Source organism: Hetaerina americana, unplaced genomic scaffold (assembly GCF_022747635.1).
Source record: "Hetaerina americana unplaced genomic scaffold, ioHetAmer1.1.p SCAF_1, whole genome shotgun sequence".
NCBI lineage: Eukaryota > Metazoa > Arthropoda > Insecta > Odonata > Calopterygidae > Hetaerina > Hetaerina americana.
In genome coordinates this window covers 101,926,041-102,170,974 of record NW_027286069.1, presented here as the reverse complement: position 1 = coordinate 102,170,974, position 244,934 = coordinate 101,926,041, and the positions used below count along the sequence as shown (strand labels likewise).

The following is a 244,934-nucleotide window of genomic DNA, read 5'->3' as shown; positions in this document are numbered from 1 at the left end:
TTACCATGTGAGTGTCCTTTTAATGTTTCTATTCTATTCTATTTGTGTTATATTGTGTCTGCCCATTATATTTATATTTATATATATATATATATATATATATATATATATATATATATATATATATATATATATATATATATATATATATATGCAAAAACCTTTTTAACTCACACACATGCAAATACATAAACTGTCAACTAACAAACACATGCAACTTGTAATGTAGTAAGAATGTATCCAATAATATGCAAGCTAGAATTTGGAAAGTAAGAAGGCAAAATTCCACTACCACATGGACATGCAACATACAATGGTCTCCACCTCCAAGGACAAAGGTAAGAAATGTGACACAAGGCTGCAGGTGGCATGAGGGTCCCCCCCACAAATTTGTGGGGCTGTAAGTGATAAATGGTAATGTATCCGTGACATTACTCTTCTTGTACATATACATGACTTAAGTTTTTTATATGCAAGTAATGATGACCAAATCAGAATGGTATGCTACCTGTTTAGGAGAATAGGTTGACAACCCTTCATGCTCCCCTTTCTCACCTGATCCCTGGCCACAAGCGTTGTGAAGATGCTCCTGCATCATCCCATACTCATCATCATCAGTATTTCAATCCTAGGCTTGGTTTACTGCAGCCCTCCATCCTACTCTATTTAATGTCAATACCCTCAATCCTTGATACTTTCTCTGTTTTCATCCTTCTTAATCTGTCCCATGTACATGTCTCTTGATCTTCGTTGTGGAATCTTCCCTTCTATTTTTCCTTCTAATATATTCCTAATCAATCCATTGTGCCTCAATGTGTGTCCGATCCATCTATTTCTTCTTTGCCGTAGAGTTCTCCATATGGTCCTATCCTCTTCTGCTCTTCTATATACTTCCTCGTTCATTACTTTGTCTGTCCATTTAATCTTTAGCATTCTCCTCCAACAACATGTTTCAAAGGCTTACATTTTTCGCTGATCCGCATTTCCAAGTCTCGGGACCATAGGGTGCCATGCTCCACATGAAAGTGGTGACGAATAGTTTCCTTGTTTCCAGCTTTAGGTTCTTTGAACATAGTGATTGCCCCTTCTTCATGAATCTGTTCTTAGCTTGGGCTATTCTTCGCTTGATGTCGGTCGAACTTCTTCGATCCCATGTAATGCTGCTGCCCAGGTTGATGAAGGATTCCACCTGTTCTAGTTTCACCCCTCAAATTTTGATATCTTCATTCAGCTTCTCTCTTCCACACACAAGGATTATAGTTTTCTTCTTGCTGATGTTCATATTATATTGCCCCAGTGCTTGATCCTGCATTATACTATATCGCTTGAATACCATGTAAGATTCTCAGGACTGAGATTGATGGAGGACATCCAGTTGAAACCCAGTCAGAAAGCAGTTCCAATTCAAAGAACGAAGTTCATTAGATGATTATAATTACAAGGTTTGTATAAAAATTTTGGAAAAATGTATTTATTTCAGATGTTGCTACAGTGCCTCAAAATTCTTCAAAATACATCCCTTGAGCATCAACACACTTTTGCCAGTTGGTTTTCCACGCCTCGAAGGCTCCCTGGTAGGCAAATTCTGGAAGATCCTTGAGGGTACACATGCAAGCTTCTTTGATGGCCTTCAGGGTCCCGGATTCCACTTTTGGGAATAGGAAATAGTCTGCTGGTGCCAAGTCAGAACTGTAGAGGGGATGGGGAATTGTTGTTTTGTGTTTCAGACGGTTTTCACAAGCAGACACTCGATTCTGCTCTTAGTAGTCCATCAGGACAAGTTTCGTGTAGATCTTTGGCATTGCCTAATTTTCTGTGATAAAGGTGAGATCAATGCGATCATGCGCACACCTGACCAATGGTCTGATTGCAGCTTTTTACACTCACGCTAGGAAACAAGTGTTACTGATACTTTTAATACAAACCTTGTATAATATCTATAAATGTCCATAAACCAACAATACTTTTATAATACTCATACAATATGCCATGTAGGTAATTGCTCATTTTGGTACAATCCTAGTGTTTATATTAATCTGCTAATTTTGTTTGAAATAATGATGAGCAGAAGTTATAGGTGCAACCTACAATTTGGAACACACAGTTAATGAGCTACAGTGAGTAAGGTATTTTACTATGGTGATGGTAATATATAGTTTTCTGGAAAAGAAAATGAGAGCTTTGACCACATGCTATCTTTATGAGTCTCAGAAGTTCTTTCTTTCAAGTGCCAAAACTTACATCACTTATAAGATAAACCTGTGATACCTACTTGGCAAGTTATTGGTCAAAATTTCCAGATTATCACTAAGCTGACTGAATAAAACCTTTTTTGCTGTAAGTTATATGGAAATTTACTAAAATAAATTTTTAAGCAATATATTGTCAAGGAAGGACTTCTAAGGATAAACAGGGTGATTGACAGAAATTTAAGATTATTCTAAACCATTTTGCTAAAATGGGCTGGCATATGTGGTGGAGAATAATGTTACCGACATCTTTTTAAATGGACTATGCAGTTAAAATTTAATGCTTTGATGGAGGAAGGGTTGTGGAATTATCACAAAACAAGATGGGAGCCTCATTGATAAAAAATATTGACTGCAGTTCCCAGGCACAAATCATATTGCAAAAATATTTATTTTGTGATCACGCTGCCATTGTGGAAAAATGCTATCAATTCACAAGTTCAGTAAAGGGAAAGAAAATCAGTACTTCGAGAATAATAAAATACAAATAGCTATTCTAGTACCCATTTGATTGATGCCCGTACCAGACTTTAAGGAAATAATAACATTAGGAATTTCTTCAAGACCACCTTTCTATTCTATTCTACTCTTTCTATTCCCATGTTTACTTAATGTCCCCTTTCCAAAACTCAGACATGGCTTAGAGAATATAAATGCATGTACACAAATCTGTTTATTGAAATAAACGCAAAATATTTTTGCGTTTATTTCAATTTAAAACGCATTTAAATTAAACTCAATAAGAAGGTAAATTACCAATCAATAATTTTTACAAACTCCATTTCTGTAATTCGTGTAGTTGTAATTGATTATTTTTCTGGTTGAAATCATAATCATGTCCTACAAAAGGCAAACCAAGTGACATACATGTAAACAGGATTCATCTAATGGGAGTTCTAGTTGAAAGATTTAAGTGGGCTCCCACCTAAATATGTATTCGAAATCGAGTGGCCTCGAGGACATTCCACATACGCACCACAACTCTTACTTTTCTGAAAAAAATCCTTCATTTGACTCTTCCTTTTTTGTCATCCCATGTAATACATACCAATGACATGCGGGAACTATTTGCTTATGATAGAGGCCTTGGCCAGAATTGTAACCATTTCTAAAATAATTATTTCTTGTATAATTAAAATTTCATTCAGAATAGTAGCCAAACTATGAAGAATTTGATATTGAATCTTAAATTTAAAACGTTGTACACATTTACCCAGCAGTAACAAATATGTAAACGGGATTATTATTTTTGGTCATCTCGCTGTGCCAGAAAAATAGTGCTGTTATCCACGTTCCCGCATTTTGAAATCTCGAAAAAATTTTGACTAGAAGGTTAGAAGTCATAAATTTGAAGTTGAGGCTCTCGGTCGTGTGTTTTATCACGATCGTAATAAATAAATCACTGGAGACTTTAAATGGATTCAAAAGCATGAAAGCAACGCCATTTAAGTTGGCTATATTCTTCAAAATTGCTTGGCCAAACCAAAATTACCTTTTACGATATTGAGGCCTTAGAACTAATATGTAATTGGAGTCATGACGCAATGACAGAAATTAAGTTGTTTGAAATGTCGCGGCTATATGGTTTGTAGCTTAAATTTGAAGATAGCAGCACTTTCCGGGGGTTTTCTTCGTTTCCTTTGATTCCCTTCGCAGCGCTGCCAGCGCCGAGGATCCGACGGGAGGCAGAGAGCATTTAATATGAAAGATTTCCAGCCAGACGCGGAGTGAGTTGTTCGTCTACTCAGATTTCCAGAAGGGTTCATTTCAGTTCGAAGGGGGTAGCAGAACCCGGCTAAGCGAGATTCGTATAAGCACGCCCGACCGTCTGGTCGTCTAGACGAGGACGACTAACTCCCCTGTCATACATTAGCGAGTTATTCTGTTTGAGCTATTCTTCTGCATGTGGAAAGGTGCTGGTTTCTCCGTTTCCACATGCCAATTTTTTTAAATTACACGTTAAACTGGAAATAGTTTTTTGTTTGTGTTGACATGGGGAAGTCGTTTTGGACACTCACAGTTATTGAAACTACTGTGAGCACTAGCACTGGCGGACTGGTTCCTCGGCTGAATTTGAAATGACTTCTATGCGTTTGGGGTATTTATATTTTATAAAAATTCGTATTATGAATAATTGTCTTCCTTCGTCATTTCCCTACTGAGATTTTACTGTACGTCAGGGATTTGACACTTTTGTTTTCTTGACGTAATTCCTTCTTCTGCCACTATTTTCTTAACGTTTTTGATAATCATATACTTCTGTTTATTGTAATGTGATGCTCGGCTTCGAGAGTTATTTGAGTAAATTTATGTACAGTTGAAAATCATTAATCTCGACACTCGGTTGTTGGGAGTTTCATTTTGTTTATTCATTTCTTTATACCCAGAGGCTTTTTCGACAAATTTGATGATAATATTGATGTATTAAACATTTCAATTCGTTCACAGGAATAAATGGATCGTATAATATTCAGACGGCTCAAGCGACCTAGGATTTATTTCTTATGTCTCCATATCCTACAATGATTACTATAGAAGATTGAGTGTTTGGTGTACAATGGAAATTGCCACCATTGTGTTCATAATAACCTTATATTCCCACGCTCAAGGTAGGGTTCTTGAAATAGGTATTTAAGTGTTCGTTATTATCATTACTGCGTCGACGTCTGCTCTCAGACATTGATGGATATGATTTTAAACAATAGGCACCCAGTCGTCAGAGTATAGATTGTGTGCTCGCCGTTACAACAACGTTGAAGTGCATCAAGCTGTTGAAAACTCATCGGAAGACTATGGATTGGACGAAATATTGGTAATTATAATCATGAGATATGACCATATATTAATATTTAAGTCTTGAGAAACTAACTTTCAGAAGTGAAGTTTTAGAACCACTACTTACATGAATTCCTATATAAGCCGACTTCCTGTCTTCCTAAAATGTAAATTAACTCGTTGTTTAGTGACGAAGCTCATATACCCCAATTTGGCAGTTAATTCTACTTTAAACGTGTGGAGTCAAAGTGCATGAATTAGTAACTTTGTCATATTTGTTCTGGTTTCTCTAAAATACACGACGAATAGGCAGGATAATATTGCATCTAGTAATTGAAAGTTATAAATGTCTGCTCCTGTATTATTTCAATGTATGAAGGAAGACAGTGTAATTAAAAAACTAAATTAAAATTTTATGTACTTGACATTACTATCTTGAAACAGTCAAGAAATTTGAATGGCTACTTTTTGATGTTGTTTCTGATCCGTTGTTTAATTTATAGGGTCTTTATGGAAAAAGTGTGGAAAAGTGTGCCAAAGCTACAAACTTTTGCTACACTTTTTGGTCTAAGGATACTTCAGTCAATCAAACAGATGGGATCACAATCTTGGGCCAAGGTAAGTGAATATTGTGTCTTCAAAAACAATAATATGTTTCATGATGCTACCTAGGACCAAGCACAAAATTAGCTAACTAAGTTTGTGTGTCTATGAGCTCCCTGGAAGTTGAAGGTTCAAATCTTAAGAGGGCATATTGTATTGTTTATAGTGCCTTAAACATTTGAGAAAACAAGTGTGTATTCGATTTTTATTAATATTGTGCAAGTCTACACCAGTCATCATTAAAAGAGTAGCTAGTATATATATTATTGTAGTTGTTTTTATCTATGATGCCTTATTTAAACTGCCACTCATTATCGTCACAGAGCATATATTTGTTCATATTTGAATATTTCAACCCAGTGATTGAAGACTCAAAGAATTATGTTAATGTTATGAGTAATCTACTTCACATGCAATATATTTTTCACTTTTTAATGGACAGAACTTTGATGAGAGAACCCCAGTCTTGTTGCATTTCAACATCTCCAGGTATCATGAAACTCCGGTCTTGCCCAATCATGTTTATTTTGGACTGATGAATGTATGCACTCATCAAATTGAATCTTTCACCAATTTGAACCCTAAACCATGTACGTCAATAATAACTTTATTAAAGACTTGTGTATATACGTGCATGCAATAAATTCCAAATCAGGATAGGTTTGCCTGTTGTTTTAATCATTAATATTTCTAGAAAACTTATAATAAACAGTGAGAATCTTCTTGATAGTCCTCTAGCATTCTTTGCTAGTCAGTGAAAGGGTCAATATTTACGTAGTATCCTTCCCAGAGTTGTACAAGGATGTGAAAAAAGTTCTGAATTGCCATATTTCTGAGCAAAAATGGTTCTTCACATCACTGTAAAACTTATCGTGGTGGTTTGCCTTTGGTAATATTTGTTTTTGATTCATTGTTGGGGAAAGGTTTATCTTCAGTGAAAAATTGAAAAAGCACACCATGTGTGTGACATTGCCTGGATCTTAGCTGCTTTCTTATGCCTTCACAACTTTTTGGGCTGAGTTGATTCACGGGCTGACCATTTTGTGTTCATTCTTGTGATTTCCGTGTGAAGATAGTATTCTATTAGATGTGAACTTATTCATATTTGAATGATAAATGTGTGATTTTGGCCAGTACTAATTGCATTGTACCATCAAGAAAATTAATGTACATGGTCAGATGTAGCAGATTTCCCATGTGAAATATGCTTATTTATTTTTCCATTAAACTTCTTCATTGAGGTTAGCAAGAAATTGAGTAGCTTCAGGCGTGATGTGGTGGAAGTCAAACATAATGAATAACTGTTAGCAATTTTCCACTTGATAATTTTTTTTTATTTTACGACCAGGTTTAGATGTATTACATCATCATCAGGTGTAACCCTTTTTTGAAAAAATTTCATCGTGTGGAAAAGTGCTACGATCAGTTATTCATTTAGTTGAGCAAGATTGAAATCCCTTTTTATTTAAGTAAAGTGTACTTTTTTTGGCCTCTGTTATTTTTGGAGGCAAGAAATGGGCAGGTCTTGAGTTTTTATCATGGTCTGTTTTCAACTAAGCATATTAAGAAAGTTGTGTAACTTGATTCATTTTGATAAGCGACTCTGTTAAATGTCATGAGTGCTTTCAAAAATCGTCTTTGGGAAGTAAGAGTAATAAAAGATTTTTATTCAATTCCTGATTCCATACTGCCAAAAATTCATTTCGTGTCACTCGGTACATAATCACATGTACTTGGACTCCATTGAAAGAGGGAAGAGCTCACTCAGTATGCTCATCATCAAACAGGCAATCAGAATGAAAAATGTCACCCACTCGGGAATCTTATGTGATGAATTTATTCTCTGTAGAAAATAACCCATTTAACTGCTTTATTAACCCTGTAACATTCTTAAAGTTTTAAAAGTATAAATAAAAGGAACCTACTGGGGCTAGGAGTGTCAAAATATAGATGGTATTTTTTTGAGAGATAGTCAAGGTCAATACTTTGTGAAATTCCATTATAATGAAAATAAAGTAACAAATAAGACTGCTTTCCCGCAGGCTGTGCGGAAATAGAAAGTCTTTGTTTTTTCCATTTAATTTCTATGCATGGTGTATTCTACTCGAGGGATTCTCAGATGCCATTTTCACCTTGAAATTGCTATTAAATAGCAATTTAATTTTACCACGCTTGAATAATGATAATGGGTAGGAAAACCATGAGAATTTAGTGTGATTATCCTTCATTATTCAAAATGTAGAAAAACTTGAATTAGGAAAAGAGGGCATGAAAAGCAAATCAGTATTCGATTCGTATTAACTTGAATTTATCCTGATATTCTCTGATTGTTCTCTGAGTTGTTTCTGATTACAGTGGTTTAGTGCAAGGATTTAAAATTCACAATTCGGTAATTGTTAGTGTGAACATCATTGAAGCTAAGATTGTTTTAACATATTTAATACCAGCCCAAGCAAGTCATAATAAGTTGTGATTGAATAGATATTGTGACTTGTATGTTAGCTTAAATTCAGGTATCAAGTTATAACAATGGCTGAGCTCATGGCACCATTCCAATCCCTGTCAGTCCGATAACAATTTGGGGATAATATTCTGCTTCTTGGGTGTAATTCGAGAACCCCGATGCTAATGATTTTTCGGGGAGTAATTCTAATGTTTACGATTAATGTCTCCACCTCCTTTTCTCTCACCTCCATGTCTTTTCCTCTGGCCATCGTATTACCTATCCATCCCTTATGCCTCAATTAAATTTAGCTGTCCCTCACCTTGTCCAATGAGAGTCTTTTCGAGTCATTTTTTTGTTGGGTAGGTGTCCCGACAAGATGGAAGTACGTGAATTGGTATATCTACATGATATCTGTAATCTGATTTGAAGTATTTGATAAAATGAAAGAACAAATTTCCCCAGTAGTAAATTTTTAATTTTTTTTTGGTAAATTTAGTAAGTTTTTGCAAATATATAGGCTCTTTCAGAAATTGGTCGAACAATTGATTGATATGTTCATTTGATCAGACTGAAGGAGAGGATAAGGCAAGCACAGTAGTGTCCATAACATGGTTACAGGATTCTGCCGTAATAATACAGTTCTCACGCTGATTTTCTGCCGGGAGACTTAAAGTATAGTACATTGTGATTTTAGTGAAATCTAAAACTGGGAATTCTCAAGTATTGTTTTGAGCATATGTAGGTAAGAGCATTTGACTTGGTGGATACTTCTTGCATTCACTTATTGCTGAATTGCTCTAGCTATCTGCCAGTCTTTTGTGGTTATGTGGTTTTCAGCTACATTACTGTAATGGAGTACAGATGCCCTTACCCTGCCCTACTGCAACTAAACCAACATTGTAAAGATAATGGCTTGCAATAATAACTCCTGTAAGAATTCATCCTCAAGAAAGAAGGGAAAATTCATAGGAAGAAGGGCGAGCGTTAGACTTTTTATTGCAGGGAGTTACAGCTTGTTGTTGTTTGGTGACTACTTCAATGTCAAAAAGTCATTTCTTCTGACTTGGATATTTTGACATATGCGAGGATCGAATTGCAATCATAGAATTCTTATTTCAGGCATCTCCATACTCTGAATAATGTTTCATCAATAAATCTTATACCTTTATTGTCATCCAGCATTATATCAAGAGTATAAAACTGAATAATCATAATTACCGATAAATTTTATCTAATGGGAGTTCTCAAGTTTTCGGGGTTAGTTCTCTCGGTGACATTGGCTTTGCGGCTTCCATTTTCAGTTCAAAATGACTCAACCATAGTGGATGCTGTAATGCCTTCAAAATGCCACTAGAATACAGACTCAACAAAGAATGCTTATGGTTTAGAAGTGAAGTAGCTGGAAAATTGAGAGCCTTGACAACAGTATTGTGAAAATATTTGGAAGTATACTTCATTGCTTTGCTTAGAACTTCTCTCTAATACTAAATAATTACTCTGAAAGAAGGGCAGAAATAATATGTTTTGGTTATTTTTAATGTGAGCCTTATTGTGGATTAGTGTTGCTACTAGTATGCTGCATACTATGAAGCAGAAGCCGTATTACGTCCTGTGCTAATTATAGATGTGTGTCAGTAATATTGTATGCAAACGTTTTCATCTCCTTGGGCCAAAATTTGGTCTGTTGATGGTAACCATACAATGTGGTTACTTACTTCATTTCTCGTGATGAGCATGTTTTCATAGTATCTTGTGAGAGGACTTGGCCAAGGACAATTTGGAATAGTTGAATATGCTTCATAGTTCACTTCAAGGTAGGAAGCAGGTATTCAATTGTGAGCTCTGTTACATTATTGCATCATATGCAATTATGCCATTTTGTGTTTTCTACGAAGCACACCGATCAAAAACATTCTCTATGTAAATTGTGAGGTCTAGTTATTTTTAAAACTATTTTGCCTCTCTTTGGTTTGCAGTGACAGAAAAAGATGTCATGCAATTGTTCATTTACCCCTTATGTACATTTATGTAATTACTAAGGAAGTATTTAATTGGAAAATTTTCAGTTTTATTATTATAGGGTAATTGTTACGATGCATTCAGATAGTTTTCAACTAGTAGTGCCAAATAAATTTTTTGATTAGCACTTCTGGTAGTCTTCAAACAACACACTTGTTATGGATAAGTGTTTTTAGCCTGGAATATTATGAAAGCTTATCAACTCATGCTTGGGAAGCACGTGTGTTTTAGAAAGTAAAACATAAATGAGCATAAGTAAAAAGTAATTGTCTAGTATTTAATATTATTATTATATATTTTAAATATATTATTCATTACTGGTAGGTGGAAATGGTCGGTGTGCCTGGTGGAATTCCCATTAATGTGACCAATTAGTTACGAAATGCTGTTTAAGTAATTTAGTAATGGAAATGTTTTATAGGCCAAGTTTTAGCGAACGAGTACTTTAGTGAAATTTTTAAGGCAACGTATTTTCCGCCTAAATGGTTCGCAATTTCCTGTAGTTATGGCTATCAGGAAAGTGAAGTGGCTTCTAGCATGTTACCATTTTAAATGTGAACGGAAATTGCCTAGAGCTGCATATTTAATTTTACTCCCAACGTAAAACATTCGCCGCAAAATTCGGGGTACTTTAATCCTTCAGTTTTCAATCCCAGGAGGCTTATTGCCTTTCGTAAAGAGTAGGCTAATGCCGACGCCGGGTATCTCTCCACCCTTCATCCTTTCCCGTCCGTCCCCTATGGCGCAAATGACCTCAGCAGTCGGTCGCCTCCCCTAAATACTACTACTTCTTTGACAAATTCCAAATAATGTGGCATTGAAACTACTACTACTACTTATTGCCCGCGCGACGGGTTGATGGAAACCACTGCTGATTTGGCGGGCGATTACCTTCAGTGGCGAAAAGATTGTATTCTTCAAGGTTCTGTATTAGATCTTTTGGTTGAGGAATACTGTGATGAAGCTCAATTTTATCCAAGAACCGAAGAAAAACAACTTAATTACATTGTTAATTTAACTGGGAGATTTGTTCCATTACGACTTTCCTGAATATCTGTGAAATTCAGTGCTGATTACATTTTATTGAAAATTCAAAATTGATATGGTTTTTGAAGTTTTCCCCTGAAAGATATGTATTCTATAATTTGTTACCCCATAATTAAGCTTCAGTATCAACGGACTTCCGTTCAGATCTCATGCCAACATATTTGTTAATTTGTCTAACATTTGGGTTCATAAAAAATATTGATGGATTAATTTTTTAATGTAAAATCAGTAAGCTGTGTTGGTTGATTTTAAAAGGACAAAACGTCATTTTTTATTTATGCAGACAGTTAGTGCGTAGTTCCTTTGAAGATCTTTGGGTATAAAGAAAAATATGTATTATTATTTTACGTGGAAGATTCGTAATGGGCTTCTTAATAAATTGGTGCCATTATCTTCCATTTTCTAAGCACTTATTGCTATTGAAGGGCTTTTGCGTCATTCATCCGGTTTCTGCATTTCTCTCTGCAAAGCTAAATGTTGTTCCACTTCGGAAAATAGTTTCAGTTACCATATAATGGTGCGGTCAAGGAAATACAATAACTCTCATATAACGTGTCAATTTCGTCGACTTCTGACACTCATCCGTCTAAAATGAAATGCGCGAATTTTAAACAGGGTATTAGTCGTAGTAATGTACGTGAACACACTGTCAGTGGCAATTAGAAGTTAAATCGAGCTATGATCGTGGTTGTCTGGCTTTGAGCCACTATGATGCAGTTAATCCAGAGATGTGATGGGTTAGGCCGAGGAAGATGTGAAACTGGAAGTTTTCACCGGCTTGGTCTTTTTTCCTCTTCCTATCTCCTCCCCGCCCTCGGTGCGTGGCTCACTGGAATCCGACGAGGACGTCGCGTGCGTGAGCGGGGTGGGGTGCGGTGGGGCGGGACGGTGCTTTTAACTCTCGCCGTGGAGGTGCGGCGCGTACAATCAGCTGCTGGAAATCCCCATCGATCCGGCCCTTGCCCCCTTTCGTCTGGCCATCGTGGCCGCCCCTACTTTTGTGTCACCGTCCCTCGACCAGCTCCGCGGGAAATGGATCGAGCAGTCCTTACTCCGGTTGGTGCGTCGCGGCGAATTTTCTCAAGAATCCATAGCCTCAAAAAATCATGCTATGTCTGCCTAATGATTGTCCTCAGTATCCCGTCGTACTTAACCTTCATGTGTTTTTGGTGAAATCATAATGCACTCTACTCGTCAATTACTTACTTGAGTTGTACTTTCCTGGAACTTCCGCCCTGATAACACTAGTTACATTTTTCATTGCATGTTTTTGAACCATTATCGTAATCGTTTGGCCATTAATGTTTGGTTCAATTGCCAATCTTGTAATTAAGACGGGAACGGTGCCAAAACATGTCATATTCTTTTAATACTTTCGACAAGTGTTTTAATTTTGTTGAAAGTTCGTTTTTTTTAATGAAGCAGTTTGAGGATTGAAATTTTGATTTTCATTATTAAATCTCCACGAGTGGATTTGACGTGACTTCGAGAGGCCACTTCCCGATTATTCTAGCCCCCCTGAATAATTTCCTTCCTCGTTCTTTCAAGGGTTAAAAAATTTTCACATTTGGACTCATGTATAGGACTTTCAGTAATAGTGTTAAATGTTGCCGTTTTTTCAGTTATTGTTATTTCGAGAAGTAGAATTTTTGGATCTCCACACGCTCGTAATACGCGCATATTGAAAACAGACTGTCCCAATGCGTGTTTCCCTCATGTACATCCCCATGTATTTGGGATATCATATTAGGTTTTGCGGAAAAATAGCAGGGAAACGTTGCCTCGGTAATTGTTACTTGGCTGCACTATGGAGTCAATATATTTCATAGTTTTTATTACAATTTCACTGCCTTTAAAGGACTTAGGGCGGCGAGATTAACATGGTTCAATTTGAAACGGCTGCCGCGGACTTAATATTGGAAGAAAATTAAGGAAATCCGTACCACATGTGCATTACGTTTTAACCTAACATTATAGCATAAAATTCAATTTTCGCGTGATAAATTACGTCTATAAAATATGTATGATCGCTCTTTATTGAGTAGTTCTCGGATTATTATATGCTAAAATTTCGCCCACGGAAATTTCAGAATTTTGGGAAGATATATCGTAGATATCGCCAAAATTTGTGTAAGTGGAATTCGCGATACACTTGATTCTACTCAAGTTGGCATTCGGGCTAATCGGTCTCACTTTCATCTCTTTTTTTTGAGAGATAGTCGATGCTGTTACTTTGTGTAATTCCATAGTTATACAAAAGGGAGAATCAAAATAACTTTGTATTTCCCCTGGATAAATTTTTACTTTTCAAAAGGAAAGAAAAAATGCTATCCTTCAGAAAGGCTAAGTTATTTTGATTCTTCCTTGTGCTTTTTTAATTCCAATGAATTTTTATTATAATTCCTCGGAAGCATTGTTGCCCAGTGGGTGATGAGTTCGGCCAATGACCGGAAGGTCCGATTATGATTCCCGGTGACATTGCACATCTTCATATTCAGCCGAGCTGTGTGGTTTTTCGGGTATCGAAGAATAAACTATTCTGATTAAAATATTTTTATGTTTCACACATATCTTCATTAAATGCTCATACTTTCACCAAAAAGATAGTTTTAGAGCTCGTTCCAAAACATGAAATCGAATATATATGTATTTAATCCTGAAAGTGTGTCGCATAGCATCATTGAAATCTTAAAATGAAACTATCTCTGGCATTACTGACTGAATTAACGTGGTTCGCATGCTCAGTAGATGACATCCATTCTCTTTCGCTGTCGCTTTGCTTCATCTTCAACGTGACTTAAGGGGAAGTGACCGAGGACCTAGGTTGGTTATTTGGTAGCGGTAGCATGTTCGAGAAAGCGAGGAAGAGTGTGGAGAAACCCGGCATCTGCATTATTCTACTCTTAACGAAAGGCGGCAAGGAATCTTTAACTTAACGTTCCATTCGACAGGAAACATACTCCGCTTACAGTGCTTGCCATATGTCGTCCCAAGTAGGGATTGAGACAGCTGGGAAATTCCGCCACCTAATGGATTCGAACCCGGTCCCTCGGTGTGGAAAGCCAGAGCCACATTAAACATTGCACCGTCCCGATCCTCCTGTCCCGGTTAGCGAAACAATGCTTGTCCACATCAATTCCCTGAATTATAATTTTGAGTGAAAATAAGTGGAGACGATACAATTACCGAAGCAAAATCTTCAAATGGTCTCCCGAGTTACAAATTTATCAATATTTTACCTCGTTTAAATCTCAATCGTGAAAGGGAGATTTTTTTCTAGTCTGTGATGCCATGCATGTGAGCCATGCTATAGGACGATGCATTTATTCCAATTCCGTGTTAACATAAACCCATAGCATAAGTTAGGTTTTTTTCTGATAAAAATATTTAAACCAAAATTGGAAAAAATGTTTTGAGTGTTCGGAGTAATATTTATATTATGCCTAAAACTTGAATATTTCATCTTCCATTTATTCATACATTCATTTTGGTTTTCTTTGTTTATATTTAATATACCTTAAATGTTTAGGAAACGTATACTGAACTTTCTGTCACTGTTGAGATTTAAACCCTGTAAGATTACTTTTCAATAATCGTTGATTTATTTTCAAAACTTGAGGAATAGTTTTTTTATCCTTGAAAGTGATATGAAAAATTAAAAACTTTCTCCCTGTGCTTATATTACCCTGATTTGCGTTTGAAGGGTGAAATGGGCTTGTTTGTAAGGCACAAGATCATTTTTGCAGGATATTACTTCTATGGACTCTCCAAATAATATTTGAAATTTGAGACATCAGATTACTATGACATTGACCTACTGAAACCCATTATATCAAGAGCAGATCACTGCTGTATTTGAAAAACATTAGTGATAAAATTTGAAAAGTTGATGTAGAAACATCTTTGAGAAAGTATAACCTGACGCATTTACGTCATATAGATTTTCGGGGGTGCCAAGTGTTCAACATTGTCATAATAATACTCCACTATGACTTAAAGTTTAATAAAATGATAATTTTGTGATTTTTATTGAAACCAATTTCCCGTTCTATGGAAGTTGCTTCCGTTTGTCTGCATGCTGTTATCTTGTTTATTTTTAGAAAATCTTTCATCCAGTCTCATTCGGATAGTCTGGTTTCTTTCTCAAATGGAAGAGAAATTTAAGTTTTCACAAAACTGGCGAAGAAATTTAGAATTATAATGCTTAGCCTAAAAATATTTTCTCCATGTTGAGTCAAATGGTATCTAGACCCTTTCCTTGATCTTTCGGAAGGAGAGTTTTTTCGTCGCATTTTTGTGTGGTATAAGCACCTTAAAATGCTGGGTGAGGTCCATGTTAATGATATCGTCACGCACAGGACCCAACTTTCCGACCATGTTTTATGCGAACGTGACGTTTTTTGACTTTGAAAAGCATTAACCGCATGTAGGATACTTAGGAGTTGGAGAGCTAATAATGTTTTCCATGATAATTTTCTAAAGAAAAAGAATCATGAACCACTTACTTCCTGTTTTGCGAATATCAGGTTGCAAAACTAGCGGTATTCAATTACAGCGTTTTCAACCTAAATCTAATAAGAGGACTAAAGTATTAACGGAAATACTAGACTACGACCTGTTATTTTTTCTTCTATGGACGATATGCTTCAATAACCCTCATATTTCCTCAACTCAACATAAAGAAGGAGGGATCGCCAAAGATAAATATTTTTTTAAAATCATTCACACAGTAATCAACGGGAAGGGTGGATTGTTGAATGATGGTCGTGTTCACCCAGTACTAAGTCGGACGGCGTGTGACATTCCCCCATCAGGTTAGGGGGCCAGTTCCTTTCCCTGTATCGGCTGTAATTTCCTAGGAAGATCTGGCACCCGTATAATCACACAGCTGTTGGTGCCCATAGAGGCTTTCTCGAGAATCAAACCCGGGGCCTCTGGTCAGTAGTCCAATGTTCTACCCCTGGACTACCGCGACCCAAAGTGATGAGTATGACCGTGATAAATGTTAACGAAACGTTGTGGCTTACGTTGTATGACCTCGTCGTGATCGTGGAGTCGTCGTCTTTGGTAGCGATCCTTCGTGATTGAAAAATCATCCAGGAAAGCCCCGAGGCCCTTTTAGTTTCCCCTCTTGAAAAAAATTCACTCTTGGCACATTTGTTTTCATCTGCATAATCGTTTTGTAGATCACGTGCGGCAATACAGAAATCGGCGAATCGCTCGCACAATTAAAGGAATCATTAAAAAATTACCAATGTCAAGGGTGTCGTAAAAACCATTTACAATCTCAGCTCGGAAAATATTTCACGCCATGCGGTAACTATTCGGCTGTGGTTTTTATTGTGAGGGATCGCCGTTAAAACCTAGTTTGAAGGAGTAGGATGGTACCACTTCAATCAATCGCTTTACTCTGATGTTGGGAAAGAACTTTGTTCTCGACTTACGATACTCGAAGTAAATGAAATTGGAATTAGGAGAAGGGAAGGCAAATCGTTTCGGGAGGGCTGAAGTTTTAAATGACAAAACTTCGTGTGGCGAGACATAAGGGGTTGCGCGTTAGCGGTCAGTTGAGTCGATTAGCCCTCCTCCCGCTCCCATTCTCCGATAGTCCTTCCGCCTCCTCTCCCACCCTATAACATCCACTACCCCTCGCTCCCCGGCGCTTAACTTCCACCCCCCCCCACCCTACCCTCACAGCCTAACGACTCCTCCCTCGGCCTCGGGGTGCACGGAAGGAGAGGGGGAGGGGTTTGGATGGCTGCTCCCCGGCTATGCTTTCACGGCCACTTGCGTCCCCCGCCCCCGGGCGACCCGCGAGAAAGGGATCCTCCTTTGCCTTTACGGTGAGCGGCGTCGCCGTGAAGCCGACGCTCTCAAGTCGTTCGGTCCAAGGGGAATTCAGCAACCTGGGCGTCTCGACGTTCGAGGGGTCTTGCTCTCTGCAACAGAACTTTCTCTCTCGTCCCCGCACCCTCCTCTCCTCTCGACACCACTCTCTTTCCACACCCTCCCCTTGCTCCTGCCCGACGCCACTTTCCCGTCGCGGTGCCCCCCCTTGCATTAAAGGGGGGATTGCGCCGTCCCCTTGTCGCATCTCGTCGGGAGTCGCCAGACGGTCGGAAGGGGAGGAAGCGTCATTCTCACAAGATCCCACCTGAGCCCCCCTCTCTCTTCTACATCTACATAAATACCCCGCTATCCACCATATATAGGTGTGCGGCAGGGGGTGGAAGCACCAGGTGGAATGGGCAAGGGACAAGAGAGAGGAAAGGTCTTTAAGTGGTTAGGAAAAGGGTAAAAATTCACTAATAATATCCCAACTAAACGCGCAAATCATGGCGGAAAACTTAATTCCAAACAAGTGTTAATCTCACCCACTAAATATTGTAAGTTCTCTGGTATACGAAAAAGGAGAGAATAATAATGAACCGCTACCATTTATACTATAGACCACCATACTTTGACAGGTCATGCTGAACTGGGAAGTAAGAAGGGGGAAGTGCTTTATTAATTCCGGGCTATGTAACTTATGGTGCCCCCCCCCCCCTAAAGTCACAAATTCAAACCCTTCTCTCTCAGTGGATCGCGGATCCCTGGAGAGGGGGAATACGCGATGGAATTGTTCAGCGGCGCCCGACTGGTGTCATGGGGGCGTATCGGGATCGGCGTCTTGGGGAGTACTCTCTGGCGATCAGATTCATGCATTAAAAGTGCGCGCCATTTGCCGTTCCTCGTCGTCGCAAGCGTTTCTTTCCGTCTCTAGATTTCACCGGTGCTGCTGCTTCGAGTTCTCTCCGTAGAAGATGTTGCCCATGTTCTTACGGCGTTATTGTGTAGGAGGGCTGTTTTTATTTGCAATTTACTTTCTCTCTCTCTTTCGTCCATTCGCCTCTTCTTCCTTCTTAGCGCGGAGTTATCATAAAGGGAAGTGGTGATGTATCGTACTGACCACGGGCTCTTGTGTCTCGCGGGTCGTTCGATGGCTGGGAGGCCGCCACTCTCGCCGCCGGGGTTCGCGTCCGCGGGAATGGGACTCGTGGCGTTTCCCTCGGTAACGTCGTGGGCGGGCCTAATGGTTGCGTTCACTATCTTCCTCGAGGAGTAAGGTTAGAGTGTGTTCAGACAACGCACTGCGTATGTATGGTCAAATCTTTCGTTTATGTTATTACTGATGACCTGTACCTATTCGGAGTCACAGAATGTTTTACTTTGGTCGTTGTTCGCCAAGCCTTTTCGGTATTCTGTTTCGTGTTTTTCTTTAACACCTAACCTGTGAAGTAGCTCTTAAAAAAATGTTTTCACTGTAAATTTAGGGATAGTAAGATTTAATCGGAAGTTGCTGATTTTGAATGCTTTTTGTTGCACTTAGATATTTGACGCATGATGAGAATAGTGTAGACAAATATTCAGAAAAGGTTGAGTGTATACAAGTGTAATTCTGTGTGATAATTTCTTTTAGAGTAATATATATTTCTTAGGTTTTGGTGGTTCTTTAAAGGTAATTGAAAGTTATGTTTCGTTCTTGACAATTGCACTTCTACGAATTATATTCGCGCATATTTCTTGTCTTTTTATACTAGGATAAAATAGCATTTAATCATTAAAATTATTGTTGTTACGGGTCAAGAGGAAGGGAGGCGCCACTGCACAGAGAAAATATTCCATTTCAACCAGCAGGGAAGACCAAAGCCTGAATTTTATGGTTTGAAATTATAACTCCCTTGAGTTCATAACTTACCACGCTTCAAGAATTTGAATTATTGATGAAATACTGCGACTTGAAATTTTATATTTAATTAATCTCATTTAGGAAAATTTAACTTATATTTTCCCAATATTTGATTAATTTTCCCAAAGACACGATTTTATTACTTGACTTAACATACCATAACTAAAGAAGAAAGGGGAAGAAAACTCCAATGGCCGTAAGAATGGAGTTTTCTTCCCCTTTCTTCTTTAATTGAGAGGCCGTAGAGCTCATTATTTCTTGCTATACCATAACTCATTAATTTTGTTGTATTCATGTGAAAGAGAAACGGTTTATTCAGAATCTTTGAAATTTGCAATATGATGTCGTGTTTGGCAATATGAGTAATTTCGACCATGGAGAAGTCGAGCATCAATATGGTAAAAACCTCCGCATTCCATTTAATTTTTACTTTCTTAAAGCTTGAACCACTCGGAGCCACTCGATTATTAGGTTTATGTCCCGCTTAATGTTTGCTTGCCTGCTCTGCATCGTGTACATAATTACCCAAGCGTCTGAATGAAAGCATTTAAAATGTTTTTGTCGTGCGGTGAGATATTGAGTGTGGCAAATGCAGCTTTAAAGCCGATTGATATATGACGTTTCAAGTAGGTGTTAACGAGTGAAAACCTAGCCGTTAGTAATTTTTTCCTCGTGGACTGCTTTCCAATTATTTTTCATTTTTCTGTCCTCTAATTGCGTGCTTGATTCCTTTTATTTCTGCGCTTTTTTCCCTGAAATGAATTCGGCGAATGCCGTGTGAGGGTATGCAGGAGTCAAAGGTTTTGTATGTCCTTTGTAGTCCGGGGCATTGCGTGTAAATTACGCCCGCGTTCTGGAGGGGCGATGAAGAGATTCTTCAAGAAGCCGCGATAGAGGCCACCGCCCCATCGTCCCCACACCCTTCCCCGGTCCCCTTACTATTCCCGATGCTATGTAGGAAGCAAGCAAATCGTCGAAAGGATCGTCCATCCACTCCCGGTTTGTTGAGCTTTCTCGCGTCCGCTGCGCAGTCCCCTTTGTGACTCATTGTCTTTGAGGGAAAGGCCTTTCCCGCTCGCGGTGCAAACGGCGGCGACGCCCCTCGATCCCCCCACACGCCGCCGTTTCCCGTCGCGAGCCGCACTTACGGGCGCACTTGACCCATCCAGTTTATAGCCAGCCGCTACGTGTTCACAGGAGAATGGGGCTCGCCGCCGCTCTTTTGTTTTTACCTCTCTGGGAACTAGCACTCGCTCCCTTTGCCTCCGTCACCACTTCTTTGCACTCGATCGCTTTGTCTCCCGTCTTCCCTCTGTCGTTTACCGGCTCTTGGAATGTTTTCATTAACATCGCATCTTTCAAGGGTAGTGCGTTCTCGTCCCAACCTCGCACTTTGTGTTTTCGCGTTTAATATCCGCTCTTGTTTTTATTGATCACACCCAGAGCATCGATCCAACAGGAATTTCTGTAAGAAAATTTTGTGGAAGAAAGGAAAATGAATTGCAGCAGTTGAATATACACCCTGCATAGCCACCCCCTCTCCTCTGTCCTAAGGTTATAACATTCAATTGCTTCATTTGCAAGGAAATTGTACCAGATGTTGCCGCAAATCGGTGAAACTGGTACCTTAAAATAAAGTCTGCGGACAATTACAAACTAATTTAATATGGGTGTTAACCAGGTTATGTGAATTCTGTCAATGGATTTTGGTTCAGATCTTAAATCTAATCCGATAGATTACGCTCCGTCCCCGAGGCAACTCGAGAAAGTATGCTATGAATTGGGTAGGGAGTGGTAGTTCTTTACGAGCTCGCTTGTTTCTGCGTTCTTCCACTATTTTTTCGGAGTGGTGTAGGTTTAACTCATGCTCTTTCTGTTCGTTTGTTGTTAATATCCCGATAAACTCCGTTAACTCGAACTTACACTTTCAGTCATGGAAGCATGTTTTCTGCATTGAACAATATTAATGTAAACTAGAGTGCCTTGATTAATAATTCTTGCTTAGTTGAGAGACAACCACGTTCTCTCGGGACGTCATAGTTAACCAGGGCGAGGGAGGTAAATGTGGCGAGGCATTTATCCTGTTTGAAAATATATATTTACGTCATGTTCGAAGGAACATTCGCTATCGTTTGAGCGGTTAGTTATATTTGTGATAGATATAATTTGATTATATCAGATGATCTACTTTAGCTCTCCGACACATGAAAATACATTCATTACCCTTTATGTGGCAAATCAGAGCGGAATTGCCCAGCTCCGAAATTTATCGTCAAGGTGCCCTCTGTATTTCCAATTGTCGGGGCCTTGAAATTGTTACTCTAGCCGAGGAAAAGGACGGAATTTATGGAAGTATTATAGACGGTTAGTGTAAGAAATATTCCGATGACATTGACATAATTTCCATGCCTCGTATTTGGTATTGAAAATAGTGCGTTAGTGTTCACTAGCCCACTTTAATGCGTGGAGGATATGCATCACCCAACAGACCCATGCACTGCGGGTTGCCTGAAGTGGAATTCTCGGGGTTACCAAGCGGCTCAGTTGGTCGAAGGGGTTGAAGGTAATGGTCCTAAGAAGGCTAGAGCGTCTTCTAGTCGCCAACTGACACAAAGGTCATGGGTTTGAGTCTTCTGCAAAGCTTATTTTGTGTTTCCAAAGAGATTTTGTCCTGATTTAAATTAAGTTGCTATAGAGGCGTTTATTTGGGATCAGCCTTTGACTTCGTGACCGTATGAGGTGAAATACGCCTCATAGGGTCACGAAGTAAATTATGTTTTCAATTGATGATTTTCGTATGCAGGACTATGAACTTCCACGGAGTACCGTTAATTAATAAAAAAAATGTCGGCCATTCATTTATTCCTTAACTGTTTATGTAGGGCTGGTGATATCCAAGTTATTCATAATCCATGTGTGTATACGAGGGTCATCCGGAAAGTAGTACCCGTTCGTGAAATAAGGACACAAAAGTAAATATTAACAAACATAAAAAATTTTATTTGAAAGAGGATACTTTAAACTACTTCTCAACATAATCTCCAAGCAAATTAAGGCATTTGTCATAACGTGTGACAAGTTTCTGTATTCCTGCTGCATAGTCCTTCGCCGCCAGCTCATTGAGATACGCGAGGGACCCATCTTGCACAAATTTTTGCATAATGCAGATGGTGTTTAACAATTTCATGAACAATTGTTCGAGAAACATTGGGAAAATGCTCACAGATGTCATCAATTGTGACGCGCCGATCGTTCCTCACGAATTCGTCAACTGAGCTCACCAGTTGGTCTGTAATGACAGACGGTCTCTCCGAACGCTCATCGTCGTGTGTGTTCCCCCTCCCCATGTTGAAGTTGCGACACCACCGCCGAACAGACGACTCGTCCATTACATTGTCTCCATACACCTCCTTTAATTGGCGATGAATATCACATGGGCGAACGTTTCTTGCATTGAGGAATTTAATCACTGCCCTCACTTCACAACTGGCGGCGTTCTCAATTTTTTTAAACATTGTAAACAATCACAGAAACAACACAGGCAATGCTAGCGTCACGCAACTTGGCTCAGAGAAGGCAGACAAGCCACTGAAGCTATCTGACCTCGTCCAGCGGCTACTCGCGTCGTCAGCACTTCATGCGGCACGAACGGGTACTACTTTCCGGATGACCCTCGTACATTCCTTCCCTCTCGTGCATATATATACGGAGTTCTAATTGAAAATATATTTTCAATCGTCGATTTATACAACACGGGGTTTCTCTGGTCAATACATCTTTCCGAGTGCTAAATATTGTGATACATGATAGCGAAATGAGCTTGGCTTTCTTTGGCTTATTAACATTGTTGAATCAGTTTTCATTCGTGTCTTCATAACCAATGGCAGGATGGTTCTGGTGTTGGTAGTGTTATCACGTCATTCTGCAAAGGTAGTTCAGCTGGTGCTGTGCTATTTCCTTCGGGAGGTAATGGGGTGTTGGAAGATGTTCTCTTGTGTAAAATATTTGTAGATTAAAGATACATGATGGACTGTCGCAATGAAAGACTAAATTACTTCAACAGCAGTTCATCTCTAATCAGACTTTAATATCGAAGATTTGATTTCCTCTCACTCTGTGGCTCCAGGTTTAATTAATCTCATCCTTAAGGAATTCCCGCCTTCCATTCTCAACGTACATGAGTTGAGGATTTTCACGAGGCGATAGGAGGAGCCTTCCTCCTTTCCACGTCTTAATTACTTTAGAAAAGAAATTCCACGTATCACAGCCATGTGCAGAGTCAGTAAAATTCATACCCACGACTTTTGCACTATTCGGAAAGTAAATCATTGGCTTAGTTTAACGGAATGATTTCTTATCTTTCTCCCCTTCATAGGTATTGCTTAATATACTGGTACTTGCAGTTACTCCTTCCTTTATCGTTTATGCCTATTTAATTTTTGGACTTTTCTGTGACGTTTATCATTTTATGATATATCATATGGTTATAAATTTGAAATTTTACTTTTGATTCGAGACCAAAATAGATTTTACGTCCATGGTTGATTGGCATATTTAAAAGAATAGAGTGGCGATAATTTTAGGGGTCTGATGCTTCATTAATGCTCTTCGTGCTGTAATGTTAAATTTAGAATAGGGTTGAACTACCCTAGATTGTGTTACTTTAGGGTGTTACCGTCAGGAAGGCATTTTTTTCAGATGTTGCAGATGGCTTCAAGCCTTTGGGAATCGTGAAGAAACTACATGTATATTGTCCGTTGTGGACGAATTTTCGATTTTGTGTTTGGGTTTTGAGGTTTTTTTTATCATTCTTCAAAATGTGTTGCTAAAAAACAAGATAAGTCACCGGGGAGAAATGGAGGTGTTTTCTGGGCGGTTTAAATGTAAACTTTTATGTACCTTGGTCTGCTAGCCTGGAGGCTCGGTGGCTAATCAAAGTATGCGGTTAATGCATTGGAGCCAGTCCGATAAAATCCAACCGGTGTTATCATCTGGTTACTGAAATGTTGTGGGAAACAGCAGGTGGCAAATGGGAATGGGACTGCTGGAAATACCATAAAACCTGCTGAATTACCCACCCCTTCCCTGAATGTGCGAATTTCACTAACCGCAGGCCTCATACGTTCCATTTCCGTGGTCATTCTTCTTGAAGTGGATGGCTTCTAATTTGAATAAGAAATAAGATTCACCTTGTATTGGCGTATGTTTTGGTGGAATTTCTCTATTTCTGTGGAAAAAATAAACGATTATAAACTCTTCTATTCTACTGATACTTATTTCGCGTCTTCTAATCGTCTAGATACGGGGTTCGGAATGTTATGCAATCATGTCTAGAAGTGAAGATGTAATAACGTATCAACACCCGGGTGGCGAAATTGAAGTACTACTGGAATTAAAGAAGTATGAAGTGTTATTTTCCCTCCACGTATGAAAGCAAAAATGAAACTTTTGTCTTCAATGCAGTGTAATTATGGATAACTTATGTGAAGGCGTGTATATGCTCGGAAAATCGTACGCTCTTATGCTCTGGGCCGATGGCTTCCGAAATAGGAGTTGAGGGCGTGGAGAAGCATGGTGGTTTGTTCGCTGGAGGGTTTTCCCGCGTGGCTATTTAAAACCCGTCTCTGAGGGAGGCGTGAGTCAGTGGGGGAGGGGATGGCCTGTGGACACCGGAGGCAAGAGGGCTCGCCGCTGGACGAGGGCGCTGCAGAGGGGCGATATTTGTGGCGGCGGGCGGGAGAGAGAAAGAGAGGGCGTGTGTTTCTTCGCGTGCTCGTGACCCATACAAGCACGCCGTCCCCCCCCTTCAAAGCTTCGTGTAAGCCCCCTCCTGTCTCGTATATCTCTCTCTCTCTTCCCACCGCCCTCCGGCTGCACTCGCCAGAAAGCCACCGTATTCTTTTCTCGCTTCGTTCCGAAATAATCCGCCCTCCCATCGGACCTCCTCCCGCACTTCCAGCTCCATCCGTTCGGATAACTAACGGGGGAGTTTGGTAAGAAAAAATAAATGTAAGAATGCGTTTGGTTGGATATAAAGTTTCCCCTTCTCCCCGCCAGTCATGAAAGGTGTGCCTCGTGGAGTGCTTCGCCTCTCTCCCTCTCATTCCCTGCCGCCTCCCATCGTGCCCTCGCTGCGGCAGCCTCCGAGACGCGGAGTGCGAGCGAAAGTGATTTGAATCTCGGGGAAAGGAGTCGGTCACGTTCTCGCATACGTCTTGTCACGTTCGCGCCGCCCCTCTAGTGCTCCACACAAAGGAGGCAAGGCGGTGAGTCGTGCGCGCGTCCGTGTGTAATGATCCCCAGCTTGTTCTGACAACGCAGAGTAACCGGTGGTGGGACGCGGTAAGTTCACGGAATTGAAACAGTTGTGCATGAGTTACGTGTAGTGATGGATAGCAGTACTTAAGTTTTGACTAAGGAGTCCTTTATTGTTCCAAGATTGAGTCGTGTATTCGTTATTAGAGTTAGTTCATATGTAGAGTAATGTCTAAAGGAAATGGTTCGCTTCCTTCGCCTGCTCTTTGTTTTAATATGGTCACTCTGGAGTCATTTCCTTCGTTCTTGAATTTTTGAGCTCATTTGAGTTTGATGAAGGCTTTTATTTTTATATTTTACATAAATTTGGAGTGTGCCTAAATCAGCGGGATGGAAGTAGAAGTCAGTACCATGATTTCTGGGGCGATATTTTCATATGCATGGTGGAGTTAGCTCAAGAGTAAATAAATTCTCTATTGTAATTGAAGCTCGTCGCACATACATGTATTAAATGAGCTGAAAACATTAGATTTTCATTGGTAAAAGGTTTTTACCTCCATTTACTGTTTTCTGATTCCAAAAATAATTTATTATTGCATTTTTTTCATGTTATCATCGTCATTAAGTGGTAAAAACTGCGAGTCCCTTTTGTTGATTGCTAGGTAATCGCAGTCATCCCGATTACGTACTTGATTATGTACAGGAAGTAAAACCAAGTGTTATTGTTAGTCAAATTTACAAAGAAAACGAAAAATATAATGAAAATCACTTTCCCTGATGAAGTTCAATCTGACAAGTCATAGTTTTCTCGTCGCTCTCCTAAATACCTGCTACAAATGATCTGAGCTCACGTAACCCCAGAACGGCAACGGGGGCGAAAAAACACCCCAGAGCGGGTTGAAATCTCGCGCCAAACGGAAACGGCTTACGTTTGTGACTCGGGACCTTTACCATAATTCACCCCAATCAATGTGTAACGTGTGTCTACATTAAAAAATCAGCCCCCATGGGACTCATAGTCATAATGGGTGTGAGATACGAATGTTTGAAATTTGCCCCCCCCCCCACGTTACCAGATAAGGGTGGCAAAATAGCTTTACCGTTCTAGGGTCAATTTTTTGAATCACTTCAAAAGTTCACTTTTGATTCCCTGAAACTGTAATAGATCAAAGTTTTACTACTGGATATATTTTTTCATACTAATTCTTCGGTAAATTTGACCGTGTATTCAAGCGATCTACACCGTTCTCTACCTATAAACGCTTGTATAAACTTCAAGCCTTGCAGTTGAGAAAACTAAAAATAAACTTAAGTGCCCATCCCATTAACCTGGAAAAGGAAATAAGGGGATCAGAGCGGGCAAATATTCAATACCCTGAATTTAGTATTTTTGGTCAATCTGTATCAGTTCGTTTGTAGTTCTGCTACTCTTTCCTCGACAGACTAGAGCCTTGAACTCTCCAAATTTCTCCTCGTATCTGGCTCCCTCGAAGAGCTGTTTGTCTTCTAAAACTGAATATTTCTACCGAAGAAGTCGGGAGGCATTGGTGAGACCGAGGACAGTACCAACTCGGAAGGGCTACATTCTGTTGGGGTCAGCCTCATCGTTGTGGAACCACTCCTCCACCAATGAAACTCTTCCGAATCTGTGTGCCCATGTAGCCCACGCCCGCCGCCCACCGATTTGCGTCCAGAAATTACCTACGATCTTCTCATTTTTAAGATTCCTTGCGCATGTTTTGCATTCCCTTTGGGTCGTTTGCGCTTCCTTCCCTTCCCGCCCACATGTGTCCGCTGCAATCGCTTCCCGGCAGCAACCCTGTCCCCCGCCACTCATTCCCATTACGTTTTCTCCTCATTCACCTCCCGCCATCTCTCACTCGGTCGTCGTCATCTTTCCTCTCGCATTCTATCCCCTTCCACAGAGCCCTCCACACACTATTGTTTCCTATACTTGAGCACCGCCGTCGCCTGCAGTCTTTTCCACCTTCGATAAATGTGAATGACGAAGATTGTATTTAACAATCTCAATGTAAGCGAGATACTTGCTGATTTGTTACATCAGATCGTTATGATTAATTTCATGCTGGCATTATAGTGGCACTGGCATTTTATTCCGAAAAGGTTCGATGTTTGTACAGCAATGTCTATTTCATCTTTGTTTTAATATTTTAGGAACGTGATGTCTAAAAGAAATGTAAACTTATCATTCGCATGGCTTTTCACTTTTCTGAAAATGACCTTAACTCTCTTTTTCCAAATTGATGAAAAGGGAATTACGTAAGAGGTAGTCCTTTCCTAGTGAATGGGACTACATACTTCTGTTTGAATTCGTGGGAATTAATATGCTTCAGAATTTTATTTAGTCGTTCAGTTTATTTCGGTCGTCGCCGTATCTCCTCAAGAGTCTTACAATTTTAACCGTTGCAGGTCTAAAGGAATCTCATACTATCTCTTTGAGGATAATGCCCGACCTCTGGGATTAGAATTGTCCGTAGGCTCTGGCCCACGGTTCACCATCCGGAAAAGAGGGATTTTTACATTGGGATTCCGAGTTCGCTGAATCCGTTAATGGAATTCACGCTTATGAAAAATGCCAATGTCATGATGATTGTTATTTTAATCATGTGATAGTTTATTTTTTACTCTTCATTCTCTCATTTTCTTCCGGGGTTTTTTATCCCCACCCTGTTCTCGTTTATGTAAGTACTAATTTAATCCGAAGTGCTTGTTCCATCTGTTATGCCTTGCCTCTCACCAAATAGAGAACTTGGCAAAAGTGGAAAGCTGGAATTTCTTATCCGTAAAAAAAAATCTTTAAATCATGACTTTCATTTTGGAAATTGTTCAGTGTTAGGACCTATGTTAACGATGATTTATCTCCTTCGGTTGTTCACTTATGAAAATAGAAAGTGTAGTAGTTAGTTTTCCCGCTGTTTTGAGTTGCCTTCGCTTCTTTTCTGTTCTTATTTTGGTTACGTGGACTGTAGCATATGTTTTAGTGGTGTTTCGTGAGTTGCATAATCCTATCTGTCATAAACTAGTTAAAAAATATTTTGACAAATTTAGAAATTTGAACGTAGGAAATTACGAGGGTAATCCGGAAAGTAGTACCCGTTCGTGAAATAAAGACACAAAAGTAAATATTAACAAACATAAAAAATTTTATTTGAAAGAGGATACTTTAAACTACTTCTCAACATAATCTCCAAGCAAATTAAGGCATTTGTCATAACGTGTGACAAGTTTCTGTATTCCTGCTGCATAGTCCTTCGCCGCCAGCTCATTGAGATACGCGAGGGACCCATCTTGCACAAATTTTTGCATAATGCAGATGGTGTTTAACAATTTCATGAACAATTGTTCGAGAAACATTGGGAAAATGCTCACAGATGTCATCAATTGTGACGCGCCGATCGTTCCTCACGAATTCGTCAACTGAGCTCACCAGTTGGTCTGTAATGACAGACGGTCTCTCCGAACGCTCATCGTCGTGTGTGTTCCCCCTCCCCATGTTGAAGTTGCGACACCACCGCCGAACAGACGACTCGTCCATTACATTGTCTCCATACACCTCCTTTAATTGGCGATGAATATCACATGGGCGAACGTTTCTTGCATTGAGGAATTTAATCACTGCCCTCACTTCACAACTGGCGGCGTTCTCAATTTTTTTAAACATTGTAAACAATCACAGAAACAACACAGGCAATGCTAGCGTCACGCAACTTGGCTCAGAGAAGGCAGACAAGCCACTGAAGCTATCTGACCTCGTCCAGCGGCTACTCGCGTCGTCAGCACTTCATGCGGCACGAACGGGTACTACTTTCCGGATGACCCTCGTATTAAATTTCTTCAAAATTGGGCAGGCATGGGGATCGAATCCCCCGAATGACAGTGGCTCTCCAGTGCACCATTTTGGAGTATTTCCGAGTGACGTACCATTGGTATGGTTTCCCTTGAAGTATTTCGTGTAGAGATGGCTAGACCGACGCCGGGTTTTCAAAAGCCCCACCTGGCTATCTATAATGGTAGCCGCAAAAAGTTCTGTCTCGAATGGAGTTTCTTGAAGTATGGTTTGTGTAAGAAAACCTAATGGTCCTCATTTGACTCCTGAAATAACGAGGGGATTGTTCGTAATTAATATTACGTGGGCGTCAGTTTCTCACCTGAGTTGAGCGAATGATCTCGGGAGTCTTTTACGGAGTACTACTACTACAGCTGCCGCTGCTACTACTACTACTACTACTACACCCCACGTAATATCCCGCACCCCTCCTAAGCAATCGTCCCCTCACCTTCCTTGCAATACTCTTTCCGCTCCCTGGTGAAAGTCACCGCCCCTAGCCGCTAGTGCCACGCAACTCCCCCTTCCGCGCGCCTCTTTTTCATTCCCCCCTCGCCTCGACCCCCCTCCTCCGGCAATTCCCTCGCTTCCGTGAGCTCCCCTCACTCCCTTATCTCTCCCGCTCTTTTTGACTCGTAGCCATCGACTCCCAAGCCTCCCCCTCCCTGCCAGGCCCTCTACTCCGCCCCATTGCAGCCATCTACCCTCCCACCCGACCCACCCCCTCCTAGCTTCCCCGGGACTCTCGTCGTGTGGTCCCTCCCCCCCGACCCCACAGCCGCCGCGTTGGTTCCATCCACGGTGTCCTCTCTTTCTCTCTCTTCCCAGTCTGCCACTTTCCCTTTCTCTAGCCCGCGCCACACCCTCCCACTCATATCCCCTCCACTCTCCGCCGCCCTCGTCATTTTCCGCACTCCGTGGTGGATGCGACCTTCCCGCCGCGTCGAAATCCCTTCGCCCCGGACGAGTCTGGAAAATATGAACTGGAGGAGTAGGGGAAATTAAATGGGTACCGATCCTGGGGAAACCTCTGGAAAAGTCAGGGAGAGTTGATGAAATGCTTTATGGAAGGTGAAATGTTTTGGGGACTGTACAAAATGATGTATTCACTTCAAAATGTTTCCTTTTATCGCAAGATGGTGGTGGAATATTTTCGTTGGGACGAAGTCGTTTGGTCGTGAGTGTTACGGCATGTGTTCATAATTTATGCAGCCTGATAAACTCGATTGGTTAAATTTTTATTTTCGAAAGCTTGTGCTGAGATTTGTATCACCTTTTTCACATTGGTGATGGAAAAGTGTATTATTATATCGTATTACAAATGAAGTCTTAGAGGGGAGGTGGCCACGGAGCCTGCTCAAATTCAGAATGGATATATTTTGCAGACAGTGTGTGTCGTTATGTGTTTGGATGATTTTAGTGTTACATTTCACGTAAGAATATGGAAATATTGAAATGTTGGCCAGTGAAAGACTGGAAAATTAATGCCTAAATTCATAGGGGTTGCAGCCCTGCAGCCACACCACATGGTGTCTCCCTTTCTTTCCGGTCCCTTAAATTCTCTCACCCCCTCTCCTTTTCCTTCTTGGGCTCTCACAGCGGACCCCGCCGGGGTCGTCGTTTGCAGTCTCTGAGTTCAATATGAGATAATCGCCATTTTGTATGAGTGTTCCGAGATTGACTCACTAATTTGAATATTATTATTTTTGAACCGTGGACTTTAATTCCTTATCACATAAATGAAACGTTCTGTCAAAATTTTTACCTAACATTTTGGAATGTAGAGTGGCAAATTTCCAAATGTCTTGATATTTTCTTAGGAGCTCCAAAATTTGTATTTTCTCCGTCATACAATTACTACGCGAGTGGTATGGAGAAAATAAGTCTTCCTTTTTTTGATTTTAAAATCAGCTGGTATAGAACTTATGTTTATTTCCTGTGACACCGAATTCATCATTTATCATTAGTTGGATATGTGTGGATGCATGGGTACCAACTGCAGAGGAGTAGAAACGTTGCAATTTCTCCCTAACCTGTGGAAGATGTTGTAGATAAAACCGAAAAAGGCGTCAAATAAATTATTCTTAAATATAATGGATGCGTGAGAAAGCAAATTAATTTAATGAGGTCACCCAATGATAGAAAATAATTAACAGCTGTGCCTAACCATTCTCGAGTTGATGACCGTTGATGATATTCATTCCTAAGAAATTAATGAAGGAGCCACCTGTGCTCTGAGAGTGCCTATTGAAGTTAACCGTCAGCGTTTGGGAAATAGAAAACCCTCTTCACAGATATATCCCCATGCTTCCCTTAGTAAGAGCGTCGGCGCTTTTGATCTTCTGGCATAAGGTACCCCGTCGATGGTATCAGCAAGCTACGAGCTACGCCAAGCTCGTAGTATCATCGTGGATGCCAATTTACTGGCGTTCAAATAAATTACTGCATTTCCTAAAAGCGGAATTGCTATTCTATGTCTTTTTGCTTTTTCCTTGGTGGCGATACCCCATCTCTTTATTTCAGATTATGATATTAGTGGAATTTAGTGAAATTGTACCAGGACTTCAGTTCGTGTCGCGGTAAAACCTAAATGGCTTCCGAGTTCGTGGTCATCTCCTTGTCCATTATTTTTAAGGAATATGAATAAATATACATATTACTTTCGTCATTAGGATTGTTTTTAAATGTGACATTATTTATAATAGTTAGTTTTGATGTCTTATTTTTTGGCGCAGGCGTGCTGAGTATTGAACGGAAATTATTGCTAAATCTTTGTTACAGTGAAATTTTATTAGAACTAAAGTTATGAAGCATCCAGGAAAGGGAGGGATTATATATTCATTACTTGCAATATCACGGATATCTCCGGAGTACTATTTTAATGATAGTGGACAATCTATTATTTTTATTGTCCACTAAAGTTTATAATGTTTGCTTTGGTTCTTTCTGTTCGACTTTACATTCCATAGAAAGATTAGAAATGATACAAATGAAGTAGCAGAATTTAATCAAATGTCTTTCTGGTCAGGAAATTGTTGAGTTTATAAAATCACAATTGTCGAGTGCGTTTGTGCGTCGAAGAAGATTCAGGCAATGCCAAAATCTCTATGCGTAAAAAAATAGTGAAGTTGTGGCGCCATAAGAAATATTTGTGCGAAACATTAGGTTTTTAATGAAATATGGAGCTTTTCGCCGACAACGTAGTACTTAGTTTGGTGGCATGTGTTTATTTAGATGTTTGCTCCTAGATATCACCAGGAATATTCTACAGTCTACCGATTGTTAGGAAAATTTGCGTTGTGCTTTATATTAAATTGTGGCAGTAATGAAACCGAAGGCTGATTTTGTGTGTGTGTGTATGTATGTATGAATGTTTTTTTGTAAGTGTGTGTGTGTGTATATGTTTTTTTTGTGAGTGTGTTTGGGTCGCGGTCGCTGCGGTGGAGCCGCTCCACCCAATCTTTGTGATTTTTCGTGTACCAGATCTTCCTGGGAAAGAAAAATAAGTATACGTCCCGGCAGAGAGAAATTAACTGACCCCCCTTCGATGATGTGTGAATTTGACACGCCGTTGGGCTTAGTACTGGGTGAACTCTACCATCACCTACCAAACCGACCTTCGGGTTGATTACTATGTTTATGGTTTATATATATATAATATATATATATAAATAAATATATATATATATAATATATATAAATAAATATATACATATATACATATCACAAACACAAATATGTGTCTATATATATATATATATATATATATATATATATATATATATATATATACTATATATAAATAATTTTATTTATGTATGTATGTATAACACTCTTGTGAAAGTCTCACGGACGGGTATAATAATGTATAACAATGAAGACAAAAACACAGAAACACACCAAAAAAGAAAAGAAACTCAATAAGTTTCAAATTTTCGGTGGTCCAAGCCACCTTTCTCAAGGAAGAGAAGGACAGAACTGATGGAAATACGGGGCTGGAACGATGGAACCGCCGAAAATTCGAAACCTAGCGAGTTTCTTTTCTTTTTTGGTGTGTTTTTGTCTTTGTCCACTAGCGCTAACTTTTATACGTACATTTTATATAATATATATATATATATATATATATATATATATATATATATATATATACTTATATATATATATATATATATATATATATATATATATATACTTATATATATACCTGTATATACACATATACATATAATTTACACACACTGGAGGATAGGAATACCTACTCCTTTCCCCGTGCCGCCTGAGATTTCTCAGGAAGATTTGGTTTCCGAAAAGTAGCAGCTTGTTTAGAGCGGAGGGAGTCCATGAGATATAAGGGGATTTGAACAAGGGTCCTCCCATCATTGGCCAAACTCTCAACACAGTAGTCTGCCACGCCGCCCTCTGTATTAATTGGTTATTTTAAAATCATGTTGACTGCGTCAGCGTTGTCGTTGTACTCCCTCCCAATTGCCTCGTTAACCTTCCTCCCCCTGCCGTCCCTACCTTCCGCATTTTCACCACAATGTTGCCCAGCTTCCTAGAATCGGATGGTTCGGTGGACCAGTGCGCTAATCTCTATCCACGCCTGCAGCCAGGGTCTGATTCAGGCCGTTGGAGATTTTTATTCCCATTTCGGTCCAGCTTTATTGCTGCCGTGTGAAGAGTAACTCCAAGATCATTACCACGGCCTCAGGATGTGGAACTGTTGATTTCTTGGTGCAGCTAGATACCATCCCAATGTCCAAGCCGGGTCACCCTATGCTGTACTTAATTAACCCATCGGTCCCAATTACTTAGCCTATTCATAATTGTGCAAATTAGCTAAGGGGCTGGTAGCTCCACGTACTATGTAAACCTATTAATGTGCAGCCCGTGTACTCACGAGTGTCAGTTCACTAATCTTGAGATTGACGATTGACTTCATTTGAACAATATCGTATGTCTTGTATTCAATCCGTGCAGGAAACCAAGATTGCGATTGCAGATGTACAACGCTGTCGCTTGCCCAGGTTACTCTTCGAGTAAAAGTATTATATTTCCTTACATAAGCGTATGCGCCGCATATTTCGGTCATTCTGGTTCGTTCTTCCGCGTATTCAGTGGCATTTTCTCCAATTTCTGCGATGATCTAACGCGCTATCTTCTAATTGAAAGTTTTTTTTACGTGATTACTGATTTTTATCCCGGGTTTCAATAATCTCGTTTAAATCTGCTCCGTACTTCCACCTTTCATTTCACTCTCACGGAGGCTTGTCGGAGTACTTAATGTGTGCAATATCGGCACCACCACTCTCTCTCTCGCATCGTGGATCCCGCAGATCTGACGGGGTCTGTGGTGTGGGACGAGCCACTTCGTCTTTCGCGCACCGACACTATCGCCGATGTCGGGAGTGGGTGAGTTACACTCCTCTTTAAGTTTTAGTCAACTTTCATGCCATCTGATGAAGGGGAGGGGTGAGTGGAATCCGGGAGCACAGGCACACCACGCGCCGGGGCAGGGATTCCAAAATGCGGGCCGTCGTCCCTGCCTTCGTGGGGTGCGCGGGCGTGTGGCAAGCCTGGCTAGTATTAACTACTGTCTGTCATGAATCCGAGAAGACTTTCCCAATCTCCTTGGGGGGTGGGGGCGGTGGTGGTCCGCTCTTCCCCGCGCCCTTCCTTCGCCCCCTTCGCCATTCCCACCTCTCCGCCCTCTCTCACACATTTCCCTCGTTTAGACCCTCCGCCTTCCTCCCGATTTTACTATCCTCCCTCCCTCACCTCCCTCTTCACCTCCTCCCTCCTCCCTCCTTCGCTCCCATCCCCCCGGCCGCCTCCTCTCCCCTTCTCCCCCCCTCCTCCTCCTCCGCACCCAGAGCTCGCCTATCCGATCGATACGTAGCGTGAGGTTGGGATGAAAGGAACCTCCCCCCTCGTACTCTCTTCCCCTTCACTCTATCTCCCTCCCTCCAGAGCAGTCCCTCATCCCATCTCTCCCCCTCCCCCCCTCTCTCTCTATCTGTTACTCTTGTTGTCTCCTCCACGCCCCCTTGCATCGCGCCCCCCCCCTCTCTCCGCCGAATTCCTTGCTCTTGTAGAATTTCCTCACTCCCCTTCGCTCCGCACTCCCGTAAGCCACGGCGGCAACTCCCCACCTCCGCGTCCGCCCCCTACCCTCACTGGCCCTGCCCACCTCCGATTCCTTCTCCCCTTTCGTGCCCTTTCTACGGTGACCTCCGCCCACTCTCTACTTCTCGCTACTCTTCGCCTTCTTTAGCAACGAGGGCGCAAGTATATATGGAATTTTATCTCGCTCATTCCATTTTCCGTATTTTTTTTATCTGGTCAGATTCACTCCGTGCGGTACCATCTCCTTTGCACATCACTTTTCCTTCGAGTCACTGGGTTCGGGGCGGTTTTCATTTCTCTCGACGAAGTCGCGTGCGCGGGAGGGAAGAGGGGGCGGCGTGAGACTCGTTTAAACGCGGTTGGTGCTGGCGTATTTAATTTTTGGGGCCTCAGAGCATTTAATCTTCCCTGTCCGTTGTTCATGTCTCAATATGAAGTTGTTTAGATCGGTTCATTCATCGTGTACGAAATATTGCAGTGAAGCTTTCTTGCGGATTTTCTTTGGAGGGAAGTCATCCTCGTGGAAAATATGTGGTTGCGAATCCGCTTCAGTGCATTGTCTTTGAATATTTGCGGAGGAAGATTTTGCAGTCCTGATCTCTTTCCCGAGTGAACTTAGATTTAGGTTAGGGCTTTTTTTTTAAGAGGGATAAGCGAGGACTCCGGGATGGATTCCCCGGCACAATATTTTTAATCCTCGCAGACGCAGGAAAATCAATGTCGTTTCCACCCACATTAATCTTCGCACCCCGCTTATCTCTTCATCTTGATTCTCGAATGTATTCACTCTCTTCAGTTAGCACGGGGTCATGCTCACTTGATACTTCATCAGTACTCCGTGTCTCTTCTCTAGTTTTTACTCCTAGGGTCCCTGAAAAGACATGCAAGGTCTCGAGCGCAGATATCTTGGCTTGTCGGCAGTGGTGTTCCCCGGAGGGGCGAGTGTCACTGGAGTTACTGGAAGTATTTCCTCGCGAGCTTCAGCATAGTCACAACTATCCTCCTTTAATTTGTCCTTTCCCTATCGATCTTGCGATGTAACCTGAATCTTCAGGGCGGGGACTGTTGCTCATGTATCCTACGAGGCTTTTTCCCCAGCCGTTGACAGCTCAGTGGCAATTCTTAAATTTGAATTACGGCGTGTTTTTGAGCATAATTTATGCAAATTAGGGCTATTAAACGAAGGAACCTGTCGTATCACTTTGAGGTTCTGCTGTTGTACGCTGCGTACTTTTACATGGGTGGTCTGAAAAGTTTCCGATCTAGCAAAGATGCAAGACATTTTTCTGAAATTTTCGAGGTCGGAAACTTTTCAGACCACCCTCGTTTATCCAATTTTGTGTTTTTTTTAATCAGTAAAACTAATCGAGAGGAATTGTGGCTTAGCAGTGAATTCTGCGGAAGCCCCATGGGTTATGTGGAAAAACCGCTTCTTCAGCAGTTGTATTGAAGCGGTTCCATGTCGACGTGCGGTTAGTATTTAAAATGGTCTTAACATAGATAATTATTGATCCGTAAAAGCTGATTCATTGTTGCTTGTTTAGTTTTATTCATTTTTTGTTTAGTCCCCCTTCCAGCGTGAAACGATTTTAAGTCTATTTGTGTACGTGTGTGAGGGTATTTCCTTCCTTTGAGAATCCTGTAAATTAGGGTATTAGAATATTATATGATAAAGAGTACCGTTTTTGGCTGTTAATGTGTCAATATGAAGTGAAAACATTTCTCCGATTTCCAGTGTAAGGCTCGGTTAAAGGCAACTCGCGAGAAAATCAGTGCGTCACGCGAAGGGAATATGAGAGGTCGATTTGAATATTGTAAATGAGTGATTCCGAATTAGTGTGCGGTATCAACTGTCGCTGCTTGCGAAATTGTGCATGAGGAGAGGCTGGGTGTTGTCGGTGGTTGAGGTTGGAGTAATTAGGATGAAGATGTGGTGGGGTTGGTTGGCCTCTTTTCCTTTAATTAAGCCCCGTCGTGAACCCCATGTCACAATTCGCCTGAAGCTTCTTAGTGATTTTTTTTGTGATGGCTCAACCCTCGGGGTACAGTGTATGTCTGGTTATTGAACGCCGTGGATTAGCCTTGACCTTAAAGCTGTCTTTGAACCGGAACGCTGCCCTGTGCTAGCCTAGCGACGCGAAAAATTTCAGCGGTCCGTTCTTTTTAACGTTAAAATTTTTTTTAAAGATTTTGACGAAGGTCCACATGATTATAAAGACTTTTTCATCGATTAGCCGATCGAGAAGGCTGAAGGAATTTTATCGTCATTTTCCGTTGCCAGTGAATTTATGATGAATTTTATTTTTATAAATAATAAGGAAAAATCTGTTTTTAATTCCATAAAATTAAAGGTCATATTTCAAAGTGAGACTAATCTCAAAGCCTTTGATCTATGCTCAAATAAAGTTTCGTCTATATACTGTTATGGTTAGGTAATGAAAATTTATATTTGTATTTTCATATACTATTGTACATGAAAATACAAATTTAATGCTGGCTATTGTTTGTATTTTTTATTGTGGGGCCTGTTTTTATACTTTTAGTTACCGAAATTAATGCGATTTTATAAAATTTTATGGGAAAGTTGTGTTATATTTCCGAATAACAGAAACTTGGTCATGAATCTATTTACTGTGCTTCTGTGGTGACTAATCCACGTTTTCTATCGACTCAAGTGGGACAACTCATTTAATACGTACGTGAGTATTTATAAATGAAGGATAAGAATTTTAAACTCACCACAGAGGAAAGTAATAACTTGACAGATTCACAATACATTTTTTTTTCGACAAAAGACATACCTGCTATATAGGTGTCCTTTTTTAATTTTATTTTGAATGAAATGATTAAGCAGAGGGAGTTGATTCTCTGAAAATTAGGCGATTTGCATTTTAGTGATATTTAACGTTTTATAATATTAAGTGGTTATAATTATTGTGTTTAAATTGTGCCTAGGCAATGCGAATCATATGCTCCGTTGTTAAATTAAAAGAGTGTTAAGTGATAACTGAAAAACATTTATCAAAGGTGATTAAAAAAAGAATAGCTCCCTATATTCAAACTCTAACATTAAAAATTCTATTACTCTTGAGGTTGTATCCATGGTGAAGATCTCAGTTTTGATAACGTATTTTGTAGCCTTTGCTCCAGCGAGTTATTTAATGGAGGATGTGTGCTATCCATGAAACTGTGCCTTCATCAACTATTCGGACTTAAAGTAGCAATGTTTGAGGCAACCAAAATTTGGTCATAACAAATTGGAATAGGCTTCCAGGCTGTTTAAGTTAAGATATTGACCGTTAATGGGGTAGGGAATAATATGATTTTTAAATCAGTTTCAAGTGTTAGGTATGCATTGGCTTTTAATTGTGCAGTTATCTGATTTTTGTTTTGTTACCACCGTTTAGGATTTTTATTTATGTGAGTGTTAAATTAAAATATTGTGAGCACTACGGTCCGAATTTTCCATTCTATTTTCATCCGATGAGTCGCTAAAAGTTTCTGATACATTATGTGCAAAATTCATAAACTTTCAATTTTTCGGTATCCGGGAATATTTCATTTGAGCTTAGCAATGTGTCATTGAAAATAATCCCAACGAAATGGTTATTTCAACTATGAGCGAAATGAAGGCAAGTTTCGTGAAAATACCTCTTGCCAAATGTCACGCCTGCTTGTGCGTATTTTAAATTAAATATGTGCATAGCGTGTGTCTTCTTTTTGTCGTTTCTCAACTTTTTTTTTCTTTGCCGCCTAATGCGTGAAGTACGAATTACCTGGTTGGACATGAGATTTATTTAACAAATATCATATTCGATAAATTCACTCCGTGATTCACTCGGCGATTTTTAGATTTCGGACTCTTTTCTTGAGAATTTTATACGTCATTTCCTTAATGCTTCTGTTTACTAAATGTGGGAAATTGATCATATGATGTAGTAGATGTATCCGGTTACCCAATCTCTCTTGGTCCATGTTGTCAATTGCTGTCGCTCTGGGTCACATACTAGCCCCGACATTTCCTCACTTCTCTCTCTGTCGATAAATGCGAGAGAATATCAAACCCAGTCACCGGCGCAGTGATGCAATCGTGTACATCATATCAGTCAGTCGTCGCAGAGACACCGGACTTTTGAAGGGATGCCTCTCAGTAGCGTTTGTATATTATTTAATAATATGTATAATTGAACTTCCCACCTCGTTGATCCTTTAAGTTAATTTCAAGAACTGAAACAATGAAATCAACAAGTGGGAGTCGTATACAAGAAGTAGGACGACTTTCTTCCGTATTTCCCTTTCACGCATTCGTACGAACGCGTTTTATTTTAAGGCATCTTAATGGCGTATGCGTATTACATGTACGTGAAGTGGAGTCAAATGATTTCCGAGTGTAACTATAAACCATGTGTAAATATATACGAAGAGAATAGGCATCTCCATACGTAATACACTGGAAACTATGCATTCCTGTTTGGAATGCATAGTTTTCAATGATAAATATTATTAGTAATGTTATTAAGTTTTTCTCTTGGAAGCCTTTAAAACTTGGGAGCCTATACGTCCACAAATGCACAATATTTCATCGTTCTAAGAAATTTTAATGTCTAAATATCAGTATGAGTAGGCGTATTCGGAGTTGGGAAATGTCAAGAGTTATAGTGCAGTGTTGCCACGAACTTAATTAATTTCATATCGTGGATTAGAATTGACTTCATCCGTTCAGATAAGTATAAAGGCTCTAAGCAACAATTTGAATGAATCCGGACTCTTTTTGTTCATTGAATCTCAGATTCAGAATAACGAATTCTTCATTGAATCCCATTCCTTTTTCGTCGATTTTCGTATTCCATTCACTCATTTGATTATTCTCTGTGTAACACATTTTTGTAATATTCATTCAGGTTTATGTTTATAGTTAGTACTATAGTTTAGAGTTAAAATTTGTTAGTACTACCTACTGCATTTATTCTCCAACTTTTCTAATTTCAAGCAGAGACCGAATTCAATTTTTGTTATTAAGTTTATTGATTATTCAATAATTTCTAGTTTAAAGTTGTTAATCGCGTTCACTTTCTGCTTTTAAGGGGACAGCTCTGATTGTTTGCTCTTTTCTATTATCGTAAGATATTCATAGTTCTCTAGAAGAAATAATTCATTGATAAAAATGCGATGACAACCAGTTCTGTCTTCCATTTTCAGATCATCGCATTTCTCTCAGTTCCTTTCGTGGTTCGAATCTGACCGAAATCTCAAACGTCTCTTCCCAAAATATATTATGGCAGCCTTCATTGCCCGCGAAATTTATTTAGGCTGACTTAATCGCGTGAAAACTTCATTGTTTTGCAATCTTTAGTTTTTGTGTTTCAGCGAAAATTTACCTTAAGATTACCCATGGCAGGTAAATGATAGGAGAATTAATAGCTCATTATATTGCTAACGCATCTCTAATAAATTAATGTTTGGTGCTATTCATTTCACCAAGAAATGGGAAAAGCCCATAAATGCCTCGCACGTGACGAGGTATGAACCTAGCTTGAGCTCTGACAGGAAAAACGTGTGGATGTATTGTTAATTGCCAATTGCCATCAAACTAGCAATGCATATGGTACATGTTTCAAATCTCAAGATCATATTTTCCTATTGCTCTTGTCGTTTTTTACCGGGTATATGGTACCATGTTACGTGATGTAACACCAGGAAAATCCGTGGACTCGAGACCGTTGACGAATTATCGCGTTTGAGGTATTTCTAATGAGTTTTAGTAGGGTATCGGCGTTGATCAGATAAGGATATGTCGGTCAGCGGTTAGCGAAGAAAATCGAGGAATTTGTAATTCTAATAAACGCTAGTTGATGTAGCGTGGTTAGCGTCACCGAGTCCCGTATGCGCTCAAAATTCCCTCCGTCGCTCATAATTGAGACGCCAGGGGGCATTTTCGCGAGGCGGCGCGCGATCGCGCGTACTTGGGCTCTTCCATTATTAAGCCCTTTTCGTTGGAGGCAAGTTCACTCACCTATGGTGAAACGCGGGATGAATTTGCGCATGAATCTGGTCTCTTGGGCCCGCAATTTTCGAAATAATTTTCGCTGTGGGACTTTATTAATAGAGTACGTCGCATATGCACCGAGGGGAGAGAGGGTGGCGACTTTCGAAACGAGTTTCACGCTCGCGCGTGTATTTCAGTGCGCGGGATGCCCTCCCCCGCCGCCTGCTCCCCACCCTAACCGCGCACCCCTCTCCGTCCCCCCATCTCACCCCCACCCACCAGCCTCGAGTGCTGCACCGATCTCCTTTGATACATCCATCCCCACCTCGGAGGAGTCAACCAGGATTGGACGATATTCGGTAAACCTTAAACTACGTCTATTTGATTCTATTCCATTGTTTTTAAATGCGTTTTCCTTTTTAATATCATAACGTTTTAATGTACTTATCTGGAACTTGATTGTGGATATCAGATATTAGATATAGATAATTACTCTGGCGATCCTCGTTAGTGGAATAAATCCTGCAGCACAAATTTGATGGAAGAGGCATTTACATATTATCCGTAAACGTTGTATTTTTTAGAGCTATACTTCTGTAATAACGAGTCGTGTGTTCGTAGACAAGTTCAGTATAATATTTCCGATAGTCGAAAAATTCGAGAAAAATAGTTTAAACTCACTCGTCAGGCGAAACAAGATAATTTTGTAAAATAAATTAATAATCTGGTATGGTAACAAGGATACGTAATTATTGACGTACAACCAACGTGTTGGTCGCCGAAACCGTGTAGTAAAATTAACGGTTGACTAATTAATCGTTAATAACTGGGGACTTGTGGTTTCTATTTGTATTTTTTGAATTTGTTGAAAATCCGGAGGTCAGGAAAGTGAAGCATGTAAGTCTTCGCATACAGGGAGTCTGGGGCTTACGGGGAGTCAGCCATGTCCAGAAACATGATCTTTCGGTGGCACAAGATGTTCGTGGAGGGCAGAGAAGAGGTCGACGACGAGTCTTCGAGAGGTTCCCGATGATGCCTTCGCGGGAGCGTTCCAGGAATGGGAACGCCGCTGGAACAAGTGTATCGACTCACAAGGGTCCTATTTTGAGGAATATTAGCTTAAGATATGTAAAAGTGTAATAATTTTTTTTCCTGAGCTCAGTACACTTATTTTCCGGATTAACCCTGTACAAAGCATATCTGTGCGATTTTAGTTCGTTTGGTTTTGTGTTAAATCATCGAAGTGTACGTGTTCTGAGCATTCCGATTGCTGCATTGCGAGTGAAAAGGAGTTTATTGTTGTTCCGTATCTCCTAACCTTCTGTTCGAGTAAAAGGCTGTGTTAATGTGGGAATGTGACGGCAATGGACTTAATTTTGCCCGGTCCAGTTAGCACCAGATCATGTTCGTTAAACGATTAACGGAGTGCATTTAGTAAGTTTCATGTTATTTTTTGCATAATTCAAATGTTTTCAATCCAGGAGAATTTTGAACGTTCGCCCTTCTTACGAATTGTCCGAACGTTGTGATGAACTATCTGTTTTCTCGTGATGTCCACGGGGTTAAATCCTGCATAGTCGCCGCCAGTTTCCAGGGACGACGACTCGCCCGTCGTCTTCGGGGCGGGAAAGGAAACAAGAGAGGGGAAAGGCACGTGCAAACGAAACGGGGGGCGGGAGGAGGCAGGGGATTCAGTCTTGAAGGCGAGGGACGAGTAGTCTCCCCTTCTGTACGAGTAGTGCAGAACGCCTGCAACTGTGCACGATTTTATTTAATGGAGGTCCCGGTCATTACAAGTACGCGCCAGGAAAGCACGCCAGATCTTTCTTCAGGCCGAAATGAACTACTTAATTGCCACTTTTATGGTGATATATTCACCATTTTAAGCTACGCAATTAGGGTATTTAGTTTGACGCAGAGGATCGATTTTGTTCTTTTAGACCTACAATGAAATGGAAATTTGGCGTTTTCTGGTATCCCAAACACCTGGCAAGAGAGATGAGGTTAATAGAAGTGGTCGGAAAGCCTGAAATGCAGACTTTAGAGACCTGTAGTTCTACTGTATACCTTGTTATAATATTGTAGCATTCTCGTGGATAACATGTTATGCCTGGAGATCTTTTAATTGCCAAGCTACGCCGCTCCATATTTGCGCCCTCGGCTATTTCGACCATTCAAGTAACCTAGGTGACTGGAAAGCAATGATTGTTTTAAATTATCGTTTCCTCTCCCACAGTTCCCTATCACAAAAAAATCGAGATTAAGTGCTCTAAGTTAATAATAATCGGCTGGTGCCGATTGGTTGAATTGTTTCATGCTGCGTCGCAACTAAACATCGGTCGTACAAAATTAAAAGATTTTGGAAAACTACGTTACTGTTATGGTTGTTTAATACTCCCAAGAAATGTTTGCGATAAACCAACTATTAACTGTTTTACTTCCTCAAGGACCTTACGTTTGCCTACAGTTGTGTAAGAAAATGGTATCCTATCACCTTCTGCCGCGCACCCTTGAGACAATTCGCTAAGCCCTGGCGTGAATGTGGTTGTCACTAATGTAAGGTAATGCCTTTCGTGACTTTTTCATCATATTCACCTCCGGTTTAATTAATTCGTCTTTTTAAGGTGATCCCTTATATTCTTCTAATGCGTGCTCTTCTTCATGAAAGATTCCAGCTGAGGGCAATGCCATAGTCCCGACCTCATCTGAGTGAATGATACGCCGCATAATTTAGGAAGTCATTACCGGCCTAGGGTTAAAAACCACGACCCGGAGGGCTCATGCCGCAAGCAGTATGCCTTCTTCAGTGGGAGGCCCTGTGAAGGGGCAAAAACTACGGTTCTTTGACCGACTTACGTCGACTCCGTCATTTTTATTTGGAAACGTTGTGACCACTGTTTACAATCACTAAATACCGAGAGTGGCTTGTAAAGCAAATCGCGGAATACAAGTCAATGCTAAGGCCTCTACGGATGTCATTTAGTGGAATTACAAAATTGATAGTTGACATTAACAGCAGACGAATTAATATTTATTTCATGGAAAAATTATAATAATGAAAATAATTTAATGAATAATAATATGATTGGATAAGAAATACTATATGTGAGATGTGCTTTTTCCTGAATTGTAAGGTTATGTGCGTCGATAATGGTATCTGTATCATCATTATCAACAGATAATTTATTTATATTTTTTAAGAAATATAATGGCATATTATTTGAACTTCATTTCATTTCATTTATATGCTCATATATTCATTCGATATTGTCTTTTATTTTGTTAGTAATTGGTTCATAAGATCGTAAACCCATTATCGATAATTCTTTCGTGAGGAAGTCTTATGCATTTTGTTTTATAGCCAACATTTTTCTGCAGAAAGTTAATTAACTTATAATATAATTTTTATCCTTGCGCAATGATTTATTTTAAAATTGCCATGACCTCCCCAAAAAATCATGATTAAAGTTAAACATATTGATTATCTTCAGCTGTGATTTTGATGATGTAATACATCGAAACCTGGTGAAAATATTTTATCAAGTGGAAAAGTGCTACAATCAGTTATTCATTATGATTAGAGTTATTCGAGAACAAGTATACAGGTGTCATTTCGAAATCGCGGTTAAAATGGAAAAATAGGTATGCTGCTTCCATATCGGCGTATCAGTCTCTGATTTGATTCCTTCGTGTATATATGCGTATCGCTCCTCTACAGGGGAATCGCCCCCCCCCCCCAATCACCACATGCACCCGCTGCTCGCATTCGCCCATCGCCTCCGACAATTTCACGCCCCTTATGCGTCCACCTCCAATTCCCCCCCCCTCCTCACGGGCCACCCCTTGGCTACCAGAGACGGTCGACTCCAAGCCCGTGGGGGTCCCCTCTCCCCCATCGTCCAACCCTCTCAACCTCCCTCCCTCTTCTCACACGGACCGTTCCCGAGCCCCCACCCTTTGTACAGGGAATTCCCGTCGTCGAGCTATTTCCGTCGGTGCGGTATTGCGCTTAAAGTGAGGAGTTACGCAAACGTTACTGGCGGCCATTTTTATTTCATTCACTGACGAAACGGATATGAAGCGAACGCTTTTTCTGGTGAACGTCTGCGGAGGAATATATCTAGAGGAGGGCTTTGAGGTATGATTTTAGTATGTTTAACTTTCCATTTGTGAAATTCGGTTCCATCTATCATCACGCGTGAATTGACGTCAAGTATGCATAAATCTCTACCTCATTGTTAACGTTATTCTATATTGGCGATTCCCCTGTAGATGAGCAATACGCATCTATGCATGGAAGGATCATATCAGAGACTGATACGCCGACATGAAAGCACCATGTCCATTTTCCCATTTCCACCTCGATGATCGTTCACAGTTTTATAATGTCGCGTGAAAATAGAAAAAAGTGTTCTCGTATCGAATGGCAGTGGAGTAGATACCTTGGAGATGTACGCTACAGGCATATGCCATGATTACGTGGACATTACCAGTCATTATGCCCGTGGGATTCTTGTTCATCATTTGGCTTCATGAGCTGGAATATACAGGAAGATCGCACGCGGCAAAGACATCAGTTGTTTCCAAACAGATGAAGCAGTTGACGCCATCCTAGATAATATCGGGTACGGAAAACTAAATTCTATCGTTAATCTTAAATATCTTTTAAGTTGAAACCACGGTTGCAATCACACAGAAACCTTTTGTTTATATTATTTTATATGTGAGAGGAATAACTTGCCAGGAATTTTACATGATTGTGCTATGCTATTCCGTACACCCAATATTGTCCATAATTGACCCTAATTCTTAGTACCCAATAAATTCTTTAATTGTAAATTTTCGATTTTTTATTTGGTATATTACTCATTTTTAGTGCTATTTGTTTCGTTTTGAAAGTTTAAATGAATACAGTATGAGGGGGCATCGTAAAATTTTTATTATTGCTAAAAAATAATCGAGATAGAAACTAAATTTTTCTTTGTTATTATTTCTACTTCTAAACATAGTCACCATCCCGAGTTATTTTATATATATATTTATTTATGTATATATTATATATATATATATATTTATTTATTTATATATTATATATATTTATATATTATATATATATATATATTTATTTATTTATATATTATATATATATATATAAACGCAGTAATCAACCCGAACCAACCCGTCGGTTTGGTAGGTGACGATAGAGTTCACCCAGTATTAAGCTCGACGGCAGTGAAATCCATACACCAGTGTAGGGGGGCCAGTTCCTTTCCCTGTGCCGGTAATGGTTTCCCAGGAAGACCTGGTACCCGAAAAATCACATAGCTTGCCCGGGGAACGAACCCGGGATCCTCCGGTCAGTAGTCCAAGGCACTACCCCCTGGACTACCGCAACCCACTATGTATCTTTATATTTCTTCCAGCGTTTTTGAACTTTCTAAGCTGTCGCCATTTCAGGACCTGCCGTGTTTGTTTCTGAAAAGGAGTCAGTAATCGTGGTACCCAGCCTGCTGACACATACTTATTACATGTGCAGTTCTCTGTGAACAAGTTTCCACACACTGTGGTAACTAAGATCAGTCTCATTCGTAATCATTTAGACGGATCAAGTTCTCCAAATTCTTCTCTGTGGCAACGTCGTCTGTGAAGGTCTTCCACTTCTTGGATTGTCATTGAGGTACACTTGGCCAGTTTCAAAAGTCCTTTTTCACCTCACAACTGTGTCGTATGAAGGGCTATCAATTCCATAAACTGCCATTATTTTATCGTAGATTTGACGGGCACTGTAACCTATCAAATGAAAAATAGCACTACGAGCCTTCATCTTCTTCATACTTCGTGTTACTTCAACCTGCGTCTTCGCGAAACAAAAAAGTCAACACTAATAGCTGTAATTTACAACTTCATGTACATAAGGATGAATTAAAATGCAGAATTAATTTTATCGGCTTATCTCGATTATTTTTTGCTAATAATTACTTTAAAAAGACATCCCCACGTATCTGGATTTTTTCCAAAATCGTGTTCCACTTTCAAAATTAATAAGATCCCCACCCTAAATGCAGACAGACATGGAGTGGATTGATAAAACAAAAAGAATTAAATTTGGCGGTGCTGTCAGTTCATCTAATCCCTAAAGCTTGACGTGTGAGGTGCTTTAGCGGTGATTGGGAACTCCTGCAATGTAGCGGTTGCCATTCTCTGGTGGGGTTGTTGTGGGGCGCTTTCCTTATTAATATTTCCCAAATTTTCGCCGATCCCCGCGCCATGGACCGCTTGCCCTCCTTCGGCAGCGATTTAATTTTTTAAAGCCCAAAGCCCGTGCCGTGGGTCGCGGAATGCACGTCATTAAGCTGACGTCATCGTCGAGCCTTCAGGTGCAATAGAATGACGTGCGAGCCTTCGCCGTGGCAACCTCTGTCCAGTTTTCACTCCCCTCCCGCGGTCCCGCCTGTTCCAGGGCGAAAGCGAACGACGCGGAGCGGCAGCCCACTGCGGCGTGACGTCCCACTTCCAGCGTCGTCTTTCTGTGTGCACTGACGCGTTGAAAGTTGGTCGAGGTATTCCAAATAGTATGAACAATGTTCGTGGATATTTTCAGAATTTCGTAATTGACACATTTTTTCCACGAACGGTAAGGGATCAGAATAACATTGTCCGACCTGGGTAGGGTCATATTCGGGTCAAAATTAATGTGGTGTGTATTGACCCCCTGCCACACACCCTAGCGGTGGCTTAGAGGGTACTAAATAATTAAAAAAAAATAATGGAAGTCCATAAATACCTGAGACGTCCAACCAAACCCCAGCCCGCTAGCCTCATTTAGGGTTTTGGCAGATTGCTTGTGGTGTGGATAACATTCCCACGGCCATGGCAATGCCATGCCTAGAGTGATGCATGAAACATGCAAGAATCTAATTTTTAGTTTTGCATCACTTCTATTTGTGAAAAATAGTCGACGCGACCCTTGTGTAATACCTCAAAATTGTTTGCACATTTTAATAATTTAATAATACTAGCTTCTCAGCGATCCTTGATTGATGCTAATACCAGACTTGGGAGTAATGTTGATTTTTTTGCCTCCTGTTTATATACTGCTACATTACGGCTACGTCAACCGTGACTTGTGTTTTAAATTAACAGAGATCAATACCGACGTGCAGGGTGGGACGTTTCGAGATTATCCACTGGAACGGAGGTCCGGGGTTGGTTCTTTGAAACACCGGGAACTTAACAACTCGCGCCAGCGAACTGGGAAATTCGATGCACCGTCTCGTGCGGTCGCTCGACATGGAGGGGTCGATGCCTCCTCCTCCAACCATGCACACACGGACGAATCGAGTAGATTCCGAGTGCGTTCGCATCGCCGAGCCCGGCGGCCGGGAGAGGGGAGGGAAGGGAGGGGGGGAGCACCAAACCTCTCGAGAGTCTCTTCCAGACGTATTTCGCGGTGGCAGGGAGGCTCCGTGCCCGGTGCGGGGCCGCGACTGACGGGGGAAGAGGAGGGAGGCGGGGGTGGGACGGAAGCAGGCGGGCGCGGGAGGGCGGGGAGAAGAAGGGGTTGCCTCGGAGGGGGATGCGTAAGAGACGGCGTGCGAGGGGGAGGTCCATCCAGCGGAGCCGAGATTTTGGGACCCGTCCCTCCCCCCAACCCCCTGAACGGAGGAAGGAGAGTCCTCGTCCCCTACCTCTCCCCTTTATACTCGCCGGGGCGAAAACTCGGTCGCCTTGGCCCCAAGGCCAGCTCTCTCTCCCCCCCGTCCCCCGCTGCCTCCCTCACTACTTTCCTTCCTCCCCGCAGCCCCCTCCACCCCCCCGTGCATTCTGGGGAGGAAGAAGAGAGGGAAAGTGGCGCGCGGGCTGGTGTTGCTTGTGGATGTGTTGGTGTGGCTGTGGGGTTATCGAGCGGGCGCAAGGAGAGCGCGCGCCGCCCGCCGTCCCCTCTCCGCCGGCGTCCAACGCGGACGAGGGGGGGGCGAGAGAGTGTGGGGGGGGTGGCGCGGGGTGGGGGCGCGGGGTGAGGAGGAGACTCGCCGAGTAAGCTCCCCTCCAGACACTGCGCTCTCGTCGTCGCCTTAGACAGGCGTTCGAGGGCTCAGGAGGCGTCGGGACCTATCCGTGTAATCTCACGCTGGGGTTCATACACTCGTCGCGTTGCTGGTCGCATAGTGAGCTTAGCGGTACCTAGCCTGAGAAGGTGTTTGAATCAAGAGGGCAGAGCACGCTGTTATTAGTAATTTACGCATGTTGTTGAAGTCGCTACCCGTCGGTGTGTAATGTGTGGGCTTTTGGGTTGGAATAACCTGAGAGAAAATGACGACGCCAAGATGATCGACTATTCGCGACGGGTCTTCCCATGGCCCATGTAATTATTATTTTACGCCTGTTTTACTTCGAATAAGCCCAGCGTCATCTCTTGGCATAACAAGCACTTTTTAATCTCTCCGTAAAAATAGGTAGTTGTAAAGTTGCCGTGGTAAAAAAGGTTTCTTGAAAGACGATATGTGCAATTTGATCTGTATTTCGGGAAACCTGGATGGACTGATTACTCTTGAAAGAGAGCCGATGAAATTAAGTATGAAAGTGATTCACGTGAAACTGCATTAAAGATAATTTCGTTTTTAAATCCATCAAACACGTGGGTGGAAGAAAATATTGAAAAGTATCATTTAAGAAATACTTCAGACCACAAGAAAACTTGAGGTTGAGGGCTTCCCATGCCACACACTCCAGAGGTGGCTTGCAGGGTACCATGTAGAAATACAAAAAAATTATGAGAGCAGAGAATACTCGCCCCCTGGGAGTCTTATTCCGTGAGTACGTGGGTAATCTTCCCTAGGCTATGCATATTACTCGATAATATAAAAATCAACCCAAAGGTCGGTTTGGTAGGTGATGGCAGAGTTCACCCAATGGTGTGTAAAATTCACACATTAGGCCAGGGCCAGTTCCTTTCCCTGTGCCGGTTATGATTTTCTAGGAAGATCGGTCACTTGAAAAATCGCACAGCTTGGATGATGTGGGTACCCGGGAATCGAACCCGGGACCTCCGGTGAGTAGTCCCTTAACGCTTTAACCCTTGGACAACCACGGCTCACATATGAATACAGGTTTAAACTAGTATCCATTGAAGCAGTGTTGCTCACGCTGGATACAAGGCAATGATGATTTTTAGCCATCCGTTTTGTTCAAAGCATTTTTCATAGTGTTTAATTAGGTATTTTACTGGAGGAGCGAAATTTGGACGACCTGCGGCTTTGACCTGCTATGAAGTTAATTCGCCAAATTGCTCATGGGGTAAGTGTGTATGCGTCCCATGATCGAGCCAAGGGAGTATTTTCCAGAAAAGAAAAATATTTGTCATATTTTTATCGAAAATATAATGAAATTCCTAAGTCATTGACGCACAATGTTTGGAGAAATGTGAAATAATTAATGAATTTTACCTCCTAGCATTAAGTTTAACACACTCACGTAGCCATCCTCTCAGCTCATCTTTCAGTTTCATTAAAACGTTTCAACACGGTTAATAATAGAGCTGAAGAAATAAATAAAGACCCAATAATATATCTGTTGGGTTAATTCTCTATTCCTTATTGCGAAATACTATGTGGCTCTTCATTGGTTCTTAAAAATTGTATGGGATGCTTGCAATAAACTCGAAAAAATTAGTATTTTCGCCATTGTAGGCATGCTTAACGTTTAGCGTAACACGTAAGAGGACTGCTTAAGGTTCATCCTCATAGCGCGCATTTATATGACGTGACAGCGAGGTCCTACGAGTGTGACGTCCCGACTATTTTGGAAAATCATATTGTCTTCATAGAGTTCAAGCCGGCCCTCAATGGTCCGAATATTCGCGCAATTGTTTTGCTCCTAGCAATAGAATTTGGAGGTCTTCCTAACTTACCAAGTTACTTTGAACACACTAGTCATCTCTTCAAAAAGTAATAATGGACTATTTTAAATTAAGATTAAGATGCATAGATGAAATTGACTTCCTTGCTCTCTCCAGCCTATCTGATTTGCATTTAACTTTAGAAATCTCGGTTCCTTTGAGTTGAAGAAACCACGATTGTGTGTCGAGTTCCACAGCTGTAAAGAGAAATGTTGCTAGTCCCGTCTTTTGAAGATGCGTCTTCTTGTAGATGTGAAGGCCGTGTTTGCTTCACCAGCCAGGCAGCCGCCGTGTCGAATACCTCGCTCTGTCTCTCTCTCTCTCGCTCGCTTCTCTCCCCCCCCCCTGTTCCGCTCCCCTCCTCTCTGTTCCTCCGACCCCGCCTCCCTCCGACTCCGACCCTTGGTTTGGCGGCTGCGACGGTGGGTGTGCGACTGTAGCCAGAATTGTTTTGGCGGAGGGAGCGGGGAGGGGGCGGGGAGTGTTGCGTGAGTAACACGGTGGCTCATGCAAGGAAAGGAGGCGGGCTGGAGTGGGGGTGTTGGAGGGGGGGATGACAGTGAACCGGCAGAGCGGAGGGGGCAAGTAAACGTTTCGGTATTTTCTCCCCACACAGTTGGGTGGTCCCTCGTCCCTCTCTACTCTTCGTGGTCCTCTCCTCTCTCCCCTATTCGCCCTCGGCGCTACGAGTTGGTCTGTCCCCCCTATCCCCTCCCGTCTCCCTCCCAACCCCGCATCACCCACGCTCCCTCGGCGACGTCCTTTGCCTGGCCACGTGGTGGCGGCGCGTCAGGCCGACTTCATTCGCTTTTCCTTTCATCCGCCCTTCCCGCTTCCAATCGATGCAGTACTTGTTTAGCTGCGTGCCTACACGCGCCGGCGTTTTGTAAGAGGTGATTGGCGGGCAGCCTTTGTCTGTAGGGCCGGCCATTTCTTTGCCTGTGAATGGTTCTGAGTTGGGACAGTATTAGCAGGGAGGTGATGTGCCGGCATCGAAGAATTTCCGTGAATGGCGGCAAACTCTTCAGCTAATCTTCCGAAACGTCGACGGAGAACAGAAGGATTGAATTTTATTCCAAAAAATTATGTTTTGATATTCATACTGAAGTACTGCTACAACCAACGATCCATGTTTCCTACCTTCTTCGGCTTTTCAGTACCTTAAGCCACAAAATAGTATTTCAATGTATATATGGCTGGAAATGGCCAACTCAAATTGTAACACTGAGCTTAAGAAATTACGTACATCACTTAGAAATATATCTATATCATCTTTTATTTCAAATTATTTTTCATTTAGTAACTACATTAAAAACCATAAAAACGGTAATCAACCCGAAGGTCGGTTTGTTTGGCGATATTAGATATGTTGTTTATTTTAGTCCCCTGCTAGAGTGTGTGGCAGGGGTTGAATACACACCAGACTAATTTAGACCCGAATATGACTCTACTGCGTTTGGACAATATTATTGTTTGTGGTCGTAATCCCTTATTGTTTGTGGAAAAAATACCTCAAATGTATTTCTTCTACAATTAATCCCTTAAATTTTATTGACATGATCTCTCCTACCATACTAGGATGGGCGTAATAATACAGTTTAACATCACTGCTAAAGATATGCCCTTCTAATTTATACAAGAGATTTAATCTGTAATTTAACCTTCGCTGTGCGAGTGATTCCAAGCCTAGCTGTTCTAATATTGTGGATACGCTACTAAGTTTATCATTAAAGCGTTTTACAAATCCAGCTTCTCTACGCTGCACCAATTGATCCAACTCCGTGAGGATTCCCTATCCTTGCGGAATATTCTGAATGAGGCCTAACCAGCGAAAGTTAACATTTCTTTCAGACCTTTTCATGACATTTACCTATCAATCTTCCGATAAATCCTAATTTTTTGTTAGCTTGTCCACATATTCTTCGTATGTGTTTCACCGAGGAGAGATCGTGAGTGAGGGTAACGCCTTGGTATTTAATTGAGTCTACACATTGCATTTCTGTGTTCCTAATGCAGTAGGCGTTCGGGTTGGAATTGCCCTTTTCCAAAAATTAATGACTACGCATTTTTTAATTTCATTTCTAATTGCCAAGTGTCGCACCAGCGTTGTATAGCATTGAGGTCACCTGGCAAAGTTGATGTGTCCTCAAGATCACGGATATCACGGTAAACAACTGCCACGCCGGCAAAAAAACGTATCCTAATAGTGACTACGGTGTCAATGTCATTAACGTATAGTAGAAATAAAAGTGGTCCGATTTTTTCCCTGGGGAACTTCAGAAGTAACTTCCACTGCATTTGAGATAACTACATCTCTCACTTCTCTTTGTGCCCGACCATTCAAAAAGTCGTTAATCCAACCCGGATATTTTTATCTATACCACATGCTTTGCGAGTAGTTCACTACGAGGTACTTAATCGAAGGCCTCAAAAATCAAGAAAAACGCGCCCACTGGAACTTCGCTCTCTCCCGAAGTAAGAATATCATGAACAAAAAGAGCAAGTTGTGTCTCGCTGGATCTACCTTTTCGGAAACCGTGCCGATTTTTCTTTAATAACTTCTGATTATTGAACTAGCAACTATATGCTCCATTACCTTGCACGATATGGATGTGAGAGAAATAGGTCTGTAATTACTCAGTTCCTCCTAGACTCCGTTTTTAAATATTGGTGTTACGTTAGCCGTTTTCTAATATCTGGGAACCTTTTGATCGACCAGCGTCTTCTTAAATATTATTTCTAGATAAGGTGCAATTTCTAAATCTATATCCTGAGATACCCCAGCGGGTATTTCATCTGGCCTGGAGGATTTAATAGGCTTATTGGCGAAGGAACTTTGAAAGAAGGAATTTAATACGTTAGCCTTTTCCAAACTGCTGGTTACTCTTTCGCCTTTCTTATGTTAGTGTGAATTAACAGTTGACTTATTTCCCTGAACTTCTCTGGCGTATGACCAGAATGCTTTTGGATTCTCTTTCAAATTTCACGAATGAGCTCATGATGGGGCAAGCTCCACGGACAGGCCACAGGTAATATTACCCCCTGCCATACATCCTGGATGTGGCTTTCAGGGTAACTTGTAGAAATAGAAATATCTGGTCGTACGATAGGGTACATACTATATTTGTTCGGCAGATGTCGTATATGTCCACTTCCGTAAATTTTCTTGCGTCATTTGCGGTATGCTTCGAAGTAAATACACTGGTCTCTACTGGCGGCACAGCAATTATCTTTTTTTTAATTATTTAATTAGTAGTGTTGATTTTAGAGGAAATAGCATGCTAACCTAAGCTTTAAGGTCGAATCTGAAAAACTACTCTTCAGTCTGCGGTCTTGCCATTTAATACAAGTAGCGATGGTTTTAAATGCATTCGTGACTTTTTCTTCGTCACAATAAAGTTCCGTCGTAGCCTAATGTTTAAATAGTAGTGGTATAATTCTGCTCTTGTTAAAGCGATGGAAAAGTTGAAACCCTTAGGCCACTCCTTCGGATTCATCCTTCAAAGTTATATGAATAAATCCGCTAATTTTTATTCTTTGTTTGATGTGATTATTAGGAATTCGTATTGTTGTGAATTTCTTTGGAAATATAATAAACTGCCCAAGTTGGTTCAGTGATTTCAGATGAAACATTTTAAAATATAGATCCTGAAACACTGGTAATATACAATGTTAAATCTTACTAACATGGAAGCAAACGGCCTTTTTTCTATTAATATACGTTATTCAACTGCGCACAAATAATGGTCGGAGGGGACAACTATTCCATTTCATGAGATGGTGGATCAAAGGTGGGACAACTGTCTAAGACGCCTCTATCCAATGGCATTTTATTCTAAAAGGTGGTTTTGATAATTATCAAGCCAAAACCCTTTCCATCATCTTCTGTAATCATTATCCTGTATCCGTCGATGAAGTCCGATGCTCCGTTTCATTCCTCAGGGGGGGAAACGTCACCGCTGCACGAGTTGTCCCTACAAACGCGATAACAGTTCTTCCTATTGCGGGCCGCATAACTGTAATTTGTTGCTTGAAGAAAAAGAAGAGTGATAAATGGAAATACCTAAAGTTTTAGGTCTTGGGAGATATTCGGAAAATAACGATTGGGGAGGGCGGTAAGGAGAGGTGACACATCGTATGCACCGAGACACAGCAGCTTTCCTTAGACCACGGTTTAATTTAGGTCTAGATGATAATAAAGATATTTGGCAAATGTTAGAGAAATACACTTTAAGGAACAGATGAAAGATGGTATTGGCGTGTTGTAATTATAAAGACATTAATTAGACCTAAAGAGTGTGAACAGAGAGGAGACTCGACACGACACAATATCCGGCTCGTTAATTAGTGAAGACGAGTAGCTCTTGCGGTTGTCACTGATGAAGGCGACCTCATGATTGAACTTCTCAAATGAACTCTCCCCATCAGTGATCAAACTACTCACTGCTCCTGGCAGTGAGCGGCTCATATTTCATTGAGTTTCTCCGATTCAGTTAACCGACAGATAGATCGGCAAATAGTTTGATTAACTCTTGACTGTTCGCTGGCAGGTCTCTGGATTCGTTCTTTACCGGCTAATGTATCTTTGAACTATTTGTACTTAAATTCCCTCGGATGAGTAGATGAGGATTATTTAGTTAATCGAAAATCCTTTGCGTGTTATTAGGAAATCCCCATCAGAGAATTTAATAGTTCCATTGAGCAGACCTGGAGAGCGAATTGCAACCCAGTGAGGCGTTCTCGGAAAAGGACAGTGCCTTCCACTGTTGGTCGTCGGGTGTGTCTCAGGCAATGGCCACCTCGAGAGTGGGGGAACTTTTCCTTTAACAGCATTTCGTCTTTAGGGAGGGCCACTCCCCCTCCCCCCCAGCCCCCGGTCTCCCGCGTGAATCGGGGAAAGCCCCCTTTTGCTCCGTACTCTTGATCTCGAAAGCGGAGCAGTCAGTGAGTGGGAGGCGGCGGCGGCGCAATGCCTCCTGCATTCCCGGCACGCGCGAAACACCCCAACCCCGCCCCACCTTAGCTCCACCACCTCCTCTCCCCTCGCCCCCTCCCCCGGCCTCTCCTCGGAGTGGAGTCTCGTAAGACATGGAGGTGGGGCGTTGAGGGACGGACGAGTGGCGGCGGGCGAGAGAGGGGTCCGACCCCTCCTTCCCTCCCCGCCCCTTTCTCTCTCACACTACCACCTCAACGCCCCGTACCGTACGACGAAGCGGCTGTGGTGCATCCGTGTTCCACATGCGTCGGAGAATATTACGCCCGCGTGAGCGCCGAAATAAGAACGCGTGAGTCTGTATGGAGGCGTCGAATCACATGCCACAATTTTTTCGCTCTGTGAAACATTATAATTGAAGGGCATAAACTAGGGTAGGTGGGACAGTTCATCCAAGTAGGAAGGGTTTTAGACGAAGATTGGGAGTGTATTAAGGATATTCAATGAAGTGTTGCTTAACAATGTTGGTTAACCCTTTGATTATTGAAGGTTGTTTTGTATGGCTTTGAAAATAGGATTTGTTTAGGCTGGAGGATAAGACTATTCTGTATACTATTTAGATCTGGGTGTGGAAAGAATTTGGAAAAATTGACTTGATAAAAACTGCGAAGAGGTGGTACCATGGTCGGGAGAGATAACGAGGTTTTAGGAGAAATTCAAAGGCTGGAAAAGTGGATGCTGAGCATATTAAGTGATAATAAATTATATGAAAAGTGTCATATAGAGGAGAATATTGGATAAGTAATATAGTTAGAGAGAGGGAAAGATGGGCAAGTTGGACAGTTCAAAGATAGGCAGAAAAATGTGGAATTCAGAAATAGTTTATATGTATTATTTTGTGGTTTTAGGGAATCTATTGTCGTGTTAGGTGAAGCTTAGACGCTTATCTGTGCTTAGACTATTGGTTCATCAACTGCTATCTGTCGTTGGTTAGGCCTCAATTAGAATTTGCTGCAAGTATAAGGGATCCTCACGAAGTTTGATTAATTGCCGGAATTGATCGCATCCAGCGTAGCGGAGCTGGATTTGTAAAACGTTGTTATGATAAACTTAGTAGCGTATCCAAAATATTAGAGCAGCTAGGCTGGTAATCACTCACGGAGCGAAGGGTAAATTACAGATTGAAGCTCTTGCATCAATTGGAAGGAGGTCTCGTTGGCATTGATGCTGAAAATATATTAATACTCCCATCATACCACGTTAGGAGAGATCATGCTAATAAAATTAGAGAGATTAAGTGTAGAAGAAATAAATTTAAGATGTCATTTTTCCCACGAACGATAAGGGATCATAATGGCATTGTTCCACCGCGGTAAAGTCACGCTCGTATAAAATTATTCTGGTGTGTATTCACCCCCTGCCACACACCCTGCCGGTGACTTGCAGGGTACATATAAATAAATCTGCCTGGAACGGTTATCTACTCGAAATAATGTGATTTCGCTACTGTATGTGTATGAATTTGGGCATTTCTGATGAAGTCCCGTTATTTTGGCCCTGGAGATACGATTTCTCGTATTTCAGTTTCATTGCCAGTGCATTTTTCATGGATTAATAGTGTATTGCCAAACATCAAAGCTAGACACTGTCAGGGTCGTGATAGAAACATGTCAGCCCTTCCGTTTGGAGTGATACTTGGGAAATAAAAGTAATAGTTTTTTTTTTAATTTTTGCAATCCTCAGTTGCGTTACAAAAATATATCTTTCAAGCCAAGTTGCTCAGTGCTAGCCTAGTTCGTCTCAAGTTGCAGCATAAGTAAAGTCCCAAGAACGATAGTGGATCCGAATAACATTTTCCGACCGCGGTAGATTTATGTTCGGGTAAAAATTAGTCTGGTGTGTATTCTTACCCCGCCACGCACCCTGGCGGTGGCTTGCAGGGTACAAAAATGAACTAATCCGTTGATCAGAGTATTCAGTGGCAGACAGCATACTCAGCCTTTGGTGCCACAACTGTAAGATGATGTCAGGAGGACTGCTGTTGAGAAATTTCAGAACTTTTGTCACGTCAGTGAAAACCTGTATGATTTCATTGTAATGGACTTGGTATTTTTAATAATTGAACACGATTTTTAAATATATGAAGTTGCTGGCCATTGGCAACTTTGCCCTATTAAAGTAATGTAGCTGCTCATATATGTAGACTTGTGTCCAACAGGATTTTATGGTAATACAAGAATGTTTCTACCATGAAAACATAAGACTTGAGGGAGCTTCTCGCACTTCGACCCCTCCTTCGCGTAGTGTTGTAGTGGAAGGGAAAAAATCCCACCTCAGCGTCAATCGAGGGATGGGTATGAGAATGGTTGGAAAAATAAAATGGATATGTCCAAAGTTTACTATTCTTACCAAATAAACTGAGTGGCGTATCAAAATTATTTGAGGCGCTAGGTTTGGAATCACTCACGGAGCGAAGGTAGAATTAAAAATTAAATCTCTTGTATAAATTGGAAGGATGTCTATTTAGCGGCGATGTTGAAAATATATTATGAGCATCATCGTACTACGTAAGTAAGTAGAGATAATATTAATGAAAATATGGAGATTAATTGTAGAACATAGATTTTAGTTTTTCCCACGAACGATAAGGGATCATAATAATGGTGCCCGACCGCGCTAGGGAGGAAAAGTATTTTGTGCCGAAAGTAGTCTCGTGTATAATCACCCCCAGCCACGCACACTACCAGTGGCTTTCAGGATACCATGTAATCCAAATGCAATGTCAAAACAATGTCAAACAGGCCCTATTTTTCCTGTTTCCGTTCGTGTAAAGTCAATGTGAATGTTTTGTTTCCTGTACTGAAGAATTATTCTCATAAACGGCTTTTATCAGCAAATTCTCCGAGGGGAAGCAATTAAAATATCTTCTAATAATGTTTTAATAGTAATATCTAATGGGGGATAACAACTCGTGATGCCATAATAGCCTTTAAGTATCTGGGCTTGGCCGAATAACTTCTGGGGGGGGGTGCCCCCCGACTCGCTTTCCTACTCCGCGAAGAGTTAAACAGTGGCCTTTGTCGCGGGGGGGCCGCACGCGAATGTTTTCGGTCGCGCAAGATCTCTCCGAAGTGGCCCGTTTCTCCCTCCCCACACCGCGCGGAAGATTAGAGAGATTGTCGAAACATATGTGTAAACCATTGTTATTATTAATTTAGATTATTAGAGGGACTATATTGGGAATCACTCAGTAGAGAAAGACAAATTACAGATCCAATCTCTTGTGTACGCTTGAAGGAGGTCTCTTGAGCGATGATGTCGAAAATTCATTATTGGCCCCATCGAAGAGACAATGAAAATGAGATTAGAGATATCAATTGCAGAATCGGCAGATTGTTCCCGCGAGCGATAAGGGATATTTTAAATTTCTTATTACCCTGTAAGCCAACGCTAGGGTGTACGGCTGTGGGTACTCATCGTAGTAATCATGACCCAAAATGCTTTTCCCTCCTAGCGCTGTCGGACAACAGTATTCCGGTCCCTTATAGTTCGTGGTAAAAATTACATTTTAAATCTATCTGCTCTACACTTAATCTCCTTAATTTTATTGAAATGATATCTTTGCCGAATTACGATGGGGCTAATGATACATTTTCAACATCATCTCAGATCCCAGTGAGATCAGGATTACACTATTAGACTGCGCTTGGGGGAAACTTTTCTTTTTTCATTCTAAGTAGCCTGGCGTGTTGTCTTTATCTCATCTAGGTTTAGTTATTGTCCTGCTTGTTACCTACGGCCTATCTTGTATGCGTGAAGTATACCTCACTTACATACCGTATTGCATGCACTTGTAGTAATCTTGATAAATGTACATTATTGGAGTAATTTAAATGAATATGTATTTATGCACTCACTCCCTTAATCGGCAACAAAGTAACAACTGGCAAAAATTGGAAATTCTCACATGTCGTGTATCTGGAACAGCTTCTAGATATTCCAAGATGACGTGTTTCAGGAACGACTAATTGTGGCTGGGACTGTCGTAATATCGAGGCGAGTTGTGATTGTGTTTATCTTTTTTATTTTTTACTATAATTAAATGCAAGTGTTTATCAAGGCTAAGCAAACGCCATAAAAGTCCTTATCTATACAAAAATTTACCGTGTGAGTGTCCTTTTAAATGTTGCTATTTGTGTTATATTGTGCCGTCCCATTATTGTGCTGCTCGTTTGAATGTTTCCGTATTATATATATATATATATATATATATATATATATATATATATATATATATATATGGCAGTGTGGGTATGTATATGAATGGAAAATAGGTGCAAGGAAAAGTTGATAGAAACACACATTAAGGACGAACACAGGAGAGGTGGGGAAGGCGGAATCGAGAAGATCACAAGGGTAAAAATATTTCCTTGACCGGGACTTGAACCACAGATCTTTCGACTTTCCGGGCCGGTGCTCTAGCCACTTGTGTTATTGAGGAAACGTAATTTACATTGCTCCCGTGTTCGCCCTTTATATGTGTTCCTATCCCTTTTCCTTGTATCTATTTTCCATTGAATGAATATTTGTCCGCCAAATGGCGGGTTTTAGTGTTTGAATGTATCTGTATTCACTATATATACATACATATATATATAAACATAAATAGGGTGCGGCGCTGAAATTCCGGTAGGCGATTCGTGTTCGTGAAAGCTACAGGCATCTAGTAAACAGTCGTAACCTTAAAATGGCCGACATGATTCGTACAAGTTTGGAGTACAATCGAAGAGTCGCTATTATCGAAAGTGTTCCCGCTGGGCGTTATATTTCGAACTAGTTCGATTCTTGTGGTACCCCAGATAAACTGTTTACGATATTGTGGCTAAGTATAATGCTTCGGAGAAGTCTGGGGAAGGTTTCGCTAACCCGGCGAGGTAATCTCATTCGATGTAACGCGTGCTTGCCCGGATTTAAACGCCGCACCCTGTGTGAACATACAGGGTTCGTCCGGAAAATAAGTGTACTGATTTTTTCCCGCCGCTCCAGGCGCGCCCAGCACCGCTCTGACGGGCTGCGATTGGAGGGGGGTATGTTGGCAAGCGACGCTGAAAAAGGCAGTCGGCTCTGAGCTGTGGTGTAGTGAGGAGCTCTGTTAACGCGAACCTCCACGCTCGACCCACGTCACGGAACGCGATGCCGAAGTTTTTGGAGCAGCGTTATTCCATCAAATTTGCGGCAAAGCTTGGGAAATCGTCTACCGAAACTGTCGGTATGATTAACCAGGCTTACGGGGAGTCAGCCATGTCCAGAAACATGATCTTTCGGTGGCACAAGATGTTCGTGGAGGGCAGAGAAGAGGTCGACGACGAACCACGGCCTGGACGCCCATCAACGACACTCACCGACGAAAATGTGCGAGAAGTTCGCGATGTACTGAACTCTGATCGTCGTCTTAGTGTTCGGATGATAGCAGAGCAGTGTAATGTGCCAAAAACAATAGTGCACGAGATTATTAGGCACCAATTACAGATGCGAAAAATTTGTGCGAAGTTGGTGCCGAAAGTGCTCAGTGATGATCAAAGACTCAATCGTTTGGAAATCGCGACACAACTTGCGGATCACTGCAAAAATGATCCACATTTTTTAGAGAACGTTGTTTCGGGTGACGAGACGTGGATCTTTGAGTACGACCCGGAGTCGAAGAGACAAAGTGCGGAGTGGCACACCCCATCATCAACCCGTCAAAAGAAAGCTCGCATGAGCAAATCTCGGATCAAGGCGATGCTCATTGTCTTTTTTGACCAAAGGGGAGTCGTCCACTACGAATTTGTACCTGAACGACAAACTTTAAATGCTGCATTTTACGTCCAAGTGCTCGACAGGCTTCGAAAACGAGTCGCCCGCGTCCGGCCAGCGATCAAAAACATCTGGCGGCTGCATCACGACAATGCGCCGTCTCACACCGCGCTTGTCGTGTCCGACTTCTTGGCCAAGCACGGCGTGGCAACGCTGCCGCACCCGCCCTACAGCCCGGACTTGGCACCACCGGACTTCTTTCTGTTCCCGAAGATAAAGAGGAGTTTGAAAGGAACGCGATACGGGACTTTGGACGCCGTCAAAGAGGCCGTGACGACGTGTCTTCGAGAGGTTCCCGATGATGCCTTCGCGGGAGCGTTCCAGGAATGGGAACGCCGCTGGAACAAGTGTATCGACTCACAAGGGTCCTATTTTGAGGAATATTAGCTTAAGATATGTAAAAGTGTAATAAATTTTTTTTCCTGAGCTCAGTACACTTATGTTCCGGACGAACCCTGTACATGCATATATATATATAATTATATATAAATACATATGTATATATGAAAACATACACACACACACATATATATATATATATATGTATATATATATATATGTATATATATGTATATATATATATATATATATATATATATATATATATATATATATATATAAAAGTGTGTATAATTACTCGTATTGCCACCTCACTGGAAATTTATTTTTATACTCGAGACGGGATTCGAATCCGTGAATTTAGCAAATTACGTGCAAATAGGATTTTTTCGAGGTGTGAAGTTGTAAGAAAGCTCATTTGTCATCATGCTAGAAGAGCGATAAATTTCCGTTCACTACGCTTATATAACTTTTTTTGCAGCCTCGCTAGACTTCCTATGTTCACTCTCAGAAATGTGTTTGTGAAATGGAGTGAATTTCGTTGTCTCCGGACATTTTCGGTGCTGCCCCTGACGGTCGTGGAGGTGATCAGATGTTAACTTCAGACCGCGGTCCACTGACTTGCCCCCCACCTCTCGTTTTTCCGCGGAGAGGACGATGCACTACCCCGCTGCCGTCGCCGCCGCCATTCAGTCTTCGCCTTAGAGGCTGTGAATTGGCGCTCTCCCCTCCCCGGAGCCCTGCCCCTCCCCTATCGCCCGCGATTCCGTCCAGCTGCGGTTTTCCCTCCTCGTTCCCATGCTGCCCGCCGCCGCATTCGTGTCCTCCCGCCATCGGAGGGAGTGAAGGCGGAGGAGGAGAAAACGCAGCCGTGTTTGGTCGTCGTCACGGCTGGCCAGCGGAAATGCAGTTCCACTTAGGCTTGCCGAGACGACGGAGGAATTGAAGACTCCTCCCTTGTTTTTAAAGCTCCTACGCATCTTCGCTGGGGTCGAGCGGCCATGGAATAAAAAGAATTGGATTGCACTGAGCAATGGTAATTTATGACGCCTGTGCCCTTCCATCCAATGCGTACCGCGCTTGCAGTGCCGATGTCTGGATGTCATTCATTGCGCGGCATCTCTTGTGTCCGGGAAATTTTTTATTCCACTCAGTTTACAGCTGCACACTTTTTCAGGGTAATAAATTTCTCTCCATTTCCTCCAGTGAGATTCACAGGCTTGCAGTAGTCGGAGAAAATATGCACTCTTCTGTTAGAATTATGCTGTTAATATTAGAATTTTTATGTTCTTCCATCACTATTGCACTGGTCAACATGTACTCCCTGATGCATGCTGATACATATTATTTGTACTCGGTTGGGGATTGAATTTTTCACGGTATTCAAAAAGGATAAGTTTGAAATACTAATAAGATTTTATGGATTTTTTTGCGGTTTTTTGTTTACACGAGTGGGGTATTGGTGGTCAAACAATAATGTGTGGTATTCAAAGTTCCAGCCTGCTTTGGAAGCGCTGTCTTTTGCTTCCATCTTTGGTACATGGAAATAATTCCTCTGTAGTCATCATCGTGTTGGAGTAACTTCTCAAAAGGCCTCTACAGAAGACATTATTCATCTGTCTAGTCGGAAGAGTCTATATGTGTATCTTACTTTGATTAGATTCATTAGCTACGATCTTGAAGTCGCAAATCCGACTCTTCATTAAATTCCTCAAATAAAGTAAATTGGAGCAGTAAGAGTCGTAATTCATTTATAAAGTGTGGTCAGCCTCCTCCTGCTCGAGACTCGTTGACACATTCGCCCTTGATGCAAGCTTTATTCTGCCGTCTTTTCTTCGGGGGGAGAGAGAAAGATTACATGGTTTAATCTTGGCGCGGCGCCATTCCATGGCCTCCTTCGAAATAAATGTCCTCCTGCTTCTTCCTCACCAAAATTTGACACATTACTGTCATATTCATGGTGATTTTTTTCTATAATGCTTCTTGTCTTTCGTCTAGTTGTCTATTTGCAAGAGAGTCAATATTGTTTTTGCACCTCCAATCCTTTTTAAGTTTATTTATTTTAGTACCCTGTAACCACTGCCGGGGGGTGTGGCAGGGGGTGATTGCACACAAGACTAATTTTACCTGAACATGACCCTACCGGACACTGTTATTTTTCATACCTTATCGTCCGTGGAAATAATGACATCTTAAATCTATCTATTCTACACTTTATCTCTCTAATTTTATTGACATCATCTCTCCTACAGTATTACGATGGGGGTAATAGCATCACGGATTAAGAGGTCTTTGTTATTGAAGTTTGTCAAGACATTTTTACTCGTTGATTGATTGTATCTTTGAATAGAGTGAACGGGAAAGGACCGGAAGCATGATTTAGCATATTTTGCAATCGCAGCTCAGGGTTCGAACAGCCGTACTGCCTCTTCAGGTGTTCTCGGATGTGCTTCAGCCACGATCTCCCCAGTATTAGTGTGCGCGAGCAGTCCCTCATTAATGTAACCTTCTCTGGTTGTGAGCATTGAACGTGAATGCGCGTACCTGTCGGTATTTTCACTTATACAATCTTCACTCTTTCTGCTAGTAATACATTTGTATGCTTCTCCTGCGATATCCTGCTGTAGATTTCAACAAGTAAGAGCTATCACAAATACTATCGGAAGACAAAAACATTAATTAATGTATTTCAAATGTATGAAATGAATATCACGACTATCGCCCAGCAATTCCTCTGCTCTGTGTTGGCGCAACTATCGGTTACTCTCCGATTGAGTTTTTTTCGTCTCTTTAACTGAATTGTTACCTTTATCTCGTAAAAGCGTTGATTACTGTATCTGATACTCTTTGAAAATATGTAAACTAGTTTTAATAGAATAGTAGTAGCGTGGCAATTATTATTCCCAAAAAATTCACATGCTAAAAAACAAATGATTTTTTAACATATGGATGCATTTAGGATGATTAAAGAGTTCGCTGGTGGAACAATAATTTCTTGGAAGTAGTAAAAAAAGAAACGCATGCCTACTCCTCGACCGTTATTTTCCGCATAATCAGGTGAAAAACAGAGTAAAGGCAGTAATGTAGCATGGAATAATGTCCTCTCCTCGCGTTTAATTCCACACAATTTAGAACCACAAAGAAGCATTTATTAGCTAAGGCTAATGAAGCTTATAAGGGGGGTTTAAATTTCCACGTGCCAGCTGCGTTACTAAATATGAATAATGATATCATTTCGTTTGCCTCACCTTTTGCTCAGAAGGTTACGGTTCGATATCAACAGTTTTTTGCTACCTGTATGATGAGTGATAAATGGTGCTATCCGAAGTGTAGCCATTTTTATGCGGTAAAATAATAAAAATGTCTCGTCTACTTGTTTATAAGTTGTGATATTTAGTGCGTTGTTTACCCTCAAGATCACGTATGGTACATAATCTTTTTCAACTCATCTGTGAAAAATGTTGCACTCGTGGTCTTCGTCCGCTGGCACGATCTATCATTCTGTAGATTGTTTTTCAATAATAGTAATCTATATATCTCTCGTAACTGTCACCCTGCAAGTCACTGCCGTGGTGTGTGAAAGGGGGTGATTATACACGAGACTAATTTTGAAAACCAAATACTTTTCCTCCCTGGCGTGGTCGGGTAGTGTAATTCTGATCCCTTATCGTTCGTGGAAAAAATGGCATCTTAAATCTATCTGTTCTACTCTGAATCTCAGTAATTTTGTTTACATGATCTCTCATACCATCGTACGAGGGGGGGAGTAATAGTATATTTTCAATATTTTCACTTAGAAGTCCTTCCAATTTATGCTAGAGATTTAATCTATAATTAACGTTCGACCCGTGGATGATTCTCAGCCTAGTTCCTCTAATGATTTGAATCAAATTCTGCAATCAATCCAATTTAATGAGGATACCATATACTAGCAGCATATTCTAAATTAGTCCTAACCAGCGAAAGACAGCATTTCTCTTGAACCTCTTCATCACATTTACCCAACACTCTTTAAATAGATCCTAATTTTTTGTTACCTTGTACACAAATGTGAATTCCCCTTATATGTTTCACCCAGGAGAGGTCGTGAGTGAGGGCGACGCTTTAATATTTAATTGAGTCTCAACTTTCTATTTCGGTATTCCGGGTGCAGCAGGCGTTCGAGAGGGAATTCCAAAAATTCATCTCTACCCAATTTTTAAATTTGAATAATAATTTGCAAGTGTCGCACCAACATTACATAGCATTTAAGTGTTGTGCTACAGCTTTTTTTGCCTCAGGACTACGGATATCTATGTAAACCATTGCATCTTTTGCAAATAAGCGTATCTTACTATTAACCACGGACTTAATGTCGTTTGCGTGGAGAAGGCATAAAAATAGGTCCGATAACATTCCTCTGGGGAACATGTGAAGTGTCTTCTGCTGAATTAGAGCTAACACCAACTACGATTGCCACCCTTTGGTTATGCAACCATTCAAAAAGCCTTTAATACAGCCCAGGATATTTTTATTTATGCAATTTATTGAATATCTCTTAGTTTAGTAGGAATCCAATATTTTACGTGAGTCCAACGAGCCCTAGCGGCGGAGAACGTTATGAAACGTGCCTAAATTGGGGAGAAAACAAAACTGCAAGCGGTGCTGCCTGCGGGAGAGGTCGAAAAAAAGTGCAGTACGGAGAGTGGACACTTTCAACCTGATCAGTCAGGCCCAACTCTGTCTTTATGTATCAAGCAATATTTTCGAACCCACAGCGCATTAGCGGAAACACCGACGGCTAGCATTTCCGTGCAGCATGTGTGTTTGCATTCCAAATTGTTTGATCGAGCCCATCGACGATTTTTTTTCCTGGACGTGTGAAAATGGAATTGAAAATTAGGGCACTTTGTCTTTCTTGCCTTCGCGGTTTCGATCTGTGATTTTGGCAGCCTCGGGAAATGGTAGTCGTTTCTTCGTTACCCTTGAGACAATCCCGGAGTCCTTTTATCTCTCTCTCTCTCTCTCCTTCTGCCACTCGGGTCCCACTGGCTCACCGTTCGTCTGGCGACTTTCACTTTTCTGTCGTGCATCGCCACCGTCGCCGTCCTTTGTTTTCATTCGCAGTCCCGTGCCCTCTCCTCCACATCGCACATTTGTGACGCGTAAGCTTATCGGCATTACCGTCATCATTATAATCTTCATTGATTTGAGGAAGCATAAACGTGTGTAGACGATAACTCATCTCAATCAGTTGGTGCCTTCTTGTCGATTTATGCCATATATTTTTTCTGGTGTACCACATACTGTCTTTAATTTTTTTCTAATCATTGATCATTAATATTCAAAATGGATGGACTGGGACTTACGAAACGGTAGGTATAGTAAGTAAGGTATTTGCGCATCAAAAATCCACCTTGAGCGGTAGAATGCCAATAATAATATAAAATGGTGCCCGAAGCGTGTCACTCTTTACCTTGGATGGGATCGGGCAAAACGAATGTCATCTCTCGGGAATGATGTGTCTAATCCCGAGTCCACTTGTTTAACAGCTGGTTTCGTTGTACTCCCATGATACAAATTTATGAGAATTGCATTTGATTAAAAATAATTGAATATTTTTTTGGCCTCAATTTTTCCTGCGTTTGTTTATGCAAAAAAAAGTATGACTTCCGAAGCTTTCACTTTACGACTTTAACTCAGTGGGGAAAACCGGTTTCCTCGAATAAGGTGGAACAGATGCTAGTTAGGAGGCGCTTAAGTTTACTGGCGCCGTCATGACTGGCGTAATAGAAAATTATGTAAATCGTCGACTGTTTTCTCCACCCTAGCCCAAAAGTACGTTTGCTCAGCCGAAGGTTGTCGTAACGTCTTCTCTAGGGCTACGTGAAGGATGAGACCACTGGGCTCCATATTGAATGTTCTAAGTACCTAGGCCTCTTATTAATTTGCATCTTTATCCATCGTATGCAATTAGAGATCGTAAGTTGTAGGTTTTCCATTAAAATTTTTTTATCTCTATGAACCACTTTCCGATTGAAGAATTTTGAGACCTCGGGTTGTTAGCAGCTCAATGATAAAATGACTGTTTGTAGCCTAATAATGGAACTGTGTTAGTGGAAAATATTTGAGCGAAATGTGTCTCATTGGGAAGCGCGGTGGGAAGTAAATTTGATGCGGATGCTTTAGTGTGTGTCTTTCACACACACATATATTTATGTATAAATAAATAAATATAAGTATATATTTGTGTGTGTATATATATGTATATACACACTCACAAATACACTCTCCCACACACACTTCTCTGGTCTTGGTGGACGTCGAGCCGGGATTGTCCATACGCGACCCGTTGCACGCCCAAGAGGTCATGTCCTTTCCTTCTCCCTATTTGGCACGAGGTGTACTGCGAAAAAAGGAAGAAAGTTATGGTTTTTGCAATGCATTGGCGTGCACCGTTGTCTTCATGACGAATGGCGATTCTCTGTACTCGGTGGGCGTGCGGGAGAGACGACTGGGCGGAGACGAAACTCGTCGGTATGCCTCCGTACTCGGAAGAGGAGTTACCCCATTTGTTACCCACGCCCTCACTCTTTTCCTTTTAGAGTAACCGTGCATTTCTTTAAGTGGTCCATTATTTTTTTCAATTCTCGTTCCCCCGGCTCTTTTCAGCTCTCTCCCCCATGTTTCCTTCCATCCACGTTGCCATGTTCAATGTTAAACCATCTTCTTTGCCATGTTCCACGTACCTTTAAAGTAATTATGTCCAATGTAATTTGTGTGTCTCGAAATGTATTTCTGAGGACTGCATTTTCCTCAAGCTTATTTTCACTGAATTGAACCTCTATGAAGGCTTAAAGCGAATGCCGCACTCTCCATCTACATGAAATTGACATGAAAGGTGACCTGATGATGATACAGTGTATCGAAACCATGGTCGAAATAAAGTTTTAACTGTGGAAAATTGCAACGAAGTTTTTATTATGTCTCGATTCCACAACATCACGCCTGACTCTTCACTTTTCGGAGGGAAGTTTTTGGATTACTGGGGAAGAAGGAATAAGAAAACTATTATTTGGGGTGACATGGTGGGGCTTTAAGCAAGACTGTGGGAAAAGAAACAATGTGGGGTATCTGTGTCGTCGTGCAAGTCCATTTCGATGAGTAATAGTTTTCAGGGACCGTCCTGCAACTGGTAGATTCACTGGTACTAGTCCGCCAGACTAGCACCAATGAATGCTGCGGCCGGGTCTCCTCCCCCCCTCCCTGCCGTCTCTCGCGCCCCCCGCTTCCTGTGCGACTTCAGGCCCTCCGCAGAATTCCACCGCGTGCTCTACCCCTTCCCCTGTGATGCCTTCACCATCCCACCGCCACTACAGAGCGCGGGGGCCCGTCGGCCGCCTGCTGCATGCAGCCTCCGTCCCCTCCTCCTCCACAGTGATTTCCTCGATGGCCAGTGCCTCCCACCCGCCGAGGACGGTAATTCTGACGGCCACCGGCGAGGAAGGCACTTCTTAAGTGGCTGGAGGCGATGGACGGGGTTGCGCGTTGTGAAGGCATCCTTACGTACCCGACGCCCCCACTTCTTTCCTGCTCGCCTTTCCCGCAGAATTCTGCCTCTATCGTGGATCCCGGCACGATCCTCCCCGACAGGAGAAATTGATCCATCGAAGTCAATTTCTTTTCTTTTGCTTCGACGGTTAGAAAGTAAAAAGGAATCGACTTCAACTTTGGTCGTTTTGATTGGTTTCGCATGATGGGAGATATGCATGTACGAACTCATTTTATCCTGAAAGGACGCCTATGAGTTAATTTATATGCTTATTTAGGATAGTTGTATTTGAAAACATTTTTATCAAAAACACATTTCTTATGAGAATCTACATGAGCCATATATTCACACGAAAACCAGCGTTTTAAATATGGCTAGTGCTTCTATGTAAGGAAAACGACTAAAATAAAAATGCTAAAGACTGGGTTTGATACGAATTTTTTGGTCAAAGCATTCCATAATTGCGCGTAATTTGGTAGCTATTGATGCAATACTTTCCTGTGATCCCCTCCTTCCACGTCGGGCGTTGGAAGGACGGATACCTTGAAGAATTCCCTGTGCAGGTAATATTTTTAGTTGTTATGAATATAGTTTATCTCTTGAAATGTAATGAAATAATTGACTTTGTAATTCCACACACTTTATTTAAAAACACACGACCCAGGTTTCGACGTTGAACGTCATCATCAGGTGGTCCTCATAGAAGCACGCTGGCTATATATACCTTCTGATCATAGGAGGGGGGGGGGTTGGTCAGAGAGGGAGGTCGGAGGGGTAAAAAGGTTACAATGTAGCTGGGAAGAAAAGAGAATTACATTTTTGATTTAGAAGAGTGGTAGGTCTAGGAGTGGGGAGTGGGAGGGATACAAAATTTCGTTGGCAAGATCATCTTTCCAACGGACACATTTCAAAATTTCTAACTGCTCCAAAGCATCGAGCCTTTGACCTTTTTCTTCAAAATGAATAATTTTTGTCACAAAGTCACTTTTGTGATCACTTTCGATGAGGTGTTTTGCAAAGAGGGATGTTATGTTCTTATTTTTTACACATGTTTGGTGTTCTTTAATCCTTTCTTTAAATTTCCGTCCTGTTTGTCCAATATACTTTGTGCTACAATCCGAGCACTTTAACTCATACACTCCACTCCTCTCGTTTTCGGGGACTTTGTCTTTAGTGTGAGAGATCAGGTTCTTAAGGCATGAACGACTGTAAAAGGCACATTTAATTTTTTCTTTAGGTAAACTTTTAATTACTTTTTGAGAAATAGTCCCAAGATATAGTATTCTCCGCCATTTGGCAGTGGGATCTTTTACATGTTCGGGGTTGTAAATGTGGCTTAAGCCTATTTTTGTAAGTTTATTCCGGTAAAGTTTATTTATTAGATCTTCTGAATACCCATTGTTTACTGCTAACGTTTTAATTACATTAAGTTCCTTATTTACATTGAATTTTGACATAGGGATAGCGGTCAAACGGTGGATCATTGCATGAAATGCCGAAAGCTTTTGGGTGAAGCAATGCCTTGAAGAGGAATTAATTAATTGGTCTGTATACATTTCTTTCCTAAAAATGGAATACTGTAACCCATCTTTGTCTTTAGAAATGGATAGGTCGAGGAAATTCAGGGAACCTTTTTCCTCTTTTTCACACGTGAATTGTACATTAGAATTGATAGAATTTAGATGTGCTAGAAACTGATCTAGTTGCCTATCAGAACCTGTCCACACACAGAAGACATCGTCTACATATCTTAACCAACAAAATACATTATTAATGAGAGGGTAGGCTGAGGAGAACAAAACTTTTTCAAAATTGTCCATATACATATCGGCCAGGAGTGGGGACAAGGGCGAGCCCATGGCTAAACCATTGGGTTGTTGGAAATAGGTACCATTAAAAATGAAATAATTTTGGGAAACACACGTCTTAAGTAATGCACAAAGTTCACTTATAACTGGAACTGGGATGGATTTCCGGATGAGGATGTCTTCGGCAAGGTTCACCGCTTCCATGGGTGGCACGTTGGTGAAAAGGTTGCGTACATCAAAGGAAACAAGCATGCACTTTTTCGGGATGACCTTTTTCATAAGTTTGTTCACAAGGTCCAAGGAATTCACTACACCATATTCCGTGGAAAATTTGGAAACCTCCCTGAAGAGTACATTAAGCCTTTTCGCTAGTATGTGGTTGGGAGCTGACATATTTGATACTACAGGCCTGATCGGAATCCCATTTTATGAACTTTATTTAAAATGGGATTCCGATCAGGCCTGTAGTATCAAATATGTCAGCCAGTTTGTACGTTCTGGTACTTATAAACAATAATCATGCAGTCACACATCCCATCTCGGTCTTTGTGCGTTTGTATTATTACGTCTGCTTCGGGCATTCCTAGAAACGAGTTTAATCGTAAAATTTATACGGGATATGACTCGCAGTCGGAAACAAACGCGTCAGTCAATGAGGCTGTTGTTAAAAGGCGTAATTTTCACCCTTCCGAACAAACTCATTCCGACCGACGCTTTTATATTAAATCATTTCAACATATGATATTTTCCATAATGGCAAAAGCCTGAAAATTGCCATGATCATGGTTGACATCTCTTGAACAGTGAGCGGCACCTTTGCATCAGGTTGCGCAGCTTAGCTCGGCAGTCTCACGTGACTCGCCGTGCATATGGTCGTTCAGGTTTATCCGGTTCAGTACCGAATTGAATCAGTATTTCATTGAAGTGAATCAACTAGTCAATTTCATAATGATTTTACTTTTTGCGTCAATGGATGTACTCTAACGGAGTTTATTTGCAGAGAGAGCGGTCGCATTTCAATGAATGCGGGGCGCTTAATCCTTAGGGGCGGGAGGGCGTTCGAGCGGGCAGGGCTGGTCGTCGTTGGGCGTGGTGTGGGGAGAACTCCGTCGCGTCTGGCGGCCTCGCATTGCTCTATTAATCGCTCCTCCCGGTGTCCCTCCTTCATCCACTCAAAAGCCCTTCTCCGCCCCTCTTCCTCCCCCCCCCATAGCCGCCTTTTTGGATCCCCGGCTGCAGTGGAGGGCCGAGGGCGTGCGGAGGGAAGGGCACTCGAGGGGGTTGTTTGGTCGGAGGGGCGGATCCCCCTTCCAGCCCCTTTCCCTCACCGCAATTGCTTGCATCTTCCCAAACCCCGTCTCCCGGTCTCCCTCCCTCCCTCCCTGGATTAGGGGGCGGGGAGGGACTCGAGCAATCGCGAACCTCACCCCAAAAATTAAAGACGATTACCTTATCTCGTAATTCTTGTCTGTCCGTTCTCCCGCCCTCTCGCTTTCAGATCTCCATTCATGACCTTCCTCGTTTTTATTAGCTAGAGATTTGTTGCTACGACTGTAATTAAATATAGAAAAACAGGAAAATCGTGGATATTCCGTGTAGTCTTACCCCGTACTTTTTGAAGGCTTTTATTGGGTCCGGCTAGAATTACTTTTTGTGAAAGGTTTTTGTACCGTCATTGCAAGCAGTTCAAATGCTCCAAAATCACCAAACATTCGGGAATGCATATGAATGCGTACGTAGGAATGCCTCATAATGTGACTCTATTTCCTACACGTCTGCGGAAAAAGGTGGACAAATTGAGAAATGTGTTGGAAAATGTGGAAAGGCTACCCTAAAGTGATAGTAAAATTCTTCACGTACTACGTGATGAGTAAAAAAATGTTGTAGTTAAATTGTTCATGAAATATGAAGCAACATGAATTGTTGCATATATCAAATACGAGGGTCATCCGGAAAGTAGTACCCGTTCGTGCCGCATGAAGTGCTGACGACGCGAGTAGCCGCTGGACGAGGTCAGATAGCTTCAGTGGCTTGTCTGCCTTCTCTGAGCCAAGTTGCGTGACGCTAGCATTGCCTGTGTTGTTTCTGTGATTGTTTACAATGTTTAAAAAAATTGAGAACGCCGCCAGTTGTGAAGTGAGGGCAGTGATTAAATTCCTCAATGCAAGAAACGTTCGCCCATGTGATATTCATCGCCAATTAAAGGAGGTGTATGGAGACAATGTAATGGACGAGTCGTCTGTTCGGCGGTGGTGTCGCAACTTCAACATGGGGAGGGGGAACACACACGACGATGAGCGTTCGGAGAGACCGTCTGTCATTACAGACCAACTGGTGAGCTCAGTTGACGAATTCGTGAGGAACGATCGGCGCGTCACAATTGATGACATCTGTGAGCATTTTCCCAATGTTTCTCGAACAATTGTTCATGAAATTGTTAAACACCATCTGCATTATGCAAAAATTTGTGCAAGATGGGTCCCTCGCGTATCTCAATGAGCTGGCGGCGAAGGACTATGCAGCAGGAATACAGAAACTTGTCACACGTTATGACAAATGCCTTAATTTGCTTGGAGATTATGTTGAGAAGTAGTTTAAAGTATCCTCTTTCAAATAAAATTTTTTATGTTTGTTAATATTTACTTTTGTCTTTTTATTTCACGAACGGGTACTACTTTCCGGATGACCCTCGTATTTCCTCTAGTTGTGTGAGTTGCATGCATGTAAAAACGGCAAAAATTATGGAGACACGAAACCTAGTGGTGGTATCTCTATTTTTTATAATTTTGTATTTTTTGTTCATTTTCTTATCTAATGCAATGCTAGTAGTTTAATTAGACTAAGTATAGACTGGTAGTAGTAGACTGTCACTAAGGGGGAGCTGTTGGTGAGGGATGTCGTGTACCGACTCCGTGCTCCAGGCCAGGATTCGACTCTTGGTGAGGGCAGAAGTTTCGGTAGTATGCGTACACCTCTGTAAATAAATGACGAGTAAAGTGAACTTAGTGTTAGCACTCCCTCCGTCGGATGGTACCTTTATCCGCGGACACCTTACGTTCAAATGTAGACTCCGCGGCCCCTCTCTTCAATCTCCTTCCGCCCCTAATATCATCATCCCCTCGATTCTCACCTGTTCCTAACGACGCATTGGTTCACAGCCGTAGCCTTTCTCTCCCGATTCACCAATGGGTATTAGTGGCTCTCTAGAATAAAGTGTCTTGGTTGAAGTGAATTTTAGGGTGGAAAGTGTGGAAAATTTTGCAAACCTCATCAAAGTGGAGCTGCAAGAAAACTGTTTGCAGCATCCACCCCCTTTTCTCATCCGCGTGCCCGTGACGCTGTCTTGGTCCCCTCTGCGCGGGAGGATGAGGACCGACGAGAGTTTGGGGGGCGGGGGGGGGGGCAGCGGGGGAGGATGGGATCAGGGGGAAAAGAGGAGTGAGACCTAATACCCCCGCAATGATAACGCGACCCCCTCCGTCAAACGGCCGCCCTCCTAGCCCACCAAACTCCCCCCCCCACCCGGACCCCGAGAAACACTCCCTACTCCCCAGCGTCGACGTACGCCTCGGACTTCAATTCCAGTGGATCATTTTGACCTCTAATGCAATCAGTGGTCTAGACGAGTATAATGTGGTTCGTTAGTGTACGAAAGTGCCTCTTTGCGACCCCAAAATCGGCGGACGGCGACGGCTCTGCCTCGCGGATTGGGCAGGGGGCGGGGGGGTTGAAGGCGGGGAGGGGTGGGAGTCAATGATGGCGGTGTAATACGCGCAAGGGGATGGAGGGGACGGGGCCGGCGGAGCTTGGGTCGAACACGAGTCTTGTGCGTGGCAGATAAGCGTTTCTCTCCTCGCTTACTCCATCCCTCCCATTTCTGCACTTACTCTGATCTTCCCCTCTCCTCCTTCCCTCCCCTTTCATGTCCTGCTATCGCCCGTATCTAATCCGCATTTCTCCTCCTCCTTCCTTACCACTTACCTTCAGGATTATCGTGAGTGGGGTGTTTGTCAACTTTGAAACGGAGCAGCGGATAAACCTTTTTTTTTTGCTAGAAGGCGGAAAATTAGAGGGTCATGGAAGTATCTCGAAAGTAGAGTTGAATCGTGCGTAAGAACCCAGAATTAGACATAATTAGCATTTTTGTGGAGGGAGAAGACGATGTAATGGGATACGAATTCTTCTGGTTCATTTTGGTTGAAAAGTCCTCGTGTAGGAACACCACGCTGAAATTATCCAGTCCTTATTAATGAAGTAAAGTGGAGTTAAGGAAACGAATATTTCGTGTTTCCACGGATTTTATTGCAGGGCGACCCAGGTTCCGACGTAAAACGACATCGTCCGGTTAAACGTCGATACCCGCGTCGTGTCACAATAAAACCACGGTCATATATTTGCGTCAATTATGAATAGATACCCTAAAGGTTACTCCTGAAGCTACAAAAAAGTAAAGTGGAGTTGAGAAACATTAAAATACTGTTTTAAGAAAACTTAGGAAGCCTTATCTAGGTCTTATTGACTATATTTTGTTCTTTAGTTTCTGGGGTAAAAACTTAAGATCAGAAAGTGCGTAATCCCCGGTAATTTTTTTGGAAATCTTAGAATTTATTGGAACTGGAACCTATGGACCTCGACCAGTGAATATAGAGCTCTAATAATTATCATTAAAGGTGGAAATGGCGTAAATCAAACGGAATATCACTCTTTAATTTTTTCACACTGAAAATAGAGTACCAGCTCACCATTGTTTTTCAGAGCTGTAATGACTCATATGTTATATTTGCATGTATTTTTTCTTAAAATTTAAAATATTTATTATTAGTAAGAGTTAGGTTTGTAGCTATTCAAATTCTATCGGTAGGCGTCTTGATGGATCTTTGAAAGGAATATTGAATAAATAATTATGACGTTTTAATAATAATTTTTACTGTTCAAGATTGTGGAGTTCAAAAATTTGATCTGGGAGAAAATGAACAAAAATGTTTCATAAATGTTGGCACCATTTAAAAATCCAGCCTAACAGGGAAGTTAGGGATATGATTAAGATTTCTGAAAATTATGAGGTTATAGAAAAGGAATTGTGACAAATAAACTAAATGAGGGGGTCGGGTTTGTACGATTACTAGTGCTGTGGTTTTCTGCCGCGAGGGCACGAGTTCGAGTTGAATCGGCGTCGGCAGATTTTTTTTTCGGCGATACCCCGATCCCTACTTTCTTCGCTAAAGCTGTAAGTCGTCGTTGATTCGCTCCACTCAAGTGTTGGCACATTTCGTTAGGAGTACCTTAATAAAGATGTCGGATTACTCCACTCTTCCCCCATTCCCCGAGCGTCCTACCTCTACCGCATTGCCCACCTATTCCAAATAGCGCAATTGGCCTCAGCCGTCAGTCGCCTCCACTGATATCTACTTCATTAAATTAGGCTACTATCGATTTATCAACTAGAGAATCACGACTCATTATTCGACTGGGTATGACTCACGAGACATCTGATTTAGTTTACTAGCCAAGGATTCCCTTTCCAAGCTACTGAATTCCGATGGTCCCGTGGGTAGCCTGTTTTAAACTAGGAAGATACGGCTACATGGTGTTCGTCTCTGTGACTGTAGATGAACATTGGAGCGTCAAATATTTCGTTGTTTGTACCCTCTACATTCTGCATTTCTCCGATAATCTGTTAATGGACTATATTTTACTGTTTGTGCTATTATCTTGAGTTTTCACACTTTATACCTCCTTCGAGTGATACATTTATCTTAGCCAGTAGGTGCTTCGTTGTTTTGTCTCCTATTGAATTCATGGAAATCCTCTCAACATGACTTTTTAACTTGAAATGTATCCTTTGTCTTTAGGCAATCTCGTATTCCCTCCAACTGATTGTTAAAGTACTACTTTATCTGCGTAAGGGGGCGGTAACAACTTGCATTGTTTTCCAAACTTAGCATATTTCCTACTTTTTCTCCTTTAAGTCCTGGTAATGGAGTACAGTTATTTGTATTCATTCCGGTGGAGTATGCAATTTTTTTCTAATCAATCTGCGTATGACTACAAGATAAGTTTTACACTAATTACTTACATTGTTCCCTATCAGTTTGTTATTAGTAACATATCAAATAATCTCATATTTTTTGCCGTAGTCCTAAGTACACAAATCAATTGTATCTCTGATTAAATTATTATAGGAAAGGCTACGAAATGTCAACGGGGATGAGCTGGGAATGGTGTGGGAGGAGAGGGGGGACTGATGGAAGAAATCCGTTGGTGGCAGGGAAGATGGATGGAGAGCATTTTGATTGTTGATGATATGTTGAAGGTTTAAATAGAGGGGAGTGCGTTAGGCAAGCAATGTTGATGAAGGAAAAGGATAGACTTATTGGGCGGACTGAAGGGAGAATGTATTTGGAATTAGAGAATGGTTTATTGTAGTGTCGGATGTGAGGTTTTGTTTTGCTAGGAGAGTCGAGGAGGTGTGTCGTACCATTTCGTATACGCGTAGGCTGTGTCCATCCAAAACCTACCTTAACTGGTAGAATACCAAAACTAATAATAAAAAGAAATTTCTTGATCCGACAATGGACTTATTAGCTACTCTCTCGTATTTCGGAAAATTAAGGGGGAATATATCCCCAAAAATATTAAGACTAGTGAAATGTCAGCCACCCAATAATTATTCCTTTGTGATGGCGCAGAAAAATTGCTATTGTGGTGATGCTATTCGACGTCATCTGTCAATATATTAACCTTCCACATTTGGAAAATTGTGCAGCGATATTTCGCTTCTAATTGTGAAAGTCATTTTTCCATTGATTTTTACCGATTTAGGGAGTAATTTTACCTACGTTATTTCGTTCAGTTGATTTTAGTTCATCTTTGCAATCGTAAAACCCATTTGTTTTGGAATTGGGTGAATGCTGTTCTCTCTGTGATTTTTTTAAAGATGATATGCTTTATACTCGCTGTAAATGGGGAGCTCAGTTGGATCCCTCAGTGCGCGGCTTTGTTTATTCTTATGTTGACATTTCTGTTATCGGTGCTAGATTACCTTGAACTTCAGTTTTAATTAGGTTGGCTTTTATTACAGTCGTGTGAGATTTTCTTTATTACCTCTTCGGTTTAACGAGTGCCTGTACTTTGTGAGATATTTTATTCATACTTTATCTCTCAACCTTAAATACGTGAGTTTTTTTTTATTTTGTCGATCGCTTTTTGACAAAATAACTCCGCATCGGCGTGATGACATTGTCGGATTTTTGAAACATCGCGTGGTTTACGAGTTTTCCCAGGTTAGTATGTGAACGCTTTCATTCCTTCGGCGATGGAACCCCTTCCGTGGAGCCTCCTGAACCGTATACCCTCTGTCGCCGACCAAAAAGAACCGAGAGAAATTACCTCGTTGTGAATTTTTATTTCTCTGGCGAATTTTTGGTTTCCCCGAGTCGTAAATTTGTGCGATGCTGGAGAAGCTTTGAATATTAAAGAGGCGGGAGCGTGGCAATGGGAGCGCATTCGAGACCTGTTTTGCATCTTGGTTATCGTTGGATGCTGGCATTTATTTTGCGGCGGGAGTTGCCGCTATCATTGTTTGCACTTAAGCGCACAGTTTGCCTGCTATTTTCGTGCGCCACGGGCAGATAGCCGTTAATTGGTTTGCATTTTTACGATGGCCGCCGCACCCCAGACGGGCATTCAAAACGCCGCGCCGGGTCATCGACTCCATCGCAGGCCTCGAGCGCATCGTGTGCTCACGTGCGAGCGTATTTACCAGTTGGTGCGTGGCGCGACAAATTTCGGCGAAACACTTGGCGCGGCATTGTTCCGCTTTGCGTGTTCCCTCGGATGGCGTGAAATGTGCTCGCGGACGTGGACTCCCATTCTTTTATCTTCTTCACGCGTCGTAGGAGATATACTAGATCTCTTTTACTTCCGCAAAAATCCAGATTTTGTTTCTTCAATTAGTCGCTATGTTTACTCGGAAAAAATTGGTTTCCTTCGTATTTGCTTGTGTCGCTGTCAACAACTTCATTTGCATCTTTATGCGAAACTGTGGCGTACCGCTCTCAGAACAGTTGCGAAATTATTTGCTTCAAAACGATGCGTAGCAAACATGAATTGGCTCCAGGGCTTAAATGTTGGCTGGCGCCGGCTAATATTACATCATTAAGCGGCTCGTTGGTGAAGTGTTCTATGAACGCGTTTGGAATCATTACGTTTTTAAGATTAGTGCTAATTAAGTCCATCATAACGCCATTTAGTTGTGTATGCCGTACTGTGAGCTCTCATGTGGCTATATTATTTTGATGTAACCTCTATCGTGCAAAATGACATATTGAAGTCCTGTAGAAATTGAGGACTTCTAGCCGGCGAACTGATATGATTTTAATATTTTTATGGATTTCTTTTTCATATTTCCATCTATCCCTGATGGCGAGAACGGCCTAAGCTTTCGGTCGCCTTCCCTATTGATGCATCCTTCTACTCCTTTTCATGTTTTATCTATCGAGCTCTCAAATGGCATAGACAGTAATTCTTGTTTGAAGGCATTATATAACTTTCGGACGCAGGAATTTATGCTAGATCTGCATAATTTTAGACCTATTGGCCTTAGTTAAATGAAAACATAACTTTACCCAGAAACAATGGTCTTTCATATTTTGTATATATAAATATAAGTGGAAAAGTATTTATTAAAATCAAAATAATTTCAGATTCATAGGAATGTTATAAATCGTGTTTGCAGGCTTTAGGTAAACTATGAAATTAAATCGACATATATGTGATTTTTCTCCAAAATGGGGGAGCTTCACGCAGGCCATAGTACTGTCTCTCCCGTTTCCATTGACGAGCCATTACTAGTGATATTTTTTCGCCGAAAATCGTGCTCTCATCAAAAGTTTATCATAGAAAGCATAAGTCGATTCCGTCGTAGGATACGGTTATGAGGTCATACTTGTCTTCAGTGTGTATGAAAGGTCGGCTTTATCAATTCTTTCACTGCGTAGGCCCACAATGTTGTTTTTATTGGTTCTCATACAAGCTCTCTTGTATGTTTCTTCAAAACTTTCCAAAATTCTTCTCAGATTTATCCGCCCTGGTATATATTTCTGTTGATCACGTGGGCACCACGACGTGTGATGGTCGCTGGCAATTATCAAACTGCCAAAGGAGCATTTGTTTAGGTAATAGGAGTGAGACAAAATGTTTAATAGGGAGGAAGCATTATATCCTGAGTACTATATTACAAGTCGTGTTGTACCCTAGTGTGTTGTGCATATTGCATTGGCTTCGACTACATCTACATATACCCCTGTATATCAGCATGGGTGTGGTGCAAAAATGGACAGTTGGTTTTTTTTTTATTTTCCAAGAGTGTCAAGTTTTTATTTGTTTGTCTTTGAAGTTTTTTTGATTTCATTGGAATTCCAAAGAGAAACTTGGTGCCAAAATGGTATACGGTGGGATTAAAAACATCCCCGAAGAATCCGATCTAAGCCTTCATCAGAAATTTGGAAGCTGCATTCCTTTACTTCGTTCCTTCTCAAGTTATTCTGGGGCAGTCGAACGAATAAAAATTTTCTTTCTGAAATTTACACGTAAATTTATTTTGCATATTTTTCTTATTAATTACTTAATACATTAAGTTTCATCCCATCTATGAAAACGCAATGTATTATCGGGCGTCAAAGTATTTTCTGCGTCCCAAATTGAGTTGAACAAACCAGTTGCCTGTGGTGAGCCATGATAGTTTTGCGTAGCGAGGGGCGTTGTGTCAGTGGCCAGAGCGGAGGGATGCGCAATAGTGTGGGAAAGGACGCCGCTGAAAATTCACGCAAAGGTGGTGGAGACCACGGAAGGTAACTAGCGAAATTCGTGAGAACTGTCAAAAGGATATTCAACTCGGTGACTCACGGACCTATCTCACTCTCCCGGAAATGAAGAGAGATGCGTCATATATCTAGTTCGAATGAATCGTATTCTTGTGTAACTAAGTACGTACTAAGGTGGAACTCAAGTTATCGGACAAAATTGGCGCAGCACGCTTCTCCTTCGGAATTTTGAATCCCTCTTCACCTGTACATATATGAATGTGTGTAAAAGCATCCATGGCTACGCCGTATTAGAACCAATTAACCGGTGACCGACGCCGTAATTGGTGCGGCAGTTGATTTTCTCTTGCCGCCGTAGGTGGTATTTGACTTGTACAGTAGGTGAAGTGAGAAAACAAGTCTAGTGTGGGTTCTCCACTATTGCTGTATGTCTTAAACTTACAAATGCTGCAGGAAATGAAAAAGAGCCGTCAAATTGTTGCTTCGCATCCTGTATTGTGTGTTACTCAAGCACGTCCGGATGCGTTATCCCCTCTTTTCCCGCAATTTTATGAGCCACGCCAATCTTTCTCATTAGCCGTGCCTTCTATGTGGCCCTAAAGACTTTCTCTTAATGCCGCTGTCATGGATTCGTACAAGAAATCCCATTTTTCTTGACATTTCGATGCATTTTGGTTTGCGTAATGTCATGCTTTCCGTCCGACTAATTGGAATGAATCAATCGACCCTAGTCTCATTCCTCTTCACGTAATCAATTATCACGTGCCTCTCACCCCAGCCCCTGATGTCTCGCAATCCATCTCTCCTCCGGGTGGTCACCTCATCGAAGCGGAGTGCCGGTGGGTGCGTGGTGCGCAGACGCGCCCTGACCTTTCGCCGTGCGAGGGTCGCCAACCCACCTCCTTCGCCCCGTCTCCAGACCCCTACGCACGATGATGATCCTCTTAACCACGACCGGAATTGTAGAGCTTCTTCAGGAATGTCCAAGACCGTTTTTTATTATTTCCCCGAAAAAACGGAAGGGTTTACCAAAAAGAAATGAAATATAGGATCCGCCTTTCCCTATTTGAAAATGATTTTTGTGGGATCTCGCCTGCGAAATAGGAATAGGCTTTGCCAAATGAGAAGTTTGCTTTGGCAGTTTTAATTATTGATGAAGTTTTTATTCATATGAAATTTAGGGACCATGAAGAAGAAGAGGCTTTATATTTTTCCGTATAGTTTTCGTAGAATCGCCTTTTTATCCTTGATAGCATCGGACAATAATTCAAGGACAATCGGACAAAAACCCAAGGAACACAGTTACAATTGTTCGACTGTAGCAAGATGATGGGTGCTAGTTTCGGGTGAATCACCCTAGAAAGCACCCAAAGCGCCTCACATTAGATGCATAATACTCCGCTTAAAGGTACGACTCCTCCATAATCAACCTATTTTAAAGATGTAAAAAATATTAATTTATCTCCTGCATTACTACTTGCGAGAAAGTAATCCAAGCGCTGCATTTGATCAGCAGTTCGGACAGTAATGAAAATAATAAGAATTTCGGAAATATACATATTCGAGGTTTTTTTTCCCTTGTGCAATTTGCATAAGAAAGACGAACGTTCACGCAGTAATTCTTATCTCCGCTCATATAAATTCCTCCTCCCTTTATCATGGTTGGCCTCATGCCCCACGACCTTAGGATGTTTTGCGGGGAATTCCGTGGATTGGCACTTAAATGAAAGACCTTGATTCAAGTTTTGCCCCGGTCTCGTTAGATTCATCCCCAGCAGTATATAGACGTAGTTAATCTACTCGAATTCTAGCTTATATAGGTGAGCTTACCCGAAGCTTAAGCCTTCGGGTGGCTAAGTCCTGCCAAGGCGTGTAAAATTCACAAGATTGGAGTGGAGGGGTAAGGGGTCTTTCCCTATGACGCCATTCGGCTTTCCCCGGAATTTAAAATTAGTGTTGCCCTAAGTGGCACCTCCCGGAATTCGAAGCCGGGACCCTATAAGCTACTTCGTCTTCCTCTTGTTAGATTATGTCCCGGCTTTCCTTCTGAATTAGTTTTCAGACTTGGTGCGATACATGGCAATTGGAATTAAATTTGAAAAGATGCGTAGTAATACATTTTTGGGAGAGGAGTGATTCCCTCCCATTTAGTTACAAAGTGAAACGAACAGCAATTGCAAGGGTAGATTCCTTTAAATACTTGGGTGTAACAATTACTCACGATCTGTCCTGGGGAAAGAACATACGAGAAATATGCGGTCATGCTTATAAAAAATTGGGATTTGTAAAAAGAGTGCTGGGTAAATGTGACGAAAAAGTGAAGGAACGATGTTTTCTTGCCCAAGTCAGGCCCCACCTAGAGTATGCTGCCAGTATATGGGCTCCTCAATAGATAAATTTGATTTCGGAATTAGATCGAGTTCAGCGGAAGGGGGCTAGATTTGTCAAACATTGTTATGACCAACGCAGTAGTGTAACTACTTTGCTAGAAAATTTAGGCTGGGATTCCCTTAAACAGCGGCGTCTACCATATAGATTAAACTTATTACAAACATTTAAAGATACGTCCTTTGCCGATGACATCAAGAACATAATACGAACCCCAACGTATTGCGGGCGGAGGGATCACGAATATGAGATTAGAGGGATAGACTGCAAGACTGACAGGTTTAAATTGTTATTTTTTCCAAGAACAATAAAATACCAAAATGCTTGTAATCGGAATCCCCCACTATTCGGTTCGACAGAACAAGTATTAGCCTACTAGGTAGGGTAGGGACTGCACATGGTTATACTAGTATATTTATATATTTTTGTTTTGCATATTCCCCCCACCTTTCCCCATCCATTTGAAAAGCCCCAACCCCCTCATCCCTTACCCTTTCCTCCTGGTGCTGCACCCCCTGCCACACACCTTTTTGGTGGCTCGCAGGGTATTGATGTAGATGTAGACGAAGTAATTTTATATTTACCAGTAATCTCGATAGCCATAGGCTGTGCATCAATGGCTAAACGTCCTCGCAATATCACGAATGCAGTGAGGAGCCACTTCGATAACTCACTTGTTCCAGCCAACGGAGTTGTATCTTCTAAAGTATCTAGAGTAATCATCGTTGATCTTCAATCTTAGAATTAATGTGACGCATGCATCCAATCAACACATTTATTGGCTGCCTGTTTCATTTCTACGCATTCCTTCGCTTTGATGTATTTCATTATTCGTTCCATGCGTCTCATCCGGGGGCGCAGTCTTCTTCATACCTCTCATAATATCGAGAATAATGTTTTATCCAGCTTTCTGCCACTATTCGAGCTCACAATCGCCCCAGAGAATAATGTTTTATCCAGCTTTCTGCCACAATTCGAGCTCACAATCGCCCTTATAACCGGAGGATGCATAATTTTATGGGCGATGAGCCAAAGTTTATTTTATTAATCTGGCAATTCAAACTGTTTACTTGTTTGGTCGACAGAATGTTCATTCTCGGGCAATTGCCTCTCATCCACCATCCCGGTCGCCTGTTCACAACCCCGTTGGCGAAAGGGGCGTGGGGAGTTAGAGGGGGTTGCCTGGGATTGGCAAATGTGGGGGGAGGGGCGGCGGACAGGTTGGTCGGATTGTCACGAGGGATTGGGGGGGAGACGTGGGAGGGAAGGCGGGTGGCATTCGAGGGCTTTGATCGGATCGTGGTCACCCGCCGGCGAGCGTGCAGCCCACCCTCCCCCCGCCCTACCCACACCACCATGCCCACCCACACCCCCATGCCCACCCACACCCCCCGCGCCGCTCCCCCAACCGTGAATCCGCGCGCCCCCTTTCAAAGGCTGCACTGCGTGACCTGTTGCGTTTGGTGGTCCCCGTGCCTTTTTCTTTCTTCCGCACCCTTTTTATCGCGCACGCCTCCTCCCTGTCCTCCTATTTCATTCGCCCTCCGCCGCCTTCCACCGTGGGCGGCCATGCACTGTGCACTTTGTTGCGAAGATAATATCGCGCGTGAAAATGTACGACTGCCGTGGGCAGACGCGGAAAGTTGCACTACAAGTGTCGACGATTCGGATCCTTTCATTTTCTTCCTGTCCCCTCCTGTCAAAAAAACCCTCCTGCGTAATCTTTTTCTTCAAAGGTCAGACATTAGGGCGTCGCTATGACTTGCCATAGCTTCGTCTGTGTTAATTGATTTATACATTCGTCCTCTTCAAAAGATGTTTGTCTAGAGATGAGTTTACGATTTAGATGATATTTTTTATCTACATCACATTATCGTAATTTCAATGTATATCCCCTATAATTTTATATTTATATGGAAGAATTAAATTGCATCATTACCGCAAAAACAGGAAAAACTATCAAGAAGCGTGGCATTGGCAGTGTTCCGAGACTTCATGCATGATATTTATCTTAACTCACAAGCTCAAACAATTCCATTAATACTTGGAAAATAATTACGCAATTTATTCACGAATAATGTGAGTCCAATAGGCAAATTCGATTGTCACACAACCATTTAATGAAATTGCTCACACTTCTGATATTGGCAGTGTTCAAACCATTTTTCTCAAAACAAAATTATCTGATTTACAGCCATTGGCACGATTAGTCGATCGGATGGCATCGCACTAATGTATCGTGGTTAGAGTTTTCGTGATTTTATTTTTTATACATTTATCCTTCTAAAACAAAAAAATTCACTTGTCTACGAGACCTTTTTTCGGTGATATTTTTAGGCCTGCTTAAAACTATTTACTACAAATGCTAGGATCAAAATTTAACACTCGGTCACTTAAATTATGAGAAATGTGTTAAAGTTGAAAAATAACATTATCAAATAAAAACCTGGGTCAATTGAAATAATTGGAAATCCGGAGCTATTTTAAGTCAATTCTTATTGAATACACCGTTGACGTGACGATCCAAAATGTTTTATTCCGTCAACTTTGGCATAGTAATGCGGCTTGACCTCTTTGCCAATGTCTTACAATTGTGCAGTAATGGATGTTCCTCCACTGATAAGAGTGTTGAAGCCGTGTGGATGTCGTGATGCTCTACCAGCAGAGCTGCCGACTTTTCCACTTAAACATAAACCACTCTTGACGAGGTTTATATTCGCCAAAAGTGACATTAGTTAACATGGTACCCTGCAAGCCACCACTAGGGTATGCGGCAGGGGGTAATTCCTCACTTGACAACTTTTGACACCATATACTTTTCCTCAGAAGCGCAGTCGGATAATGTTGTTCTGATCTTTTATCGTTCGTGGGAGAAATGACATTTTAAATGTATCGATATATGTAGTGATATTGATTACAATGTTTGTCTGCTGATGGTAGGAATCCGAGTGTTGTTTCTGGATATCCCCAGCTAAAATCGTAATGAATTTAATTTTGGGCCCCAGATAAGGGGCACGGGTAAAGGAGCCCAAGTTTTATGATATTTTCCAGAGAGAGTTTGGTGAGAGAAGCTCAGCCATCCCCATTGAAACTAACTAGAGTAATCAAAACTTTGTGTTAAGTCTCATTGAGTCCTCCTCGCCCAACTTATTTTCTCCATCTAAGTTTCTGTTTCTAAATATGCGTGGTGAATTCAATGTGAAGCCTTTATAGTAAACGACTAATTAAGACAATTTGAGAGTAAATTTTCTACCGTGGTAACTGACCCTCGGTTACACTTTCTGCCCTGAAAGTTCCCGTTGTCGAATTAGAAATGCGAGGAGGAAGCAAATAGAACTAGCCGCCATATGGAAAATGTTGTGGCCAGTTCATATTGTCTCTGATTTAGTATAATATGACTGAAATGTGAAGTGTTTATTCCAGTGACAGACCAATTAAGAGAGGGCGAGGTGAAATTTCCACCAGGGTAAATTTTGCCCTCGACCAAATTTTCATCCGTTGGGAGTTCGGCCCTGAAAAGTGACTCAGCTTCGTGTAATGAAGCGGGGGGGGGGGGGGTTTGCAGGATTTGCCGCGGTGGCGGAGTGGCCGGCTGACCTTCCCCCCAGGCTCTACGCCGCCCCCTGCGTGCCCGGATGCGTTTTTGATTATCCCGCGTGCGTGAGGCCGGTTGGGGTGAGGAGCACCTCTAAGTCGGCGGCTCGCGGGAGCCAACGGATTTGTCTGCGGTGCCGCGGTGATAATGCCCTTGCTGCAGCCGATACCCGCCCATCCAATCTCTCCCCAGGGATTCTCTGGGTAGTCGCGTTTTTGTCGGAATTGAGCCGTGGATATCGGCCGGGCGTGTGTTTTGCTGGCATATGGGATCCTCATGAAGTTGGATTGATTGCAGAATTGGATCGCTTACAGCGTAGAGGAGCTAGATTTGTGAAACGTTTTTATGACAAACTGAGCAGCGTATCAAAATTATTAGAGGATCTGGGTTGGGGATTACTCATGAAGAGAAGACTAAATTGGAAATTCTATTGCATAAATTGGAAGGATGTCTCTTTAGCAAATATGTTGCAAATGTGACAAAAATAGCGATAAAAAGAATGAGATCACTTATGATTATTAGATATCTAGGGAGAATGCCAAGAATGAATTTCGGGAAGAGTTAAGGGAATTCATAAGGGAACGGTTCGCGGAAAATATGAAAGAGAATTCGAAGCATTTTGGTCCTACGTCTGAGAAGTTCAGGGAAACAAGTCAACTGTTGATTCACTCAAAAACGATAAAGGCGTATGAGTAACCAGCGGTTTGGAAAAGGCTAAATTATTGAACTCCTTCTTTCAAAGCGTCTTCACTAATATCTCACAGGACATGCCCGAGAGCTTAACAAATCGTGCCGAGCAACCGAAGCCCAAAATTGAAAGGTCATATGATGGTGTAGGACGTTCCCTGAAAAATATTATGCCTAATAAATCCTTCGGGCCCGATCAAATACTTGCTAGTATATTTAAGGATCTAACTTCGGAAATTGCGCCGTATGTAGTAATAACATTTAAGAAGTCTATGGTAGAGCACAAGGTTCTCTGAGATTGGAAAATGGCTAACGTAACCCCGATATTTATAAACGGAGACACGGAGGAACCGAGTAACTTCCCTCGCATCCATTTCGTGCAAGGTTATGGAACGTATAGTCCTTGGTTCGTGATAGATCGCGAGACACCTCGATAATCAGAAGTTATTAAAGAAAAATCGGCACGGTTTCCGAAAAGGTAGTTCTTGCGAGGCACAACTTTTTGCTCTTTTTGTTCATGGTATTCTTGCTTCGGGAGAGAGCGAAGTTCCAGTGGGCGCGTTTTCTTGATTTTTAGAAAGCCTTCGATAAAGTACCTCGTAGTGAACTACTGGCCAAGCTAGAAGCATGTGGCATAGATAAAAATATCCAGATTGGATTAACGACTTTTTGAATGGTCGGGCACAAAGAGAAGTGATAGATGTAGTTATCTCAAATGCAGTGGAAGTTACTTCTGAAGTTCCCCAGGGAAAAAATCGGACCACTTTTATTTCTACTATACGTTAATGACATTGACACCGTAGTCACTATTAGGATACGTTTTTTTGCCGGCGTTGCAGTTGTTTACCGTGATATCCGTGATCTTGAGGACACGGCAACTTTCCAAATGACCTCAATGCTATACAACGCTGGTGCGACACTTGGCAATTAGAGATGAAATTAAAAAATTCGTAGTCATTAATTTTTGGAAAAAGAGCAATTCCAACCCGAACGCCTGCTGCATTAGGAACACAGAAATGTAATGTGTAGACTCAATTAAATACCAAGGCTTTACCCTAACTTGCGATCTCTTTTGGGTGACACACATACGGGGAATATGTGGACAAGCTAACAAAAAATATGGATTTATTAGAAGAGTAATGGGTAAATGTATTGAAAAATCAGAGAATTGTAATCTTTCACTAGTTAGGCTTCATTTAAAATATGCTACGAGTAAATGGGACAGTGGGTCGCGGTAGTCCAGCGGGTCCTCTGGGCACCTGCAGCTCCACCCAAGCTAAAGTGATTTTTCGGGTACCAGATCTTCCTGGGAAACCATAACCAGCACAGGGAAAGGAACCCGCGGGTCCGGAACCCTGTGCCGGAAAGGAACCCCCCCCCCACCCTGATGTGTGAATTTGTTTTTTAGAAATTGATGAGGCATTTTCATGTGAAATCATCTGTTGAACCTGACAGGTGAACTTATTTCTTGCACCTTAAGATCATAACATTTTGGGCATGGTTAGTGATTAAACTTGTATGAAAGATGTGCTACCTGCTAAAAGTTGGGAGACTCGATTTACACTGTTCTAGTATGAGGTATGTAAATTTCGAAGGGATGCTGACAATAGAATGATTGACAATGTACCTTAGTTCTAGTTATATCGAATACCAACCACGGTTAACAACCCGAAGATAGGATTTGATAGGGAAGGGTAGAGCTCACCTCGTACAATTACACAGTGAACTAAGCCCAACGGCATGTGAAATCCACACATTAGGGAAGGGGAGGGGATCCTTTCCCTTTACCGCATATCGTTTCCCAGGAAGATCTGGTAGCCGAAAAATCACACTGCCAGGGTAAAGATGAGGGTGCCCAGAAGGACTACCGACCGGAATATAACCTCGACTCTCTGGTCTTTTGCCCATCGGTCCACCCGCTGGACAACCACGCCAAATACCGAACAAGAATAACAAATAATTGCAAGAATTGAATCTTAAAAAAATAAAAGGAAATCTATTACTACATTCTAGAAGTATGTTTTAAATATTTTTCACCTTTCATATTTTTCAAATAATACCAAGCCATTCTCTTGATTCTCACATAATGTAGCTGAGTATGTGGAACATGCTTATGGGTTATTTAAGATAATAATACATGAAAGCGGTGCATTCACGGTATTTTCAAGTTGAATTTTATCGAAAGGTATGGAAGAACATATTTGTTTGGCAAGCTTGAAAAAGTCAAAGAATACGAGGAAACGGGAATGTTGAACTCGAAAACGAGTGGCAACCCTGGTTTAAGAATCCGCCTCCCGCTCTTAGAGCCCACTCGGCTGACCCGAAGGGCATCCGAGGCGGCGGGCGATGGGGGATGTCGAGGGGTGTTTGTGTGTGTGGTAGGGAAGTTGGGGGGGGGGGGGAGGATGAGAGCTCGCTCGACCCCTTTCGGATCCGCCCCTGCAGCAGTGGACAGATGTCACGGACGCGCGTGGCGAATGCAGATTTGCATCCCACAGCGCACGCCGCACGTCGAGTGAGGGTCGAGAAGGGGGTGATGCCAAAAACGGAGCCTGGTGCTTGTGTTTGCCCGCGGGACATTCGGTCGATGAGCCTCGGGGGGGGGGGGGGGGCGAGTGGGGCGGAGTCGTCGTATCTGGAGAAGGGAGGCGTAGGAGGGCGGCGGGAGGAAGGAAGGGTTTCTTAGCAGAGAGGGAGGGAGGAAGGCAATCTCACGCCCACGTGTCCTCCGTCCGTCTAGCCGTCCGAACAATGCGGGGACGTGGCAAACGTGGTCGCTTCCGCCGAGGCTGTCGTCCCGACGCGTGGTGAGGCGCGCGCGAAAGCTCGGGCTCGTGCGTGCCTATGTTGGTGGCTTTTTGAATGCGGCCCCCGCGCGACAGCAGGCCTTCTTACCCTTGCCTAGCCGTCGTCCTCTTGTCTTCCCTCCTTCCTCCTCCTCGCTTAGTTCTTCGTCGAGGCGTGGATTTGAGCGGCTGCCAACCGCGTGGCCAAACGGGTTTTGGTTTTCATTGGGAATCAGATGTGCTTCTCAATAGCCTTTGTGGGACGAAAAAAGACTTGTCGGCTATCGAACTCGGGGCGTCACCGAGGCAACTGTCGCCCCTCGCCGCGCGTATACCCTTCCCCGCCTCTCCCTCCCTCCACCATTCTCGACGTGTTCGTTCCTCATGCAAATGGGCGTGATGGCATGTTTGTGGCGTTGTTGCTCGCTGTTGTTTTCTTGCGCCTTCCCTCAAGTTGTCCATTTTTTTTTCATTTACACTACATTGAAGGATAGCGATTTTTCATGACTTGTCCTTTCCTTGTCTTGCACCTGTCATGCTCAATTTCCATTTGCATGTCCTTGTTTCGTCTTCCAGTAACATTTTTAAGTTTATTTTTTATGATCCTCGGTAAAAAGCCGTAAAAAACACCGCATTGATCGATAAAGAATGGAGGTGTTTGTAACTTTCATACGTCTTCACTTGTTATGTTCGGGAGAAAGAGCTATTTTGTTATTTATAGCGAACTATTAGGGGCGTGGCAGTTCAGTGTGTTGAGTGATGAGAAACTACAGGACTTGGGCTCGATTCTGGATTGCGCTAATGGATACGCTCAGCCGTGTGATTCTTCCTGATACCTGATCTTCCTGGGAAATCACTGGCGGAATCAGAAACTTCAGGCATCTTGGATTCACAAGGGAAAAACCTGATATTCGGTCGAAAGACATTCTCCGGGCCGAAAAGTAGTTTTTCACTCTGAAATCTTAAATTCAGCGCGTCGGCGTTTAAGGAGCGGTTTTCCTCTTAAAGTATACCGTTTTTATTTACTCAGCCATGCCAATTTTACTCTCTTAACGAGAATCACAATTCTACTCACCTTTCCGAGTATATAACGTAATGATTCTATTACGAGAATATGGCAGAAATATGGATTCATTTCCCGCCGCGTTGAATACCGTTATTGCATTAACGGTCGAGAGCGTAATTTTCGTCCGTGTGGGCCACCGCTGCGGAATCGACTGATGGCCCACGGCGGCGAAATGAACATTTCCTCGGAATCGGCCGTGGACCACCGCCGCACCCGAGCGGAGGAGGAGAGAGGGGGGCGAAAGATGTGGGCGATGCTTATTAATTGGGTTAAAGTTCAAAATGGGCCGTACGTGCAAATAAAAGGGAGACGGCGCCGGCTTTGATCGTGGGGGGTGGTCAAGGGAGTGGTGAGGGGGTCTTCGTCCACGTCGAAACATCCGTCCATCCTCCGGAGGGAGTGGACTGTGTGCTCTGGGGGCCCCTGCATCTCGGAGTGGGAGCACGTATGGGTCACCGTTCATTGCACCCGTCCGTCGCCCCCCCATTCCTCCTTACGCCCTCCCCCCTACTGCACACGCGAACTGCGTGCCTATGCCCCCTCGTGCCCCCCCATCACCGCAATCAGTCATTCGAGTGGCGAAGGCTGTCCTTTCTATCTCGCCACCGCTTGAATCCCCCCCTCCCATCTGGCACCCCCACTCTCCTAATCGTCACCTGCCGTAAGGGTTGGTGCGTTGGCGGGAGGCTTCACTCCTCACCCCCCCCCCTTCGTCCGCGGTCCCGTCTGCGTAAGGACTCTATTGGTGAGAAGTAAGGATGCCGGCGAGTCTTCGGTCGGTGTCGGTGAAGGCGCGTCTGATGAGTTGATAGCGCTGATCAGTCAACCGAAACATGGGGTAAGTGGATAGTTAATGTGAGTGTGTCACTCGCGAGATCGTTGACAATAGTACGTATTTCGTGACTCGAGGAATGAGTGATAACGGTCGATTATTTAATGATGAATGTGCTTTCGGTTTTCAATGAGAAAGATATTGTTTTGAACGAGAAAGGTGGCGGTTCGTGACATTACCTGTTGTAGGCATTTTCTAACAACCATAATTTCTGTTACGTGCTCCTATTAGGAAATATAGGAATGATGGGTGTTTATGATAGATATTGGTTTAATATTGATAAGTAAGAGGGTGAATGATTGTGAAAAGCTTCCTCCATTAGTTGGCTGATAATGAAAAATACCATCCTTTTATGTTTTTTCTGGTGAAAGTTATAGCCCTGAAGCTCTTTCCACCTAGTACTCTTAATAGTATTCGGAGGTCAGCTGAAAATTCCTGCAGTCATCTACAGTCTAAGGGGCGAGTACGAATGACGTCTTCTCTGTAACTTTCTGCATTTCAAACTTGTTCGTGCTCTGCCGCGGGACCCCGACCACTACGTGTCTTAAGAGTGGAGAGGCCCTTTCATTTTACACCAATGTGACCTCTGCGGAAAGAGCTGATGGGTCAGTATAGGGCGTGAAATAAATTAGTAGTCATTTATATTCCTTATTTATAAACCGTCGCGTACAACTGAATCTTTTTCATCTCTCGACACTCTCGAGGTGGTGAGCTCGCATTTTATGCCGTCTCGAGAAGCGCTTCGAATTTCGAAACCTATATTGGTGGTGGAATACCATCTTTTGCTGTTACGCATATACTCGAGCATGAAGCGTTTATGGCGCCCGAATATGTCAGAACAATGTCATTGCTCATGTTTTTAAGTGCCATGAATGAAAAATTATGGGTGGAAAGTTGAATTTCTCTTTGTTATTTTTTGACCGCGATAATCGGAAAAGGTGCCGTAAGCGCCCCATCGGAAAAGATTCGAGATAAAAGGAACGAGGCTCGGGGTGGCGATAAGATGACATCACGGATAGCCATCTCCCTTCCCTCCTTCCGCCCCTCCCGCAGCCCGTACTGCCACCGTGGGTGGAGGGATTCAAAGCAGTCAGTGCTTTGCGGACCGGGGCGTGGGCATGATAATCGCATCCTCCTGCTTCCGTGCGTCTTAGAGTGGACTCTTGGGAGAAGTGGGAGGCGGGAGGGCGGAGGAGTGTTCGGAGTCCCCGGCGAGGGGCGTCGAGGGGATGTGGTGGGTGAGGGGTAGGGTGTCTGCATGAGGCGGGGGGGGAAGGGAGGGATGGGGTGAAGGCGCTGCTGAGGGGGGACAGAGAGAGAGAGAGGACTGCAGACGGGGTGATGGCGGCGTTGTGCGGCGGAAGGGCTTCGTGTGTGTGCCTGTGTGTTTGGGGAAGTGTGTGTGTGTGTCTGTGCATTCGTGTGTACATACAAGGCGGGACGGGGGAGACGAGAAGGCGACGTGTCGGAGGGGGAGGGTGGAGGCGAGCCGGAGAGGTCGGGGTCCCGCCCGAGGTGTCTTTAACCTTAACCGAGTCTTTTTCATCCCGTCCTCTCTTTCTCTCTCGCTCGCTCAACTCTCCCTCCCCCCCTTGCCCCTTTCTTCAACCGCCTCGCTCCGCGCCGCCTTCTCCGTGGCTCCCTTAATCTCACGCATTCCTCTTGTATAGTTTTAAGGCTAGGGTTTCTCGGAGAAATTATTTCTTTGGTGACAGTCGTGGCCACAGATGATAACTGGTGGCCGCGCGTATTTTTTTCACAAAAATCAGTATTCGATATCTATACAAAACAACTTATCGGCAGGAGAAACGAGCAGCTTAGTGGGCAGATGCAGCAAGTAATTATGAAGTCTTAGAAACGAATTCAAGTGGTCATTCTTCGCAGTTCCCCCCGGCGGGTATGAACCAGGCGAACATCTCTGCATATATTCACGATCACAGACCAAAAAAATATTGGCGAACATATGCGAGAGCAAAATATATTGGTTGCCCTGCCAACACGGATCAAGCCGTAGTCCTAAAGGAATATTGGCATGCTAATCCATGAAAACTCATTTCGTTCTTCTACGAGTACTTTGTCTGAACAATTGATTCTTTGCATAGAAATAAAAATGTTTGGGCTTCAGCTATACTTTGTTATATAGAACTGTGCAATAGGTATGAGGGAGACTCCTTTTAACTCTATTATTAGATGAAAGTACATAGATGAAAAAATGAAATAAAAATTATAAAAATAGTCGTTGCTCCTCTTTTATGATAAGTGTATAGACTCGCACCGCTCGGTCCTTCGTAGGGTTGTACAGATATCTCGGACAATACTTGCAGTGCCGTTTTGGCCAATGAGTTTTCAACCTGAGCCTTCCGCGTAGATGTGTGAAGTGCTCTCGATTGTATTAAACCTCAGTTAAGGTATTGGTGAGTCTAATCAAACTAATCTACTGACTTTTTAATTAGGATTAGCTGTAATTTTGAATTCCTCTTTCCACACTGCAGTAGTTCTGAGCCTCAAACACCAGCCGGCGCCCATTAAACTTTAAAAATATGATCCCGCATCCTCTAAACCATAAGTCGACGGCTTGACCGGTAGCGGAGAAAGATGATACGATTTGTCCGATTTGCTATAGTCGGAGTGAATAGAACATTGAAATCGATATTGTTGCACACGTTTATTGTACTCGTATTTATTTGATTTCGCTATCTCGATGACCGTTCTTAACCTTTCGGAGAGACACCTCTGCGAGCTGCACTTCTGCCTTGAGTGGTGGTTCGTGCCACAACTGTGATATATTAATTCCTTTTCCAATTTTTTTGAGATATTTTAGTACCCTTCAAGCCACCGCTAGGGTGTGTGGCGGGGTTGGAATACCCACCTGACTAATTTTGACCCGAATATGAACCCTACCGCGGTCGGACGTTATTCTGATCCCTCATCGTTCACGGAAAAAATTACGTTCTACATAAGCGACACAGTTTCAGGCGTAATATGGTGGAAATCCTTCATGATGAAAGGAGACATTTTGCTTATCCAACCAGAATATTTTTATTGCGGCTTAGATTTCGCTATAGCGTACCTGAAGATTTTACGCTGTTACGAAACCTAGGTCGTAATAAAAAAATTCTATTTTGAAAATCAAAGTGTCGAAATTCTACATCTATCTGTTCTACGCTTAATCTCTTCAATTTTACCGACATGATCTCCGCTACCACAGTACGATGCTGCAACAATACTCTTTCAAAATCACTGCTAAAAAGGCATCCCTCCAATCTATGAGAGAGATTCAGTCTGTAATTCAACCTTCGCTCCGCAAGTGACTCCTCTAGTATTTTGTAGCACTACGCACCATATCAAAATCTTTGCTAATTATTTCATAAGTACTTTACGTAAGAGCGGTTTAATTATTTACCTCCTTGTTAGTGCTATTTTTGTAAGCGAAAATCGTCTTCCAGTGTCCTTATTATGACTCATTTTCGTCCAAAATATTCACCAAATGCGTGAAAGATTCCACTTACTCAATAGAATCCCTTCCTTCTTCAATGCTTAGTCTCCCTTCTCTTTAAATCTTGAGAATTCCTATAGTTTTCATATGATTTATCTTCATCCCATACCTCTCACAATGTTCTGTAATATTCTGCAATCTGTTGACCCGAATGGACTGCAGCCTCGTCATCGAAAAACTCAAATGATTTAGCTTCCCATCAACGTTCTCTCTTAACCTCAAGGGTTCGCGATACCCCTCTCTCTCTCTTACTAGTTCTTTGGTTCATGGGATGATCGTACGGGCAACGTGTTCGCTAGCCATACGGGTTAGAGAGAGATGTTAAATTATCTCTTATATTTTAGATACTCTTAGATTAATGTGATTAACCAAACCATTTGTGCTGGGAGAAAATTGCACGCCTGGAATAAGAGTAGGAAGGAAAAGGAACGTAACGATAAATGAGGAAGTTTCATAGATCCCATTTCTCCATCTGGAATTTCAACTTGTCGGCGCCCATAATGCATGGTAACAGCTTTACTGCCTGCTCTGTCTGACTGTCATTGCCATCCCGATTCTTCATCCAGCATCCTTTCCTGTGCAGCATGATTCAGATAGAGGTTTTCATAAGACGCTTGTCCATCCTACTTACTGCTCATATCTCAAACTAAACTTTTCCTTCAGGTAGCCAGATAATGAGTCTTCCTTATTTCTTTACCGCGTGTGGAATTAAGCTTACGGTCCTATAGTCTTGGCATCCTACTACCGTATACTTAATTTGGGTGGGCATTAATTTGACCCAACCCTGTGTTCTGGCAGAACTCATTTTTATAGAAATTACGATTCTGTCCCGAAAATATCCATTTTTAGCCAAACTCTCAAACAATTCTAAAGAAGTATTATCCGTTACATATGTCTTGTTCTCTTCATTTCTGTGGTGTGGTCTTTAGTTGCTCTTCTGCACTGTCCCTGAACACAAGTTATCCTTCTCTTTGTCACTTTCTGTCAGGATTTCACCGAAATGGCCATGTATCATTAACATGTACGTAATTCTCCTGTTTACTGCTTTCACTGTCCTGAATTCGCTTTCGTTCCAGCTATCCTATAGACACATCCTGCCTCTTTTGTTACCCTAAACATTGTAGATCCTTCTTTATTTCATACCCTTACCGTAGGTCATGCTATAAGGTGTATAACTAGTGTTTCCCGGATTTGGAGCATACTGCTAAATAATCCTCTGTGCCTTTGGATATAATGATATATAAAACCATAGAATGCAATTTTTGAGATTCGCTGGGGTGGAAATTATATTCGCCGCAATACCTTTAGTGCAATCTCGGATCGTCTTCATAGACTACATGTAAATCCTGGGAATGATGTGTAGAAACCCTCCCCAGTAATTGAGCTCCATTCCGATTTATTTATTCCTTCATTCCTTTGCTTGCATTAATGATTTCTGCTGTTGGAGAGAAATGATAATTAACAATTGTGATTTCCACTATAGTATTTTTAGTCACACGACTGGGGTTCCAACACTTTGTGTCAAAATTACATGCATGTTGGCAATTATATACTCTTGTTGGTGAGAGGAAGGTGGGTGGTTCGAGAGGCTGTTTTCTTCCTGCTGTGTTTATCGTTATCAGTCCCTGGCTTCCCTTTGTAGTTCTCTCCTTCCATTGTTTCTTCTATTACGTTCTTGAATCAACTCTGGTGACACGAATGTGAATACCTACTATCTTCGTTCGTTTCCCCCGCCACACCCCCTTGCGGCGGCTTGTGGGGTGTTATGTAGATGTAGATGTTTTGTATTGTTTTTCACAGATTTGTGCCATCCCCTCCCCTTCAGAGAACTACAGAACTTGGACTTTTTACAGGAAGAGTTTAAGTACAAAACATTTATTGCGCCTATGTTTGCTCTCCTGTATTTCGGTTTCGGCCCGTTGAGATGTGCTTGGAAACGGATCGCGCGGCAGACGTTCGTTATAATTGAAAGCTTAGCATATAAACCCTCCCCGCCAATTAACATTATGCAATTCTTCATAAAACATGCGCGGGGAGGGGAGTAGTGGGATTCCACTTTTTATCCTTTCCTTTCCGTCTCGTGCCTGCGAATGTATTTTCCTTTGTGCTGCGTGCTCATCCCCCCCCCCCACGCTCCACTCTCTTGAAGAAGGATGGTTGTGGAAGGGGGAGGTGGCCGACGGCGATGTGCGTTGGTTGGGGAGGGAGGGCTGGGAGTCGGGGGGACGAGGGGTCGGGAGAAGGGGGGGAGGAGTATGTGCACGATACGTTTGCGCGCCGTGCGTGGGTGTGGTTGGCACTGGTGCTGGCGGGCGGCGGTGGATGGATCCATCGCTTTCATCCGAATCTCCCTTTCTCTTGGCTCCCTTCCTTGGAATCCGCCGCTCTCCCCTTCCCACGGGGGCGGGGAAGGCAGTTGGTTGTTCTCGGTGACGCCGGAGGTTAAAAGCCGGCCCTCTTTCCATTTCCCTCGCTCCCGCACCCCATCCGTCTAGCTCCCCCATGTCCTTCTATCCAGTCCCCTTCCCTCCGCCCCCACGCCTCCTCACTCGCCCCCCCCTCTGCAAATATTCCGTTTCCCTTCCATAATATTTGACTCCGTAGCTATGTCTCCCCCCTTGGCTTCTCGTCCTCCCTCGGCGATAAAGGGGGTCGGTCCCCTATCCCCCTTTCCATCCTGCCATCCCCCATTTCCCTCCCCTCCTGCTCTCCCCGACCCATCCGGGTCGGGAGAAGGGGAGGAAGGAGTTAAACGTGCCCAGTTCGATGCTCTCGGGGAAGGAGATGGATGATATGCAGTAGAAAAATTAATAAGACACACGAGGCCGGAACGCGTAGCAATTCACTTCCCGGGTGGGTGACGATCTATCAAATTCGGTATCTCCTATTTCCCGAAGCATATTTCGAAAGAGACTTGATGAATTCTGATGTCGTCGTGAATTCGGATCACACCAGTTACGTTGTTCATTGCAATTTTTGTTTGGAAACTTTCCACTTCGAATGTCTAATTAATTTGTGGTCCCGATTTTATTTTCCGACAATTTTTGGACATATTTTTGTGTCTGTTAAAAATCTCTTTTGTACGATGTAATTTGATTATTTGACTCATTTGGCAGGGATTCATGCGGCGGGCTTTAATTGCACCAATGAAAAATTAGCGAGTAGCTATAAAGCCTATAGACAGAGAGAGAAAATGAAGAAACCAAAATTAATTTCATAAGGCTCTGAGTGGGCGTGGTCATTCGGGCATTCATGGTCTCCGTGCTATCCGTGCCTTTAGAGCCGGATGACTTGGTGGTGAGGGTGGGTGTGAGTGAGATCCATTGAGAAAAAGTAGCTGTTTTCTCTATCTAATGAAGTAAATCGTGCTTCGCATTAGCATTTGGAAATTTTTGCGCTGATTTAGAAATGGTAAAATCCGTTTGGAAGTATTTCATTCCGCTGCCATGATTTCTCTCTCACACTGCCATATTATCATCACGTATTTTATTGTGTAACAATCCATGTCCTAGAAATATGAAAATTCGTAGAGGACTTTGCTAAATCCATGCTAGTTCCGTAAAATTTGTGAAGTTTGAAAAATGTTTCTTTTGACCTTAATTCGCTATTGTAAACCTTAGAGACCTTATTGTGTAAAATGTAGGAGTGGACGAAGCGCCTCAAGAAGTGGAAGAATCTCTAGAATTCTCCGAAAAAGTAAGTGTGTAGTATCCACGTATAGCTTTAAAAATGGGTCCTTATCTTTTGCTCTTAGTTTTAAGCTGCATTGCAGAGCTCACTTGTGAGATATTTTCACCTTGAAATTCCTCTATACCGAGACCTTGTTTTTATGTTACGTCGTTAAGACAGACTAAAAAGCTTTATGCACTGTTAAATGCGTGCCTTCCAATCGGAATCTGAAGCTATTTATGGATGCCTCTAATTATTTTTATGGTTGACTGTTGTTTCGAAATGGAGTTGCATCGAATTGAACCCAAGAAGTACGCAGTTTGAAAATAAACTTTCAACTCTCTCGATTCTTGAGGAAAATTCGTGATAATCCAAAATTCTTGCAAGTGTGCGATTTATTCAAATAGTCGTGATTGAATAAATGTCCCACAAGTAGCTTGACACTAATAACATCGTAAGAAGCTCTCAATTTTTGTCATAGGCTCAATTGGAATAAATCGATTCCCACGTACAAGAAAATCTAGAGCGTAAAAATATAAATTTCGACTAACTTTGATGCGCGCGTAAAATATGATGCATTTAAAACTTAGCAAGTGAAGGTAAACGTGTTCATGTTTAGGCAGAGATTCAAGTTCATATGTTCAGTGCTTCATATTTATGAATTTTGGTGACGATTATTCTAGTAGCTTAGCGTATTGGTCGATGAAATTGCAGATGTGGGCTTCTTTAAAGAAATTTATGAAATAATAATAGTGCAGGAAATCGAAATTGCTTTAGCTCACAATCACATTTTCCTTCTCAGCCTTGGGGATGCTCCAGCATTTTCATTCTCGACTACAATAACTACGTCTCCCTTTTTTTATTCCATAAGCATATTTTATGCGACATTTTCTTCACTCTTCTTCACTCTTCACACCCGTACCAACATTCAGCCGTTCTTTTTAATTTCCCCCCCCCTCGCTCAACTCTTGCTTTTTTTTCACGCCCCCACCTTCACTTTCCACTCATTGTGTTCATTCTCATTTCTTTCTTAAAATCTTTTAGATCCTCGTTGCCATTCATTTATTTCTTTCTTTCTTCGCTGCGTACAAGGAACCTCTTTTCTCTGTTATCCAGTGTCATGGTTGGAGGGTAAGAGTGCTTCGACACTCACACTGAGGTATCTCTCCCACGATTCGTCCCCTACTCCGACATCGCCCTCCTTCCCCTCGTTCTGTACTTGTTTGTATCCCTTCGTTTTTCATTTCTCCTTTTCGCGTACTTTTCTTTGCAATCAGCTCCAGTTTCCTGCGTATTTAAATTAGCCCCTCGTCTGAATTGGTTTGAGGCCGATGGCTTACGCCCTAAAACGCTTGATACGAAGCATAACTTTTCCTGTAGGAATTGTCATTTAAAACAGGGTAGGAATTCATTTAGGAATTAGACGTGTTTCTTTAGCCATCAAAGGGAATGTAATCGAATACTGGAATGGAGAATGAATACGAACAATGGCTGTCACCGAGTAACCGTTACAGAGTATGAAGGTTGGGTATTATCTGATAAACGAGTTGCATTGTCTTCATTGGTGATCATATTTCTCTTGCGCGTTATCTTTGTGGCATTCATCGGATCAGGGAACTGATCAACAATTGTATACTGCGCACCATACTTTAGTCGTTGTCGGAAGCAAAGTCTTCTGAAGTAATTTTCCTATTAGCAGATTAATACGAAATACGATAGAATGCGATTAGTTTTTTCCTGATAATGACCATCTCTCAAACTTCACAATCATCGACGGAATTTAAATAAATATGACCAAATTGCATTTCGTGCCTAACGGTTGTGCTTGAAGGAGTCGAGCCCCTACAAATTCTAAAGCCACGCGTTACAGCGTTTCGATGCCTGCCTCATATTTTTCACGTGAAGTCTTGGTTTGGTCCGGGATTTCCCGCTTCATCACGAAACATTATTTTCGTCCATCTTGCTCACGCGCGATTATTTCAGTTGGAAGGTGTGCGTGTAGCAAGAAAATAGATCGCGGAGGATATGGCAATGCCAATGTGCCTCTTCTCTGGTTGGAAAGATAGTTGGACGTGGGGGGTGTTCAAGTGCAGACGCCGTGGAAGGTTCTTTTGTGTTTATAATCTCCTTTTTCGCTGGAAATTGATCCGTGCGTGCGGAATTCCTCCCTTGAGCGCATAACCCGAGGTGTACCAAAGGAATTAATCCCCTGCATTTGGTTCCCTTCATCTGGTCGTAAGTGAGCATTTGTTTTTCTTCTGAATGCATCATGTTTTTCCCTAACTTTATATTCCATTGCCTATGGTGAAAGACGTTTCTAATTATACGAAGGCTCACCTTATTCGAAACCTTAACTTTTACTTCATCACCTGTCACACTCAGTCTGCACCTCTTTCCTTGACTATACGTACGCATTCGATTCAAGAATGAGGAAATAATAGGGGGTATGTTTCGTTTTCGCCCTACGGATTGTCTGAGAATAATAATCCAATATGCTTCCTCGAGTGTGTAATCCATCAAGGCCTCCGTATTTATCCCTATTCTTTGCCTTACACGCATAGCTGCTGAGGTTCTTCCTTCCATCGGACATAACTATGTGCCGGTCCTTTGTCCGCCTCGCCGTGGGGGGTGCCTCAAGCGCGTGGGGCCGTTCTCCCCCCAGCTGTTCGGCTGCAGATTGAGATGTCGTGACTCTTTATTTATTGTGATGAATGCCTGCGGCGTGCATGGGAAAGTAGGGGAGTGGATATTTTTCCAACTGATTTCTTCCTTAATTGCCTTCTTTCACGTTCCTTTTTAGGCGGTATTTCAGACACGCACCTCTTTGATTCATTTCCCCTTTCTTTATGCCTTTCCGCTTCTCTCTTGGTCCCTGCCCCCAGTTCTTAGTACGCAATGCAATCATTTTTCTTTGACCGCGTCTTCGTCGACAGAAATTCCAGTTCTTCGAGAAAGCGCCTGGAAAAAATTCACGCACTCCTCCATGGGATTAAAGCGAACTCCGATTCTTCGTCCGCAAACCGAGCTGAACACTATGTCGAATATTTTTCTGATTCCGAATAACTTTACAGTCTCGAATAATTTCAATTGAAGTGTTGGTAATTAGATACCAATAGTGCTGTTGCTGGAAGCAATGTGTCTGCAAATGAAATAAGCGACCAATCTTGATACCAATAGTGTTTCGTTTGCATTTATAATCTAGTTTTGGAAATTATTTTTAGTTCGGCCACTTTTTACGTGCAAAGAGTGTTGAAATTTAAAATGTTGGTATCGATCCCAGCCTTCCCATTCTGTATGAACGTTGATGATCGTCATCTCGCCATAATTGGTCCGCGCACTCTTCTCAGAAACTGCTGTTTTAATTTTACTGCTTAGCAAACGAACTGATCTGAATCCGGTCCACATTTGACCCCCGCCTTGCAATGCCAAGAGATTTTTCGACTATCTTTCCTGGATGTCATCACGCAATCACTTTCACGTACCAGAGAAACGAAACTTAGCTGCTCAAGACTTTCCTCTTTGTATGCGTTTTGAAAATCTCAACAGTGAAAATATCCCATATCCAAAAATTAAGCTTTGACAGTTTTGGCTTGGTGTGTATTTAATTCCATTGGATGGGATGTACTTTATCTTTTGATTGCAGGACGGAATGAATGGCATTAGTAAACAAGAGACTCACGAGAACTTAACTGAGACGCTAGAAGGCGCCGCCTGTTTCTTGGCATCTCTTCTCGGAAAAGTTGGTCTCTTGATAATACGCATGTAGCTTTGCTTTGCATACATGTCTATGTTTTATGATCGAATACATGACACTTTGGTATCAGTGTTCTTTGTAAATAAATTCCCCATTTGACTTCTTGAAAAATGCCTATGCGTTCTACATAGAATATCCACAGTTTCTGACATTGTATAAAAAACCATAAACACAGTAATCAACCCGAAGGTCGGATTGGTAGGTGATGGCAGAGTTCACCTAGTACTAATCCCGACGGCGTGTGATATTCACACATCGGATCGGCGTGTGAGATTTACACATCGGAGTAGGGGGGCCCGGTCGTTTCCCTGTGTCGGTTATGGTTTTCCAGGAAGATCTGGTACTCGAAAAATCACATATTTTGGGTGCAGCCGAAGGTGCCCAGAGAGGCTTGCCCGGGAATCGAACCCGGGCCCTCTGGTCAGTAGTCCAACGCTCTACCCCTGGACTACTACGATCCGCCTGACGCTGTATGTACCTGTGATATATTTACCTTTATTCGGACTTCATGAATAACGTATGCTAAATCGTTCTAAAATCAAATTTGCTGAGGAGAAGGATTTTGGAGTACTTCAATATACTAGTAGTATTCGATAATTGATTCGAAAAGTTGAGTACGCGGTATAAAACTTCTTGTTTTGGTGTCATGTCGAAATGTCCAGAATTAGCGATTGTTTTCGTCGTTACCCGAGAGCGTTGACAACCAACTACCCTGTTTTGCAAGAATTATGCTGGAAAAGATTTTCTTTCGCTCCTTATCTGTCCTGGGCGCGTCGTGGGCCAATAGGCTTCCTTCCTTATTGTGCTTCGCGAGGGAATCTCACAGAGGACAGTGGGTGGGCTAGGGAAAGGGGACGCGAGTGAGAGAAGAGGCGCACCCGAGATTATGCTGCTTTTTTTTTAGTTCTGAAAGACGCGTCACTGTCCCTTTTCCCAAATGGCCGCCTCCATTACGGTCGAAAACGCCTGAGTTGTGTGTGCAACGCCCCTCGCAGTGAATACGTAATGGACCGCCTCCTCCCCAACGGTGCCCGCCCCACCCCTCGCGCAAGAAGGGGCGAGCCCTCCGTCCCTCGGCGGACCTCAGCGGCGCGCCCGCCCACCCCCTCTCGGCCACCCTCCCCGTTGCCTCCTCTCCCCGGTATCGAGCACTGCTCTTAAGTGTACAAACACATAGTCTCGCGACGCGAGGAAAAAAATGGCTCGAAAGTGCAATTCCTCCCACTCGCTCCGCCAGCCAGTAAGTTGGCAAGGTGCGCGTCTGGTCCTTTTGGAGTGGGCGAGGTAGGTGATAGACATTAAGAGCGGTTACCCGCGTGCATTTTGATGATGAGTAATCGCCAGCGTCTGTGCTCTCCCTCTCTCTATGGAGGGGAGTTGACCAATGCGATAAGAAAAGGTGTTAAAAAATTCCCAGTCCTTGTTTGGAGAATTCCGAGTCTCGAAAGTAAAGGGGAGCTCTTAGCAGGGAGCGAGTTCGAAGGCATAAACGTGCTTGAAACTGAGGTGTAATGGTGGGAATCGGGTTTCGGTTGCCTATGTTGTTCCTTCGGTCTTGGAGCGATGTCTTACATTTGGTCAACATTTAAAATTGATTTAAATCATCGAGAAACAATGTCGATTGCACTCATTATATATTCATGTATTCTGTGTCCTATGAATATTTATTCTTTGAAAACACCCTTATTGAATGTCGTTCGAAAATTCTTTTGCATGCTAAAAGCATAAGTTCTATTTTACTTATTTTCACTTCTCAATGTTATTACGTATGTAAACTGTGCTAGCGCTCTCTTAATTTTGTTGGGAGCGTGATCCCGCCATTCCAATATTGGTTTTATTTTCATGTTTTTGTACTCATGGCTACCAAACGTTGCAGAGGAAGATCTCGCATTTAAATTGGAGCCACACAAGTGGAGAGCATTGAACTAGATATGCATTTGGTAGCCTGGTTCTTTTGTCTGATGATGCAAGGGTGATATACCTAAGCCTCCTCTCCCAGTACGTAAATCTTCTTTGTCGAATTTTAATTACTGTATATGATAGCATCATGGTTTTCACTATCGTCCTCCCCTAACATTAAGGCCTGCGTAGCTCAATTTTAAACTCCTCCAGAACGTGTTTATAAACTGAGGAGTGGAAGGTGGGTGAATTAGGTGGGGGAATTTGTCCAATGCTGTAAAACCAGTGGAGCGCGCACGTCGCGGAAGGATTTATCACCGCACACCGTGCCGAATTCTTCGCTTTCGCCACTCAAGCGCGCCGCGTGATTTATTCCACGGGCGTCGCATTTTTAATCTCGATTAAAAGGACGTGCGTGCACGTGTGCTTGCCTGTGACGGTCTGACCCACGACGGCCGAGGGATGTGGAGGCCAAAGGGGGGGGGGGGGAGAGGGTTGGATGATGTGGGGGGGGGGGAGAGGGGACGGGTTGAGAGCGGAGGGTTTTAAGAGGCGAGGGAATAATTAAACACGGTGCATTTCTTTTGCCGTCTTCGTCACGGCTGCGCTGCGGGCGAGAGAAAAGTGAGAAAAGAGGGCGTTTGTTTGCCAAAAGGGTGTGAATAAACTGGGAGTGTGCGTCATACCCCACCCCCTCCCCTCGCCATTGCCTCCTTTCTGCCCCCTCCACCTCTAAAGGACGCCCCCGCTTTCTCCCACTCCCCCGCAGCAGCACCCCGTGCCACCCACTCCGCCCGCCCGTCCACCTTTTCCTCATCCCCCCTCCCCTCCCCACCCCCTTCTCTTTTCTCCTCCATGCACTTCCTCACTATTTTCTCTTTTGCCATCCCCCACCGCCCACACACATCTCTTTCTTGCCATATTCCTTCGTCGTTTTCATTCTTTTTTTGAGCGAGGAGAATGTTTTTTGTCATCACTTCGTCGCCATTAATCAACGTTGGCTTGAGGCAACCCCTCCCTCCTCCCCCCCTCCCCAATTTCCCCTATTCCCGTTTTTGGAAGGTCAATTCTTCCATAGTGCATTAATTCGCCCAATTGTCGTGGAGGTATACTTTTATGTCTAGCACCATTTTCGGAGCTCTTAATAATTTCGTGGATTGCTCCCAGTGAGTGTAACTGCGTTATCATGGAAGGCTTTATGAGAAATGAAGAATATGCCTTGCGCTTTTTTTTCTTCCTTTGAAAATCATGAATTTTTTTACGTGTCAAAATGTTTTTAATAATTATCACGCGGGAGAAGGTCTCGAGGAGTGAAGTGTTGAAAATTAATGCTTTTCTTTTCTTAGTGGTACATTTTTGTGTAATGAGTACCGAAGGTTTCTCTCCTCTCTCGGAGTTTTCTCTTGTTGTTCTCTCATGCTTAAACAAATTCGGGATAGCAAAAATAGTATTGATCTAATATTTACTAATGTTGGAATGTATCTTAATGATCTTTCTTTTTTTCAGGTAAGTTCCCCTGGACATTCTACAAGTTGTGTGTTGTCGTCTGTTTGGCTTCACTCGGTCTTCAACCGTGAGTATGAATATAATTGCAAGCTGACAACATTTGGTTTTTTGAGGCTAAGCGCACATTTAAAATGTATCTTTTTCAAACTCTGATAGGAATTAATTTAATGTCTGAAAAGATAACATAATAATTTGGTAATATATGATGCATGGAAAATTAAAATTAGGGATCGGACTTTAGTTCAGAGCTCGTAAAGTTGAACGATACGGTAGGTTTTTGGTTCCAGCCAGGCTCGGTTAAATTCCTTGGTTTTTGGACTAAAATTATCAAATGTAACGGTTCAACCCTCCCATTTCTAGACGTTTTGGGAATAGCCTTGTTCCTCGATCGGTTGGATACAGTTACAATTTAATCATAAAGTGACGTGCTAAAAATATATTCATAAGCTTAGTATGAATAAAAACTTGACATTCAATCGAGATCGAGCTTGCAATTTACGAATATGCGCTCGGTTTTGAATTGAATGAAGGAGAGCATATATTTTTGGATGATTTCTCGACCTAATACCAATGGCACCCTGATCACAAATCTAATGTGGAACGTACTTGGGACTACTGCTGCTCACTTAAACTGGGATTCGTACGATCGACCTTTCACTCAGCGGGTGAATATATGCACCGTTGTTCTTTTTGCAGCCTGAATCGAGTATAAAAAATTTGACCTTTTATCAAACGGAATCGAGTGTGACATCAAAATGATGTTCAGGTGCTAAGCGTTGTAAACGGCGGATTCAGAAATTAAAATCAGAGTGTGGTTTAGGCAGTATTTGTTTATCGACAAAATTACTAAATACGATTAATATAAAACTTTAAGGTAAGGGAAGTACTATCACCGTGAATTGATCGTTGATATGCCCCGATATTCTCTGTGAATTTTATCCTTTCACAATTTTAATATTCATCAGAACGTGGCTATCCTAAATTACCACCTGTCGTTCAATACGCGATACTAACAGTACACGGCAGTTAATAGTCATATAAGGGAATAATTTACTCCTTTCTAGCTCTACTCCACATCACCACGACGTAAGTTGAACTCATTCGAGCTATACGCAATGCGGGCCTCTTTTGTTTTCCCATGTTTGAACTGGTGTGTATTCTCGATATTTTAGAGCACCCCATTTCATTGTTCTTTCTAAAGTTCTCACGATTTTCGTAATGCACCAGTCGTCCTCCCACTTTCGCTTGAAATTTCTGTCCCCACGCCCTCCCTCATAGCATATATTTCCTTGCCGTGGAAGGACGCTCTTTGGCTCCCATTAAGCTCGGCCTGCATTCGGCATTATAGGCCTTTGAATTTGACTCGGTGTGATTTGGCATTTTGAGGACGTTAGTGGGAGTGATATGAACAGTACTGTAAAAACCTCTCGAATATGCTGTATTTTAATTGCTAGTACTGGTCAATGCGCGCTCAATTTAATGGCTAAAATTTGTATAGGTCGACATAAATACGATGAGACGACAGCAATCTTGCAAGTAAATTCGTGAACTGCTGTTAAATTTCGCAAATCAAATGTTTGTGGTGGAGTGACATCCAGAGAAACGAAGTTCATAATCGAATGGCATCCATTTCCCTCGAAGGTGCTCCTTTGCTACCAGTTGTCGTTCCATCGCCTCCCTTAGCAGTCGGACGTGTAATACGCAGGTGGTTGCGTTCACGACGTTCATACCCTCTCCCCGAAATTCGTGCGCGCGACCTTCGACTTCCTCTCCCCTCTTTCCCTTCGCCGTCACCCTCCACCGCCTCCTCCACTCACACCCTCCCTCTCGCTCTCGGCGGCAGTAATTCGACCCCGAAGACAAGTGTCGAGTGCTTTGCCTCTGTCTCCGCATCTTCCCACTATAAGCTGTAACGTCCCCCGTCCTCTGCCACGCCAACTTCCGACCTCTCTGGGATCAGTGAAGTTTATTTATAACGAACATTTCAATTGCTTCTACCTCTTATTGTATTGTTAGGGGTGTTTATGAATGATACCAGTCATTCTGAGTTAGTGCTACAGCAGTGAGTTCTTGTTGTTGAAATTGAATTTAGTATATTGCCTGTGACTATATATGCAAAACATTCACATAATACGAGTACATGTATGCTTCTTTCCTTTTTATCGTTTCCTCTTATTTTTGCTGACGATGCGGTGATTTATGGGGACATTCGAAGTCGCGTTAGCTAACGACCTAAATGCAATTCAGACTTGGTGCGATACATGGCAATTGGAATTAAATTTGAAAAGATGCGTAGTAATACATTTTTGGGAGAGGAGTACTTCCCTCCCATTTTGTTACTAAGTGAAACAAACAGAAATCGCGAGGGTAGATTCCTTTAAATACTTGGGTGTAACAGTTACTCACGATCTGTCCTGGGGAAAACACATACAAGAAATATGCGGTCATGCTGATAAAAAATTTGGGATTTGGAAAAAGAGTGCTGGGTGAATGTGACGAAAAAGTGAAGGAACGATGTTTTCTTGCCCAAGTCAGGCCCCACCTAGAGTATGCTGCCAGTATATCGGATCCTCAAGTGATAAATTTGATTTTGGAATTAGATCGAGTTCAGCGGAAGGGGGCTAGATTTGTCAAAAATTGTTATGACCAACGCAGTAGCGTAACTACTTTGCTAGAAATTCAGGCTGGGATTCCCTTAAACAGCGGCGTCTACAATATAGATTAAACTTATTAAAAACATTTAAAGTTGGGTCCTTTTCCGATGACATCAAGAACATAATACGAACCCCAACGTATTACGGGCGGAGGGATCACGAATATAAGATTAGAGAGATTGACTGCAAGACAGACAGGTTTAAATTGTCATTTTTTCCAAGAACAATGAGAGACCAGAATGCTTGTAATCGAAATCCCCCAGGAGTCGGCTCGACATAATAAGTATTAACCTACAAAGTAGCGACTGCGCTTGTTTATACGATCATATTTATATTTTTTTTGCAGGTTCCCCTTACCTTTCCCCATCCATTTGAAAAACCCTACCCCCCTCATCCCTTACCCTTTCCTTCTGGTGCTGCACCCCCTGCCACACACCGTTTTGGTGGCTTGCAGGGTATTGATGTATATGTAGATACGTCCATTTCTCTGGGAGTGGGTGATGAAGCTCCCGATAGAAAGAGGCTCTTGGCCAAATAATTGAGGCACTTAGTTGCATGAAATCCCGAAGATTTCGGTAGTAATTTATTTTCCGTAATAGCTTCATTAGTCCTGGAAAGTCGAAGGTTAGTATTTCAAGTTCCGGTCGAGGAATCTTTTTTCCGGCTCGGGACCCTAACACTTCTCCCCTCTCCGCTGGCCTTGTGTTTTTCCTTGTATGCGTCACTCGGGTCTATAATTCTAGAATAGGTAGGTGTGTGCCAAACCCTTCTTCGTATTGGTAACGTTTTTAAAATTTGTGTGAATGCGTGCAGATGTTTCATTTCGATTGCTCAGTAGGACATTTGGAGTAGGCTAACAGAAGTTAAGGAGGCTTATTGAAAGGTGGCAAATTGCATCAAAGGTAGACTTCACCTAAGGGAAGGGATTAGATATTTTAGCGGAAGTAAAAAGGATAGAAATTAGAGAAGCTGAATCAACGGCACGTAGTTTTTTTAAACATCTTGGACATTGAAGTAAAACCACTTGGCTTTTCCAAGAAAAAAATTTTTATTAACTACCTAGGTTTCGTTATGGTATAACATCATCAGGTTCCTGATGATGCTGTACCATAACGAAACTTAGGTATTAAATAAAACATTTTTCTACGTGGAAAAGCCAAGTGGTTTAATTTCAATTTCAATATGAAGATTTTCCACCAAGTGACGCCAGAAACTGTTATATTTATAAACATCTTTGCTTTTTTTCTGTTTGAATTCACAAGCGCTTACAAGAACTCAAGATGAATACTTCTCTGAGGCCGTTGAAGTGACGAAATAGTTTTAGTCCTCGCAAGCGCCGCCAAAAATCTCCGTATTCGCCGAGAACTGAGCGATGCCAACAGCCCCCTGCACGGCCACGTAGCAGCCCCAATGCTTGTCTCGCCGTGCACCCAGGAAGCACGTGATGGATTCCTGTTGCTGACTCATGCATTTGAGTCGAACACGCAGCCGCAAGACAATATCCGTGCAATTTTTCTGGCCGCGCAAATTCTTCGCGAAAATATTTTGTCATTACCAGGGTGTGTGCACCGATGGCACGCCCGGTTGACGCCCTTGAAGAAGCAAGTAACCTGGGCTTGATGCAAATGACCCGACATCCCCAATCGCCCATCACTTCGCACTCTCCTCCCACTCCCATCTCATCCATTGTGCGGGCGTGTGCTCGCGTTCACGAATGCTCAAACCCTGCTTCACATTTAATATATTTTCACCGCAGTGTGCTGTTTGTTGGTATTGGTCTCCTCTCGCCCGTCGAGTGAGTCACGCGCGCGCTTGCGAGTCGTTGAACCTCCAGCAGTCCCTCCCCTCTGCTCCCTTTTCACCCTTTCTCCCCCAACTTGCCCACCGTCTTTCCTTCTCGTCTGCCAATGCCATTCCCGCCCGAACTAGAGGTTTGTTCATTCGTCCTTACTTATGTTTTTAAAATATAATTTTGTTGATCGAGAGGGCAGCGTGGTTACTATTGCTCCCAATGAGTTTTTTTCATGACCCTGGTTTTTAAGGTTGTCTGTTTTTGTCTGGTGGTACGCGTGAGATTTCTCGGTCAAACTGGAATTGGACAGCATTTCTTGAAGATCCCGACCCAAGCCCTCCTTTTGCCCTGCCTCAATCCCCAGACATTTCACGAGCGAAATTTTGGGAGATCTAATCGGTTTCGTTTCTGGCGTGCGTAACGGGACTGAGGTGGTTGTGACAGGAGTAACATGTTGGCCTCGCCGTCGGGAAAATCGGGGAAAAGTCGGAAATGAATATATTCCTCCGAACTTTTCAAAATAAGTCGAGAATTTGATTATGGGAATTGGTAATGTAATGCGGGCACCGGGAATAACCGATGAAGACAATGTTTATTTTAGTTTTGAGACCAGTTTGTGTATGCCGTAAACCATCGCGCCTGCAGAGGTTACTACTTCACGCTTCAGGTAGATTGACAAGTCCTCTGAAAACATTTTTAAGTGTCATATAAATCTTTCAAATTCGTGCACTGTGTAATTTAGGCAATTAACAAGTGTACTTGTATTCACTACTTCGCAAGCCGTCGCAAGGACGTGTGGCAAGGGGTCCTGCCATACAATACCTCCTATATTTCCACAAAAAAATGGCACCTCGTGATCCACCGAAAAGGCAAGTGGAAGGGGGACGACCGAACCCAATGCATGCGACATCTGTTATACACATTACGAATGTTATACCTCTCGTAATTACTCCACCGACTACATTATGAAGACAAATAAGGAAAATCGTAGTCACTAATTATTAGCTACTGTAGTCACTAATTATCGGCTAGTCTTCTACTCATTAGGGACAGGTAATTTGCTAATGCATTAAATCTACAACTCTGTATACGAGAACCCATCCTTCGGCCCAAGGGCGCGTGGCATGGGGCTTTAGGACGCGTCATAAGGTCGGTTTTATAATGGGAAATGTAACTTTTACGTTCCTTACAATTTTCGCCAGTGTTTACATATTTCTGTCCGAGTGTTTACCTCTTGAGTTGTTGCGGTGAATTGTGCGCAGGAAAAACGAATGCTTAAATCTATCGGTTCGACAGTTTATCACTCTTTTGTGACAATTGTCGGCCCTGCCTATTCCATTGGGAGGTGAATCGTATTTTCCAGTTCGGAATCAAAATCACAGGATTGGTAACTTTTGCAATAGGTTTTATCTTGCTCGTGAGTCTTCGCATATCTCTATATGTTCCCATCCCAGATTTTGTATAAATGAATGACGCTTTGCGTTCTTTCGCACGAATTTTTCATGAATCTGGCAACTCTTCTTTGTACCTTGTTCGTTTCTGTTATCAGTGTTATTTGAGATGGATGCCTTACAACATATAATTTCTGTGGGGTCGGACTATAGAAAAACGTTTGAATGTTAGCTTTTTTAAGCCCTTTCTGTAAATGGTGTGTATGTGCTTCTCCCGTGTAAGATCCAATTCAAAGGTATTTTACGTGATTTGCAACGTTCATCCGAACACTTCCGAGTGTGTAAGTTGGTCGAGTGTGCTCGTTTTTTAAAAATGTTTTGAGAAGGGGATAACCTTACATTTTTAATCGCATAATTCCAAACCCCTCAAGTACCTCAACATTTATTACCAGCAGATAGTATGTGCAGATTGTAAAAGCACGTGTAACCCTTGCTTGTGGCGTTGGGAAACGAGACCCATGAGTCGGCAAAACTGACGCTACATTCCAATTGACTGCAGAGACGGTCACAAAGTGAAGAGGGATGATCCACAAAAAATAAATAATCATATTCAAATTTCTTAGAAGAGTCATTGGGAAAAAGGATTGGGAAATTTTTGCATGGAAAATCGGGAAAAGTCTGAAAATAAATTCCATGAGGAGAGTGGCCACTCCGAGTGCATAACATTTAAACAACTATCGTGCTTTTTCGCGGCTTTGGAGGAAAACATTTCAATGGCGACTAAAAGGTCTGTCCCAAAATTAGTATGGCTGAGTCAATCAAAAAATTGTATTGCCAGGATTGATACATTCAATCAAAAGTCTTCGAAGTAGCACCCTTGTGCGTCCACACACCGTTGCTAGCGGGTTTTCCACGCCTCGTACGCCTTCTGGAAGGCGGATGTCTGGTGGGTCATTGTCTAAAAAAATTTGAATCCTCACTCACGTGGTCGAGAAGCTCTTGACAGATCCGTGTGCGAGTTTCCTTTTGTTGGTCCGAAAGCACTCGCGGCACCAACTTCGCACACACCTGCCTCATGGCCATGATTTCGATCACAAGTCGATGAACATCATTTTTGGGATACCATTTGCATCATAAACCATGCGAACTCGTCGAAGGACTCCTGAACGTTCGGCATCTTCAACATTTTCTCTACCCTACTTAAACAACTAGTTCCACTCAAAAATAGCCGATCTGCCCATGTGGTTATCACCATAAGCTGCCTTGAACATGTCATGAGTCTCTTTTTCCGGTTTTGGCCAGTTTCACGCAAAATGTGATGGCGTATCGCTGTTACAATTATAGTTTCATAACGGAACGTTACGAGGTCACGTTATAGAGGATTCGCAAACGAACGATCCGCACTCCGAAAAAGCTGGGAGGCAACTGCCACCGGCCTCCGGCCTTTCCTGAGACTTTCCTCCCTCGAACCCAGCCAGAGAAACGACCACCCGTTCTTCAATCCGGGAAAGCCCTCCTACTTTTGGGACATACCTTGTGTATCAGCTTGCAGAGAATGAGGAACGTGTGGCGATGGAAGAATTTATTTCCAAACTATATAGGAAGGGGCGCGAAGTTCTTAAAAACTTCATTTCGGTTCATTCGAATCTCTGATAACTCTCTTATTCATTTACTTGTTTTCGCCATCATTTGTGTGTAGCAGAACAAGCGCTCTCATCTAGAACAGCTATGATCGCTCGCAGAAGTTTTTGAGTCGCTTGTGATTTTTTAATGTATTTTTTTAGTCCTCTGCAAGATTACTTCCACCGCCAGGATGAGTGGCAGGGAATGAATGCACACCAGAGTACGAGTTAAGAAAATTATTTTAGCGGGGCATAAAAAAATTAGCAATTTGATATTTCCTAGTTATTGATTCATATCTCACAGTCTTAATTTCGCTGTTGTTTGGCAGCATCACGTGGGGAAATGTATCTTAGCATCGCCATCAATGTGGAAGTTGCTGTTTTTTATGTTCGTACTTCTCAAGGTGAAAGGTTTCTGAAGAGTGAGACCTAAAATGTTGCCATATGAGCAAAATATTTTGTATAAAAATACGGCTAAGCCGCTGTTGTAAAAGCGTCTTGCCGCCACCAGCATTAACTATGAGTTTGTTTGGATTTGAATATTTTAAACACTAAACGTTTACCGTTCATCATCCAACGTAGAATTTATTTGTTAAACAAACAGGATAGCAACTGGTCTTGTGATCGAAAAATAAAAACCTTTATATTGTCCTGTACGTATTTATAATTTTTTAAAGTTACATCTAATATCTTCTAAACATGAATGGTAGCGTGAACTTCAGTTGGTATTCTTCATTTGCCTCATTTTCAAAGTCGGCTCTCCCAAAAAATTTATCACAGAGAAAGGACATATAATATACGCGACACTTCAATATCAACTGAGTGATGGACCTTTTTTTCGATAAATCGAACTCGGGGATTATCTCGCCTCGCCGCGAGGCTAGACAGTGACCGTGACGGTGCGGAAAGAGAGGGGAGAGGGGGTCTTGGCGCGAGGCGAGATAAGGGAGCAGCTCCCAATAGAACTCTGTAATGGACCGTATCTCATCTCACGGATAATTTTGGGAGCCGAAAATCATTCAAATGGTATCACTTTAACTTTAAATATATCATATAAAGAGACGTTTCAGGCGTGATATGGTGGAATATCATGATTAATTCAATTTTTTTGTGATTTTATTCTGTAATTTGTTTTTTCATTGTAATTTTATTTTGTGCAAAATTGCTATTTTTAATTAATAGTTAAATATATCGTTTCTAGGTTGCTCGAGGTTTGCATTTTTCGAATAGAGAAGGGTTTAACTCGCCGTAGGCTCATCCTTTGTGGCATCTCTCGATGTAAATAGGAATTAGCGCGTCACACACATGTATTGAAGCAATTGTCAAGGCGCAATGTGCGTATGTCTACAATACAGTACCGTGAATTCTGAAGTGCTTACCCAGTCTACTTAAGCCAGCATGAAGTAAGGGATAAAATGAAAATCATATAATTTTTAATTTAATATTTAATTTTTGAAGCTCTTTAAAGTTGAGTTAAATACGTATTTAATGGATGATTTGCAGGGTTGGCAACTCGGAGATTTCTTTTACATGGGAAGAGTGTAGCCCATCCCAGGAATGATTTAAGGCAGGGATTATAGTAAAGAGTCAGCATTCATGGAATTAAACATAGGTCCAGGAAAAGTAGGAGCAGATCAAAATTAGACGGTAATCGTTGAGACAACTCCGGATCAAAAATAACTGAAAGCACCAGCGAAACAAATCATTGTATCATACCATTAGATCAATGTGATTCCTTTTCCCAGACCTTCATGTTGATTGGGAAAAGTGGCAAATTTGAGGCATATGCGAGGCTGGCAGGTGGGCTCTTTATTTAATATGTCACCTGCATTATAATATGTCGACTGGTTTTCATATTAAATTATTTATAATGACGTTAATTATAGTGATTTTATGGTAACCCGTACAGTTCCGGAGCACTACATTTTTGTATATGTGGATCGAAACTATTGGTTTCATTACCCGCACCACAATGCTTATTAGGATGAAAACCCACTCAGGATCAATGCAGTGTAAAGTTTTCGTTTTATCCCAGAAATTGTTAAACCAGGACGACACTATTGTCTCATCGTGCATTTCTCGTCGTACTGAAACGAAACATTGGCGTCCTAGTTTGTTTTAATACCGGGCAGAAATGATCCTATTCCGTTTCATATCGTTGGCCACCTCTGCAGGGTCGCGATAGAATTGTGTGTGCATCGGGCTGGTTGAACATGACTACGGACGATTACGGTTTGAAGATATTTCCAGATGCACACACTGTCCCGCTTCAGATATGCCTCGCGCGATGTAAAAAAGGTGAAAATTCGGCCCGTGTACGCCTGTAACTCGAGATGGGAGGCGTATTCCTTCCGTTCATCAGCTACCTCCCAATTACAAATTCGAAGAGGTGTAGTAAAGTTCGAAGCAAGAATGACCATCTAGTGTCAATAGTATGGATGATCCAAGACTTGTGGAAAATCTGATCCTGGATAAGTTGATGTCTACCGCGAGTTAACCATCTAATAGAAGTATTTCATGAGACATTCGGTATGCGAGCAGATAAAATTGATTGCGTAATTTAAGTGTCAAATAATGTTAGCGATGTATCGAAAGAATATTCCCTGGTAATATACTTGACTCGATATAACGTCTTTATTGAATTCAAATATAATAATGTACATGAAAATAAACAATAATTTGATTACCTGGAGTGGCCGATGGGTCTTCTGCACGGAGGCTGATTCTTCGACGCCGAGGGAGGTCGGTCGGTCTGTTATCGATGTCCCATCCGCAGACGGGAGGGCAAGGGAGGCGAGCTCTCTCCCTCGAATGCGGTGCATAACCTGACCTCCCTCTCCACCCCTCTCCCCTCGCAGTGCCTCGCCCCTCTCCCCTCGCAGTGCCCCGCCCTGATCCGACCGTCTCCGCATTTTGATTACACATTGGCAGCACGATTGGGCGTGGGAAGGAGAGGAGGGATTCGCAAGAGTGCTGGGAGCCCCGACCTCCCCTCTCCTCCCCCTCCCCATCCAATTTTTCACTATCAAGGTCAGTGCGGCCTCAACATACACACACATGGCTTAGCGCGCGAGCGCCCACTCCTCCTTCCGACCCGTCAACCCCCCCTCCCATCGCCTCTCGGTGTCAGCGGTCCCCTTTCGCCGTTCGATGGGATTTTTGTGCCCGCGAGGGAGCCCGGAGTGCCGGCGGGGGGCGGCGGGCGAGGGGGGACCGGATCGCGTGTGGCCGCGGATGTGGGAGGGCGGGGGAGAGTTGAAGGGGGTGGATTTGCGCCATTGTGGACCTTCCCCCCCCCTCCCCCCGCAGTTTCCCTTCAACCCCTTCTTCACGCCTCTCCCCTCTTCTTCAGCTCTCGTCCCACCCCCTCGTTCGTTTTGGAACGTTGCAAACTCCCTTGGTCTATTCGGAGAAAGTTTGCCTGCCCTCGTCCTAGAGCTCATCGATAATACTCGTGTGAGTCATGTTTAGCAGTATTGATTTCAATTGATATTGTAGCTCTTCGTCGAACAGAGCTTTAGGACAAAACTTCATGATTTTGTTCGGGCGCGAAGGTAGAAGTTTTCGTAGCACTATACCAGTATTAGAAATCTCGAAATCGGTCACATCATTATTTGCGGACTATTGTTAGTTAATTATTTATCCGTGATAACTTTCTACGCTCACGTGTGTTCTAAGAAAGAACGTATTCGTGAAGTGCGGTTTTGTTCGTCGTTGATAAGGAATTACTCCGAGTTATCCCAGATTGATAGTCCACGATTCACCATATTTTGTTTAAGGAAGCATGCTAAACTATCATGATTAGGATATCAGAGTAGGTGCGTACTTAGCCGCTCATTTGTGCTGGTTTTGTGTTTACAATTAGAGCGGACAGCTGGTTGGTTCTATGACTTTGGTCAACCGTTTAATATACGCAATGGCTACACTGAAGCGGTTTTCTATGAAATCCCAGATTACATCTGCTGGTTAGTCTGCCCGAACGTAAGTTTGAAGATGCTTAACTGATAGGTTCTGAGGGCTTTTACTAAAACCCCTTCTTGAACTTAATTTTTTTGATGCCTAGGTGTTGACTTAAACGAAAATGCGTATCTACTTATCAATGGAGACGTGATTAAGTCACGAATCGGCCTCAAATATGAAGTCTCTCCGCGATCGTGTGAAAAACCTTAGGAAGAGTAGAGGGCGTTACTTAGTCCCAAATCGCGCAATATTACAACAGAGATACAGAATTACAGAGGGTGAAAAAACAACGAAATTAATGGGGAGTACCTGTTTTGGGGTAAATACTTGTAATTGGGATATTTATCCCCTCCCTCTCCATACGGCCAGACGAGCAAGTGATGCCGAATGCCAAGAAAGTGATAATTGATGTATTTTTTAACCGTGCCCTTTGGTCTTGATAGACTGAAGTGGCTCACGATGAGAGACGTCGGTCTTTATTGTACTCCTCTCTTTAAGGTGAAAGCACCGCTTCAATGGCATTTTTCTCGCTATGGTAAAATTTCCTGGACACCTCTTTCTCTTTTTTCTGCATTCATCCCTGACGTTCAGAATGTTAGGAAAATGTTGCACAAAACCTTTCTTCGAACTCTAGTGTTGGAGGAAAAGCATAAACATGTTGTAAAACATCCGTTCAACGTCGTAAACATCGCAACGTCGCAGCGTCTTGTGCTACTAAGCAAAATCTTTGTTTAGTGGTGACAGGAGTTGGACTATGTAAAATCAATAGAACACCCACAATTGTCATATGTGTTGGATCTGTGGAATTTTATCATCACTCTCTTGGTGGAACGGGAGCACTTCCGCTTATTCGCACCATATGGGCGTTGGTTTCCCCAAGGATACCCTCGGGCACTTACTTATGTCCCCAAAGAAAGTGAACACCCCCCCCCCCTTCCCGGGATAGAGACCTGGGGAATACATCTTGGGTCGAATGTGACGTTTGTAGTTCGTGTGAGTTGAACATAACAGTTTCAGGTTTAACTTTTTGGAATTCCTTCATTGTGAGGGTTAAAATAAACTTTACGCTTCGACAATAAATATTTCATTGTGGAAGTCTAAAGTTTCTTTTTACCCTCGTGTGAGTTGGTTGTATGGCAAGGAGTGTTGACTCATGTGTGGGGAATGTGATTTATGAAAATATATTCCGAGGGAAGCTTGTGTCGTTGTGGTGCAGCCGCCTTGTCGGCCGACATATTTTGACCAGGTTATTTTAGTTTGGATGCGGGTTTTCCGCCGATTTTTCATGTACGATTACAATTCGAATTTGTGGCTTTCCTCAGATTCTAGTCCGGCTTGATTATCATAAGGTTACGTTTCAAGTCATTTGAATAGAAATGATACTGTACTTCAGTGCGAAAAGAGCATGCGTTCTCTTTTGTATCAGTGTAAAATTTAATCGATCCATTGGTTAAATATTATTTATTCTTTGGAATTTGGAAAAAATTACGTCTGTGGTGAGTTAGTTTCGCAAATGACTTAGAGGTTACAGTAGAGAATCGATAGTCCTGCTATCATCCTCGAACGCAAGCAGTCCAAGTATATCAAGGAGTAGTTAACATGAAAGTCGACAAGAAGAAAAATAAAATTCTAGAAATCGGAGGACAAAAGATGGAGGAATATGTTCTTTTGATGCAAGTAGAGAGTGGCATTTTTTACCTACCTCGGGAGCAACATGTCATGCTATAAAAGGGGGCTCGTTGGAAATGAAAATGAGGTTGCTACTGACTATTTCTCTCATCATGCAACCGAAGTATCCAATATATTTTTTTAGGAGTTCATTTTTCATCATATCATCAAAGCAATTGTACATTTTGCTCTACAGAACAATTGCTTCGCTTTATAATTCAATCCGATCGCGTTTGTTGAAAGCGTGGCTTTAATTATTTGAGCCATGTTGGAGTTATTAAGTGAGAAATATTTTCTTAACCTCTCTAAGTCAATTGTATTTGCTCATTCAATGTGTTTACCCTCGCCGAAACTTGCATTTAACGAAATGATTCCAGTCTGGTTAGTTCAAAATTAAAGTCTTCAGCTGTCAAAATTACACTTGGAAGTCCCTTTGCAGTCGAGTCGACCGCCGCTCCAAAATGATGTCTTTCTATGCGGTTTGGTGGCTCAGCAAACATTCAAAAACATTTCCATTCGCTGTGGAGCGAAAAGCAGATATGACCTACATAGAGGCGGCAAAAACTGCAGCAATTTACCTTGGACCTGAAGACGCTAGCTGGAACGCTGACGAAACTATTGTCTATCCGAGCCTACGAGCGAGGAGAAAACTCGAGAAGAATGCACTGATCACTCAAAAATGTGCATTTTCTTGTTTTGTACTTACATATACTAGAAGTCACGTAAGTTAAAGGCATGTTTGTGCTCCGCCACCGTAATCTCATTTTTTCAATCCCTCATCAACAGCGATGATATGTCACTCACCATCAGTTGTCCACGAATTCTCGTTCTCATACTGATTTGGGACGTAGAGAAATTTCCGCATCATCATTTGCAAGATTCTGTAGAGTGTGTGTGCTATACAATGTGTGGCGTTTCGCTTGTAAGCGGAATGTGATTATGTTCCCAATTTAGAATCGTTGCTAAAGCGAATATCGCCGCACATACCCGCCAGAAAACACGACTTTCAACTTCCCCACGCAAATTTGTCGTTGTTTTGGTCGTCTTTAAGTGCTGAGCCAATGCACGTTCCCGTATTCTCGACGGCGACCGTGTTCTCCTCTCGTTGCTCACTGCTCATTACCCCATCAAGGTTCGAGGGGTTGCCGTTTCCGCGGTGTAAACTTCACGAAAGAGAGCGGCCGATAAATATCGATAACTTGATAACCGGAGAATTTGGAAAGGGAGGGCCGACCGTCACGAGCCATTTCTTTCGGGCGTCCCAGAGCAAACTCACCCCCGCCGGACCCGAAGGGAGTCGGAGCGGGTGGTGGGATTGGGAGGAGGGGGAACTCAAGGGGGGTGGGTGAAGTCGAGGGCGGTTTGCTTTGGTTGTTTACAAATTGTCTTCTTCTGGATTGTCTGTTCCCTTGGTGGCCTAATTCCTTGATGGCACCCAGTTTAAGGGGGCGGATCTCTTGGCACTTCGGTGGGGGGAACAACTGGGGTGGCGTTGACGTCACGTGGAGAGCGTTCAGCCCCCGCCCCGCCCCCTCGTCCCTCCGCACCACAGGGCCCACCTTCTTCCTCCTCCTCTTTCTCCGCTCCTACCGTCCGCCCGCCGCGGTTTCTCTGCTGGGCTCGGGGTAAAGTGGTAATTGACCTTGTTCGATGAAGCTTATGTTAACGATGTGTCGGACACCGCCAATCCATGACAGGCAAGACTCTTTCTTCCCCACGGCGGGGGGGGGGGAAACTCTCTTCCCCCCCTTCCTCCCCGCCGTCATCGTTTCCATTTTTCCAACCGATTTTCGATCCACAGTTTGATATTTAGTGTCCAAATGGTGGAAAAATCAACAATAAACCCTGATTAGTATTTTGATAACAATTTGTAACTATTTTTAACCTACCTGGGGTGTTGGGCCCTGTGTTAATTCCCGCGCAAATGCTGGAATCCTGAATTTTATTTCGGAGATCGAGATGGTGCGGTGTTTATCGTACTGGCTTCCCACCCAGAAGGTCCGGGTTCAAATCCCGGCGGTATTGAATATTTTTCAGTGGTATCTCGAGCCCTACTTGAGGTGTTTTGTGGAGGGTACTTTGAGTGAGTACGTCGCCCTTCGGATGGGACGTTAAGCTGCAGATCCCTTGGCGCCTATCGTAAAGAGTAGCTAATGCCGACGCCGGGTTTCTCTCCACCCTTCATCCTTTCCTGTCCATCCCTAATGGCGCAAATGAGCTCAGCTGTCGGTCGCCTCCCATAAATACTACTACTACTGAATTTTCGTTCTATGGAAATACAGCCAAAGGGTATTCTAATGTTAAAAACAAGGAATGTGGCGCACCGTTCTGTGAAAGGAATCGATTAGTGTTGAATGGCAGAAATTTCTCCATCTACTCGCGTGCTAGTATCACTCACTATCTATGTCCTCCCTCTTTCAACAAACTATTATCTATGTCGCTTTGGAGTGATAACTTGAAATGTGCCTTTGATTTTCTCCGTTCCATATTGTAATACTTGTATCATTGGAATAACTAATGCTTACGACAGTGATTGTCTCAATTTTTCTCAGCCATCGCGTATAGTGGGCATTGAAACAATTCTGCTCTTTCATTTTATATAGTTTTCGATATGATGGGTAGTATATAGTCTCTTGGAAGTTTCTGCCACTAAATAAATTTATTTACTTTTTCCGGACCCGTATCCACTCGGAATGGGTTTTTCATGGAAGAATTTTGATTGCTTGGGCGGTGTTTTTCCATTCATTTTGCTTATCATGTGAAAAAAATGAAGATTCGCTTATCACTCATCGTATAAATATTTTGCTTGCATTGGCTTTTTAGCCACGAGTATGTCCCTGAAAGGCATCCTGGACTGTAGAGAGAAACGTGAGCGAATCATTAATTTTTAAAGCTTATTAAGTACTTCTTGAATTAATCATATCATTTAATTTTTATTATGTATTTAATAGTTGGTATCGGTAGTATTTCACGGTGGCCGTATAACTTAATTTTTTCAGACATTGTTAGGAAATTATTCAAATGGCTTTTTAACTTATACTCATGGGACTTCATTTTTGCTTACTTGATCGCGCTTTCGGCTTGGTGGATGTAATGCGACAGTCCAACCCTTCAATGATTCTGAAAAATACTCTTTAGGTAAACTAAAAAACAACGTACGAATGATATACTTGGACGATTAATTTCGGAATATTTTACAATTAAGCTTTTCGGCGAGAAAGAGAGTTAAAGGGAGTTGCGGAGCGGCGTTAGAATCGCAAATTAAAGTTTGCCGTTTTCGGTGGTCGATACTCTGGTCTGTGAATCTAGCGGGCATAGGCAACTGAAGTTACAATTGATCATGTCTGCTGAAATGGAGACAAAATAATTTTATTCCTAAACTAAGAAATGTCAGTTAACGAACAGGATTTTTCATGCCTCATTTCTGTGCCGGATCCATTCCATGGCTCAGTGATTTAATTCGTCGGTACGAATCTGGATGAAATTTCGTTTCACAAGCTGAATCTCACTTTCTACTCGAAATCTACCCAAGTTGGCGAAAAATTGATTTCGTTCAATTATTGAGTGGTGATAATCAGTGGCCACCTTTCTTATAAATGAGTTCGTCTTTTTGTACCTGGAACACATGCTCCAAACATAAAATTTCACCAATTGCCAAATTATTAGCTTGAGACCTGAGTAAAAAACACAGCCAACTTTAATTCATTGTAGAGGAAAAAAAGAATTGCCCATAGTTGAGTTTGCATACAAGGGAAATGCAAAACAATGTGTGGAAAACGAATGAAATTATTATCAGTTCCCTTAGTTGTACACCTAGGGCGAGCTTATGAATGGTAACCATAGCTATCGTCCGTGCCCAAGCGTTGGAAGCGAACGGAGCCACTCTGATTTCGTAAAAGGAAGATCACTGTCATTGGTGAGATTCACGAGTCCAAATGATTTTTTTTCTTTCCATTGAAAATGCTTTCTATCCCGTAAATTGTGATTTATTCAGTAAAATAAAGATTTTCCGCCCCTGTAGCTTATGGGAAAGCCTCTCACGAGGAAGCGCAGCAAGGACCGCATTGCTGGAAGGGATTAAAAAATAGCCCCAAGCCAAGTGATTGATGACCCGCTCGAAGAAGGCCCGGTTTCCGCTTGGTAGCGTTAAGTTATTCCGCTTTGCGCGTTTACATATTTTAAGGAAATTGTTTAATAGTCGCCGTCGTTCCAAGTGCTCGCCTTAAAATCCATACCTGTTTGTCGTTTACTACTTCCCAACTGCTTTCCCATCTTTGTCTTGGCATGATCAACCTCAATGATAGATAGATATAGAATTGCACATCCATCCCATCATGACGATATTCATCAGTGGGAAGAGTAGCCCTTAGTCGTCATTTGTCTTTTCTCTTACTTTTTTACCCTGAGACGTATCCACCCATAGACGTTGAAGGAAAATTGCACATATCTCCTAAATTCAATGGCAACAGATGAACATTTTCATAGGCGAATGAGAATAACGAATTGATTGAGGCTTTCAACTACTTCAATGAAAACGTAAGTTTTTGTGATAGGTGAGGATAGAGTATACCTCGTACTAAGTCTCGCAGCAGAGTAGGAGGCCGGTACCTTTCCTCGTGAAATCTGATGTTTCCCTGTAAGATATAACGCTCGAATAAAATCACATGGATCGTTTGAACCTGGGGCTGTCCAAATTCACCCGAGTCCAAGATTAAAAATTTTTTTTGCACAATTCTGGTACGCGTTAAATCCATCTTAAAAACAATTTAAGGAAACGATCGTACTTTGAAAAAACATTGTAGACGACGAACAAATCGTACGCGAAGGATTTAATAATTAATTTTATAATATTTTATATATAAATATATTTTACCAGCAGGTAAAATTAATCCGTTCTCGGATTTGTTTTACTCGTCTCTCCCCTCCACTCTCCCATCTGCCATCTCCTCGTTTCTACGTTCTCTGCTAGTCCATCAACTGTTTCACGATTCTCCTCCGAGATATTTATCCGTAGTTCCTCCAGTGCAATTTGCCTTTCACCGTCTTCGGCTATAAATTATACCTCAAAGCATGTCGTGTGAGTTTTAGCTCGTGGCCTGAGGATAAGCCCTTGGGTCTAAATTTCCTCGCTCGCAAATTATGTATTTTAGACCCTATGGTTGCCGCTTCCAGCTTCATTTTTCAGGCCATGTCATTTCGCTGTTTCCCAAAATATCCAACCCCCATTACTGGCAGTTCGACTTTTGGGTTTTCCTGTCTCCCTCAATCTCGAAATGGTCTAATATCGGAAGCCTAAATTTTTGGCCCAATTTAGAAATGTACTCCGTCGAATAGTCCTCAAACCGAAAATACAACTCTTTGACTATTCCGGGAGGGGATTGATTATCTCGCATGTTGAAAAAATCCGCGAGAGTGAAAAAGGAGAGGTACTTACTAGTTTTTGATCTTTGGGATTGATAATTTGGTGGTGTGCCGTTCGCGTCCACATCGCCTTATCACATAATTTCTAGTCGTTCATTATCACATGTACAGTGTTGCCCTGCCGCCCACCCTGGCCTCCAACTTCACTCACTCGCATGGAAGGATAGCTGCGGTATATGTCGGTTGCCGACGGCTATTTTTCAGTCACGGCTCTACTAAAATTCGTCATGTACTCGTATTTAGGCCATCTTCTCCCAGCACACCGTCCCTTACCCCTCCGACTGCCGCCGCTTATTGTTGGCGGCTTCTTAATTTGTCTCGAGTGTTCTTGCATATTTTAGAGCCAAACTCATTACCTAAAGATTACCTCCCCGCACATCCGCCATCTAGTGAATTCATGGTTGCGAGAGGTAGTTCTTTGCTCACATCAAAATAAGTCGAAAACAGCGGGAAGGTATCGCTGAAATGGTGTTGGCAGTCACGAAGGTTGTTATGTAATGACGAGGAACATAAAATTTCAAAATAACGCATCTATAATATATTTACTCTGAAGTAAACTCAATCAATAGTGGTTTTCACAAGTTATATCAATCTTGAGAAACCATCCATAAAATGAACAGCATAGGCTCGTCTTACACAACTGAATAGGAAATGTAAGAGGGCGATAAATAATAAATCACTGGAATTAGCACTACTGGAAGGTTGGAGACCAGGTGGGTTCATAGCGTTGCGTGGGCGTGCTAATTACCTAATTGGCTGTGATTCTCCCGCGCTCCTATATCCTCTCTCCTTCCTTCCCGCTCCGCAGCGCTCCCCTTCCCTCATCAGACACTTTCATCTCCCTCGTCCCACGCCAGCCGTCCCCTCGTAGTGCCCGCCCACGCCTATGGGAACAATACGGAGTCTGCTTCAGCAGCGTGTATGGAATGTGTACGCTTTTAAGTCTTTTCTCTCATTCCCATCTCCCAGTTGCAACTCCCATCTCATACGCGATCCATCTTCATTTGAATACAACAAAGATTGAGCCAGACCTCGAAGGGAAACTATTCAAAGTTTGCACTCGTGATAGGTGGAAAATGGGATATTAAAAGGTACGCCAAAGTTTGCATTTTAACAGTTTCTGAGGACATAAATGACATTGGAAAAAATATGATTTTCTGTGCGTGTATTTCGCTATTGTCTGCTCTCTGCTTCTATTTTCGCTCATGACGGCCGCGTCGCAGTAGGTTTTAGAAATAAGTTTTTTTTAAATCACCCTTTGGAACGACGCTGAGCTGTTATAAATATATTGCGACAAATCCTCGGCAGTTTGGAACTTCGAGTTTATAACCTCAAGAATGGCTCTAGCACTACACCTTCGTTGAATAGTCGGGTAGAAGTGCATACCTCATGCATTATTTCTGTAATGTCTGTTGTGTCATCGCACATCGCAGACAAGAATTTAGCTTCGTCAATTCCCGAAATTATTTCTTAAGTACGTGCTTTTAAAATACAGTGTAGCAGTTCAGTCGGCGTCGTTTTAGAATGTGCTTTAAACGTGGTTGTTAATTCAAAATTCTGTTTTGGGTTTTCATCAAGCCTAACAGCGGATTCCACAGGCCCACAAATAATAAGCAGTTTGAAGAATGCCGACGCTCGTGGTTGCGTCAGGAGGTTAAACAGTTTCACAAAACTTGCTATGCAAAAAATATTTTCTATATCTATTTATATCAACTATTAATTATCTTCGAGAATAACGCCCAACATTCTCTAACTTTCCGAAGAGACTACACGGCATCATACTGCGCAATTATTTTCGTGTGCATCGCTGGGAAATAATGAAATACTGGAAAAATCTAAAAATGGTACGTTTAATGTGATGGAATTTTTTGTTGTTTTCGACCAAGGCCTTAAATTTTAACTCTCACAAAGAGAGGCAATTCTCAAAAGAAGTTAACTGGGATCTGAAGCATCGGTCCGCCATAGGCAGGAAGCTTGCAGTGTCATTTAATACCTAATTTGACCGGAGATTTGGCGCAACTATTTGTTGTAATAATGCCCTCAACAGTATAATTGTTACCGCAAAGTCGGTTATTTTTTATATTTTTATTTTTGTGATTTTTATATTGGTAGAGATAACGTCGTGAAGAAATACTTTTAATATTTATTTCCTGAATCAAGAACCTTAAATCGTTTTATGCTGTTCCGAGAGTGTTGCAGCTGTGCATAATCCTCAAAGATTATGCCGCTCACTGAAACTTTTGATACTAAGTAAATGGGGCAGTTTCTCGAAGGATTTTGCGGTAAATGGATGGATCACTCATGGAGCATTTTCATGCGAATGTCTGAAAGGGTATTTGGGGTCAGTAGGATCATATGTCGATAAAGTGTTATACTTACAGAGTAGGGGATCGAGATGGTGCGTGGGGCTATCGTACTGGCTTCCAACCCAGAGGGCTTGGGTTCAAATCCCGGCGGTTTTGAATATTTTTCAGAGGTATCTCGATCCCTACTTGAGCTACTTTGTGGAGGGCACTTTGAGTGAGTACGCCGTCCGTCGGATGGGACGTTAAGCTGCAGACCCCTTGGCGCCTTTCGTAAAGAGTAGGCTAATGCCGACGCCGGGTTTCTCTCCACCCTTAATCCTTTCCTGCCCATCCCTAATGGCGGAAATGACCTCAGCGGTCGGTCGGTCGCCTCCCCTGAATACTATTACTACCTGCAGAGTATTTAAGTTGTCGCAAGGGGCGTTTCGTGTGCGGCACAAAGGGTATCGGGGAAAGTCACATTAAATTCGCCGAGTCTTACCAAACAATCGTGTATTATACAACATCAGTCATACTGCACCATTTACATAAAGTATAAGCAATTGGGTATTATGGATGGCTAGACCATTGGTGACCTAACGCGATTACGGACAACGTTAGCATGGCGGAACATTTCCTGGGACGGGATAAGGCAGGATGTACGTGGTCACGAGACTCGTAACCCAGGCACAGCCCTCGTCTTAAGTTAAGGTCCGACAAGGAGTGCGGGAGCGGCGAACGCTGTCACAGATACTGTAACACGGGCAAGGCCCTCGTCCATCGGAAAGTAAGGGATAAAGGCAGTATGGAAGCGGTCACGAGACTCGTAACCCAGGCAGAGCTCTCGTCCGAAACTCGGTCAGCAATAGGACGCGCTGTCGCGACAAGCGAAACACAGCCGAAGCCTCGCGTCCTACCGGTCACCGCCAGATAACCAACTGACTCCTCATCGCCCCGCAAACGAGGGCTTTTATAGCAAATTTAAGAGCCAGGGAAGGAATACTACGTCGAATACTTGCAACCTTGTGTCTTTGGTCACTTGGGAGATTCGGAGGAGCCAGGGAAGGAATACTATGTCGCATACTTGCGACAAAGTACTGAAATTAAATTTAGGGAACGAGGCGAGACAAGCGTAGGTTGATGAGAATCATAAACTGTCGTGATGGAAGAATGCCTATTACGTTTACAATGTTTAGGATCTCCTAAAACTGTAAAATGGTGAATGCACAGTTGTGATTAAGTTAAATATAGTATTTGAATGAAGAGTTTCTAATTTATCCTATGGAAGAATTTGAATGCATGGTCGTTTGTCTCATGTATTCAGTGATAACTATCATAAAGAAATTTAAGACTAATAATGCGTTACAAAGCCGCAGGCTTGTTAGAACTGCGTTTCAGAATGTCATTCCGTTCTGTGTCCGCACGTTGTTAATATACGAGAATTGGAATTATCACTTCCTGCACAAGTGAATAGCTAAGTGGTTTAAGCTGATACTGAAGTTTTATTTTTCTTATGCAGGTGCTTCCGATTGTATTTATTTTGTATTTCAAAAAATAACGCTGGAATATAGGTGATGTTAAATCTCTCCTCGTTCTAAGTGCTATGGCGTGTGAAATTTAAACATCAGCGAAAGGTGTTTCACTTCATTTAAATAAAAAATGATGGTCATTAGTAACAGTGAGTGCAGTATTTTTTATAATCTCCGTGATTAGCTCATCCTTTATTTCAAAAGATAATTAATAATCTGCGATCAAATTGAGGCTGTATTGTAAAAGTCGATTCACCGTTGCTATCGCACTTTTTTACGTTTTCCTAAGAAAGCAAAACGTTATTCATTACTCCTTGAATCAATCATAAAATTTCGTTTTGTTTTTGTATTTATGTTGAAATTAGTCCTTAGACAATTACCCTTTGCCTCATTAAATTTCAATAAATGTAAAATAATTAGTTGACGGATAATTATCAAAACAGAACGCCTCCACAAAACCGAAACATAATTGAGTCAAGACGTCATTTTCTCCATCAAGGGGAAAATTCGAAAATATTGGGACTAAAAGCAGTGTAATTTCCTTATGTAACGTTGGAAGGAACCTTGAATGCTTTTCTCGGGAACAAAAGTAGAATTAATCTGTGAATAATGTTTCTTTCAAAAGTAGAAGAGTGGTAAAATTTTTAAATAGTTCTCTTTACTGAAGGTGTCAGTATTATTGTCCATAAGAACTCCTGTTATATGTACTCTTTTCAAGGAATGATTACGGAGAACTACTGCGGAAAAGTCAATTGCTCGTATAATGATTTCTAGTAGACTTGATTCACTTAGGAGACGGTTTGATGATATGTTTAGAATATCTGGGGTTATTATAATTAAAGGCTTAGCCGCCTTAAATGTGCCAAATATTTCTAGCTAGTATCAGTTTGCCATGCTATTTTATTAGCATTTCAAAATGTAGATAAATAGCTCTGACATTCGATTTTTTCGCCGTGAAAATTTGAAGGTGTTTGCCCCAAGAATATCTGTATCTAGGTTAAGGCTGTTTGGCAAATTGTAAATTACCAATTAGAGCGTACATCTAGTTAGTAAGCGTGAGGATTTAGCTGTTTGGAGGATAAGTTGAATGATTGAACATTTTAGAACATTTAAATAGCGTCGCAGCAATGAGATCATAGTCATTCATAATTTGTTGTTCAATTTGTGTCTTCGGGTGATTAGTACGATATTTCGATATCCGTAAGCTCGTCGAATATTTATTTAACCTTGCAGAACGGAAATCGTAAAAAGGAGGGACCCCAGGAAAGCGATGACCCATGCAGCACTCCGGCTACGCGGGCTGCATATAAGTTTAAACTCTGCCCTATATATTATCTTAATCCCACCCTGGTCGGCTGGAGTAATTGAACTCTCGCGTGGTGATGACGCAAATAGAGCCGTGAGGGACCTATTAAGCCATGCATTTGACAGTCAAGGCCGAAAATGCACTCACTGTTACGGTGACTTCGTTATCTATTCCAATGAGAGGGCCTTGGGACCTAGTTGTCTGTCGCTCTGCGCTCTCACTCTACCGCCCCCCCTCCCACTTCCCTCCATGGCCTCCGTTTGCCTTCCACCCGCCCCGGGTCCCCGCGGAGACCGCTAATTCATCTTACGTTTCCCGAACCGCGACCTCCACGGCGCGCCGTTACGTAATACGCATTCGCATTATGTTCTCAATCCCTCCCGTCTTCCTATCAACCTTTCTCGTCCTCTCGACTGCCTGAATGCGAATTCCGTATAGATATGAGGGTTGGGTGGGTAAATTTCTCCTGGCGCTATCATCACTCGTGCCCCAGTGATTTGTCATTCCTCGAGTTGGGTTTGATTTTTGGAGCATGGAAATCGATCGTCATTAACTTATAAATCACATTTAAACTTTGTGAGTATCAAAAGTCGTGTCTTTGTGACGTAAACTGTATTTTTAATATTCTTGTTGGTTTTTGGGCGAAAAGAATGGGTTTTATTACGTCCAAGATGTCACCTGTGGCAGTTTAATTTGGACATTTGAGTGATGTTCAAACTTCGTCTTTCATTCCATGGCGTGTCTAAGGAACTATTAGTCATTACGGTGTAATCATGCGTACTCACCTTCGAAATTGATCTTTTGTTTCTTTTGCGTGTAGCGAAATGGAAACATTAATGTGGAAAATCCTCTCGTTGCGCCGGTGTGGTTTCTTTCACTGTCATGTTGATATCCAGCGGAGGCTTCAGTATTATACGGGATTTTCCAATAATAGGATACCTTTGCATTGTACAAAATCTCATGGCATCGCCGACCATGCAGAGCGCAACGATGGGGTCGTGAAAAATTTTCTCTGTCCAGTTACTGGCATTTTTATTCACGGTATCGTAGAGATCCAATCATAATCGTTTCTTTTGAGTAAACAGGAAACGAAATATTCTTGTAACTTCATCCTCCGAATGCACAGTTATTTCCTTTGAATTCCTTCTTTGTTTGGCGAGAGAAAATGTAAACGTTTTTCGCGGATGCGGAAAACTGGAAAATTCGATGGATTTCTCAATTCTGGAAAAAGTTGGTCTGAACCTTATATCATCACATCGTAGACTAAAATATGAATTGAATTTCTAGCTCTTATCGACGGCTTTCGCTGCATGATCTCGCACTCTGCTGGTTGCTTGGTCCTCCGTTAATGCTGTACTTTTCATGTTTGCACAAATGTCATATTGCTCATCTTGTTCTTTGTTATCCAGTAATCTCACTGATTCAACTTCGTCAATTTGTTACATTCTTAAATATTTTCCATACGCTCGGCTGCATGTTTGTAGATGTTCTGGCTCTTGTAATTTCAGTGATATACTATCGATTATTGATTAGAGTCTGTACTTATTTTCACAATGTCGAAATATTTTAAATTTATTGTGCGTCAATCTAAATTGCTATGAATTTATGTACGCCTTTCTTTGCCATTAGCTTAAAACTCGATTGGAGTTCAATGAGAATGAAGTAAATTCTCTGATATGAATATGAGAAATTTGGTTGTAAAATATTGATTGCATGGAAAAACAATGAAATTTGATGCACAGAATTTTATCCTCCAGCAACAACTAAAAATAACATTCTAAATGTTTCTGTTAATATGGTACACGCATCAAGTTGGAAAAACAGCTAATATAACTGATATTCAAAATAATTTACAATAATCCCTGTTTTAAATTTTCTATATCGACTTTCTTCATTTAAAACAATGTCATTTTATCATTTATGATTAACGACAATTTATGACGTAATTTGCTCCGGGGTATTTCGTCTAGGTCATCAAAAAATAGCTCCCGGTCAGTCTATATACACGGATTAAATATGCCGTCCAAATAAGTGCTAAATACACTGAAACAGACTTATTTGTATCACTGAAACAGGAGCTTATAATGCATGCCGGCCGGCCGGCGCGTCGGTGGGCGATTGGCCCCTTGCTTTCCCAGAGAGCTCTTTGAGCTGACTTAGGAGCAAAGAGCACACCAGCGAATCGCTTGGTATTCGTCACGTCCCATTGTATTCCACCACCACATTTAATACTTTCCATAGCATTTCCTTCTCTCACACCTTTGTATCCTCGCCCTCTACCCGCTCTGAATCCGAGCGTGTGTGTGGAGTTGCTTTGACATAGGCTGTTTTCGTCTCAAGACTTCTATGTGCCCAATGGGTGATGGTCGAAGTGAGTTTGGAGGGTTGTCGGCCTTATACAGGGCCCATTTTACGGCCTGTAGAGGCTCTCTACGAAGAAATAATTCGTTTCAGGTATCTAAGGCTTACTAAATGTCACATTTTTTGTTTTCCAAGATTAATAGTAGACGATTCTGTGGAACAAATTTCCATAGATTTAAAGTGAAACCTTCAAGGAATTCCTGGAGCCTTAGTGTATTTATCTTCAACAGAATGACAGTTGAAGTAGAGGAGTCTAGGATTTGCGTATGAATTCATTAATTTATCCCTTCTGAAGGTATTAAAATAGGGAATACCCATCATGAATTGGAAAACAGTAAAAAATTTGTAGGTTGCATTAGATCCAACCGTGTAGAAAAATTTAATATCTCGTACAAGTTGTAATACCATTGCAATGAAAAATTTCTTATATTTTTACTTAGCGACGGTAAAAATATCCAAGTTAAAAAATTAAAATCTTGAAAATCCACATTATGTTTTTCAAATCATCATATACTTTCCGATGCGTTTTTAGAATCCTTGTTCCACGGATACTCTTAAAAGTAGAGATTGGACAAGTTATGCAAAATTTCAATTAATTTTATCAGCGGCAAAATGTCAGTTAAAGTTAACATAAGTGCTGTTAGAAATTCATTCTATAGTTTGTCATTGTGTTACTTGGCTTAGTACTTCTCTTACTGATGTTTAATTTCCTTCATAGGACGTAATTATCTCTCTTATCTCATCTCCGTATTCCTAGTGTTAATACGCGTCTCGATCTTTTTTAAATAATGTATTTTTGGAAATTTGTAGCAAAATGCTTGCTGAGTACGAGAATACAGTTTCAGTCAGTCAAGACGCCCGTAAGGTGTCCTGGTTTGGACGCAAAAGATTCCCTATTAGCAGATTTTATAATTCATTTTATTAAAGAGTACGAAAAAAAGCACCCTGCTATTCCTCAAAATATAACTTTACTGCGACCGGTTTCGATACACCGTATCATCATCTGACAATTTACAATGTATCACATCGTGAAATGGCACTGGATGCTGGGGGGGAGGCACGGGGTAGGGTGGCGATCACTGGTGAGGAGAAGGGAGAATGAGCGGGAAGGAGAGGTTTTTTGGGAAATGCGAAATCGGTTGTCACGACAAGGGGTGAGCAAAGATCGGAGTAGGTCATATGGGTTGGATTTAGGAGAGAACAGATTTTAAGTATGGGTAATCGAAAAGTGTACAATTGCTCATTTACCATATTTTCATGTGGAGAGGTTTTAACGTATTAAGAATTTCTAGCTGTTTGATTGCGTCAAGGCTTGGGCCATTCTTTTCCTAAATTCTAACTTATCATAGCCGAATATTTGGAACTAATCAATGACTAGAATGTATTCGACCAATCCAGAAAGTGCGCGGAATGCCTGTGTGGAGTCAGGGTTGTCGACAGAAAAGTTTGGCTCGAAGTAACAATTTCAGTATATTCTCCCATTTTATTAACATGTAATGGCGGCTATTTTTGTGTAGATCTATTTACTTACGCTCATTCATATGGCTGGATGTAAAATTCCATACTTGCTAGTAAACAGTGGAGAATGTTTTAAAGAAGACAGGAATCGGGATGATTCTAATTACGAGAACGTTTATCCATATTTCGCTTGAACTCCGAAAAACAGCACACTCAAGCATGCGAGTACCTTCTTCACGTTGGACCGTGTAAAATTCCATTGCCGATTCTTGCGATTTGCAATCCTTTCTTTCCATAGGCAGAGCAACATCTATAAGGTAATTATTAGCCATTTTCCACGATTCACCAACTTTTAGATCAAATGATTCAGACGTATAAAAGATTTTATGCCCTAAAGGATGTTCAGGAGAGGTAAGTAAGCGCGAGCGAATATGAACGGAAGTTTATACCATCGGAATTGAAATTAAAATAGAGGCCAACAAAGTCAATAAAATCAAACTTTCGGATAGGATTGGAATACGAATAGCTTTGCAGGACTCGATAATTGCTGGAAATTTTCAACGCTTCCCGGATTCAAAAATCCCTTCGTACCTCCCTCTTGCAACTTTTTCTAATAAAAAGAGGCCACGGAAAAGTGGGTAGGTGTGAGCGGAAATCGAAGGAGGTCCATGACATCTGAATTGAAATTAAAATGGAGGCCGGCGTAGTCAATCCAATCAAACTTTCGGAGAGGAACGGACTACGGCTAACTTTAAATGGCTGAAATCAATCATTATTGGGCATTTTCATCGCTTGGCGGATTAGGAAGTCGATTTATACAGACTCGTAACGACTTTTATTAATTAAGGATGTAGAAAAGTGTGGATATGTGTGGGTACCCATCGACGGAAGTCAACCACGTCTGGGATTTAATAAAAATCCATGCCGGTAGACACAAGCAGTCGTAAAAGATATTTGTATGGAAGAACAGGAGTGGATTCTTCCGGGCGAGAAGAGCCATAAATCGCTCAGTACGTCCATTTCTGGCCGATTCATTCCACTGTTCGCGAACGTTGTTTTGGATGTTTTACTACCCTGCAAGCCACCGCTAGGGTGTGTGGCAAGGGGTGAATACAGACCAGAATATTTTTTACCCGAAAATGACCCTACCGTGGTCAGACATTGTATAATCATCCCCTATCGTTCGTGGAAAAAATGACATATTAAATCTATCTGTTATACACTTTTTACTTGCGATGTTTCAGTGGAAGCGATTTTTCTGGATTTCAAGAAATCCTTTGACAAAGTACCTCATAGTAAACTACTCGCAAAGCTAGAAGTATATGGCATAGATAAAAATATGCGGGGTTGGATTATGGACTTGTCGAATTGTCGTGTTCAAAGAAGTGTGATAGATGGAGTTAGCTGAAATGCAGTGAAGTTACTCCAGGTGTTCTTCAGGGAAGTGCCATCGGACCTCTTTCATTCCTACGTTACGATGACGATGTTGACTCCGTATTCGCTAGTAAGATTATTACTGATAAGTTTATTAACCGACCATGCAGTGGTCACCGTGATGTCCGTGATCCTCAGGACACACAAGCTTTGTCAGATGACCTTAATCCTCTGAACCGCTAGTGCAACACTTGTCAATTAGAATTAAACTTAAAAAAGTGCTTAGTCATAAATATTTGGAAAAAGAGCAATTCCCACCCGAACGCCCACTGCATTGGGAACACCGAAATGGAATGTGTAGACTCAATTAAATACTTAGGCGTTATCCTCACTCACAATCTCTCCTCGGTGAAACGCATACTGAGATAATGTGGACAAGGTAAAAAAAATAGGATTTATTAGAAGGGAACTTGATAAATGTGATGGAAAGGTCAAAGAGAAATGTTATCTGTCGTTGGTTAGGCCTCATTTAGAATATGCTGCAGTTATATGGGATCCTCTCGAAGTTGGATTAATTGCCGAATTGGATCGCGTGTAGAGTAGAGGAAATAGATTTGTAAAACGTTGTTATGATAAACTTAGTAGCGTATCCAAAATATTAGAGCTGCTTGGCTGGGAATCAATCACGGAGCGAAGGGTTAATTACATATTGAAGTTCTTACATAAATGGGAAGGAGATCTAATGAAATAAGGACAATTTGCACTTTTCCACAGTTTATTTAACGTACGACGCGTTTCAACTCACAGAGTCATCATCAGGTACAAGACAAACTAAATAGTAAGGAGACCTTATTTATATGTACAGAAGATATGGTTGGGGAGGGAGAGTCGTGTAGGGGAGAGGAGGAGGGGGGGGGAGGAGAGGCGGAGAGGTTATAAAGAGCGAAAAATGGGGGGTTAATGACAGGAAAAACCGCAAAGTGGGGGACAAGGGGCTGGAGTATCGGGAGCGGGTTGTTGTATAGCAGGACATAGGGAAGGAATTATCAGTAGGAGATAGTGGGGGGGGGGGAAGATGGGTTAAACAGGTAACTTTCTGGGAAGCAGAGCCCACTGCTGGTTTTAGTGGAAGGGATGAGCCACGTGCTGCGAGGGGGGGGAAGGGGGGGGGGAAGTGCACTAGTTAATTCTTGGAAAATATGATGACCGGTGAAGATAATTCCTTCCCTATGTCCTTAAGCCTTTAACCCCCTGCTATACAACAACCCGCTCCCGATACTCCAGCCCCTTGTCCCCCACTTTGCGGTTTTTCCTGTCATTAACCCCCCATTTTTCGCTCTTTATAACCTCTCCGCCTCTCCTCCCCCCCCTCCTCCTCTCCCCTACACGACTCTCCCTCCCCAACCATATCTTCTGTACATATAAATAAGGTCTCCTTACTATTTAGTTTGTCTTGTACCTGATGATGACTCTGTGAGTTGAAACGCGTCGTACGTTAAATAAACTGTGGAAAAGTGCAAATTGTCCTTATTTCATTATGATGAACTTCCACGACCTCAAGCCTGAATCTGTTGAACTTATTGGAAGGAGATCTATTTAGCAGTGATGCTGAATATGTATACTACCCCCATCGTACTACGGTAGGAGAGATCATGTTATTAAAATTAGAGAGATTAAGTGTAGAGCAGATAGATTTAAGATGTCATTTTTTCCACGAACGATAGGGGATCATAATAGCATTGTCCGACCGCGGTAGGGTCATGTTCGGGTAAAATTATTCTGGTGCGTATTCACCCACTGGCACACACCCTAGCGGTGGCTTGCAGGGAATATATAAATAAAAAGTAAAAATAAAAAATGTAATTTGCTAGAAACCGGGTGATCACAGGGCCGGCCCATGGCGACCCTGACCGAGGTGCTGCCTGGCGGCGGAAGTTAACCGCGAGGGAGAGAGACGGTGGCGGAGTCGGGACTGGAGCGCCGTCGGCGGGGACGCCGTCCGAGGGAGGAGCCACCCCGCGCCGGATATGCAGCGGTGGGAGCATCCTATCTTACGTCTTCTGTCGCCCGCACTCGTGCCCCTCCCCCACCTGGAAAGCTCTCCACCGCCTCCGTCCGGTGGGGGTGGGACAGGATCCGCTCGAAGAATAGCTGGCCTTCCCTCTCCGTCTCCAATCCCTTCTCCCACGCCTGAATGACGTCCCCTCCGTCTCCCCCCTCTCCCCCTCCCGGACGAACTGGACGATGCGCCAGGGGGAGGGGTTGGGTCGAAAGGTGCATCTCCCCTCTCCCTCCCATCCCCCTTGCAAGAGGCGGAATTCAGTTCGCGCTGTGGTGATGGACTGTAGACGGGCTGACACACACAGCCTCGGACTCACCCCGAGAGGGTTACAGGGGTGGAGTTACGTTTGGGTTGTCAGAGGTAGACGATGTGGATTTAGGATGCCGATACGACGCCGATGGTTTCTTTAAATACTATTTTTATTACGGATTAGACCCTCAGGAAAATTCATCTGGATATCGATACACTACGTGATGCACGACAATTTGCTTTTCGGCGCAACTGATATTGAGTAATTTTAAGACTCAAATGTTGTATGCCTATGATATAAATCAATGAGACGAAGTTTTCAATTGTAAAATCGAATCGGTTGATGAAGGGAAAAAGCTGACGGTGTAAAAGATTCTTGTGATGAAGTGCGGAACAGATAGCTTTAAGATGACATTGTTCCCACGAACGATAAGGGATGAGAATAAAATGTTTGTAGTAGTAGTAGTTTTTAGGGGAGGCGACCGACAGCTGAGGTCATTTGCGCCATAGGGGATGGACAGGAAAGGATGAAGGGTGGAGAGAAACCCGGCGTCGGCATTAGCCTACTCTTTACGAAAGGCGCCAAGAGGTCCGCAGTTTAACGTCCCATCCGACGGACGGCGTCCTCACTCAAAGTGCCCTCCACAAAGCACCTCAAGTAGGGATCGAGATACCTCTGAAAAATATTCAACACCGCCGGGATTTGAACCCGCGCCCTCAGGGTGGGAAGCCAGTACGTTATCCCCCGCACCATCTCGATCCCCAAAATGTTTGTCCCACCGCGCTAAGAGGGAAAGGCGTTTTGGGTCAAGGGTAGTCTAGTGTTTAATCACCCCCTGCCATACACCCTAGAGGTGGCTTGCAGGGTACAAATCAAACTAAACTAAATCGTGCGGGACGTGTTAGTCTGGCGGCTATAGCCTCGGTTTACTGACCGTAGGGCCCGGGTTCGATTCCTGGACACTCCGGGCACTATCACCTTCACCTCCGCTGTTTTTCGGGTACCAAATCTTCCAGGAAAACCATTGGCGGCACGGGGACAGGAACCCCCCTACCCTGATACATGTTAATTCCACACGCCGCCTATTACCCACTACGTATCGACCGACCTAAAATTCCTAGGACGTCTATTGTGTCTTCAGCCAAAGTATTGCAGTTCGGGAATTTTCATTATTGTAAAACCACCCATAACGTCGTTCATGAAATAAATCCTTATAGGTTACAAATATACGTGAGCGATCTTACGCGCACTGATCTGTTAAGTCGAAGTTGGTGGAATATATGTCCTCTTGTGGTGACGTTTTCCTTAGGTAATAGTATGAAAAAGGAATTAGTTAAGAGCAGTTCTCCATCCAACCCTGTCATAATCCAATCTATTTATTTAGCTATAGTAATTGCATCAGCGCCCGATTTACTTGACTCATTCTTGGCCTTCTCCATAATTCTTTCATTCATGATGTATTGGCGTTTCGGCTATTTAACCAAGAGTTGGCTTTCGGACTCTTCAATCCTAACTTACTATTCTTGGAAAATTCATTTACTATCCGTCTCCACCGTCTCTCTTCGCTGGTCTTTAATATTCTGCCGTGGATCCCTAAAACTCTCGCCTTGACTCATTCCCGGGGAAACTTCTTGATTAGCCACGGCATCTGCTTTGATTGATCTCCCGCATTCTTTCTTGGGTGCCGATTCGCTCGGAGAAAACATCGAACAAGTCCCATGTCGTATCGCCCATCCCTCTCCGGAGGAAGAGGGGTTTCTCTCTCACCCCTCCCTCGGCGGTTCGGCTGGCGTCGGGAGGGGAACGGCGGCTCTGAGGGTGGGGAGTTTGGGGGAGGAAGGGTTTTGCGCGCGGTGACGTCACCCGATGGCGCCTCGCCGTCACCACGTGACCCAAGTCCCAGCGTCGTCTGGTGTTGGTGGTGGCTGGCTGGCCGAGGAGACGCCCGCTCTCCGGGTCGCCCGCCCTTCGCCCCCTCCGCACCCCCCCCATCCCTCCCTCCCTCCCTTCTCTCGCCCTGTGCCCTCTTAACTTTCTCCTCCGCGACGGTACCCCTTCCTTTCCTTCCCCCGTCCTCCCTTCGCCCTCCCCGCTCCTCTCCTCGCACCGTCTCGCTATTACGAGCGCAGCCGTCGCAACCCTCGCCCTCCCACCCCCGTCATTAACAACCCCCTCCACTCTACCTCACTCTGCTCTGACAACCCCCTTACATTTCCTACCTCGCTATTAAATGAAATACCTAAACCCCCTCCCTCTCTCCCCAAACCCTTCCTCGCTTTCCTTTTACGCATGGACTTTATGCATGCTTTTCGTATCTGTAAACACCGTCTCCGGTATTTGTTTTTGTTTTAGTAGGAATTAACGTGTGTGTATATGAGAGAGAGGAGGGGGGGTCGCAGCAGTCGTATGAGAGGACAACGCGTATTTAAGTAGACCAAGTTTTTTTTCAAGAGCTTGCATTTCCAACCTTCTGAGGTAATTCAAATTCAATATTTATCAAGGGTTAATTTAAGTCGGTGACTGTTGATATGTATTCAGAAGCCAGCATATTTATCTAGGTTAATTAAATGAATATAAATTTCTGTATCCTATTTCGAAAGAAATGGTAAATGTTCCATTATAGCCTCTTGTCCTTGGTGATGCTGAATTAAAAATGAATGGCCGAGAGACTATTTGAAATATCCTCCTTGCCCAGGTTAAACCCTCGCGATAAAGCCCCATAATTCCGTGCACGCAGCTGTGTTGCTGTTTTATCTCCAGCGGTATGTTTTTAGGTCTTGCAAGATGACGGGGTAGTACGAAAATGCTTTTGGCAGGGAGTGGAATTTAAACGATGTGAAGGAATAAAAGGGGAGGCGAGGGTATGAAATGGTGAAATTTATCTCTGTAAGTATACGAAAACGACGGAAAAGTGATGCACGCGAAAAAAAACATCATTACGAAAAAAAAAACCTCTTACGAAATTCTTTAATTTTATGCCTGACATTTCATCTTCGCCCACTTGCGGTTTTGGAGTAAAAAAAAATAACCCAAGCCTCGTGGCAACGCTGCCTGTCTGGTTTGTTGAGTGGCTTGTCCCGTGTAATCTCGGATAATTACGCATTGCACTCAGGGCGGTATGTGGATGCAACGGCTGTACCAGATCTGTGTATATGAACTTCCGCCCTCGTGTAATTCCATTCATTGAAGGAACGAGTTGTAATTCAGCCACCAGCCTTGATTTATTTTGTGCATGGGACTATAATTCTACAGAGACGTTATTTACTCTGTTGTGGAAAGATAATCGACGTAGCGCTGGGAAAGTTTTAAGCATAGAAATTATTGACTGGGAGCGCGAAGGGTACTTTTGGTGGGAGTTTTTCTCCGAAAAGGGAAGATGAACAGGTTCAAGGAAGTTCTTCGCTTAGTGGTGGACTGAAAAGTAAGAAAGTTTTCTTGTCCTTTTTTTGTGCTCCATGGGGTGAATTGGCTTGCTGTCGTCATTTCGTGTGACGTGCTCATTTATGCTGTAGGATGTTTCTCAGTTTTTACTGAGGAAAATGGCCATCGATTTGTTGGAATAGTTGTCAACGGGGTTAAATAGTTATCTGGTGTCTTCTGTCGCTCATGTTAAAGGTAGGAAGTTTTGAGCAATAATTCCTCTACAAAAATCCGGGGTATACTTGGTGTGTGGTGAACACACACCTAGCGGTAGACTGCAGGGTGCCATGTAGAGATTGATAGATGAATGGGAAAAAAGACAGAGTTGAAAACCAAAGAATCAAATTTGAATTCAAGTGACCGATGTTAATGTTGAATATTGTAGTGTGAAAAATGATAGTATTAGTAATGAATTACAGGGATTAGTCATTCTCATCTTGCGTCCAAAGAAACCTAAATAATATTTTTATTTTTACTTATTTTCTCATTAAGGGGAAACATCGAGTGCATCATAGCTACAACTTGTGTGAAGACTTGTTCGAGCGATCGAAATAATATTGCTTCTAACGATCGGATTGGTATACTTAAGGCAATATTGAGGGTATTCGAAAGTGGTTATTTATTTTATTCCCGGTCTGACCGCAATTCTCAAGACTCGAAGGACTAAGCGTGAGCAGCTAATCATTATCGAAATTGACAAATTAACGAGTGTTTAGATATCCCTCTTAGTCACGCTTCTGTGAGTGCATGATCATTTTTTTGTGCTCGCCATGTTCCTGTGTTTTCTATTTTACAGCGATCGTGTACCTCCGTAGTATATAATCGTCCCCGTGATCGCTTTCGGGACATGCGTGCTTCGAGTGAAATGCATTCCCCCCACCTTCGAAGCATTAAATTTAATCACTGCATTTATACCTTTAAGCGCACGATTTGGCTTTACGACCCATAAATGGAGTTACGGGAGTGAGTGAGCCACCCCTACAATGTAACTCGAGCTATTGCCCCCCCCCACTCCCCCTCCCTCTCTCTCTCTCGTAGGATTAAAATCCCCTTTGTGTCTGTTATCTAAAATAGCCACGTGTAGGTATTTAAATGCCCCCCCCCTTGTAGCCCCTTCCACTCGCTCCCATCACACCCTAGCTTTGGCGCACTGCGCCACGACGGACTTGCTGCAATTAAAATATTGGTTATTCATGCGCCCTTGTCTTCCACTCCCTCTCTAACCCATCATCTCTAAACCTCCATGCACCCCAGTGCCTTTTGTCTCAACTTAACCCACACTTACAAGCCGTAATTACACTCGTTTGAGGATCATTAAATTTTAAATAGGTGTGTCGAGATTCAATAACAAATCCTCTTTCTCGCCTTTAATGGAAGATAATCTTCGAAAGTTGGAAGTCTACCGAAAAGATTACTGTGGTATCAGGCTCAAATTTGGCGGTAACGTTTTTCATATAAGATTTTTGTACCTAATACTAGCACATTCTGAATCCCTCCCGTAAGTTTCGTTTTATTTATTTATATATTATTATATACCCGTTAAGCCACAGCTAGGGTGTATGGCAGGGGGTGGATACACATTAGAATAATTTTACCCGAAAATGACCCTATTGCGGTCGGACGATGTTATTATGATCCCCTATTGTTCATGGAAAAAATGGCATCTTAAATCTAGTTGTTGTACACTTAATCTCTCTAATTTTATTAAGATGATTTCTCCTACCTTAGGAAGATGCAGGCAATAATGTATTTTCAACATCACTGCTAAAGAGACCTCCTTCCAATTTCTGCAAGAGTTTCAATATGTAATTTAACCTTCGGTCGGTGAGTGATTCCTGCTGCTCCAATATTTTGGATACGCTACTAAGTTTATCATAACAACGTTTTGCAAATATAGCTCCTAGACGATGCATAATGGCTTGACGTCGTAATGCCTTCATAACATCCGCATTGTGCCATCTATATTCCGTCTTAACTTTTATAAATTTACTGGGAATGAACTTGTTGACTGCAAAGCGCTTCATCTCAAGGAAGTGATTCCACGTATCCTCAGTATTTCGGTGATTACTATCTTTATTAAAACAAGCAAATTGATTATGTAGCACGCACTTTAGGCCATTTTTGTCCCCTTCTTTAAACAAGTAAATTTTCGTTTTAGGCTTCTTATTTCGCACCCCATGAAGCGAAAACTTAGCATTTACTGCCATTTGGTCACTAATTCCTTCTGTAATTTCTATAGTGAAGACTTTCGGGAATATTCGTTGCTAACAAATCAAGGATATTATTGCTCCTGGTTGGTGAAGTGACAAGTTGATTCAATGAGTTCAAGGTGAAAAAAGTCAATAGCGATTGGCAGATATCTTTGGCTTAACCGCCCGTTTTAAAACTATACAGTTTATACCTGTATACTACCTTGAACAAAAAGTTCCCGGAATAACCACCGTGTGGCGCTCCCATCGTTCCGATTTGAGTTCTGTTTTTTTTGTTAAATTGGTACATCTGTTGTTGATATTCCCTTTAAATCTTAGTGTCATAACTTGACATTTGCAAAAGTTACGTAGCCAAGAGTACATCTATCTCTGTGTGTGTTGGCGATTTTTTACAATTTCAGAAATGGATTTAAATTTGCAACAACGAACTTGTATTAAATTTTGCGTAAAAAACGGATTTAGTGGCGCACGGACGTTGGAAATGTTGGAAAAGTGTTTCGGCAACGATTCTCTAAAAAAAACGGTCGTTTACCAGTGGCACGAGCGGTTCAGAAGTGGTCGTGAGTCAATCGAAGATGATGAACGCAGTGGCAGACCATCGACATCGAAAGTCGGTGAAAAAATTGATAAAGTAAAAGAAATGTTGGTCAATAACCGCAAATTAACCATCAGAAAAATAGCGGAGGACTTGAACATTGCCTATGGATCCGCCCAAGACATTGTGGTTAATGATTTGGGTTTCCGTCGTGTAGCAGCAAAGTTGGTGCCAAAAGACCTCAATTTCATGCAAAAAAGAGACCGTGTTGACGTCGCAAAAGACATGATTTGCGAGGCTGAATCCGATCCCACATTCATCAAAAGGATCATTACTGGAGACGAGACGTGGGTTTATGAGTACGACACGCAATCCAGACATCAGGAAAGTGAATGGCGTTCACCAAATGAGCCGAGACCAAAAAAACCACGTCGTTTTCAGTCAAAAAAGAAGGCAATGCTGACGGTTTTCATGGATTACAACGGTGTAGTGCATCATGAATTTTTGCCAGAAGGCCAGACAGTAAACAAAGAGTATTATTTGGGCGTTATGAGACGTTTGCGTGAAGCAATTCGCCGAAAGAGACCAGAAATGTGGGCAGAAAACTCGTGGATTTTGCACCATGATAACGCACCGTCGCACAGTGCTATCATTATTCGTAATTTTTTGACGAAAAATGCAACAAATACCATCCAACAGCCACCGAATTCACCTGATTTGGCTCCCTGTGACTTCTTTCTGTTCAATCGAGTTAAAAAACCATTACGGGGAACGCGTTTTAGCAGCCGAGAGGAAGTAATGGAAAAATCGCAGGAAGCACTGATGGACATACCGAAAACCGACCTTAACTTTTGCAAATGTCAAGTTATGACACTAAGATTTAAAGGGAATATCAACAACAGATGTACCAATTTAACAAAAAAAACAGAACTCAAATCGGAACGATGGGAGCGCCACACGGTGGTTATTCCGGGAACTTTTTGATCAAGGTAGTATGCTCCAGTCAATAGATGGGACATTGATATCTCCACCGATTATGACGTCGCGGTCCTTGAGCTGGGAGAAGAAAACCTTTTATTTACTGATCTAATTCCAGTATTCAGTTGTCTCTGTCGACTGGCGGTCTATTAAATGCGCTCACACAAATTCTTGTGGATTGAGGCCTTTTAATTGAGCACCAAACGCTTTCCAAACCATTACCCGGAATTACCTCGACCCTGCTGACGCAAGAATTTGTAACTGAATTTAAGACACCGCCCACAATTGTATTTGTTCTGTCATTTCCGTGAATGGAAAAGGATTTTGGGAAAATTTCACCGTCGGCAATATCAGTGGATAGCCATATTTCTGTCCCAATAATTATATCTGCACCTGTGCTTTGATATTCTGCGACTTTGCTTTTTTAAACTTCGGCAATTTACTATCAATACAGATATTGTTTCCATGACATTATGGTTTTTTGAATTTTTAACAAAGGTCGTCTTCTTATTAATATTGAATCCCTTAAAAAATGTTCCCTCCGATGCTATCTGATTGGCGTTAAATGAACTATTGCTAACAGTGAACCTCACTTCATTTAAAGTTACATAATTTGGCAAAGAATACTTTATGGACCCTCTAATTGACCCACACGCTGACCTACACTTAAATCTAAAAAAACCCTGCAAAGGCTCGAATATCCTACCCGCTACACACCTGGCAGCCTCAGACGTGTAGTGAACACCAGAAATTTATTTATCCTAAAATACCTACCGAAGTTTAGATATGTTATTCATGTGTATAGTTGCCTCTTTTCGTGAAGCCTTAGGTAGTAGTAAGTGACAGAAAATTTAAATGCATTTATGGTATGAGAATAAGAAGTCAATCATAGAGATAGAAAACGCTATGCATCGAGTACACTTGGTATGTCACATTCTTATTCCAACATCAACTTCAAACGGGGCCATTGTGGCTTCTGGTTGTTTTTTATGATTGCATTTGATTTGTATTCGAGGCGAGTGAGTTGGTATCAATGATTCGTATAAAAAAGCCTGTAGTGTAGTCCCAGTTTCTTTTTAGATATGTCACGGTGACATGCTATGACGGAAGCCGTGGCACCGAAAGGCCTGACGAGTCTAGACGGTGCGGCGACGCGGCCCCTCTCGTTCGACGGTCCGAGAACGTATTTGACAGCGACGCTCGATGAAGTGCAGCGGATTACCGCGACCCCCAGACACGATCGCGCCACCCACTCACGCACACATCTCTAGGCCTCTCGCCCTGTTGCCGACCACCCACGCGCTTCTCTCCCGCGCGGTGAGTCGACGACGAAGGGCCTGGCCTCCCTTCCGCTCCCCCGTGACGACCCCCGCGCTTTTTGACTCCTCGTCGACCCTCGCCTCGTCTCCCGCCGGTCCCTTCATCCCTCATCCCCACCCACTCCGATGCGAAGTTGCCGTCCACACACGGTGGCAGTGGAGGCGGGAGGGCTAATCCCACCCTCCCCCGCCCGCTCCATAACTCCTCGAGGCCACTTCCCGATCCCGGCGCCTCTCCAACCCCCTTCACCCCCCCCCACCGGGAGTCTTTATCGCGTAGATGACATGCTTCGTGAGAAAGCTGCAATTAAACACGTGGCTGAGTATCCCCGGGGCTCCTTCGGTCGGCGATCTCGTGTGGACCGGGGACTATGTGGTGGGATTGGGGCCGGAGGAGGTGGGGTTTGGGACGGAGGGTGTCTCGTAGATACGAGGTCGCGATATGGTGGTGTACGGCACAGGGGTGAGAAGATGCCGAGGGGGCAGAACCCTTGGGCTCTCTCTAACTGCGAGGAGAAACACCCGGGAATGCAGTAATTTGAATCGAACTCTTTAATTGGAAGATGTTGGCATATTTGAGTGGCGTGTTTTGTGCTACGGGTAACAGTAATTATGAAATGGAATGAATGCAAAGCTTCCAGTTAAATGCTTTGACGTTTTTCTTAGGTTTAGTTAAAAGTCCGTAGCTGCCTTATTTTCTTTTATTGAATATTTCTTCCGAGTTGATGGGTTACATAGCTTTTCATAATAATTTAGGGAAAAAATATTGTAGTAATTCTTCGCAGCATGATAGTAGACGTAAAACTGTAAGAATTGGTAGCAGTGCGTTAGCAAGCCATATGTCGAACTTTGACGGCAGTTCCAGCGACTTAGTTAATAATATGTATTTTAATTTCTCATAAACCATGCATAATTATTATTGAATCTACCGGTAAGGTAGGTTATGGATGGACACATCTACCAAATAAATATTTTGTTTCTTCTAACAAAACTCAACCCAACATCTTACTCTACGAGTCTTTCTTCATCTCAGTGTTTTTCTTTCCTCCCTTCATCCCGTCCAACACACATATCCTATTCTTGCCCTTTCCTCGTTTGTCCAATATTCTCCCCTCTATTCTATTCTTCAACATCCCACTACCGATCACTATGCTTTTCATACATTTTTCCTTCCTCCGTCTGATTTTTTCCATCAATGCCTCTCTCCTCGCTCACCTAGCACTTCCTCATAAAAGTTTAATTGAAAAGTAACAAATTCTAAGTAACTGCAGGAGATGCCGCAGGAGTAACTTTTATCGGAGTCATCCGCTAATATGCATTTCAATGCAACGATTTCAGAGTGTCAAAAGTAACAGGTGAAGAACAATCGATAAAAGGATGCTATCTGTTGGTGAAAATTGGATGTATATATTATGGACATTTTTTTTAACTGAGTGCTAACTTTTGTGATTTACTCGATATGCTGCGAATTTCTAACCCACATAACATCATCTACTAAACGATAAACAGGGTTTACGTGGGTCATTCAATAGGCTCTTAGGAAAAAATAGAAAAACAAATTATTTTGGGTAAATTTTTTATATTTTTCAACTTAATCTCCTTCCTCTATTGTCTCTTAGGAAGAGAATCTGAGAAACTTTTCTTTGAGAAGTAAGGACGTTTTTTCGTTATTTCTTCACTCGACGGGGGCAATGAAGACTTATGATACTGTAATTTATCGTTTATCCCTTTTGGAAGCAATCGACTTGGATAATTCTGTGTGCATCCTAAAAAACCGTGCCCATCACCTCCGTCGGCCCATTTTACCTTCTTCGGAGCTGAATCGCCTTTAGGAACCCTTTCTGTCCACTTGTCCTTTGTCTTGAGTGCAGTATATCCATGTTTCGTTCACAGTTCTGAATCAACGCAGAAACTAGTCAGGATTGCCACGGAAAAGCGCCAAACTAGCCCCCTAATCGACCGCACGACTGCGTTTTATTCTCCACTGAAATGTCAAATGAAATGAGCAAATGTCGCCCATTTTGCCGGGTTTTTTTATTACCCATTTTTTTGCAAAATTGAAAACATTGTACAATGTGATATCTCTGTAGCCTCAAGTATTTCGCGAATTTTGATTCGTCGATCAGTCAAAACCATATCGTGGATTTTTGTCAATCATTTATGGAGGAAGTCACTTCCACTGAACGCGCCGGACGATGTTCATCATTTGTAGATGTACGGCCGCGTTTAAACTCATTTACCCATCTGTAAACAGTCGCACAGGAGCAGATGTGGCGTGAACTCCATCCAACTCGGCTTTGATATCTCTCGGTGTTGAGCCTTTAAAATAGAAGTGTTTAATCACCCCGCGAAATTTAATTTTTCCATTTTTCTGAATAATGAAAAGTTCGTTGCTTCAATCGACTATGAAAATGAAATCACGCAATGGAAATCGTTGAAACTCAAACAGAAGTCTAATGAGAGATGAGAAACTTTCTGATAGTAAACCTTTTCTGATGTTAAGAACTCCAAGTTTTGGATTTCCAAAGGAATTATTGAATGACTCACGTATTTGTAAAAAAAATGGCAAAATTGTGATTTCGGTGTCTAACTATAATTTTTTTCTTAATAATCACTGCCTTATTGGTGCATCTCCTAGACTCGTACAATTCCAGAAAGTTTAGACTTGATACCAACGGCAGTTCTTCCCGCAGAATGGTTTTTTGTGCTCCACATGCAATATTTACGGCTGAATAAAAATTCAGAGAATTTTAAGCTTCCAACTCGGTACACCAAGAGATAAAGTTGGATTGTTTTCTGGGATTCCTCAATACTGCCGAAAATATTGGAAACGTGCCATTTTTTTATTTTCTTATAGAATTTAACATTCATACAATGATGTATAAAGTTCCCTCCCCTTTGAGCTTTGATGAGCTCTAACCTCAACGATTGTACAAAACGTCGGGTTGATTAGCCTGTTTATGCATTTAAATTGTATTATTTTCTTTGGGAGTAGTGTATATTTTTTAAAGCTACTGTGGTCAATTAGAAGGGACCCTCATATATATTTTTAATGTTTAATATAATTCCAAGTTATGCCCCTTAATTATTTCTCTGCATGCCACCATCATATCTCCCAGTTGCGTTTCGTGCTTGCGAATATTTTCATTCACGTTCTCCAGTGTGTTGCCTAATTTTTGACAACTTAATTAAGCCATTTTTCCTTGTATATCAGATATGCATTCCTGCTTATCTTATAGTTTTGATTTAATCGATGAAACATTCGGTATTTAATATTTTTGAAACTGAAAATAACTATGTCTGAAATTATCTTGAAATGCACGCCATTCTTATTGTTTCAAATTGATTACTTTTGCACTTAAAGCCTCCTCATATACGAGGGTCATCCGGAAAGTAGTACCCGTTCGTGAAATAAAAAGACAAAAGTAAATATTAACAAACATAAAAAATTTTATTTGAAAGAGGATACTTTAAACTACTTCTCAACATAATCTCCAAGCAAATTAAGGCATTTGTCATAACGTGTGACAAGTTTCTGTATTCCTGCTGCATAGTCCTTCGCCGCCAGCTCATTGAGATACGCGAGGGACCCATCTTGCACAAATTTTTGCATAATGCAGATGGTGTTTAACAATTTCATGAACAATTGTTCGAGAAACATTGGGAAAATGCTCACAGATGTCATCAATTGTGACGCGCCGATCGTTCCTCACGAATTCGTCAACTGAGCTCACCAGTTGGTCTGTAATGACAGACGGTCTCTCCGAACGCTCATCGTCGTGTGTGTTCCCCCTCCCCATGTTGAAGTTGCGACACCACCGCCGAACAGACGACTCGTCCATTACATTGTCTCCATACACCTCCTTTAATTGGCGATGAATATCACATGGGCGAACATTTCTTGCATTGAGGAATTTAATCACTGCCCTCACTTCACAACTGGCGGCGTTCTCAATTTTTTTAAACATTGTAAACAATCACAGAAACAACACAGGCAATGCTAGCGTCACGCAACTTGGCTCAGAGAAGGCAGACAAGCCACTGAAGCTATCTGACCTCGTCCAGCGGCTACTCGCGTCGTCAGCACTTCATGCGGCACGAACGGGTACTACTTTCCGGATGACCCTCGTATATACCATAATTTTGCAATTGGTTCAACAAAATATTTAGTTTTGTTTTTCCAGCTTTCTCTTCGGCTGAAAATTCATTTTTCGTAGGATTCTTCACTTTTTTACGACAAAATAGACAGACTTATGCGGCCGTTTCGTCGTGGTTCCAGCAGGGCAGCATTTAATGATGTCGTTTCTGTAGTGTCTTTTGGATATGCAAATAGCTTGATGTATATTCGTGTGGCCTTCACGGACACGAAGTTTCCCCGCGGATGTCACTTCCCCCGAAAGAGTTAAATTTTCTGCTCTGCACAGCTCTGTGAAAGAAAAAGCCTACATTGAGGAAGGGAAGGGAGAATGTCAGGCAGTACGTAGAATAAAGCCGTCGCAAATTTGCCACTCCATCGCATCCACATAGGCTGTCGGGATTTGTACTTGTGTAGGGGTGGCCAAGAGCCTGGAAAACTTAGAAATGCCCTGGAATTTGTTAATAGCTGGAAATTTCTGAAAAAAGTACAAAAATGTCCTAAACTTTTTGTTCGATTACGGCGACGTGATTGTTTTTGTTCGCCGCCAGATAGCTGAGTTTGCGGTGATGTGGCGCAGGGTACTTCCCTTCTATATATTTAATGCCCCACTTGATGTGCTTGAATAACCCGCCGGCAAGACTCGAATTCAATGTACAATCGTTTCTCATAATAGAAAGATAATTTTCTTAAATTTAAAGAAATAATATGTTTCTTAATGTAAGAAAATGTTCGGAGAGTAATTAACGCTGTATATTATAAATGAAAACATTTTTTTTTTCATGTTTCCGTGAATTTACCTGTATTCTAATTTGCGGAGGAACAATCTGGAAAAGATGCAAACTTTGGTCTAAAAATAGGTCTAATGGACCTGAAAATAAACTGGAATGTCATTAATTGAATTAACTGAATTGTCCTAAAATTATTGTGGCCACCGTCGGCGGCGAATCCATTCCGGAAAGTCTTGTGGTGTGCTCCGCCCGCCCGTTCGCGTCCCCTTCACCCCACGCCCTCCCGTCAACCCGCCCTAGGTCTGTCACCCCGAGGTGGGCCTCATCGCCCGGGGCACCCCTCTCCGCCCCGGGCGGCGGGGAAAAGCACGAGTGGGGAAGAAACAAAGGGGGCCGTGCAACCCGATGAAGTTAAAGGTTTCTTTTACTGCTTTTCGGTAGCTCTCCCCTCGTCACTCCTTTCGACCCCATTAAAAACATCTTAACAGCCATAAAGCACAGATGTCGCGGCGGACGAAATGGGGGGGGGGGTGTCAGGGAGTGGCGAGAGCCGTGCGTGGCATAATTATCCGCGGCAGAGCGGATTCCATGCCCGCCGCTGCATGCGCGGGGTGAATGCGCCCGTCTCCCCGCAACTCCTCCTCTCTTTGTGCTGTGCGCCCCCCCCCCCCGCGTCCCCCTCCGTTCCGCGACCCTAGCGAGCGCGGGAAATGGATCTCATTTTTGCACTGTTCTCCGCCACTTGGAAGTTTATGGGCCGCTCCGACTCCCAATGGAGATAAGTGGGATAAGTCTCTAGGAGGGAGAGGAGGGGAATATCTTTATTAGCACGCGGAGGGCAGTAGTCTTCCTTTGGCGGAGAAAATGTCGTTACTCGCGGAGGGCTAATCAGTCAGTCGCCGTGGATGAGCGAGAAACTAGTCCGCGAATGCATGGAAGGAAACGTCACTTTGTGGTAAGCACATTTAAAAATGTTCGTGCAGAAAGTTGTCCTCATTTGGAGCCGGAGCTTCAGCTTCCAATGGTCGAGTTTGTTAATGTAATCCTAGTAATTCTGCTGCCGGTCAAAATTCATATTCTAAATGGCGGATGAAAAGGGAGTATAGGCATAATTCGTTCAAAGTTCTGTTTTGTGATTCTCGGTGGAAACATATTCACACGCTTAAACTCTTAGAAGAAGTTGTGGTGTCATCTCTGCGCTGATTATTACGAGTAGTATCCAAACTCCATCTTCCAGTAATTTGCTAAAGAAATGAACTATGCTAGTTAACGGATCGCCGCAGCGTCGACAATGAAGTGCGTAAACGATACTTTCTCTACCGGAGTATGCCTATATTTTCTTATAATTCAGACGAAATGGTCATAATAATTAGCAACAGTGCAATATATTTTTTTACCTGTTTCCTTGTTCTGTTTAGGTACCTAAGTCAACTGAAACTTCAGCAAAACAATTTCTTGACCTTTTTTGTTACCAGTACGACGTGACTGTGGAAAGGAGGGCAGTGAATGTTTCGCCGATTGCCATGCCTTAAATGGTAGCAATCATGAACAATCCGACGTAATTTTTAAGCGTGGATTTTCGAACCCCTGAAATGAATATACATCCAAGGAGATTATAAGGATTTGCGTTTTGTTTCAGTTAACTGATGACTCGTTTGAAGCATATTAGCCATGACGGCTCTTTCTTCTAAATTTTTAGCAAACGTTCCTCCATTGAATTTTCCTGTGAGAATTTCTAATAGAATTTTCATGCGTCAGCGTAAGAGACCGTTAATAATCGGATTACGCAGTGACCTATCGTCTCGAACTCTCCCCTTCCTCCATGAATATGTTTTTTGGTAATTCAAAGAATCAATCGTCTATTCGTTGAAGAGTTTACGTGATGTCATGAAAAATTGGAATTTAGTTTCGTAAAAAAAAACTCGCGTATCTGCTGATTATGGTTTGCATGGTTTCCGTTTGGGCATGGAAAAAAAAGTGACCTCCTTCCAAATATCCTTCCCCTCGGCAACCGAAGACTCAGGGGCAACAATCCGTCATGTCAGGCGACGCTTTTCGTAAATCGCTCGGCATTATTCCGAAACGCTCACTCGGGAGCGACGTTTTTTGAGCGTATGGATTCTACGGCGCGTGCGATATGATGTGGCGAGGGGTGTGGGTGGGGTGGGGGACCGCTTGGGGGGGCGTTAGGGACTAAGGGAGGGGTGGTGGGGGTGGGAGCGTGAGCATAGGCGTCTCGACTCCTAAATAAAGAGATTACTCATTCCATGTTCGCCGCTCCAGTGCCTCCAGGGAGGGGGAATCGGGGAAGAGGATGGGAAGGGTTCAAGAGATCAAGAGATGCACTCTCCCGGGGAAAGGAATGCGCGAGGTGGGAAGGGAAGGACGAGGGGCTGACGGAGGGGGGGGGGGCGTTCTCGGGGGGTCGCAGTGTGTGTGGGGGGGTGGGGAGATGCACTCTCGACACTGAGGGCGAGAAATTCTCAGCGCAGCTCCCACACGTCGCTGGCCACTCTCGCGTTCCCTTGCACTTCCCCCCTCCTCCTCTCTTTCTCCTCCCTTTTCTCTTGCGAACGGTGGGTATGGGAGTGGGGTGCGATGGCTTCCAATGTCGTTGGTCCGGAGTCGAATCTCGTCAGAGTTTTCGGTGCTGTATCGATCCCTCTCACGGGTGCCCCGAGTATTGTTCTCAGGAGTTTCATGGGACGTTAGATCGTGTTTCCCATCGACAGCATTCGTTGGTGGTAAGCAAATTCCATCGCCGGGTTTCCCTTCGCTCATCCCACGCTCCTGGAAAATCGACGCCTCCTATCGATGCTCAGTCAGCCAATATGGCGAAAATGACCTCACTTGTCCTTCCTATCCAATGCTATGGTATGAAATAGCGTGGAAGACTTTCAGAAGATTTATCAGAATTATTCGATAGCGTCGCATGCCTTCTCATACTTTTAGTACGTTTTATGGTGCAAACGATTTGAAATCTGGAGCCAAATGAGATTAAAGTATTGGATTAAATGGGATTATGTAGGCAACAGCAACATTTTGTTGTGGTTGACGGCAGTAATAAATTAATTGTGGCAATCAGTTTCATGCAGAAGTCAAAATATTGTAACTAATATCAATTGTCCCGAAAGATTACCCTTGCTGGATTTGGACGCTGCGTAAAACTGATATTTTTAATGTATGCGCGGCTCATTGCCTTTTTTGTTGCCATTTCTGGGCTTCACCTGACCAATGGTTAAGTTTGAATTCATGCTTTTACTTAGTTTTAGATTGTGTTATTTTATGCATCAAAAATTTTCAAAATATCTGCTCAAATGAGACCCGCAGTGTATGGTTTCCATCTGCGCGCAACTGCCGCAATATCTGTTCAGTATTATTTGCTGCCGCAGAATGTTTTTGAGCAACTTAATACTCCCGATGTGAAATTTTCATTACTTGGTCACGTGGGTACCACGGTTCTGTGAGAATGGGCAATATGCCTTTTTTGGGCTATAGAATAACTTGGGTGATTCATATTTTAACATTCTCATATGCATCCCACCATTACGCAATATTGTTGTTATCCCTCATATTAATGTGTTTAAAAACTGAAAAAAGTCGTAAAAATTGCATTATTGTTCACTTGATGCTGCCAGATCATCTGAATGTTTGGAGTCGACACCTTACACAATGCGTTGACATCTCGATGTGCTATTATCTCTATATTACTTCTTTTTGCATGAGTATGCTCTGCCGTACGAAGAGATAAAAAAATCACCTGGGAATAGTTTGGAAGCCCTCGGCAAACCAATATTCGCATTCATAGCTGATAATGCTGCGCCTCTAAATATTTCAGCGCAGTGGTCACCGAAGTGGGATACTTGAATCAGTGAATCACAGTTTAGTGGGATACGAGTGTGATGTACCAAAGACTTCGCCACCGTATATTTCATACGTGAAAACTATCTCGAGAAAGAGAAATCAAACTTTACTAAAATCGAACGAAAGACGAGCAAAATGCCAAATATGGAAAGAGGAAAAGAAGAGTACATGCTAATGTGCACATTGTTAATATTGTTTCACTAATACCTCTTTAGAGAGATTTATGAGTATGTTATATATTTATATATACATTTATTTATGTATTTATATATTTGGTGATGTAAAGTTTGTGAGCAAATAAGTTAGGAGACCACTTCCGTTGGGATACAATGCCTTGACAAGAATGGCTCCGATTGTTCCCCGCCCGTTTAATCCCCTTCGTCAACGATACCCACTCCACCGCCGCCACCCCTAGTGGCCTCCCGCTCCACCTAGGGCCCGGATCCCTCCCTCATCCCTTAAACACTGCCCCTTTTTCTCTTCCATTGCATCTGCGCAGTGGTAGTTGATTCTAAAGCCACTTAACGTTTCGGCGACATTAAAGGCATCTGGCTCTTGAGGATGAAGGGACAATGGCCATGTTATATTGGCCTTCGATTTACGTGATGTCCCCGAGGGTTTCACGATTTAACGTCGCATCCTGCGGACGACGCACTGTACATAGGTATCACATATGCTCTTCGCACATACACAGCTGGGGGCGGGTATATTTTTATTGTTAACTGGGGATTGAGCGTTGACCTTCGGTTGGGGAAGCCGATTGCAACGGCTCCACATACTCTTTTCTGATTCCCATCCCATCTCCTTGCCTGCATTCTTAACGGCGCTCTTCTCCGGTGGAATGGGGGAAGGGAGGGTGAGTCGGGAGTCAGTCGTGGGGGAGCGAATACTGGGTGGGGTGTGGGTAAAAGGTACCGGGTAACTCCAGAATTTTTCCTAGATTCTCACTTCATTATTAGCAGTAGCACCGGTCTTTGATGAGCCCAGGGACAGCCCTGCTTCAATTATAAGCCCCGCATAGGACGACATTAAATATCGGCACTCCCTACTACGCAATAAACCATTCCTTCTATTCCACATGCTTCCTCCATCTTTCTATTCCGCCTAATATTTTCCTCCTCGTAACCTCGTTCTCCCAGAATGCTAACCTCGACCAGTCCTTAACATTTCATTGCCGCATAACATGCCCTGCATTCATTTTTCCGCGGTCTTTGAATTTCGCCCAGCAACGTATCCCTCCCCCCCCTACTCAACTTAGCACCTCTGTTCGTTCTTCTTGGTCAATTTTATTTCTTCATTCTTCTCGTGTTCTTACTTTATTATTTAAAAGCATTAATTACGAGGGCAAGACAATGAGTAAGTCGCAAACAGTCGCTAGAAAAACGCAGGGGCTTTTTCTAAAATTTCATTGGGAACGCTTGGAACATCCTCCGCACAGTCCCGACGTAGTCCCCAGTGATTTTCATCTGTTCGGGCCCCTAAAAAATCACTTCGGTGGCCGACGTTTTGAAAATGATGATGTCGTAGGCCGTAGAGGTTACTCGTTGGCTGTGACAGAAAACTAGTGAATTCTCTACTGCCGGCTGGGATGGCCCTTGGGCCGGATGAGATGTGTTGGAATGTACGGGGTGAATATGTAGAAAACTGAAATTTTAGGAAGTCAATTGGATTATTATTGCCTATATCCAGTTTCGCCAGTTATTTCGTGACTTACCCTCGTACTTTGCTAGCCGATATTGAGGCAAAGTTTGCGAGAGTTTGGATACCTCGCTCAATGCTGAATTCGGAAGACTTGGGAGTGGTCCATCGCCCTCTTATCAATGCCCTTAATCTTGTTTCGTCAAATCAAGGTAGACTAGAGGTTCCACAACTGTTGACATGAGAATAGGAATTATGGATTCCTTAGAAAATTCTCCGCCCAATAAAAGAGGAACATGTCATTTTCCCACGAGCGATAAGGGATCAGATAGTCCCATTGCTGGAGAGGGCAGACCATGAGGGTGTAAGCCAGCGCCCGAAGGCATGGTGTATTCCTAGTGGCGGCGTTCCCCAGGTGACGAAGGCGGTTGGAGCGGCGTCTGCGGACACCAAGTGTTCCAGGCTGTGGCTCATGTTACCGTCAAAGATGCCGCGGACCGTGGATCTGAAGAGATTCTAAATTCCTACAGGGAATTGAAGTCGGAAGTAGGGTAGGTGGTGTCGCAGGGGTTGATGTGACGGTCTCATTCTGCATACTTGCCCCGAGGATTGATCGTGGACCTCTCGTTTGGAGCCGAGTGGAAGGCATCAATTAGAGGTTGCGTGCTTTCTGCAGGGATATACGAGCGTCCGTCGATCAAATCGTGTAGGAACCACCTGAACCTGGTGTTCGCTACAAGCCTAAGGAAGGGTAGCGGGTAGGATATTCAGGGCTTTTTTAGATTAAAGTGTAGGTCATTTAGTGGTCTCTTAAGTATTATTTGCCAAAGTATGTAGCTTTAAATAAAGTGAGGTTCACTGTTAGCAATAGTTCATTTAACGCCAATGAGATAGCATCGGAGGGAACATTTTATAAGGGATTCAATATTAATAAGAAGACGACCCTTGTTAAAAATTCAAAAAACCGTAATGTCATGGAAACAATATCTGTATTGGTAGTAAATTGCGTAAGTTTAAAAAAGCAAGGTCGCAGAATATCAAAGCACTGGTGCAGATATAATTATTGGGACAGAAAGATGGCTATCCACTGATATTGCCGACGGTGAAATTTTCCCAAAATCCTTTTCCATTCACGGAAATGACAAAACAAATACAATTGTGGGCGGTGTCTTAAATTCAGTTACAAATTCTTGCGTCAGCAGGGTCGAGGTAATTCCGGGTAATGGTTTGGAAAGCGTTTGGTGCTCAATTAAAAGGCCTCAATCCACAAGAATTTGTGTGTGCGCATTTAATAGACCGCCAGTCGACAGAGACAATTGAATACTAGAATTAGATCGGTAAATAAAAGGTTTTCTTCCCCCAGCTCAAGGACCGCGACGTCATAATCGGTGGAGATATCAATGTCCCATCTATTGACTGGAGCATAAACAGGTATAAACTGTATAGTTTTAAAACGGGCGGTTAAGCCAAAGATATCTGCCAATCGCTATTGATTTTTTTTACCTTGAACTCATTGAATCAACTTGTCACTTCACCAAACAGGAGCAATAATATCCTTGATTTGTTAGCAACGAATATTCCCGAAAGTCGTCACTATAGAAATTAAGAAGGAATTAGTGACCAAAGGGCAGTAAATGCTAAGTTTTCGCTTCATGGGGTGCGAAATAAGAAGCCCAATAGGAAAATTTACTTGTTTAAAGAAGGGGACTACAATGGCCTAAAGTGCGTGCTACATAATCAATTTGCTAGTTTTAATAAATATTATAATCACCGAAATACTGAGGATACGTGGAATCACGCTTTGCAGTCAACAAGTTCATTCCCTGCTAATTTATAAAAGATAACACGCAACCTAGATGGTACAACGCGGATGTTAGAAAGGCATTACGACATCAAAGGCTCATGTCACGCCAAGATGAAAAATGTTAGGGATGATATCTCTAGCGACAAAAAAAATGAGATCACTTATGATTATCAGATATCTAGGGCGAATGCCAAGAATGAATTTCGGAAACCGTGAAGGAAATTCAAAAGGGAAAGGTTAGCGGAAAATTTGAAAGAGAATCCAAAGCGTTTTGGTCATACGTCAGAGAAGTTCTGGGAAATACGTCAAGGGTTAATTCACCGTTTTTCCTCACATCCATTTCGTGTAAGGCTATGGAACAAATAGTCGCTAGTTCAATCGTGAGATACCTCGATAATCATAAGTTTTTAATGAAAAATCAGCACGGTTTCCGAAAAAGTAGTTCCTGCGAGGCACAACGTTTTGCTCTTTTTGTTCATGGTATTCTTATTTCGGGAGCGAGCAGTCTTCCAGTGGACGCGATTTTTCTAGACTTAAAGAAAGCCTTCAACAAAGTACCTCATAGTAAACTACTCTTAAAGCTGGAAGCATATGGCATAGATAAAAATATTCGGGGTTGGATTAAAGACTTTTGAATGGCCGGGTTCAAAGAGTAGTGATAGATGGGTTTAGCTGAAATGCAGTAGAAGTTACTTCCGGTGTTACCCAGGGAAATTTCATCGGATCTCTTTTATTTCTACTTTTCGTTAACGAAATTGACTCAGTCATTAGTAAGATACGTTCATTTGCCGACGTTGCTGTGGTTTACCGTGATATCCGTGATTTTGAAGACAGCATCTTTGTCAGATGAACTTAATGGCGTATAACCCTGGTGCGACTCTTGGCAATTAGAATAAAACTTAAAAAAGTGCGTAGTCATAAATTTTTGGAAAAAGAGCGAGTCCCACCCGAGCGTCTACTGCATTGGGAACACCGAAATGGTATGCGTAGACTAAAATAAATAACTAGGCGTCACCCTCACTCACGACCTCTCCTGGGTGAAACACATACGGAGAATATGTGGACAAGCTAATAAAAAAAATTAGGATTTATTAGAAGGGTAAATGTGATGAAATGTCAAAGAGAAATTTTAAATTTCACTGGTTAGTGTTCACTTGGAATATGCTGATATTATATGGGATCCTCATGATGTTAGATTAATTGCCAAACAGGATCGCGTGCAGCGTAGAGGGGCTAGATTTGTTAAACGTTGTTATGATAAACTTAATGGCGTATCCAAAATATGAGAGCAGCCAGGCTGGGAATCACTCACGGAGCGAAGGTTAAATTACAAATTGAAGCTCTTGCATAATTTGGAAAGAGGTCCCTTTAGCAGTGATGCTGAAAATGTATTATTACCCCCATCGTACTACGGTAGGAGAGATTATGCTAATAAAATGAGAGAGATTAAGTGTAGAACAGATAGATTTAAGATATCATTTTTTCCACGATCAATAAGAAGTCAGAACAACATTGTCCGACCGCGGTAGGGTCATATTCGGGTATAAATTATTCTGGTGTGTATTCACCTCCTGCCACACACCCTAGCGGTGGTTTGCAGGGTCCTATGCGAATAAAAATCAATACTAGACCAAGCAAAACTCTTTTGTTTATGTACTTAGTAAACTTAAAATTAAGAAATCGTATGAACTACTTAATTATAAGTTTCAGTATAATCCCCTGGGATCCAAGTAAGTATATTACAATACTTTTTTATGTCCTGGAAGGCTCGCTAAAATATTTCGTTGGAACAACGTTTGAGTTCGCCAGTCCCACTCCTTTGCATTCCATGCCGTCCTCATAGCGACTGCATTTTGGAGATTGGTTTTCTGTTTAGAGAAAAAATGTAGTTCGCCATGGTCATATCCGAAGAGTTGGGATAATATTTCATGAATGGTGCTTCCGTTTTCATCTCTTGCTTTCTTAATGTCACTCAAATGCACGAGTTCGATGTCCTCTAAAAGCTGACAATTGCCTACACAATTAAGACCTCACGCCGAATCCAGGGCAGTAGCGGCTCCAAGACCACTTTTCATTGAGTGCGGTTGCTCGCGCCTCGCACACTGTAAATTTAGATCACGCACCCAAGCTGTCTTTTCGCGATTTTTTTCCATTCGTGTGCGTCCACTTCTGGCGTCGTCGGCAATGCCTTCACGGACGAGCTTAGCGACGATTCAGATATCCGCCTACGACACAAGGCTTCGGTACCCTACAGAGTTTTCAGTAATGTAATTAACACGTCTGGGTTCATCGTCAGTTTTGTTCTTGGCGCTCTATTCCAATCACACGGTCTGGGAACAGTGAAAATATACTGGTTCACGGACAGTTTTGACAGTTGTAAGTACATAAACAAAAACTGCCGCTTTTGGTATGAATACCATCCCATCAGCGGTCGCATTACTATTTGTCGCGTAGTTTTTTTATTCGACCATTTTCAGGGTGATTCTGTAGTTCGTCTTATTATTTTATTTATTTTGTCTTTTAGTACCCTGCAAGCCACCGCCTGGGTGTGTGGCCTTTAATTCTTCTATCGTTGTGATTTATATTTGGTAATATTAAGTCTATTCGGGAGCAATGTAACGCTGATGCCAGAGAAGCAGGTATGGTATGATAATAGGTGATGGTGTACTAAAACATCTCACAAGTCTTTAGTAATTACGTATGGTCTCAAAACAAAACACAGCGATGGATGATTTTATAGTCATTTGTGTGTGTGATCACGTCTTTGAATTTTTCCTTTGCTCTATTTTCGCCGTTTATCCTCCCACATACTTGTCCTCAGTGACGGAAATTTATGCAAGGCCGCACCAGCTCTTTGGCCCACTACAATTTAAGTTGGGTCAATGGCCGTGGGGTTCCCGGATTTTTGTTGCTAAAAAACATTGCATTCTGTTAAAACATAAGGGCAACTTATGGTGTAATTAGTGCCCAGAATGTTTGGAGATTGTCAGAATTACCTACTTGTAATCCCAGTCAATTGTTACTATTTGATCGCGTCGATCACAGCCCAACTGGGCAGTTATGTTATTTATTCTTTGGGAATTAATCGTGTTTCTTTCTATCTCATTGCAGGTAAGGTTCTGGGCTGTTTGCATGTGACAGTGTGGGTTTGATTTTATACACTCGGGTGAGTAATTCGTCCGCCGTGATGCACTGTTTGTCATCGGTGCCTCAATCTGTAAAGTGTAATAATCTACACCTTCACACGAATGCCTTGGGGAAACTATTCTAATTTCAGTTTTTCCGACGGTTAATGCTTCGTTAGTAATAATATAAGGATTTTGCATTGAAAATCTTGAATAGCTTGTAAAATAAACACTTGAAGTTTTTAAGAAAGTTTTTTGCTCGGAAGGGAAAATAAAATTTGTCTTCGATATTAGGTTTTTCTTCGTTTATTCGTATGAATGTCATTCAGTGCGGCGTATCAAATGCCGAATAGGCTAATGAGAATCAGTACGGTAGTAAATGGGCGTAGTATGCGAGAAGGGTTGTAAAATCGCCGGAGTGGTTTGGTTGGCGTCGCTGCAGGGTTTACTGCCTTCGGATGAAGGAATTGAAGTACTTGTCATGGGAGAGTAGTCACGGTTGGAAGGATACGTTTGGGTGATGGCGTGGGAGGAATCGCGGTGTGGATGAAAGCGGTGTGGATCTCATTCCTGAGCGGATTACCTCATTACTCTTCTGCTCCGGTTTCACTGTGAGTCCTTTTGCGTCGCGCGTGCCAGACGGAATGCTTCCTATCCATGCATTCGGTCTTCGTAGCTTTGAATTCCTGAAAGGATCTCATGGAGATCCAGTGGTACCACCTGTTATCCTAGCGTGTAAATTGGTGACACGGAGGTGAAACCGCCAACTATTTTCAGTCGAGATTTTCGGGATTAAACAGATTTCTGAACTGGAATAATTTTGGGAAATTTCGAATTACCTTGAAGAAAATTTGCATATTCAAAGGATTTTGTCTCTTGCATGCATGTACATATATGGATGTATTTTTGACATCCGTCGCAGTGGACAGAAATTTAGGGTTTCACCGCAGTAGGGTCTTCACATACATACATGATACCCTGCGAACAACCGCTTGGGTGTGTGGCCTTTATTCGTATTGTTGAAGAGGCCCGAAAGCTCTTCGGTGATTGGCTGCTACCAATGCTTTTGACGGTTGGTGCAAGAAGAAGCCGAAAGTTACGACCCCTATTCTACGCTTGGAATTTCAACATCCGGTTGTGAGACCCTTCGCGAACCTGTTAATTGTCGTATGGAGCAAAAGAAGTTTATGAAAAACTATCCAATATGTACGAGTGAAAAGATTCCGCTCACGATTTCCTGTACATGATGACCGTTATTCTCTCGCCCTGTTCACAAGGATTGCGTTGTCTCCAGGGCTTGAGTATTCCTCTCCTGATCGTAAAATAACAGGCAATCTAGGCCCCAAATGCGCCGATATTGTACGAGTAGGATGGATTACGAATGGACACATATGGTTAGAAGAGCGTTCATATTGTGTGTGTAATTCTTACGTCTTCGTAATTGTATGTAAATTATATTCGCTTAGTTAATTTAATAACGAATACCTGGAAATCTTCTTCCATGATCAGTTTTTTATTCATAACTCCCTACCTCCCACCTTTTTAAGCGCTTTTAAGTAATTTTCCTCTCCGTCCATCCGCGAACTGGAAGCCTGCTCAAATTCTGGCAAGATTAATTCGTTTTACAGTCCAGAAAACATAGACATGGGTATCAGAAAGTCAGATATTACAATTTAATTAATTTGTAATTACTTGTATTTCTGGACGATTTGTAAAGTTAATCTAATTCCTTGAAAACAGGTCTTTGAAATACAGTCCTCATCAAGCATTCTTTGCCGGTTGAATGCCTTCGTATATATTCAAGCAACTGTGCAAATTGGGTGAAAAACATACGGGAGTATATGTGGACAAGCTAAAAAAAATTTGCATTTATTAGAAGAGTACTAGGTAAATGTGATGCAAAGTCAGAGAAATATTATCTTTCGCTAGTAAGGCCTCATTTAGAATATGCTGCAAGTATATGGGATCTTCACGAAGTTGCATTATTGCCTAATCGGATCGCGTGTAGCGTAGACGAGCTAGATTTGTAAAGCGTTGTTATGATAAACTTAGTAGGGTATCCAAAATATTAGAGCAGCTTGGCTGGGAATCACTCACGGAGCTAAGGTTAAATTACAGATTAAATTTCTTGCATAGATTGGACGAGCGTCTCTTTAGCAGTGATGTTCGAGAGATTAGGTGTAAGACAGATAGATTTAAGATGTCATTTTTTCCACGAACGATAGGGGATCGCAATAACATTGTTCGGCCGCGGTTGAGTCATGTTCGGATAAAATTGTTCCGGTGTGTATTCACCCCCTTCCACACACCCTAGCGTTGGCTTGCATGGCATATAAATTTTAAAAAAATTCAATTACCTCTCTTCTTCTAGAACTTCTGGTGTGTGACTTCGCTGTGTTAATGATAATGTTAGTATGTAAGTAATGAAAGTATTGCAGTGCCGAATTTCCGCACAAATGAGAAATAATTTTTAACCCGGGACAATTTTGTTCTGATAAAACTGAAAGAGGGAGAGATATTAACCCATTGCTGAAACTGCCCTGAAAATTCCCCTATTCGTTATCTTTGTAGCGTAAAATTCAGAAGGCGTTGTATTATTCGTGCAATCAACTTTTTATTGTAAATCCTAGAGCCTTAAAATAGAGATAGAGTAAGTCCTAGAGTTAGTGAGAGCAATGCCAAAGTCATGTCCCATGCAAGCAAATCGGTTACATTAACCGAGTAGCTTTCAATTGATCAAAATTCAAGGACTTCGTGTTGGCGATCTTCAAGCATGACTATCCCAGCAGCATCAGCTCCCCCGCTGGCGCGGTGTGTTCACACAGGATTACCCCTTCCTTCGGGTCGAGTGAAGTAATTGGCGAATGGCGCCACAGAATCCCCCGCCGTCAACGGAGGACGTCGTGCGTCGTCACCATTCGGCTTCGGTATTCGCATTTATTTTCGCGATAAGAATTGCTCGCGGGGAAAGGAATGAATGACCTGCTGTCTCATTTGGTCCCCGTCTGCAAAGAGTCATTTATCTGACGGGAGTGATGTAAAGGTAGCCGTCACTTACGAACTTTCGAGTTGCGAACAATACCTGTCTATCTGCACCCTGTATGCTAATGAATTTCGACATCATATTAGAGTAAGCCGGATAGAGAGGAAGGAAGCGAAGTGGTTGGCGGTGTGAGGGTAGAGACGGAGTTGACGGGGGAAATTAGAGAAGACGGAAAATGTAGATGGATAGGATGTTGAGAGGCCGCGGAGTGTTGAAGGGAGTGATGGAAGAGAGAATGGCAGTTATGCGAAGAGCAGAGAATTGACATTTTGAGCGGCGAGACAGGGGGGATGAGTAAATAAGACGCTGAAGGGGGAAGACAGAGTGTAGGTTGTTCTTACTTATGGAAGTGGTTTCAGACATGTTGAAGAATGTGCCGTCTTTTCAAAGGAAAGAATAAAACTTAGCTCTTCACGGGATGATGTAAAATACTGTTTAATTAATAAATGGACAAATCAATTAAAATTTTCCACATTAGTATATAGTGGCATTACTTTGTGTATGGAAATGTAAAAATATTGGGGATAATATTAATGCAATATATACCTTTTCAACATTGGTGGAACCTTTCTGCAACGCAGAGTCGATTCTTTACGCGGAATTCTGTTTTCATATTGCTGGATTTAATGCGGGGTAAACTGGATACGTGTGTAGATTGAAAAGGGAGCCAATGCTTTAGCACAGCTGTTGAAAATACGTTATTACCCCCATCGTACTACGGTAAGAGATGTCATGTCAATAAAATTAGAGAGATTAAGTGTAGAAGAGATAGATTTAATATGTCGTGTTTACTACGAACGATAAGGAATCAGAATAACATCCGACCACGATAGGATCATATTTGGGTCCAAATTAGTCTGGTGTGCATTCACCCTCTGCCTTACACCCTAGCGGTGGCTTGCAGGGTATTAAAATATCTAAATATCGAGCACTAAAGATTGGTTTACACAATATTTATTTCAGTATTAAATTCAGGATACTTAAAATCGCATCGTTTAAAAGGTAGACTTGTATTCGACAAATATGTTGAAATCTATTTTCGGGCCTGAAAAGACAAGTTAGTAGGCTACGTATTTTATTTCAAATTCTTGAATCCCATCGCCAGTCACAGATAACATAGGTGTTTGAATTTTGGCGCTGAAATCCATATTATTTTTGTTGAAAGCCAATTTTCCTGAACTTCGGTAAAATTGTGCTCTTAGACGAAAAAGCTGCGCGAAGATTGAAATATCTCGAAATTCACAATTGGCGACAATCGTAAATAACTCTGTAGCTTCCAATGTCTTAAGTCAAGAGTTCAATGCGTCGAAACATCAGTATCGTTCCTTGATTACCCTTAAAAGAAAACTGATGAAATTAATTATTACCGATTACCGAAATTCACGTGAAACTGCATTAAAAATAATTTCCTTTTAAAATCAACCAAACGAGTAGGTGGAAGAAAATATTGAAAATTATCATTTAAGGAATACTTAAGATTTGAAAGAACTGAAAGGGAGGTGTTGAGGGCTTCCCATGCCAAGCACCCTAAATGTGGCTTTGCTGGGTACCATGTGGAAATAGAAAAAAACGCTGTCTCCCGAATCCAGTTCCTAGCACAGATTGCACTTTTTCGCTTTAGGTATAATAAACTTTTGGCAACAAATTGGCCCCAATACCAAAGCCGTTTATGGTCAGAACTATGGATGAAATCTGGCATGACGACTACTAAATGCTTGATGAAATTGAAGCGTGAGCATCGGTGTCGGCCGAAAACAAATTACAAAAGCTTGTGCGCGTGCGCAAAAATTGCAAGTCTTACGAATATTTGACTCGTGTAGAATGGTTCATTCCAGACTTATGGTAGAAATGAGTCTGCACCCAACATTAAACATCCTGATTTCAGTACTGATATCAGGTACTGAAGTAAGCATAATGTAAAATGACCTTACGGAAATGTCCAGCCTCTCGGTTTATTCGGAAAATTGTCGTATTTGTGTTCGAAAGCTAGCGGATAAATAATAGGAACCTATGTCAACACTAAAGAAATTTATAATCCAGACCGAAATGAAGAAGGTATTTTGGGTGAGTCGTCAGAATTCCTGCGGAAGGATTTTATATACGTATATCCTTAGCGTTTGATTGTAACTGTGAACTTTGTTTAACCAGTGATTCACATAAAATGAGGATACGTTTCTAAGGACGAAATTCAATCAAGCCGAGAATATTCACTTTAACGAACCCTATTTGTAATTTCGTCATGCGTCTATAGTTCGAGGTTCGTCGGAGTGGAATTCTTTTTTCCGAAGCGGGCCGTCCTTGCGGAAGGGCGCCCGCGTCATTCCCTCGTCAATGTTGTCCGAGTGTAGTTCACGGTCTGCCGCGCGGGCCGCGCCTGCCAATCTCTGGCTCTCCCACGAGAGGTACGCGCCCCGCGCCATCCCCATTTCCCATCCGACGTGTCCCCCCCCACCTTCCCAATCTCTCGCCGCTTCTTCTCCTCCTCCTCCCCTCGTCCTCCTCCCCCGCACCCCGTCTCCCCTCCCCGCCCATTTTGTCTCTTGTGGAGCCAGTGCCCTTGAATGATTGCCGTGCCCACAAAGCGGCGCTCACCGAGCGTTGAGCAAATGGCACGAATGGGACGACGAGAACCCTGTTGCCAGCCTCGACGACAAGACTTTTTAAACCCTCTGTCCTCTCTGTGACTGTGCATATTTCTCGCGGGAAAAATTTCGCCTCCTTTCGGACTGGTGGGAGTTTTTTCTTGGTGCCATGTTTGCGAATGTTAGAATTGTTTTCAGCTGTTGGATACGTACGGAGCCGAAAAAATTCAATGGCTTTGTTCATGAGCTCCCTTCTTGTCTTATCGCTAGCGTAGACCCAGAATTATCTTATAATTTTCGTTAAGCATGAACGTGTCGATAGATTTCTTAACCGCAAATCTAGAGAAGTTTGAATGTTTCTGGCAATTTTTGGACGTATGATTTGTCACAGTAACACAAATATACTTCAATTAGACGTCATATACCAGTATACCCGCCCTAATGTTATTGACGTTTATTCATAAAAAGTTGGAAACTTGTTTTAAAATGTCATTTAGTAGCTGGAATAGTTGTAGCAGTAGCTTTTCCTAGCTTAAGTATCTCTCTCTGGATCCGCAATCTTCCCATGGCAGATTCCCCTCTTGGCTAGTGACAAGCGAGCCTTGACGTGGTGATTGAGTGATGAAATTCACACGGGTGGTCGTTTCAAGGTGATAAGCAGAATCGACTGTATCCTTGTTAAGTCCATGTCACTGCGTGCACCCCTATTCGCCAAGTTCAAATTTCATGTCCGTATTTATGAAAGTGCAAATATTGTTTGAAAACTCTATAAAGTGTTCAGTTATAATTCTCTCTGATGCAGTGGCCTAGTTCCAACCCCGCTTTTTGCGTCTGCTTTACCGAAGTTCGCACGGAAGCTAGAAAACTTCGTTTCTTCGATAGATAATTTAATTTTCGTCTGTATTATTTGTATTTAGAACCTGGATTTCTTATTTCTTTACCTCTGTATTGATGCTTTGAATTAAAGAAATATTGCAGTCCACCTTAAAGTCTCTTGTAAACCGAAAACTCTACTTGATCAAAGTTACACTCAAACGCTTCGGAGTCCCAGATTTTTAGTTTCATTTGCCTTTCAATCTATCTAAACAGATTTGCATTTAATTTCCAGGTTAATGGTATCAATATATGATTTTTTAATGTAATCATTTGGCTACTCTGTCGGATGGCATAGATGTTGTTTCGTATTTTTTCCTGTAAATTATGCCTGTGCAAGTCTCGCTCTCGTGAATTTTGTTTTTCGAAATACATTCATTAAAGTCAACTTTTGCCTTTGATTATCTGCTTCGTTTTCAGACGAGTTTGGCGCGCATTACCTCCCACAAATCGTTCCATTGCATTCTTCAACAGATCACTACGTTCATTAACTCACCAGATGACCTGTTCCCCTAACTTAGGTTTTAATTCATTAGCCGTATTCTACCACTGATCAAGAAGTCCTCTCGCGGTATGCTACTGACCTTCTAAAGTCTACTGCGATCACACATCTCGAATTCCTTGAACCTGCACACTTCTCCTCTTCTTCAAAATTTCCTCTCGGATGCATGCAGCAGTTTGAAAATTACCGCTGTCATTTTCGTAAACCACCGTGCTAATTTTCATAATATACCGCGACCTCTGAAAATAACCTTATTTCTCGGCCATAATTGGAACATGTCTCCTACGCAGTAGAATTGTTTTATTCCAATAACCTTAGGTGTATTTCAGTTAGCCAACTATTGCCATAATTCCACGCACTGTGTACATTTTTAGTTCTCTCTCTCTCTATGATGGGAAACAATTTATACGAGAGAAGAAATTAATCATAGTACGCAGTATGTACTACAACCGTGTCCGTATGTATGAAATAATTTACGGATTATATATAGTAGATGATAAAAGTGAATTAGAGAGTGGAAACCTTTAATTATTTATTATTGTTTATTATAATAAAAAGGTATGTGAATAAAATTAATGTTTTTAGTTTTTATTGATGCTGGTAAATGCTATTATTAATCACTCGATATTGATTGTTGTTTGATTTGGAGAAAGCCATATCGTGACGATAGAAAATCAAATCGAACAGGGATTTCACAATTTTTTTAAGAGTTCTCAATATTTTTCTTTTATGCATACCACATATGTGATTATTTTAAGCTCATTTTTCTTTTTGGTTCAGTTGTCATTGCATTTTCTAATAGCAGATTATTGAAAATTGCGATCGTTTTTTGAAAATGTTACACCGACTACCTAAACCCAAGAAAGCAGGTTCGAATCTCATCTGGGGCTCGGTAATTTGGTTGTGTTAGTTAGATGGATTGGCCGGCCTCCTGATTAACTGTCATTAAAATCAGAATCTTGCTCGGAGTATCCACAGATATCTGACGAAAATCCCCGTAGTAAAATAATTAAACAAGAGTGTCCATTGGATTAATTTACCTTTGTTACTTTTTTCAGTTTTTGTTATCTTTGGAAAAGAAAATAAAAGATGCGCTAATGGCTTCACGTCCTAACAGTTAACATCGCACCTATTACTTTTTATCTGGTAAATTTCTATTTTGAAACATTTTTTGAGATAGGATGGCGGTGAATGCACGTCGTCACGGCCTCTTTGACGGCGTCCAAAGTCCCGTATCGCGTTCCTTTCAAACTCCTCTTTATCTTTGGGAACAGAAAGAAGTCCGGTGGTGCCAAGTCCGGGCTGTAGGGCGGGTGCGGCAGCGTTGCCACGCCGTGCTTGGCCAAGAAGTCCGACACGACAAGCGCGGTGTGAGACGGCGCATTGTCGTGATGCAACCGCCAGATGTTTTTGATCGCCGGCCGGACGCGGGCGACTCGTTTTCGAAGCCTGTCAAGCACTTGGACGTAAAATGCAGCATTTACAGTTTGTCGTTCAGGTACAAATTCGTAGTGAACGACTCCCCTTTTGTCAAAAAAGACAATGAGCATCGCCTTGGTCCGAGATTTGCTCATGCGAGCTTTCTTTTAAAGGGGTGATGATGGGGTGTGCCACTCCGCACTTTGTCTCTTCGACTCCGGGTCGTACTCAAAGATCCACGTCTCGTCACCCGAAACAACGTTCTCTAAAAAATGTGGATCATTTTTGCAGTGATCCGCAAGTTGTGTCGCGATTTCCAAACGATTGAGTCTTTGATCATCACTGAGCACTTTCGGCACCAACTTTGCACAAATTTTTCGCATCTGTAATTGGTGCCTAATAATCTCGTGCACTATTGTTTTTGGCACATTACACTGCTCTGCTATCATCCGAACACTAAGACGACGATCAGAGTTCAGTACATCGCGAACTTCTCGCACATTTTCGTCGGTGAGTGTCGTTGATGGGCGTCCAGGCCGTGGTTCGTCGTCGACCTCTTCTCTGCCCTCCACGAACATCTTGTGCCACCGAAAGATCATGTTTCTGGACATGGCTGACTCCCCGTAAGCCTGGTTAATCATACCGACAGTTTCGGTAGACGATTTCCCAAGATTTACCGCAAATTTGATGGAATAACGCTGCTCCAAAAACTTCGGCATCGCGTTCCGTGACGTGGGTCGAGCGTGGAGGTTCGCGTTAACAGAGCTCCTCACTACACCACAGCTCAGAGCCGACTGCCTTTTTCAGCGTCGCTTGCCAACATACCCCCCTCCAATCGCAGCCCGTCAGAGCGGTGCTGGACGCGCCTGGAGCGGCGGGAAAAAATCAGTACACTTATTTTCCGGACGAACCCTGTATATGTACCTTCTGGTGATTTTTGCATGAAAATAGCCATATCGTAGCAAGAATGATAATTATATTTCATTCAATGCACATGGGTACAAACGAAAATACGGACGTATTTATAAAAGTATTCAACATGAAATAATAAAAAGGGCAATGATACGCGCTCAGTTCGTTTGTGGAGGAAACCCACTCAAGCCCGTGACCTCGGACGGAATAAACAGGTGAGGACGTTCTCCCGCTCGCACTGAGGCCGGCGATAAAAGCATATGTCTAATATTTCAAAAAATACTTACAAATGGTTGAAGTGCCGCGAATATTTTTTCAGTAAATTTCGCTGGCGCCACGCTGTGTACTCCGACTCATTTTATACCATTCCATTGCTTCTGCCGTAATGCCGTGCAGTCCATCTTTCCGTCTTCCCTTTCACGATGCTGGATGGATATCTATTGTCTTGCGACACATTCAGTCGCCCGAGCCGCCTTCACCTCCGCGGCGGTGGTTTCCACGAATCTATTCGGCGAAAGCTCGAGAAGGCGCACTCTGCCCACTCCCACCCCCCACCCCCACTGGTTCCCCGTGCCCCCTCCCGCACCTTTTCTCACCACCAAGCACCCAAACGGGGGCGGCCACCCCACACGCATTCCGTCGGCCCCGCCACACCGTCGCCTCCCCTCCACCTTCCCCCCTACGCCCACCTCGGCTTCACTCGTTGATTCCCTTCTTCCTCATCTGATATTTTCCAATTTGGGATGGTTTTTTTGCAACAAGGGGCTCGGGAAAATGTCACTTTCCTCCTCGGTTTTGTATGAGTCGCGTGGTCGCATCTAGATATATTTTCGCACACCGGTCCCAAAACGAGGAGCAGGACACAAATTTCAGCGACTTGAAGATTCTGGACTCTTTACGGTGGAAAGAGCACTAAAGGGCTGCGAGACGCATTTTTGTGTTCTATTGGGAAGCATATTTGAAGATAAATATTTGGAGTTTGTCTCCTTTATATAATAAATGGCCCATAAATATTATATAATCGGTTCTGTAATGTTCGCTGGCCAATCGGGAGAAGTGGCGTTTTCAGCTGATATCCTTCGGAGTATTTTCTATCCATCTGATCATTTTTCCTCGTAATTTGGTGGGGATCGAGATGGTGCGGGGGCTATCGTACTGGCTTCCCACCCAGAGGGCCAGGGTTCAAATCCCGGCGGTTTTGAATATTTTTCAGAGGTATCTCGATCCCTACTTGAGGTGCTTTGAGGAGGGCACTTTGAGTGAGTACGCCGTCCATCGGATGGGACGTTAAACTGCGGACCCTATAGTGCCTTTCGAAAAAAGCAGTCTAATGCCGACGCCGGGTTTCTCTCCACCCTTCATCCTTTCCTGTCCAGCCCCTATGGCGCAAATGACCTCAGTTGTCGGTCGACTCCCCTAAATACTACTACTACTACTCGTAATTTGGTTAAATTTTATGGCTCACGGTATCTCACACTATTGGATATTGGCTGAATTCCTAATGTCGTGTACCATCTTTTATTAGGTTTTCAGAGCATTGCAAATCCTGACATTTATCTCATCTCTATAGACTTAATATAATTTCGAGGCGTATAAACATTTTCTTATCTCTTTATGCATTATTTGTACCTTAAGTTACGATACACGCCACCAGTCTGTTTGCCTTGTGTTCCATTGCTACTTGCTGTCGAACCATGTCTTCTCTATCTTGAAATTGAGAAATGTTCATGTCTCATTTAATGAATCGGTACCTTTAGTAGGCTGGAAAGTCGCGGCGCTCTAACTTAAAATAATCTCATTTTGATTCGGCCGGAACATCGTCCCTCTTACGATCGGTTTTTGTAGGTCTCCTAGTTTATCCTCCTACGTACTTCCATCCCTCTACCATAATCTACCTGCCTTCCCTCGCCCAATCGTGCGATTCGGACGCCTTGTGACGGCAAATGCAGTGTCTTTAAACAGGCGTTTATATTCGCCCTCTGACGAGGTGGTGATAAAAGGCTATCAACGGATACCTTTGCATTTTATGCCTTTGGTGTCCTAAACAGACGATTGGACAAGACGAAAATGCTCTGTAGTTGTACGAACAGGCTACTGAATAGCATTTAAGAGCGTTTTTTTCAATCCACGGCTATAAAGGTCACGCCCTATTATTTGGCGATCGAGAACGCAAGCCATCTTGGAGGCAAAACGGCGAAAGACGACCGAGAGGTTATCAGACTAGCTTCTTGCCATTTCTTATTTAGGTGGTCACTTTATGTTCTTTTTCACCGAATTTCTTCATTACGGTCTACCTGAGATTTCTCGGAGTAACGGAATCAACTACACGTCAGAGACCTACCCAAAACCATAGGGATCTAAATTGTGTGACACTGATATATCACATTTCTTTGGGAAATATATTCTCTGCTGTACGGCGTTAGCTTCACACTCCTCTTCAGAAACATGTTGCCCGACATGGGCTTAAGACAGGTCCCTTCGTGAGAATGGGCCCGGTCAGAAATACATTGTGTAACAGTTCTAAATAAAGTTATGAAAATCTTTCTGTCTCCGTTATGCGCGAGATTCTCTTGAAGTATCGAAGAAAATTTCGTGCCGTTCAAGTGGGACTACGATGCTTTGGAAATACGTAGCGAAGGGAATGCTAGAAGGAATGGTAAATCCGAGCATTAGAAACATATTTTTGGAAGTCGATAATTCATTTCCACCATAATCGTGGTTTTGTGTCACAGCTCTTGGTTCAAAGAGAGGACGGCGCCTGCATTTGGGAAAAAAATCCTCTGAAGAATGAGTGGGATAAGGGGAAATGGCAGAAGGAAGCGCATGTTAAGGGAGGTGGTGGGACGGGCGTTACCCCGTTCCTTTCCAAGCCCTCTCCCCAGACGCCATCTACTCAACCCCCCCCTCCCGCACCACCTTCTCCGCACCTCCCCCCCAACCCCTCTCTCTTTTCTCCCCTCGCTCTGCCAGCGCCTATTTTCCCTCCCCGTCGCGTTTGCCCTCTCCACCCCATTCATCTTGCTCAAACCTTTTCATTTTTCCGCTTCGTCGCTCCCGCGTTCTGTTCCCGCTGTAAATCTCGGCGTACTCATCAGTCTTAATCTCCGCTTCCTCCTCCCCGTCACTCCCTCGCTCCCGAAATTGTTTAGATTATTTTTTTTGTAGTTCTCTCTTCCCTTCACTCCCAAGTGGGGAATCCGATTTCGGAGTTTTTCCCCCCTTCCCTTCGTGGTTGTTTGCTGAAGATGACACTTCTCGCTTCCTCGGGAGACCATCCTCGCTCCGTTGGTGCGAAAGCTGTTTTCATAAGTGTGTACTCCATTTATTAAATTGTTCGCTCTGTTGGTTGAACTTTAAAATTTGTTTGATTTCTGCCTGATTACCATGGCCGATAGTTTACATAAGGCTCTCTCTAATTCCCTTGAGTAATGCTTGTAAGATGTAATTAATCAGTGGCTACTGTGAGAGATTCCAAATAGGCATTCGCGCACTCATAATTATCGGCGTGTGAAGATTTTGATCATTGTACATATGAGTATTGGTCGATCACTCGAGGAGTAAGTAATAACAGCAATCGGAGATATCGTACAGTGGAAGCCAAATTTCAAAAATCGCTCAGATCAACGATAATATAATTTCTCATTTCATTGATTGTGAATTGATAATTGATTTCTCACTTCTCATATAAAAATTCAAACGAATTTTTGTATTTTAGTGATTTCTGTACGCTCGAATTGGTGTATACCACCCAGTAGTAAGGTTTAGTTTTCGTTGAGCGCTGAAAATATTCTGAATAATTGAGATATCAATGGAAGTATTCGGCATCAAATCACATTGAAAGAAAAACATTTTGAAACAAGTCGTATAAAATTTAATCCATGCCCTATGTATATTTAATTTCTTTACGTAAGAGAAATATTGATTTTATTTTAAAACTAATTGCCCAGCAGAAAAACGAAGGTGGTGCCTTGAGGCCACACAAATAATTCTTTGATGCCTTTGGAAAAAAAATAATTTTCATGATTTCTACAAGTTCAGGTTTTCTTAAAATACTTATGCAAGAAATGATGACTCAATTTTTATTTCTCATATCAGTCGGTTTCTGATTCAAAGTAATTATTGTAACTACCTATTTTTGCTTTATGGTTAGGTATACTTTGATTGCAAGTATTTTATTTTTCTAAAAGAATAATGCATAAATAATATTGGTATATATTCTTTCTTCAAGGGGCATATTTGTGTGCCAGTATTAGTGAAACAATTTCCCAGTATGCTTGTGAAGAGTGTGTTCTTCGCTATAGCATAGCTGGAAGATGGTTTTTAATATTTGAGTAGATTTCAAAGAAACCGCCGGAGATGCCGCAACATTAACTTTTAACGGAGTCATCCGCTAATGTGCAATTCAATGCAACAATTTAAGAGTGTAAAAATCATTTGCCTTGACTGGGAATCAAGGCGAATGATTTTTACACTCTGAAATTGTTACATTGGATTTAATTAGATGATAAAATCTCAAAGGGATGTAGTCTCAGAGCTGCTCCTATGGAATTAAATATGATTACCATTTAAATGAAACTTTCGCGCAATAATTTCATGCGAATAAACATGTATTGTAGCTCTTTATTAGACAACCCTCGTATTCATACAGATGGAAACAAATTTATTGCCTTAGTATTCACCACAACCACATTATTATTCGGCGTCGCTGTCGGCAACTCTGTCGTGGAAACGAAATATTGGAAAGTTATAAATGATTCTACCTTGTACTACTAGTATTTGCATTTAGCTGCAAAGAAGATTAATATTCTTAAACGAAGACATTATATGCCAGAAAATGCTGTCAAACTGTAGTGAAAAAAACTCGATTGTATGCAAATCAAGACTCATGACGCTACATTTCAAACATAAGCAATAATTTTACTTTCGCAGTTTATTGCAGCCGTTCTTTTCGCATTCCTCGTGCTAATATATCAAAAGCAGATGATCATGAGGTCATACTAAAATGCGTTATGTGCAGTACGTTACCTCATCGTAGAGCTTCATAGACCATTGGCCATTATTGAATGATAATTGGGGTCAAAACTCAAGTCGAAGTTTAAAACTCTCCTAGGGAGAGTTTATATGTATAAGGTAAATGAAAAGCCATGCAATCGACGCGTAAAAAACTATCTGGACGTCGAGAGTAAACCTCGCTGCCCGGAGTTGAAGCCGATCACTGAATGACCGCAGACCAGTCTCACATGATGCGCTGTTATGACCGCTATACTTTAAGCTAGCCCAACTGTACGTTCGAGTCGTGCACCGTGAACATTAAATTGGACAATGCGGGGTGGGGTGGGCGGACGGACAGGGAGACGAGACCGCGTCGCGCTGCCCATTGTTTCCATCCACCTGCGCCTCTATGTGCCACACGCGCGCGCAAACCACCTGCCTCCGTGCTCCCCTCCCTCCTGGTCCCCGCTGCCTGTCACTCGTGTGGCCGGCCCCGCGCGTCGACCTCTCTGCTGCCGGGGCGAGATGGCCACGCGGGGTCCCATTATCTCGCGTGACACAGTCGAACGCCCCCGCGAGCCCACAAGTGTCCCTCGCGTCCCTCGTTTGTTGCTAACCTTTATTCCATGGGCGCGACGTCAGCTTTCCTTCAAGGATTAGCAACGGTCCGACGGCGAGATTTGGATACTTAGGGAAAGTTGACATTTCCTATTCCCATGCAGCATCAATGCGGAAACCCGAATGACCGCATTGCATAACAACTTGAGGGAAGGGAGTGGTCGTCCCTTGAGACTATTGTTCCCTCTAGACCTTCGAATACTTTGTCGCGGATTATTATGCCGAATGAGTGTCTCCCAGGGGATGGAGATTGTGCGGTGGCTATCGTACTGGCTTCCCACCCTGAGGGCCGGGGTTCGAATCCCGGCGGTGTTGAATATTTTTCAGTGGTGTCTCGATCCCTACTTGAGGTACTTTGAGTGAGTACGCCGTCCGTCGGATGGGACGTTAAGCTGTAGACCCCTTGGCGCCTTTCGTAAAGAGTAGGCTAATGCCGACGCCGGGTTTCTCTCCACCCTTCATCCTTTCCTGTCCATCCCCTATGGCGCAAATGACCTTACCTGTCGGTCGCCTCCCCTAAATACTTCTACGTGAGTGTCTCCCAAACGAATCGTTCGCGCGACACTGAGACATTCCCGCATACCAGCTGTGCTATCGTTTAGTTTTATGATGCGCTTTCATCCGATATTTAGTGAGATAGGAGAACCGCTCTGGTTGTTGTAGCAGTTAATTAGAGAGAGGCGACCGACAGGTGCGTTCACATGCGCCATTAGGGATAGGTGCGTAATTTAGTTAAGGTAGGATATTCAGGGAATGAAGAAAGCGTGGAGAGAAGCCCAGCGTCGACATTAGTCTCCTCTATAGCGAAAGGCATCAACGGATCCACAGAAAAACGTCCCACCCAACAGGTGACCTGTTTGTCTCCCTGTAAAATTCGGCCACCTTCAGGATTCAAATCCGGACCCTCGGGGTGGGAATCCAGTACATAAGCCCCTGCATCATCGCGATCCCCACTATTTAGGCTCAGGGACCCAGGAATTAAAAGTAAGGTGTATTTTTTAATTGTGGTAACTCATCACTGGCATTTTTCGAGATGAAATGTCTGCTGTGAGGTAAACGCTGATTTTATTTATTAAACCTCCGCATTTCTGGTGAATTTCTTATTTAAGGACTACGCCGTGGAAGTATGCAACCATCGAGCCATCTTGTTTGGGACGGCCTCGGATGTCTGCGCTTGCGGAAGGAAATGACGACAGCGTAGCGGTGGAGTTAGCGCAGGGATATATGAACTCGTAGTTGGCCTTTTCTCTGTCGCCTTTCCCTCGCCATGGCGCGCCACTGATGACGATAAACGTCAATCTCGTGCGGCTGAGCGAAACACCATGCATTCCTCTGAAAGGAAACATGAAGCTTCTATTACATCGTCGACAGAGACTGTATATACACGAGCCGAACTAGAAAAACGAAGGCGTATATTTTAAGTGCAATATTATTTTAATAAATGGGGCATGCATGCAGTGAATACGCGTTCTCAAATTAGCTTTAATATGTTCATTAGACTGGAGCCTCTCCAACCTTCATGGTATTGAAAGATAAATATGCCGCGTATGAAAAACATCCGGGGAGGAGTATCCGATGGCTGACTCTTAGGTAGTGGAGAAATGGGTAACTGAATATTATGTGGATGAATATAATGGAAGATAAACAGTCGCCAGCAAGTATAGTAAATTTATTCCTAATCAAGGGAAACGTTTTCGTGCTTAAAAAAATCTTCCTTACTTAAAAAAAAAATAATTCATGCTCGGGAAAAATCACTGCCAAGCAATGGCTAAAATGAGAGAGAGAGTGAGTATGGTTATTAGAGGAGACGGAATCTGTTTTAAGTTTTTCGTATGAATCCAGTCCTTTCGTATTCTTACCTAGCGGTTTATATTCCGCTTTCGTCAGTTTTAGCTGAAAACGCTCAAAATGCAGAATTGTTCTTTAATCCAGGAATAGTGGTTTTCTGTGATGCTAAGAGTTTGCTTGCAGCCGGAATATTCGTTTCAGTTATGAGCAATATTTTGTCATTTTATAGTACTGCGTTAATTCGCAGTGAGACTACCTTCACAAGGCCAATTTTCCACAAATGTGTGTTTTCAAAATACCCTTCTTAATCCATTCAGTTTGGAGATAGAAATAAATTTGGCAATGCTGTTTGTTTCACTTAATATTCGGATGCAAAACTTTTTCCAAGCATCTGTATGCTCGTTAATTATGCCCAATATTTACTTCCTCCTATTTCTCACGTGCTCTTATAGCATAGTGATGGGTCAATAAAAACATTCTCGCTTAATTGATGTACTATAGATGCTCGAATGTGACGTTAATCCGTTAATAGTTTACATTTGTTGCTTCCTAGCTCCATCATTCTGTACTCCCTAGCATCAGCATTCGCACTGCCATTTTCTCCCCATCTTCCTCATGTCTCCCTCTTTAATGAGTGTTGCTACGCAAAGTGGAAGAAAGCCTCGTAGATACGGCGTTGAGGAGGGGAAGGTTAAGTGACTTAGAAGACGAGCCGACGACGTCTCCAGCAATCGAGAATGATACACTCTAAGAAATGGCCGAGCTCTCTTGATCCTTGGCGCAACCTTTCGCTCCACTTACGTAGCTGAGTAGCTCTCACCCCCTCTTCCTCTTTCTGCATGCTCCTGAAATAATAAGATTCTATTTTTTTGTAAATCATGAGCTCACTTTCCGCTCATTATCCGTGAAATGTTTAGTCTGGGCCGCGTGGAGTGACGTAACCTGGGCGATAGGGTTTTGGCATATCAAGTAATGTTATTCAACCTTCAAAATGCGCGAATTTTGTCAACTGTATGTTAGAACTGTAACAAGGAGAGAATTCCTTTCTGGCACCTGACAGTCATGTATTCAACCGATGATATTTTTTAATGAGCGGTTCCGTATAATTTCAGTAGTTAATGGTAGTGTAAGGTAACAGTAATTAAAATTTTAGAAGTCATCAACTCTCTGAATACATTTATGCCCCTTAGGAAATTAGTCAAAAATGTGGCCAGGCCACGAATCTACTAACCCTCTTCCCCACTCCTCGCGGTACTCCACGATGCGCGTGGGTTTTGAGTTTCGAGGTTGGGGGTGCAACTGCCCCTCTTTAACCCTCGTGCCTACGCCTCTGGCCGTCTGCGTTCAGTTTCATTTGTAGTTTTATTTTCTAGATTCTGACTCGACTGGTAATGCTCCTCTCAGCTTTATTATTTTTTGTGCTAAGCAACGATTGGCGAAAACATTGATCGTGACCGGTGATTGGGTAATTAAATCGTGATGCGGCGAAGCAAAACTTGTGCATTTGCAGTGGCCATCGAGTACGAGTTCGTATGTGGTTGTGAAAAAAGTTGTTTGCCCTTGTGTCTCTTCAGTCAATTTTCGTATTTTGTGAAGATCAAATTTATGATATTTTGGTGTCTCATGTTTATTTTAAATTCCTTAGTTATCAAGCTAGGCGTCATTTCTTCTGTGTTGATGGAAGATACACTAATCTGGCGGACGCTAACACCTTTGCAGATGATTTTCACGCGTCCTGCCACTCATTTTTTTGTTTTCACAGGAAAATTTGCCAAGCGATTTCCGTTAAAAGTTCCAATCAGTTCCAATGTTCTTCTGTCGTGTGTCTTTGATTTGTACTACACAAACTGTGCTACAAATCAATGCTCAAAATGTCTGTCGTCAAATATCGATTTTGTTTTCGAACCGAATCATGCAAATTAATTCGTGAGTCTAAACTTTTCTCAGTTGTGAAAAATGAAATAGGAAGTTCAGCTGTGTTGGCGACTCAGTATCGTGTGTCACTGGCTGGCTGGGGCGGCTGGCTTTGGGATCCACTTGCCAGCTTACAAATTGGGGTTCTTTCGCTTTTGAAAAGTAGCGGAAGGTTCTTCGTTGGTGGATAAATTCTGAAATAGTATTCAGTGCTTCATCGTCTCGTGAATTGTGCTAGCATGAGTTTGTCTTCACCGTGACAGCGGGCATCTCTCCACTACGCTGAGTCCCCGCGTGTTCTCAAAATATCACTTCATATATTCGCCCTACAGAGCGTTTTCACGAGTAATTCTTCGGCCCGACTTGTGATAATAAGCGTCATAACGCGGCCACTAGCCTGCTATTTTTAAATTCCCTCCGCAAGACCCGAAGAACCCTCCGCAGCGAGCCATTTATTACGTATTTTTTCAAGAGTGCGTTTGTTTGCTCGCCTCTCCGCTCACTACGAAAATAACGTACCCTGGCTGTTAAGGAGGGCCGAGGGGGCGGGCGGGAGGGCGTGGACGTGGGTATTTTTGCGTTTTCGGCGGGTACCTGTCGGATATATAAAGGTCAATTTAAAAATAAACCCAATTTTCCCCTCGCCCCTTCCCCACATCCCGCGCCACTCCTTCACCCTCCGGCTCACGTCTCTTTTCTCGCGCTCATTGCATTGCGTGAACTCGTGAGCGGCGGAAGGACTGAGAGGGAGCTCAAGGGTTTGAGGGGCGTAAGGGGTGTGCAGTCGCATGGTTGAAGAGGAGGGGCCGAGGTGGAATGAGAGAGAAATGAGCGGAGGATTTGACTCGGCATGAATAAGAAGAGATGTTTTAATTGTTTTGAACAGTTATATGGCAGAACTGAATATTTGCCTTAGTACTAATAGTAGTCCGAGCATAGCTCGGAAATAGCTGCCTAAAGTGATGATAAAAATGGACAGCAAAATGTTAATTATGACTCTCTCGTTCATATGAGGAAGACTTGAAGAATTTTTGACCTATGTGTATGTGTTTGCATTTATTTAAGACGGCTATTCAATTCAGGGTGGATCGAAAACATACTGTTACCCGTTTAATTGTTTAAAAATGTAATTTTATGCTATGTTGTTAGTTTGATTAGCAATGCGCATGAGGTGGAAGTTACACTGATTTCACTCCAGTGTTGCGTCTGCGGCAGCCGTTGCAAGTCGAAGCATGTTCAGTTCACTTCTCGGCAGCGATGGAGGTAACGCGCGACGCTGTCGAAATTTTCCTTTTGCCTGAACAAATTGCCACCCGAGGCCTTTGGGGTGTCACAGGATGATTATGGAGAGGTTGTATCTAACGCACCAAGACATTAAGACTAGTCCCCTCGCTGGCTAGTTCCTAAAGTTGTATTAATGAACTTTAACCGTTCTTTTGCACATTTAGCAAACTGTTTGTAGCAATTCATTCCAACTTCTTGTAACAAGTCTTAAATAGAAATGGATTTAATGTTCTAATTTGCTGTGGAGAGAACAAATTAAGTTCTCGAGTAAGAGATATCTCGGCATCGTTAAGCGGTGCACGGCATTGGGCAGTGTAGCGGCAACCAGCTTGAAAAAAATGTATATATCTGCCGACATTCATTCTCCAGCAAATATTTTTGTACTAGATATAATTTGAAATCTGTTTTCGCGGGTTATCTTTGTGGAAGGTTTGAGTGCTTACATTTTTATAGCATGATTTGCACTAATTGTAATAATATTACATTTAATGGCAGTATTTTTTATGTTTACTTAGAGGTAAAATGCTGGATGCGTGGATTAATTTAAAACTTGATTTTTGTTTAGGTATTTGCTAATTTCTGCAAATACAACTTTTGCCTCAAATCTGTTTCCCAGAGTCGTCGATAAATCACATCAACTCGCGTTTTTTTTTAAGAGGTTCGATATTCCCGATAACATGTCGTTTCTAATTCATTGCTAAAATCTAAAGATTATGATGCGGGTTGTTGTTTCGTTTACTGCTCACCTCTATTTTCTAATCTTTTCTCAAATACCTGTCTAAATGTTAAGGTCCCACTTGACTCCCACGTGCTGGAATACCTATTTGCGAAGCCACTGCTCCGTGGGGGCGTGTCGCGAGGCCAGACCGTCCGGAGTCATTTCCCTCTACCCCGGCCTCCCCCTTTCCCCACTTACCCACTCTACTCACTCCCCTCCTCGCGCGACACTCCTCTCCCCTCCTTTCCCAATCCCTCCACTCCACCACTCATTCCGTAATACGTTCTGTCACCTTGCCGAACCACGTCTATCACCCACCGTGTGAGCCATCCGGTAACGATATAATTTTTTTTTTAATTTTTATCGTCAACTATTCACTTAAATAGTATAATGTATTTGTGTGACATGGGCATTCAATAATTAAAAGTATGACCCCAATCAATTGACTAATCAATCACACATTAAAGATATTCGTGTGAGGAGGTTTAGCAAAAATGTATAGCTCCTATAATTAGCTCTCAGCTACGTTGGGAATCACTCCCGGAGCGAAGGTTAAATTACAGGTTAAATCCCATGCATAAATTGGAAGGACGCCTCTTTAAGTGATGATGTTAATATTATTAGCCACATCTTACTGGGATAATACGATCGTATAAATAAAATTAGAGAGATAAAGCGTAGAACAGATTGGTGTCATTTTTCCCGCGACCAATAAGGCATCATAATGACCTAGGTGCTGCGTTGGTGGGGGGCAAGTATATTTTGTCAAAAGCAATCTAATCTGTTGTCATCCCCTGCCCCTTACCCTATCGGTAGCTTACCGGGCACCATGAATGGAGTGTGAAATGGCCGCTGGGGAGAGAAGACACGATTAGTCGTTAGGCTTTTGAGTTTAATTTATACAAAGAAAATGGAATCAACAGAAAGAAAGAAAAATTGGCGAAGGCTAAGGATGTGTGGAAGAGAGTTTTTGGGAGAAATTCACAAAGGACAAAATTGGATGAATGAGATATTGAAAGGCAATGGGAGTCACGAAATAGCAGGGAAAATGCTGGGCAAGCGATGTGGAGGAATAAAAAGAAAAGGCATTTTGTTTTGCTTGAAATAGGTAGAAAGTTGTAGAGCTGAAACAATTAGTGTTGTTCAAATGGATTTTGTGTTAAACGGTGCTTTAAAACTCCTTGACTGCTTAGAAGACCATGGTATTGTGTAATAATTTTCAGAGGCCATCCTAATCTTACCTTTGACCGGGCACTGATAAAACAAACTTACTGATTAACCTGATATAAAATATGGCAATGGCGATAAACAGCAATGAAATGGAGGTTTTTCATTAACGATTAATACAAGGGATGATATCCCGGTGAGCATCGCTCGCCAAGTCAGTCTTTTGCTGTTTTTCTGACGCGCACAGATTACGGAGTGCGTAAGCAAATTTCTCTTTAGCCTTTATGTACAGTAAAGGTCATGTTTTATCTTTATTTTTAGCATTGCCCTCGCCCCTTAGAATGCTGTGCATTTTTCTGTGCAGAGGGCTTGACTCGGAAAAACTCGAGGAAACACCTACGTTTGCACAATTCAACCTCTGTGAAAAACACTGAATGTCTCCGCTTACGGATATGGGCATAAGTAAATTGCCATAGACATTATGCATTTATAGCTTCGCGTTTGACGAATAAAGGATTTCTGCGAGTCTTTTAATTACGGACAACGTTTAAAGACCTGTGAAATTTGAAAAATTCATTAAAATAATCGGAGAATTTGGGAGTGGTATCGTATAAAAATACGTTGCTAATACTTTTACTCCATAATTGTGGCTATTGGAATAGTTTTGTAAAGGAGAAACCGTCTGATGTATTAAATATCATGTAACTAGAGGGGGAGTCGGTGACCCTACCGACGGTGCCGTCCATCTCCGAAGTCAAGTCATTGTGGGTTAAGTACTCCTATAATTTAAATTCTATGATTCCTATGTATATTATACCACTAGCCTTAAAACGGATAATCCAGTATCCTGAAAGTCGAAATGAAGTCCAATTATGAACGTATACGATTCGTTCGGGCCGTGACCAGCCTTAGAGCAGGAACGCTCCTCGTGTAAAGGGTTTAATATGATGATATTCGATCAATTAATTTTCCAATTTATGTCCATGTCCGAGCTCACTGTTGCTCGTACCTGACATGTACACACAAACTTCTACGATTTGATTTCACCTCAGTGGTATTTGTCCTGCTAATTCACCAAGCACTAGAAAAGTAATTTACTCTCTGGCAAGACATGATAGGTTGCACTGGCTTCCTCGTTCTCAGGACCCGAGAAAAACTTGTTTTAGTGCAAGTTTAACGCATTAAAAAGTCAGTGGATGGGTTGTACTTAAGGGCAATGTGTATTGATACGGGTTGACATGTTAGCATAGAGAGTAGATCGTTCGGCTTACTTACTGGATAGTCCCAGGTTTAAATCTGGCTGATGCCCCATGCCAAACCCAAGCCGTATGATTTCCTAAATGCCGGAACTTGCTGGGAAGCGTGTGGCGGCACGGGGTAAGGGAATAGCCCTCCCATCCCGAATACGTGAATCTCACGGTCCTGGGACTCATTGTTAGTGTTGGCCTCTGCCCTCGCATATCAAACTGACCTCCTGGTCGGGGACTTCGCCTGGCACAGCTACCCTTTCGGCGTTCCGCCTCTCTCCCATATCATACCCTTCACTCCCTCTCCCACTCCCCCCCCCCCGCAATCTTCATTTCCGCATTCGATTCGTCTTTTGTTTCCTCGCCGCTCTCTCCCCGGTCGCCTTCCCTCCCCGCCCGCCAGACACCCAACCCCCTTCGCCCGCGCTCCCCCTCTGCCGTCGCATGGACCTGATGCATTCGCGCGCCGAATCCAGTCTTCACCTTTGGTGCCGCAATGGGCTCGGGTTTAAAGGGAATATCCCCCCTCGGATTTCCTCCGAAGTGGAACTTCACGCACACGTCCTCGTGTGTGGGAGTGGTGGGGTGGACGAGGGGACGGCCTCGCACCGCCATTGGCGTTCGTTTACCTTTTTCTCTCCTATCCTTTCAGGTCAAGGCGTCGCTCCCGAAGTTCCCCTTCCCGTCCCCCGGCTCAAGCGCGCGTGCTCATTGGCTCGCTCGCACCCGCCCTCGAGTGATCCGTGGTGGAAAATGCGATAGGCTCGTTACCTCTGCACGTCTAACGCATGAGGGGCTGAAATGTGCCCACCGATGTGCCCCTCACGGGAACAGGTCATTAGGCCTCGGCCTGCTCGGTGATGAGGTTGATTAAACTGCTTGCTTCCTTCTCGCTCTCCCTGCCCTCCCTCCCATTGTCATCCATTCTCTCACCGCGCGTCTGTTAGAGATCTCTTGCGCCCTGCATCCACCATCTTCCCTTCCTTGCCCCTAAATTTTCTTCCTGAGAAAAAATAACCTTGCCATTTTTCACAGCCACTTTGCTAAGTTGAAATAATTTTTTGTGCTACCGTGTGCTGCAATGAGTTATTGCTGGGATTTTATCGTATGATTTTACAGTGTGTTTTTTCAGCCATTAAAATTAACGTACTGATACTGAGGATAAGTATGCATTTTGCGACTAGTCTTTTATAATCATGTCCTGATCTGCTATAGGTAGTACCTGTAGTTAAAGTTACTGTTCAGAGTTATGTTACCCCAAAAATATTCTCACTTTTTTGTCGCGAGCATTTATCTAGCCTCTAATAAGTACTGGTGAATCCTGTCGTGGATGTTATGAATGTATTTGCTTCCGAATTCCTGAAAGAGTTTTTTTAAGATAAGGTATATATTTCCCGAGAATGTTGTTCGAGAAAACGACCGGCTTTAGCGAATATCGTTCTCATTTTGTTCGTATTTTTTTAGGTAATTTAACTTTTGTATAATTATGTTTTATTAAAAGACCGATTTATCTATTGCCGTAATATTGTTTGGATATGATACAGAGTTACCCCGGTGGCAATTCGCAGTGAATCGGGAAAATCGGGAATGAGTCAGAAATTGCTCATTTTTTCAAAATATACGGGAAACAATGTAGAAAGGGAGCGACTTCAAAAAAAATCGGGGATTGGATGTGCGGATCCGGAATATGTTACAGGAAATGATAATAGGTAGACCAATTTCAGTTCTATCAATGACTTGCGAAGTGATGACGGATCATCCGCAAAAAAATACCCAATCAAGACTCAAAATATTCGTGAGAAAAAGGACGACGCGGCACATTCTTCGGGAAACTTGGCTGAAATTCGGGAAGAGGGCAATCGATAAAATAGGTGGCCACCCAGGTTACCGCCTACTAGGCGAGTTTTATTTCGAATTTTCCTTCGAATCAGTGATAGGATCCCAATTATCAGGAGTGTGCCAAGCAAACATTTTTAAGCTGCGTTAAAGCATGATCAGGTTGACAGTGTTAATATTTATCTAAATCGATAGAGGGATTACCATTTTTTCTGTCCATGTTGAATCTGGTCACAAATATTTAACCACGTGATAGCATCTTTGAACCGAGAGACGTATTGCCATGGTTTCTAAATAAATATCGCTCCATCTTCTCCCGCGTCGCTTTCTACCCAGCCCCTTTCCCATCCTCATTTTTCACGCCTTCTTCCTCTCCCGACGTCTCCTGTCTCCTTCCTGTCTCCCTCCTCGGCTTTCATCCCCTCCCCGACCCCCCTCCCCCCGCGCCCGTGCACCCCCCCTTCCCCCGGGCCGGGGGGGGGGGGGACAGAGTTGGCGTCGAGAGCAGTGAGTAGAGAGACGTGGGTGCGAAATTCCATTCCGGCAGAGCGTGACATGATCCTCTTTCACAAAAAAAAAGTGAGGATGGGAGAATGGAGAACTCCGTCGATCCTCGTTTGTCGTAGAGTGATGGGATTCTTGGAATTTTAAAAAATGTGGAAACAAACAGCGATATCATTGCGCTGCTGATTGTCGGTTGTTCGTCGTCGATTGCTCTGGGCGAGGGACCCTTAAGGATGGAAGAAATGAATCGAATATGATTTCACATTTTCCTCCATCCTTATCCCTTCCGAGGAAGTATCGAGTTTTCTCGTTAATTTTGAATTCATTTTTTTTCGCCCATGAACGGTTTACATCGCACGAGAACTGCATTCTTTCTTGCAACATAGTCGGTGAGTCATGAGATATTTTGGGGGTTATATTCTAGCTAATCATATAAAAATGGTTGATTCAATAATCAGTTGTATGCTAGGTTTTCCGAGCTGTTTTGCAAGAAACATGGTCGTCGACTCAAAGGCTGATAGGCTGCGATACATCTCACACCGTTGCCTTCCAGGTGCCTTAGACTCAGTGAAACGACGCGGGAATCACACATTCGGCAAAGGAAGTGGTCCGTATCTCCTGTCCGAGTGCCACCTTTGTTCCCCCGGATAAATGTGGTAACGAGATGTTTTGACACCCCTCGCTCTTGCAGGGGGAGGTTAGGGTGTCCTAAGGTGCAAACTTGCATTTGAATCTAGCCCCATTGCAGGTATTCTAGTGCAGCTGGCGACTCTTTCCATGAAATCGATGGTGATTAAGTATTTATGCTTCATAATTTTCCGCGTTCTACCTTGTATTACGGTGGGTGAACACCGACCATCAGAGAACAAAACTTGATGTGACCAGCGCCTCATTCACTTAAAGCTAAACTGTTTTTGAAAACTGACTTTATTCAATAATTGCTATTAACTTACCACTTTTAATGCAAAATATTATCTGCCTTAATATAGATTTGCATGATAATTTTTACTCTACCCGGTGAAACTTCGTGGAAATCCTTCAAATTGAAGTGAAAAGGGTAGCTTAGCTTCCACTTCTATCTATATTTCTTACAAGCTAGGTTTCGTTGAAATTCAACATCATCAGGTGATCGTCTAGGTCGTGATAATTGTGTATCAGTATATTTAAAAACTAAGTTAAAACTTTTATTTCACTAAAATGAGAATAATTAATGGATAACACTTTCATCCGTGCTCTTCGCATGTAGTAATCATACAGGCTCGCACCCTAAAGTGGTAGGACTGATTTTTTTACAAGAATTTTATTGACGATATACTTACATCGACTTAATAATCTTCAAAGTAAGCTCCTTGAGCTGCTACACACTTAGTATAACGTTGCTCCAATGCCCCGTACGCCCGCTGGAAATTTTCTTTGGGGATGCCGTTGATGACCCTCGTCGAAGCCTCTTGAACGGCCTTTATCGAGTCAAAGCGTCGTCCCTTGAGCTGCCTTTTCATCAGGGGAAAGAAGAAGAAGTCCGGTGATGCCAGATCGGGAGAATAGGGCGGGTGCGGCAACGTGGCAACGCCATATTTGGCCAGGAGCTGTCTGACGACGAGCGCGCCATGGTAGAATTTTCGGCACCATCTTGGCGCACACCTTGCGCATGGCCCAATCCTGTGAAATAATGCGTTGGACGTTGGATGCAGACAGACCCAACTGGTCTGCAATTTCTTCACTGGTTAAGCGTCGGTCTGTGTTCAGCAGTGTCCTCACTCCGTCCACATTCGTGTCGGTTCTTGCCGTCGACGGCCGTCCGGAGCGATGGTCGTCTTCAACGAGCTCCCTACCCTCTTTAAACAACTTGTGCCACTCAAATACTGTGGAACGGCTTAAGGCAGTGTCCCCATAAGCCTGCTTGATCATATCGAGGGTCTTAGTTCCCGTCTTCCCGAGTTACGCACAAAACTTCACGGAATAACGTTGCTCTAAATTCAGATTTATTTTGTTTTTCGACGCGGACAAAAATCTTGCTTCACTAAAAACGGTGTCCTCACTCAACGACAGCCCGCAGGCGACTGAGGTTGGTGTTGGTCTGTTGCTAAGAGCCCCCTCCACCTTACCCTGCCAGGCAGACCCCCCTCCACCGCTCCGTTCGCGCCAGAGAAAATCAGTCCTACCACTTTTGGGTGCAACCCTGTACCAAGGAGAGATAATTTAACAATATCCTGCTAATTAATCGCCCTCGTAATTCTCTCCTTGAAAATTAATCCTTTAAGAACGTCGTCCTGGAAGTAAATGATTATTCGTGCTCACTCGTCCTCGTACAAAATGTTTTTTTGATTAATCTGGTAATCTAATTTGATTAATCTGATAATCTGGCCTTCTTGTGTGTCATCTAAACGCGAGGCAAATATGATTAGAGCTCAGTTTACCTCATAATTAACTTTTTTGTTGTTATTTTGTGAATTAGACTCTAGGATAAGTTTTTACGATTAATTTTAATGAGAAGCACGTTGAACGAATAGGTGTAACGAAACATTTCCAATATCAAAACGGTTCTGAAACGCATTTTCAAATTTATAAATTTTGAATTTCAATTTTTGAACATTCTATGGAGAAATCGTCGCAATACATAGTTGAGAGATCCTCTGTAATTTTTTTTACCTTATTTCATTTCAATTTGTGTGAATTCCATAAAGTTACGCCAGAGACAATAAATGCCCTCTGTGAAGTATACCTGTAATTTCTGCTAAATAGATGTTGGCCAGACACAAAAAAGTTCCAGTCTCAGTGAAAATTTTATGTTTCAGATTTCATTTGTCACCGATGGTGATGAATGATGAAACCGAATTCAGGGAACCTCACTACCTTTATTTTAATTTGAATTTCAAATTTACTTTGAAATGCTTGAGGGACTAAAAGAAAGAAAGAATGAATTTATCTTCCCAGTGTCGTTGATCCCATGTGACTGATATCAGAAAATCTCTCTTCAGCTAACTAAATCTTGAAGTATCTGCAATCACGGGGATCATTTTCCCTAATTGCCATTTCTGAAAGAGCAGTGCTGTGTTATTGTAATTGTTCATATCCCTTCTCCGTGGATATTTTACTAATTACCATGATGTAAAATCACTTCCAAGAGTATGTTGACGATCACCGGTGTATTCAAACGGGCACTACCCGACTCTATTGGAAGCCTCGGGACTTGACAACCTGAGGACGACTATCCCATGGTAGATTCAGCGTGTGTTTAGAGTAAGGTGAAAAAGTTCGGCATGTAGTTATTCGCCGGGTGGCCGCCACTGCGGCTTCATTGAGCGACGCAGAACTATCGCAGTCAAGTGCCTGTCAGCGAAGGTGTGCCACTATGACGAACTTTTTCACTCTTCCCCATGTATCAGCGCGCCCTCAAAATGATGGAATTGATGATACATTTCCCCATCTAAAGGAGAAAAAATAGACTAGAATCAGCTTTTTTTCACCCGCCGTAATTTAATATATCCTGCTATTATTTTCGAAAGGGCAAAAGAATAAGGAATTAATGCAGAAATCCAAATTTTTTTTAAATGATGCCTCTTCTACACAACATGCTCGGTGTCAAATTTTAATGGCTAATAATTAACCTTATATTTTGTGACTACATTTTTCATGTAAATTACATCAGGTATAGGTAGATGATGGAATCCATATTATTGGTTCCATAATTGGATGGACTTACTTTGGTTTTCGGCAGTTTTTGGTATTAATTCAGACCTTATATATGTTGTGTGCCTCATAAATAAATAAATGTATTCAAATTTGGCATGTTCAGATTTGTATGCAATGAAATAGCATAACTTTAGCGTAAAATATATGAAAAATCCAAGCGGGCTTAATTTCTGTCGACCCCTTTCTGTGGGAATACCTAGATGCCATAACTAAAGATGGCATATGGCCATAACTTTTCCCCTACTGTCCGTGACGTTTCCTGTGACACCTCTGCCACTCGAAATTAGATACTCATCACGCCAAGTGTGACAATGTCACCGTGTGACACTGAATGACTCTTTTTCCATTTATGTCTGGTCTCCGTTTACAAATTAGCATCTAACCCACCCTGGGGACACATCTGTGTTCATACTTTTTTCTTTAGTCATGCGTTATGTACAATACTATGGGATAGTCGTCTAAAGGTTTTCCATAGAGACGTGTGATGCCTGTCTCAATGTTGCTGTTTCTCTGCTAGAGTAAGTGCACAATTTAAGTACGTTTGTACGTTGTATTTAATGTGCATATTTTTTAAAATGAGAGACAAAGAGTTTCTAAGTCAATTACTGCTGATTTTATTTAAATGCGCATTATCATGTTACTATTAGTACATTGAGATAAAATAACGGTTAATTAATATCCTACTAGAAGTTGCTCTAGTAAATTGAACTGTTAAGGTACCATTAGAGTTATCCGTATAGTATGCACGTACACTTGTGTAGCTAAATAAAACGCAGTGGTGGAATTTGTGACTTTATTTCATTTACAATGAGATGCAATATAGACCGAGTTACATCCTGCTGATTTTATTTCGATGTACATAAATCAGCTTTGCCCGAAATGCATTCAGCGTCGAATATTTTTAAATATTACATTTTGTCCCTTTGCTGTGTCTTTTTCTGAACGCTGATGCTTGTTTCCATGGCTCCCTTCCGGTCTCTCCTCGTCTTCCCATCCTCTCTCCGTCAGGCCTCGCCCGCAGCCCACGGTAGACGGCGGAGGGTGGCTCTTGTAAGTGGTTCCACTCATTCAGAATTGATAGCCGTCTGGATGGGGAACGCTTCCCAATCAAACCGTAGCTCTCACCCTCTCCCCCCCTGTCCACCCATCCCTCATCTCTCTCTCGCGCCCTGTTCCCCCGCCCAATCCCTGGGCTCACCCTCCCCCCGTCTTGCCTCTCCCTTGTTTCCCACGCCGCCTGCTCTCCCGACACCTCCTTCCCGCGGCCCTCCCCCCCTCAAATGCAGCCCTCCCCCGCCCCTGTCCACTCCTCTCGCATTCATTTCTTATCGTTTTACGTTTTATTTTTTCCCACCAGCGTCTAAAGCCAGGCAGGCCATGTGTTCCCGTCGGTTTCCTTTGGGCCCTCACTCCTCAGTGCGATAAAGTTTTAATTAAAAGATGATAGGGCACGTCTACAAGTGCTCGGTTGTTCTCGCAAAAGATTTTGCCCTTTCGTCAAGCAGCCGCCTATTGATTGACGAAGGTTGTCAAGTGGTGTGCGAAACTTCTTGAAGCATGTTGCATAAAGTTCTCATGCTGGCACTGTTCGACATGAAAAGCATCGGCTGCCGTTAGGGATGACATCTTCATGGTGTGCATCTGTACATTGTAATTGATCAGCGTTTTTGGTATGAAAGTAGTTATTATAAAGCGTGATGCAAGAGCTACAAGGCCCTGATCAGACTTGGAGTCAATGCATTCAGACTGAACCGAGATCAAAGCTGAGGTAATATGCTGTTACTATCGGAAGTCGCCTCTCATTGGCCCAGCAGCAATACTCTTGACAAAATCTAAATGTTAACATTGTGGAAGTGTCGACAGAAGTTTCATTACGACTGCCGCCAGAAATTCAAAATATATGGAAATATTGCTAAGGCACTGATTATTTGAATGAAATAATGATTTTAATAAAAATGGTATGTTTGGTCCTATATTTCAAGCAATTCTGGACATTTTCTTCTAAATAGTGACTTTCGGAAATCATAAATTGTTTCATGGAAACAAAATGAGACGGTGTAAGTGCATCGCTGGCCGAGAGTGGGTTGCATCAGAGAAGACTCGCCCACAAGACTTGGCTTTAGCCTCATATTCATTCCATTTTAATGACATGCTCGCAAGTATTGCCACCAACGCAGCCGCGGATGTCGTTATGAAATGAATTTTGTTTCTATTTTTGAGACTGACGGAGTCGAACATTTCGTGATAAAATAAGAATTCCTAATTTTTATTTTGGAAATTTGTGAAGTTACGAAAACTTTGGATACTACGTATTTTATAGCGACATTTTTAGCAATATTGTCGTCGCATCACGATTTGCATCGATACATACATATATTGTGGTCGTTCAACATTTCTACTTCCTTGTCTATATTAGATCAATCCTAGCTCCTTCAAGTATATATCGAGAAGGAACATTTTTACAGTTAGCTGCTACGTCGATTGTTCACTCGGAATTTTACTATTATCGTGCCTAACAACTTTATGCTATCGCCATTTCCCCATGGGTCAACAGTCTAGAACGTGCACATATTGTCTTCTCGGTTAGAAAATATTTGCCTTGGTCGAGCCTTAATTACCGTATTTATGTTGAACGTTTTGTCTCAGTTGTTGACCAGCCTTCGGCGATGATAGTTTTTTTCAATTAGTATGTAGGCGAAGCAACTGACGAGATGTTTGCGGAAATTAAATTGAAAATAACATCTCTGGATTGGCATTCTCTGCGTTTGAGTATTTTCAGGAGTAACATTTCCATCATGTAGGTCTTTCAGTTTGACGTATCGAGTATTTAATTACAGTGGCTTCACTTCCATCCTGGTTTCGCCCGTTCGAGGCCTTGAGTACGCGTTACCTCTTTGTTTTCTCTTCGGCCGTAATAATTCTAAGTTCATCCTATGTCGACTAGGGAAGTGGAGCTATTCATAGGACAAGAGTTCGTAGGGAGAGAAAATAGAGAAATGTTTGCTCCCCGTTTGTAATAGAGTTCCCTCCTCAGTTTTAAGCCAACTTTGGCGCTTTGTGCCGATGGTGTTTTCATCTACTTATGAATCCTCGACTCCCAAGTAGGCTAATGGATATCGGAAACTTTTGCGATGCACGGTTGCTTTCCCTTCCGACTTGCGCCGCAATTACTTGAAAAGACGGCGCACTCAACTTCGGGCATAATTCTATGAATCCAGGTCTTACAACTTGTCGTTATGCTGCCGGGGCATTTTCATTATAGACCCTGTCTGCCGCTAGCGTGTAAGCCTGTTAACTGTTGAGGAGCATTTAATTCTCCCGTCTCGGAAGATCTTTTAGTATTAATGCTTATGGCTTTTTATGAAATGTACTAGTTCGTGGTAAATGAATTGTTAATTCAGGAAACTTGTGAAATTCTTGGTATATTTGGTATCGTTCTCACAGATTGTGTTCCAATATACGCCCCTCAGAGTTGAATTAATTGAGGATTATTCAAAATCATGCTTCCGATTTCCATTCCTAGGGTCCTTCTTAAATTTCGTTTTTGTAACATATATAATTTTAACGACAGTAGCGATGAGAACTTTTACATGAAGCATGCACTATTCCATGATTTGCTGTGTTAATGCGGTTTTACGGCGTTAATTAATCAAACCGGTTAATTAATTTGGTACTAAATATGAATGGAATAGAAACATAAAGAAAAATTATAGCTGAATTTAAGTCTATGTAATTTAGTAGTTGATTTCGGAATTATCTTTTTTTCCAGTCGGTAATTTATTTTTTTAATTCCAGTGTTATGCCCTGTATTGAAATCGAGATAAAGACCGATTAAATCTCGAGATTTAAAACCGCCGATAAAGCGAAGCCAAGGAGCTCTTAATCTTTGACTTGAGTATAAAATACAAGTGAGCTCTCAGAATAAAGGTAATTAACAAATTCTAGACCCAAAAAAGGCGATATTTGTTATAGGAAAAGCATGGACAGGTGAGAGGTTTATTAGCCCTTGCTCTTCTTTAATCTTAGACATTAATAATTTCTTCCCATTTAGCCATGTGGAAGAAACCATTTCATGGTACTTCCTGAAGCAGTATGTTTCCTCTACTCTAAGACTTGAGATGTGATCTCTAACGTCGACGATTCCATGGATGTGAGTGCGGACACAGCGATGAAGAAAGTAGAATAATGAAATAAATAGCCGGATGTAGAATGTAGCTAGAATGCAGACATCCCCCAGTATGATATTTTCGTCGAGAAAGCTAATCAAATGACAGAAAATGTTGTGGGGCTGGGTTTCCACGGAGAAAAAAATAGAATGCTACATTAGTCAAAGACGGAGAGAAGTCTAGTTTGAACAGGTGACGAGAAAATATTTTTACAGCTAAACCAAAGCAAAGCCAAAATCTATGGTCGAAAGTTTATACGATTGCAGTGACGGAAAAGTGGCGATTGTGGGTAAATAATTCTGTGTAATTTTAATGCGATATAGAAAGCGTTTCGATGCTGCTAGATCTTCTTCAAGATATTTACAGTAAGAGTAAAGAGTACATTTAGAGTAAATACAACCATGTTTTTAGAATGTACATATAGAGAACCAGGCTCTGTAGGGGAGAGGGACAAAAGGCTAGAAAGGGAAAAGAGGGTTTAAATTTGCGAAGAGGATCTTTTTATATCATCTAATGGGGGGAGATAGTTTAGGTAAGATTCCCGTACGTTAGGGAATGGGGCGTTGGTTAAAGGTTAACTTAAAAAGAGGCAAGTAGCTGATGAAAGTCGCGTCATTCAAAAGGATACATCCTTGTTTTTAGTGTATACAGGTATGGTAAAAAAAACGATGGTGTGCTTTCTCTATCAAATGATATTGATGTTATGTTAACGTTTCTCAATAATTTCATTATTGTTTAGGGTATTTTTGTGATCTCGTTTTGATTGTACTCTGTTATTTTTATTATAGATCCCTTCGTCGTAATTCCGATGCTTTTATTTCTGTATATTAGTAAGATGGCATAGAGAGCTGTATTACGTAAAATTTAATGTAGTTGAAGGTCATTTAAAAGCCATTTATAAATTTGCGATTGAGAAGGGTGGTTCCTCGATTTTGAGGCTGCCAAAACAGTCAATGACGTTCCAGAATAAGCCTGCTTACAGTAAAGCAGAACATAAAATGCATATTAAACTCACTCTTCTGTAGAAACTCGTGAGCGTAATTGAAACCATCGAAAGGTATTTCAAGTATTCCTACTTTGAAAAGATGCTATATGTATCTTAATAGGTAAGCGGCATTCAAAACAAGATACGCTTACGTGCTTCACTGTGAGTACGTTGACATCACACAGCTATCGGTTTGCCTTGTATCGTTAAGTTGCTCTTTTTAGAAGTCATACTGGAGCGTCATTTTGAAATTCTCGATATATTTTCATTTTTTGCTTAAAATACTGCATAAGTGTACAATAGAATCCTTCGTCGAAGTAATTAAAGCTTTGCCGATAAAAAAATGTCGTGCGCGGACCCTGTTAGCGAAGAAGTTATTTGAAAATGAACTTAGGAATGTGTTGCGTGAGGAAAGAATCAAATGATGGTGGTATCCGACATAATCTTGTGAAAGAAATTGCTGATGGGAAATTGTACATACCGCTGGCGAAATGTGTAATACATGAAAAATTCTCAGACTTAAAGCGGTTAAGTAAATTGAAATTTCAATTTACTTAATTTAAAAAATTAAAAACTTAAGCTTAAATTAAAACTTCAATTCCGCTCTTCGATCGGAGATCTCGGTTGATTAGACTGTAGAAAGGAGCGGAGCGCTGAATCGAGTCAATCCTGATGATGAATGCTGAGTGTTAGAGAATGTGTTAGCAATATCCTCGTAAAAGTTAGCCTTCATGCACATTTATTTTGTATTTGCAAGTGATGTAATTTTAAAGTATTACAAATGGTTTCCGAGGAACTTGATAAATCAGTATACAATCTTCCCTCGAACTGGATGGCATTTGATGTGCGCAGTCACCCGGGTCCCCTTTTTCCTCGTCATAATTCATCCTGGAACGCTGCACTTGTAGACGACCCATGGCTTTAAAATAGATGTGTGTCATCCAAGTTTTTCAAACTTCGATTAATTAAGTGGAAGTGCCACTGGAGTCCATTAGTGACTAGGTCCCACTTATTTGGCTGAGCCTTCACCGCAAGAAACGAATCCGCGCTCTTGAAAGCGGCGGCGGCGACTCGGGCAGCTCAACGTAAACATATCCCCCGCCGTGGGGGGGGGGGCGCCGAGCGATTCATCTCCCCCGTCGTGGAGACACTGTTCCGATGTGCGGCGTCCTTTTTTTCTTCCCCACCCCCATTTCCCCTCCTTCCCAGCGTCGAAAGGGTCCGCGCGGCGGTTTGACGGACAACGGCTCGCATTGTGTCAAAGAAGCTGTCGCGGGGCGGGGGGGACGCGCGGAGCCGTGCGCCCGGTCGCCATCTTCCGCGTCCCACCGGAATGCGTGCTTTTTTTGTTCTTCCTCCACTCTCCGCGGTCTCGCGTTTTTCCGCCTCTTGGAACCGAGGCGCGCAGAGGATAGATATATAAGGGGCGAAGTGTATCGTATCTGTAGGAGCCTAAGGGGAGGGGAGGCGGAGATGTTATTGGGAATGACACAGAACTCCGGAGGCCTATTTCCCATCTCGGCCACCACTTACCAGAAGGGCTGTCACCTCGTTTCTTTTGCTCCCTGCCATCGGGCTTTTAATTTTATGGCGTTGATGCTCCTCCTTTCTGCCCTCAACGCCGACGTCTCGACGCCCACGAGTGGACGCGGGAGAACGACGTTTTGCACTAGGGGCCACGCTGGGATTGCAACCGCCGGTATCGACGTAGTTGGTGAGTGGCGGTACTACTCGTGATGCGTCACTTTTGGTGCTCGTTCCCAAGCAGATGAATTTCAGGAGTCCTATGGTCGGAATAAATAAATTTTTTTCGGGCGCGTAGAAGAGTTTTGAAGTAGGTCGGATGAGTCACGGATATCGTCTCTCGTACTTTTTTCCTCCTGCCCTCCTTCAGCTGGTATCTAATTTGTCATCCGCGTGTAATACGTGCCTTGGCTCCCTCTTTGCATTCAACGCTCCCCTTGAACGCGTATTGCGATTCCTTTGTAAAAATTAGTGCGTAGTTCATGTATGGAAGGAAGTTGCCGTGGTGGGAGGTATCCTCGTTTGATTACTCGTGTATGGGATTAGGAATAATCTTATATATGCCGAAAATGAAATTTTTGAGCTCGAGGAAGGTTTAGTTTAACATTAAAGCTGTAGGGAGCAAATATACTTTGTGAGAGGAAAAGATTGCATACGAGGACTGTCCAATAAGGGGTATTCATAAATGCTTTTCATTCGCAGATATTGAATTTTGTTATATTGTTTTCATAATACGTGATGTGTGTGTGGTACAAGTTTTATTGATTTGACTCCCTTTGCGGCAGAGGCAGCGTTGTAAATTAAAAGATGTCCATTTCGCTTACGACTGCTTCTTTTGAAGAAAAACGCTTTCCACGAAGGTGTTTCTTCTCGTTGGGGAACAGGATAAAGTCACATGCAGCTATATCTGAATACTAAGGAGAATGAGGAACACACTTAGCATTGATTTTCGTGAGATATTCGGCCAAGCAATTGCAAAAAACAGCAAAATTCAGAAAAAAAACAATGCAATGCGCAGCCTGGGGTTGTCGTGGTGCAGTATATAGCCTGTTACTTTGAAATGAACCTTTTGCGATTGATATGGCCTTGGAGAATTTTCAGCACATCCCCATGGTAAAATGAGAAAGCATGAACACGAAAATGGGGAGAAGAATGCACAGAGTAATGAGCAATAAACTTCGTTGAAAAACTAATGGAGCCAGTGAAATATGTTGTAAAAATCTACGCTCTGATATGGAGAAATTTAAGATACAAGGAAAAGTGAAAATGCTCTATAAGAAGTTGAGAATTGTTTTAATGTCGTAGCAAGGGAAAAACTATGCCTACCATAAGAGGTAATACAAGGAATTTATCAATGGAGCGAGAATAGATTCAGGAATGGTGGACAGAATTCCTGAAAGAGCTTTATGGTAAAGATGAAATGACCAGAAGACTCTCTCAAGTCAATTTTGTTTCCAAGCCCAAAAAAAGTCTTGAAGTAGCTTTGTGTGTGGACTATAGGACGATAAGTGTAATTTCTCAATTTGACAGTGTGGGCCTAGTTAATGGAGATTTGGTATTGCGGATAATTATAAAAGAGTGGAGGGATATGCGACATATTCGTAACTTCTGCATGAATCAGACGGCACTTAGGCTTTTTTGGTGTTGGCGATGCCGGAGATTTCCTCACAGCTCTTTGCTGTTTCCTCTCAGGATGTATATGATTTAGCAAAGTTTCATCTGCAGTGATAATCGTCGTAAGATATGCATCATCCAGAACTTAAACTGCGAGTAAATCTGCACGGGAACGCCCTGTTGTTCGTGTATAAAACCATTGCGCACAAACACGTCTGATGTGTATTTTTTTCTGTTATCATCGTGTGGGCAATGAATATTTAAGTATTTCTTATAGTGATCCTAACGTCATTCGACAATCTTCTCTTGCAGTGGTAGCGGCGATGTTAATATTTGCTTCCGTAAAAGCAGTGACTGGAGCTCTGGGCTCATCTTCTTTTTAAGTTGATTGTATTTTCCCTTTAAACATTTGGAACTATCTTCTAGCAATAGCACACGCTACATAAACCTCCTGTAGCATTATATAAGCCTCGATTGATGATTTGTTTAGGTGAATGTAAAATCTAGTGTGTGTTACCTCCATGACTGACGTAGGTGAATTGAACAGTTTTCAACTTACAGCGGCTACTACTGAGGTAGTACTGAATATTTGTGTCATGTTAGTTGGTGCTTAGGAGGAAATGTACTGTGTTGTACTAAAAAATACCCTAAGCCGGTTGACTGCTGCTAATAATAATGGGTTAAGATAGGGAATCTTTAAGTTACCATCACGTTTTGCTCGCTCGAGGGGATTAAGTCCTCTATACTGATTTTTCAATTTTTGTGTACCTCATTTATTGTTTTTTTAATCGTTTTAGCCGAAATTTGGTATGTTTGTCCCTACAATCATGTTATTTAGATAAGAGAAAAGTGTACATTACCGTGTTCATTTTTTTATTAATTCCCAAAAATGTGTAAATGTATTCAAATTACCCTAATGCCGCAATAGGCATTTCTTTATTGATACATCTCTTGGAAATGTCACCTTTAATTTCACCTACAGGTGAAAAAGGATGAAACATTTCATGAGTACCCATTATATTTGTGTTTGCTGCTCGGTCGTCAGGTGGGTAACGTTCCCGCCTCCGACCACAAGTGGGTCATACTTTCTAGTCCCGCCTCTGGGGCGGGTGTTGTGAACTCGAATGGTTTGGCTCCTGATCACCAAGCCTCATCATGCCTAGCCAAGGGTGTTTTGTTGATATCCCATCGGTACATGGACGACCAGAGATGTCTGGAGAGTAAAAAGAAGCCAGGAATCATTTCTCACCTAACTCCTTTAGCACTTATGCCTTGTGCATGATCTTCCAAAAATAAGTTTGATAAATCTGGGAAAAAACTTTATTGCATATCATAGTGCAAATTACTAAAATTGTTCAACATAACACTCTTGTGCATCAACACACCGACCGCCTCTGCTAGTCGTAGTAAGCTTCCTGAAGACGTTGAGGGGAACTTCGTTCAGGCACCTCGTCCCTGCCTCTTTGACGTTCTCCAGCGTTCCAACATGTTTGCCTTTCTAGCTCTTTTTTATTCTTGGGAACAAAAATAAGTCCGGCGGTGCCACTTGTGGGCTCTAGGTTACTCTCACAGCTGTCCAAGAGATCGTGCGAGATGGTCAATCCTTTCTCATCGCAAAATCATCTTTAAGAATGCGATACTCTGTGGTTTTCGAAATATTGCACTTTTCTGATAACACTCTGACGCTAAGGTGTCGATCGTAAAATTGAGCATGCCTCTCACTTTTTGCTCATTGTCGTGGTACTTGTGTCGTTAGCGGACATCCAGGGCGTTCAGCGTCGTCAACGTCCTCTCCACCCTCCCGGAACATCTTGTGCCAGCGGGAGACCATTCCGTGGGACATTGCGTCATCTCCCGAACCCGATTTTCTGGGCTTAACAGGAACGATATCGCGTCTCGTTGCTCCATGGAACGGAGCATCGTGAGGCGACCGGCAAACAGGGTCCTGTCTAGTCCAGTCTGCAGGAACTAACCATTCTACTTATTTTTGGTTCAGACCCTGTATTATCACCTTTTGCGTACAGTTGAGGAGTGAAAACATATTGAGCGCAAAAAAGGTTTAGCATTTGCTGATGAACACACTCCACATTTTCTGAAATTTTAGCCCACAAATCGCTGGTTATTTTTGTTTGAATTTACTCGAGGCGTTTGTTTTGATTTGGGTGATCTTTTAAAAAGTGCACATTCGTGTATATAAAATTCCGCAAGATATTGTTGTTATTTGGCTTATACTTATTCTCACATCATTGGGTTGGCATAAAAGATTTCTTATTTGATGACGATAGGTAGCATTCTGCAAGAAAATTGAACTCGCAAATATTAGAATTTTACGAGTGTGAGAGGGTGCAAGAAATGGTAATTATAGATTTGGCATCTCTTAAGGGCTCAAAAAGTCCGCGATTCGTGCGTTTCCACAAGACATTGAATTCCATCGCAAAAAAGCCGAACGTTGTGGAGAGACAATTCTTTTGGTCAACTCCGGAGCGAAAAATTGAAATGTTTCCCGCCAGTCAAGTTTTTCCTCCGAAAATAGAAAATCAACGGCATTTCACATGAATGTGGATATACTTGTGCTGTTCAATAAATAGTGGTTGTAATTTTTTTTTGCACATTATGCTGACAATATTACACAAGATCTATCTAAAATAATCTTTGATCACTTCTCATTGTACGGCTTTGATGTATTTTCTGCGACCGGTGCGGTCGATATTTCGAGCATTCAGGAAGTTTAATTGGGACAGTGGAACAGGAGCAAAAATGTGTGATACGCGGGTGGCAGCGCATTTAGGATGTCGACGCACCTTTTACGCCCGTGAAAATCTGAAAACAAAAGCTACTTGTTTGAGGTCAATAAGTGACGTTCAATGCGGAGGAATAAAAAAAAAGTAATTTCTAACGAAAGAGATAAAAACATTTTCCATCACTAAGTTAATCACTCACGTTAGATTGATATGGGCGACTGTCAGTGTTACTTATTTTATTTCCAGTGTTTTAAGGAATACCTAATAGTTATATCCTTCTAACCTTTATTTATAAAATGGGTAATCTATTCCAAAAGTTTTTAATCTATTGAGACTTATCATGTTTCGTTTAAGGTAAATTTTCCATTCCCAAATTACCTTTTGCTGCTTTTTGATTCAATTAATTTCCTCAATCAATGTATCAACGGGGAAAACAAAATGTAAATTTGCAAGAATGCGGCGACTTTAATACGAAAACAACTCGGCAAAGGTGTCCAGCAGAAGAGAATTCCTTTGATAAGTAGTCAAATTTTCATATAGTAACCGAAATATTTTATGGCTATCTAGCTATCCCATTTTTTTTATTTTGTCTCCTGTGAAGTTCGGACGTTTGCTTCATGTGCAAAACTTATGAAAACGAGAATGAATGCCATGAGGGGATGTGAAATTTATCAATATTTCTGGGAAGATTTTTAATTTATCCTTAGTGCGGCCGCTTCTGTGGTCGACTGATTGCAGAAACCATGCCAGGGAAAAACATTTCTTTCATCCCAGAGAATAATGTAAATAGATTATTTTTATAGATGACATTCGTAACCAAAGACCGCGCCCCAGCGACGTCCTATTATTTTTGTGTTTTATTTTATTTATATATACCCTACAAGTTACCGCTAAGGTGTGTGGCGGGGGGTGAATACACACCAGGATAAGTTTACCCGAACATGACCCTACCGCGGTCGGACACTGTTATTAGGATCCCCTATCGTTCGTAGAAAAAATGGCATCTTAAATATATCTATTCTACCCTCAGTCTCTCTCTAATTTTACTAGCATTATCTCTTCTACCGTAGTACGATGGGGGTAATAATACATTTTCAACATCTTTGCTAGAGAGACCTCCTTCCGAGGTATGCGAGGAAGCTGTTGCATCCTTCCATATTTTCCTTGCAATTTATGTGGCTCTGTCTTAGCGAGGTGGAGTCCTAAGTTGGGAATGTTGCCGCGGGGGTGAGTGAATGGCAGTGGACAGGGCAGAGCAAAGGAGGAAATGGGACAGGAAGAGGAGGAGACGCCTTAAAGAAGCAAAAGTCTCCTACCCTTAAGCCTCTATCCATCTCACCCCCTTCAGGCCACAATCCTCCGGAAAACGCACCGACAATTTATTTTATAACTTACGCCTTGAAAAATAAAGGTTCCGTCTTATCTTAATAAATTTACTGGGAATTAAATTTTTGACTGATGAGCGCAAAATCTCGAGGAAGTGATTCACCTACCCTCAGTATTTCGGAGATAACCATCGTTTTTCAAATTTGTGATTTCCTCCGAGGTTGAGGTGCGAGAATGGCAGTGGATTGGGCAGAGCACTGTAGGAAATGGGACAGGAAGAGGAGGAGACGCCATGAAGATGCAAAGGTCCCCGTCTTCCTACCTCAAGTCTCAACCCCCCTTAACATCCTCGAGGCCACAACCTCGTTTCCACGGCCGCCTCACTCCCTCCCACCGGAAAACCAACCGCCAACGGAAGATGTTTCCTCCCTATCCAACCAATTCGCATTTCGGCGTACATACAATAATTCCTTGAATAAAAAAACTTTGGAAATATTTCACCTTAATGAATAAATTGAGTAGTAAACATGCCTCTTCAAAAAATTCGTCAAAATAATATATCATAAAATGAAAAGTTTGCCTGACTATGGAATAAACGTTAATTGAACCACCGCAGACACAAGTATCCACAAATTGAACCAACAACAATTTCACCGCAACATTCCCTTGAACTGTCTTTCTTATGACTACAATTTAGGGAATTGCGTGGACTAATATGATTCATAACAACAGAATATTAGCCAAAGAAATATTATTTCACCTCAACTGACTACATAAGTGTTATAAATCGAAATATGGATCCTTTACAGCCGAGTGTTTTGTTTTGTATGAAATACGGCAAATGTGCATGTGCAGATCCCTGGCACAAACTCCCTATCCACCATTATCGAATTCGCGCTCGCGTGATAAATTTATTGCATTTGTGCATGGAATGTTCAATATTTATATAAAATAAACTATTATACGTATTTTTATATTTTAATATTTTCAGTTTACTGAAGTAAAACTACTATCGTTCAAGGGAATAATAATGTGTAAATAAATACTGTTTTATACCATGCATGTAGAACAAACATATATATTCAGCCTTGCTTGTATATAATTGAAATAATGTCGCAAGCACATAAATATTTTGTTTTGATGCTTTTCTTATGATGATTATTAATTTTATGTTAAAAAGCAACCTCTCAGAGATTGAAACCACGTCCTATCATTAAATCATACATTTATTATATTTAATTAATATATATTCAATTTTATTTTAACAAAATTTAATATTTAAGCCTTTATTGTAGAAACAGAATGGCAGGAAATAACTCATCAAGGAAGAAATGTAGACAATATAATGTGGATTATCTTAAGTGCGGATTTATAGTCCCTTATAAGCAAGCACATGACTATGTGCTTACTATGCGAAAGGGTGTTTTCAAATGAGGCGATGAAACCTTCCAGGCTGATTGACCGTTTTAAGAAGGCACATCCAGGCAAGACTGTAAAATGTTTTCAGTCACTTCGTGGCAGAGTGCAAAATCGCCCTACACTTTCAAGTATGCTGTCTAATACTTCAAAACATATCACTGATCGTTTGCGTGCATCATACAATATTCCACTATTAATTCCCAAATCTGGGAAACCACATAAAATTAGTGAAGAACTCATGTTACCGGGAGTAAGTGAAGTCCTGAGTACTGATCTGCATAAGCCACCATGTGATGTAGTAAAAATTATTTCCCTAGGCAACATTTCAGTTCAACAACGAATAGATGAAATGGCTGAAAATCTGGAATGTATATTTTGCAGCATCCTGAGAACAACAGAATTAGCATTAGTTGGTCAAGTCAACTTTGTCAGGCAATGAATCTGTGTTCTGGCTTGCTGGAAGATCTGTTACTCGAAAAATCACAAAGCTTGGGTGGAGCTGCAGGTGCACAGAGTGCCTTGCCCGAGAATCGAACCCGGGAAAGCACTGCTATACACCATTTTCCTTAATGCCCTTGTTAGGTTAATTCGTGACTTTTGATATGCGTATCCATGGTACACAGAGACGAAATATAACGGCATAATCAACAAGAGTGAAAATGTAGATCGCACAAATATTTTTGTTCGAATAAATAATATGTTTTCTCAGAATACTAGCATACTGCTCTAAGAATGCCACGTAGATCCTGACGGAAAGTTTATTTGCCAAGAGAAGAATCCATCCGGTTATGAATGATTGTGACTAACCATTAAATATAACAGGAGAAAATGCCAGATTTTCCTATTACGGGAAACAGCAATATGTGTCAAAGAAATTATTTTTCTAGGAATTCTTACAATTGAGCTGCCGACGCAGTTAGTACCTGAAAGTTTTCAACCTTTCAGTCCGTTTTCGCGAAGGAAATACTCAGAAAACTGCAATGAAATGAGTTTAACAGCTAAAAATGATACTTCATGCTTCACGCTCGTATACGAGGGCTTCCAAGAAAACAAAAACTATTTGTTTCACGCGGCAAACAGAAATAATCTATCCCATTAAAAATAACTATAATAAAAAATCAGTCTCAAAAAGGCGCACAGGTTTATTGTATCTAGTATGAACTGTTTAATTTTAAAACAGATGCGGCGAGGGTGATGGATACGCACATGGTTTGGATAAAAAGTAATGGAAACATTTTTGCTGACGTGACTGCGCGTTGCAGCGCGCTCGCACCGCGCAGACCCGGTGGTGGGGCATGTGACCTCCAACACGTGCCAAGCGCCAATCGCCTGCAAAATTTCTTTCAGGCTAGATCATGCGTTTAGTGGACCGATGTCAAGGGACTCGGCGCAAGAGCAAAATGAAAAGGGGTACGCTATCAATTTTGGGTTGACCTGGGGTAATCGGGAACAGAGACATTGGGTATGATTCGCCAAGCTTTTAGGGATGAAAACATTTTATGGGTTTATGAAAAAAATAAATGTCCAAACAATAATATTGCACAGACCATTTCGGTGTTTCCAATGCAGTAATTGCTCTTTTTCCAAAAATTATGACGACGCACTTTTTTGAGTTAAATTCTAATTTCCAAGTGTCGCACCGTTGTATAGCTTTAAAATCATCTGACAAAGCTACTCTGTCTTCAGGATCACGGTAAACCACTGCATCATCAGCAAGTAAACGTATCTTACTAGTGACTACGGAGTCAACGTCGTTGACGTAAAGCAGGAATGAAAGAGGTCCGATGACACTTCCCCGTGGAACACCTGGAGTCACTTTACTGCATTTGGGATAACTCCCTCTTTCACTACTCTTTGAACCCGACCATTCAAAAAGTCTTTAATCTCTCTTTAGTTTCCAAAAGGGGTACTCTGAAATGCGGTATTAGTTTTAGAGATAAAAAATTAAAACGATGCCATAAATAGTCAAACATTTTTTCCTCCATGGTTAGTTCCCATGAATGCCCGACTGTGGCTCATTAAACGTAAAGAAACTTGGCAGCCTGGCCTTCCCACCACGGAGGAGAGTCGTTCCGATTCGTGACCCATAAAACATGGCGAGGGGACGGCGGTAGACAATGGAAGAGGGGGGGCGCCCCGAATCCGCGAGGGGAAAGCGTCCCCGCGTGCACTCGGTCCGCGTCGATGGGTGGATGGATATCCACCTCGCGCATCCGCGGCGCTCGCTCTCTCTCCTCCGCCCCGCCCCCGCTTCCGCCTCGGCCACCGCCTCCACCCCGGCAACATCTCCGGCGAGGGACAGGGCGGCGTCTGAAAATCGTCAGATTCACTGCACGTTGCATGCGTTCCCACCGCACAGCTACGGATGTGGGGGCGACTCTCCGCCGGAGTCGGCGGAGGGCGGGGCGGGCGGTAGGGAGAGAGAAGAAAGGGAGTCTGGGATACTCCAGCCGTCGCCGTCGCCTGGGGCGTCGCGGGGCTGACGGGTGATGAGGGGAGGGGGGGGCGGAGGGGCGTGTGGGAACCGTGAATGGTTTCCCCCGCCGCCGCCGCTTTCGCCTTCCCTCCCGCTTCCCGGTCAAGCTCTTCCCTCCCGCTTCCCTCCCTCCTCCAGCGCCTTCCCCCCCTCATCGATTCCCCAGAAGCGGCGGGAAGATCTGCGACGCCAGGCCCATCCCCCTTCGGCAGCGCGCCGTCTCCTCCTCCTCTCGTGTGTCCTCCTCCCCCTCGCCCCCTCCTCTCTCGCCGGGACGGAAGTCTAATTAACGCATTCTCCTCGGTGGGTGGAGTGGGTGGGGATGGCGAACGCGTCCCTCCCTTCATTCCCTCAAATGTTTTATTATGTGTCGGAGCTCTTATTTTTCCAACCAACTCTCGCCAGTGCATATTTGTGTTTTGATTTCCCTTAATTTGTCCATTTTTGTTAAAAATCTGAGTTGAGTGGCTGATGGACTGAATTAGTTGTCTGGGGATGTGGGGGATTTTGGCGGTAGTACCTACCTGGAGACCGCGGGTCCGACTCCCACACGAGGGATGTTTTCTGCTTTTCGGATCGAGCCCAGAGTGGAGAATGCAGTGCACACTACGCACACATTTTGAAACGCGCGAAACGAGCATGTAGTTTAGCAGTCGAAAAAGTGCAGTGGTTGCCTGAAGGAATCAATCGAAGAAATCAGTCGTAATATCAAAGGCACATGACTGTTAATTGATATTGCCAAAGGTAGATGCAGAAGGAGGCGAGTAAATGCCACACTGTCAAACCATTTTTGGAATTTAAGGGTGACCTCGAGTATGGACAACCGGGAAAGCTCTGGGAAATTTGCTCTTCTGTTAAACTCCACGAATGTCCTGGGCGATCAGTGTCTGACACATTTTACGGATGAATGTTCCCCACCTGTCATTTTATGATGTTTGAGAGATGCTATAAATTCGCATCGAGGTATCTTTATCTTATACTTCGCAGCCCTTGCTCTATTTGGCCCTACATTTAGAGACATTTTGAGCCCATGGCCCTAGCTTAATGTGAAAATAAGGGACTAAACAATTTGTTCTCTGAATATTTTTGTCTGGTTTTGTAAGAGTTCTAATGCTATGCTTATTTTTACCATGTTACGTGTATATTTGTGTTTTTTGTTGTGTAGAGAAAGTTTCTCTCTTTTTTCCTCAGCCTTCTGGTTGTCAAAAAGTGTCGAGTACATTTTCATTAGCTAAGTAGTAAATTTCAGTATTCCTGTTGATCAATGAAACTGGTGGGTACCTAATGCGAGGAATGGTACTGACCTCGGCTCACTACACGATTGTGTTAAGATGTGTCCTTTTAGTGGTGCAAAACGTATATTCAGAATATTGGTTTCACTATCCAATAAACCCATGTTTCTCTAAAGGAGAAAGGCTCCACAAACTCACAATAACACAATTTCTAATCAGCATGTTGTACTTTCTGGGTATTCTTCGCGTATTCATGCACGCTTCGGGCAAACATCAGGCTATCGTGTTAGACGCCCGATGCCATAATGAGGTAACCAACCATTCTTTGTCATTTATGACCTGCAATTACTAATACCAATTTTCCAAAACCCAACAGAAACTTGTTTGGGGATGTTGGATGCCCTGGGAAATGGAAAATATCACCTGGAAAACCTGAAATATTCGGGGAATTCCTGACAGTTTAAAATGGGATACCATATCATTCTTTCCTAAAAAAATTTTTCCCTTACGAAATTCCATTCATTAATTTATTAATTTTAACTCATTAATATAGCGAAATACTATAGGCATCGCTTTTCAATGTGAAACAGTTATACCATGTGTAACGCATACAATCCTTTTTGCATATAGTTTTTATGCTTAACGCTACACTTACCAAATTTCCGTTCAAGTCGTAAATTTTTGCCCATCTTCAGGATTAGGACTTAAATCAAGCACGAAAGCACGCACACACTGACACCGTCTGTGACAGACGGATGGATCTGGAAATGTCAAAATTACCGTTCTGCTATTTTACTCGAGCGTACCAAATATCAAACGAATTCCTCCCTCTTCTATTCTTTGGAATGCACATGAATCGGGACCGGTAGAGGTGAAACGCGGGACAGTCACTAAAGTGAAACCCCACCCCACCCCGCGCCTAAAGCCGTAAAGCATATTTATCCTAAAGACAAGAGTAACGTTAGGGTGCGCCTCCTGTTCCGGGACCATTTGGCTCTGCTGGCCCTTATCCTTTGTCTGGACCTTTACATGAATATTTAATTTTCAAAGAGCTTGATCTGGCATGGGCAACGGCTATAAATTTTAAATCTAAAATTCTAAATTTCGCCCCGCGTCGGAGGCGGTTGCTTCTTCCACCCTTCCCCACCCCATCCTTGGTCGCCGCATCTCCCCCCCCCCTCCTGATCCTCCACCTGCTCTCCGTCTTAGTTTTGCGCACGTCCCTTATATACACAGAGGGCGAAATTTAATGAGTAGCGCGCAAAAAGAGATTTTAAATTGATTTTCATTCCTTAAAAAATTAATCCAAGCCTTAAGAAGTTATATTCTCCTGACGGGTGGAGTGCACGAAAGTAATTGGTGACTAATTAATGACGCTGTTAGGGGGATTAAGTTGGATTTTTTATTTACCTAGGCGCTCGTATTCGTTTTTCTTCGCCTTTTGTTCTCTACCTTTTTTACCTTTTGCACCGGAAAGATCCCATTTTTTACTCGTAGTATCCGTCCTTTTGTTGGCGCATTTGCTCCGAAGTGATTTTCGAAACAAGGGTTCGGTGTCTTAAAGGTATTAGTCGAAGTTATTACGACTAACCTGTTGGAATCCTTTCGGTGTGTAATCCCGTCGAGTGATCTGTTCTATTTAATTGGTTTCTAAAGCATTTCAAAGAGTTCTCTGAGCGTTTTGAGAGATTATTGAACAATTTATGTCGTAATATTTCTCCAACGATTTGAGGGAGTAATTGTGGCCCAAAACGCCCTTAGCTGGTCCAATGGATAAAATCCCCCAAACACATGATGTCTCAAGCAAGCGTTCGGATATATGCTTACTTTATATTTTAGAACTTCCAGAGAATGGATCGAGGAAATTTCTGTCGTCATATGGATTGGTTTCAAAGCGTAAGAACCTTTTTGATACATTCATTCATTGGTTCCAAATCTTCGTTTTACACTATCATCCTTTTATTTTCGGAATAAGTGCCCCAACACCATACGGTTTTTTTATACTATTCCCGACAATTAGGAATTTTCTCTTTAAAAATTCCAAATCGGATGGAATTTGTATGACCGAAAATAACCATTTTGAATGCCTCGCATAACCGCCCAATAATTGTAAGTAGCGGTGACGATTCCTCACGGGGGCAGCGTATCCCACGTATTTTTTTGCTAAATGAAAAGGCACTCTTTGCCTTTACCGTGCCGCCTTTCCAACTCCCTCAGTCTCCGCACTGTCGGTGCCGTATCGGCATCCGTACACCCTCCCCCCTTTCTCGCTCGGCGTCCCACGCAGTGGACTAGAGCGGCCCGTGGGCGGCTCGTTGCACGGCGGCTTCCGCGCTCCCCACTCGCACACCCCCGACGAACTCGGCTCTCGAGGGTCTGGTGTGGGCGGGGTCGCTCGTTCCCATTGCGGAAGTCTCTGAAAGGGGTGGTTTTGACCTCGCCTCCACGCGTCGTCAATTGTCGATGCAAATGCCCTGGAGACGCTTCGCCCACGCCGCCTACGGACTGAAACAATCCGCAGGGCCCCACAAATGAGGAAACGAGCGGTAGCCGGGACTATCTGTACAGCCATGAGGCAAATGATGCTTTCTTTGAAAAAAAAGCCAAAATTACATCGCAGCTTTACTGTGTGTCATTTAAGAATACTCGTAATTTCTCAGCAAATCGTTGCGAACGATAGTTTGCTCCTTTCTCATAGCTTTTCAAAAAATGAGCACCTAAAGGTGCTGATTTTTGAAAAGTGATGCTAAATCCAAACATGCGTTTCCATAACGACAACTGGTTCTCTTATCCCCAAGGTTGGTTGACCTTTTGTGGCTCATAGATTTCTGACTGCTACTCGGTGTCTTGTAGCAAAATCGTTATTACTTCGTGCCCTATAATTCCTTTTACACTGTATTATGTTTTTAATACATGCGAATTGGATTTTTCCTTATATATGACGAAGCTACGAGGGCCATTTAGTCTGAAAGCTTTAAGCTATATGATACATTAGAGGTCGTCTTTCACAATCGAGTAGAGAAATCGGCATGCTATTGATTACGAATATCAGTATGCCAACTCGTTTATTTCTTAATTTGAATGAGGACCAGTGCTCTTGGAGTGATTTTCAATGCCCTCGAAACAAGTACACAGGTCGAAAATTGAACAAGTATACTAAATATTAGCTAACCATTAAGCGTTGCATCGTCATTTGTGACTATTATTTAACTGATTGGCTGATATTATTAATAAGTAATTCTTGGGATCTTGTGGGTTTGTGGTGAAATTGATCTTAAGGAAGAACTAACAGTTAGCTAATTAAGTTTGGAAACTTGTCGATTCTTGAAAGACCAATGCGGGGAACTGTATAATTTTTGTGGGAGCTTCAATTGAACGATTGTTTTGGTTTAGCGTATTTTAATTGAGAAGCCAACTCTTCTTGAAAAAGAGTACGACTATGTATTTGAACTATCAGTGTGTCGTGCTAGATCTTTTGTGGATTACCCATAGCAAATGATTCGAGGAAAGTGTTTGCGGTGTGATTCCACAGTGAAGTGAGGCAGTCCACCATGATGTTATTCTATCTTTTATCGCAATTGTATCACTAAATACGTCTGAACATCCGCATTGGCTACAAAGGTAGAGAACCGTTTTGACTTTTCCCCTTAGTATAAAAAAGTATTTTGCTGTCATAAAAAACTCAAATTCGTTATTTTCAACCTAAATTTGCGTTTCGAGGTCTCTCGGACACGTTTGGGCTATTCCTGATAATGCTGCCTGTAAATGCGTTTGTGTTGGCGTCTATAAGCCTGGGTCTATGGGAATTGAATTTTGTGGATGCGATCTCTCAATAAGCAATAATGGGAGCGATGCCAAAATTAAATTTAACGTAATAAAGAAAAGATGGTAACAATATTCCACTAGATAAGTTAAATAGTGCCACCGGATTTCGATATATTATATCATTTTCAGGTAACGAAATGAATTCAAATTTGAATGAATTTTGTTACCTAAAGATGACGTAGTGCATAGAAACCCGGTCGTACCATCAAACTCATCTAGTGGAAAATTGTTACTATATTTTCTTTACTTTGTTCGAATGCCACCACATCACGGCTGAAACTACTCAATTTGTAAATTTAACGTTGAGTAAGGGTAAAAGATCTGATTGATTTGAGGGAAAAGGTACTCACCGTAAGTAACACAGCATAATAAAAATATTAACTTGAAGTTCGAACGACAGATTTCTTCCAAAATAAAGTTGCAAATCATATGTTCACATTTGTAACTTGGCAAATTATTTTATTTCCCTGCTTTTCTAGCTGCTGAATATTTACCCGCTTTCAATAGAAAGAGCGACATCGTAGCATCGTAGTGAGTTGGGGTTTTTAGCTCATGCCCAGAGGACTCTTGAATCGAGTCTAGGTGATGCCTCTGGACTGGACTCAGGCTGAACAACTATCACGAAATTCAAGTAGCATGATGTTCAGAATAGATCGTGATTGCAATATAGACAATATCCATGTAGACAAAATGATCGTTGCATTTAGAAAGTGGGCGTAGATCATCCAAGACTGAACATGAAAGAACGCAATCTACAACTTTGAGAGGAAATATAAGGACGGAAATTTCTATATTTTATTCCCAAGTATCACAAAGCAAAAGAAAACATGTGGAAGGAAGTGCGAAGTCAATTATTCACTGGAGAGAGGTGATATTAATGACTTAGTAATCCGTCATTATGGTAGTATTTATAAGTGTAGAGCTTTAGGGTAACAGAATTGTTGAATTATATTATGCTTGTTTTCATAAAGGTGATGCCATTTCTTACGGCAAATTTTAACTCATAATTTATTGTGTATTTACATTAGTTTGTGAAATGCAGTCGACTCCTCTGATCCGTTCTCGTTTTACCCACCCTCTTTCTCTCTCTAGTCATATAGTATTTTTATGATAATTGTGGCCAATCGATTATGCTTGGGGTTCAAGTTATCGTAGAAGATCTAGAGTTTTCAGAAGTGGATGTCCACGATGGGCTTTAGAAAATGACAATCCTGAAAATAATAAATGTTATTGCGGAACAGTAATGCTCCCTGCCACATGTTACTAGTCGTAGCAACAAATTGCATGTCCTGCCTTTCCTTCGAGCTCAAGCGTAAAATATAGTACGTTTAGTCACATGGAATAGAAATGTTTTTATCATAACATTTTTCTTCCCTTGTAAAAAAATGACTATCATGAACATCATAAAATTTTAAATCCAATAAATTACATAATCGTTGGAATTCTGCCCATCAAAGGTATGTGTAGACAAGCCTCAGCAACTATGACATATCGTGTCGATTTCACCTCTTGTTTACTCCGTATTAGTTTCTTTTTCAGTCGTCATACTTCTGCCAGCCTTTACGTCGTCCAAAAAGCATATTCCCTTTATGCTACCCAACTTTTTTCCCTCTCTCATGACCTCCCAATAGCTCTCGATATCTATTCTTTACGAATGTCGTTTTTATTTAACTTGGTGTGTTCTTCTAATCCCCGACTATGTTTTAAATATTAATTTTTACTATTCCTGCTACTCGAATCTGAGCCTAACTTACTCTCTGAATTCTTCTTCATACCCCTATCTTAAAATCTTATAGTCCACGCTCATCCTCTGACCTCAAAGGCCTAGTATCGGAACCACACAGAACACTATATGGTTCTGTCTTTTCAATATTTTCAATATATTTACTTAGCGTATCTGCCATCAGTTGTCTCATCTTATAACTTCTCATAACTTCTTTCGCCATTGAGTTTCTTCCCTTTACGTATCTTAATTTATTACCTTAACATGATATTTATGTGCTTTCTGACTAGGCAATGATTCGTTTTTCTCGGCCATGGATCCGGTCCCCCATTTGCCAAATGAGTCTACTGTAGGGATTGAAGAATAGAGGTAATAACGTCAGATTTCTGAATCAATTACTCTCGCCGTTAGATTTTTTCGTTGATTGTGTATTATCAGATGGTTAATCAATTTTCAATGAGGAAATGAAATTGCTAAATTATGTCATTGCACTCTCTCTGTAGCCCGATGAGCACTGTGCTTAACGCGACCGCTTCAATGAGCTAAGCCGACGCGAGCGGCTTCTAATCGCCCCCGTGGGCACGGACGCCGTCTCGTTAAATGCATTATACAGATGTGAATTGGCTTTACAGTTCCCCATTACTTTCATCATTAGAGGACCTTAGCAACAAAGTCATGTGTTGCCACAATCGTGTTTCTTCGATATGGTTTCGCAATGAGTGAATGGCGAAAAACCATTGTTAAGCGCTGGGAAATAATTAATTTTGGTGTAACACTATTTTTTATGAGCATTTTCGTTTTCTGTGAGTTTTTCCGATGCCTATTGGAACGTCATTAATTTCGCTGATTTATATTCGAGGATTTATTTTAAACAGGAATATTCTTTAGCCTTTAAAAAGAGAATATCTTATGTATACATGAATAAGCCTCGGGGATGAGCAGAATTAAATTACAGACGATTTATGTGTTGCTACGTTGTACTGTCTGGTTTTCCACCGCTCTTATCGTGTCGCCTGACGTATGATAGCCTTATCTGCTGAGCGGTTCATCGACTTAGGCTGGCCGTGTGAGTCGCTGCGCAAGATAGACATGAGCTGTTAAAATCTAATGGCTGTACATTTTTATATCTTAGCGTTAAAAGACAAGATTAGAGTTGCCAAAATAGAATAAAATTTCGCGTTAGTGTAATTTTGTTTTGGATGTGGGCTCACCTATCTCACTAATAGAAAATGTGTTTTACCAACTCCCTTAAAGTCTTCGCTTCATTGTAACTAAATTTTATAGGAAAACTTTTAATTGAGATTAAACAGAAGGTATTTTATGTTGTTTATTATGAACTCTAGAGGAAATTTTAAGGTATATTTAGTTCACCCGGCTTTGAGATGAATGGCCAAGAAAATGCTCCTCTTATGCTCGTGCCTTTTGACTTCGTCCATAAAAGCTGAATGCGCCTGCAAATGGAGTTTGAACGACACCACTTTTACTTTTAGTTCCCATTGAACGGCTTCCGAAGCATAGATTATCGTAGTTTTCAGGTAAAGAATAAAGTTTAAAAAAAAAAGTCTGCGAGTGCATTTGCGGAACTTGGAGGTTTCCGAGATAAAAATTCAAAAAGTCTGGCGAGTAGCTTTTCCGTGCGCACATTATTGAGAATGGGAAGTGAAGCAAATTGTGGTTACAAGTCAGCCGTTTAAGCAGTCACATGCATGACGAAAGTATAAATGACTCGACAGATGTCTATTCTAATTCCAAACGAAAATTTAATGAAATTCGTTTCCCTGATCTTCGAGTTGCTCATCTAGGCAACAATGTAGCAAGCACAAAATAAGTTACGGTGCTGCAACGAAATTTGGACTCGTCCGAAAGAGTTCAAGGAAAGAAGTCACTCTCGGTAAATGCGGTTGACGCTCCTGTCAAACCACGCCCCCGTTCGCTAAGCTAACTCGTGCGTCCTGTAACGCCTGGTCCCTCGAATGAGCACTTCGAACTGCCTGTAATATGATATTATCTATCGCAGGAGGAGAGGGCCCGTCTGATAATACTCGCGGTAATATACCTTTACCACAGCAGTTCTTAAGGCTAAATTTAAAAAAATTTAATGTAACCATGAGCGGTAACTTTGGTAACATTCAGAACACTACTTCATTTTGTGTAATGTCTTATTGTAATCGCCCAATGTTTGTAATCGTAGTTATTGAATAGAATAAGATTCGTTTGTGCCTTTAATTATATTTGATGGGATGTATAATCGCCGTATGGTATGAAAGATTACTTATTGTAATTTGTTTGTATGAGTAAGGGGTTTCCAAACTGTTTACGATAGATGTTAATTCAGGACTTGTGAAGAGTTTAATGCCATTCATTTTACGATGCTGTTGGATTTTCTCTTTATCACTTTTGTTGGAGAACACGTTTAATACTCTAAGTACATTCCTTCGGGGTAGGCAAAGTCAAAAAGAGACAAATAAGTTACGTTTTTCAGGAAACGTACTCTCTTTCACTATTTTCTTACGAACTACCCAGTCCTTATGTCCTAATTTAACCGCAGTCATGTTCGTACGCTTTTGTAACTTGAAAGTGGTGGTAATTGTCGCAAATGTACGTAGTTCATACCGGTAATTTACCCCAGATGAAAATTTGTCCAGAGTCGAGGAGGGGAGAAGTACGTGGGGGAAGGCTCACTATCCCGAGAAGCGGGAGCCCTTTCCCGCCATGATGAATGTACCATCGCGTCGGGATCGGTTTTACAAGAGCGTCCGCTCCAAGGAGCGCGTATTATGAACCCGTGCTGTGAGAAGCAATCTCTCTCACCCAGCGGGCGGAGATGTTCGTGGCGCGTGAGTGAGATCGTCGATGGTGTTAGTGTGTGTTTGAGTGCGCGCGCGCGGGAGATGGTCCGTGGTGCGTCGTTTTATTTGGCTGACTCCGACACGCGCCTTCCCCTCCCGCGGGGAAGGGGTTTTCCTGCGCGGCGGGCAGGGCTGTTGAGTAATGCGAGGGCCAGGAGGGGAGGGGGACCGTCTGGTAGGTGTCTCCGCGACCGGCCCCCTCCAAACACCATCTCCCCACTGCGCTATGTATCTCGCCTCCCGCCTTCCCCCACCCCCTTTGCGTCCCCCCCATCTCTCTCTCTCTGCCCCCTCTTACCTTTCCCGCCCCTCGTTCCCCCTCGCCGCTGCCATCTACCGTCTCGTTCTCTCATCACCCGTCTCACACTTTTCGGCCTCCTTATCAAGCGCGCGGCGTTGGTAGGACAACGACACGCGTAAAACCGGTATCGTTGCGACAAGGGGCGAATGGAGTGGTGCTTTTCCAGGAGACGCTGAGTGCCTAATCTGAGGATCGTTGATGTCATCGGATATCAGATAGCAAACTGTCACACAATGAACAAAATCGTTTGGACGAAATAAAAGGGGGATATCTTGTGGGTCTGGTCAAAGTAAATATTGGCTGTGCTATTGCTATTAACAGTTGTCTCTTGTTCAAGGCGGTTTTTTTTAATAACCCAGGGACTAACAATAAGCACTGCTACACTTTCAAGCCTAGTATTACAGGATGCACATTCTCATAACTTCCTTACGTATGCCCTACAAACAATCTTCCTGCTTCTTTGAATTTCTCTCAACGACGTTTTCTCTTCCTGTACCATGCCTAAATATTCATCATTTCCGTTCCTTTTTGTTAATTTCATTTTTTTCTTTTCATCTCCATTCCTACAACTTGTTGTGCTAGCTAGCCAAAGTATCCTATTGCTTCGGGTAGTATTTGAGGTGCAGTGAAAGAATTAAAAAACTTTGGGGCAAAATAAACCCTAACTGTCATAAAACGAAAATTATTCAAACAGTGATAACTTAATGCAATATAACACCAAATATTGTAATTTTTAATGGTTTTTATATCATTCCTGTGTCTGAGAGATTCAAGGACTATTCTCAAAATTACCTATTTCCTAAGTGTTGACCTAGTCTTTATATCATTATGGCTGTCATTGCAATAGTTTCCATGAAGAACTATGGTTCACTGCTCTTAAAATATAATTTTAACTTTGTCATAAGAAGGAACTCATAGCTGAAATGTAATTTATGAGGGGATCGGGATGGTGCGGTGGCTAACATACTGGCTTCTGACCCAGAAGGCCTGAGTTTGAATCTTGGAGATGACAGATATTATGCAGTGGTACCTTGATCCCTACTTGAGCTGCTTTGTGGAGAGCACTTTGAGTGAGTGCTCTGTCCAATGGATGGGACGTTTAGCTGCAAACCCCTTGGCACCTTTTTGATAAGAGTAGGCTAATGCCAATGCTGGGTTTCTCTCTACAATTCCTCCTTCCCCATCCATCCCCTCCTTTCCCATCCATCCCTAATGGTGCAAATTACCTCAGCTGTCGCTCGCCTCCACCAAACTACTACTACTGCAATTTATGAAGACCTACTGGTAGCAAAAAAGGTGTACAAAATTGCATAAAATTTTGTTTTTCGCTAAGTTATACGACCCAACAACCATGGTGAAATCCATTAATTTTTAAACTTGAAACCCATTTACGAATTCATACTCCTCAAAGCCCTTGTCACTCTCTTTTTGCCCCTCCAGAGGTGAAATTATCTAAATGGCTAGGCAAAGACACATTGGATAAAGAATGAATCTTAATACTTAAATCTTAATTTTATTTACACCTAAGAGATTAAAATTCATGTTGAAAATGCTAGCTTTTATGGTTATTGGCTTTAAATTCCTATGCTGTTTTTTTCTTATTGTGTATTTAAATAGTTGTGGCTGAGTTTTTATTAGTAACTGATAGTTATGCATGTCCCAATCGAATAAGCTTTATTTATATGGTAATATCCCAGGGCAGTTCAAAGGCTAGTTTAATAGGCGAGGGTTTTTCTCACTGAACAGTAATAATTAGCCCAATGATGTGTGGCATCTAGATGAGGGTAGGAGGCAGTATATAAACTTGAGACATTGAAAGGGATGCTACACAGTCATAAATATATAGAGTTAGCAATGCAAAATTTATTTTTCCACTGTTCTTTATTTTGCCACTACTAGTTTCAACGCTTAGGCATCAGAACTTCCACAAAGTTGAGCCAGAAATGATTGAATAATGCAAAATATCATTTAATGATTTTTTTTGTAAATAAAATAAGTAACTTGCTCTGAGTGAAGCATCTGAAATTGGCATATTTAGGAAAACACTTGGTAGTAGATACTCAATTTATTTTCCTAGTTTATTCATACTTACGTAACTACACAGCTACAAAGGAGAGAGGAGTGGTTTGTGAACTTCTCTATTATTCAATACATATACCTTATAAGGGAGTCTTTTAGTGACTTTGATCTGAATAATCAATGTGTAAACAGATAGGCAGTTACCCCTGACTACTCTAATCTCATAGCTTGTGTGCAGTAGCAATTCCACCTATTAAAAATGAAGTTAATTGTCTCTCTTTAGGTCTTTTAGTGCCATTCATAAGATCTTCCTACTGTGGGTTTTTTATTCTATGCAATGCTTAGTTTCAGTTTAAGTTCTCAGCAACCATTCTTGCCATCTGCTTTCCAGGGAAGCTTTTCAATCTGTGATGATCCTCATTTCTGTCAAACACTTTTAAAAAATACTGCATGTACTTTAGCAATTATTTAGGAGTTCTTTGAGTTTAAATGGTTTAACTGTATTCTTTGGAAGAGAAATTGAAAATTTTTGCAAAGCTTTAAAACTATGTGGAGAAATTCTCAGATTTTTGTGAAATTGGGCATTAAATTTATTTGGAAGTATATTATAAGGGAAATTATCATGTGAATACAAATAGCCATGAAGGAGATCAAAACCCAATTTTTTGACTAAGTGAATATTATTATATGGCTGCCAATTTGTGTCCTCAAAATTGAGGTGAATGAAAATGAACTTCCTAAAACCTGCCGAAGCATTTTTAAGGGCTGGAAATTTTGAATCAATTATTTACAAAAATGTAATTGGAAATTTACCGTTTAGGTCTTGAAAGTGTAGAAATTTTTTGTCACCTCAGTGGCCACCCTGTTAAAGTGGTGCTGAGGACCCTCCTATTTATATTGTGAAACTGTCTGGCGAAGTCTAGAGACTATAGCATTGTCTGATATCATTTTAATAATAATTGTTTTAAGACCTTGAAAGAAGTTGTTAAATTCCCTGTATTATCCAAAATACCATCTGCCTCATTTACTTTAAATAACCAAGGCTCTCTCTAGAAATTGAATGCAGTCAATTCCATTATTTCAGGTTATGAATGTCCATATTTGTCATTATGTCCAATAAAACTACCTTGCTCCTTTTGCAGCTTGAGGAATTAAGTTTATTTTTGTTAAATTTGATATTGCCTTGAGATGAGCTACTATAATTGTAACTATTACGATGGCGGTGGGAGTTCAGTGCATTCAATTGGAAGAGAAGCCACCATTTGGTTTTACACTTATTCCAAATTCAGAATTGTGATAGCACATTATTACTTTTAAAATTGTGAACCAGTAAAAATATCAATTTGCTAATTACATTGATTAGTACATTTTTGCTTAGCCTATGCATATGAAATGCAATAATGGGGTCTGTTTGCTTTTTAATTAAGATGAGAGCTACTTTTCCGAGAGATAAAATGGTCAGGGATGATTTTTCTTGTTGCCTCATGTTGCCTTGCCTGTTCATTAACTTTGTTGAAAATGTGTGTCATAGTTACTCAATAAATATTTAAATGTTACCATTTCCATTCTTGCTTGTGTTGTATTATGTTTCATGTACATAAAATGAAGAGGTTGTAAATGTGGTCTTTCTTTCATTGCAGGCTGCTGGGAAGCATCAGGGAAGCACAACTGTGATAGGCCAACTTGTGTGGCATATGGCAAGCCCATGAAAGCATTTAACCACAGTTATTTCTGTTGTTGCAGAGGTAACCTTTGCAATCTGAATATGACAGATGAGTCCCTACCGGCTAATGTGGCCCCACCTGGTATGTTTTTTAATTTTCTGAATGCCTTGATTTCTTATTTATTGACATATTATTTTATCTTGTTATTTTGCTATGGGAAAATATACAATTGACTATGTATTGTTGAGTTAATAATTAACTTAGGGATGTTCTGGTAAGATATGCAAGGCAAAAATAGTGGTAGCTGAAACCATAGTCTTTAGTGGTTTTCATTTAAGAATTGAGAATATTTCTAACCCTAAATTATATGAGCTCCAGATGCAACCATTTTTATTGTATTGACTTATATTTCCAATTTAGCTTATTGTCATTTATTGGCCAGTTTGAATGATTTATTCATAAACCACTAAAACTAAAGCCAAGACTTGCCACTAACTTACTACAATTTATTGACAAGAGGTAGGGATATTTGGCCACTGCAAATATCACAGTCATATCAATTTCATATCATTTGGCGTAATTTTATATGGTCCATAATACTAATGTTCAAAGTTATAAAAACCTATTAATTCAAAAGTATTATTATATCCATAGTCTAAATGCTAACCTATTGATTGCTATTTTTTTGCACTATTTTTATAGTGTTTCAAAATAGTTTATTTTGTGACTTATTTTTTCAAAATAGTTTATTTAGTCTCATGGGAAAATAAATATAATAATAATTATTATTATTTTATAATATTGTAATCCTTTCACTCTTCTCATATAAAGCAAAAGAGTCAGCAGAAAAACACTGTTGGAGTATTACTGTTTGAAAGAAATCATTTTCAAATGCTTATTTTGCAATAATTTTCTTGGTTATTTCCCTATGCATCAGTGTCTTCTCTAAGAAATATTTGGCTTATATTGTATTCACGTGGGTTGCGGTAGTCCAGTGGGTAGAGCTTTGGACTGCTGACCGGAGGGTCCGGGGTTCCATTCCCGGGCAAGGCACTCTGGGCACCTGCAGCTCCACCCAAGCTAAAGTGATTTTTCGGGTACCAGGTCTTCCTGGGAAACCATAACCAGCACAGGGAAAGGAACTGGTCCCTGTGTGAATTTTCACACGCTGTATAGGGCTTAATACGGGGTGATCTCTACCATCACCTACTAAACCGATCTTCGGGTTGATTACTGTGTTTATGGTTGTTTTTATTGTATTCATCTGTGAACTTCGGCTTTTAATGAAGACTTGGCACAATTAGTAGAACTGCTTCCTAGAAAACTGAAGTCTTTAGCAGAGGAATAGTTGTCAAATGATACCACCTCAAATGAATTATTGAAGGGAAATACATATTTTGCCTAATGATAGTGTAACCTTTCCTTTTACAGCTACCGAGTTCCTGGAACAGAGTTTAAATGAGGAACAAACAATAGTTATAGCTGTGGCAATAGTGTTTGTGGTTTCCTTGGCGTTTGGTATTTCATTAATTCTATGTAAACTGTGGAAGGGCTCACAAAAATCATCACCAGATAATTCTTCCACTACTTCAACTACATCTGGGGGCCAAGGTCACAATCATAATCATCGGTTGCTCTCTTCAAATGCTCTTGAAAGCTTGAAGCTGATAGAAATAGTTGGTAAGTAAGAGTATAAGAATATAAATATCTTATTCCTCTTTTTCCTTCTTTATGTCAGCATTTGATATTTTCTGTCTGGGGAAAACTATGGTTCCCATTACCTTAGCCAATTTAAGTGAGTAAACCAAAACCCTGGACTGTTTGTTATACATTGTATTGATTGATTAATGAAAGGGAAATAAAGTCAAATTTGCATCAAATTTCTAGCAAATGGCAGTAATAAGTATGTTTCAGTCTTACTTATAGTAGTAATCATTTTGTTGCTTAAATTTTTCTAGGCTCGTAATTCTTGGTTATTAAGTATCAAACTTTATGATGTAGGAATAGTATATGGGAGAGTTTTTTGAAGGTCAGTAACTAAGTCCCTAAGTGTACTTTGTATGGCTAGTGAAATGGAACAACTTTAACACAAAGCATAGCTTTATCCCAATTAACATGTCTAATTGGTTATTTGGCAATAATTAATTTCATTTCTCTAGCTCCCATGGTTATTTTATGCCATGCAAAAATTGATCAGCTTTAAAAAAACATCCATGACTCAAAGCTATGGCTTCCATGACTAAGACCAAAGTAAAACTTATCAGCATAAAGTGCCTAAGTTAGTAATACTCTCTAGACAACCTTATTCAGATCATCAAATAATCAAATATCAGTCAGGATTAGCTCATGAATCTTTACTGATAGAAATATTTTAAGGCATCTAAATTGCTGATGACGTTTTTTTCGTATAGAAACTCGAGGAAAGTTAATGGTAGTGAATAAATTTATGGCCATAGTTTGTGAGGTGAAAAATTTATTGAAGAATCTGTTTTTCTCTCAAATATTCCAAAATAAGATCAGTAAAACTGGGGAAGTGATTTCATCCCACTAAAATTGTGGTTTAAATTCATATATTTTATTGTATTAGTGTTTTTATGATTTATAATTGTGGCCACTCTTTGGGTCATATTCTTTACTTGTTCCACTTTCTCTGTATTATTCTTCATGCAATTGGTGAAATTATCTTTCTGCAGGCCAAGGACGTTATGGCTGTGTTTGGAGGGGTACTTTACAGGAGCAAGTGGTGGCCGTGAAAGTGTTCCCTTGTCATCACCGCCATTATTTTTGCAATGAAAGGGATATATACTGCCTGCCTTTCATGGATAATCCTGCCCTCCTGTCTTACTTTGGTAGGTTTTTCTCTTCTTAACAATAATTGCATGCAACTGAGGCTCACTACAGTGAACAGAAGAACTATTTAAGTATGTCTGTGTAACAAACTTATTATCATTCGTTCAGTCATACCATCTAACTAAAGAGCATTCCACTGACCCTGCCCCCAACTTAATGCTCTTCTTTTCCTTTTTGATATTCACTCCATCTCCTCCACCCCCTCCTTCAACCCTTCCCTCATGCTCATGCTACAATCCTGCCCCCAACCTCCCTTAGTTAGGGACATAACATGTACCTTTTGTGCCTGTTAGCATATATGGTTCTTCTACAGCATAATGAAATGGCACCATCAGAATGTACATTATTGGAAAACTTACGTTTTTTTTGTCAGTGTGGGTATCTATTGTTTCCACCAAAGTCAAACCTTATGTCATTACATGCGTATGCAGAATTCTTGAATGCAAAACTCTTTTCATTTCCACATCTCTTTTTAATTGTTTGAATACTAACGTGCTCACATCCATGCACTAATTTAGTACTCCATTGCCATTAAATCATGGATTTGTATAATTGGTCAACCAATCATTGCACCCATTGAAATCTATCTAGTAGAAATAGGAGCTGAAATAATTTTGACACAATGGTTTGTGAGGCATTAGCTTTCAAATATGAAAAAGTGCTCTTTCAATAGACAATAAAGTAATAATAGAAGATGAAATTCTCTTAATGTTTTTGTTAGCCAGGAGAGAAAAGTATGTGGAGGACTACGGGATATGAGATCAATCCCACAACTTATTCTTCTCTGTTGAATTATGATCCCCATTAATTGTCCAAAATATTAATGTTTGGGAATATTTTGATGGCTCATTGCCATAGGGGTAACTTAACTCAGAAAATGACCAAAAACCAGGTGTGGAGATGAAGAAATGAGCACTCCCACTACAGTGGTTTCAGAATAAGTTCATTCATTCTCTATAACTTGCCCTGCATGTCTAAGGTTTCTTATGGATGGCAGCAGGTGCTGGGGTGTGGCCCAGGCAGTGGTATTGGCTGGTGGTGGGTAGACTTAGGTTGGTGGTTGATGGTGAATTGCCAACGGTGAGACAGAGTACAAAAACAAGAGATCAAATCTTCCACTCAAACTCCTTTTGCTAACATATCTGGTTGCATTATTTTCTGGTGCTTGATGGCGACAGAATGTTCCATATGGGGTGTCTGCGATTGGAAGTATTGAACGATCATGATGCCCATCCCTAGGTGTGGCTTGCGTGAGGTTTTGGGAGTGGCCACGAAGGCCAACTCATTTAGGGTTTGAAAACGATGCATAATTAGATGCTGGCACCTTATTATTCACTCTTGATTTTAATCCGACATGATTTAGTTGTTGGACCTTTAGGCCTGTTGAGTGTTTTAACTTACTGACATAATGTATTCCCTTCTAAATAAGCCCTGTGGAGTATTTGAATGTGAGCCCCCCATAAAAAGTAGAAGTATGTTGGTTCAAATATGTTTCAATTATGAAGGGAACTGGAATAATGCTTTCATCCACATTTAAATAGCTACATGTTTTGTATAAGAAGTATCGGTAAAAGTTTCGGAAAAAAGATGTATTTTAGATATTGCTGCAATGCCTCAAAATTTATCAAAGTACATCCCTTGAGCATCGACACACTTTTTCACGACTCAAAGGCTCCCTGGTAGGTGGATCCCGGAAGGTCCTTAAGGGTATGCGTGCAAGCTTCTGTGGCAGCACTTAGGATCCTAAGATGGTGTGCTTGGAGGAAGGATTTCACTTTTAGGAATCGGAAATGGTCTCCTGGTGCCAAGTCAGGACTGCAAGGGGGTTAAGGAATCGTCACAATGCCGTTGCAGAAGGTCTTCGCAAGCAGGGACTTGACTCTGCTCTCAGTCGTGCATCAAGACCTTCGGGACGAGTTTAGTGCAGATCTTTCGGATCGCTCAATTTTTAGTGATAATGGTGTGCACTGTAATCTCATCAATGCCAATACAATCTCTGATCATGCACACACTTAACCAACAGACTGAATTCAGCACTTCACCCACACATCAGGAAAATATTGTCACTAGTACTTCTTATGCATACCATGTTTATGAATCCTTTGGGTGTTGAACATTTATGAAGCCAAAATTGGAATCCCTTTAGATGTGCTCTGGGCTTTTTTCCTCTAAAACATTATTTTGGCTTCATTGTTCTCAAAAACATTGGCCTCATTGTTTAGATAATAGGTAAATCAAAGGAATGGTTATTTCATAGAGTTGATTTGTTCAGTATTTTTATAAAATATGCATACAAATTACTTTTAAAAGTCATACTTCATTCAAATTCTGTAGCGCAACCCAATATCCTTTGCTATTCAAGTTGTTAACACTGCCAATGAATGTTTAGCTCCTGCTGCCCCATTTCAAATTTTTGCTACCATAAAAGCAAATAAGACTATTTCAACATAACAGTTTCAGGCTTAACTTTCTGGAATTTCTTCATAATGAGGGTAGAAAAAGAAACTTTGCACAGCCACATAAAGATTTAATTCTTCACACGACCATGCTTTCTTTTTCTACCCTCAAGTGCAAAGTTTTTTTCTACTCTCAAGACTATTACAACTCCTGTGACTATTTGGAAATATATTATCTATTTCATGACTTCCATTTTGGTCAAAATTTCAATTTTTTCAGTAAATATAACACAAGAGTAACTCGAATGCTTAAGTGTGACAGAAAAGTGAAAATTAAATGCTTGTACTTTTTATATTTAATCTTTTTATTTTATAAAACTTGAGTTTTCCCTCACACTATTTTCAATTACCTATCTTAAGTTTTCTATTTCCCTCTCCTGCAGGATCAGATGAGTGTGTTGGTAGTGATGGTTGTGTAGAACATCTCCTGGTGCTCTCTTATACTCCCTTGGGCTGCTTACAAGATTACCTGAGGGGCAATACGTTGGATTGGCGCACTTTCTGCAGAATGTCATTGTCTATAGCACATGGCCTTGCTCACTTGCACACAGACATACACAAAGGTGGTAAGTATAATTGGATTATAAATGCTAAGCATATATATATTGTCAGAAAAGGTTATCCCTGACTAATAAGATAAGTATTTCATTTTGACTTAATTAATAAAAAGAACAAGAATAGAGGGAAAATTGAGTGGTCAATAGTAGAACATGCCTTTCAATTGCCTGATTAAATATGTAAAATTCAAAATCCTGTAACTGTTGTTTGTTTAACAAACTGGCCCTCTTGTTTCATCATTTTATTTTCCTCTAATAAGCTACTTATGAAATTGGTGAAATTTCATTTCTATAATCAGAAAATTAATTGGTGTATAAAAAGGAAAATAACGGGGATCGAGATGGTGCAGGGGCTAACGTACTGGCTTCCCACCCAGAGGGCCCGGGTTCAAATCCCGGTGGTGTTGAATATTTTTCAGAGGTATCTCGATCCCTACTTGAGGTGCTCGAGGTGTGGAGGGCACTTTGAGTGAGTACGCCGTCCGTCGGATGGGACGTTAAGATGCAGACCCCTTGGCGCCTTTCGTTAAGAGTAGGCTAATGCCGACGCCAGATTTCTCTCCACCCTTCATCCTTTCCTGTCCATCCCTATTGGAACAAATGACCTCAGCTGTCGGTCGCCTCCCCTAAATACTACTAGTACTACTACTAAAAGGAAAGTAGCTGATAAGAAAAGTGACATTAATGGCATAATTGTCATAACATTTTATCATAATACATATTTGAAGAGTGGGCTCATTGATTGATAATTCTAATATTGATTGATTGATAATAATTGATGTGTTTCTTTCACTTTTAGACAAAGCCAAACCCTGTGTTAGTCATCGAGATCTTAATTCAAGGAACATACTTGTGAAGTCTGACCTGTCATGCTGTTTAAGTGATTTTGGCTTTGCCATGAAAATATCAGGTTCAAAGTATTATTACAATGGAGAAGAGCAGCACACAAGCACCAAAAGTATCAATGATGTAAGCTAATTTGTAATTTTCTCCTTTCTTAATTTGTTCATAAAATGTAACATTGTCAATCATCCAAGTGTGCCATGTACGTAGTCAGCCTGTGTGCCCCTAAGGCATCCTAAATTCAATTTGTAAGATATGATGACTGTGTAATAGAGGGTGATAACAAATCTTATTAATTGTAAGATACAAAAGGCTACATTATATTTATGAAAACAGAATTGTGGAAAAGTACCTGCATATCTGCCATTATCAAACTTGGTATGCTAAAAATACAATTAGTGTATGTGATGATCTTTTAAAAATTTTGTATTGTAAAGATTTTACTATAATCTCTAGTTCAAGCAATCATAACTAAGAGTCTTAATTTGAACGTCTACATTAAATGGGAAATTTTACCTTACAAGTGGGTAAGTTTAAACTACGAGGGTCATCCGGAAAGTAGTACCCGTTCGTGCCGCATGAAGTGCTGACGACGCGAGTAGCCGCTGGACGAGGTCAGATAGCTTCAGTGGCTTGTCTGCCTTCTCTGAGCCAAGTTGCGTGACGCTAGCATTGCCTGTGTTGTTTCTGTGATTGTTTACAATGTTTAAAAAAATTGAGAACGCCGCCAGTTGTGAAGTGAGGGCAGTGATTAAATTCCTCAATGCAAGAAACGTTCGCCCATGTGATATTCATCGCCAATTAAAGGAGGTGTATGGAGACAATGTAATGGACGAGTCGTCTGTTCGGCGGTGGTGTCGCAACTTCAACATGGGGAGGGGGAACACACACGACGATGAGCGTTCGGAGAGACCGTCTGTCATTACAGACCAACTGGTGAGCTCAGTTGACGAATTCGTGAGGAACGATCGGCGCGTCACAATTGATGACATCTGTGAGCATTTTCCCAATGTTTCTCGAACAATTGTTCATGAAATTGTTAAACACCATCTGCATTATGCAAAAATTTGTGCAAGATGGGTCCCTCGCGTATCTCAATGAGCTGGCGGCGAAGGACTATGCAGCAGGAATACAGAAACTTGTCACACGTTATGACAAATGCCTTAATTTGCTTGGAGATTATGTTGAGAAGTAGTTTAAAGTATCCTCTTTCAAATAAAATTTTTTATGTTTGTTAATATTTACTTTTGTGTCTTTATTTCACGAACGGGTACTACTTTCCGGATGACCCTCGTATTTTAAGGAATAGTGGAAAATATTCATTGAATATATGGGCAAAAGACTGAGAAAAGTAATGAAAATGTATCTTATTCTTATAGTCCTGTGCATGGCTCCCCCTTTTGTTCCTGTCATAGTTGTAAGAACTGAAAGAGATTTACATGTTATTACTTTAATCTCCACGGAAACAAACTTGAACTACTACCAAATTATGACCACCTAAAATTTTTGTCCTCATGGAGGATACTCAAAAATAATAATCGAAGTTCCTAAATACTTGTGAATCAATATAGAATGCTGAGTTAAACTTACAGTGTTTTTAATTTACAGTCAAACGATTGGTTTACCACATAGTTGGGTATGGTTTGACCCTTGTTTTCTATTTTTGTGAGCTCTAGGTTTTCATCATGGTTAGAATTTTTAATTTTGATATCTCTAAGTTAACAATCAAAGTAAATTGGTGCATTGAATTATTTTTTTTTTCCACTGCATACAGAATCGTAGTACTATTATCGTGGGAGAATTAAGGCAAGAATTTTTTGAACTGAGATTTGGATCCTTCAAAGGTATTACTCATGTGTAGTTCGGCTTACTGAGTGTTAGCACAAACTTTTTATCTTAAACATTAAAACTATGCATGGGTATGTGTGTTATTTACCAGTCAAAGTTCTGGCATACAAATTTGAAGTAAAATATCTTCTAAATTTTTTATTTTCAAGTTTCATAAATAAAAAAGTTGAAATAATTTTCCTTCAAACACCAGCCAAGCTAAATTAAAACTATTTGGCTTCTAATGAAAATAATTTAGCTCCAATATGAATTTACTGAATATCTGTATAATAACAGGTTATTCAGATGATGTGTATCGTTAATTTATAATTGAGTCACTCTGTTTTTATCAATTGCAGTACCCACTTGAAGGGTGTCAATTTTTTATTCCTTTTTTCTAGTACCCTATAAGCAACCACTAGGGTGTCTGGCTGGGGGTGAAATCATCTGACGAATTTCGACCATAATATTTTTACCCCTACAATGTTATTCTGATCCCTTATCTGTCTTGGAAAAAATGGCATCTTAAATTTATGTACTCTACACTTAATATCTCTAATTTAATTTTATTTATTTTATTTTATTTCAGGTTGGTACTTTGCGCTACATGGCACCTGAAGTGCTTGAGGGTGCAGTGAACCTCAGGGATTGTGAGTCATCCCTCAAGCAAATAGATGTGTATGCCCTGGGCCTCGTTCTATGGGAGACAGCCATGCGCTGCACAGACCTCTACTCTCACCACTATGCCCATCACAGACCGCTCTCTATCCCATACCACCAGCCCATCCACCACAATCAGATCCTCAACCAATACCACCCCCCCTCCCACGTGGTTGTAGCCCCTATCCCGATAATCCCCAACCACTGTTCGACATCAGTGACTGCGGTCCCCAACAGAACAGGCCCCCCGACGCCCCTCCAGAGTCCCCTCGTCCCCATTCAGACTCGTCCCCCATCTGTGAATGTGCCAATGGCACCCCCAACCAGTGGCCCCCCATCCCCCCTCGTGCCCATCTCCCCAGCCCCCCCCACCCAGGGCTCTCCTGTCGAGGGTGCTCCCCCGCAGACGAGGCCCTGGAGGAACTCCACTTCACCAGCATCGCAGCCCACCGTCACACCGCACTCCACGCCACCCCCGTCGCTGCAAGCCCCCCAGCCGCCACCGTACAAGATGCCCTTTGAGGCCGAAATAGGTGAGAGTTCACTTTGGTGTGGCATTCAAAAGTGCCAAAGTATTATTTTTTAACTTGGTTGTTGTGGTTCAAATCACTTTCAAGCATTTCATGGAGTGTTCTTTTTGCATTTCATGTGAAAAGATTGTTATGGAAAGAGCTCGCAATCCCAAAAAAATCACTCACTGTTTAGAGATCTCATTATTACCAGCATTGATTTAAAAATCATGTATTATCCCATACCTATGTGCTTCAGGATAGAAGAATCTTTGCTATGGGTATTTTTAGCCACAGATATCTGGATGTCAACCAAAAAACTATTAATAATGCTTTATCATATATTATGACCATGTATGATTTCCATCTCATTCATAGCCATATTGTATCATGTATGAAAAAAATTTAGTGTACTAGTTCTATACTCAAAACTTGGTGCATCCATGGGGGTTGTTCCCAAACTGTAAGTTCCCTGATGTTATTCTTCAGACGGCATCAGAAGTTATTCCGCAAAAACACCAGGCGATGGCATCGACAACAGCATCGGTTACGACCGGAGTCATTTTGATGCCATGGAAGAAGTAGAAAGTTATGCCTTCTGCATGACGTTTCGCGTTGATGGATGATTGGCAAAAGAAAAACATATGCTTTCAATCAATGTCATTGGTTGAAATGATATTTCCCAGCAATTGAAAAACAGTGGGAGCTGATTATTTATGTTCACTGAATAGTTTAATATACATATTAATTGATTCACTTTTCAAAGTCATTTAACTCATATTTACCTCGTATTATATAATTATAATTTTTATATCATGGATAGCTTGTGTTTGGTAATACAGTCTGATATGAAATTGTGAAACAAGAAATCTTTGGTACTGTTTTGTAAAGTATTATCATTGGCCATGCATATCCACTTGTCCCTGCAAACATCACTCATGACACAAGTCATTAAAAAAATAATATTTGAATATGCAATTGCATTGAAAAGTAAATTCAACTTAAGACAATCGTAAAGTATAGATGTTGTTGATGTGTTACGATCATTATTTTTAATGATAATCCAGCGGTAAAGGTATGGTTTTGGATAGACACCAGCTTTGCTAATGGTACAATGATGTATTGCCTCTTCTACCAAAACAACCTGACATCCAACTCTGCAATAAGCTCCTTTTCAATAATGCATCCACTTTCATTTCGTCTAGCATCCCAATCTTTTCCTTTCCCTTTCCATGCTTACCTAATGCTCTCCCCTTTATCACAGTCATCAGTATTTACCGGCAAATCAAAAACAACTGATAAAATCTTCGTCCCACTTGACGAAGTGGTTTTATTGGTCCTGTAGGCCTCTTTAGAATTATTGAAAGTCATATTTTCACAAGGGAATAAAAATCAATCCTTATAACTCCCTGAATTCTCTTAAAATCTCATGCTTACATTTTGTTTTGTATTACGATGACAAATGACTACCATAAAGAAATGCCTTTGTCGATGCTATTTCAGCCATACCATTATGTCACGGGCTCGGCAGCCCGACACTTGAATAGCATCCAGAAATGGCATCAGCACCTTTTTTGGAATGACTTCTGATTCCAATTCACATAGCTGATGGCATCCTTATGCAAATAGCATCGGGCACCATTCTTAGGGAATAACCCCCCCATGCCTATAGGTTATTCATTACCTATTGGATGAGGTTGAGAATGTAGCCTATAAATGCAGAGACTTTAAAAAGTGTGAATAGGTATTTGTTTCAGCATTAATTATAACCATGCAAATATCCATTAAAAATGTTCTGCAATATAGCCATTGTTTTCACATTTGTGATTGTAATTCAAGATCAAATTTCCCCTCTATCTACATTAGCTTATGTGACAGTGATAAGTATGGACAAAAACTACTATTATTATATTGTGAAAAAAGCATAGACCTAGCAAACCCACCCAAGAAAGTTATAAGCATAAGTTCATAATGTTTCAGTCTTTCACATTCTGCTCGTTGCTTGATATTTTTGTGAATACTATCATCTGTTACCAAACTGTCTTTTCTTTGACTGCCTCTATCTTCTGAATGATGTTAACCAAAGATCACAGATTCTAGCATCAAAGTGAAACAAACGTCATGTTTACCTTGTTGACAACATCTAAATATGTGGAAAGGTAAATCTAAACCTGAAGGTTAAGGAAGAATTTTTTTCTGATGGTCACAATAATCATATCTGTGGTCACCTACTTTCACTGACATATTTTCCAGCTTGTGGTTTGAAAGTAAAGGGATTATAGAGCAGTCCAATTTAATCCTCTTCCTTTAAATAATATTGACATTACTTCTTTTGATATTTGCTTCTGTTCAGTATCCAGACCTAGGCAGCACACCCATTAATGCATCTTCTCTCATCTAAGTAGAGCATAAAAGATTTTAAATCTCAATTCACCAATGTACTTAAGTTCACCTTAATTAGGCTTAGGCTTTCATAATTTGCTGATAAAGCTGTTATTACACACCTTATCCAACCTATTCTTGCTGTCCAAATCAGTCAAAAAGCTTTCAACCAAAAGGTTCTTTAATGTTCACAATTTAATGCACCTCCATTTAAAAGCAACGACAATATAGAGTTTAAGAGGGACCAGATGTCATCATGAAGTATCTACCCTCTTATCCCTCTGCATATAAGTGCCAAGAGTACTCATGATCTAATGGCTGATGAGCAAGTGAGAAGTGGTCCCCTGAGATTCAGAATTAATACAGTGCACTAGTGGCAGCATTAGTCGAAGTTTGCCTATGTCAAAAATTACTACAATCATAATTGTCAAGGCAGAGGTTCTCCCCGCCATATAATGAATAGCACACTACAAGCTCAATCTATGAATTTTGAAATTCAATAACTCTAATACATTTCTTTCACTGTGGAAATTTGTGTTTAACGAAAATTTCCAAAATGAAGGTCTTAACCCAGCAAGTAAAAAATGTAGAATTAAAGGTTATTTCAATCAATAATGCATTCTTTAAAATATTAATAAATTACGTACTGATATGATCTAACCAATTTATTCTTCTGGCCTCTTATACTATTGGTTCATAATTTGGAAATTATTCTCACCCGTTGTCTTGACCTTGCTGGTGACATTCTCTCCTTTGTAGGGATACATCCATCTTTGGAGCAGATGCAAGTCCTTGTCTCAAAGCGTAAGGCAAGACCATTATTCCCAGATGCTTGGAGGGAGCCCTCTTGTCCTGCTGCAAGACTGCTTCGAGAAACTGTTGAGGACTGTTGGGACCATGATGCAGAAGCGAGACTGACAGCTCTCTGTGTGGAGGAGCGTCTCTCAGAGCTTTCCTCTCTGTGGGACAGGCATCGTAGAGGTATCGTCATTTTTTCATCCCTGACTCATCTTGTTATCATAATTTTTCGTTATATATTTTTATAGGCATTGATATATAGAAATGACCTACTGTACCCCTGTGTAACCAACACATTCTCCCTGCCAAGCTACTGACAGAGTGGGTACATTGTCATTACTGGGACAGATCTTGTGTAACAATTTACATAAAATTATTCATTACGAATGGATTATGTATGCAACACTAATCAGGGTGTAAAAATCTCAACAATGCACATTTTTGCTATACTTTTATCCATGAAGCCATTTGTCATATTTTCCAATTTCTTTGAAATGTGAATTGTGATCGTGGATTTTAAGACCTAAGCTTTCCTCTCAAGATGAACTAGCTTGCTTTTATAATATATATAACTGGACGTAAAAATATGGCATTAGAAAGAAATCTCCTCATTGTTAGCATTCTCTCTCCCCACGATTCCTTTTGTAAATGATGTTTACATTTAGATCTTACTTTCTTTTATATGTTTTTATTCTATTAATTTTATTACTCTGTGCCAAGAATCATAGTATGTCATGTGAGTGGTATCATGTCAATAATATTGTGTTGCAAGCTAGTCATTGTTACTCTGTGCCAAGAATCATAGTATGTCATGTGAGTGGTATCATGTCAATAAGATAGTGTTGCAAGCTAGTCATGAATCACCCTAGTTGCCACTGGTAGAGAAGGTCTTGGGCTGCCAGATTTTCTCTTGGTCCTAGTAAGTATGTTTGAACAAATTTAAAAGGCCTAGCATTTGAAGGTTTGGCAAGTGAGAAAAATTCATTCACTGATGTAGTTTCCATTTGAATATGATTATGAGAGATGTACTAATTATTTGTATCACCTCATGAATGAAATTAAAAGATAATCAAACAAATACTTCTAGAAAATTGTTTTGGACTCTATGCTTCAAAATATACTGCCATTCTAGTTTTATGCAACTTTCAGTTAGATGTGCTCATGTAAGTATGATTTAAATAAGAAAATGGTGTTGAAGCATAAAATGGCAGGACGGTGACAGTGGAAAACAATACTGATACCAAATTATTTTTCTGACAAATAGTTGGAATAAAGTCCTTGCAAATCTTGTATGCATTATATTAAGCTTTGTATCAAACTTTATAATTAAGCTTTTTGTACAATGTCATCTATAAAAGGTACACAAATTGGAGGGGAAAATGTTCATTGGTTTACGTGCATCAAAACCCTGGGTAATCCACAATTCGTCTTATTTACACAATTGCCTGCTCCTTGCAGTTCAGATTAGAGAGGGTTTATTGTCTTTCATCCCCTTCATTGAGTCATTCCATAATAAATCTCAAACAGTTTGTCCTTATGCAGTCATCAGCTGTTAGAATTCAATTGTTAAATAAATGTTTTAAAAGACAAAAAGAATTAATTTTCTCAATACCTCGATATTTTGAATCAAATGCATATATGTACTTGTAACAATAAATAGTATTATTATGTTTCTACCATGCTTGTCAATGTCATTGAAGCATATGACCTTACATTTTGAATGTCTAGTTTTAAAAGTCACTAAATCAAATCAAATGCATCAGGCCTTCATCATCATTCATTCATGCTGATGTTCAATTTATTACTGCAGCAACTATTTATGCTTCTGGAGTTAGTCCTACGGTGAATCCCACGTCGTCATCATTTACATCAACCACCCCAGCCCTTTCCTCTACGTCCACTGTGCCTGTTGGGTGGCCTCAGGGGTCTAGTCAGACTGGATATGGTGGCAATGCTGCAGTCCTTCATCAGCAGCCCCCCCGTTGCTGCGGAATCTCTTCATCGCTGATGCAACATCACACTGCAATGGTTGGGAGCATTGACTCTGGGGATGACACAACAGATGGTAAGCACAGCCACTCTTGCCAAGTGTATAAGGTATCACCACAAAGAAATGGGATGCATCCCATCCTGGAGTGTCCTCTTGCTCATACAGTCATACTTGCATCTGTGTTTTCTCTTATCCTTAGCCCATTTTCAAAATGGCAGAACAAACCATTGCCAATCTGTTGTAGTATTAGTATTTAGGGGTGGTGACAGACAGCCAAGGTCATTTGCACCATTAGGAATAGGCAGGAAAGGATGAAGGGTGGAGAAAAACCTGGTTTCGGCATTAGCGTACTCTTAACAAAAGGCACCAAGGGGTCCACAGCCTAAAGTTCTATCCGACAGATGGTGTACTCACTCAAAGTGCCCTCCACAAAGCACTCCCAAGTAGGGATCAAGACCACTGAAAAATATTTGATGCCACCAAGAGTTGAACCCGGGCCCTCTAGATGAGAAGCCAGTACGATAGCCACTGCATCATCTTGATCCCCTGAAAATCTGTTGTTTACCTGCCAGAAATACATCCGCAATCCAATATGACAAAGTTCAAGGAACCCCAAAAAATGGTGGATACTAGTTGAGTAGTAGTTTGTGTGTTGTGTGCGCAGAAGTCAGAATTAGGGAGGGGACCAAAATTTTTCAAGTTATTTTATCAATAAAGGCACTTGAAAAATGTATTCAAACAATTAAATTATTTTAATGTTGCATTGTATAAAAGTGAGCCCATCGAGTCTCTACAGTCTTTAATCGCAGTCAGAATCTTTATTTTATGAATATTTTTATTTTGCGCAAGTGAATGAGCAGTCCCAACCAATTTCTAAAGTATTGCTACTGTTTAATTGTGTAATTTTGAGGTGATGATTTTACATAAGGCTATTTTTATCCCTGTAGAAATAATCAAATTCTTTTACAAAATTAGACAACAACTTAGGGAATTTCAGCAGTGTTGGAAAGGTTTCATGTCCATTCTGAATAATGTGTTTTTTATTTTTGTAGCACCGTTGTATATATCATTCCATTCTTTTGTTGTGAATTCTAACATTCCTTTTTTAATTATTATTCAGTATTTTTTTATCCTGGTGTTGATGTAGGAAATATCTAGATATAAACAATGTTACAATTGTTTGCTCAAAAAAATTATACAGGGATGTGGACCTTGGAAACACTTCTTGCTGGGCCCACTGACAAACAGACTGCTTCTTCTAGAGGCCGCTAACATCCATAGACTCAGGGGAAATTAAATGCACTGTTTGTCTTAGCTGAATACCTAAAATAAATATACTGATCATATGAAGAAGCCTATTCCAACAAAAATGTTTAAATAAACCATCCGTAACAGTAAAATAAGTTTTTTTATTGATTGTTATTAAAAGTTCATCATTAAATGCTGACTGCATATTTTGAAATATAAAACTTTATGACTTCCAAAGTAGGCGGAATTATCTAAGAGCACTTTTCCTTGATAAAAAAGGGGATGGAAATGTAATTTGCCTCAGTTTTACAAGATAATGAGCAGTTTTTGTGGTTCCAGATAAACTCTAAGCAGAAAAACCTTAAATATTACATCACTATGGAAGGCTGTGACCTGGTTAATATTTAATCTGCCAAAACTTAGCATATTTGGTGGTATATAAGATGCACTTTTTCCAAGATTATACCTTAACAATCATTTCTGGGGAAAAATATAGAGGCTGTAGAAACATTTTTTCCCGAATATCTGCTTATTATATGAATATGTATTTTGAAGGAAATTGTTTACCTACTTATTTGATAAATTCTGAGTACTTGAAAACTGAACCTACTTAGCCATTGGAATGTGTTCTTTTGCATGAAGTATGGTTGTTATCATGTTATCATTAAGCTATTTCAACAATTTGCTTATTAATAATTTAATAATCTATTTTATGGTGAAAGTTTTAATGACAGTGAATTATTTCCAATGTGTGCCGATGTATGTATCAATACCATTCCTCATTTATCATGTTAGAAATTAATCTTGCGTTAAAATAATTAGATTTTACGTAACACTGATGGTGATGTTCCCCAGCTGTTATGTTAAATCAAAATTCTGTTTTATTGATAATTTTCAATGCATCAAATTGTAAAATGAGATAAAAAAGACTTCATCTTATGTCCAACTCACTCAGACTACACGCAGGGATTTGTGAATTAGCACCATTATGTATTGTTAGTGGCTTGGTCATTAGTTGACTAGAAAATAAAAATTCTTGGTGACATAAAGCTAATGTTCACAATAGATTTTAAGTTATCTGGAATACCTTATTTAAACTTAGTCAAAAGAAGCGAAGTTAAAATTAATAAACAGCCCATTAAGTCATTGCTTTGATTTCAATGAAATTTTTCTAGAGTGATTAACGGTCCTATTTTTCCCTTCAGGCTGTTCTAGCATATCTGGGAAGGAGACCAGGGACTCGACAGTGTCAGAAGTAACTGGAGAGACAACGGTTGCCATTACTCCATCGGGTCCATCACCCTCTCCTATTGTGCTGCCGTATCCTGATCCTTTGCCGCAGAACCCATCATGTAAGTTTCATGTTCTATGAAAACAATTTTTAATACATCCCACTACAGACGTGATAATGATTATGACATGAATCTTCATCCAGTGGTTTTTTTTATTTACTTTCTTCATTTGCACACCTTCACCCTCCAAAGGATGACTACCCATCTCTGCCCTCACTGGCAAGTTCCTCTTTCATCTCCATCCACCCTTGTCCCAATTTCTTAGCTCTATTGGTCGCCATGAAAGTCTCAATCTGCCAGATTCAAATAAACTTCAGTCTCCCTGATACAGGTTTCTTTTGAAGGTTTAGGAAATATAGCAAATCAATCAATCAAATCAGTTTATTTTTGTTTAAGGATTTGTTGCACAAATCCTTAAACAAAATCAAAGTTATGTAAAAAATAAACAAAGTCCTCATAGGACATGTGAAAGAAAATATACAGCTGCAAATAATAGTTGCAGATATTAATCAACAGAGTAGTACATAGGCTTTAACAGGTATTTGCAAAGTTTTTTTTAAATATTAACATTTAATTGAGATTCCTCAAATTGTCAGGTAACTCATTGAAAAGAATGAGGCCCATATTTTTGGGCCCAAGTGCTGCATTTTTAGTTCTTTCAAATGATTGGTGCAGGTTTTTAGAGGTTCTGGTATTATAAGTATGATAATCTTCATTGCTATATATGCGTGGTGTGTGCAATAAGTGTGCGAACTGGTGCAATCTGGCGGCCATGATGCGGACTATGTATAGTCCACTTGATAAATTGGTGGGACCATTTTATGATAAGTAAGATTTACAGCTGTTTGCTGGGAGAGAGACCCCATGTTTGATATTTCTAAAGTTGAGCACCGGCAAGAAAGCACTTCCAAAATAAGTCTCGGCATTTAAGTAGCGCATTTTTAGAGAGATCATTAAGGTCAGAACATTTAGCATGGAAGTTAAGTGAGCAAAGATCACAGGAGATAATTTTACCCTCCACATCTGTAACAGTTTTACAGAAGCCACACGGAGGCATGTTATCACTAGACGCCATCTTGTATCCCCTCTCTATAGAATGAGTAGTCTGTGTGTATTGATGAAGACTATTCATCTATCACATAAATGTATATTTCTGTAATTATTATTAGTCTATAACTTAAATGAGTACAGAAAGTGGAAATTGTTTTCTCCTGCCAGTGATAATTTGCTTTAGTTGTCAGATAATTAATTCTGGTTCAACCAGTAAGTTTTTACAAAAATTGATATTATCTCTGTATACTAAATATCTTCAAAATGAACCTTCAAAGCAAATAATTTTTACACTTGGAAATTCTCACACTTTAAATCTCACTCTAAAGTCATGAAAAATTTCATTTTAAATGTAAAACAAGTTCAAATAACTGACATGTTAAGAATTTAATTTTTTAGTGAATTATAGTGTTTACAAAAGTGTGTTATCATTCATTAAATGTATTCTACAACTTTAAAGATATGTTTCAGGCAGTCCTTTACAGCCATGGCAAAATTATTATTGGAAATTTTGACCTGTGTAGTACACATGGAATGCAAATAAGCAAAGAAAAAAATCTACAGTGACAAAAGAACAGTTTTATTTTTAGAAACCACATGGGCAGGTATTCCAAGATGCAAGAGTAATAGTGCATGTAGACTGATGGTCCTTTAGGCTGGTTGATTTCTAGTGCATTATTTCAGTGGAAGTTGAGGATGGCTCCATGCCTTTTCGCCTTCCAACTGTCACTCCTACTAGCCCCACACTGAGCACTCCTCCAATTGAATGCATTTAGTAAGTCAAATATTAGGGATTCATTACAAAGTAAAAAAAACAAGGTACAGATTAGGTGTGAAATAAAAAGTCAAGATTTTAGGTAATTGGCCATACTTCTTTTGATAAGTGGGGTGCAAATAAATATTTTAGCAGTGTGTTAAGGGGATCTGACGAGATAATACGTGGAAATATTCTTTTAATACATGACACTTGTAATTGCAGAATGTTTTGGTTGTTCTAGTTGAGCTCTTGGCCAGCTGAGAATTAAACATAAGTTGTTAATGCAAGTATGATGTAGCTTTTAAACCTTAAATTTGATTGTATGGCTCTTCAAAGCTTCTGCAATGTTCTAGTTGACATCAGTTAAAATTTTTTTACCATGGAGTGGCAAATCAACCATAGCTGATGGTAAAGATAAAAAATATAGACATATTCGGAAGTCATTATATTTTAGTGCTTAGCCATTTGTTTCCATCAGTGTAAATAACAAAACCATACTTAAAAAACAATTTCAGTCTTAGAAATTTGGTTTCCAAATACATCTTGCTCAGAGTTTTATGAACATCATTTAAGAGAGTGTTTACTGGCTCATGTCTGTTTAAGGTGTTATTACGGCAAATCCCTAAACTTTGAACTCTGCTCAATTAGTTGATTTGAATCCTTTTTTATTTTGATACTTTGATTTGAATCCTTTTGATTTGAATATTTTTATTTTAGATATATTATGCCATGGATGGGCATAGAGAGAGAGCTTCATTTAAATGAAGTCATTCACACATTTTGATGAATTCAAGGACTTAAGAGTCAGAAATACCATGTCTTTGCTTTTTCTGAAAATTGACTCAATGGAACTCATTTCATGGAAGATGAAATTATAATATGTTTTTTTGTGAAGTTAGATACTTGAGTGGTCACTCATTTTCTCTAATTTTTCACTATGCATGCAGTCGTGCTAATAAGTTTTTTCAGGAACATATTAAATTAAGTAATTGCTTCTTGTTGCCAGATTACAGACTTCTTAATTTCATCTTGTTGAGCTTTTACTATGAGTTAAAATTTTTTTATGGAGCACTGTTCATGTGAAATGTAAACTGCAGGTTTATTATTAGCTGTATTGTCACTATTTTTCACTGGAGAATTATCATGTAAAATAAAATGCATCTGCACCAAACAGGATGTCCAGGGCTGTCATAGGTCCTCCAGAGTTATCGCATGGTTTTAAGTCAGAGATGCTCAGGAAGGATATCCTGATGGTGGCAAATATGATGAGAACAAAAAGGGAATTGTTTGCCATGCTTGAGAGCTTAACCTTATTTAACACGTACTACATATCAAGAGAACCAGATCTACTTCACTACCAAGAATGAAGGCAGACATGAAAAAGATAAAATAATAAATATATGCCAAGGTGGACTCTTGATATTCCAATTCCTGCTCTAAACTTTGCTTCAACTTGCGCTGTGTTTTCTTTCAGACAAAAATGCTCACAACGCAGTGCAGAGAACGGCTGCAGTGATGTGCCCATCTCCTGCCCCCCCACCAGCAATCCAACCCCACCAAGGACGCAATCCTTGCATGGAGCGAAATCTCATGCTGGAGCCAGCGGAGGACTTTTCATGCAATGGGAACACATTAGTTGAGCACTCAATGAAGCACAGAAGGGGAGCGGACATGGGTGCCGTGGTCTCATCATCCTCTGCGTCATCCTCTGAGGCAGAGACCCACTCGCTCCTGATGCACGACTACCTGGGTCAAGGTCAGAGCACATCAACAACGACACCCCGCCCAGCAACACCAATCCCATATGTGCAGAATGCGGTGTATGAATCAGGCTACCCGACAATGCCAAAGCAACCAAATGTTCCTGGGAATGGGATCAACAACAAGGGGGTGAAGAAGGTTGTTCAGGATGGCAGTGGGGGGAGACGTTGGGGGGGTTGGCTGGGTGGGAAGAAGGGATGGGGGCTGGGGAAACTGCTCGAAGGGAGCAGGCGGAGTCGGAGGAGCCTGGGTGCCATGCTGATGGGTGAGGTTGGAGGGGGTCGCGGTGAAGGTATTGAGAGGGAGGGAGGGGAGAGTGGGAGGGGGAGCATCAGGGTGGGTGGGGGAGGAGGGAGAGAGGAGGAGGAGGAGGAAGCCAAGTCGAACTTGCTTCAAACCAAAGTGTGCCTGGTTGGGAGTGGGGGTGTTGGGTCCGGCAGCTGTTCAGATGGGACCTCCACTCTCGTAAAGGTGGTCGGAGTCGAGCCTGATTACCAGCTTGATGCCAAGGCCAAAGTCACATCAAACCTGGGTAACAAGGTGGGTGGTTGGGGGAGGCAGTCGTCAGATGGTGGAGGGACTCGGAGGCCTTCGACTCTCGCTCTCTCAGATGAATCTGATGACTTGAGCAAGAGGGATGAGAAAAAAAGAGACAAGGGTAGTATTCAAAGGCGCAGCTTGGAGCAGTTGAGGAGGGTATTTGGGGAGTCCGATGATGACCTCAAAGACCCAAGCGTGAGGGTCAAGACTCCTGGAGACTCAAAGCGAGGTCGGTTTTCCCTCTACGATGACCGCATGATGATGGCCGGCAAGAATGGGGCGAGGGTGAATGCAGCAGATGAAGCAGAAGATGATGAGGAAGATGAAGAGGTTTTTGTGGCTGAGTGTGGGGATGGTGGACCCCTCTGGGTGTCTGTGCCCACTGGGATGAACTCTGCATCCTCTTCCGCAGTGGTGGCTGTGCTGAGGTCCAAGGGCAGCACATGGGGGCCGGGGAAGTGGAGCCAATCATCAAACCGAGATGGGGACGGGATGGAGAGGAAGGGGGTGGAGGAGGGTGGCAGCTGGGGCGCTGGTAGTGGGGCTGAGAGTGGGGGGGCCGTGGCCGTTTCCAATCCCAACCACTGTACCAGCGATTCTGCTGTCCAGTCCGGTTGCCATAGTGATATGTCCAGCTTTTGAGGGTGCTCTATGTCTCTTTAAATGTGTTAATTAAACCAGTCTTGCCCGTCCCTTTTAGGGAGCCTCCAGAATTGAAAGCTCTTTTTTTGTAAAAGAAAATAACTGGTGCAATTCAATGTGCTGAAATGGAAAAGAGACTGCTGTGATGTGAGTGCTGGCTGGCATGGAGCCAGCCACTCAGGTGGTTTTCAGGCCTGTTCACTTAGCGATTAGTGCAGAAGGTGTGCCTAAAACTGGTGCATGGAAAGTTAACTGTGGTCGGGTCGATGGTTGTAAGTCGTTTTGACTGATTTTTTGCAGGATTGGCTCGTGTAGACTTCCCTCGGCCAGTGATATCTCTTTGTCTCTCAAATACTGCATTTCCTTTACCTTCTGCCCCAAGCCGTAGACCATCTGGGTTAAAAGCACTTGGCTCTTTTCTTGCCTTAAGGATCTCTCAGCCCTAGCCTCGTTATATTTCTTCATGCCCCTGTCGTATCTGCCATAGTAGCCCTCCAGCATGGGTGTGTGAAACCGAGTGCATTTGTGTGTGTTTGTGTGTGGTCATGCATGTGAGTAAGTATGTGTCTCTGTATAAATGTTTATATTTGTCCTTTGGAATAATTTAAAATAATTAATATGCTTTGTAAAAGCTATCTCTTCACCAGAAGATATTAGAATACATATTTGCTTAAAATATACATTAATTTTGTTTTTTTTCCAATGAATATTTTTTTTGTTATTAGTTGAAGATAGCAAAATTTTATTTTCAGGACAAACATTTTTAATTTGGTAATTTTTTTGTTTAAATGTTGCTGTCAGTTAAGACGAGCAAAAGCACCCGATCAGTCAGCTTTTAAAATTTATGTGAAGCCACTTTATTATTATTTATATAATTATGTTTTCGAGCATTTGTTTTTGAGCAAATGTGTGATTTTCATGCTGCTGGGTTTGCTTCTCGAGTAAAACGTAGATTTATTCTTATAAAACTGAAGTTTTATGAGTGCATGTATGGACAAGTAGGAGGAAAATTTATTTAATTTTTTTTTCTGAGAATAGAAATTCTTTGCTTGTCATCCACGTACAGAGGTGTTATAAGTGTTTTATTTTTCTTCTGTGGAATACTATATGGCCTTTGAGGAATTTATGTCAATTTCTGTGAAGGTTGCTGCCTGTTCACATATGTACCTATTCTTGCCATCACTGCTCTTTTCTCATCACTCTTTTTATTTTTTACATTGATGTCATTTTTATGTGCTTTCTCCCCATTTTTTTCTTGTAAAGAATAAAATTACTTACTGTGATATAAAGGGGTGGGTGTGATGGAACAGAGGAGTTTTCAAGCATACATGCATTTTAGTATATAATTTGTAATCTCATTTTCTTGATTTGATTGTTCAGTATACTACGTAAGGAGTAACTTTTGGTTTTTATTCTTGAAGAGGTTAAGGTCCCCATTGCTACCAAAATATTCTTTTTTTCATCCCCAAGCCAACCATAAATCATTTAGGCCTTGTTAGATATGTTTGGAAGTTGTTGCAGTATCAGAAATCAAAGATTACCCATAGCCACAATAAGTTTTGCTGATTAAAGGGAATTGTTACTAAACTACGAAATATGAAGACTGCTTTTGCTGTTTGAAATTCATTTTGTGTTCATTAGTTTTAAGTAGTAAGACCATTATGGTCAGAACTGGATTGCCCCACGCTTATATTAATCTTAACGTGTTGCCCCATTATCTTGTCATTGACTTTAAGAAGTGTTTTATGTGAGACAGTGAACTGTCTATTGAAAGTCATGATTAGAATGTGGGTTATGCTGTGATGGCATTTCGAGGTATGTGAAAGTCTCTGTTTCTCGATCGTTGCTCAAGGGACCACATACTGTTTGTTTCATATTCGATAAATTTTCTTTGTTGAATTCCCTATTTAAGCCATTGCATACGATGCAAATAAATATGGGGAAAATGGTTGGTATCTATATAAGAATGTAA

At 41.7% G+C, this 244,934-nt stretch overlaps 1 protein-coding gene across 1 annotated transcript; it reads left to right on the top strand.

Moving 5' to 3' along the window:
• The first annotated feature begins 4,015 nt into the window (after window positions 1–4,015).
• wit (wishful thinking) lies at window positions 4,016–242,962 on the top strand. Its single transcript, XM_071592057.1, has 16 exons — window positions 4,016–4,347; window positions 4,698–4,858; window positions 4,955–5,061; window positions 5,528–5,642; window positions 220,777–220,941; window positions 222,232–222,480; window positions 223,494–223,649; window positions 226,490–226,672; window positions 227,463–227,632; window positions 229,923–230,067; window positions 230,467–230,526; window positions 233,644–233,865; window positions 235,493–235,747; window positions 238,126–238,272; window positions 241,494–242,072; window positions 242,184–242,962. Exons 2-16 carry the CDS (start codon window positions 4,807–4,809, stop codon window positions 242,960–242,962), a joined length of 3,384 nt encoding a protein of 1,127 aa, XP_071448158.1. The 5' UTR covers window positions 4,016–4,347; window positions 4,698–4,806.
• The last annotated feature ends 1,972 nt before the right edge of the window (window positions 242,963–244,934 follow it).

Coding starts and splice junctions, on each gene's coding strand:
- wit (XM_071592057.1), top strand. CDS start 4,807: ATGGAAATTGCCACCATTGTGTTCATAATAACCTTATATTCCCACGCT. Junction 222,481..223,493: donor GAAGCTGATAGAAATAGTTG/GTAAGTAAGAGT, acceptor ATCTTTCTGCAG/GCCAAGGACGTTATGGCTGT. Junction 242,073..242,183: donor TGGAGGGGGTCGCGGTGAAG/GTATTGAGAGGG, acceptor TTCAAACCAAAG/TGTGCCTGGTTGGGAGTGGG.